The 282110-nt window shown below is 53.2% G+C and overlaps 4 protein-coding genes, 1 non-coding gene and 1 pseudogene across 10 annotated transcripts; 5 read left to right on the top strand and 1 right to left on the bottom strand.

The window, feature by feature from the left end:
- Positions 1-8912: 8912 nt before the first annotated feature.
- On the bottom strand, positions 8913-91852 carry RSPH14 (radial spoke head 14 homolog). Its single transcript, XM_033232740.1, has 7 exons — positions 91708-91852; positions 89371-89621; positions 87996-88098; positions 82667-82785; positions 13339-13567; positions 11294-11430; positions 8913-9216 (listed from the first exon to the last, which is right to left on the bottom strand). The coding sequence occupies exons 2-7, from the start codon at positions 89567-89569 to the stop codon at positions 8960-8962; spliced, it is 1044 nt and encodes a 347-aa protein (XP_033088631.1). The 5' UTR covers positions 89570-89621; positions 91708-91852; the 3' UTR covers positions 8913-8959.
- GNAZ (G protein subunit alpha z) lies at positions 19948-74133 on the top strand. Of its 2 annotated transcripts, XM_033232739.1 has the most exons (4): positions 19956-20171; positions 22396-22519; positions 44229-45400; positions 72203-74133. In XM_033232739.1, the coding sequence occupies exons 3-4, from the start codon at positions 44678-44680 to the stop codon at positions 72545-72547; spliced, it is 1068 nt and encodes a 355-aa protein (XP_033088630.1). In that variant the 5' UTR covers positions 19956-20171; positions 22396-22519; positions 44229-44677; the 3' UTR covers positions 72548-74133. The 2 variants fall into 2 exon arrangements, with proteins under 2 accessions (XP_033088629.1, XP_033088630.1); XM_033232738.1 differs by lacking the exon at positions 22396-22519 and having other exon boundaries at positions 19948-20171.
- A 3489-nt stretch (positions 91853-95341) lies between the features above and the next one.
- Positions 95342-112923, top strand: RAB36 (RAB36, member RAS oncogene family). 2 transcript variants are annotated; one of them, XM_033232737.1, is made up of 12 exons: positions 95342-95578; positions 95985-96056; positions 96635-96715; positions 100718-100809; positions 102803-102868; positions 103374-103475; positions 106327-106391; positions 108044-108095; positions 108950-109031; positions 109216-109306; positions 110906-111025; positions 111533-111728. In XM_033232737.1, exons 1-12 carry the CDS (start codon positions 95393-95395, stop codon positions 111595-111597), a joined length of 1074 nt encoding a protein of 357 aa, XP_033088628.1. In that variant the 5' UTR covers positions 95342-95392; the 3' UTR covers positions 111598-111728. The 2 variants fall into 2 exon arrangements, with proteins under 2 accessions (XP_033088628.1, XP_033088627.1); XM_033232736.1 differs by having other exon boundaries at positions 95342-96056; positions 110906-111003; positions 111533-112923.
- An 18136-nt stretch (positions 112924-131059) lies between these two features.
- Positions 131060-268109, top strand: BCR (BCR activator of RhoGEF and GTPase). 4 transcript variants are annotated; one of them, XM_033232734.1, is made up of 23 exons: positions 131060-132798; positions 205717-205898; positions 213259-213363; positions 213666-213851; positions 220035-220142; positions 223135-223195; positions 224650-224702; positions 225200-225340; positions 235797-235918; positions 236839-237007; positions 238989-239108; positions 239898-239973; positions 241408-241512; positions 242227-242301; positions 244557-244654; positions 247048-247179; positions 259645-259704; positions 260533-260642; positions 261888-262027; positions 263068-263202; positions 264119-264224; positions 264691-264853; positions 265566-266067. In XM_033232734.1, the coding sequence occupies exons 1-23, from the start codon at positions 131520-131522 to the stop codon at positions 265653-265655; spliced, it is 3816 nt and encodes a 1271-aa protein (XP_033088625.1). In that variant the 5' UTR covers positions 131060-131519; the 3' UTR covers positions 265656-266067. The 4 variants fall into 4 exon arrangements, 3 of the variants coding, with proteins under 3 accessions (XP_033088625.1, XP_033088626.1, XP_033088624.1); XR_004442246.1 differs by having other exon boundaries at positions 131071-132798; positions 205699-205898; positions 261888-261960; positions 265566-268106; XM_033232735.1 differs by lacking the exon at positions 265566-266067 and adding an exon at positions 266648-268109 and having other exon boundaries at positions 131071-132798; positions 205699-205898.
- LOC117096811 lies at positions 202569-202677 on the top strand. Its single transcript, XR_004442648.1, has one exon. It is a non-coding gene; the product is annotated as a U6 spliceosomal RNA (small nuclear RNA).
- On the top strand, positions 214210-217085 carry LOC117095920 (annotated as a pseudogene).
- Positions 268110-282110: the final 14001 nt, after the last annotated feature.

Here is a 282110-nt window from a genome sequence, read left to right as displayed (position 1 = left end):
AAACTCTCAGCAAAATCAGCATGCAAGGGACATACTTCAATGTAATAAAAGCCATCTATGACAAACCCACAGCCAACATAATACTGAATGGGGAAAACTTGAAAACATTCCCTCTAAGAACTGGAACAAGACAAGGATGCCCACTCTCACCACTTCTCTTCAACATAGTACTGGGAGTCCTAGCCACAGCAATCAGACAAGAGAAAGAAATAAAGGGCATCCAAATCAGTAAAAAGGAAGTGTTTGCTGATGATATGACTATACCTAGAAAACCCTAAAGACTACTACAAAAAGCTCCTAGAACTGAAAAAAGAATTCAGCAAAGTTTCTGGATGCAAAATTAATGTACACACATCAGTAGCTCTCCTATACACCAACAGCAACCAAGCTGAGAATCAAATCAAGAACTCAACCCATTTTACAACAGCTGCAAACAAATACAATACTTAGGAATATACCTAACCAAGGATGTAAAAGACCTCTACAAGGAAAACTACAAAACAGCACTGAAAGAAATCATAGACAACACAAACAAATGGAAACACGTTCCATGCTCATGGATGGGTAGAATCAATATTGTGAAAATGACCATACTGCCAAAAACAATCTACAAATTCAATGAAATTCCCATCAACATATTACCATCATTCTTCATAGAACTAGAAGAAACAATAGTAAGACTCATATGAAACAAAAAAAGAGCCCACATAGCCAAAGCAAGACTAAGCAAAAAGAACAAATCTGGAGGCATCACATTTCCCGATTTCAAACTATAGTATAAAGTCACAGTCATCAAAACACCATGGCACTGGTATAAGAATAGGCACATAGACCAATGGAACAGAATACAGAACCCAGAAATAAACCCAAACACTTATCTTTGACAAAGCAAACAAATACATAAAGTGGGGAAAAGACACCGTATTCAACAAATGGTGCTGGCATAATTGGCAAGCCACATGTAGGAAGATGAAACTGGATCCTCGCCTCTCACCTTACACAAAAATCAACTCAAAATATATCAAGGACTTAAATCTAAGACCTGAAACTATAAAAATTCTAGAAGATAAAATCAGAAAACCCCTTCTACACCTCGGCTTAGGCAAGGATTTCTTGACCAAGAACCTGAAAGCAAATTCAATAAAAACAAAGATAAATAGCTGGGACTTAATTAAACTAAAGAGCTTTTGCACAGCAAAAGCAACAGTCAGCAGAGTAAACAGACAACTCACAGAATGGGAGAAAATCTTCACGATCTATATGTCTGACAAAGAACCAGTATCCAGAATCTACAACAAACTCAAACAAATTAGCAAGAAAACACAATCCCATCAAACAGTGAGCTAAGGACATGACGAGAAAATTCTCAAAAGAAGATATACAAATGGCCAACAAACATATGAGAAAATGCTCAACATCACTATGATCAGGGAAATGCAAATCAAAACCACAATGTGATACCACCTTACTCCTGCAAGAATGGCTGTAATAAAAAAATCAAAAAATAATAGATGTTGGTGTGGATGCAGTGAACAGGGAACACTTCTACACTGCTGGTGGGAATGTAAACTAGTACAGCCACTATGGAAAACAGTGTGGAGATTCCTTAAACAACTAAAAGTAGAACTACCATTTGATCCAGCCATCCCACTACTAGATATGTACCCAGAGAAAAATCAGCTATTATACGAAAAAGATACTTCCACATGCATGTTTATGCAGCACAATAAGCAACTGCAAAAATGTGGAACCAAACCAATGCCCATCAATCAATGAGTAGATAAAGAAACTGTGGCATATACATACAATGCAATACTACTCAGCCATAAAAAGGAAAAATTAATGGCGTTTGCAGCAACATGGATGAGAATGGAGACTGTTATTCTAAATGAAGTAACTCAGGAATGGAAAACCAAAATTGTATGTTCTCACTCATAAGTGGGAGCTAAACTATGAGGATGCAAAGGCATAAGAATGACACAATGGACTTTGGGGACTCTGTGGGAAAGGTGGGGAAGGGGAGGAGGGAAAGAAGACTACAAGTTGAGTGCAGTGTATACTGCTCAGGTGATGGGTGCACCAAAATCTCACAAATCACCGTTAAAGAACTTACTCATATAACCAAACACCACCTGTTCCCCAATAATCTATGGAAATAAAAAAATTAAGAATGAATTAAAAAATTAAATTTAACAGAGTTTAATTGAGCAAAGAACAATTCATGAATCAGGCAGCCTCCTGATCCACAGTAAGCTCAGGGAGACTCCAGTACAACCACATAGTGGAAGAAGATTATGGACAGAAAAGGAAAGTGACATACAGAAAACAAAAGTGGGGTAAAGAAATGGCCAGGTTGGGTACAGCCTACCATTTGCCTTATTTGAACATGGTTTGAACTACTGGCCCCCGTTAACTGGCCAAAACTCAGTGATTGGCACAAGAGTAAGTTATAGTCTGTTTACACCTCCATTTAGGTTATAGTTCATTATGTACAGAGAAACTTTTAGGACAACATTAAAACATATAAGGAGGCAACTTTAGGCTAAACTTGATTTAACTGCCGTGTGGTATGGCATTTGTGCCTTTGGGCTGTGGGGTTGAATGACCAGCTGCTTTTTCCAGACTGGCTCCCACACCTCTTAGGTCTCAGAAGCTGATAATGGTATAATTAATGGGCATTTGAGAATAGAGGCAAGGGTGTGGTGCTCAGGACTTCTCAGTCCCAGCATAGGCTATCTGTGTTCCTGCCCCTCCCCTTGTAACAGAGGCTCCTCTGTCCCTGTCTGATGAGTTCCCTCATTTCTGCTTCCTCCTCAGCCTCTGCTGCCTCCTCAGCCTCTGCTGCAGAAATGGGAACACAGGAGAGACTGGCATGGAGGCTGCCCAGCAGCCTCCCAGGAGCTGACCATGGTGCTAAGCCAGGTGAGCAGGCCCCAGGGCACAGGCCAGCACATGCTGCATGGACATCTGGGTGATGTTCAAGCCCCTCAGATAGGTGTTTCCCCCTAGTTTGGCCTAGAGAAGTAAATGGCAACCTTCCTGTGATTTCTAGGCCGTCATCCTCGACAGCATCAAAAATGTGCCCTTGAGGGCCCCAGGACAGCCTTACTGTGGGCCAAGTGTAGTGAAACTGGGAGTTGCCTTGAGAAGACACTCCCCAAAGAGAATGGTGCCTATTTCCATGACTCAGAGGGCTTCCTCTATCCTCCAAAGAGCAGTGATTGGAGCATAGAGGGCAAATGTTCAGAGGATCAGTGACCATCTGCTCTAGACCTATAGGGACAGAGAAAGGTGAGCAATTACTGCAGCACCGCAGGGAGGGTAATGTTCTTGTAACACCACCTCCACCAGACACTAAGGGGGATCTGGGCATGCTGAGGTCAGTTCTTTCATATTAGGAGTAAGCCCATGGGTCTTCACACTGGACTTGTGGAGGCTGAGATGTGAGTCCCTACACAGGCTTCCCTCCTGTGCCATGGCCTGCCTGCATCCTGACCTTTGCCTGTTCCCTCTGTTCTAGATGTAGGCAAGGAGACCAAGAGCTGCACCTGGACGATCTGGGACATGTTCTGTGGGCCGGAGACAGGAGGGTCCCAAAGTGGCCCCAGCAAAGGCAACTGAGGAGGTGGAGCATGGTGACATGTTGCAAGGTGCAGAGGTGCTGGCTCTGGGAGAGGCAATTGAGAAAGTAGAGGTTGCTAAGAAGATGAAAGGTACAGAGTGGGGCAACATGTCAGAAAATCCCTACTGGAGGAGAGTCATGAGCATCAGCGGGATCATCCTGATCATGCTCTAGGTCCTTGGCCTCATCTACTTTGCCTGAAGCAGCTGGGCTGGGGCTGTCCAGGAGGAGGCAGAGCTGCTGCTTCTCCAGGCTCATCATAAACAGGGACAAAGTGTTTCCTACTGGGAGACCCATGGGCCTGGGGCCAAGGATTATATTAATAAAAATGTCCCTTGGTGTCATGCATCAAGGGCTACCAGCAGCAGTGCACACATGCCGTGTGGCAGGACAAAGTCCATTTGCCATTACAGAAAGTATGCAAATGAGAACATCTGTTCCTTAACAAAATGAGTCATTTTCTCCAAATGGCTCCACTGCATAAACACTTTCACTTTAAATTTAATTTTGGCTTTTCATCTCTATATATATTTGGAATTTTTGCTTGTGTTTACTTCACTGTCACCAATTCTTTCATGTACCCAACTTCCATTGCTTGGTTCTCTCCTTATTTTCCAAGGTATGGCCCTGCTGGCCAAGATGTCGAGTTGTGGAAGCCCCACCCCACCACTGCAAGGGAATCTCTCCAGCACTGATGACCACACAGGCCATGGGGCAACAGGTGCCAGGGATGGAAGCTTTGGCCCCTGCCTGAACCTTGGTGGGACTGAGGCAGGCTCTGCTTTAACAGAACAGGCCTACCCACCACTCAACTCTGTTCAGCTTCTGTTGTGCTGCATCCCTTAAGAGCAGATTAAGAGGAAACTTCCTCCAGGCCAGTTCTCCCCAGTCACACTCACAGCCTGCCTGGCATTGAGACATTATTGGAAGCTGGCCCCATAGGTTAGATCCACTTGAGCTATCAGAGAACACTACTGAGCCGTGTTTCCATAGAGGTTCCCTAAACCTTTCCTTCACTTTTCTTATTACCAGTCCAAAATAATTTGTGTCTTTAGGAAAAGTTCCAGGTGCCTTAAAATTATTTCATCATGGAATCACGCTCTGAAGGTATATTCACATGACCAGCCCTCACCTTTAATCCTTCAGCTGACACTTTTGAGTGCCTAATACGTGCCAGGCACGGTGTCGAGCTCGAAGAAACTAACCGCGAACAAAGCACATGGGAACTTCCCTCTGGAGTACATGGTGTATGGTAGAAAACAAGCAATCACAGCAATAGCCATCATTTCATGTGTCCTGCTGTTTTCAGGCACAGGGTAGGTGCATTATCATATTCAAGCCACAGAACCACCCTTGTGGAGGGACAAGAATTAGCCACATTTCACAGGGTGCAGTGTGTGCACTGCAAGAGCACCCAGCAGAAACCTCCATCTAGCCTCAAAGTTGGGGAAAGGGGGAATCAGTTGGCTGGATAACAGAAGGGACATGTGTGGGAAGACATGTGGCAAGAGTACAAGGCATGTTTGAGGATGCTGAGATATGGCATGTGCATGGAGAACAGTGAGAGGGAGAGAGTCGGAAGCCTGACCAGCAGGCCTTATATGCTTTGCGGCCCTACGTCCCTGGAAGCACAGGCAAGGAAGTGATAGGATCAGATTTGCTTCCTGCTGCTGGGAAAATAAAAGTGAGACAGGAACACCCACCAGGACACTGCTAGAGCAAAGGAGGCAAGTTGGTGGCAGAGAGGTACAGAGGTGGAGACCTTTGGAGGGAGGGGCCAGGGGTGACTCTCTGGCTGGAGCAGGTGAATGAAGGGGGCACCAATTCCAGAGACAGGCTGCACTGGAGTAACTGCAGGTATGGGGAAAAGACGAACTCATTTCTGACATGTAGAGTTTGAGCTGCATGAAGATGTTTATTGCCATCTTGATAATATTAAGCCTTCTAATCCATGAACATGGGATGTCTTGCCATATATTTAAGTCTTTAACATCTTTCATCCCAGCACTTTGGGAGGCCGAGACGGGCGGATCATGAGGTCAGGAGATCGAGACCCTCCTGGCTAATACAGTGAAACCCCGTCTCTACTAAAAATACAAAAACTAGCCGGGCGAGGTGGCGGGCGCCTGTAGTCCCAGCTACTTGGGAGGCTGAGGCAGGAGAATGGCGTGAACCCGGGAGGCGGAGCTTGCAGTGAGCTGAGAGCCGGCCACTGCACTCCAGCCTGGGCGACAGAGCGAGACTCCGCCTCAAAAAAAAAAAAAAAATCTTTCAACACTGTTTTGTTTTCAGTGTACAAATCTTGCACTCCTTTTGCTAAATTTATTTGAGTATTTTATTCTTCTTGATGTTATTGTAAATGAAACTGTTTTCTCAATTTTGTTTTTGGATGGTTCATTGCTAGTATTTGGGAACACAATTAATTTTTGTATATTGATCTTGTATCCTGAAAGCATGTTGAACTTATTCATTAGTTCTAATCATTTTTAAGTGTACTTCCTTGGGAGTTTTTTTATACAAAATCATATAATCTGTGAATACAGAGTTTATCCTTATTTACTTGCAGTCTGTATGCTCTTTCTTTTTCTTGCCTACCTGCCTAACTAGAACCTCCAGTACAATGCTGAATAGAGATGTCTTGTTTCTGATATCGGGGGAAAGCAATCGGGTTAATATAATGTCAGCTGAGTTTTTGCAGATATTCTTTATCATGTTGAAGAAACTACCCTCTTTTCCTAGTTTGGTGAGAGTTTGTTTTTCGTCACGAATGGGTGTTGTACTTGGTGGAATGTTCTATTAAGATGATTATGTGACTTTTGTCCTTTATTCTATGTTATATTGTGTTGACTGATTTTCATATGCTAAACCAACCTTGCATTCCTGGGGTAAATCCCAGTTGGTCATGCTGTACAATGCTTTTTATATGTTGCTGAATTTGGTTTGCTAATTTTTTTTGTGTTTTTGTTTCTATAATCATAACAAATATTGGTCTGCAGTTTTCTTGTAATATCTTTGAGTGTTTTTTTTTGACTGGAGTGCAGTGGTGTGATCTCGGGTCACTGCAGCCTTGACCTCCCATGCTCAGGTGATTCTCCTGCCTCAGCCTCCCAAGTAGCTGGGATTACAGGCACGCACCACCACACCAGGCTAATTTTTGTATTTTTTGTGGAGATGTTGGGATGACAGGCATGAGCCACTGTGCCCAGCTGATATCTTTGGTTTTGGTATCAGGGTAATATTACACTCATGAAATGAGTTGGGAGGTATTTCTTCCTCTTCTGTTTTTTGGAACAGTTTGTGAAAAATTGGTACTAATTCTTCCCTGGAGACATTTAAGGGCAGATGTTAAGTTAGACATAAGAATTCAGAACTCAGGAGAGAGGCTGGGGCTGGATACCCAGATTTGGGGGAGGCAGGGGAGAGAGATCAGGCTCAGCTCAGAAGGGAACCTGTTAGAGAAGGCCCAAAGCCAGGCAGATGAGATTGCATAGGGAAAGAGGGAGAAGATAGGGCCTAGAACAGAGGCATGAGAAGCATCAGCACCACCAGCCATGTAAACAAAGACAGTTCTACAGAGGAGACCAAGAGCACAGGGTCTTGCAGCAGGGAGTTTGGTAATCTTGGCCAGAGCCTGTGGTAGGGATAGAGCCAGCCTGCTGTGTTAAGGCAGGACTGGAACATGAGGAAATGGACATGAGGAAATGTTTCCTGAAGGAGAAAAGATTTCCTCTTAGGGGGCCTTTTTTAAAGTTTTATTTTGAGAGAGTCTCACTCTGTCACCCAGGATTGAGTGTAGTGGCATGATCTCAGCTCACTGCAACCTCTGCCTCCTAGGCTCAAGTGATTCTCGTGCATCGGTCACCCAAGTAGCTGGGAATACAGGCGTGCACCATCACATCCAGCTAATGTTTGTATTTTTAGTAGAGAGGGGGTTTTGTTATGTTGGCCAGGCTGGTCTTGAACTCCTGGCCTTGAGTGATCTGCCCGCCTCAGCCTCCCGAAGTGCTGGAATTACATGAATGAGCCACTGCACCCAGCCCTCTTAGGGGTGCCTTTTTTGAGAATGGGAATGAGCCTGAAACCCCAGCTGGGCCCAGCTGCCCGTCCCTTCCACAACAAGAGGCCCTACTTGGATTCATCCTATGATTCCAGGGACAATAACTTCCCTGTGTTTCTTCTGGTAAAGTGAGGGCCCCTGGGGCTCATTGAAAGAACTGCAAGAAGGGGCTCCCTTTGAGATTCTGGTTTTGCTGAAAGGTTTATTCTGGGAGGAGTGGGCACCTCACAGGAAATATGACTGCCAAGGGGTGATGTGAATGAAGGAAACCTTTGCGAAAGAGAGCCTCAGAAAGCTCCTGGGAAAGAGTAAGGCTCCAACTCAGCCCCAGACGAAAGGGCCCAGCCCTGAAGCTGAGTTCTGCTGTGGTAGCTCCTCCAACAGAGGCCAGGACAGGCTGCTTCTCCCCCAAAACGAGAAGAACCATTTCCTCACCAGACCATGCAGAGATGAGTAGAGGGAGATTAAGGAGCTCTCCTGGTCATTCCCTAACCTCAGCCCCATGCCCCAGAGCCCCCTGCAGCTTGGCTTCTCCCCTCCTCCACCTCTCAGCCCACCTCTCTCTCCTTGCCTAAGCTCGCAGCCTCCTTGTCACCTTCACTGCAGGGAAGGAGCCCAGATGAAGACACAGGCAGAAGAGGGCTGCCTTGGGGGCCACATACACCCAAGGGAAAGAGAAGGGAGGGTGGGATGGGCTTCAGGCCAACCTGGGGGCATGCTTGGGTGACTTCCTTGCTTTGGAGAATAATGTGGCTGTTTAGGGTAAGATCTTAATGAGGAAACCAGAACTGACCCCTGTCCTGAGCATTCGTCCCTGGAGGAGCCCTCTCCACGAAGAACCTGCATTGGGTTTCACCTATCATCTTCCATCCCATCACCCAGGGTGGGGAAGGGGCAGACCTGGCAGAGCAGAGCCACACCCAGCCACACCCCAGGGATCAGTCACTCAGTCTTCTGAAACCTGGGTGGTGCCTGGCCCATCTGGGTTCCTTCCTTCCCCCAGCCCAAGTCCCTGCCCCCAGCCTTGTCCCTGGAGGGCTCAGCCCTGCTCTCTACCTTCTGAGGGGGACTCTTCGTCCCAGGAGAGAGCACAACTCCAAGGTCACCTCCCACTCAGCCCCCACACTGGGTTCAGCCTGTGCCACCCAGGACCCAGTGCTTCTGGGCCTGGCAAGAGACCGAGAGAAGATGTGACTGTGCTCCAGGAACAGAAAGTGCCATTCAGACCCAAGATAAAGAGACTGAGCACATTTATTCACACACAGAGGTGGATGAGGGGCTCAGGGTTTGAACTCGATGACACTGACGGCGATCCGGGCTGCCCTCCGTAAGGCTTCGGCCACTTGAGGCTTTTCGTAAGACTCTATCTCCATAGCACGGAAAGTGGGCACGTGCCCCTGCAGGACCTTGCGGCCCTCGGGGGCCTCTGCCAGCATGGTAAGGGCCTTGGTGGCGTTCAGGCGCGCCACGGTCATGGGGGAGTGCAGCAGCTCCAGGAGCGGGCTGATGGCTTGTGCCTCCAGGGCCGCATACTTCCCTGCAGGCCACCAACACAGGGTGTTCCTAACAGCCCAAGGGGCCCTCTTCTCACCCCCTCATCCTAGCCCTCTCCTGACCCTCCTCCTTGTGCAGTCTCAAGGGGTTTATGCCTGGTTTACACCCCACCAACATGCCCTCACCCTCAGGGCTCTTGCGCCTTGGCTGAGTCCAGCCTGGGCCTGGCCCCTTCATCTCTTGCCTTTCCAGCCTCACTGGCTAATCTCAGCCCAGGAGTTGTATCCTGCCCAGGAGTTCAAGAGCAGCCTGGGCAACATAATGAGATTCTATCTCCACAAAAATTTAAAAATTAGCCAGATGTGGTGACAGGGGCCTATAGTCCCAGCTACTCAGGAGACTGAGGTGGGAGGATCACTAGAGCCTGGGAGTTTGAGGCTGCAGTGACTGTGACATTGTACTCCAACCTGGGTGACACACTGAGACCCTGGCTCTTAAAAAAGCAAACCCAGCCGGGCGCGGTAGCTCACGCCTGCAATCCCAGCACTTTGCCTAGGCGGGCAGATCACGAGGTCAGGAGATCGAGACCATCCTGGCTAACACTGTGAAACCCTGTCTGTACTAAAACATACAAAAAACTAGCCGGGCGAGGTGGTGGGCGCCTGTAGTCCCAGCTACTCGGGGGCCTGAGGCAGGAGAATGGCGTAAACCTGGGAGGCGGAGCTTGCAGTGAGCTGAGATCCGGCCACTGCACTCCAGCCTGGGCGACAGAGCGAGACTCTGTCTCAAAACAAAACAAAAAAAAGTAACTCAATAGTTCATTTATGTTGCCGATATTTCTTGAGCACCTACTCTGCACAAAACACACACGGTTCCCGGGAGACGCCCTCCTCAACCCTTCCTGCCCCTTCCTGCTGCCCCTTCCTGCTGTCCTTACTGGCCCTACACTCCTGCAGTTCCCAGCGGATTCTCCCCTTTGCTGCTGGAACCTCTCAGCCTGGGCCCTGCCAACTCCCATTGTCCTTGGGGTTGATTCCAAGCCCTTCCCAGAGGAGGCTTGGCACCTATGTGTGCCCCACCCATGCTGGGCTTCTCCACATCCCTCATCACTGCCTGCCAGGACCTGGCACGTGGCAGGGGCTTCAGGACCCTCAGCTGGAGTGCCAGCTTGGGAATAAGTGGCCTTATCTCCCTGGGTCCCAGCCTCTTGTGTCTCGAGCCCCGTGGCCCTCCAAGCACTCCTGCAGGAAGCCTGGACTGAGACGGACACTGGGCTGAGGCTGTCCCAAGATAAACATGCAGGGGGAGCCCCTGCCACCATGCAGTCAGCATCCTGACTATACTAGTAAAAGGAGGGGCTATGGACTCCAAGAAGGACCCAACCTCTCCCATCTGCATACCTCAAGCAGCATTAGGGTCAGGTGTGGAGGGCCTAGAAGGACCTGTCTTTGGGAGGCTGATTGCAATTCCAAGCCCAGATGGTCCTCTGTGGAACTCAAAGGAAGCACAGGGCCCCAGACCGGTGGGCGCGTAGGGGTCAGAGGGAAAGTCAAACGCTTTCAGGGGACCTGGGAGTGCCATGCCCCAGTCTGCCAGGTGTAGAAACAGCCCAGGGTTCTTCCATTCGCCCAGGGTTGGGTGACTTAGAGGGGAAGCCTGACTGGTTGGGAGTTCTAATTCTGAATTTGCGCCCTCCCCCAGTTTAAGAAAAGTAATTATAATGAATAAACACCATAGAGTCCAGGGCTCCAGGATTTGCTTAGACCTCAGGATAACAGAATCATGGATGGTAAACTAATCAACTCCTGGGTCACAGCTCACGAGGGCCCTGGGCGGGAGGCGGGAATTCCAGGCCCAGGGAACAGACTGGTGTGAAGGCACAGAGGTCCTAATGTGAGTGACCGGTGAGGGGCCACTGTGCTGGGGAGAAGAGGGAGGGCTGAGCCTTGGACCCAACCGTGAAAGGACATCAGTGATAGACCAAGGGGAGGGTTTTTTTTTTTTTTTTCTTGCAAAGTGTGGGGTTTGGGGAACAATACTCAGCCCCTGAGCACAGAAAGCTTATCATGGCTGCTAGCCTGCTGGGGTCTCCCTCCCTGTGGCACCCCCCACTGCCTTACCTTCAGTGATCACTGTGGCGAACATCAGGGCCCCGGCAGCATTAGACTTCACGTGCTCCACCGGGTCTTTCAGTAGATGCACCAGGATGGGGATGACGTCAAACTTACATACCTGTTTCTTGCCCTCTCGAGATATGCTGGGGCAGAGAGGGAACAGAGAGGGGCTCTGCTTGGAAGGGAGAAGAGTAGTAAGGCCCAGGAGTGCCCCAAAGAAACACAAAAAAAAGAATTGTGTTGGGACGACCCCACGTAGTCCAAGGACTGGTCCCCATGATCCAGGACTGGTCATGGCGGGGATGCTGGGCTGCAGAGGAGAATTGGTGTGAATGTGGCCCACTGCCAGTGAAGACCAGGGAATGACAGGGCCTCATTCTGAGCCAGCACACAGAAAAGAAACAGGGCACGTTCTCCGTGGCCCCAAAATGGGGAAGAGCAGGACCCAGGGGTGTCAACCACAGGGAGACCCGTTTTGACTTTGCCTAGGAGCCAGAGCTGCCAGTGATGGGCCAAGCTGCCTCCAACAGCAGTGGCTGCCAGGCACTGGGCAACTGCAGCTAAGGACTCAGACCGGGTGACCTTTAGGCCACTTACTCTGGCACTGAATGAAGTTGTGGAAATGAGGATGATGGACTCCCTAAAAGTTTCCTGTGAGAGGGTCAATTCTGTCCCCTAAAAAGCAAGGGCTCCCTGGGCCAGGAAACACTGTTCACAAGCCCCACAGGAGTGTCACAGTGCAAAGACCCCTGTGTCACTTAATCAACCTTTCCCAAACGTAGCCACCAAAGAACCCTCATTTTTGTAGAGCTCTTAATGACCTCAAAGACACAGGTGTTCCCTGGGAAACAGATTGAGAAATGGGGTTGGCCAGCCACTAGCTGTGACCTTGGGAGCCTGTGGAGCTTTCAGGACAGTGGGACTCAACCCCAAGGCCCGTGATCAAAGATGCAGAGTTCTGGGCCCCACATGTAGGGATTCCCCGATTCGTTCACACAGCGAGACACTGAGACGAGCTGGGTTTCTCCAGCTCAGCGTTCTTTAGGGCCAGATAATTCTCAACTGGGGGCCAAAGCTCCACCGCTGCAAACCCTGGGTTTAGGGCAGGAAACAGAGGAAAGCCCTGTCCTCAGGAGCTCCCCTTGGGGATGACACACAAAGTAACGGCAGGGATGGTGGTCACAGTGGACATGGGAGGATGGGGGACAGCGGGGAGGTTACAGTTTCAGAGAGAGAACTCTCTCCTGGGAAGCCACTCTTGTGGTCACACAAAAAGGGGACCTCTGAGCAGACCTAAGAATGATGGGGCTGGGACAGGGCCCAGGAATCTGCTTTTTCACAAACCTCCCGGGGGCCTGGGTCAGGGGCCCCACTTGCAGAAATACTGGCCTGGGCCTCTAGTGAGACTCTCAGAAGAGAAGCCAGGACGCAGGAAAGGCAAGAGGGCCTCCACTAAAGAGACGTAGCCACAGCTAAGGCAGGGACTCTGGGGGTCGGTGACCAGCCCATCCTTGTGAACAGGGGCCCAATGTGAGAACACACACCGCACCCCGCCCCCTGCAGCTTTGAGGCTTTGTGCTCCCTCAGTTTCCAGGCCAGGATGTTGACTGTGATCCTGTGTGACCTGGGGTGAGAGACAAGACACTGCCTCCATTTCTCACCTGTGAAGGCAGACATCGCCTCCCTGGAGGGTTGCCTAAATATGAGGTTTGTAGACAACGCCTGGCACACAGGAGGCACTCAGTGACAGCTGGGTGTCATGATCAACACCAGTGCATCTCCTGTGCTGGCCTTCCTCATGGGGAGGGGGTGCCAATCGTCTGGCTTTGTCCAGCCTGAGAGGTTTTCTGGGATACAGGACACTCCCAGGCCAAACGGATGGTGGTCACCCTAGGGGAGAAGGTCATCCTCCATCCCAGCTTCCTCCTGCCCCTAGGCACAAGCAGGCAAGGGGAAGCAGGCCCAGGGTGGCCACCCTTGAACTCTGGACCAGCCCAACTCAGGTGCCTTCCCCCAGCCTTGGTAGAAATCCAGCCTAGGCCAGGACTCACCTGACATTAAGGAGCGCATGAGCAGCCTTGCTGCGGATGTTCTCGTTGACATTGAGGAGCTTCTGCTTCAGGACAAGCACCACGTTGCTGCCCAGGGCCTCGGTGGCATCCTCCCGCAGGCAGAGGACCAGTGTGTCCAGGATGAGCTCCTGGAACTCCTCCTCCTGCTCCATCTGCAGCTTCCACACCAGCGCGGAAATCAGACCCTTGCTGATGATCTCTTGGGCCCCTACAAGGCAGAAAAGGGCGCTGAGGGCAGGCTGGCCACCCACCCATGCCAGTTGGCCTGCAGGACTCAAGGAGGGTCTTGCAGAGCCAGTGGGTGGGTTTGACAAGAGGACTTGCAAGTGCCACCCACACACACATGTCCTGCCTGGCCAGGGGCCTGAGCAGCCAGCAGGCGGCTGCAGTGACAGCCATGTTGGGCTGAGGGCGGAGGCTCAGAGGACCCGGGAAGGACCAGCCTTTGGTCACCAGTGTCTCAGGGGGCATCCACCATAGCAGGCGCACGTCAGCCGGAGAGGCAGTAGCCACCCCTCAGAGAGCCAACAGCTCACTCCTGTGGGGCCCAGGCACACTAGGAGACCTCCACTCTTCCCTCCCCTGCCCCAGAGTTAGGGAGCCAGTCAAGCCCCCACTTTCCATCCACCAAAATATTTCAAAGCTGCTGGAGACCCCACACTGGTCTGACCAGTCCTTGAGAAGAGCTTGGGTTTGACTCTGAGACAGAAGACCTAGAGTACAGGCCAGTGTCTCGCACACCAAAAAGAGCTGTGCCCCAACTAAAGGTGATGGGAAGCCATGGGCTCTGGTCTTTAAGGGACCTGGGGCCCTGTGGGAAGGAGGGCTCCACGTGACACCACTGGGGTGCAGGTACTGGGAGAAGCACAATGAGGCAAGACTGCCCCATAAACAGGCCCCACCTGGCTCCTTCCAGCTCCCTTCCCTCCTAAGGAATGTCAGCAAGTGGCTGCCTAGAGAACCCAGAACTTGGGCACGAGTGGCATCCTGAGGAGCCCGGGACAGAACAGCCCTCCTGAGTCACTGAGATGAGAAGCACAGGGAATGTCCAGAGTGCCCTTCCCTATGGCACACGGCTGCCCTCACCATTGCCCTGCAGCCCACTGACCACTGCAAAGCCATCTATAGCCCCCAGGGAGGTGGCCACCAGCAGACACCTCTTTCTTCCGCCCTCCCCAGCTAAACTGTCTAATTTACTCTAGAGAGAGAAATAAACAGGTTGATTAGCCTAAAGGTCTCCAAGTGCCAATTAGTACCAGGGATTTCCTCTTTGAAGACATCACCCCAGCCTTCTTCCCCCGCTCCCTGAGGACATCAAACTGCAGGTGCCCAGGATGATGGGGGAGAGAGGCGGAGCAGGATGCTGAGTGACTCTTACTGTCCCCCCATGTCTCATAATGTCCAGGGGCTCCCCATGCCCCATACTCCAGGTCCCCTGGTGTCAGGTGGCTCCCAGTGCCCCTGGCTAGCTTCTCACCGGGGTATAAGATAGAGCAACTAGCTCTGCCCTGTTTCTTCTCAGGGCTCTGACCACCCAGGAAAAGTGGGTTCCTGTTGCTTCTAGTGTGTTGGGCTTTTTTATTTAATGTGCACAGATTTCAAAAAAAAAAAAAAAAAAGCCTAGGTCTCATTCTAAACACGTCGCTTCTAAGCTGTGTGACCTTGGATGAGTTACTCAGCCTCTCTGAGCCTAGTTTCCTTATCACTGAAATGGGCCTACCTGGCAGGGGATTGTGGATGAAAATGTGTTCCACGTGCTGTAGATTTCTTCATCCATATAAGGGTCTGTCCCTGTGTGCCCAGAACATCTGGGCCTAGGGTGGCAAGAGTCTCCTGATTTCCACCAACACTGAGCCCCAGTTACAAGCAAGGGCCTGCTGGGGGCTGAGGGATAGGATACAAGACAAACGCTGCACAGCCCAAGCCCTGCAGAACCCACTGGTGCAAAGCCCCTGCCATCCCTCCTGGAGGCCTGATCCTCTCTCCCACGCAGCTCCCTGCTTTGCCCAGACCACACACCTGGCCTCCTGCTCCCGCTCTGCTTCCCCTCAGGTTCTGCCCACAGTCTCCCTACCCACTCCTGGCTATAGATCCAACTCAGCGGTGACCTGGACGGCCCTCTTCCAGCTCACGGCAGGGAGGTGACAATTTGACCCTCTATTAATTTTGCTGGCAGATGGAAGGACAAGGTTCTGGGATGGGGACACCTGAGCAAAGACCTGGGGGTAAGGAAGTTGTTAATTTTCAAATCAGGGCTAGACTGTAGCCTCATCTGCACCTATCTGAGCTTCCCAGGAAATCCCTGGGACAGGTGTCGTTACTGGAGCTGCTGCATGAGTCAGGATGGGCACAAGTTGGGGGAGGGATACAGAGAGAGTTGAGGTCAGAAAAGTCAATATTCAGGGTGTTCACCTCCATTGCCCACCTCTCCTTGGTGAGGAAACTGAGGCCCAGAGAGGCAACTTGAATATCCAAGGTCACACAGCAGATGGTGGCAAAGCCAGGCAGGGCCCTCAGCTCCTTGGGTTTTGTTTCTCAAGCATTTGTCTTGTACTTCTGCTCCTAGAAATGCTTAGCATGGGGACCGGGGTTCATTTTGAGACAGAGGGAGATTAAAAATAAAACGCGTGCCGGGTGTGCCTTTCTGCTCGTTCACTTTGCTTCTTTTCAGCTAAAAGAAGAGTCTCGGGCCTGGCTATTTATAACTAACCCAGATCTGCGATGGCTTGCTCAAGTGGGGGTGGGGCACACAGACCCCAGGGAAACAGTCGGGGAAACCCACCCAACTGGGCGGCAGCCTGAGAGTCTACTGGGGGTGGGGGGTGGTTGCAGAGGAGGTAGGACAGGTGGGGCAGAGAGAACCAGCCAGATGGAGTGGCACCAGAGCAGGCCAGGCTCTGGGCCATCCATGGTTTAGAAACAAGCAACACATGCCCACCCCACCCCCGGGAAGTGGGAAAACTAGTGGAAGAGTCAGCTGGGGACAGGTCATTACAGAACAGGTTGACATGTGTGTAGATCAGGAATTCCAGGGTCCTAGGGGCTTTGGAGGTGCACAAAGGGAGGCCCCAGGGAAGCTGGTTCTCATGGAGATGAAGGAGAGTCCAGAACAGCAGGGGAACAAAGGTGTTTGTGGGGAGTGCCCGATCTGGCCTGGCTGATATGTAGGGGCTAGGATGGGTTCAGTGGTTGATGAGCCAAAGAGATCCATTGGGATTGAAGGGTCACGGATGCCCATGGTGTGCATCCCCAGTGGTGGAGGTTGGGTCATTTTCTTTATCTTATTTTTTTTTTATGAGACAGAGTCTCGCTCTGTTGCCTAGGCTGGAGTGCAGTGGCATGATTTCCACTCACTGCAAGCTCCACCTCCCGGGTTCACGCCATTCTCCTTCCTCAGCCTCCCGAACAGCTGGGACTACAGGTGCCCACCACCACACCTGGCTAATTTTTTGCATTTTTAGTACAGATGGTGTTTCACTGCGTTAGCCAGGATGGTCTCAATCTCCTGACCTTGTGATCCGCGAAGGTGGGTCATTTTCTTTGTGGTGGGGGCGGGGGGGGGGGGCGGGTGCTGACACCATTTTCAGGGGCCACTCCTCAGCCAGCTGTGCCTGCTGGGTTGGGGAGGTGCTGAGTGGCCTCAGTCACCACCAGGACAGAGCACCAGCACCCAGGTTCTGATCACAGCCACACCCTTTCCTGCCAGGGGACTGCACATCCACACATGGCATCTGAGGCGCACCTTGCCACAGGTGACCCACCTGTCCAGCTTTAGCCTTGCGTGGCCCTGTGCCCTGAACTCGTGGCCCACTGGGCCTGTCTTTGCTCCAAGGGGTGCTTCTCTGTCCTCAGCTTTCTCGGCTTCCCAGTAGCCGGGAGCATGGTTAACAGCTTCTTCCTTCACCACACGCTCTCTTCCCGTGCCTCTGGTACTCTCCATTCTCTGGTTCCTGACCACCTCTCCAACTGCTCCTCCATCTTTTTGGTAAGCACCATCTCTTCCTCCAGTGGTCCCTACCCTCTCCCCTTCTCTCATCTCCCTGGGTCCTGATAATGCCCCGCCACTCTCTCCTAACATGCTCTGCCATCTCACAGCCACAGCAGACCCTGCACTGAACTCGGTCTCACGGACTGACTTCTGTGCTCACTCCCACTTCCTCTGGACTGACTAACTGATGTTTTTATTATTTTATTATGTCCAGTAGGACAACTCACATTGTCTGTGGGACCATGCCTACTGTAAATAGGGAACAAAAACTCATCCTCCTCCTTCTCAAATTCAAAAGACTATCGTTAAAACTCTCTAGCGGTTCTTAGGCCAACGTCCCCTATCCTACTGTCCCAAGCTGGCATCTGTGCATGGGCAATGGCCATGGTCCTGGCCACATTGGTCTTCTCTGGGTTCTTCCTGGTCTCATGCTCCTTCATGTCCTGCACCCTCCCTGCCTTGGAACTCACTTCCCTCCCACCCTACGTCACTGGCCACCTCCACGCCTGCTATGGCCTCATTCCAAGCATCTCCTTCTTTGGGAAGCTGGCACAATGCCCAATGCTCCCCCACTCCACGTGCCCCCAGAGCCCCAGTGGGTCTCCTGAGATAACCTCACATGATTGTAAGGCCCAATCGTTGTTTGCTTTCTACCCCTGCCCTACAGTCAGAGGATCTGCCAGTAAAGGGCCGGTCTGAATCCTAGAACTGTGCCTACAACTATACCCTGGTGGAAGAGGCTATCTGTAAGTGACTGCTGCATGAATACAATATTGGTTTGATGCCAGGTGAGATGCCCCTCTCTTAATTTGAGGTGGTCATCAGGGTCAAGTCAGGGAGGTGTCAGCCAGCCCCAGTGGACCCCTCTGCAGGCTAGCCTCTGCTCTACACCTGGACCACTGGAAAGGGCCATCCCACTGTTGCATGTGGGCTTACCCCTGCAAACAACTCAACTCTGACCCCCTCAACTCTGCAGTGGAAAGAGACTCTGGCTATCCCAAGACATGCTAAAATGCATTTCCTATATACATTAACCCTCAAAATCACCCTCTGACCACAGTCTGTTACATTCCCTGTCGACAGAAGAGGAAACAAAGGCTCAGCCAGGTAGCACAGCGGCTGGTCTCTGTGTGGTCCTCCTGGTGAGAGGTCCAACCTGACACAGTCTGGTGGTGTGGAGGGCAAGCACAAAGCGTAGCACCTCAGCCATTGGCTGAGGTCCTCACTGGACACCTCAATAGGTGGGCAATAGGTTCGCCTCCATGATGCCCATAACAAATATACGTCTTGTTCCTGACAGTTCAGGCAGCACCCTCGCAGGCGGCCCACGACCGTGCGGGTACGTAACGCAATGGTCTCCATCTCACAGCAGAGGAAACATTCCCAGGGAGGTTATGGGATGATGCTGAGATGCCACAGTATCCAGCTGGCAAAGGAAGGCACATGCCCCTGCCTTTCCACCACAGAGCTACCATGGAGAGACCACTCTATTGACCTCTGCCGTGGTCAGGTCCAGGGCTGCTGCTCAAAGAATGGCACGATCCACACAATTTGACCACAAAGGTGTAAGGTGATAAGGAAGGTGTTAGCTGGGAAGGCATCTGCACTTTGCCAGGGATGCTCTAGGACACACAAAGCTTCAGGTTACCAAGATGGAGAAGACAGACAGCAGCATTCATGTCTTGGCCCTCTGGCTTGAGAGTCTTTTAAGCATGGAAGTGAGGGGCTCCTGGCCCTGAGGTCCACAGACAGGCTTTGAAATTGAAAGCAGAATTTTGCAGCCTGGGTTCAGCTGCATTTTGCTGAGGGTCTGATGCTTTCCACGAGCTTCCCAACAGCGCCAATGGCCTTAACTGAACTGGCTCCCTCACTCTTGTCTGGGCTGGGGGCCAGCTCCTGGGTGCTTCTCCCTTCCTTCCCTCCCAAGGCCACCTTTCCGTGTGCCAGGATTGCCAGGGACGCCAAAGAGTCCCTACACACTGGAGCAGCAGAGATGACTAATGCCCCCTCCCATCGCTGCACAAACCTCACCGGTGTAAATCGTTAGGGTTTGCATAGGCTTTTCACATGTTCTGAAGGATTGGTGAGACCATCCAGGAAAGCAGGTGCCACTAGCCCCACTTTGCAAACAGAAAGGCTGGAAGAGGTCAGTCGGTTGCCCAAGGACGCAGAGCTCACAAGAGGCCGAGCTGGGTTTGAACCCGAGTGGAGAGAAGGTGAGCCGGGACGACTGACTGCAGTAAAGAGGGCCAGGGCCATGACTGGGATCAGGCTCGTTTTCCCGGGCTGCCAGAGGTGGCCCCTGGGGCTCCGCTACCAGGCCTCAGCGCAGCGGAGTCACTGGGACGCCGGCGCGGGGAGCGCGTGCGGGACCGCGGCGCGCGCCGAGTCGCGACCCCGCCCCTGTCCGTCCCCATTGGACTGTTGGCCCGTCCGTCAGCCGCTTGTGCCCAATGGACAGAGGGTCGGAGCTCGTGGCGGGGCGGAGGTGCCCGGCGCGTGGTGCCCGGCGGGCGCGCGGCACCCCCCCCGCCCGCGGTTGGCCTGGCAACGGGCTGCGCTCGCGGCTCCGCCCCCTGCCGGCGGCGGCGCGGCGCGGGGCGGGCGGACCAGCGGGCGGGCGGCGGGCGGCGGGCGGCGCGGGAGGGCGGGCGGAGGGAGCCAGGCCGGCCGGAGCGTGTGCGCCGCCCGCGGTCCGGTCACGTCCCCGCGTGGGCGCCGCCGCCCGCGTCGTACGGAACGAGGGCGCCGCGGCCCCGCGCTTGCCGCCCCGCCCCGCCCTGCCAGGAGCAGCTCAGCAGATGCTCTGTGCCGCGGCCCGGAGGTGAGTGAGCCGACCCGCGGCCGGGCGCGCGCCGCTGAGCCTCGGGGGTCGGGGGCATGACCGGGGCGTCCACCTTGCCCTCACTTGGTACTCCTCCCGGGCCTTTGTGCCCCGAATCCGCCAGGACGCAGCGTCAGGGATGCCCGTCAGGGGTGGGGGACACCAAGGGCGGGGACGTCTGCGAGGTGGGCAGGGGGCGGCCTCTGCTCGGGCAGGTGCTGGGGGAGGGAGGCGCCGCCAAGCCCATGACCCCGCTGGAGGGGGCGGCTGCGGACCCGGGAGGGTGGACAGAGGGCGCCGGGGATGCCGCGCGGGGCTGCCGGGCGCCCCCAAGCAGCGGCTGGTGCGGAGCCTGGGCGGGCAAGGCGAGCTGCGGGAGCGGCGCTGAGGCGGGTCTCCCTAGGGGGGGATCAGGGAGGGGCGGCCGGAGCCGATGCAGGGCCTTTCCCGAAACCAAGAGGCCTGGGCCCGAGGACCTGGGCCCGGGGACGGACGGCTAGTAGTTATCGGTCACTGCTCTTGAAGCGAGCAGGTTCCTCACAGGCATTTAGAGCAAGAGATGAGTATCGACCTGCTGCGATTGTAATACGTTCCCGGCTCAATATTTTTTCCCTTAAAAGGCGGTGGGGGTGTTTGGGGGAGGGGAGTGAGGGCCTCAGGGCTGGCGCTCCGTATCCTGCGGGCGATCCGAGGGGGCTCTGCCTTTAGGGCGGTGCTGAGCCTTTCTGGGTGATGATGGCAGGATTCGGCCTAGGCCGAGAATTGGGGCTCCTGTTACTGAGCCAAGAGGACGATGCCAAGCGAGACCAGTGTTCCACGGAGTCCGTGTTGAGGTGGAGGGACCCGCCTCGTAGAGAGGTCTGTCTTGCTTGGGGAGACAGCTCAGCCCCTGACCGGCTCCTTTCTGCCCAAGTGATTTCCCTGCCCTGGGGATTGAGCTCTCTGGAGAAGGCTCCTTGGCGAAATTCAATTAAGCAAATATTTACTGAGTGCTCACTCCCCCAGGGCCTGGTGCTGGGGGTGCACCGGGTGGGAGTGGACTGGGCCTCCCCTCCTAGGACTGATTCACCACCCCATAGGGGAAGACATTTCTACTTGGCCGACCCAGCCTGAATGCAGGTGCAGGGGCCTTGGTAGGGACCTTAGAGTGGTGCCCTGCGCTGGGGGGTCAGGTGAGCCCGTGGACAACATGACATTTGAACTGGAGCTTGAAGGACATGGGCATGGCTAAGCTGGGCATTGTGGGCAGAGAGGAGAGAATGGACCAAGGCACTTGGGCGGTTAGGTCTAATGGGAGCACCTGGCAAGCCTGGGGAGGAGTAGGAGGTATGGCGGGAAAGGCCGGTGGGGGCTGCACCGGGCTGTGGGAGCTTGGAAGTGGAATGACCCTGCTGCTGGTTAGCTGTGGCTGTAGTGGAGACCACAGCTTCCTCATTTGTAAAAGTGAAGCAGTTCCATGACCCCATGAGCTGGGGTGGGGCTGGAGAAGGGCTAGCTTTAAAGACTGGGGAAGGCTCCTTGCAGTCTGAGGTTGTGCTTCCAGGCACTTCTCCCTTGGGCACAGCCAGGGCACTGGGTAACCACCCAGGCAACCCCCTTGTTAGGATTGAGTTGCCTGTTTTGGGGATAATGCTTAGCTGGTGACTCTGTGCCTCTGGGATGTGGATGTTTGAGAGCAGTAATAGTGGCAGCCTGGGAGCATCCATCTAGGGGGTGCAGTGGGGGTGTGGATGGCCTGGCGGTGCTTGGATAAAATATGCGCCTTGAGCAAGCCTCATTCTCTAGGAATGAGAAGATGCTGGCATCTGGTTTAAAAGTCTTCCTGTGTGTTCCTCTAACAGACGTTGATTTTCTGAGACAGGAGGTGAATAAGGCATAATTTCTCCCCCTCGGAAGCTGGTGTCACTTTCTGCCCTAGGTCAGCCCCCTCATTTCTGGGGATGTTTTTGCTCTCCCTCTGAAGGAACTGTTTGTTACTCATCTTTGTCATGTGCCTGCCCTCCCCACCCAACACACACTTGGCTTTGGCCAAGGCCCAGGTTGATGCAGCGAGAACAGGGCCTGCCCTCGTGGGGTGTGCAGTCTGTGCTGAGCAGGGTGAGCTGCTGTGCTGTGTGCCTGTTGACTGGACTGTTGCAGGGACCTGGCATGCAACTGTGGGTTTGGGACACCGGGAATGGATTCTTCCCTCTGTCCCCAGCCTCTCAGGCCTTTTGTTTTCTAGAGTCTCAGGAGGAACCTCAGAGACCTGGAGGCCCCACCAGAGTGGCTGGAACCCGATGCAGGAGTGTGGGTGGGGTCTCAATCTGGACCTCAGGAGCTTCTAGAACAATTCCAGGAATTTGCAGGTAACTGGATGGACTTGACAGGGCTGCCCAGGGCCCCCACAGCAAGGCCAGTAGGACAGGAATGCTAAATATAGCAATTTAGGAATGCTGAATTTAGTCATCTTGTGTGTGAACACATGTGTACGGCTTCCTCCCCTGGAGGCAGGGAAGGCAGCCCTGTGCTGTCTGTCCCACGCTAGCCTCAGAAGACTTAATTGTGTAGCAGCAAAGGCACTCTCACTGCTGCTGACCATGGCAGGTGCATGGGCGCACTGGAGGAGGCTGGTCAGCATGCTGCTCTCCCGAACCCTCCAGGAAGGAAACCTGGGGTAACCAAGCCTCTGGGTGCCTGTGAGCACTGTGCTTGACTGGAAGGAGCACAAAGCGAAATGGACAGAGGCGTCAGTACAAATGCCAAGGGTCAGCCCCAGGCAGAATCCCAGAGCAGAGGCTATGGTGTGACCTGGGCAGAATGAAGAGGGACATGGGAACACCCAGACTCTTGTGGCCCCAGGGTGGTGAGGTGAGAATTCCAGTCTAGGTGGTAGAAGACCTGGGGTCAGGCCCTGGCCCCGCCATCCTAAGTCTACCCCCTTTTTCTCTGAGCCTTATTGTCCTCATCCATACCCAAAGCCAAGAGTGCCCTGCCTTGTCCCCATACCAGCCCCTGCCATGCATTTTGGCCCTTTCGTGCGAACACTGCCAGGGGAGGTGCTTCACAGGAGTGAACCAATGGGGACCGCTTGGCAGATCCTGGAGCATGTAGGAGGAGACATCAGCCTTCTAGACTGAGCCCAAGGAGCAGAACCTCATGCGATTCATCCATTCATTTGTTCAGCTAACATTTACCAGCGCCTGCTGCATGCCAAGCACTGTGCCAGGTGCAGGGGTACAGCAGGGACAGAGCATCCACTCACAGTGCTCACACCAGACGGGCAGGGGTTGACAGTAACACGTGTAACTAAGTGCTGCACTGTGGAGAACACTAAAGCAGAAGGTGGGGGACACGGGACGGGGGTGGGGGGCTGACACAGTACCATGGAGAAGTGCTGGATGAGTGGTGTGGCTGAGCAGGGGAGAGACAGCAGGTGCAAAGGCACTGAACAGACACTCCCTGGCCCCTGGAGGCCCCACCAGAGTGGCTGGAACCCAGTGCAGGAGTATGGGTGGGATCTCAGGGCCAGGTCCTGCAGGACTCAGTGGGCCCCAGTGAGGCAGGAAGACCTTGGCAGGGTTGGAGCAGAGAAGAGACTGGAGCTAATCTACACTTTGAAAAGATCTCTCTGTTGAGGTGGGAAAATAGGCTAGGGTGGGGTAAGGGTGGAGGCCATGAGGGGCCGTTGCAACATTCCAGGCAGAGAGGCTGCTGACCCAGAGGTGAGAGCTCTGGAGGCCCTGAGAAATGCAGGTGGGAGATTTGTTTTTTAAAGCTGCAGCTTTTAAAGGACAGCTGCAGTTTTGGTCTGAGCCAGTAGAAAGATGGAGCTGGTATTGGCTGAGAAGCAAGATATAGAAAAACCCTTTTCTGTATCTCTGGGGAGATGGGGAATTGGGAGGTGGGTCTGAGACCCAGAGAGCCATTGATGAGCACATGTGGCCAGAGGGAGAGCAAGGCTGGAGGTGGCAACCTGGAGTCCTTGGCACTGAGGTGTGTGGGAGGCCGGGGACCACGTGAGGTCACTTAGGGATCAAGGGTAGGTAGCAGAAGAGGCTGAGCTGGGCCCCTGGCCTCCACAGTGGGAAGGATGAGTTGAGAAGCATCGAGAAAGACAGATTGAGGATTGGCGAGCAAGTGAGGTGGAAGCACAGTCGCAGTGGTGCCTCGGGAGGCTGGAGAAGAGCAGGTCCCAGAGAGCAGGTCCCCTGTGTTGAGCAGGAGGACATGCCCAGGGACTGAGCAATGCAGGCACAGCTGCCCACATGAGTTTGGGGGCCCACTACTTGAGAATTAGTAAGGGCCTGACGCGATGGCCCACACCTGTAATCCTACACTCTGGGAGGCTGAGGTAGGAGGATCACTTGAAGTCAGGAGTTTGAGACCAGCCTGAGCAACATATAAGACCCTATCTCTACAAAAGTAAAACTAAAATTATGCATTCCGAAACAGCAGCAGCAGAGCATTAAAACTGTATGGATGCCCAAGTAAGTGCCCAGGAACCTGGCTGATCACAGGGACCTTGAAGATAATACTGGGGCTGTGGTGGCCCCTGTGGAGAAGGAACACCTGGAGGGTGGACCTGCAACCTGCCCACTGCCCACTCCCCACAGCATTTCTCCTCCCTTCCCTGAGTGGGCAGGTGGGTTGTGTTGGCCCTTTCAGGGCCGCTGGAGTCAGTCAGACCCAGCCTGTGAGCTTCACCTTGGCCCCATGGCCCCGGAAACCCAAAGTGAAAACTGCAGCAGGCAATTGCCTGCTGCAATTCTTCACTGAATATGTTGCTTCTTGCCCCTTGGTCTGTGGACCCTTGGGCAAGAGGCAGCAGGAGGCACATATCGAGGTTGAGGTCTAGATGGTCGCGTCAGCAGGCCCTGGACCTGCATGGCCACAGCTTCACACAGCAATGGCTTCTTTGCGTTCATCTCTTTTCCAAAAGAACCTGCCACATCACAGAGTTTTGAGTTATTTGCTTCTAAATTAAGGTATAACTCTCTTTTAGAGACGTCCCTGGAGAATCCATCAAAAAGCGCTAAGAAGTGAGCCTGTTAAAAGCCACAGTGAAGGGAGGGGCCTTACACATAGTGTCAAGCCCGGGGGTGTTCCTTCTAGCAGCCTCCAACCAGAAACACACCCCGTCCCCGAGGGCTCAGCCAGGCCTCTCATGGCCATGGGGGGCCATGGTCAGAGCAAACCTTTCAGGAGACCCTTGGCCCCTGGGATGGAGAGCTGCCAGGACAGGGGTCCCTGAGCCCCTTTGTGAGGTCTGCGCCTGTGAGTCGTGGAGGCCAAGGTCCTCTGAGGTGTGGAGAGTGGACCTTATGTGCCCAGTGCCTTAGTAGGTCTGGGCAGCCCGGTGTCTGGGCAGCATGGCCCCTCTCACCCTGGTTGGTCATAGGAAGGGTGGCTGAGGAGGAGGCTGTGCTAGAGGCCGGCATGGCAGTGAGGGCTGGCTCTTAGGCTGTGGCCCCTGCTCCAGACAGGGCTGGTGGGGCCTCTATCTAGAACAGCACCGTGTTCCTGACCATGTTTCCTATGCCCTTTCCTGCTGCTATTTTTTCCCCTCAGCACTCACCACAGCATAACCTGCTCCCTATTTGATTAATTCATCATATGTGTTTGTGTAAGCTCCATGAGGGCATGGATGTTGCAGAGTCACCATTGAGAATCGGCACCCAGGGAGTTGCTGTGGAGGGAGTGAACATTCACAGACAGGCACGCCTCAGTGGCCCTGTACAGCCCCTTTCGCCCTAGGGCTGGGCTGTGTGCTTTTGCACTGCAGAACCCCCGCTCCAGCTCAACCCTCTGCTCCTAAGAGGTTGTGCCTTTAGATCCCCAGAGATGTGTCTTTGGGCCTCAGGTCTGGCCACCAAACACAAACCACCCTCAGGTAGATGCTACCAGCTGGGCCCCGTCAGGCCCAACTGTGGGTCACTGTCAAGCCAGAGGCAGGTGGACAGATGCCTCGGGCTGACGCCGGGCCACTCAGTGATGCGTTGTGACTCAGCGGGGCCTTGGTCAGACACGGGGATTCACAGAGTGATGACCTGCAGAGGCATGTCTGTGGAAAACTGTCCTAAGGGGGTGAGCCAAGACTCTGGAAGTAGTAAAGGAGCATGGTGGTGGTAGAGTGGCCTTTCCAGGTGGCCCCTGTGTCCCAAGATCAAGGAGTGGCCTCTCAGGCCAGCAGAGGGGCTCAGGGCAGGGGCAAGCACCAGGCCTGGATAGAAGTCCAGCTCTGCCTGTGATGGTGGCCCTGTGAATGCTTTCCACTCTCTGGGCCTTGGTTTCCTTGCCTTTGAGTTAGAAGCTCTGGGCTGGGTCAAGGGTACAGATAGTTTCCTTTCTTATCTCAACTCTGGAGTGTCCGTCCAAAGCACGCTGTGCTGAAGAGGATTCTAAGACTGTGCTGCAGCCCACAGGGAAAGAGTCATGGTTGATTAGTGATGTCTGCAGCAGGCACAGGAGGCAGGATTTAGATGAGCTTGCCAGTGACTGGTGAACCTCACCACTGCATCCGCCTCCTACCAGCAGCTTTAACCCACCCTATCTCTCCTTACATGCCCCTTCCTTAGTGACACCGATGCTGACCCCTTATTGGAAAGGACTGGGCTCCCTCTTCCTGAGTCTCATGAGCAGCTCATGTCATTGTTTGCTGACTGCCTCTTCTCTCATTTGATGCCTCACTCCCTGCAGTGACCTCAGGGTCCAACCCCATGCTTGGTTCATGGCAGCCTCTTTCTTTACACTGAATGAATGAATAAGTGAATGAGTGGCAGAGACTCAGCCGCTCTGCAAGGCCGGGTGCCTCCTCTTGGATGTACACTTGATCTCTCTTCTAGCAAGGAGCCCCTGAAAGCCTTCCTGGAATAGGGAGACTGGATGGCCATGGAAACAAGGTGCTAAACCCTGTGGTTTCGCTCCAGGTGTTGCAGGAGTGGGGTCAGCAAGGGAGGAGGGGGTAGGGTCACCAAGGAGGGCTGAGGCATGTGAGTCCCAGGCTCTTTGTTTGTGGGGCCCAGTGGTCCTATCTGACCTTGGCTATGGAACAGCTAACCAGGCTTCCCCAGGGGCGAAGATGGGAAAACCTTCCAAGCTGCCAAGTGGGGCCTTCTGAAGACCCTTTTGACTAAGGGTGAGAGAACTTGGCACCTACAGCCTTCACCCTCGCCCCAGCAGGCCCTGACCCCCTGTGAACTGGTGGGGTACTGACTCCTACTCCTCTTGCACCCCTACACTAGGGGTAGAGCACTACCCCTCACTGTGGCCGGGCCAGGGAAGGAGCAACTCCACCATAAGGGCTTGGCTCTCGTGCCTCCTCCTGCCCAGCTCTGCATGGCACGTCCTCTCTGGCCTTAGCTGCCCCAGCTGCGTGTGGCCTCAGGCCAGCCCCACCCACCCCTCCTGCTTCCTGTGGCCCTGTGGAGTGGCTACCAGGACCCCTGCTGGTGAGGGCGGGTGCGGGTGGCCTGTCTCCGAGCTGGGCTTTTCTCCAGCATGGTCATCCCCTCACCCGCTCCGTTACCTCTGATATGCTGTGCAAACATATTTCTCGATAAAATGCTGGGAAGAAAAATAATTAGAGTGTTGCCTCCATTATCCAATTTCTGATTAATCAAACTGTCTTTGTCCTCGGCCAAAATCTATTCATTTCCCTTAAACACTGGGCCAGTGCCAGGCATTGATTTCCTCTATGATAACACCACGCACGCAAGCACAGACATGCCCAGCCTGGCCCCACCCCATGGCTGGGACACAGAGGCACTGGTGGGGCTGCCCTTGTCCCCCCAACACCACCCACCTCCTCCGAAGAGTCTCCTGGCCACACTGACACCCCCGTCTCTGTCAGGGCTCCTGGAGTGCTTGGCCTCAGTCTCAAGCGTGTTTGTCTTGCCACGCTGGCTGTTCTGGGGCTCTCCCTCCTCCCAGGATGGTGTGGAATGGATAGAGGAGGTGTGGAGGGTGTGGCCACTGCAGTCCCCAGGGACCACAGCAAATGCATTGCAGCCCCAGGCTCTGGGTGGGCCAGGGTTTGGGGAATTATCCCCATCAGTGGCACAGGAAGAAGGCCAAGGGTGAGGGCTAGGACTTCTAAGGGGGCTGAGGGGCCATGCAGTGTATGTGTGGGGTGGGAGCACACTTGCAGGGGTAGCAACAGAAGCCCAGCCCCAAAGGGCTTACAAGATGAGGGGGCATCCTGGCTCCTGGGCCCGAGGGCTCAGTAGTGGGTCAGCATCAGGACTGGCCAAGTCCACGTGGGAGGGGGCTGGCATCTACCCATATCCACCCAGGGAAGGTCACAGGCCTTTCCAGAAGACCTCCAAGAAGTCCCCAACTATCCCCTCCGTGAGCCACGTTGACCAATCCCTCACTCAGTCACTACAGGGGACTGGGATTGATTTATTGGCACCTGCTTGGTGCTAGGTTCTTGTGGGCACATGGGATACATCAGTGAACAAACAGACCAACAGCCCCTGCCCTATGGCACAGTGGGAAAGAGGTGGGTGATAAACTAAGTAAATTATACAGTGTGCTAGAAAGGGACCATTCTTGGGGCAAGGCAGCACATGTGGTATGGCTGTGTGAGAATATGGGGGTCATTTTCCATTGTAAATAGGATGGGCAGGGAGGCCTCCCAAGGAAGGGACATCTGAGCTATTGGATGGGGAGGGGGCACGGAAGCCAAGTCCACTTGGCTTTCTGGACAACGAGCGTTCCAGGAGGAAGGAACAGCCAGTGCAGAGGCCCTGAGTTAAAAGTGAGGGATGGTGCTGGAGAGGCAGCTAGAGGCAGCATGGCAGGAGTGGGGAACGGGGAGCATGGGAGTGGGAGTCAGAGAGGCCAGGCATTGCAGAGCCCTGGCACCCCGACTGGACTTTGATTCCGGGTCTGCCCATGTCAAGCAAGCACTGGGGGCAAGCAGGAGAAGGTTTCAAGCACAAGTGAGACATACTCTGCCTTGTTTTTGCAAGGATCCCCCTGGCTGCTGGTGGAGCACAGGGTACAGGAGGCTGGAGACAGCAAGCCCAGAGAAGTCATACTGCTGCAAAACAGATGAGAGGCTGGGGCTGGCTGGCGGGATCGAGTGGTGGAATTCTGGACAGAGTCAGGGCAATTGAGGGTTCCCCCGAGGCCGGCTGGGCCCAGCCACAACCTGCGGTGCCGGCCTCAGTTATCAAGGAAAGGGACCCAGGGAAGGCGTGCTGCGCATGTAGTGGACACCACTGATGCCCCTAGGTCCCCAGGGGAGGGGAGGGGATTGTGGGATGCCACACATGGAGGCAAATGGCAGGAGGTTGCAGGGCCTCAAAGACTCAGAAGGTGAAATCAGATTCCCCACTCAAGTGGGGGGTCTGATGGAGTCAGCAGTTTCCTTCCCTGGGGAAACTGGGGAGCCAGGAGCCTGGGGCTATGGCTCTCTCTAAGGCAGCAACCTCTTTGATTTGGCTGTTAATAAACGCCCCACTTCTTCTCTGCTGTCACGGCCACCCTCCCCTCCATAGGCGGAACCTTTGCGTATTTATTTATTTATTTACTCCTGGCCCAGAGAAATATCTGGCTTGATTTCCTCCTGAGTCAGTGTTCCTCAGGTGACACTATTACCCTTTGTCTGGTCAGCCGTGGTGGCTGTGGGCCAAAAGACAGGACAGGTGGCTGAGGGTATCCAAAGCCAAGACAGCACAGAGTTACAGGGAAGGGCCTTCCTGGTCATCTCATCTCCCCTTCCTTTAGCAGAAGGACACTGGGAGGCCCAGCTAGGGCAGAGCCTGGGGTTGTCTACAGGTTGGGGACACTGTGTTCACTAACCCCAGTCCTTCCTCCCATCTGCTCGGACTATGGCTTCAGGATAGGCAGAGAGCTTTGAGGAGGCAAAGAAAGGAGGACCTGTTTCTAAGGTGAGACCTGTTGCGGATCTGCAGGTGACAGGCCCATCAGGCAGGTTATGGGGAGAGTGTGGAGAAGCCAACCCAGTGGCCTGAGCCCTGGTTACTGTGGAGTGGCTGCAAAGAGCCCACAAACACGGAGTCACATGTCCCCAAGCCATGAATCAGTGATGTCTTACATGTGCATATGCTATCATTTTTCAAACACTGCAAAAGCTATTGTGATAAATGAAATGCAGAGTCATTTATAAGCCTTGCGGAAATTTTGGTGCGCGAAAACCCTTTTTACCTCTGTCATCAGCACTCACTGGATTAATGGGTGCCCTCCCTTCTCACTGTGAAGCATACAGGCTTATATCAGTGCAGGCGGGCCCTCCAGGGCAGCAGGCACTCTCTAGAACCCCCTTGCCCTTCCACATGTATCCCTTTGAGTCTGTTGTGATTGTCCCAAACCTGTTTGTGCCAGTTGTACTCATTGTAATCACAGCCTGGAATACTGTGTAAAGTGATGGGCTGTGACTGTATAGAGGGCTTCTGTGGAAATGGAAGTAGATGCTTTGGAAAGCCTCAATAAAAGCCGTGGGTAGGTTTGGTGTGGGCAAGCCAACTGTGAGTTTGGGGACAAGGAGTATAACAGCCTAATGTTCAGATTCCAGTTCCTTTGCCACCTCGCTTGTGTTGGAAAAGGTAAACGAGATATCATGCAAGGTGTGCCGTAAGCAAGAAGTGGCATAACCCCAGAACCAGAAACTCTGCTTTGGGAAGAGTTTGTGTCTCTAAAAATTGACAGACATATGAATGTATGTTTATCTGAGTTAAATGAAAATAAAGTACATGTATATCATCTCTTAGGACTTCCCACTTTAATTCACTTTTCAGTAGATCAACCAGCCAGCAGTCTCAGGTTTGATTGCAACTTTTGGCCATCAACAGTTATTAGAAATATATTTGTTATAGGCCAGTCGCAGTGGTTCATGCCTATAATCCCAGCACTTTGGGAAGGAGAGGCAGGTGGATCATTTGAGGTCAGGAGTTTGAGACCAGCATGACCAATATGGCAAAACCCTGTCTCTCTAAAAATACAAAAATGAGCCAGCCGTGGTGGTGGACACCTGTAATCCCAGCTACCTGGGAGGCTGAGGCAGGAGAATCACTTGAAACCAGCAGACAGAAGTTGCAGTGAGCCAAGATGGTGCCACTGCATTCCAGCCTGGGCAACAGAGAGAGACTCTATCTCAAAAAAAAAAAAAAAACCCCAGAAATGTATGTGTAATAATGTTGGAATCTGCAGGCTGGTCTTTTTCGTTGTGTTTGTGTTTTTTTGTTTGTTTTTATTTGTTTGTTTGTTGGAGTCTCCCCGTCACCCAAGCTGGAGTGCAATGGTGCAATCTCAGCTCACTGCAACCTCCGCCTCCCAGGTTCAAGCTCCTGTCTTAGCCTCCCAAGTAGCTGGGATTACAGGCCCACCCCACCACACCTGGCTAATTTTTTTTGTTTGTTTTTTTTGTATCTTTAGTAGAGACGGAGTTTCACCATGTTGGCCAGGCTGGTCTTGAACTCCTGACTTTGTGATCCACCTGCCTCCGCCTCCCAAAGTGCTGGGATTACAGGCGTGAGCCACTGCACCTGGCCTTGCTGTGTTTTTTTGTTTATTTTTGTTTTGCCTGGAGAGGGTCATTCCATAATATTTGGAAAGGTTGTAAACCGGGAATCTACAACAGAGCCAAGGCCACAGGGGCCAAGTGTGAGGAGGGGGCTGCTTGATGACACTGCAGAAGTCCCATGGCAGGCCAGCCCGGAGGTCCCTCTTTCCCCAGGACTAGGATTCACAAGGCCCTTGGAACCCCAAGCGGAAGCCCACCCAAGCGGAAGAGTCCAGGGACAACCTGCAGGGAGGTGTAGGGTTTTCTAGCGCAAGAGGACATGGGGGATGGGCCTGAGGACCAGGAGATGCTGGTTTCACAGATCCGAGGCTAGCTGGGCTCTCAGCCTGGGGTGTGCAGAGTCCACACTGTCTTCCCCCCGCCCCACCTTGCCCCCAGAAACTCCCATTTTAATTCGGTAAAGTGTGAAGTGGTCAAGATCATATGAAGGTGGGACGTGAGCTGGCTGGGATGAGAGAGGGCAGGTGGGAGACTGGGAGACCAGGCAGGAGGCTCCAGGGAAGTTGAGAGAGAGAGAGAGGAGGGTGGGCAGGAGAAGTTTCAGGAAGAGAACTCTCCACACAGCCAGAAGGAACTGGAAACCATGCCAAAGGAAGGGTCCTTAGGGGCTAGCCTGCAGCTCAGAGAGAGGCAGGTGTGATGCACATTTGAGAAATATTTGTGGAAAGCAGAAGCAAGAGGTCTGTGGGAGGTCTAGGGTATTGGGGGTAGTCAGGGAGGGCAGACCCAGGCAGAGGGGTTCCAGGGGAATCCAGTAGAGCTGGCCCACAGAGTCCCAGGGATATCACGGGCTCCAGGAGCAGGCCATGGGTCAGCAGCGACCTCAGGTCCTGAGGCCTGTGGACTGTAGGGTGACCCCTTTGCAGGCTGCTGGGAAAGGTCATTTTAGGTAATGCTCTCAAAAGGGAGTGCTGGGGAAGCTTCCGAGCTCTGTACAAATATTTTTTGGTGTTCCTCCATCTACCCATCCATCTGTTCTGTGAATTTTTCCCAGAGCACCTGCTTGGAGGGAAGCAGAGCTGGTGCCTGGGGGAGGGAGGGCAGAGCGGGAGTCCAGACCAACCTGCGGTGGGGACCCTGGGGAAACCACACACAAGCCATTGGAGACGAAGGTGGGAGGAGGGGATGTGGGCCAGATGTGGTCAGGGAAGGTGCCTGCTGGAGGAGCCGGCAGCCCTCAGGCTGAGGAAGGGCCGGTTTATGGGGCATCCCTTCCATTTCTTCTCCAGGGGAGGTCCAGTCCCACTGCCGAACCAGCGGCATACCACACCTGTTCAAGGTCACACGGGCTGGCTGGCAGGCCCAGACTGAGTCCACTGGGGCTCTAGTGATCCTGATGCTGCAGTAGTCAGGGGTCCTCATGGGGAAGGAGGTTCTCCCTGGGCTTCACAGGGCTGTGTTTTCAGCCAGGTGGGGTGGAACAGGGTGTGGTGGGTGGGAGATGCAGCTGGAGAGGCAGGAACCTTGCTTCTTGTGCAGTTAAAAAGGAGGGAGGGGTGAGCTATGCAGGCGATTTTTTTCCCAGAGGGCAGTTCCTGGGAGAGTAGCTTGTCCCTGCCCATGTCCAGTGTCACTGTCAGTAAGGCAAGTTGAGGTTTTTATCTTCTTCGGAAGATGTGGCTTTTTAGTCCAAAAATACAAACGGTCCCCAACTTAGGATGGTTTGACTTGCAGTTTTTCAACTTATGGTGCAAAAGCAATAAACACTGAGTAGAAGCTTTGCTTCGAGTACTCATATAACTATTCATTCTGTTTTTCCCTGTCAGTACAGTATTCAGTAAATTCCACAAGATATGAGTTGGATTCTTTGTCTACCTGCAGGCTAATGTAAGTGTTCTGAGCACATTTAAGGTAAGTTAGGCTAAACTGTGAGGTTCAGCAGGTTGGGAGAAGTCAATGCATTTTCCACTTAGGATGGGTTTATCAGGACATAACCCCATCCTAAGTTGAGGAGCATCTGTAGGTGTTGTATCAAAAGCCTGAAACCATCAGGCCTTCCTGCAGACAGCCACACTGACCAGGATGAAGCAGCATGGGCAAGCCCTGGTGCACCGGGTGTGAGCATATCCTCGCTCATTTTTGCCTTCATCCCCGCCTGGTCCTGAGCACCTGCGCTTCGTGGCCCATGACACAATGCAGCCTTGAGAGCCACAGCCCCGACCTTCACTATTCCAAGGCCCAGTGGGGAGCTGGACAGGGAGCCATTCAGTGGGGATGCCACAGACAGTGTCGTTCTGGGAAGGCAGGGAAGTCAGGTCCCTGCTCTCCCAGATGAGTGTGGGCGTGGACACCAACCCTAGCTCACTTGCCACAGGACATGCTGTCTGCGGTTTTGTGGTCACCCTATCATCGTATGTCCAGGTACCATTGCACACTGGAGGGTATGATGCAGAAATGCTGCTCCAGGAGGCCATACCAACCCCCATCCTGTCCGGGGTCCCCTGGAGCCACCTGCCCCTAGGTGGGGAGCCTCATCTGGAGCCCCTGAGCTTTCTGGAGCAGCTCTCAGGCTGGAACCCCCACCTCAGATAGGTGGATGTGATTTCTAGGCAGCTTCTCCCCAGGCTAAGCCCATCTGCTGCATCTGCGGGGGTCACTTCTGAGAATCACCCTGCCCCTTGGCATCCTCAGCAATTCCTCACTGCTGCCATACTGCATTTTTCTCTGTGTCCTCTTCTCCATGGTGCTGAGCTTTATCTGAAATGGCCTGGATGCCTTATGTGCTCACCATCTCCCCAGGGAGAATACAAGCTCCTTGACACACAGACTCAGCTTGTTCCCCACCATATCCCCCCCGTCCCCAAGCAGGGGACACACAATGGGGCTTGATTCTGGGAGAGCAAAGTATTGATCAGAGCAGGTCAATGACTGATCGGTTGCCCATACAGATCTGAGGATGGAAGGCCTCAGGCCTGGGCGCACGTGCTGGGTGATTTACAAGCAACGGGAGAAGCAGTGGAGGACACTCTGCTGAGCAAACAGATGGAACTGAACCAGGGAGAGGGTGACCCACTTTGCTGAGATGAGAGATGGGCTCTGACCTGAGGAGGAGGGGTGCAGTGATTACACCACAGTCCAATAGCCCCCATCCCTTCACCACCAGTACCAGTGCCTCCACCCTGGTTGTCCCAGCAGAGAGGGCCTCTGGCCCCAGTTCCCCATGTACCCCACTTGTGTCCCCAGGAGGCAGAGGCAGTGGGGACAGAGCAGGGGGCTGCAACACCACCAAACTCCAGGAGGTGGCCTAAGGCCACAGCTGTGAGTGGCACTAACCCTTACCCGGAGGAAGGTAATGCTTTTTTGTTTCTCTCTCAATCCTTCTCCTTCAAGGAGAAAATCCCAGTTTGGTGCCAACGTGGCTCTCAGCTCTCGCACCCTCCAGCAGGCGCTAATCCCCGCTGTTTAAGCAACAGCCAGTGGCCTTGCCTGGCCCCTCGACAGGGTCCTGCCCCTGGCTAGCGGCAGAAGCGAGTTCCTCTACACTGTTTTGTATTTAGATTACTTCAGTCTACGGCGGGTGACGCTGGCTTTCCACTGAAAGTAGGACTATGAAGTAGTTATAAAGTACATTTTTTTAAAGTAAAAAACGCAGTCAATTTAAAGAAAAATGTTGAGTGAAAACAGCCAGTGATACACAGGTGTGGCCAGATTAGGCAGGCTGCAGTCCTGTGGGGCCCAGTTGGAGGGCTTGGTGGGAGCTGAGGCCTGAAGACTCCCAGCCAGGCCACCCCGGGAAATCACCTCTATCTTTGCGCTTTGGTTTCTACAGCTGTAAAGCTGAGGCCACCTCCCAGGCCTGCTTTTAACGTGAGATGACGTGTGTGAGCAAAGCACTCGGCCCAGCAATGGCAGCAGACGGGTGGCATGGAGGTGCAGCTGTCCCCTGTGCGTCTCTAGACATGGGCCTCTGGACCTAGGTTCCCTGGGCACCTTCCTCTCCTCCCAGTGGCCTCAGCCGCCCAAGGAGGCACACTATAGATGAGGAAAGCACAGCAGAGCCACGGCTGCGACCCAGAGTCCCCTCCCCGACCCCACCACACCCAGCTTCCCTGAGACAGACCCTCCCCGGGACCCAGCCCGCAGTTGCCCCTGACCTCCCATGAAGATGTGTGGAAATGGCTCCATGAAGAGCCTGTGGGGACACTGGACCATGATCAGACCACTGGAGAGAGGGGAAGCGCACAGTCATGGGGCTGCAGCGATCTGTGGAGGCCACTTCCCACTGGGTGGGGCCAGCGTGACAGGACGGAAGGCAGTGGGACAGAAGAACTGGGCAATACAAAGGACACCTGGCTCCTCAGCAATCACAGAGAGCTGCCACCGAGGAGGCCCCCGTAGGTCCAGGCCAGGCCCTGGGAAACTCATGAGGGGGTGCATGGCTGGGGCAGGACAAGGATGTGTGCAGCTTGTCAGCTGGAAGCAAACACAGCTCCGATAAGTCAGGCGTAAAAGGGCAGTGGAAAGTGCTTCCTCATTCAGCGAGGAGGAAACCTGGTAATCTGCAGTGGCCACAGGCACAGGCTTTTCCAGACCTTCTTCCAAAATAGTATCATGGTGGGAGCTGCTGTGGGGCCAGTGGCTCTAGAGTTGGGGGCAGCACCCACCGTTTAAGAGGTAATGGAATGAGCATAGTGGCTCACACCTATAACCCCAGCACTTTGGGAGGCTGAGGCAGGAGGATTGCTTGAGCCCAGGAGTTCGAGATCAGCCTGAGCTAGTGAGACCCCCATTTCTACAAAAAATAAAAAGATTAGCTGGTCATGGTGGTGTGTACCTGTGGTACCGGCTACTCAAGAGGCTGAGGTGGGAGGATTGCTTGAGCCCAGGGGGGTTGAGGCTGCAGTGAACTGTGATGGTGCACTGCAGCTGGGTGATGAGTAAGACTGTGAATATAAAAATGCCTCAATTGAGCTTGTAACCGCCCAAGGGGTTCACCTTGCCCGCTGCCTAGACAGAACCAATTCTTCGAGACAGGAATTGCAATAGAGAAAGAGTAATTCATGAAGAGCCAGCTGTGCAGGAGACCGGAGTTTTATTATTACTCAAATCAGTCTCCCAGAGCATTCAGGGAGCAAAGTTTTTAAGGATAACTTGGTGGATGGGGGGAAGCCAGTGGGCCAGGAGTGCTGATTGGTCAGAGATGAAATCAAAGGGAGTTGAAACTGTCTTCTTGTGCTCAGTCAGTTCCTGGGTGGGGGCCACAAGATCAGATGAGCCAGTTAATCCATCTGGATGGTGCCAGCTGATCCATCAAGTGCAGGGTCTGCAAAATATCTCCAACACTGATCTTAGGAGCAGTTTAGGGAGGGTCAGAATCTTTAGACTTCAGCTGCATGACTCCTAAACCATAATTTCTAATCTTGTGGCTAATGTGAGTCCTACAAAGGCAATCTAGTCCTCAGGCAAGAAGGAGGTCTGCTTTGGGAAAGGGCTATTACCATCTTTGTTTAAACTATAAACTAAGTTTCTCCCAAAGTTAGTTCAGCCTACACCCAGGAATGAACAAGGACAACTTGGAGGTTAGATGCAAGATGGAGTCAGTTAAATCTCTTTCACTGTCTCAGTCATAATTTTGCAAAGGCGGTTTCAAGCTCGGCCTGTGGGTTCCCATATTCACGCAGCAAGTCAAGTGATCTGAGTTACATGAACCATCTACACGCCCAAAATGTGGGTTCAGGGTACCCCAATGTATTTCCTCCTGCTGGTCCCTGCATGCTCTGAGCTGTGGGCTGGCTTGGGGTTGGAGCCTTACCCACTCTACCCCACATCCTTGTCTGAGGAAGGCCCTGTGGTCACAGGCATAAGTGAGCCTGGAGATCTGTCACTGCACGGGCCTCCTCCCTCCCTCCCCCACGTCACCGCAGACCAGCTGCTGGGTGCCAAGGTGGTGCTGGCAGGTACAGGGGCTGCAGCTGCCAGGATAGAAGGTGTCTCAGCACACTGGGGTGGAGGTGGGGGTGGGGCAGTGCTGAGTCATAGCCCTGCTTGGGGTATGCTGGGCAGCTCAGCCTCCACAGGGGACTCCAGGACAGGGTGAGTGGCAGGTAGGCGCAGGCAGCCCTGGGGTCAGCTCCAGTGGGGTGGAAAGGACTTGTTGGTCTGAAGTGGGTTCCATGACTCCTGCTGCCGCCCTACGCCTGGGATAGTGGACACCACTGGTCCCTACACTGAGGCTAGAGAATCCTGAAGGTTCAGGGTGTATGGTATCTATGGTATCTGGGGAGGGCTGGGAGCCCATCGGGCATTAGGGGTGTGTCTTTGCTCTGCCTTGCTGGCCCTGTGACCTGGGCTGCCTGCCACCTCTTGGGGTCCTAGCTCCTGTTACCAGCAGAGGTGGCCATCTGAGTGGCCTCTGTTGGGCCTCAGGCATGACTGTCTCTGCGTCTCTTCCAGTCACAGTCTGGGTACAGTTTCATCTCTTCAACAAGCCTAAACTAACTCCCTGGGGACAGGGTGTGTGTGTTGAACCATCACTTCATCTTGGCTCACCCTTTCCATGGCCCAGGCTCTGCATGGGGCAGGCTTTCCTGGGAGGTGAGGAGGGAGGCAGGTAGCTAGGGACCTGGAGAGTGAGGGGCTGGGCTGTTGTCTCTGAGGAAGTGGGGCACAGTGATAAAGGAGCCAGTCTATAAGCTGATAAGTCTTCCCACCCCTGGCTTAGCCGGCTTGGGCAGTGACACCTTCGGTGACCTTGGCTGTGGGCTGTCCTCTTCTGCCTCAGCGGGGGGGGGGGGCACTGACTCTGTGCTGTGCTGGCTGTTGTGGCGGAGGCCTTGTACGAGGCTTTGGGGAGAGCCTAGAGGTTACGGGCAGGGCAGGCTGGCTCCCGTGGCCTGGTTCGGCCCTGGCGAGCTCAGGCTGTGGTAGGTGTGGGCATGGGTATTGTGTTGCCCAAGCTCTATGCCCAACAGCAGGCGGGGCCTCCAGGGATTGCGCCTGGGGAGGGAAGTGGTTCCTAGAGTGGTGGGCATCCAGGATGCAAAGGTCCCAAGAGAGGTGGCAGCACTTTACTTCCATGACCATGTCCCCATCCTGGCTCAGGGCTGTCACTCAACATCTGTTACAGGAACAGACTTGGGAGGGCCACATCTGGAAGGAGGGTCATGAGGGCAGGCCGGGTCTGCTGGGTGGTGGGTGAGAAGGGAGGGTCTTGAGGGTGAAGTCCATGTGTGGGCTGAAGGGTCTGTCCTGAAACCACAGGAAGCAAGTGGCTCTCAGCAGAGGGTTCCTGAGTGGGCTCAGGGTTTGGGGATCATGCCTGAGGAACCTTTGGGTAAGTGAGTCAGGGACCAGGATAGAGCTCCTTAAGAGCCTACGGCCAAGAGAAGCTGGTTTCCTGAGGCTACTGGGGAGGAGGCAGGCTGAGCGCAGCCTACTAGGGCTTCCTGGCCTCTGGCTGCCTGCATGTCGGACCTGATGCCTAGCCCTGTGTCGCACTAAGTCCTAAGCGACCTCCTGGTGAATTTGCCATACTCTTCATGCTGCAAACACTACACATCTGCTGGGGACGGTGGCTGGATACTAGCTGGTGTTCACTGATACAGTTCACTCATCTGTACTGGCCATAAGCACAGCAGGGTCCTGTACCACAGGGACAGCTGACAGTCCCCCTTTCCCAGTACCTGCCACTTTCACCTAATATGTCCCCTCTCCAAGAGCAGCCCCTGCTTCAGCCTACTGGCTGGACCCTGGAGTTCCCTGATCATCTCCCTGCTTCCACCCAGCTACCACTCCATCACCAGGCACTGTGCACCGTACAGCTCACACATCTTGCAGAGTTCCTCACTGCATCCACTTCCCCCAGCCCTCACCCATGTTGCTCCCCTTTTATCACCTGGATGTTTGCATCCAGGAGCCTCCTCTGGTCTGGTTTCAGTGCAGCAGCCAAGGGATGCTGGTCACACAGGGCAGGTCATGGCACTTCTCACCCAAACCCTGGCTGGCTCCCGACTCGCCCTTACAGTGACCTCCTACCCTCTTGGCACCAGCCACATGGCCTCCTTCCTGCCCCTCAGACTGGTCAGGCACGCTCCCACCTCAGGGCCTTTGCACCAGTAGTTCCCTTATCCCTGATGCCTGCTTGCCTCCCCCCTTCACCGCCTGTTCATACTTATCTCTCACCTATCAGGAGGCCAGCCCCACCCACCTTTGCAGACTTGCAGCCTGCATGCGCCACCCCTAACCCAGCCCACTGGGAGCTCCATTTCCACTGTAGCACTGGGTACCTTCTTCACTTGCTGTTTATTTACTGTCTGTAGTCTGACTCCTGCCCTCCCACCTGAGCAAAAATAGGGAATGGATCTTCATCTACCTCATTCAGCAGCCTCAGCCCAAGTGCCAGAATCAAAGCCATGGTTTAGCAAGTAAGTGTGGGATGCTGGAGAGCCCTTGACCCATCTTGCCTCTGCCCCAGTCGCCTCAGCCTAGCTGCACACCTCAGCTGGTTCCTCCTCTCCAGGGTGTCTCTGCTCCCAGGATGCCACATGCAACCACATGCAGATGCCCCCATGCACCAGTACACATGCAGCTGCACACATGCACAACCACATGCAGACAGGGGCATGGACCTGTGCATGCACACCCAAAGATGTGTACATGGACCTGCTCACAGACATGTACAGAGAGCTGTGTGTGCACGTGAACAGGCACATGCACACACTGGCATACAAGCAACTAGACACAGACACATCCATGCAGCTGCACACTCACAGACACACACAGGGACCTACGCATACATATACACACACCACAGTGGACCTGCACACACACAGGGACCTATGCATGCATGTACATGCACCACAGTGGATTTGCACACACACACAAGGACCTGTGCATACACGTACACGCACCACAGTGGACCTGCACACATACAGGGACCTGTGCATACACATACATGCACCACAATGGATTTGCACACACACAGGGACCTATCCATGCACACACACACACAACGCAATGGACCTGCACACACACAGGGACCTATGCATACATGTACACACACTGCAGTGGACTTGCACACACACAGGGACTTATGCATACACATACACACACCGCAATGGACCTGCACACAGGCACCACATAATGCCACAAACATGCAGGTACACACATGGCTTAAAACCTTTCAGTGGTGTCCTGTGTCTTTTCAGTGAAGACCAAGGGCTCAGTTGAACTTCTGGTAAGCCCTGTGCCCCTTCTTCTTGCCTGGTACCTCTCTCCTCCTCTCCCTTGGTCCAGCCACTCTGTCCTTCCTTCAGTTCCCCTGTGTGTTAGGGATGGTTTGTCCCTTTCATCCCTAACACACATCCCCACACACCGCAGGGCCTTAGAGCATGTTCCTCCTCTGCCTGGCACTCTCTTTCTCTGGCCCATTCCTCTGGTATTTCTAGCCACGCCCAGAGGCACTGTGGTGGGGGGTCCTGGTTGTTGGGCTCTAGTGACCCATCAGTGGTTTCTGGGCCAGGGAACAATGTGGTCATCCAGCTCTTGGCCTTTGTCTCTCGGCCAACCATTATCAGGTTCCATCCTGCGACTTGGAGAGTCCTAGCATGTCTGGTAAAGCCCAGGTTAGACTCAGAGAGAGGGCCAGCCAGAGCCTTGTGTAAGAGCCAAGAAGTCAAGCCTCAAAATAGGTGGGACTGTCATACCTATTATGTCATACTGTCATGTGGTTTGGACCACAGCCAGGCTCCCAACGCAAGGCCTCCTTATATCCGTGCACAGCCCTGTCCCATGTGTGGCACTCCTGTGGAGGGCACTCATACCCCCAAACACAACAGAGCCCTGCAGAGCTGCAGGGAGAATTCTGGGTGGGGCCTTCTGCTTGTTTGGTTCAGGTGATCTGAAAGACGAGGGTCCTCAAGCAGGGGACCTCCCCTTGGTTGTGACTGTTCGTCACTGCCCCATGCAGATGACAGACGTGGCCCTGACACCCTGATTGCTGCCTGGCCTCAGTTTCCCCTTTCCTCCCACATTGCCCTGCCATTGCTGGTGCACACTGAGCAAAGACTGCTTGGGCAGCCCTTAGCTCCAGGCTTCCAGACGACAGCAGTTCAGGGCCCAGGCTGCCAGCCCAGTGTCCCCAACCTGCTCTCTGATTCCCCAGCCTTGGAGCCTTGGAGCCATGGAGCACATACATTCCAAAGCACAAATCACACATCCTTGGACAGAGCAGCTTCTCTGCCCACCACTGGGACGAAGGGGGCTCCTGGCTGTACCTCAGATTTTCAAACACTGAATTGAGAAGAATAGTCATGATGACAGAGGACACCTCCCACTGGGCTGGACACTGCCTTCTGAAAGGAGCATGTTGGCTTCCTGCTGGAATGATGGTGCTGGCAGGGAGGACCCTGGGTCCCCAGGCAGTGGGCTGAGGGCTTTGGACACCTTTCCACACCTAAGGGGCTACATGTCATCTTTAAGCAGATGTTCTGCCCACTGTGTGCTAGAGTGGGAGGGTCATCTCGGGGCTTCCATTCTCAGATGTAATTTTCAGCGTCATTGGGATTGGGCTGAGTGACTGTTTAATCACTGCTCTCTTGGCAGAGATGTTTCTAGGGCGTTCCCTGGTGCACCTCTCATCCGTGGCTGCCCAGTGAAGCGGGAAAGTTCCTCAGCCTCTCCAGTGATTCCTTCCCTCCTTCCACCAACCAGTGCTTACTGAACACCCACTATGCACCGGGCACTGCCCTGTTCCCAGTGGGGAACGAGGCCAGGACGGGCCCTCCTCACCCGCACTGTGGCTCGGGGTAGGGGCGACGACAGCACACGAGGTCACGTAGGTCACACATTAGCTGAGGGCTGCTATGGAGGAGGATGACAGGGGGCAAGGAGATGCTCACAGCAACAAGCACAGCAGGGCAGTGACTGCTACTGGCTGTCACTTTCTGAGGACCAGGCTTGTGCTAGACGCTTTACTTTTCACAGATACCTGTGGCCAGTGAGGGACAGGCTCTGAGATGGGAGTAAGTCGCCAGAGGCCACACAACCTGGGAGAGGCAATCGAGGCATGAAGGATGAGACCACCCTGAGAGTGGTGGGGGTAACATCAGGGTTTGACCAAGGGAAAGAAGTGGTATTGGAAACTCTGGCTGTCAGAGGCTGGCAAGGCTAGGGAGCAGGTGTGAGAGGCCACCACCACTGTCAGGAGAGATCAGAACCTCTGCCCAGGGAGAGGACAGCCCACCAGGGGCCTGCTTCAGAGCAGGATCGCCAGAACTAGTGGTCAAGGTCTGTGAGGGGCAAGGGACAGTGAGGGGCACGGATGGCTGCTGGGAGGATGAAGTGCCATTTGCTAAGGTTTTAGCAGGTTGAGTTTCAGATGCTGGTCACACCCAGGAGTAGGGGGTGGGGCCTTGGCTGTTGGGGTCTGTCTGCCTCGGGCCTTCCCACCCCAGGGCCTGTCACAGAGTTGATGGGTGGTATTAGAGGGGCTAATGCTGCCTGTGGCAGGATGGGGAGGCTACGTGGGTCTCCGGAAAGGGACAGAGGTCAGGGAAGGAGCAAGGGGGTGCGTGCAAGCTGGGTGGGGCCTGGTGCCACCCTGGGCTCACAGCCAGGGGCAGAAGCCCAAGCTTTGAGCTGCCCCTCATGTGGGGAGGCCTGGTCCAAGCACCCGATAAAGTCACAGGGGCATCCTAGGGTGTGCGCCTCCCTGCTGGCAGGAAAAGTGGATGGGGAGGCCCTGACTTGCGGGGTTGGTGAAAGATTCTGCCTGGGGCCTCTAGGCCACCCTGCCTTGCCCTGGCCTCAGTGATTACTGCTACCCTTGGGAGCCACTGTGACATCTCCTGCTCTCCCAGGTGGATTTCACCACAGCACCACGTGCAGTCCCCAATTCCCTGGTCTCAGCCCAAGCCCCACTCTACCTCCTTCTGCAGGAGTGAGGCCGCACCTGCCCACTGTGCTTAGGCACCTCACGGTGCTCCCACAGCCTGAAGCCTCCACCTTGCTCTGGTCCCTGCCTATCTGCTGGCTCCTGGGCTAGCCCAGCAGAGTGCCCTCAAGGGAAGGCAGGGGCCAGGCCTCCCTCCTGGTGCTTTTCCTCCCTGTGATTAGCAGTGACCCAGCTCCTGCGGGGGCAGTGAGAGTCAGAGAGGTGCTCAGTTATCCCAGGGCTGGGCCGAGGCCTGGCCACCCATGTAAAACAGGGCAAGGCTGAGCTCTATCAGTGCTCTCTGGGAGAAGGACACCAGGGGGCATCACAGCAGGGTGACCTTATTGAATCCTAACTGGATGCAGTAGAAGTGAGTCCAGCATGGGGGCTGGGTGGGCAGAGGCCTCGCACACACCCTCCTCTCCCTCATGCACCTGGCTTCAGGTAGACTGTCCAGGCAGCAGCAGACATACGTGTTACACCATGGTGTGGACCCTGCGGTGCCCCATGGAGGAGAGGGGGTCGGATGGATTGTTGCCGGCTGATTTTCCGAGGCCAGTCTCTGCTGCTCGGCTTTCAGAAGAGCTCCCTTTCACTGTCCAGCCTGAGGTGGGGCCACAGGGAGGAGGCTCACACTCTTCTCTGTGTTTGGCAGGTGAAGGGCTGGATGCACAGTGGGAGCCAGAGGCGGGGGGCTGCAGGGAGCACACCAGCGACCGGCCCTCCAACCCTCCAACCACTCAACAACATCGCCACAGCAACCAGCAACCAGACGGCAGCAGCCGAGGCAGACACAAGCGGACGGCTTCCCACCGTCGCCGAGGACAGGGAATGACTACGGCAAATCAGGCCACTTTGCTGACTAGGGAGGTGGAGTGTCACTAGTGGGGAGGGGCGGCCTCCGCCCGCTGCACAGAGCGCCATGCCGGCTGGAGAAGAGGCGCTGGGGCAGGGGCTGCAGTGTGGCTCGGCCTCACCCCCCTGCTGGCACTGAGTGCCTCCAGGGCAGCTGGGCTCTCGTCTGCCTGGTCTCAGCATCCCCTGTGGTAAGAGGGAGAGGCACCCCGTCCCGTGCTCCTTGTCTGGGTCCGCTGCTGCCAGACCATGGGATGTCGGCAAAGCTCAGAGGAAAAAGAAGCAGCCCGGCGGTCCCGGAGAATTGACCGCCACCTGCGCTCAGAGAGCCAACGGCAGCGCCGTGAGATCAAGCTGCTCCTGCTGGGCACCAGCAACTCCGGCAAGAGCACCATCGTCAAACAGATGAAGATCATCCACAGCGGCGGCTTCAACCTGGAGGCCTGCAAGGAGTACAAGCCCCTCATCATCTACAACGCCATCGACTCGCTGACCCGCATCATCCGGGCCCTGGCCGCCCTCAGGATCGACTTCCACAACCCGGACCGCGCCTACGACGCTGTGCAGCTCTTTGCGCTGACAGGCCCCGCTGAGAGCAAGGGCGAGATCACACCCGAGCTGCTGGGCGTCATGCGGCGGCTCTGGGCCGACCCAGGGGCACAGGCCTGCTTCAGCCGCTCCAGCGAGTACCACCTGGAGGACAATGCGGCCTACTACCTGAACGACCTGGAGCGCATCGCCGCAGCTGACTACATCCCCACTGTCGAGGACATCCTGCGCTCCCGGGACATGACCACGGGCATCGTGGAGAACAAGTTCACCTTCAAGGAGCTCACCTTCAAGATGGTGGACGTGGGGGGGCAGAGGTCAGAGCGCAAAAAGTGGATCCACTGCTTCGAGGGCGTCACAGCCATCATCTTCTGTGTGGAGCTCAGCGGCTACGACCTGAAACTCTACGAGGATAACCAGACAGTAAGTGGGGCTGGGGGTTTTCCTCTGCTTGTTCCTGCTGTCACGGGTTCTTGGAAGCAAGAGGACTCGCGAGGTCCAGGACAGTCTGCAGCCAGAAAGGGAACGAGGCGCAGGCCTGGCCCTGCTGCACGATAACTGAGGCGGCTCCAGCAAGGTGGGGGCAGAGGGAACGGTGTGGAGTGCAGGTGTCATGTCCCATGCCTGAAGTACTCGGTGTGGAGGCCACAGGGCAAGAGAGTGTGAGGCTCCGCCAGGCATCCGTGGTCAGTCCATGTGATAGTTTGGCAAATCCATGAAGCTCCTGCCAGCACCACTCTCCTACCAGCATGTAGGTCCAGGAACAGCAGCCAGCCCCACAACCCCGTCTTGAGCCTGAGAGTCTGGCAGAGATGGGGTTAAGAGCTCTTTAGAAGGGATAAGCCAGGTCCTGGTGGAAAGGGGACGACGTGAAAGCAGGTGTTGGGATTCTTTCACAGTGGCATGGGCACAGCCCGAGGGAGACCTGGACCCAGTGCCAAGCACTGGGGGCTTGAGAGTGGAGTTGCTGGAGAGAGTGGGGAGCCAGGTGAAGCAGCGGAGCAGTGTGCTCAGGCCCAGCCAATACAGAAGGTCTAGCACACGAAGGGGGCCACAGCCAGGAGTGGCAGCGGTAGAGGCTGTGGCAGACAAGGGAGGGGCTGTCTTGCCCAGCAGGATGCCCTGAGCACAGATTTCAAGTCTCTCCTTAAGAGAGAGGCCTTTGTCCCTGGGAATGGGATAGTGGGGGCAAACAAGGAGTCATGAAGTTGTGGGTGCCCTGGGGCTAGCGGAGGGTGATACTGGGAGACAAGGGCCCAGCCTCCCACTTGGGAGCACTGGCCTCCGAGGTCACTCTTTGCTTCACCCAGTTCTAAGGCAAGCTTTATTCTTTGGGTTCAGCCGAGAGCAACAATGGTTCTAGCTTTGGCCCTGTGCCCCAGCCAGGGAAACTGGACAGCTCCAGGCTGTGGCCATGGTGCTAGAAGCCTGAGTGTTCTGAGAGAGAGGATCTTCAGCTTTCATCAGGCAGCTGGGGAGGCAGGCTTGCCTTCCTCCACTCCTCACTTCAGGGCTCTCCCTGGAACTGTGCCTAGGTGTTGATGGTGTGCCTGGGGGGAACAAATGATGGATGGGCAGGGAGGTGTGTACACAGGCAGCTGGATCCACCCTGCTCCCGGTGTGTATCTGTGTGCTCTCCAGGGTTCTGCCCCTTACCCTATGGTTGCCCCCAGTTCAGTCCCATGTGTGGTTCTGGGCAGAGGGGACATCCCAGTAGATGAGTGAGGTCAGGCTCCCTTGATGAGGCATGGCCATGGGCAGAGGCCTTGCAGCTGAGAAGCTGCAAGGCAAAGTGAGGTGCTCAGACTGGTCCCCTGGGACAGTGCCATGGTGGGTCTGCCAGCTACCCTGCAGCTGCCAGTCACACGGGCTTGCACCACTGGCCTCATCCATCAACTCAGTGGCAGGCATGGCAAATTCCCCAGGCACCAGGCTGGCTCCCATTTGCATCCTTTGACCGGCTGTGCCCGCAGGTGTGCTGGACCCAGGAGGCAGTATACCTGGGCCTTGAGTTGGTCCGGTGTTTCATGGAGGGCTTCGGCTGTTACCTTTGCGTTCTGAACTTGTCAGTGAGGAGATGACCCAGGTGTCTTCACACATGGGTCCAAGGCTAGGCCTTTGCCTGCCCGCAGCCCTCTCAGCTCTGCCTGGCCTATGCCTCCCACCTTGCTGCCTCTCTCTTCTCTCCTTCTGCTCCAGCCGTGGTCAACATGTTTTGCTCTAGCAATATTGCTCTGTCTAGCCTTAAGCTTGTAACAATCCTGATACCTGCCTCTCATCCCCCTGCCCTTACCCTTCAGGTCTCATCCCAAGTGGCGCCTCCTGGGAGGCCTTTTCTGACCTAGCCTGGCACCTGCACACCCCTCCATCTAGTAATGTGTGAGTGAGCTCCTCAGGGCAGGCCCCGGATGGGCTGGGGGCCGCTGTGGGCCCTCACATCTCTAGTCTTCCCTCTCCCAGGGCTGTCCCTGGGGAGAGCCACGGTGGGCGGCCATGAGCAGGGACAGCAGCCACTGGCCTGGCCTCAGGGATCCCTGTGAGGTTCCAGGCATTCAGGGCATTTTCTAAAGGGAGGGGCTGGCAGCCAGGCTGGCACACCCACCATCATCAGCCTGGTTTCTGCAGGCCTGGGGAAGTGGTTGTTCACCAGAAAAGGAAATTCTTGATGAGAAACCCAAGCAAGGCTGGAAATTCACTGGATTCCAAATGATTCTGACCTTTCATGCTCTACCAGTAATATGTGGAGATGGAAAACAAACAGGCTGCTGAGGAAAGACAATCCCCTCCCGCGATTCCTCCCGCTGGCTGGGCTGGCCCTGGAGGTGGGCTGGCCCCTAGAGTGGTGCTGGCAGTGAGGACAGCCCGCCTCCAGCCAGGCCAGGGCCAGGGCCAGTGCTGGCATAGGGGCTGGCACAGGGCTGCCACTCTCTGCCGTCTCCTTTTGGAATGTGCTGAACTGTCCTCCCTGGGCCCTGTCAAAGGCAAGGCAGCCAAGAACAGGCCATGCTCATTTTCACAAAAGCCGAATGAACCTTGGGGCCCAGTGCCAGGGCTCTGGACATGGCTTCTCCATGGCTCTGCTTCTGTGCTCAGCTCCCAAGGCCTCATCTTCCCTGATGCTGGCAGTGCCTCCCACCCCCACGCCTGGCGAAGGAGCCACAGCCCCCCGGCCCACCCGCTGGCTTCTGCGTCAGCACGTTGCCAAGGAGAACATCAGTGTCTCTGGGCTCCCAGGTGTGAGGGCTGCAGTGAGTGCAGGGCAGCACCTCAGAGCAGGGAAGGCAGATTTCGGGGTGTCTGTGGAGTATGGCAGCAAGCCATACAGGGAGCCGCGCCCCTCCATGGCCACAGTTCCCACCCTCATCCGAAGGAGTTGGTGGACCGTTGTCCTGACCAGGGCCGAGCCCTGCAGGTGTGGCAGGCACCCCCCGGTGCCCCCAAGCCCAACACTCAGCTGGGGCTTCCTCAGGCAGCACGGGAGGCCTGAACACAGCCCAGCAACGCAAGGGGGTTTTTCTGGCGCACCTATCCCCTGAATGATCCCATGGGGCAGCAGCGCCTGTTATTTTTGTCACAGATCGAGGCGCCAAGGCTCAGGCACACGGCCGGCGCTGCGGGCCCCCAGCCCTCAAGTCCACGAGGACAGTTCCTGAGAGGCCATGTGTCACACACAGGACCCACCATGGGCCTCCCACTTAGCCAGAGCCATGGCAGAGGCTCTGCCCCTCCTCTTTAGTACATTCACACAAGGGTCAGTCAGCAAAGACAATCACTCTGCTGCCCTAGGAGAGAAAGGCAAAGAGGAGAAGCTGGCACCTACCAGCCCACGCTGAGGGACAGACACAGGTGGCTGTGGCCAGCAGAGCCTGAGTCTTCACTCGGCCCCACTGGAGGCACCTGAGGGGGTAGTTGGGCACTTGCTGCCCAACCTCTGCCCTTGCGGATCAGCTGATGGGCTCTGCTGGCCACCTAATGCTGTGGGATCCTTCAGAAGGCAAGATTAAAAGGTCTGGTTGTAAAGTGTCAAATGTTCTCATGTGGAAACCCACAGGGAGCTCACTGCCCATTTCCCGACGGAGCTGTCAGCACTCCCAGCCCTGCGGCGGGTCTGTTGTGCACCTGTGATGGACCTGCTGTGTGGGCGCAAGGCTCAGGCAGGGGCTGGGCATGAGGGTTAGCGCAACTCTCCCAGCAGCACAGGGAACTGGGGGACAAGCAGGAGGCAGTCACACTAGCCCAGCCATAGCTTCATTTCCACAAAGCCTTGTGCTGCCGGGGACACCTGCCCTGTCTTTCTAGAGCTGGCAGGCAGCAGTTCCCAGCGGTGTCCCCATTGTGCTTTCATCCGGGACCCACGGTAGTCACTTGAGCCCCATAGGCAGGCTGGGTCACAGCAAGGTGCACTGTGGGAGGCCTGGTGTCTCTGCCACTTATCTGAGAGACAGCTGGTCAACATGTTATCAGTGAGGGTACCCAGGGAACGGGGGACCTAAGAACATGACTTTTTTTTTTTTTTTTTTTTTTTTTGAGACGGAGTCTTGCTCTGTCGCCGGGGCTGGAGTGCAGTGGCCGGATCTCAGCTCACTGCAAGCTCCGCCTCCCGGGTTCACGCCATTCTCCTGCCTCAGCCTCCCGAGTAGCTGGGACTACAGACGCCCGCCACCTCGCCCGGCTAGTTTTTTGTATTTTTTAGTAGAGACGGGGTTTCACAGTGTTCGCCAGGATGGTCTCGATCTCCTGACCTCGTGATCCGCCCGTCTCGGCCTCCCAAAGTGCTGGGATTACAGGCTTGAGCCACCGCGCCCGGCCAGAACATGACTTTTGTGGGGCAAGTTCTGCAGGTGGCAAGTGCTTGAGCAGCCAGCCTCCAGGCAGTTGGCCTCTGCCCAGCCCTGATAGTGGTCCCTCATCCTGGGCCATTGGCTTCCTGCGGAGCCTCTCCCCACTCCAGGGCAGGTCAGCACCCCTAGCACACCATGAGGGCAGGTCCACACCCACCCAGCACAGCCAGTGCTATGAGCAGAGGGCCTGGCACACAGTGGGTGCTCTGCAGACTTTGTGGAGCAGGTGGAAGGCGGTAGGCTTTGAAAAAGCTGGAGCTCCAAGGCCCTGGTTTCTGGGTGCAGAGCAGCTGGGACACTCAGCCCTTCCCGAGGAGACCCACTGCTGGTCCGTAACGGGAGTGTGTGCAGTGCCCTGAGGAAGGGCTGCCCAAGGCCGTCCTGTGAACACAGCATGTTCCTGCCACCCTAGCACTGTGGTTTATCATTTAGCCCAAAAAGGGAGCTTGTTTTAGTGCTTTAAAAATGGAGTTTAAACATTTGTGCCATAAAATGGCACATTGTGGGTGAAGCAAGGTGTTTCCAGTAAGATAGGCTTCCACCTATTGATGACAGAGCTGGTTATATTTGTCCAAAGACAGAATTACAAATGGGCAACAGCCAGACACAGATGATCCCCTCTGCCCAGCATACCAGGGCTTAGATTGAGAAGGGACCTTGCACATTCTTTAGTGTCCTTAACCAGCCGGCTTTGCAGATGAGGACACTGAGCCTGAGAGAGGCTCCTTCACATACCCCAGGGCTGAGACACTGGCTCTCAGGGAAGGTCCTGGCACTGGCCCCTGGGAATTCCAGCGGCCCCCTCTTCACCCTACTAGTCCTACATCCTGTGGGTGCTGGGGTGCTCCAGCAAGGACCTTGGGGCTATAGACTGGGTTCCACCCTGGGAGCTGCTGTGTAGCCAGCATCCCCTCAGGAGAGTGGAGGACAGTGACACCTGGGCTTGGGAGAAGTGAGTGGCTGTCAAGATTGACACTCCCCTCCTCCCCTTGTCTCCTGGCCTAGTTAGTGGCAGGATCACAGGGAGCCCTAGCAGAACATGGTCTCACTCTGCCTCTTGTTCCTGACCTGGTCAAGGGCATAGCTCCAAGCCAGAAGGCCTGCTGCCCTTTTCCTGACACACACAGGTCTCCCAAGCAGCTCCCTCTGATCTTGCAATGTGCCAGGGCCACATGCAGTTTGTCTGCAGCATCCTTAAGTTATAATGACCCTGGAACAGCAGAGCCTCCTGACCAGATCCAGAAGGAGGGCCAGGCTGGCACACTGGGCTCCTGAGGACTGGATGGCTCCCATGGCAGTGCAGCTTGAGAGGCTCCACAGGGGTGGGAGACACAGAGGACCAAGCCCACAGCAGCATCCTGATGGCACCTCGCTTGGCAGACGTGGAATTGGGAGCAGGGCTCAGCTGGCCACATGATATTCCCAGCCCACATCCCTCTCTAAGCTTGGCCTGGCTTCCTCTCTATGGCCTGTTATCCTTCCCGAGCACTGGAGCAGCGGGACCAGCCTCAAGAGGGTTGGGCACACACCTATAGTTGGGCTACCCGTGACCTAGAGGCCCCACCAACACTTGTGAACAGCCCCTGCCATCCCTTCAGCACCGGCTCCCCACATTCAAGTTCCCTTGCCTCATTGCCCAGCACTCAGCCTTAACTGGGGCTGCGGCCACCTCAGTCAGCCTTGGGCCGCTCTGAGCCTGTGGCCGGTGCTCAGCGAATGCTGGATATCTGCTCGCCTAGGTTCCCAGGCTTTTTGCATAAGCCCGTGGGGTGCTGGCTCAAGCCCAAGATGGGAGAGGGATGAGCAGGGAGGGGTGGAAAAGGCAGCATGTCCTGGCACCTAAATTGAGGCCCTTGCTAGCACATCCGTCCTTGGGTTAGCTCCTTCCTTCCTCTGCTCCAAGGGAGGATGCAGCCACAAGGCCCCTGTCAACAGCAGCTTCTCCTTCCCTGTCACACTGGGAGCTTCCAAGGGTGGGGCCATTTCTTAGCCTGCCTTGCCCTGGGTAGGTCCTTGGTCAGAGGTCAGCCGCAAGGCAGGAGGAGGCAGGGCCCTGGACTCAAGCCCCTGCTGCTTGGGCTGCCCCCACACCTGCTCTGCCTGCGGGGCCTTTTCCTTTGGCCCCCAGCTGCTTGTTGTCATGAACCTGGTGGCTCTGTCGTTCAGTGCATCAGCCACCCCTCCATGATGGTCACCTCTTCCTGTGTCACTAGAGGCCATTCCAGGGCACAAGCTCTCACTGAACACAGCAGGACAGTAGCCAGGATGCCAGCCCCATTGCTCCATCTCCTCCACCATGATGACGTTGTGAGGAACCTTGGCAGAACCTCCATGGGGATGTCCATGGTGTTCCTCAGACCTCTCAGACTAGTGCTCCTGCCACAGCGTGTCAGCCTGAGTGGGCTCTGCCGGGCCCTCCTTTATGGGAAGGTGGGGTCAGTCTCTTGCTCTAGTGCTGGTAAGCCCTGAGGGAGGAGGGAGGAGAGCAAGCAAGCTCTCTTCGGCACCGTGCCGGGCAGGGCTGCCCCCTGCAGAGGAGAGTACTGAGACTCAGGGCTAGTGGTGGCAGAGCCTCCCTTTGTGCATGCCAGGGCAGTGAGGGGCTAGAGCTGGCTCATACTGGCTCACAAGAGCTAATTTTTCAATTTTCAGGACATTTATGAGCTGTTTGACATTATATTTGTGGCTTCAAATCAGCCAGGTGGGAGTAATCACAACCCAGGAATTGGCAAATGCTACAAAACAGTTCTACTCCTCCCCAGCCCCCGCCTCCATGCCAGTTGTTAGACCAGCGCACCACAGCCAGTGACTCCCAAGCATGGCGGGGAGAGTCTGCCAGCCAGGCTCGGTCACTGGAGTATGGCAGGATTGATCTGCTTCTGCCATCTTACTGAAGAACCTGACAGTGTCCTTGCCTTTCGGTCCCCCACTGTGCTTCCCCAGTGACTCCCAGCTCTGACCCTGTGGCCGCATGGTTTGTGTCTGTTCGTGTTTACGCCACTGGAGAAAGGGAATTTGCCAGAGCGGCTCCTCACTTGCCTGCCTCCCTCCCGCTCTTCCTCGGCAGATTTTAGAGAATCCTACTCCATAGAGAGCAACCTTGGATTGGCTAATATGAGACCACAAGCTGGGGGCCCTCCGATGTTCTGCATCCAAGAACAAGGCCTCTGACATCCATGCAGGAAGCAGTCCTTGTTCACCCAGTATGTGTGGGCCCTGGGCCCGACAAACTCACAGTCTAGGGATAGAGACGGTCCTATCCCTTCCTCCCCCAGGTCAGCTGGGGATGGCATCAAGCAGCCCCTGGAGGACCTGTGTAGCCAGGGCTGGCCTCAGGCTGGCTTCCCCAGTGCCAACGAATGCCGACCACATGCTCTCTGTGACTGGCCCTGAACCTTCCGTAGGAAGCAGTTTTCTAGGTGCAGAGAAGCCAGGCGCGGGGGCCTCCTCTGTCCCAGAGACCAACTTTGCAGGAGAGAAGGGGACCTAGACATTGGGAGCAGGGCCTGGGCAGATTGGGATGAACGTGGGGGTGGTGATCTGATCTGGACCTTGCAGAATCCAACCAAGGCTGTGGGGGAGCAGTGGGGACAGTCAACAAAGGCAGGACTGAGGGGGCTGTTGGGGGGCCATGGAGAGCACAGAGCTATGCACAGTACCCTGTGGCAGGGGTGACGGAGGATCAGGTGGCATAAGGTCCAAGCGGGCAGGGCAAGGTCCCAGGCACAGTGTCCAATCCCAAGTGTGGCCCAGGGTGGGCGTTGCTGCCTGAGTGCCCTGTAATGATGGAGCCAGGATTCAGCCCCAGGACTGTGTCCCTCCCAATTTATGCACCTCCTGCTCTGCCTCGTGATCAGGCTGGATGCTCACAATGATGCCCTGCCTGAACTGTTCCAAGAGCTTCAGGCCAGAGCTGCTTCCCACCCCACATCCCCTCAACCTGCATCCGCTAGGCTTGCCCAGGCCAGCGGGTAATTAATTTCCTGAGCGCATTAGCTCTGCTCGATGCACACACATAAGAACAGCTCTGGGTTTTAAGACACAGATTACTATTGTTTTAAGGGATTTGTATAATCCAATAACTGAAAAACAATTTTCCACTATCTAGAACAGACTCCATGGTGGAGACTAAGAGTGCTGAGGGCCTTGCTGACTTGGGGGTCCCTAGTAACCAGTGTAGATGGGGGGGATCTGCCACTCAGGGGAGTCCTGTGACTGGCCCTGAACAACACAAGAGCGCAGCGAGAACGGGATGCAGCCGCAAGGCTCTGTGCTGACCGGAGGCATAGCCCTCTTCATCTGAGGCCCCACTGGCTTAGTCTAGTTTCTGGAGGGATTGGAATGACAGTCAGCTAGGGGGCATGGCCCTGGGCATCTCAGGGGGGACAGCCAGTGTTGGCCAGGGCAGAGTGAAAGGTGCTCCTTCTCCCTGCACGTGGCTCCCGTCTGGATAGTGGACAAGCTTAGGCCAGCTCAGGAGCCTGGCTGCAGCTCGCTCTAATCCCTGCTTCATCACACCTCGTGTTGGACATGTCCTCAGCTCATGTACTTTCTCTAATTTCATTAATAATGAAACCAGAGTCGGCTGGGGCCCTGGGCCTTGTGTCCTAAGGGTTCCAGCCTAGGCCAGTCAGGGCCACAGCGCCACACACCTTTTCCTGGCCTGCGGTGACCACGGGAGAAGCAGAGCAGCATCCTGACCAAGGGGCGAGCCTTGAAGGCAACCTGGCCCAGCTGAAGGAGTGACAATGGGCAAGTCCCTGCCCCGCGGGGCCACCCAGCTCAAGCAGTAACGACCCAAATATGTATTTTTTAAGGGTGAATATTTTTGAAAACCATCTTTTTGGCCACAGGCAGAGGTTCCCCACTGGGATCTCTCCCCACTACCCCCAGTTTCTCATGTCCCTCCCAGGAAAGAGCCTGAGCCTGCTGCAGAGGGGCTCACAAGCCCTTGAGCCTACAGGTGTGGGTCTGAGGCTGCAGTGCCAGCAGCTAGGAGTGCAGAGTGCACCCACCTTGCCAAACAAAGCAAAGGCAAACCAGGCAAGGGTATCAGGCTTGGGTTCCTGGGGATCCTCTGGAGCCGAAACTAGGAGGGGTTTCTCACACTGTGGTTTCTTCGCATGGTGATGGCATGCAAGCCCCTAGCCAGGCCTATGTCTGTGTTGACAGCATCTGGTCTACAACACACCTGTGTCATGCTGTTTGTTAATTTCCCTTCAGCAACTGACACTAGCTGGTGGGGAGAGAGGGGGGCAGGTTACTTAAAAGCAGCAAAATTTAACACAAAAACAAATAGGAGACAGTTATCAGCGGAAAGAGAAATGGACTGGGGCTTTGGAAGAGGCCAGTCCTCCCAGTAGGGCAGGAGAGCATATGGGGTCAATGTGAGAGCAGGTGGGACCCAGGTGCTGAGGGTGCCCATGGCCTCCCTTTCTGGGTCTGGGTGTGAAATCAGGGAGCCGGACACAGGAACTCCAGGCCCTTTCAGAGCAAATGCTCCCAACATCTTGACATTTTCTGTCCCAGGACTGGGAGTCTTTGAGCATTGTTAAGTCACCACCTCCGGTCACATGATGCCTGCCACGTATCATACACCTTGGGGCTCTGCCTCCTTAGCAACTTTGACCAACACCTGTGGGAATACGGAAGGTCTCATTTGGACCTAAGACCCTGCATGTCAGTGATGATTGAGATCTGGTGAGAGCAAAAAAGCAAAACAGAGTGACATGAGGGTGAGGGGGGTGGCGCCTTGGGCCTGTGCTGGGGAACAGCAGCCACCCACCTGCAGGGCTGGACAGGGGTGCCAACATCCTGGAGGCTGCACGCAGACTTCTGGGAGAGCTCTGCCTGGTGTGTGAAGGCCAGCTGAGGCATGAGAAAGTGCTCCGGGTACAGCACCACCTCCATCTCACACTGGGCCCTGGCACTGTGGCTGGGGCCCTGGCCTGGCTGGGGCCCAGGGTAGTCATGTGGACCTTGTGTCCATCTGGACTGCCCAGGTGGAGGTTGGCCCAGCAGCACAGCTCCTGGGCTCCCGCCCCTCCCCTGGCTAGTGAGGAGGTAGGGCAGTTCTGGAAGTACTCTGAAGGCTCAGGCTGTAGGATAGCATGTGTGTGCTGGCTGACAACAGAATGCTGGAAATGGAAGGCCCGGAGATGTGAGCAGTTTGGCAGAGCCTGGCACAGGGCGTGCTGGTGCCCCACATGCACAACTTCTAAGCCTCCCAGCCTGAAGGGGGTCCCCACCACACAGATGAGGAAACTTGGGTTTCAGGAAAAGTCCCTGCGGCAAAGTGGGGGGTCTTCTGATCTGGAGGTCCTGCCGCTGCCCAGGGGAATGGGCAGGGCTGGGAAGCAGCCACCCTGGCCATTACTGCGGGTCACCCCACCCCCTCCACACTGCACACATTGGGAAACCAGGAAGGGCAGACAGGACTGCCCAGGCAAGGTGGCAAGGCCGAACTGCTGCGGGAGGCAGGGAGTAGCATGCTCAGCTGTTTCTGGCAGGTTCAGAGCAAGGGCTTTTCAGGCCATTAGGGCCTGAGCTAGGGCTTTAGCGGCAGCCTGTTATCTTGTTTAAACAGCCCTTGCTGTTTGAAGTGCCAGGCTTGGCTGGTGCTGTTACTATGAGCACTGCAATTGTCACCAGGCATAGTTGCAGGGAGGAGGGGGCCACCGGCAAGCAGGGGCTCTGACTTCTGGACTTAGCTGGAACATACCCCTGCCCTGGCCCCCATCCCAGAGGAGCCCCATCTGTCGCTGGCCTGGGATCTACAAGCCTGAGTACTCTGTAAAATGAGCCCCTCCCAAGCTGCCCATGCCCTCCTGAGCTGCCTGCACGGGCAGCTGAGCAGCCCTGTGCGGATGGGCAGCGCTGTGCGATGGCTTTTCTCATCCCCAGGGAAAAGTCGAGGGCCTCATGAAAACCCAGTGCCTGAGAGTGTCTGAGGGCAGGAGTTGTAGCCACCCCAGGTTGTCAATCCTCCTGTGCCACTCAAGAGTCTCCACTTCAGCCAGGCGAGTCCTGTGAACTGGGGGCCTCTGTCTGCAGGTGGCAGCAGCTGGGGTGTAGGGAGCAGAAGCTGGGGCAGGAGCAGGGGTCCCAAGCACAGTGTTCCAGCAAGAAGCACTGGAACCCACCGAGGGAGCGCAACAGTGGAGTTGGGTCTTGGGGCCTCTGCACACAGAACCCCAGGGGGTTGGCCACAGGGTGTGAAAATAAAACCCACAGCTTCATTCGCCAGAATGCAGGATCAGATAGTTCCTGATTGTTTTAAAGCCAGAAGAGCACCTACTTATCAAATGCCTCTTCAGTCTGTTCTGCCAGATTGACCCATTGACCGATGAAGCCACAGTGAGGAAGGACACAGGCCAGCTGTTGCTGGAGGGCCAGCCTAGGGCAGGGCCTGCTGCGGGGGAGGGAGGCCCAGTCTGAGCCCCTTCAGAGCCTCCTATAGGTGCCCATCACTCACCCCAGCCACACCCTAGGCACCCACAGAAGTGGTGGGTCTGAGTGTGAGGCCTGTGCCCCCCGCCCTGACCCAGCCCATCTGTGGGCCAGGAGCAGGTGCATCTGTGCAGAAGGGTGGGGCCAGGGGCACACGGGTGGGGAGCAACCAGGCAATCCCAACCCCTGCCCCCATGCACAGCTGCCATGCTAAACACCTGCAGCATGCGCCATCTGGCCCTGCCTGCCATCCACCCCATGCTGGGCAGAGCTGGGGAGAGCAGTCCCCAGGCAGAGAGCACTGTGCTCATAGGCAGACCATGGGCAATGAGAACAGGGGCCAATGGTGCTAAAAGCTGTGCAGCAAATTAAAAGGGTTGGGGTTGTGACTAGGGCTTACTTCAGGTGAAGGAGTCTGGTAGCTGACTAGCTACACAAACCCAAAAGAGCAACTCGTGCAGGGTAGCACAGCAAAGGCCTTGAGGCGACAGAGACAGGAGCAGGAGTCAGGAGATGAGCTGGGAGGGGCCTGGATTACACATCCTGCCATCGAAGGTAGTGGAGGGTTTGTACAGGGGGCAGCCCCAGAGCAGAAGCAGGTAGGTGGATCCTGAGAAGACATGACTGTGGTGGAATGGGAAGGAGATTGCCCAGGAGGTGCCCTCATGGGACAGAACGCAGAGCCATAGCCCAGAACGGGCCCTCTGCATGCTATGAACCAGGGCCCCAGCTTCCTGCCTGGTAGGCTGTGTCATGGCCTGGGACCTTTCTCCCCAGGCAGGAGTCATCTCCACCTGCTCCCTGGCTGGCACAGCCTGGTGTTGGCCACCCCAAGTGTTAGCATTCTCTGCCTCCTAGAGAGGTGGCATCCCTCTCTGGGGACTCAGTACTCTGAAGTCAGGATTTTGCTATGCTCTTTTCTGTCCTTTGAGGCAGGAGAGTGCTGTGCATGCTGCAGGAGCTTAGGAATTGTCTGAGGGTGACCAGCGGGGGTCCAAAGGAAAGGTGCTAGGAAGACATGGAGGCTTCCGGGGGAGGCTGGGCCTGAAGCTCAGCTCCATATCTGATGTGTCATCTTAGAAGAGCAGTGTCTTCATGAGGCCTGGACAGTGCCTGGGTGGGAGATAGTGGGCTCCAGCCTCCTTGGAAGACCTGTTGACCATGTTTCTCTTCTGATGCACTTCACTGTCACCCAGAATAACTGCTGTCTCACCGCTACCAGGACCCAAGCCTCTAGGGTAAGGTAGACTTCAAGGAAAACCAAGGCAGCCCAAGTGGGCCTGGCAGCAGAGCCGAGGGCAGCCCCACCAGAGCCACGGAGCCAGCCCTGCTGGCACCCAGAGGCCGGGGTGGGCCTGCCCTCCCAGGACCCCAAGCTCTGCCCCAACTCTTTAGGATTGCACCCCGCCTTGTTAAGGGATGAGCTGCTGCTCCTCTCAGGTCTTTTTGGGAGTCCTGAATCCGAAGTGAGCCTGGGAGAAAGGGAGTCAGAAGAGGGTTGGGTGCTGAGCTGAGTGAGGGTCTCAAAACCAACGGGACTCCAGAGCACGGGTACCCAGGGCCTACACTTGGGAGGTCTGTGGCTGGGCCAGGAGACACAAGGATGAAGCAGTGTGGACTTGAGAGCTATGGAGTGGCGGAGAATGGGTGCCAGGAGCTGAGGTGTTCGAGCTGAAACAGAGCCCTCCATGCAGGCAGGGCCGAGCCTGTGACCCTCAGCATTTCAGATGCTCACAGAACCACGGGGGCAGCAGGGTTCCGTGTTAAAGGCCAGGCTGGAGGAGTGGAAAAGCTGCCCCAGCCCTGGCAGCTGTGGGAGTGGTGGTTGCCCTGCGAGAGAAGGCTCAGAGCACAGGCAGGCCTTCTGCTGGGAGACAGGACCCAGCAGTTGAGCAGGCACCAGCCCCCCCGCCTCCCACTTCCTGAGGCTGGCCGTCAGCACCATGTGCCCTGTGCTGTCCCTGCAGACTGGCTCCAGGGACAGGCAGGAGCTCACTGAGTCATTAACCCTCATTAATCCAATTCTCCAATCTGTCAAGGTAGCATTGAGGTTTGCGGGAGGAAGAGGGAAGCACTAACCAGATTGGACTGTAAGTGACCCCGGTCATCCAGCTCTGTCCCCAGACACCTCCCCATTTCCTGAGGCCAGTAGCAGTGGGTGGATGACCAGGCCTGAGGGATGGTTCGGGCTCTCCTTGGGGCAAGGGTAGTGGGCCAGGCAGAGGGGCTTAGGCAAGCCAGGTAACCTCTCTGAGCCCCATTTTCCACACCTAGAATGGAAATATTTCAAGCCTCGTGAGCCCAGGAGCCTCTCACAGCCACTTCTCGGAGGTGAACAGAACTAGAGGGCATCATGGCAGCCCCCACGCAAGAGGAAGTCTAGACTGACAAGGCCACAGGGTGACAAGGGTGAGCCACATTCTGGGGCCCTCCCTCCAGTGCGCCTTCAGTAACAAGGATGCCTCCCCTCCCACCAGGAGGCCTACCCCAGCCATGGTGCTCCAGCCAGGAACAGGTCACCAGAAGTCCTCCCCTCTCCCCTGCCCACTGCCCTCTCAGGGCACAGCAAGCCAGGCCCCTGTGGGGGCACACCAGCCCCAGCTCAAGGGTCAGCAGCTTCACTCGCCACTGGTCTGTGCTGTGGTGAGAGACTCTGAGGGTGAGGGTGTCCGCCCTGGTTGTCATGGAAACAGCTGTGCATCTGCCGAGAGTTCATGCCAAGCTCAGCAGAGGGAGGAAGCAGCTGGCCTGGGAGGCAGCTGTTGCCATTGACTCCTGAGAGCTCAGTGTTGGGAAGGACCCAAGGACCCACCACACTCTGAGGCTGGTGAGCACACGGGGCAATTCAGGCCTCTCTGCCCACCATCTTTCTTTGGGCAGCTGCACCGTGGCCTTGTCTGTCCTCTTGTCCACTTGGGGTCAGCTACGATTCCATCTAGGTACTGGGTGAACCAAGCACAGGGGCGCTGCCTCAGAGCCACTTCGAATGAGGGGGCAGGATAGCACTGGGATTCCAGCAGGCGATCATCAGTCGCTGGGGAGGCCTGCGCGCCATCCCTGTGAGCGTGAGCAGGAATGACTCATGCCTCCTCCACCTGCTCTCACGCTGAGCCTCTGCCGGGGAGGGGCCTCACTGTCTGCCTGGTTTTTGTCTGTCTGCCCCTCTGTCTCCCAGTCCCATTACCTATCGTGCATCCTAAGCTCCTGAGGACAGGGAAGGTGGAGAGTGGCAGAGCCAAAGAGGCTCTCCTGTGACATGGCTGGCTGTGCACCGAGCAGGGGTGCAGCCACAAATCTCCAAGCCCAGGCCAAGGGAGAGAGGCAAGCACCCTGGACTCAGTTCCGCCTAGCGGCAAAGAGAGGCCCAGAAAAGTCTCAAGTGCTTGGGACAGGGCCCCGTCTGCATATGATGTGTTGGTGCCTGGAAACAGAGACATCAAGACAGGCTTCTCTGAGGTCAGTGGTGATGCCAGTGAGGTGAGGCTAATGCCAGTGCCAGCTGCCCCAGAGACACCAAAGCACTCCAGGGTCCCCCAAGGTCACTTTAGTAGAACTGAGTGACCATCTTGGACAAACAGCTTATTTTACTGAGGCAGGAGCTGTGGCCCAGAGTAAAAGTGACATGCCCAGGGTCTCACTGCGGTTTGGTAGGAGAATTAGGTTCCAGAACACAGGACCGCCAGTACCTCCCAGGCCCTTTTCTCAGGGAGCCAGCAGGGCCATGGGCAAGCAGCCAGGCTCCACAGGGCACCCAGGTGCCCAACAGAAGCCCCTTTGGACTTAACCCTGTTTGAGACAGCCCTGGTCCCTGACAGTCCTCAGATCCCAGTGGCAGTGGGCAGTGGGGTGTCTGAAACAAAGGTGCTCCTTGTTTCCAAACCAGAGGCGTCTGATCACAGAGCATGTCACTAGGAGCATGTTCTGAGAAGCCAGGGAGGCCAGTCCCAGGTTTCCATCCTTAGACCAGTCCTCTCCTTTGCAGCCTTAGTCTCATCCATAGCAAGACTGGAGCCTTTGGGGTAACCAGAAAAGGACAGGCACTGCCCCTGGCATTCATGCAGGGACCAGGAGGGCCAGAACACAGGCACCCTCAGCCTCCTGTCTTCACCCCACAGCCCAAAGGAGGGCTGCGTGACCCCCAGACCTCACTTCTCTCCCAGAACCAATAAAAAGACTCCCAGCTGCATTTCTGGTTTCTGAGGGACCCTTCTGCTTCCCCAACTGCCACAGCCCCAGGCCCTGCCTGGGAGTCTCTAGAGGAAGCAGAAGAGGGATCCTTCAGCCTCGCTCCCAAGCACTGGGCTCTAGGGCCCAGTGCTTACCAGGCCATTTGCTCTTTGCCTCCCAAGACCCTTGGGAGGTCCAGGGACCTGGTCACTGGCAATGCCTTCCACCAGGTACGTGGTTGAAGAGGTGGGGGGAGCATGCCAGGGTGTAGCCAAGAGGCCAGATGACCACAACCAGGGGTACGACAGCCCTGGGCACAGCAGGTCTGCGACCAGGGCAGGAGGACAAGATGGACACTTAGCAGGAGGCTGGGCTGAGCTCCTGGTGGAGTCAGGGTGGGACTGTGGCAGGGATACCCCCTTCCCCAGCAGGGACAGGGCCACATCCTGAGAAATGGAGCATCAGACAAACACCAGCAGGGTGGGAACTGCAAGTGCTCAAGGTGAGCACAGTGCAGCTGCGACCTGCAGACTGGCTGCAATGGGGGACCTGGCCAGGAGAGTCCAGAGACGGACACCAAGGCCAGATCCTGAAGCACAGAAGACCCTCTGTGGGGATAGGGACCTGACTGCAGGGAGCAAGGTGGCCGATGTGGACCCATCAGGAAGGCAGGGGCCTGGTCTAGGGGCCCCACTGCTCCAGCTGGGCAGAGCTACCCCGTGCTGTGCTGTGCCATGGAACGCCAGCCAAGAGACCAGGAGCAGGGAGCGTTCTGATAGGAACATCCAGCTTTCAGGTCTGACACGGCCCATTTTACCAGAAGAAGGAGTCCTGCTCTGAGCATAGCAGCCCCCTCTGCCTGGGACCTCACAGGGCTCACCTCCAGGCTAGCACCCTGGCCCTGTGGCTAACCCTGGCCAGGAAGACACATGTTAGACAGCTGCCTGGACTTGGTACCCTGCTGTGGCTGCAGCTCCCCTGGGAAGAGAGCCGAGTGCTAAACTGCATCTTTACAACAGCTGGGGCCCCAGCGCCACCTGGCCCTATGCCCAGACAAGGCCCTGCTGGTCCCAGCATCCTTCTCTCCCACAGATCTTACCCTGGCTCCCACCCCAGCACTCTGGCCAGCACTGCTTCCCTGTGTCACAGTCCCGTCAGCCCCTCACACACTGGCTCCCAGCTGCTGCCACCACCTTAAACTGTCTCCGATAGCCTCCTGCCCATACCCCTTTGGCCTGAGGGTAGATGTAGGCCAAGCGCTTGCACCTGCAAGCTTCCCCAAAAGGGAAGTGAACTCAGGAATTCCTGATGAGGATTCCAGGACTGGCTGGGGAAGCACGGGGCTGCAAGCAATTTCCTTTGCGACTGATACCATCCTTGGATTTCCTCTGGTGTCTTCACTGTTCTACAGCTGCAGATGCATCTAACACAGGCGCTGGGCACAGGGGGCTGACACCACAGGTTCCTCCACCCGGTGCACCTGCCAGGACCTCGCGCATGATCTGATGGTAGGATCCACTCACCCTCTCCCCACTAGAGAAGTCTGGGAATGCCTATGTCCCAGACTCCCTCGGCTGCACTCAGGATGGCCCGGACAGGTTGCAGAGGCTCCTATCACACAGGGCTCTGGGAAATGGAGATGGGCAGTCAGTGCCAGCCGAGGGCAGGCACCAGCTACCAATGGAGGCATGTTGGTCACTGTGTCAGCAGTGCCCCATGTCCCTCCAGCAACACCCTGCCCAGTAGACAGCCCCACCAAGGTGTCCCCAAGCTTCTACCACAAAGCGAGGCCTAGAGGGGTCAGAGACTTGGCCGGTACTTTGTGAAGGGTGACAGCATGAAGCTCATCTCCATATGAAACCTCTGCCTCAGCTCCTCAGTCAGGGCGCTGCCCTCAGAGCCTGGTACTCGGTGGCCCTGGTCAGGCCTGGCGGCTCAGCTGCAGGCTGGGTGGCCGCAGGGCTGGCCTGTCCATGGTGAATGGAGCGCATTCATGTCCACAGCTTTGCTCCCAGCCCCACAGCTCTGCTCCCAGCATAAAAGCTGAATTCACGGTTCGGATGAACACTCCTGGCTTTTCTACGGTGGGCTGACTTGAGTTTTTCAGCCTGTGACAGAACTGAGGACTTGTTCTACAGATGAGGAAACTGAGGCCCAGGGTGGGACAGACCGTTCCCGGCCCCACCCTTTCCAGCAATGCGGCTGCATCTCCATGCCTCTGCCCCTCCTGCAATGCCTTCCCTTCCCCTCAGCCCCCAGAGGCCCAGTGGAAATGTCCTGCTCCTGTATCACCCCTCGCCCCCTGCATTCCTGTGGTGTGTCACCTGTCAGGGTCACAGCTGGCCAGCACTGTCTGCAGCAGTGCCAGCTGCATACAGTCACTTCTGCCTGGGTGTGGGGACTAAGCTCTCCATGCATATCCCACATCAGCCCTCAGCCTCCTCACGAGGGAAATATGCTTACATATTCTGTGTGTGTGTGTGTGGTTATTTTTTTGGAGGGAGGACAGGTTCAGAACAGCTGGCAGCAGGCAGAGCAGGGGTTTGGACCTGCATTGGCCACTCCGCAGCTGCCACACCAGCTCCAGCATTTCCTCCTGCCTGTTCCCACCCACCTTGTTGAGAGCAAGGCTGTCTGCTTGCCTCCATCCCTCACACAAGAGCACCTGGACAGCCTCTGCCCAGGGAGGTGAGGAAGGGGAGAGGGCGGTGGGGACTGCCATGAAGGCATCTCAGAAACTGGCAGGGCTGGGGGATCCAGGTCATCTGTGTCTCAGGGATCATGCTGGTTCCAGGAAGAGCTGAAACTGTAATGTCACCTGCATTTTATGTGAGGTTTGAGTTGGGCCAGCTGGCCTTGCTCTGTGCTGTGGTCACAGCAAACTGCATGGGGTCCTGTGGCGTAAGGGACCTGGTGGACAGTGAGTGGACAGGGAGACCAGATGGGTCAGTACAGAGCCTTCCCCAGCCATGTGGCCATGTCACACTGCCACCACCTACCTATTCCCCAACACAGCACAGTCTGGGGGCCCTCACCTGGCTGAGGTATGTGGCGAGGCTCTGAGCTGATGGTGTATGTTCAGCCTGAGTAGGTGTTTGCATGAGGCTGCCCCCAAACCAGTGTGATTTGGGGCTGCGTGGATCCAGAGTAGGGAGGTGATGGTCCCACCATCTCTGGGCTGTGTGCAAGGGTTGGGGTTTGGGAAGGGGTTGGACTAGACCAGTGTCCCTGAGGACTGCCTACCTGCTGGGAGCTGACATGGGAATCTGAGAGTGCATCTGGCCTCCTGGAGGGGGTCTCGGGTTGCCCAGAGAGGAGCAAGGAGGAGGCCCAGAACATACCCCTTCCTAGAACAGGAAGGTGGGGTGACCCTGCAGGGTGGCCTCCCGCACTTCGGTGACCTCTAAGGCAGAAGGTGCATGAAGCAGGCATGAGGCCCTGAGCACTGCTGGCCACCCCCACAAATGGAGGGGCCCCACCTGAGGTTGGGGGCCAGGGCTCATGTTTCAGCTATTTTGACTGGGTCTTTTTCAGTTTATTTTCTAAACCTCAGTGTACTTGAAGCACAGTACATGATTGCTCACTTCAGGAAATTCTGTTCAAGTTTTCATAGCAGAGTTATTCATTTCTTCGTCTATGCAGGGGGGAGAGTGGTGGTCATCATCACCCTGATCCCCTGCCCCCTGGGCCCGGTGTGAAGATGACAAGTCAGTGCGGTTGGCTGAGGGCCTGGGCCAGGCTAAGCACACCTGGAAGGTGCCGCACGTGCCAGATGGGGCCTCAAGGCCTCTGGGATCCCACAGCAAACAAGAAAAACAGTCAGACATGTGCCAGCCTCTGTCATGTGCTCACCATGTGCCTGGGACCACATCTGTGTGTGCGTTTGCCTGGGTAAGCCTTGCTTTGTGGAGCTACCATGACCCCTGTCTCCTCACTGAGGGGCACAGGGCGACAGGCTGCCAGGTGAGGGGCTGAGGGGCCTTCTGGCGGCCAATGGTCTGCTTAAGGCACAGTGAGTTGTGGGAACCAGGAGTAACTTGGAGGTGGGGCTGGAGGTGCAGGGGGATAAAGACCACCTGGGTCATGAAGGGCTGGCCTGTCTGGCTGAGGGGTCCAGAAGCACAGTGAGGGTACGACATGGCTACGGGTCTGTGGCAGGGCACCTGAGGACACTTGGACTGCAGGAGGAGGAGCGCTTCAGAGCAGGCCAGTGTCCCTCCCACCTGGCCCAGTCCCTGGTCCCCAGGTGGTCACTGAGCTACCACATGCAGGGCCTTGGTCTTAGCAGGACACCTGTGGTGGCAGGGACAGGAAGGACGCCCCACTTTGGGCTCCTCCTCAGGGAGCTGCAACCACAGCACAGGGTGGGCTGTGGTACTCAGGACTGTGGATGTCTGTCAAGGCAGGGTGTAATGGATGAGGGGTCAGAACGTGTGAGGCCCTGGATGAGCCTCTCACCTCCCTACCCCCAGCCCAGACGCTTGTCCCACACAGCTGCCTGGGATGTCATTAGCTGGAAAGCCATGAGTGCCTGATGGGGAAGGGGTGGGGTGTGGGGAGGTGTTTAGGCTGTGACAAAGGGATGCTAGCTCCGAAAACAGGCCCCCAGCCCAGAACCTCTTAAAATGCAAATATGCTGCACCTGGGAGGAAGCCTGGAGGATGCCTCTGTTGCCTCCCACCGCAGGCCCATGAGCTTTCAGACCAGCAGGAAGCTGATGCTGGAATATGCGCGCACCTGCTGGGGAACCTGTGCGCCTCAGCTCCGAAGTGCAGGAGCCAGACTCCAGTATGCATGTCAGGTCCCGTCCAGCTGGGATGCAGGAAGCTAAAGGCAGCCCTCCCATGACCCAGCACCGAGGCCAGACCTGTTACCCAGGAACGTTGGTAACTGGAAGAGCTCAGCCTGGTACTTGGGGCTGTTCTGTGCCTCACAAACAGAGGGACTGACTGCAAGGAGACTGGCCTGATGGGGAATGAGAGAGGGACCGGGCCAGAGGTGCCAACACGGTATGTTTTAAGTAAGGTCCAGGTGGCTGTAGGTGGGATGGAAATGCATCCAGCATTCATCGTGTCGGCCATTGCATCTCCAGGCTAAGAGGCCACAGGAGCCCCCCAAAGAGCCAGGCTGACCTGGGCCCTGTGGCCCGCAAAGAGTCGTTGCTGGCTGAACCCCCATCTGCAGAGTCAAGACCTCTCCTGCTGTGTCCCACTGAGCTGGCCCTGCATTTGGGTAGCCTTCCCTCAGCTGCCTCATGCTGGGACAGAGGGAGGCGGGTCTTCCAATGAGACCTCGCAGGTGAGAGGACATCCCAGTGCCAAGGCGAAGCACAGTGGGTGTGGCATGGAGAGCGCCCACTGGGGTGCCAGTGGTAGCCACAGGGCAAGGCCCAGCAGCTCTGGGTTCTTCCTGTGTCAGCACCTTTGTACCTTCTCATAACAGTCCCAGCATTGTACAGATGAGGAAACTGAGGCCCAGAGAAAATAAATGACTTGTCCAAGGTGCAGCACGCACTGGCAGTGAGTAAACCCCAGACCCCGTGTTCATGGCCAGGGACACCTGCCCCTTCGTGTCACCAGGAGAATCTTGGTGGAGAATCAGGAGTGAGGGACCTTGCCCTCCCAATTAACCAGGTGCAGGCTCCTCTCTGCTCCCTACCTTGCCCTGGCAGCTGGCCTGGGAATGTACTTCCAGGTGCTGGACCTGGTCTGGCCAGCAGCCTGGCAGCCATGTTCAGGGTAAATACCGGCAGGCCAGCAAGCTGGAAGCCCCTTAGGGATGGGCTGTCAGGTCCCCTGCTGTGGTGAGAAAACTACCACCTGGGGCAGAGTCCCTTCCACAATGGTAAGTCTATTTGGACCTGTCTGAGCAGGAGCTCTCTTCTCACAAATGGCCAGGAAATGACTTCCACACCACCCCAGGGACTGCATCCAGCTGCCTGGTGGCTGATATGCCTTGTTACAAATCACCTCACCATTCCCCGATGCCAAGCAGTGAGATTCCCACCGTTGCACAAGCTTCTCATGGGAACGGTCTGCTCCGTGTTATTTATGTAAATAAATGTGCAGACAAACCCCAGGCTCCTAGAAGGTGCCATCTTGCTGGTAAGCAGGCCCTGGAGAGAGCGGGATGGGCACTGGAGCCCTGGGCTGGCATCACAGCAGTGAATGGTGGGAGTGTTTCCGCCTCCCTCCCCCACCTCCCCCCATGGCTGCCTTGGCAGCCACAGAAGTGAAGGTAAGGAGGACTTCTCGCCAGAAGAGGACGCTGCGGCAGTTGGAAAATGCCAGGCTCTCAGCTGCACCCTGGCGAATCAGCCCCTCTTGAGGCCTTGGCCCATGTGTGAAGTGGGGAGCCCTCCCCCTGGCCATGGGGTCATAGTTGGCAGAGGCAGCTCCTCTGAATCCAGGGTCTGTCAGGCTGATGGGGGAAGTCACTGCAGGACAAGGGGGTGATGCACTACAGTGGGGCAGGGTCACGTGACTCCAAAGCTGCATCCAGCTTTGCCCCAGTGGCCCAGGAGCCACAGGTGGGCTGTACCAGGACAATGTGGAGGCCAAAACCCCACACAGGCCAGGAGAGGCCAGGAAGGAGAACGGAGCCACATCCATCCAGGGCAGGAGGATCCAGGGGAGCCCACAAAGGCCAGATGGGTGCAGGAGGCACAGCCAGTCATGTTTTACAGGGTAAGCAGAGCACAGACGGGTCGGAGGGCTGCGAGGCCAGGCCCTGGAGGCCAGCAGAAGGCAGGCTGGGGCTTCATCCCTCCCATATGCGTGCTCGAGTCACAGTTTCCAGAGCTACAGCCTCAAACAGACAGCTGTTTTCAGTGATTGTGATTTGAGTGTCAGGATGCCGCTTTGCCCACCTGTCTGCACTCAAGGCTGCAAGAGTGCAGGCACCGCTGTGACACAGGTGCCCAAAGTCACCAGGCAAGCACCGGGGGCCAGGCTGGGTGCTAGGTCAGAGGACAAGACTGGGCTCCTGGCCTTGCAACACCTTTCCCCACTGCCTGCTCTGCAGTTGATCTTTCATACCCAAATATGAGGCTCTTCTCTGGGTTTGGCTTCCTCTTATCAACTTCAGTGGGTCAGAGTCCTGACTTTGTAACCATCTGTGGTTCTTCAGCCTACCCCTGTGTCTTGTCCCCCATCTCTTAAGAGCTGCAGGCCTTTGGTCTAGGGACAAACCCAGGATGCAGCTCCTGCCTCACTTGCTGGTCCATCAGCACCACACTGCCAGCACCACACTGTCCCACGCTGGGCCTTCTGACCTTTACAGCCTTCCTGTTCTATAAAGATTCCAGGATGGGCACCCACCCACCTCCTAGTAGGGTAGAGCCCATGTGCAGCGAAGGCTCAGCCTGCGTCAGGGACGCTGGGACGGAGTGAGGCGGCAAGCTCAGGTGCTTCCCACACTCTGAAGCTTCCTGTCTGAGCCCGGAAGTGAGGCATGTGGTTGGTGCCTCCTGCAGGCTTTCCTGACTCCTGCCAGACAGGGCCCAGTCAAGAAACGAGACAAGGGAACCAGGCAACTACACAGAAATTTTGTTATTATTTGAGGTCCATCATCTCCTGGGTGCCCACTAAATATTAGTCAGTGTGGTTCCCATGGTTTGTCTCAAGGAACAGAGGAAACCAGGAAGCCTGAGACTGAAATGCCTGCAAAGCAAGGGGAGCCCTGGGCATGAGCAGGGGCCTGAGCTGAGGGAAGGTCCCACACTTAGGAGATGTCTGTCTGTCCTGATGAGGCTGTCGCAGTGGCGGAATCCTCATAAGAGTATACTGTGAGGCACCGTGCCCACCTCCAGCTGCCTTGTGAGATAAGTACCTGAGTTTCCATGACCTCTAAGTCAGGAACGGGAGGCTCAAAGAGGTATCCAGGGTCCCCAAGGTCCACTAAGAGGCATCAGCAGGGAAGCAGTTTAGACAACATGGAAGGGGCTCCTGGTGCATTGGGACAGCTTGACTCACTCCAGGACTCATGGGGGCCACAGTCAGGAGTGTTTCATGGTGTTGGGCAAGAAGAGTGGCTGGGTTGGCCTTGGAGAGAGGGGGTCCACGTGGTCTATTGCCCGCCCCCCACTGCTGCCTGCTGAGTTCTCACACACAGGTGCCCTGCAGAGGACCAGTCTGGTTTAGATCTGAGACTTCAGATGGCCAGTACACGTGCACTGTTTCCACGTCAGTGAGGGTGCCCTCCTGCTCCTCCTCTTCCCTAAATTCCACTGCCTGCCCGGGAGGTGCTGGGCTACGCTGGGTATTAAAACCATCTCAACTGTCATCCCCAAGTGACCCATCAGGGCTCACAGAGGCAGACCCAGGCCTAGCCCCAACTCTGTGCTTGTCCACTCACCCTTGAACTCCCCCTCAAGGTCCATACCCTGTTGGTGGCCAGATCATACCCTTCCCAACCCTGGAGGAAGTCCCCTACCCCAAAAGGACCATGCCATCCCTGCCTGGCTGTACTCCTGCAGCCCCAGGACTCCCACCTCAAGCTCCATCACCTGGCATGAGAGCTGATGTGGACTCAGGGCGTGCTCAGCAAGTGTTTGCTCCGTAAATTAATAATAAGTGCTAATGGTCATATCTGTTATTTAACTGATGCAAAATTTGGGGTCAGAAGCATAGCCCCCAATTACAGCATCATTTCCATGAGAAATGACAGCCCTGTTACCACAGTCCTCTATGATGTGGCTTCCAGGAATCCATTAGAGCTAATTACTCCCTCAGCAGAATGTGACATTCCTAGACCACCACTTATCTCACATTTGGGAACGTGCAGCCAGGTTCACTGCGGAGGTGCTGGCTCCTCTGCGCTGCTGGGGATGAGATCTTGTGTGTTGCTTGTCTCTGCAGAAAGGCCAGCACCCCCATCACCTGACCTGAGGCTGCTCACTCTTCAGTACTTCTGTTATCCCTAAGCTCATTCTAAAGAAACAGCAAGATTGGTTTGAAAAAACAGTCTAGGTGGAGTGCAGGGTTCCAGGGTAATGACAGGTACCTCTGGGTATCCTTCCTCTCTCTGCACAGATGCTTCCAGAGCTGTTCCTCGGAGAACCCAGGTGCTCTGGAGAGCAGGGTTTCTGTGCAGCATCCTCCTGGGCACCCCTGCCCTCAGGCAGCCTCCTTTGGATCCAGCCTGCAGGAGCAGCAAGCCAGAGCGCCTGGTTGTGGGGCTTGGAGCACATATCCTGCCTCTCTGAGCCTCAGTTTCTTCATCTGTAAAACAGGAGTGGGAAGATGTGAGAACAGGCTGGCAGCTCACGTCCAGCTGTGGTTACCAGCATCATTGTCACTGCAGTCATTGGTGATGCTGTTGCTTTGTGCCTGAGACATCACCACCAGCTGCAGTTACCACTTGCATGACCATAGTCAGTGGTGATATAGTCTAGTCAGAAAAGCTCCTTTTTTTTTTTTTTTTTTTTTTTTTTTTTGAGACAGAGTCTTGCTGTGTCGCCCAGGCTGGAGTGCAGTGGGGCGATCTTGGCTCACTGCAACCTCCACCTCCCAGGTTCAAGTGATTCTCCTGCCTTAGCCTGCCAAGGAGCTGGGACTACAGATGCCTGCCACCACACCCAGCTATTTTTTTTTGTATTTTTAGTAGAGATGGGGTTTCACTATGTTGGCCAGGCTGATCTTGAACTCCTGACTTCATGATCCACCCACTTTGGCCTCCAAAAGTGCTGGGATTACAGGCATGAGCCATGGCGCCCAGCCAGAAAAGTTCTTAAATCCAAAGCGTCAGATCTAAGCCAGACTGGTTCCAGATGTTGGATGCTTTGCTCATTGAGTTTATCTTAGAAGCAGGGGTAGCTTTTGCCAGCAGTCATTCCAGGTAGTTACTGCTTCTAGAAGTTAGAATTTATTCATTTTGCAGGGAAGTGGTGAACTGGGGAGTCAGACAAGAGCATCATGCTTCTTAAAATCCCAGACCCCTGACTATAACACATGGAAGTTTCTCAAAAGAGAATTTAGGAGCGGCCAGGCACCATGCTCCATTGTGGTCGCTGCCACTTCCTGGGCCACCACACTCCTGTGCATACTGAGAGCTCTGTCCAGGATGCCAGGGTCCTGCCTGGGCAAAGAGGCAGTGCCAGATGCCCCGCAGCAGCTGGTGGGAGTGCCCGCAGCTGGAGGGTAGGGGAGGAGCCTGGCCCCTGGCTGGTGTTTACTTCCCAGCTCTCAAGAACTGGAGACTTTGGTTATGAAAGTGAAGGCTGCTCCCTCACAGATTTCCTAGTGTCCGATGGTACCACACGGAAAGATCAGAGTTTTGAAGGACTGGGCCATAACCCAGATAGGGCACAAGGCTGCCAACACCTGCATTAAGGGAGCTGTGACGTGATGGGGGCTTCTGTAGAAGATGGCCTTCCTTGTGCAGGTGTGGGGCAGCCTGTGGATGGGCAGTGGGAAGACTGGGGGGTCCTCGGAGCTGGAGGTGCCCAGGGGTTTAGGAGGCTGTGCTTGGCACAGCTGTAGCCCCAAAGCTATATGTTGAGGTCACTGGCACCCAGAGAGAGACCCAAAAGGGGCAAGAGAACATCTTCCAAGCACTTGCCACAGGCAAGGAGGGTGGTACCGGCTATTTCAGTGGGTGATGGGTGAAGACATTTAACCTGAGCCTCCCCAGCAGAAGGAGGTGCCATTGCAGGGACCAGCCTTGGGCTGGAGACCCTGGCAAGGGCTTCCTCTGCCAGGGTTGTGGGCCTAAGGTCTGTTTCTGCCTGCTGTGGGCCTGATTAATGCCAGTAATTTCCTTTCCCCAGAGTCGGATGGCAGAGAGCTTGCGCCTCTTTGACTCTATCTGCAACAACAACTGGTTCATCAACACCTCACTCATCCTTTTCCTGAACAAGAAGGACCTGCTGGCAGAGAAGATCCGCCGCATCCCGCTCACCATCTGCTTCCCCGAGTACAAGGGCCAGAACACGTACGAGGAGGCCGCCGTCTACATCCAGCGGCAGTTTGAAGACCTGAACCGCAACAAGGAGACCAAGGAGATCTACTCCCACTTCACCTGCGCTACCGACACCAGTAACATCCAGTTTGTCTTTGACGCGGTGACAGACGTCATCATACAGAACAATCTCAAGTACATTGGCCTTTGCTGAGGAGCCAGGCCTGGGCCCGTCTGCCTATGGTGAAACCTATGGGGTATCATGCCCCAACGCGTGCTAGAGAGGCCCAACCCAGGGGCAGAAAACAGGGGGCCTAAAGAATGTCCCCCACCCCTTGGCCTCTGCCTCCTTGGCCCCACATTTCTGCAAACATAAATATATATGGATAGATTGCTAGGTAGATAGACACATACACATGCACACATACACATCTGGAGATGGCAAAATCCTCTAAAATGTCGAGGTCTCTTGAAGACTTGAGAAGCTGTCACAAGGTCACTACGAGCCCATCCTGCCCCTTCACTTTGCCTTCCTGAGTTGGCGCCACTCCACTTGGGGGTCTGCATTGGATTGTTGGGGATAGGCAGCAGGGCTGAGGCCAGGTAGGCCAGCTGCGCCCCTGTCACCTGGAGGAGGGCCAGCTCACTGCCCAAGCTCTGGCCTAGGGACCTTGCTGCTGACCAAGAGGGAGGACAAGTGCAGGGTCTGTGCACCTTCCCTGCTGGCCTGCACACAGCTGCTCAGCACCACTTTCATTCTGGACCCGGGACCTTAGGAGCCAGGTGACAGCACTAACCAGACCTCCAGCCACTCACAGCTCTTTTTAAACAGCTTCAAAATATGCAGCAAAAACCAACACAACAAAACGAGTGGCACGATTTATTTCAAACTAGGCCAGCTGGGATTCCAGCTTTTCTTCTACTAGTCTGATGTTTTATAAATCAAAACCTAGTTTTCCTTCTCTGACATTCTTTTTTTTTTTTTTTTTTTTTTTTGGCCAAATCTCGTGGTGTTTCGCAGAAAAAAATTTCAAATGCGGTTGAGTATTCTTTTTTAAATGCAGATTTTCAAAACATATTTTTTTTTCAGGTGGTCTTTTTTGTGTCTGGCTTGCTGAGTGTAAAAGTTGTTATCTGGACGATTCTGTCTCTCTGCTCCAAAGAAATTTTGGAGTGACTGGCAGTCCTGCGCCAGCCTCGCGGGACACGTGTTGTACATAAGCCTCTGCAGTGTCCTCTTGTTAATGGTGCAGTTTTCTGCTTTGTTTTTATTTAAGAAAATAAATGCGACGTATTTAAAGAAGGTTCTTTCACCTGGGAGCAAATGAACAATAGCTAAGTGTCTTGGTATTTAAAGAGTAAATTATTTGTGGCTTTGCAGAGTGAAGGAAGGGGAGAAAGAGGTGGCACCCCTGGTCCCGGCATGCCCCGCGCCTGAGACTGGCTGGGAATGCTCTGACTCCTGTGAAGGCACAGCCAGCTTTGTGGCCTGAGGGAGGCCCTGCTGGGACCCTGATCTGGGCCTTCCTGTCCCAGGGCCTGTGGGCAACCGCGTGGAAAGGACCTTCGCCAAGGGCCGTCGTGTGTAAATACGAACTGCGCCATGGAGAGGAGAGGCACCACCGGAGCCCTTGCCGGGTCTCCCTCCCTCTCTCCGTGCAGTAGCTGTGTGTCTGAGGTCAGTGCGCAGAATCACAGCCAAGGACGTGAGGAGATGTACGGGGGAAAGAGAAGCTGGTGATTGGATGAAAGTCAAAGGTTGTCTACTTTAAGAAAATAAAATACCCTGAATGGAGCCCAGCATTGTCCTGGTGTGCTATGTGTGTGGCTGACCTGTGGCTGGACTTGGTGCCACCTAGGAGGGCAGCCGGGGACACCGCCATTCTGAGGTCCCATATTCCAAACCCCACCCCTGTACCTCCATACATTTAGGTAGAGTCATTTTGCAATAAACATCAAGAATAAACATCACGAGAGGAAAGAAACTGCAAAGAGGGGAAACCTGCCAGGTCCATGCAGTCCTGGTGTGGAGGTTTGTGGGTGATGATGACTCCTGCCCCTCCCGCTGCCCCCAAGACCCCACCCAACACTGACCCAGGCTGTGCCATACCCTGGCCCCCTCCCACCATGTGGACACCTTGGCCAAGGTCAGAGTCTTCCTGCAGAGTGGAAGAGGTGCCCTGAGGGCCTGGAGGGTGCTTGTGCCTGCAGTAGTGTAGGGCAAACCTTGTAGGGTTGTGGGGAGGAGGGGTCCCTGAGTGTATATACAGTGCTTGCTGACTGGCTTGTGTGGTTAGAGGTATCTGGATATAGTGGAAAAGTGCTGATCAGAAGTCAATGGAATGCATTCACCAAGGGTCTGCTGCGAACCAGACACGGAGCCAGGCTCCTTACTAATGATTTTATGTAACACCCCACCTCAGCAGGTTGCCAGAGGTGCCCATTTTACAGACAAGGAAAGGTGCCTGAGGCCAGGGAGCAGTCAAGCCAGGATTCACCAGGCCAGGGAGCTGTCCTGCTCCCCCTGGAGCTGATCTTTCCTGCTGCTGGGGTCCTCGCCTGGATCGACACCTGCACAGGACAGAAACCTACAGGGAGCAGCACAGAACCACTCTGCAGCCTCCTCCTCAAAGCAGGACCTCAAGCAAAGTGGGGGGTCGGCAGGCACACACACACACGCACACACACAAGCACATGCACACGTATGCAGATACACACGCAGCCTTGGCACTGTCACCACCCCATCCCCACTCCTAAGCCCACGCAGGGACTCCCTTCACACCTTCCTACGTCACCAAACAGCCAGAACCCAAAGGGGCTTTTGTTTCTGAAGAAATAATGTGTGACTTAAAATCGTTGAGACTTATTTTGTGCTTTTAATGCCAACTGTGAAAAGAGCAGTAATTTCGCCGTGAGCATCTTTAATCTAAAAATACATGGCTAAAGGGAGAAAGGGATTGAGCCTCCCTTCCTAATGTGTGCAAAGATCAGAGGAGGCCTTCCCTGGAGCGTGGTTTCTCCTGGTTCCCAGAACCTAGTCAGGCGTCTCCAGTTCCCCTGTAGGCTGCAGAGAAACCTCGTTTGCCTGACATGTCCTTCCCCATCCTCTCAGCTCAAAGTCACCTGGGCGGCTTCTTGGAAGTCTCCTCCTTCCCCACATTCCATCTGCCAGGGCTCCAGGGTCGAGTGGGAAGGGGTGTTGGAAACTCCATTGAGCAGCTCAAGGCCGGCACCTCTGATCCACCTCGTTCCTCCAAACAATGCCCCACAGAGAAGGCGCGTGCTGAGCTGGGAGGGTCCAGGAGTCTTAGCCAAGGGGAGGTAAGTACCAGGACGCACCAAGGTAGCTGGTGAGAGGAGGCTAGAGCAGGTGGCAGGGTGCCTGAAGGGGAGGCTCTGGGGACGGCTGGACTGGCCCTGCCCTCTGCAGGTGACTAACCCCGCCTTGTCCTACTTCACGCAGCCCTAGACTCCTTTCCCAGGACCCACCATCATGTGGCTTCCTGTGGGATATTGCCATCCTCACCTATAGCCCATGTGGTCACCTGGTTTGCAATGGGTCAACAACAGTGGTCACGATAATCCCAGCTCTCCTCAGTGACTGCTCACTGCGGGGGCACACTCATGGGAGGCCAAGATGCTTGATTCCATTCTACAGAAGTGGAAGCAGAGACCCTGAGAGGCGATGACTTATCAGCATCACACAATGTGTGACAAGTGACCCCACCAGGCCAGGACCTGAGGGGCTTTACTCTGTCCACATTCCCCAGATCCCCACAGCGGCCACAGGCCCTGGCACCCTACTTCCAACATCAGCCATCCAGAACAAATGGGTCCATCTGGCTCAGGGGACAGTGCCAGGAAGGGCTGCACTGCACCATGAAGACTTGGGGCAACACTGAGGCTAGACCTTGCCATGGACACTCACCACACCCAGATGAGCCCGACGAGACGGGGAGGCCTGGCAGTCCAGGAACCAAGAGGCCAGAGTGTCCCTATCAGTGACCATCATTCTTGCTAAGTCTAGGAATCAGGTACAACTACCCACCAAAGACTGTCAGGCCGAGGATGTGCCTGGGGTCCTGGTGCACCCCGCCCTGAGGGCAGGCAAGACAGAAAAGGGCCTGCTCCTCTAGGGCAGCTGGCCTCCACCCCTCACCCTGTGGCATCAAGGGCAGGAAGAGGAGGGGGCTGCTCTGGGCCCATCAAAGGATGCTGTGTGTCCACGGGTGGCTGCTGAGGAGGGACAGGATGCAGTGGTGGCCCGCCCAAGGCCAGTAGCCTGGGATGAGGCGCACCGCTCACTGCAGCAGGAGCACCTACTTTGCTTCTCCAGCAGCCCACATACTGGGGTTCAGATGAGATTTGGGTGCATTCTGGGTGATATGGCTGTAGACCCCAGATTTCTCCCTAGCCTAGATGCTATGACTCCAGGGATGTCCCCTGCACCCCCAAATGACTTGGATTAAACTGCATCCAGACACCCTCCCACTCCCAAGCCCAATTCTGCTCCTTTCCGAGGTCAAGGAGCCAATTTCCACAGGCAGGACCCAGGTGCATCCTTGCTGCCTCCCTCCTCCTCCCAGGCTGGTGCTCTCCCCTGGGCTGGGAGGGTCATCTGTCTCCACGCCCAGGCTGCACACATGTGGAGTCAGGGTCAAACAGGCCCCATCATGCTGCTGCTAAAACTGGGCTGGGGTCTCAGAGCCTGGCATAAGGAGAGGGTGACTGGAGGCAGGGCCAAAACAGACTCACAGGTGTGTCCAGTCAGAACCGGTGGGATGGTAGAGGGATACTTCCGGGGGCCCTGAGCTGTTCAACTGCACCCCAAATCTGGTTAGAGAAGAATTGTCAGTTTCAGCCACAGAACTCTCTCTCCTTCAAAATGAAACCTGTTTTCTCATGGGGTTAGAGAGGCTACGGAGCAGAAGTGGACCCTGTGCGTCACTCGGGGCCCAGCTGGCAGGGAGCCTGGGCTGGCAGCCTGTGTGTGGCATCTGCCTCTACAATCCTAGTTTCTCCTCTCCTGACATGGCACCACCACGGGGCATGAGAAGCCAGCCTGGAAGGAACTTAGAGAAATGCGGAGCCACCAGTACCTGTGGCTGAGCGTGGCAGCGTGGACCCAGGGCCCCTGCAGGGCCAGGGCCCACCTGGGACGATCCTCAGTCCTGGGGTGCCCCCTCCTGGTTACTCTGGGAAATCGTGCAAGTCAGACCTAGCCAGAGCAAAGACTCTGAAACCATTCTCCCACAGACACCCATGACTCAGGGGAAGAAACTGAGGCACAGTGGCCAGAACAGAGCAGGGGCCCAACACACACCGTCAAATGAATGAATGAATGAGCAAGCAGGTAAGTGAACTGTAGCAAGAAGACAACCAACAAGTGATCCTTTAAGGTATGACATAAAACCTACTAAACAACCAATATTCGTTGAGCGCTACCCACATGCCAGGTGCCTGCCAGGTGCAGAGAGTGCCATGGTGAAAACGGCCTTCCAGTGTGGCCACTGATAGGAAACCATACCAATGGGCACCGGCATCTGCTGGGAGCCAGCTAAGCCCTGCTCAGAGACTGTCCCAGCTGAGCCACACAGATGACACCCACGCTCCCATAGGTGATGCTACTGCCCAAGGCCACTTGCTGGTAAGAATAGACCCACTGAAACAGATGCCCTCGCCATCCCCCAGGCCCCCACCTGGAGGCCCATGAAGGACACCACAAGGGGCACAGTCACACTGGCTAATCCAGAGGCCACAGCATTCAGTGTACCCCAGAACAGATCTCCTGGGCACCTGCTATATTGCCCCCTTCCCTTCCTCCCTCTGCTCGTTGTCCAACTGTCCCCTGCATAGCCAGTGTCCCAGGCTTCCCTTCTGGGCCCTTCACAGATCACGAGCAGCACCCAGCAAACCCTGCGATGAAGGGCCAAGGCTCCCCACCCTGACCCCCAGTGAGGCTTTTGTTTATGAACTTGTCAGTACCACAGCCCCCATTCCTTTTTTTTTTTTTTTTTTTTTTTTTTTTGAGACAAGAGTTTCGCTCTGTTGCCCAGGCTCCAGTGAGGTGGCATGATCTCGACTCACTGCAAGCTCCGCCTCCCGGGTTCACTCCATTCTCCCACGTCAGCCTCCAGAGTAGCTGGGACTATAGGCGCCGGCCACCTCGCCTGGCCTTTTTTTTTTTTTTGTATTTTTAGTAGAGACAGAGTTTCACCATGATAGCCAGGATGGTCTTGATCTCCTGACCTCATGATCCGCCCGCCTCAGCCTCCCAAAGTGCTGGAATTACAGGCGTGAACCACTGCGCCCGGCCCCACAGCCCCCTACTCCTAATGGTGCACCCGGTGTTTGTGGACTACAGAAAAAGCCAAGGGGAGGAGATGGGGAAAAGCAAACTTGTACATTTTAGAAGAAAATATGGCAGAATATCTTCATGAGTCAGGGTAAAGAAAGATTCTCTTACACTGCACTCAAAAAAAAAAAAAAGTCCAGAGGAAAAAAAACTGATGAAATTGACTACATTATTCAAATGAAAAACTGCTAGGGCCGGGCGCGGTGGCTCACGCCTATAATCCCAGCACTTTGGGAGGCCTAGGCAGGTGGATCATGAGGTCAGGAGTTCAAGATCAGCCTGGCCAACATAGAGAAACCCCATCTCTACTAAAAATACAAAAATTAGCTGGGCATGATGGTGCATACCTGTACTCCCAGCTACTTGGGAGGCTGAGGCAGGTGAATCACTTGAACCTGGGAAGTGGAGGTTGTAGTGAGCTGAGACACACCACTGCCCTCCAGCCTGGGTGACAGAGTGAGACTCTGTCTCAGAAAAAGAAAGAAAAGAAAAAGAAAAGAAGAAAAGAAAAGAAAAGAAAGAAGAACTGCTGCAGCAGTGAATCAACAAAGGCACAGTGAGAAGCGAAGAAAACAGCCTGGAAATGATATTTGCAATGTAGGTAACCAACAAAGGGTTGGAATCCAGGATAAATTACACACTCCTTCAAATCAATACGAAATGGAAAAACAACTCGGCAACAGGATGAACACACTCTCTCCAGAGGCACTGGGCAGGAGAGGAATCTGAGGAGGTGTCAGGCAGAGGGAAGATGTTTCCTCTCACCAGGACAGGGACAGTAGAGCCACATCACAGTGAAACACCATAGCACATCCATCAGGCTGAGATATGCCCCGAGCTCTCTGGAGGCAAGAGGCTGGGCTGGAAGCAGTTGCAATATCCAGAAAAGCTGAAGGCAAACACACATTCTCCCTGGTTCAGTGATGTCCTCCCTGGCAGAGGCCCTAGGGGACTCTCCTTCCAGGGTACCAGGAAGCCCTGGGCAGGAACAGCCATGGCACAATCCTTCTGCAGTACAGGAGTACAAACAATCAACAAGCCTGCCAGCCTGGGATGGGCGAGTGTACCGTGATACATTCAAACACCGGAACAATGTGCAGTGATGGAAATGAATGAAATACAGCCAGTGGCGCGACATGGATTCATCTCAAAATTTCTATAAATCTCTAATGTTGTTTAGGTTTTTTAAGGTTTTGGAAGTAGCAGAGGGATACGTACAGCGAGATCCACTTACATAGTTTTAAAACATGCAAAGCAAGATTATATATAGTCCGTATATAATTATATCTGTGATAAAATATGAAGATATGCATTTTGAGGACGTAGGCACCAAATTATTGGGGGCTCAAGGAAAGGCAGAGGGAAGAGTGCTCTGGGTAGGGGGAGGTTCACAGGGTGCTTGGACTGTACCTATGATTTCTTCAAATAAAAATGTCAAGCAAGTATAAAATATGGATGTAGAATGTGAAGATTTGGCAATGCTGGCTGGTGGTATCCATTGTTCCTTATCACCATCTCTGTACTTCTGTGAATGCCTTAAATAGTTCACAATCATTGTAAGAGGACTGGTTGAGAGCAGCAAGTCCCCTCTCTCCACACTCCAAGAATGAGCGGACAAGACCCTTGCTTATTCCTCAGGTTCCTGCATGGTGAGCACAGGGCATTCATTTAGCTCAACCCAGCACTGGTCCCCTGTGGATCACCCTAATAAACCAGGGGCTCTCAACCCTGGGGCACGTATGACTATCATTCAAGGTGCGTTTTCAGAAACATATGTGCAGGGCCCCACCCCCAGAGACTGATCCTGGTGGTCTGGGAGAGGGCCAGGGCCATGGTGGTATTTTTAAAAGACCATAGCCCTAACGTGCTCAACTCCCACCCCGGATCAACTGAAAGAAGATGTGCTTCAGGGGCCAAGCAACAATCCTGGACCCTCATGGGCTCTGCTCTGTTGGGCCTGCCTATCTGCGCCTGATCCCGTAGTCATTTCTCTCTGAGCCTTAATCCAGGGAATGCTCATGCCTGGTTTTGAACGTTTACACTCCATCCTTTGGCAGGACGCTGAGCTATACACCAGGCCAGGGTTTCCACTTCATCCTCACTTCTGGCCTCTGAGGCAGGTACTTTAGACATGGGAAATAACCTGTCCCGGCACACGGAGAGTGAGGGGGAGGGCAGAGGGAGCCCAGGTTCATCTGACTCCTGGGCTATGACATCTGTTTATCCACCTTGAGCTAAGGTATCCCCTTCACAGCCTCCTATCATGGCCCTTGAAATGATTCCCTCGTCTAAAAATACTCATTGCATCATGCGACTGGGCAGATATCAATCTGCCGTAAATCTTAACTCTCTAGCTGTGGTTACTGGGTAGCTGTTAACCCCGGACGCCCCATCTGATCAGCGGGGCTGGTGGGCCAGGAACTGTATGCAACATTGCCTCTGGGGCAGGTCTTTTTTATCCCTTAAATGTGTGCTATGGTATTTCACAAAAGAAAACATTTACAGGATATCCCCTTTTAATCATCAGGGAAATATAAATTAAAACCAAAATGAGATACTACTACACACCCACCAAAATAGCTAAAATAAAAAGACAGAAAAAAATCTACGATTGATGAGGATGTAAAGCACCTGGAACTCTCATATACTGCTAATGGAAGTATAAATTGGTACAAATCTTTTATTTACATTTTTTTAGAGACAGAATCCTGCTACATTGCTCAGGTTGGAATGCAGTGGTTATTCATAGTTGCGGTCCCATTACTGATCGGCACAGGAGTTTTGACCTGCTATGTTTCTGGTCTGGGCTGGTTCACCCCTCCTTAGGCAACTGGTGGTCCCCTATCTCAGGAGGTTGCCATATTGATGCCAAACAGTACAGACACCTGACTGGCATAGGGCACTACAGCCTAGAACTCCTAGGCTCAAGCAATACACCTGCTTCAGCCTCTTGGGTAGCTGGGACATGGCATGTGCCAGATGCAAATATTTTAGAAAACCATTGGGTAGTACCTTCTAAAAGCTGAACACAAACTTACCCAGGCCAGCCATTCTCTTCTTAGGTATGTTTTGAAATAAATGCGTATACATATCCATCAAAAGACATTTATAGCCACTCTATTCTTGGTAGCCATAAGCTAGAAACAATTCAGAAGTCCATCAGCAATGGAATGGGTAAGTAAACTGTTGTATACTCACATAGTGTAAATACCATCCTCAGCATTAACCAGCAAAAATCAGTAATACATACCACATGTAAATCTCAGAAATAAAATGTTAAGCAAAAGTAGCTACAAGCAAGATATTACAAGCTGTATGTTTCCATTTATATAAAGTTCTAAAAGGGGCATCATCTATAGTCTTATAACTGTTTATCATTGGTAAGGGTAATACCCAGTATGAGCACGTGGGAAGTTTCTGGAGAGGTGGTAAATATTCTACATGTCTTGATTGGGGTGGCAGTTACACGACACGTTCATTCACAACAATTTAACCAAATGTTTGTTTAATATATGTGCTTGTCTTTTCTTTCTTTTTCTTTTTTTTTTTTTTTTTGTCTTGAGACAGAGTCTTGCACTGTCCCCTGGGCTAGAGTGCAATGGCATGACCTTGGCTCACTGCAACCTCTGCCTCCCAGGTTCAAGCAATTCTTCTGCCTCAGCCTCTTAAGTAGCTGGGACTACAGGTGCACACCACCACACCTGGCTAATTTTTGTGCTTTTAGTAGAGACAAGGTTTTACCATATTGGCCAGGCTGGTGTCGAACTCCTGACCACATGATCTGCCTGCCTCGGCCCCCCAAAGTGCTGGGATTATAGGCGTGAGCCATCACACCCAGCGGATATGTACTTTTCTAATATGTATGTTGTAATATAATAAAAAGTTGATGATCTACACCCTGGTACATATGTGACCTGGAGAGGAGACCGATGGACAACTTGAGTGCCCAGCAGATCTGTGTGCAGGACGCAAGCCTACCTCTAGGCACCTGGACCAGCTGCATGTATGCCTTGTACAGGTTCCCCCGGCAGACTGGGCTGAGGTCATTCAGCAGGAAGGACAGGGCAAGGACGATGTCGTGTTCTAGAAAGGCGTATCTGGGGAAGGGAGGGTGGATAGTGACATAAGTGAGACCATGCCCTGAGAGGCTCAAATAAGAAGGATCAGGGTCCCTGCTGGAATCTGATCCATGCTATCTGGGGTAGACCACATTCCTCTGGCTTTGTGGGAGCAGACAAAGGCTACAGGTGCATGACCCATCTCACCTGAACCTCCAGGGGAGCAAACTCAGCAGGCCCAGCCCACCTTGGCCCCTTGTTCTTCTGGTCTCCCTTGCCGCCACATCTATGTACACCAGTTATGCTTGTCATTATCATTATACAAGTTCAGTAAATATTAGGCAAGTCAATTAGATGCGAAGAGGGTTTTCTTTTTCAAGTTTTCTTTTTTTATTTTTATTTTTTTTTTGAGACGGAGTCTTGCTCTGTCGCCCAGGCTGGAGTGCAGTGGCGTGATCTCCACTCACTGCAAGCTCCGCCTCCCGGGTTCACACCATTCTCCTGCCTCAGCCTCCCATGTAGCTGGGACTACAGGCGCCCGCCACCGCACCCGGCTAGTTTTTTTTGTATTTTTAGTAGAGACGGAGTTTCACCTTGTTAGCCAGGATAGTCTCGATCTCCTGACCTCATGATCCACCCTTCTCGGCCTCCCAAAGTGCTGGGATTACAGGCGTGAGCAACTGCGCCCAGCCTCAAATTTTCTTATGAGAAAAAGTTGAATGCTTTGAAAGGACTCAAAATTGAGCCTCAAAAAAAAAAAAAAAGAGATGATTGGCCAGGCACAGTGGCTCACACTTGTAATCCCAGCACCTTGGGAGGCCGAGGTAGATAGATCACTTGAGGTCAGGAGTTCGAGACCAGCCTGACCAACATGGCAAAACCCCATCTCTACTAAAAATACAAAAATCAGCCAGACATGGTGGCACATGCCTGTAATCCCAGCTACTCAGAAGGCTGGGGCACAAGAATCACTTGAGCCCAGGAAGTAGAGGTTGCAGTGAGCTGCGATTGCACCACTGCACTCCAGCCTGGGTGATAGAATGAGACTGTCTCAAAAAAGACAAAAAAAAGAGATGATTGTAAAAGATTCTAGATGGCTCACACCTAATCCCAGTGCTTTGGGAGACTAAGGTAGGAGAATCACTTGGACTAGGAGTTTAAGACCAGCCTGGGCAACATGGTGAGACCTCATCCCTACCTAAAATGTTAAAAGTTCAGCCAGACTTGGTGGTGTGTGCCTGTGTTCCCAGCTACTCAGTCGGCTAAGGTAGGAGGATCATTTGAGCCTAGGAGTTTGAGGCTGCAGTGAACTAGGATTGTGCCACTAAAATCCAGCATGGATGACAGAGCTAGATCTTATCTCTTAAAAAATAAAAAGATTCTAGAAGGGTTTTGCATGCAGACTTCATTAATTTCATTAATGTCTTTGAGTTCTTTCTCTACTTTAAAGAAACCAAAGCTGCAAATCAGATGATGTTATGAGTATGGTTTAAGAAAAAAAAAAGGCCGGGCGCAGTGGCTCAAGCCTGTAATCCCAGCACTTTGGGAGGCCGAGACGGGCGGATCACAAGGTCGGGAGATCGAGACCATCCTGGCTGACTCGGTGAAACCCCGTCTCTACTAAAAAATACAAAAAAACTAGCCGGGCGAGGTGGCGGGCGCCTGTAGTCCCAGCTACTCGGGAGGCTGAGGCAGGAGAATGGCGTGAACCCGGGAAGTGGAGCTTGCAGTGAGCTGAGATCCGGCCACTGCACTCCAGCCCCGGCAACAGAGTGAGACTCCATCTCAAAAAAAAAGAAAAAAGAAAAAAGAAAAAAAAGAAAAAAAATATATATACACGATAGGAAACACCAACCAGTGGTCTCATATTCAACAAAAAGCCTGGGTCCCACATGGGGATTGGTGAATGCCTAATGCCTTATCATATGTGTTTTGGGTTAAAATGAACGATTTAAAGGAAACCATTTCTTCGGTTCCTTGCTTTGTAATCATTTCTTTTGATTAACCAACTCAACTGACTGTTGGGCCTGAATGCATCTGAAAGAGGCCTTCTGAGGTGACATCTGTCAGGGCTGGGTCCAGGAATGAATGAGAATGCATGTGCAAGCCCCTCAGCCAAGTGTCCATAGGAAGTGCCCAACCAGCTGTGCCACTGCAGCACAGGTCACAATTCCACTTATCATGTGTTTTGAATCGTTCTGGAAAAAGAAAGTCACCGTGGGACACACAAGTTGCAGGGGTCTTCCTGTGGGGGCCTCCTTGGTCAGTGCCTAGTCACCCACTCCATGTCTCTCGTGCTTTGAAAGTCAGTTGTGTGGCAGGGCGCGGTGGCTCACGCCTGTAATCCCAGCACTTTGGGAGGCTGAGGCAGGCGGATCACGAGGTCAGTAGATCGAGACCATCGTGGCTAACACGGTGAAACTCCGTCTCCACTAAAAAATACAAAAAATTAGCTTGGCGTGGTCGCTGGCGCCTGTAGTCCCAGCTGCTCCAGAGGCTGAAGCAGGAGAATAGCGTAAACCCGGGAGGCGGAGCTTACAGTGAGTCAAGATGGCGGCACCGCACTCCAGCCTGGGCGACAGAGCGAGACTCAGTCTTAAAAAAAAAAAAAAAATCACCACTGACCTCAAGGGAAATTTAAAAGTTGGCCACATTTCTGAGAACGCTGAAGGAGTGCATGTGCCAGGCCCTTATCAGGTCCTTGGTCAGGGATGGTCACTTCACCACGTCTTCCTGCCTTGCTAATGTGGGCACAGCCAGGACCCCTGGCTTAGGCACTCCAGGTTCTGCTAAACAAATCCTTACTACCATTCGTTATAAGTAGGTTGTTGTAAAAGTAATCGTGGTTTTTGCCATTACTTTTAATTGCAAAAGCGCAATTACTTTTGCACTAACCTAATAATTGCTCAGGCTTCAAGGACCTGTCCTCTCAGCATCCGTTCGCCCTCACTGGGGGTTACTATCTAATGTCCATATCAGGTCCAGAAAAGTGGGGAGGAAAAAAACAGCAGGAAAAGTGACTTGATCCTGTGTGCCCCTAACCTTTTAAAGTACCTTGCCTGGGTCATCTAAGATCTGCAGAGTGAGGCTGGGATCAGGAGTGTTGCCCAGATTACAGAGCAGGAAAGAGGGGGCCCCCAAAAGGCTGGGGCTTGTGCCCTGACTTCGCCAGTCTGTCTGCAGTGCCAGCCTGCCCTTTTTGGTACAAAGCATGTGAATTAAGGTGCTAGCCATGGTACCATCTCCACATACACACACATACGGTTCACACAAGGCCAGGGCTACACACAGGATCAGCCACCAAGGCAATGAGAGCTTGGGGACTGGCAGGGCTGAGTGACTTTGGGTTTTGTGAGATGCCCTGGCACTCCTGAAATGATTTGAAGCCTCTCTGAATGGCTCCGTGTTTACACCAAACAACCCCCAAGGCAGTCAGCACCTTGCCTTTCTTGTCTTTTCTTCTTTCTGGGCCTGTGCACACTGGGCAGTGGCCGCTTTATCCAAAAGACCTGGGCCAGGGCTTGGGGGGTGTTTGTGATGTGGGGTTCTGTATTTTTGGGGGGTGGAGATGGGGCTGGTGGGGAGAAGTTCCAGTGAAAACCAGAAAACCTCCTAAACAAGGCCGGGCGCGGTGGCTCAAGCCTGTAATCCCAGCACTTTGGGAGGCCGAGTCGGGTGGATCACGAGGTCAGGAGATCGAAACCATCCTGGCTAACACGGTGAAACCCCGTCTCTACTACAAAATACAAAAAACTAGCCGGGCGAGGTGGTGGGCGCCTGTAGTCCCAGCTGCTCGGGAGGCTGAGGCAGGAGAATGGCGTGAACCCGGGAGGCGGAGCTTGCAATGAGCCAAGATCCGGCCACAGCACTCCAGCCTGGGCGACAGAGCGAGACTCCGTCTCAAAAAAAAAAAAAAAAAGAAAACCTCCTAAACAAATTCTAAAAGAGCTGTTAACACTGGGGTTTTGTTTCTAATACAAAGTAAAACTATTGATCACTGGTGAAGAGGGTGAGCCGAGCTGATGTGGGAAAGCCCCTCCAACCACGTCCACCCTGTTGCCCCAACACCTAACTAAAATACTCTATGAAATCTTTTTTAAGTGTAAAATGTGAAGCTGTGCTGGTCAGGCGCGGTGGCTCACGCCTGTAATCCCAGCACTTTGGGAGGTCGAGACGGGTGGATCATGAGGTCAGGAGATCGAGACCATCCTGGCTAACACGATGAAACCCCGTCTCTACTAAAAATACAAAAAATTAGCCGGGCGTGGTGGCGGGTGCCTGTAGTCCCAGCTACTCGGGAGGCTGAGGCGGGAGAATGGCGTGAACCCGGGAGGCTGAGCTTGCAGTGAGCCGAGATCATGTCACTGCACTCCAGCCTGGGTGACAGAGCAAGACCCCACCTCAAAAAAAAAAAAGAAAAACTGAAGCTGTGCTTACACAGGAAAAGGACACTTGCAGGTGCCAGAAACCAAGAACCCAGTCATCATGAACAGGAAGTGAGGCCACCAGCCCAGACCAGATACGCACTTTGACGCTGTTATTTTACCAACTTCACAGGGACAGGAGCCAAAGCCACAGGCCCTGTGGGGATCTGGGTTGGGGAACTGGGCTCTCTGTAAAAAGCTAAGAAATGGCAAAATTGTTGCAGAGGTAAGATCTGAACTTTCTTCCCACCTTGAAAGTGGGAAACTCAGCTGGGTGCAGTGGCTCACGCCTGTAATCCCAGCATTTTGGGAGGCCGAAGCAGGCAGATCACTTGAGGCCACGAGTTCGAAACCAGGCTGGCCAACATGGTGAAACCTGTCTCTGCTAAAAATACAAAAATTAGCTGAGCGTGATGACACATACCTGTAGTCCCAGCTACTTAAGAGGCTGAGGCACAAGAATTGCTTGAACCCGGAGAGGCAGAGGCTGCAGTGAGCTGAGATGGTGCCACTGTACTCCAGCCTGGGCGACAGAGTGAAAGACTGTCTCAAAAAAGAAAGAAAAGAAAAAGAAAGAGAGAGAGAGAGAGAGAGAGAGGAGAGCTCAGAGCTCGGAACTAACATAAAATAAATAAAAATTAGTCTGGAACAGAGGGTCCCATAACATCCACACAGAGGCAACCCAAACCACCCCACAGAGTCCTGCTCTGGCTAAATAGAAGCCCCTCTAAAAACTGGTGCTGCAGACAAAACTCCAGAGCACTTCCACCCAGGGGAGAAGTGCGGCTGGCAAGCGTCACACTGGTTTCCAGAACAGCATCCCACCTGCCCACGCTATGGCTCGCTGTGATGTAGAGCACCTCAGTGGTCTTTATCCGCACCATGTTGTTGCTATCCTTCAGCAAAACTTTCAGGTTCTCCATACAGCCTACAAAAAACAAACAAACAAACAAACCCTTGAATGTTTGCCAGTCTCAGAAACCAACTAACCCAGAAGTCAATAAGTGGGCCAGTTGGGACAGGAATGTACCAGAGGTTCTGCTGCTTTGGGGCACTGGGGAATCATGTTGGTTATGCAGCATTTTGGAGTCACTGAAGAGGCTCATGTCTCATCCAACTCTCCTTGTGATTCTCCCTGCACACTTCCTACCAGTGCCTTCTCACAAAGTCTGCCATGAGATTAAGAAAATGGGCTTTGTCATTTCTTTGACCCCAGGAGAGATATGGGGTCAAATTACAACACTGTGTCAAACTAGTCACATGACCTTGAGTGGGTTACACCTAGCGATGCCAGATTTAGCCAATAAAAATCCAGCTTTGTCTGGGCATGGTGGCTCATGCCTGTAATCCCAGCACTTTGGGAGGCTGAGGCAAGCAGATCACCTGAGGTCAGGAGCTCAAGTCCAGCCTGGCCAACATGGTGAAACCCCATCTCTACAAAAATACAAAAATTAGCCAGGCATGATGGCAGGTGCCTGTAGTCCCAGCTACTCAGGAGGCTGAGGCAGGAGAATCACTTGAACCCAAGAGGCGGAGCTTTCAGTGAGCCATGACAGTGCCATTGCACTCCAGCCGGGGCAACAGAGGGAGATTCCATCTCAAAAAATAATAATAAATAAATAAATACAAATTCAGCTTTATTTATTTATTGGGCAAACCTAGACTTACAATCCTTCTCTGAACCATGCTTTTCTTATCTCTGGGTTGAGAATGGACTCTCCTTTGTAGGTGGCCTTTCTGAGGATTAAGATAAGCCAGGCTGGGTGTGGTGGCTCACACCTATAATCCCAAAACTTTGGAGGCTGACCTGGGAGAATCAATTGAGGCCAAGAGTTCAAGAACAGCCTGGGCAACATAGCAAGATCTTGTTTATTAAAAAAAATTTAAAAATTAGTCAGGCATGGTGGTACATGCTTGTAGTCCTAGTTACTCAGGAAGCTGAAGCAGGAGGATCTCTTGAGCCCAAGATTTCAAGGTTACAATGAGCTATGATTCTGCCACTGCACTCCAGCCTGGGAGATGGCAAGACTCTGCCTCAATAAACAAATATTTTTTAAAAAGAACCTGGGCACTGCGCCTATAGTGGAACTGGCCTGGAGTCAGGTTCAAACAATAGCAACCCTTATTACTGAAGTTCTACCCAGTGTCCGAAGCCATGCTAGGACCCCAGTCATGGTAACCTGTACTGTGTCACGCTCACCTATGCTCAAGGCCTTGTAGATACACTCGGGGTCATGCATGAGGTCACACAGGGCCATGAGGGCTTTCTGCCTCGTCTGGAGGTCCTCTGACTGCAGCTCCTCCTTCAGCTTGGGCAGGGCCCGATGGCCATAGGCAGTGGTAATCTGGGTAGCATTGATGTTAACAGGAAACTCCATGGAGTTCTGGGAATGGGCCATCTTTCCCCAACTACCGAGGCCTTTCCAAATGAAGTTCTGCAGAAACCACTCACTAAAAGAAACCAAAAAGCTGTCATTATTTCTACTATGATTTAAAAGCTACTTCTCATTTGATCCTCCAAACTGTGAGGGCAGGCAAATGGGTATTTTTACTTTCATTTTACAGATGAGCAAACTGAGGCTGACAGCAATGAAGAGATTTGCTCAAAGTCCCAGTGAAGGTAAGTAGCAGCCCAAACTGCAAACTCTAGAGCCCCCCCGCCACACAATAGTGCTTCACAGAAGAAACCACTGATACTTTCATCTGGATCTTCATTCAAAGGCATTAAAGGACAAAACAAACCAAACAAGCAAACTCCAAAATGGTCACTCTGTTTAGTGCTTATCTTGTGCCAGCAATAAGTAGTACCCAACTCAACTACCCCATAAGGAGGGGGCTTGTTTTATCCATATTTTACAAACGAGGAAACCTCAGTTTACCTAGTGGTAAGACTAGGAGCAAATGTTGAAATCTGGGTCTAGCTCATTCACTGCCAGGAACCCATATTCAGATGCTTCTGACACATTCATGAAAAGGAATTAACATTAAAAGGTGATTTATGGGCCGGGCCTGGTGGCTCAAGCCTGTAATCCCAGCACTTTGGGAGGCCGAGGCGAGGGGATCATGAGGTCAGGAGATCGAGACCATCCTGGCAAACATGGTGAAACCCCGTCTCTACTAAAAATACAAAAAAACTAGCCGGGCGTGGCAGTGGGTGCCTGTAGTCCCAGCTGCTCGGGAGGCTGAGGCAGGAGAATGGCCTGAGTCCAGGAGGCGGAGGTTGCAGTGAGCCAAGATCGCACTACTGTACTCCAGCCTGGGCGACAGAGCGAGACTCCGTCTCAAAAAAAATAAATAAAAATAGCCGGGCACGGTGGCTCAAGCCTGTAATCCCAGCACTTTGGGAGGCCGAGACGGGTGGATCACGAGGTCAGGAGATCGAGACCATCCTGGTCTACACGGTGAAACCCCGCCTCTACTAAAAAATACAAAAAAACTAGCCGGGCGAGATGGCGGGCGCCTGTAGTCCCAGCTACTCGGGAGGCTGAGGCAGGAGAATGGCGTGAACCTGGGAGGCGGAGCTTGCAGTGAGCCGAGATCGCGCCACTGCACTCCAGCCTGGGCGACAGAGCGAGACTCCGTCTCAAAAAAAAAAATAAATAAATAAATAAATAAATAAAAATAAAAATAAAATAAAATAAAAAAGATGATTTATGGCCAGGCGCGGGGGCTCACACCTGTAATCCCAACACTTTAGGAGGCCCAAGGTGGGTGGATCACAAGGTCTAGAGATCGAGACCATCCTGGTCAACATGCTGAAACCCCGTCTCTACTAAAACTACAAAAATTAGCTGGGTGTGATGGCACGTGCCTGTAGTCCCAGCTACTCAAGAGGCTGAGGCAGGAGAATCGCTTGAACTCGGGAGGGGGAGGTTCCAGTGAGCCAAGATCGCAACACTGCACTCCAGCCTGGCAACAAAGCAAGACTCCGTCTCAAAAAAGAAAAAAAAAAAGGTGATTTACTTTTATTACAGACACACACACACACACACACTTTCAGCAACTATGGGCAGTGTAGGTTAGTAGTTAAGAACTGGCTCCAGATTCAGGCCATGGGTGACCCTTGGCAAGTTTCTTCCTCTATCTGTGTCTTTCTGCAGCTTCAAAGGAGAGATAACAGTACCTCCTTCCCTGCCTCCCAGAATTGTCATATTAACGAATACATGTAAGCTTGTCATACCAGGGCTTCAGATATGTTGGCTGTGGTTATTACTATGGTTGTTATCATGGTTAGTAGAATGGACAGGCCCCAGGCCTGTAGGAATCTACTCCAGTAAAAGGTAAGCCAGATGCTCACGCGGAACACCAGATGATAACAGTAGAAGTGGGGGCCGGGCTGGGAGGGAGGTGGCCATGTTTGAGTTGAGCTCCCCTCGCAGGAACGGTGGGCGCTGGAGAAGGGGCGTGGGCTGGGAGAGTCCGGCCGGAGACGAAAGTGCGTGATTTTGAGTGTGGGGACAGGGCCCTGTGTGAATGGGACTGGGTGGGTCACTGGGCTCCCCGTTCCCGGGCCCCTAGCCCACCGCCGTCGCCTCACCTGCCTCCGCAGCCCTTTCTGCTTCCAGTAGCGCGTGCCAGTGGCCAACCTATTCAGTTGCCAGGCGACATCGTTGCCAGGCGACTCCGGTAGCGTCCCCACTGCCTCTGTCTACATACTCAGCGCCCACTGCGCAGGCGCAAACAGCCCAAGGCTGCGGCCGGCTGCAAAGCCGGATCATTTACAGGGTTGCTGTGGGGACCAAAGGCAGCTCAGCTTTGTTCAAAGTACAGAAGGGAAGGGAAGTGACTTATTTACGCCCTTCTCTGTACTGGGTACTTTGCACGCCTCTGATCCTCAGAGTAAATTCATAAGATGGCAACATCTAGTTTAGGGACAAGAACCTCAGAGCAGTTCAGTTGTTTCTCCAATTTTTTTTTTTGACGGAGTTTCGCTCTTTCGCCCAGGCTGGAGTGCAGTGGCGAGATCTTGACTGCAACCTCCGCTCTACTCCTCGCCACGCACTCCCCCAACCCGGGTGCAAGTGATTCTCCTGCCTAAGCCTCCCAAGTAGCTGGAATTATAGGTGCCCGCCACCACACCCGGCTAATTTTTGTATTTTTGGTAGAGACAGGGTTTCGCCATTTTGGCCAGGCTGGTCTCGAACTCCTGACCTCAGGTGATCCACCCGCCTCGGCCTCCCAAAATGCTAGGATTACAGGCGTGAGCCACTGCACTCAGCCAGTTTCCCCCAAATTACACAGGCCTGCTCTCAGTACCGCCTAGCCCTGCCCATGCCCCTTGCTCTGCAGGCTGACCTCCTGGTAATGACAAAGGTTAGCTCCTGCAGTGGACCCAACACACTGCTGGCCGGTGTGGCTGTTCTCAAAAGCAAGCCAGACCCAGCCACCACCTGCATAAAACCCTCCATGGCTCCCCACTGGTCTCAGGGCTGAATCCAAACTCCTAGCCTAGTGCTGAAGTCCCTGGGTGATGGCCTCCTCCAGCCATGCTAGACTCTCTCTTAATCCCTCAAATGCCACCTCGCTCCTGAAGCCTGAGTGCCCTGTAACACTAATTATTACCTCTTTGTCCTTCAGGATGCAACTTGGTGAACACTTCTTCCATGAAAACTTCCTTCTTCCTGAAGGAGTGAAGTATGCGCCATCCCAAAATATGCTGGATTGGTATATTGACCATTTTGAGTTGACAACATTGGAAAAATAGTAGCCTCAGAAAGGGCTAGCTGGGCCAGGCGCAGTGGCTCATACCTGTAATCCCAGCACTTTGGGAGGCTGAAGGGGGAGAATTACCTGAACCAAAGAGTTTGAGATTACAGTGAGATATGATCACACTACTGCACCCCAGCCTGGGTGACAGAGTGAGACCTCAACTCTAAAATAAATCAATAAATAAATATAATTTTTTTAAAAAGATACAAGAAAAGGCAAACAGATATGCTTCTTTCTGCATTCAGCAAGCCATAAAGATTCCTCTAGGAGGGGTACCCTCGCTGTACCAGGGCAAGAAAATAGCCCTTATCAGTTGAGACTAAAAATTGGGGACTGCAATGGACCTGAATAAATATACTTAACCCTGTCTTCCACTAGGTTTATGCCCCTCATATTATCTCCTAGTGAATCCCCTAGAATTTACTGCCCCTAGCCAGATCCCCTTTGTCCTGCCATTTCTTCTCAAATTTGTCATCCTTTGTCTAAAAAGTATAAAAGCATCTTGCTTTGGCCACTTCTCCAGACCTCACTCTGGTAAAGATCCCCATGCACATGTAAAACTAATAACATTTGTGTGCTTTTCTCTTGCTAACCTGCCTGGTGTCAACTTGGTTTCTAGATCTAAGCAAAGAGCCCACTTAAGAGCTAAAGGAGGGCGGGGGCCAGGTGCCGTGGCTTACACCTGCAATCCCAACACCTTGGGAAGCCAAGGCGGGTGGATCACATGAGGCCAGGAGTTCGAAACCAGCCTGGCACACATGCAAAACCCTGTCTCTACTAAAAAAATTAGCCAAGCATGGTTGGTGCACACCTGTGGTCCCAGCTACTCGGGAGGCTGAGGCAGGAGAATCGCTTGAGCCGGGAGGCGGAGATTGCAGTGAGCCAAGATCACGCCACTGCACTCTAGCCTGGGTGACAGAGTGAGACTCCATCTCCAAAAAAAAAAAAAAAAAAAACGAGCTAAAGGAGGGATTCAAGGTGATCTAGCTCCTGTCAAATCCCCAAATCCAAATTAGTAAGTGATCCCACAGCTTAACCTTCCCTTCTCATAAATCCCATTGACACACTCCCCCTAATTCTCTATTTACTTCTCTGCTTCCCGCAGCAGACTCCAATTTCCCTGAGGGTGGACACCATGTCCGTTCTGTTTCCTTGTCTCCCCAGTGCTAGGCATATACCAGGAAGATTTCAGTACGTTAATGAATGATTAATGGACTTGAATCAAGCTTTACAATATAAAAGCACTTTCACCATCTCATGTGATCCGTTGAAACAGATAGTTGCGTTTATTTTATAGTTGAGTAAACTGAGGTGCAGAAGGTGGAAAAACTCACCTAAGTTTACCTCCTTAAGCCTCAGCCTTAGCAGTGAAACTCACTAGAAGACATTAAACAGAGCCAGGTGTGGTGGCCCTCGCCTGTAGTCCCAAGGACTGGGGAGGCTGAGGTGGGAGGATTCCTTGAGCCTCAGAGTTTGAGTCCAGCGTGGGCAACATAGCAAGACTCCATCTCTTTTTTTTTTTTTTTTTTTTTGAGACGGAGTCTCGCTCTGTCGCCCGGGCTGGAGTGCAGTGGCCGGATCTCAGCTCACTGCACGCTCCGCCTTCCGGGTTCACGCCATTCTCCTGCCTCAGCCTCCCGAGTAGCTGGGACTACAGACGCCCGCCACCTCGCCCGGCTAGCTTTTTTTGTATTTTTTTTAGTAGAGACGGGGTTTCACCATGTTAGCCAGGATGGTCTCGATCTCCTGACCTCGTGATCCGCCCGTCTCGGCCTCCCAAAGTGCTGGGATTACAGGCTTGAGCCACCGCGCCCGGCCAAGACTCCATCTCTTAAAAAAAAAAAAAAAAAAAAGACATCGAACATCAGCCTCCAGCACACTTAGCTTTGAATTGAAGATGACTGAGTTAAATCTGTTTACCAAGGATTCCATATTGTGATGCAGAAAAGTTAAGGAGCTGGAGTAAGTATGTTCTCAAACTGAACTCCGGACTTAGAAGTTGGTTCCACGGTTTTATAAGGACCACGAGAGGCCATCTAGCCCAAAACAGCTAACTTTCCAAAACGAAACTAGTTCAGAGGAAATCACTGACTCAGGTCAGCTTTTTATTAAGGAAATTAATTTGGTACCGTGAGCTTTAGAAGCCAGGCATATAATATTCAGACAACACTGGATTCAGATCTATGCAGACTAAGGTCAGTAGATGGTAGACAAGTCCATCTCTTGCAGCTGCAGGGTGCTTGACTCCAATTAAACATCAATACTACATCAGGAGCTCTTATGCTATCACCGCCCCACCCCTCCCAGCCGAGGTGATCACCGGAACCAGCGCAAATCTCTCCACTGTCAGCGCCAGCCTGAGCCCAGGCTCCGCCCCCGGGCCTCCACGGCCCCGCCCCCCGCCCACCCATCCAGCACCGCCCTTGTTGTCTTGGTGATCTCTGGCTCTCCAGGGTGTCCGGGAGTCTCTCTGCTGCAAGCTCCGCCCAGACTCCAGGCCGGCTCTCGTTGCTATGGTGATCGCCGGTGCAAGCTGGGTGCTTGGACGCGCCGCTGTCAGTCCAACGCAGACCCCGCCCACGACGTCGGCGATTCGTGTAGCCCGCCGGTCCCGTGCGGCTCTCGTTGCCATGGTGATCACCGCCGCTGGCTCTGGCGGACCAGGCCGCGCCGAGCCCCAGCTTTCGCAGCCACCGGTGGTGAGTCCGCTCGCCCACTCTGTCCGACCCTCCCGGTCACCCACGCCCGTGCTGGCACATCCCGTGGCCAGGGCCGCTAGGGCACCGCGTCCGCGCTCACTTCCCGCCCTTATAACTTGAAAGCGGCCTAGGGCCCAGGGGCGTCCTCATTTCCGGAGCGCAGACTCTGGGCCAGGCCCGCGCTGGTCGTGGAGGTGAGCCAGGTCAGATGCCGGAGGACAACCGGACTCCGCCAAGGACACCCAAGCGCAACCCGGAGAGGAGCCCGAAGAGAGAAAGGAGACAGAGGGCTGTTGAGGAGACTGGAAGAGTCAGAGGCCTGGTGAAGTGAGGGCTTTCAGGGAAAAGGCCTAGTTGGCTGAAAGTTAGGGCCCCCAGGCCCACCTAGAGCCTTCATCCTTTGCAGACTAGGAGCAGGAGACCCCTCCCGACTCTACTTCCACTGCCTGAGCTGTGCCATGCCTCACAGCCCAGTAAGGTAAGCTCAGAGGGGAGCTCCTCCTTGGTAGACACCTGTCAAGGGGAGACCCAGGTCTTCTGACTCCCAGGCAGGGTGGGGCAGGCCTGGTTCCCCCATACCATGCTGCCTGCTGTATGCAGATTGAGAGAAATGGCCTCTGCCCCGTATTCCTGACGGAGAGGGAGGCCTGGATCTGGTTTTATTTATTATTCTTGAGACAAGTTCTTACTCTATCACCCAGGCTGGAGTGCAGTGGCACCTTAACAGTTCATTGCAGCCTTGACCTCCCAGGCTCAAGCATTCCTCCCACCTTCCTCCCAAGTAACTGTGACTGCAGGCACAGGACACCACGCCCTGCTATTATTATTATTATTATTATTTTTTTAGAGACTGAGGTCTCACTTTGTTGCCCAGGCTGGTCTCAACCTCCTGGGCCCAAGTGATCCTCCCACCTTGGCCTCCCAAAGTGCTGGGATTACAGGCATGAGCCACTCCACCCAGCCTGGATCTGATGAAAAGTTAGGTGAAAACTCATGGGTGAGTTCCCAGGTATTTGCACAGCTCTTTAACTGTCTTTCTCCTGGTTGGGTCCACAGGACTCTGGAAGAATGAGGTCCTGCCCGACACCTTTGGGGCCCCCCGTGAGCCGCGACCGTGTCATCGCCACCTTCCCTAAGGTAGAGAGTCATTATGTCTGCAGTGCTCTCCTGGCACTGCAGCCACATCAGCTCTCCCCACTCTACACTCATGCCTGGAAGTAAAGCAGGTGAATCGAGGAGGTCTGTCCATTGCCAGATTTACCTTGAGGAGCTGGGAGACTGGCCATTGACTGCCCGAGGCGGGGTAGCAAGTTGATGGTGACACTGGGCAGCAATGTGGCCTGGAGGTTATAAGGTTTAGGATTTTGTAGCCAGACAGTCCTTGGTGTGAGTCCTTCATTCTGATTCTGTCATTAAACTGTGTGGCTTGGCCGGGCGTGGTGGCTCCCGCCTGTAATCCCAGCACTTTGGGAGGCCGAGGCGGGCGGATCATCAGGTCAGGAGATCGAGACCATCCTGGCTAACACAGTGAAACCCCGTCTCTACTAAAAAATACAAAAAATTAGCCAGGCACGGTGGCGGGCGCCTGTAGTCCCAGCTACTCGGGAGGCTGAGGCAGGAGAATGGCGTGAACCTGAGAGGCAGAGCTTGCAGTGAGCCGAGATCGCCCCACTGCACTCCAGCCTGGGCCACAGAGCCAGACTCCATATCAGAAAAAAAAAAAAAAACTGTGTGGCTATGGGCAAATGACTCAACCTCTCAGAGCCACTGTTACATGTTACATGGAGGTAATTCCTCTCATATTGGGTGCCTGGCTCATGGTATGCAGGAACTCCCCCGCAGTCATGGTTGCTGTTGTTCTCATTATCATTGTTATTGTCGAAACAGCATTCCAATTCCATGACCCCAAATCCAGGGCTCTGTCTCCCCTTGCCATTCTGCCTCTGTTTTCCGCTGCAAGCTCACAGCTCTCTTGTGTCTGTATTAAAATCCAATATTAATTGCAGCAGGGAATACAAATTGAGTACAACCTCCATAGGGGTAGTGGACAATATTTACCAGTATGGCAGATGACTCTGCCCTGTGAGATCTAGCCATTCCGTTTCTTTTTTCTTTTTTTTTTTTAGAGACAGGGTCTTGCTCTGTCACCCAGGCTGGAGTGCAATGGTGCCATCATAGTTCAATCCTCTACCTCCTGGGCTGAAGCAGTCCTCCTGCCTCAGCCTCCTGAGTAGCTAGGACCACAGGCATGTGCTACCATGCCTGGCTAATTTTTAATTTTTTTTATAGAGACGAAGTCTTGCTATGTTGCCCAGGCTGGTCTTGAACTCCTAGCCTCAAGCAATCCTCCCACCCAGGCCTCTCAAAGCACTGGGATTATAGGTGTGAGCCACTGCAACTGGCCTTGCCATTCCATTTCTAGGAATTTACTTGGCAGATATTCTGGCATGGGTTTACAATGTGCATAAGGATGGGGTTGGAGCAGTTTTTTTTTTTGTTTTTTTTTTTTTTTTGAGATGGAGTCTCACTCAGTCGCCCAGGTTGGAGTGCAATGGCGCAATCTTGGCTCACTGCAAGCTCCACCTCTCAGGTTCACGCCATTCTCTTGCCTCAGCCTCCCAAGTAGCTGGGACTACAGGCGTCCGCCGCTGCACCCGGCTAATTTTTTGCATTTTTAGTAGAGACAGGGTTTCACTGTGTTAGCCAGGATGGTCTCGATCTCCTGACCTCGTGATCCGCCCGCCTCGGCCTCCCAAAGTGCTGGGATTACAGGCGTGAGCCACCACGCCGGGCCGGGGTTGGAGCAGTTTGTAAGAATAGAAGATCAGATACAACGTAAATATCCTCCGAGAGGAGACTGGTTAAACAAGTAATACATCCTGGCATAGACGTGAGGAAGAATGAGGCAACCTCTTCAGGAGCTGACATGCAACGAGAGCCAAAGTAAACCGTTAAGTAAAAATGCAGGGTGTGGAACAGTGTGCAGTAGAGTGTGTGCAGCATACTCCTGTGTGTGAAAACAAGGATAGGGAGAAATGTCTGTTTGTTTATATATGCAGAAAATATTTCTGGAAGGATAGATAAGCCCCTACTCTCAGTGATTGCCTCTGTGGCTTAGGACAGGTGTGGAGGGAGAGATTCTCTCCATGGAATGGCCTTTTGCCTCTTGGATTCTGTGGCCAGGCTGGTGAGGAGGAGGTGACTCTAGATAGGTCCTGGGTATTTGGAGTATGTGGCCATTCCTCCTTCCCCCTTGTTTACTTTCCTCCCTAAGTTCCTTCTTCACACACCTACAGAGAAAGCCTTTGTGTATCAGACCCATAGACAATTCTCCATGGGTTTTCCATCTCAACAGAGGCTCAGGCAATTGTTTTCTCTGCAGAGCTTGACAGTGGTAACTAGGGATGACAGAGACTGGTCTTTCTTGAGTCAAAACAAAGGAAAGTGTGATTGGCACAAAACACTCCAGGTATCATGACATGAGGAACCCATTGGCAGAGCAGATGGTGAGGATCAGAGTTAAGCAGGGTTGCCTGACATCACACAGCTGTGCCTGGTACCTCTGGGATTTGACCTGGCTATGTCTGGCTCCAGAGCTCCCTACCCCAGGGAAGCAGTCTAGGGAATCTGTCCTGGTTTCACAGGTGGGATTCTCCCCTCTTGCCCATAATAGTCAGGGATCAAGGCCACTGCTGGCCAAGTTCATCCTGCACCCCAGGGCCCTGAGAAATTCACAGCCAGGTTGGGCAGGGTCCTCAGACTGCTTGCCAGGCAAGTCCTTCCCTTTACTCCATGTGCCTCAGTTTCCCTGTCTCTGAAATCAGCTCACACTTCTTACCCTGCAGCCTTCATTACCATAGTCTTCTAGTCATCCTGTAATGACCATTGTGTCTGGGCCAGTCCCCAGCTTAAAGCTGTCATGGAAGCTGACAGAAAGAAGCAGCCAGCTTGTTCATGGTAGCTGCCACTCTTCTGCAGAAAAGTAGACTATCAGGCTAAGCTGCTCACCTGCATTATTCAGTTACTCCTCCAAAGACCACATGAAAAGGTGCTATTATGAGCATCCCTGTTAACATTTGAGGAAACTGGAGCTCAAGAAGATTCTGTAACTTGCCCTTTGCTAATCTTTCACCATCACTGCTGCCTCAATCACTGAGAGGGCAGATGGGCCAGGCAGAGCCCGAATCAATGGCTAAGACACTGGGGCTGGGGGAGGGAAGCTGTGGATCCAAGCAGCATCCAGAAGGACAGAGCAGGTGGCTGTGACTGTGCAGGGGTGGGGGGGCGGGGGGCCAGACCATTGCCATACACAGATCACACCAACAGCCTCAACGGTGTCCTCCTCCGCACATCCTTGCCACATTTTGTATTTAGCCTTGGCCAATCCAATGGCAAAAAATAATGGTCATCTTTAATTTGTTTAATCTCATTTTTTTCTAATTACACACCAGGTGAGGGTGGCTGGGGTATATGCAGTTTTTTCTGACCCTGAGGCCCATGCTCTTAAACCACTGCTCAGGTCTGCCTTTCAAGAAATGTGGACAACAGAAAGCGCCTTCTACGACATTTTCCAGGCACATGTATGCACGTTTTTAAAACAAAATGTCATCATAGATTCATGGAAGATACGGATTAGAGACAGGGTCTCACTCTCTCACCCAAGCTGGAGTGCAGCGGCATGATCATAGCTCACTGCAGCCTCTATCTCTTGAGCTGAAGCGATCCTTCCACTTCAGCCTCCTCAGTATCTAGGACCACAGGCATTCACTCCTGCACCTGGCTAATTGGATCTTGGAGGATCTGGGCACCAAAAGAGCTCCCCTCCTTTCGACTTGAGAGGGTTGAGGCCCAGAGCAGACAGAGGCCTGTCACATGCATGCAGCAAGGGGACCACCAGCCCAGGTGAGACCCAGATCTCCAAGTCTCTGCCTGGGCTCGCCCCTCTGGACTCACAAGGCCCCAGAGCCTCAAGGCTGAAGAAATAGCAGATACAAATGACAGGTGGGTCAGGGAAAGCTAATGAGGCTGCCAGCTGTGAGGCCTAGGAAGGAAGGCTGGGAAGACCGTCTCCCTCACTGCTTCGCTATGGGGATGGAGCCGCAGCTTTGCAGGATGATGTGTCTGTCTGTCTCTTTGCAGTGGTACACGCCAGAAGCCTGTTTGCAGCTCAGGGAGCACTTCCACGGGCAGGTCAGCGCTGCCTGCCAACGCAGAAACACGGGGACTCTCGGGTGAGCCTGCAGGGTGTTGGATGGGGGAGCAGGTGGCGGGAAGGAATGAGTGCATGAATGCACGTGTGAAAGAATGAACAAGTGAAACACACACACGAGGCTGGCGCAGCCCTGTACAGGCCTGAGGATGACTGGGGTTTTCATCTGGCTTCAGTTAACACACCTGCCACATGGAACAACTTACCCTCTTCTAAGTCACGCAGGTGATTTTTCGGCCTGATCTTGGCACAAGTCCATTTCCTCTGTCTGAAATGTCTTTCCTAAACCCCTCACTTCCCCTTCTCCTTCCCCTTCAGGTCTCAGCATAAGTGTCAAGTCCTCTGGGAGCCTTCTCGGACCCCCCACTACCCTTGCCCCCAAGCCTGGACTGGGGAGAGTACCCCTCCTGGGTGCTCTTGTGCCCCCAAGAACTTATCTCACAGAATTGCAGGCTGGATTCCTCACTAGACCTAGCCCAAGAGGGCGAGGGCTGTGTCTGCCCTGTTCCTGCTGTGGCAGCACCTGCCACCACTGGCACAGGGATTGTGAAATAGTCATTCCTTCTTTTAACTAATAGGTACAAGGGCCTGCTTTTGCCCCTCTTCCTCAGGAGCTCGTAGTCTGCTCAGGAAGTTGGCTGCGCTCACAGGGGTCACACGGGTGCGATGAGGCTGTCACAGAGCGCAGCTAGAGGTTCCCAAACTGCAGAGTGGGTGAGGCAGAGCTCAGATCAGAATGGCCTAAGTGGCCATGGTGGTGGAATGAGAGTAATGGCATCTGTTGGGGAATGCTGGTGCCATATCAGGTGCTTCACGCAGATGATCTCCCTGACCCCTTAGGGCAGCACTGGAGGTGGGGAGACTGAGGATCAGAGGGTACCTGCTGCAAGACCTTGTCAATACCTTTACTCATTCATAAGAGAAATGGAGTCAGAACAAAAGGGCCCTCTGGGAGCAGGGTAGGCACAGTCCCTGCTCTCATGGACCTGGCAAGGTGACCTGCAGCCCAGGTCACCAGGTGACACAGTGGTGCCCTCTTGCTCTCTGCAGGCAGAGGAAGTGCCTGTCAGATATTTACCCAGGTTGGTTGCTGTGACCATTTGCCTCCTTTGGGATGAGCTGCAAAAACTCTTAAGGTGTTGTCAATAGTCCTAGCAAGCTGGAACAATGGTACCTGTAGTCCCAGTTACTCAAGAGGTTGAGGTGGGAGGATCACTCAAGCCCAGGAGTTTGAGATTAGCCTGGGCAACACAGCGAGACCCCGTCTCTAAAAAAATAATAAACAGTCCGAGAAACGCCTCTGCACAGAGTGTACGACACACACAAAGGGTGAAGGTGGCGGCTGCTCTTGGGGAGCAGTAACCCCCAGAGAGCCCAAGAACCTCAGAGCCGATTCACCTCAAGCCACAGCCCAGATGTATAGAGCCTGATCCCTGTTCAGGGTATACCTCTTGGCCTGTCTGACCCTTACAGATACCTCTAAGTGAGCAGGGCACGGTGGTGTCATGGTCAGGGAGTGCCTGCTTGCAAGAGGCCAGAACCCACACGGGCGCACAGCCCCAGGGGGTGCATAGGAGGGTGAAGGGCTGCCTGTCCCTTGTGCTGGGGTCTCCCTGCACGTGGACCCTGTGTCTGCACCCTCAGCACAGCTCCCCCACAGCATAGACATGCCCATGGCTATTGGTTGGTTACCACAGCCACACCCTCGCCTCCTGCCTCTGCCCCCTCCACCTGTGACTTGGCCTTTTGTTATGCCCATTCCTAATTCTTAGGATGGAGACTTTGACCAAATGTGGTAAGGCGTGCAGCTCTAGGGGCAGCAGAGTCCCCAGCCTCTCCCATCTCCCCTCTGGTACTGTGGAGGGGGAACACAGTGTTTCGGCAGGGTGGCCCATCCTGTGTCCAGGAGTGAGGGGTGTCTCACCAGCAGAGAGCTCAGAGAAGGAAGGGGCTGTGAGTGTCTGAAGACACCCTGGAAGGCATGCCCGAGGGCAACACGGCCATATTTCTCACAGGCTCAAACTCTCCAAGGTGGTGGTGGTTGGCGATCTCTACGTGGGGAAGACCAGCCTCATCCACAGGTACAAGGCTTCCTCTGCCCTGTCGGCCACCTCCCCCAGCACCAGGTTGTCATACCTTTGCCTGGGTGGCCCAGATAGTATCAACATAGTGGAAACCATGTGGTTTCCAGGAACTGCTGGGCCTCAACCTGCTGGGAGCCAGATAAGAGGGGGTACAAGAAATCGGGGAGATGACAGGGCTGGGCAGACATTGTGGTATCCCAGGAACCTGGCGCTTGTCAGACTGTCCCCCTAGGGCCAGGGCTCTCCCCTCCTCTGCCCTCCCTGCAAATGGCTGCTCAGTTTCGCTCAGTTTCTAACTCGCAGCTTGCCTTCTGAGCTCCTGCAGCCTCACTTTCCCCACCTTGTCCTTGCTGGCGGCCCTGCCCACCCATGGCCTGTGTGGACCATCACTTCCGATGGGAAGTGGACCTTATTTGCCTAAAGACCTTCACTGTCACAAGTGAAGCTTCCGGGCACATTTCTGTGAGTACACCCCCTGTGATGACTTCTTTATCCCCCACAGGTTTTGCAAGAATGTTTTTGACCGAGACTACAAGGCCACCATTGGGGTGGACTTTGAAATTGAGCGCTTTGAGATTGCTGGAATTCCCTATAGCCTCCAGATGTAAGTCGCTGTTTCCCCCATGACTCGTGGGCGGCTTCCTAGGGGCACCTGAGAAAGGATCTGGGGAGCTCCTGCACTGTGTCCATGTCAAGGAGGACTGGTCTAGACAAGCAGAGCCTGGGGGTGTTGTGTGACACTCAGCTTCCCAGCTCCCAGAACCCCTAGATGCTCCGTCAGTCCCAAAGTTGTCTCATTTTGGTCATTGGCTCTGGGGAAGATGCCCACAGCCTGACCTGCTCACCTGCCCATGACCTCCCCAATCCCCACCCTGCTCCTCTCGAGGCCCTGGCTCCAGTCCCTCCCTGACCTGGGCCTCCTGTGATCCCACTCACCAGGCCAGCAGAGTGGCCTCCAGCAGGTCGCTTCTGAGCTCTGAGCCTCTCTGTTCCCACCTGTAAAATGGGGTCAAATCCAGTCCCTGCATGCCAGGCTTGGGCAAGGAGGGCTGAGATGGAGTCCACAGCACCACATCCTTCCTCAGGTCTGAGGCACTTGTCTTCCTCCTCACACTGAAGCCTTCACTCCCTCTCCCCTGCCTTGCTTTCCTTCCACTTCTGTCTTTTTTTTTTGAGATGGAGTCTTGCACTGTTAGCCAGGCTGGAGTGCAGTGGCGCAATCTCGGCTCACTGCCACCTCCACTTCAAGCGATTCTCCTGCCTCAGCCTCCCAAGTAGGACTACGGGTGTGCACCCCCACACCCAACTAATTTGTTTTTGTATTTTCAGTAGAGACGGGGTTTCACCATGTTGGCTAGGCTGATCTCAAACTCCTGACCTCAAGTGATCCACCCGCTTCAGCCTGCCAAAGTGCTGGGATTACAGGTGTGAGCCACCATGCCCGGCCCACTTCTGTTTGTCTTCCTTGCTAGGCCTGGAGAGTCTGACTCACAGTGGCCCCCACTGGCCTCAGCCCTTTCCTCTGCCTTCCTTCTGAGTGGCCCAGGGCTTACCCTCTCCCACCCCAGCTGGGCAGCTTCCCTCTGCCCCAGCACCTGGAGAATGCTGCAGGCCTGCCTGGGCCCAGGCCCTACTCTACTGTGAGACCTCTTCCTGTGAGACACCTCTACTCTCCTGTGAGACCCTTCCATGTTCCCCTATATGGCTGGCCCTGCCCCCCATCTCCACTTGCCTGCTGGCATTCACCAAGCTCCTTCCTGGTGCCTGAGTTGGTTCCTCAATCCTCCATGCCCTGCCTGGACTGAGCCTTCAGATCCTGTGGATGTCACCTCCTAACTCTGTCAAGATAGTGCCCCCTTCTCTCAGAACTTCCACAGCCCAAGCAAAGCCCTGGAGATGGAGGATAACAAATCTCGCCCAAGGGAGAGTATGGGTCAGTCAAGAGCAAAGGAGGCTGGGAGAATGCAAGGCTGCAGGACTGAGGGATCCAGAGAGCTGAGAAGAGCAAAGGGCTGGTAGGGGCAGCCCAGGCGGAGCCGGGAAAGACTGGCTAGGGGCTGGGCGCACCCGTGTGACCACAGGTGGTATCTCATTAGAGGGCCCTGAACAAAACAGGGACACTGTCCTGGCTCAGCCTCTCATTGTCTTACATTGAGGCCTTCGCCAGCCTCCCCATGGGCTCATCTCTAGGCCACCACCACAAGCTCCTCCCCCAGAGTCTTCAGAAATGAAAGAAAATATGAATGAATTAATGAAAGAATGAAGCCCAAACCTTCAGTGTCACGCTAGATCACTTGAAAAAAATTCAGACCATGGCCAGGCATGGTGGCTCATACCTGTAATCCCAGCACTTTGGGAGGCCAAGACGGTCTGGAGTTTGAGACCAGCCTGACCAACATGGAGAAACCTCATCTCTACTAAAAATACAAAATTAGCCGAGCATGGTGGTCCATGCCTGTAATCCCAGCTACTTAGGAGGCTGAGGCAAGAGAATTGCTTGAACCTGGGAGGCGGAGGTTGCAGTGAGCCAAGATTATGCCATTTTACTCTAGCCTGGGCAACAAGAGCGAAACTCCACCTCAAAAGAAAAAAAAAAGAAAGAAAAAAAAATTCAGACCATTGATGTCTTGTTTGTGATTTGTCTACTTTGCAGTTTATTGAGAAAAGTTCAATTTTGATCTGTTGACCTTAAAAAGCGATGGATTGGGGAAGAATTTTCAGACTCAGCCCTGCATAGTGACTCCCTGCTTTGTTCTAAACCAGGGCGGGTAGATCTCAGTAGGTGCTCTTTCCCCTCTTCTAGACTATGTCCATGGCAGACATCATTGATTGTTGTACTCCTTTCCATGGAGCCAGGGCTTAGCTTCTAATTTCTTCTCACTACTGTGCTCCAAAGAGCTGGAGCTAACTGCTGAGATCCACCTGTTGCTCCCCTGTTAGGTATCCCCAACCCCTACTTTGGGACCTGCAGCGTGGAAGGTGAAGCAATGCCCCAGTCACACCCAAGCAAGTGGCAGAGCCAGTGCTGGAGGCCCAGCCTGGAGCCCCAGTGCCATTCACAGAGCCTTCTCTACAAGTGGACTGCTACATCTTCAGAGCGAGGCATGCCTTGGGCCATATGTTCCATTTTAATGTCGCATTCAGAAGGGAGTGAGCTGCAAGTCCATCCATCCAGGCAGCAGAACAACTAATGCCACACCCTACTCCACTAGGAATGAGAGAAGTCCACTGGGGGCACCCTAGGAAGGGATCATAAGGAGCTGGGGGTACCCTAGGAAGGGATCATAAGGAGCTGGGGGTAGGGACAGCTGGCTCACAACAGGCACTTCCTGAAGCCCATGCAGCTGGTAGAGGCCTTTAGGGTCTCCCACCTGTGGTCCCATAATCTGTTGGCTCAAGACACTGTGATTGTGTAACCTGACATCATCTCCCTTTCTTTCTCACCCACCTCACAGCTGGGACACAGCTGGGCAGGAGAAGTTCAAGTGCATCGCATCTGCCTACTACCGGGGCGCCCAGGGTGAGCAACATGCCACATCGGGGCTCTCAACCACGTGTAGCAGTGGGGTCTCTGCCAGGCTCCACAGTGGGAATCCCAAGTTCTCTGCACAGGCACCCGTTTTCTGTCCTCCAAGACCCACTGAGAAAACACCCAGGCCACTACTTGGGAACAGGGAAGCTGCCTTCCTCCCCAGGCCCTGGCTGACTTTGGCGATCACACCCTTTAAGGACCCTGTGGTAGTGGGTGCTGGCTTTAAGTCTCAGCCCCAGTTTCAGCTCATAAAGATGCTCAGAGATGAAAGTACTTTTTCAGAGGCTCAGAGAAGGGCAGCACTGGACTCCAGGGGCAGGTGGGAGGAGGCTTGTCTTGTCTTAGCAGAGGGGGCTGGGCCAGGGAGGAGGAGTGAAAGGGGGACCTCGGGAGGACTGGCAGGTCCCAGGTGGGGGCCAGCAGAGCTGGGTGCCCACCACTTCCATGGCCAAGGGCAGCCAGGTGGTGCTGGGCAGGGCTCACCGTCAGCAGGGGGCGGCAGCATAAGCTCCTATCGCCTACCCCACCTTCCCAGGAAGAAGACAGAAATGGATTTCAGTGGGAGATGTGAGAGAACCTCAGAGGTATCCAAAACCAGACTCAAATTATAAGGCACCGTTATGTCTACTCGGTAGTGGTGAAAAAGTTACAACATTTTATTTTAGACTTAAAGAAGCAAAAATAGAAACAAACCATGCAGCCCTCAGCCGTGGGTTGGAGTTCCAGCTCTGCCCTGGCCGCATGGCCTCCTGTGCCCTTTGCTTCTTCGGGCCTCTCTTCTCGACAGGATGCTTCTCCCCTGGGAATAAGAGGTGCGAGGCGCCTGGCCCACCCCTACACATGGCAGCCTGGCTGCTGTCATCCCTATCCTCAGTTTTCCCCCTCCTTTCTCTTCCCGTCTGCCTTGGAAGGGGTGTGGGTCTCCCTGAAGCCTTAAGCCAAGGTGCAGAGGAAGCCCTTGTCAGGCCCTGGTCACACCCCTGGGGGCAGTAGACAGCATTTGCCTGTAATGTCCTCCACATGGGGGTCCCCTCAGGACCCCAGCAGGACCGGGGTGCGGCCAGTGATGAGAGGAGCTGAGGGCCCGGGCTGCATCTCCCGGTTTTCTGCCCACCTGGTTCCCCGGAAGCTGTTTCGCTAAAGTGGGTTGTTGGAAACCATCACTGCTGTAGCTGCCATTGGTTGAAAGTTGGCCCTGTGTCGGGCCCTGGACTAACAGCTTTTTAAAACAGCTGCTCTTGTTTAATCCTCACAGCAACCCTGAGAGCTAGAGGTCTCATCCTCACCGTTTTACAGATGGGGAAACTGAGGCTCTCAGCAGTTTAAGGCCCTCATCTGAGCTCCCTTAGCCGTAAGTGGCAGAGGGTGTCTGATGCTAAAGCTCATGCGCTTGCTCCATGCCCACCTTGTCCTGCCTCCCTGGATCCCACACTGAGGCTGGGCTCCCGGGTGCAGGCTGGAGGGTCCTGGTGGGGGACAGCCATGGGATATCTCCTCCTCAGCCTCCACTGTAGGAGGTTCTGGTGCTGAGTGCTTGGGGGGCTGCCCTGGCAGTTCCTTGGGAGCTGGGCACCTCTGGGGAGCCCCCTTGCCCACCTCACCTGGCACTGATTGGCTGTTGGCTTTTTCTGGGTGTCCAGTGATCATCACGGCCTTTGACCTCACTGACGTGCAGACCCTGGAGCACACCAGGTAAGTCTGGGCTCTGTGGCCCCTGCAGTCTCCCTGGGCTCAGGAAGCTGCCTGGAAGGGCTCCCAGAGCCCGGCCAGTGGACCCTGACCCCATGGTGGGTGTGAGTGACTGGGCCCCTTGTCAGAACCAGCTGCCCACGGGCCACTTACTGTCCAGCTGCCTTTAACCCTAGAGATTTGTCCCCATTTATTCTGGAGGGGTCAGCACATGAGTGTGAGCCCAGCACAGCCGCCCCAGGCGCGTGCTCAGAGGGGCCCCAGCCTGCTTCAATACTCTGCGTTTGCCGTGTTGCAAGTCCTGATACTTTTTGAATGAGGTGCCTCACATGTTCAGTTCACAATGGGTCCTGAAAACTGTATAGCCAGTCTTTGAAGGGACATGAATTTGGCACTTGCAGTCTCGAGAAGAGAGAATTGGCAATGTGACCCATTCAAGAGGCCATCTACTTCTGCTGGGAATTGGCCAGCTACTGGATCCAAGCCCTCTCGCCTTACCTTGGTCTGGGGCATTCGCACCCAGCATCTTCCAAACCCCGTGAGGGAGGCGGGGGTGACAGTTCTAGTTGATAAACGTGCAGGACTCATGCAAGGTCTCACCGGGAGAGGCCAGAGCGGGGCCAGGAGGGGTCTTCATCACCTCCAGCCAGGGCTCTGGTATTCCCACCCCTTTGGGTCCAGCTAAGGCCCTTCTGGCTGGAGGTGCAGCATCCTCTCAGCCAGTGTGGGCCAGGAAGCCCTCCTTGTCCCTCCCAGCCCAGCACCCCAGCCCTGGGGAGGTCCCAAGTGTGCTCTCTGCCCCCTGTTTGGGGTGGGAGAATGGGTGAATCTCTCAGCCTCTCCCCCTTGCACTCCAGGCAGTGGCTGGAAGATGCTCTGAGGGAGAACGAGGCAGGCTCCTGCTTCATCTTCCTCGTGGGAACCAAGAAGGACCTTCTGGTGAGCAGAGTGGCACTGGAGGTCTGGGTGGCCCTTGGGAAAATGCCTTCCCTTTCAGCCCTCGTTGGAGGAGCCATGGTGGGGGAGGGAGGTGGCACAGTGGGAAGCAGGCAGCTGCCTATCCCCCGGGGCCTCCCTGCAAGAGAGCTTGGGACGCTAGGTCAACAAGGGCTGTTTCTCTCAGTCAGGAGCGGCGTGTGAGCAGGTCGAAGCAGAGGCCGTGCACCTGGCCAAGGAGATGCAGGCCGAGTACTGGTCGGTGTCGGCCAAGACCGGTGAGTGGGCTGGGGCTGTCGGCATGGTGGGGCAGAGCCCGGCTCTCGGGCCAGTCCCATGGGGCCTGCCATGCAGCATTTCCCTCTGCAGCCAGCCGTCTGTTCCCTCTGTGGCCCTGTGCACACTGGCATCACAGCCCTGCTGTGCTGGTGCCTGGCAGCATCTTTCATTGCCTAAGAGGAGCTGCCTCATCTCTAGAAGGAGGCTGGGAGGCCTGCCCCACAGATGGGGGAATAGTGACTCCAACCCTGTGTCTTGCCGTGCTGGCCCGTTCTCCAAGGCAACCCCATAACTACTCATGAGGCAGGTTCCATTTTATGCCTATGAAGTAACTTCCATGGTCACAGGGTGGCAGGGCCAGGATCTAAACACACTCTCACCTGTAACCACTGCACTGTCCTGCCTCCGGCCCTGAAATGCCAGGCATGTGACATCATCTGGCATAGAGAAGGGCCCAGTGACAGGGGCTCCACCCCTTCCAGTATCACTGTGGCTCACAGACCCCAGCTCTCACTGAACCCACTTTCCACCGGGTCTATCCCTGGCCATACTGGGCCCCCAGCCCAAGGCAAGATGCCCAGCGTCTTTGAACCTCCATCTCCTCATCTGGGAAGCAGGTGATGCCATCCATCTCCCTTTTTTGTGAAAAAAACGTTTTAAATTACAAAAGCCATGTGTATTTACTAAGGAAAACAGAAAATCCAAAGACACAGAGCAGATGGAAAATACAGGTTGTTGGGGGATGAAATGAAGTCATACACAGGGCCTGGCACATAGTACGCCCCCAAGGCTCTGGGGACTCAGGAATTGGGCCCAGTAGTCTTTACCCTGTGTAAGAGGGGACAGCAGATGTCTAGTCAGAGACTGGGTGAGCACTGAGGGTTGGCATCACAAGTAGAAGCACCACTTCCCGCCCAACACAAACAACTGGCAGTGCCTTCCACTGCTCCTTCCCGATAGTGAGAACTGCTCTGTGAGAACCCTCCCTCCTTTATCAGAGTAACAGTAAGTTCACCAACAGCTCACTATGGGCAAAGCAGGACTGCCCTGTGCGGTTGTGCAGGTTGCTGGCTGCACAAGGGCAGTGTGCATGTTAAGGGCTGGAAACTGGCCTGCTCTCTGATGGGCAGCCACCTCTACCTGGAGGAGGATGCATAAAGGCTCCATGTGGGGGCTGACAGCAATTCAATCCTCACAGCCCCACCGGACAGGTATGGAAAGTGACAGGAGGGCAGGCATATGTCTCTCCTGAGTTCCACATGTTCCAACACCTGGGCCATATTAGCATCTGATTGGAAGAGGAGATGCTGGGAAGCAAAGGCTCAGAAGTTTGAGGGAGTGGCCCAAGCAGGCAGTGGGGTGGGAGTGGGGAGGCTGGAGCCAGGTGGGAAGCCAGGCCACTGGACCCTGCCCCTGGCACTGTGCTGCCCACGTGACTGGGTGGGGCTCTGCCCTCCCGTGGTCACTGTTACTGTCAGGGTGCTCTAGAAAGGGCTACGTGCCAACCTGAAGGTGGGCTGGCCTGGCTTTCATACCCAGATGCATTAAGGGGCAAGGACAAACATTGATGAGGTCCTGGCTGTCTTGTGAGCCCACAGGCGAGAACGTGAAGGCATTCTTCAGCCGTGTAGCCGCCCTGGCATTCGAGCAGTCGGTGCTGCAGGACCTGGAGAGGCGGAGCAGTGCCCGGCTCCAGGTTGGCGATGGAGAACTAATCCGTGCGTATAGATGTGGCGGGTTGGGCTGGGGAGCAGACCGGAGGGCTAAAATCCACATGCACCATCCTCCTGTCACCCGAGACCCTGCCATTTCCTGAACTTGTGGCCCTCTCCTATCTCTTGACCCTCCTCTCAGGGTGTCACTGCAGCCTCAGGCCTGTAGCCTCCCTGATCCCACCTGCCAGGTGAGAGACCCTCCCTAGCCTTCCCTGTTCTCCTGACACATGGACCTCATGGGCATCCATTTGGTTCTCATGGCCCAGGCTGGGCATCCCCAGCTCTGCAGATGTGTCCTGGCCCCGGCTCTCCCAGTCTGCAACTTTGCCCACTCTGTTCCAGTGCCTGGAATGCCCCTCAGCCTCTTGGCCTGTGTCAAGTCATTCAGGCCTTGAACAACAGGGCCAGGAGCTTCAGCTCACAGCTCTGACTCTCAGGGCCGGCATCCCCTGCCCAGTGTCAGCTACAGGATTCTTCGTTGATGCTAAATTACTTCTCACCTCCTTATAGGAGTGGAAGGGAGTCCACCTGAGACCCAGGAAAGCAAGAGGCCCTCCAGCCTGGGCTGCTGCTAGCTGGGGCCTGCGTGGAAGGCCTCTGCTCCCTGCACGCACACGGACGGGAACTTCCGTGACTGGAGCGGAGACTGGAGCCCGAGCTCTGCAGTGTGTCCGCCCTCAAGCTGTAGTTCCAGTCCCTCCACTCACCCACCGCACTCAGCCCCAGGGCACAGTCACTTCTCTGTTGCAGGTTGGGCGCTAGAAAAGGCCCCCGCTGGCTGCCTGGGAGCCCCACACCACCAGGCCAGTGCAGGCACAGTGGTGGTCCCCTGAAAGGCCAGTCCATTTGCAGGGTCATCAGTCACCTTTGGCCTCAAGAGGCCTCAGAACTGCAAACTCCTGCACTGGTCTATACCCCTCGGCCATAGCCCACATCAGCAGTCAATCCTGCACTCTTTCCCAGTGATCTTGGATGTGTCCGCAGGATCCATCACAGTGCTCCAGGCAACGTGGACTTGTCAAAGTCAGAACCTGAGGGAGAGGCCACCTGCCATTCCCCCTGGGAGTTTTCTGTTGTCAGCAGGACTTACAGTTCTGGGTCTCAGAGCTTCAGGCCTCACTGTCCTTCTGCCCTGGATGCTCAAGGTTCCTGGGAAGACCAGCACCTCTGGAGGACAATGGACAAAAGTCTCTTAGACCTATTCTGGCTGAAGGGTTGTCTCTGGCACCCCTGAGATCCCTAGGTCCTGCCCTCCTGGTCAGCGGAACAGAATGTGCAGAACAACCACTCAGGCCTTTCTGGCCCACTTGGACAGTGCATTTACCTGTGTGCTGCGGCAGGAAGGCTGCACAGCTGCCCTAGGGTAACTCACTCTGCAGCCCTTGAACGTGGCACTGCCCACCTCTGGCACTCAAACTGGGCCTATGCCCACTGCTGCCTCTCCATCCCTCTCTCATTGGCCTGCACATCTCTTAGGACCTTTGTAATGGTGTCCATGCATCTTTGGAGGACTTCAGAGGCCCTGCCGAGTCCAGCATGTTCCCGTCTCTGACACGGCCTCCACCTGCACGCGCAGGGCAGGCGGAAATAGTCAACACCTTCCCCAGCGTCTCTGCCCAGTATGCTTGTCCACGGGATCTTCTCACAACTATGAACCAGCCCCACCGCCCCATGCTCCTGTTGCCTGGCTATGCCCACTCATCCCACCCACCCCGTGCTGTTGCTTCTCGCAGATGGTGAGCACCTTGCAGGCAGGCTTCTGATCAGTGCCATTCTCCTAGGGCCTGGCACACTGCAGCTGTCCTGTAAATGTTCAACTCAGCGATTGCCAAATACCAGTTAGGGAAGAACACTGGCATCTTTTTCTGTTCATTCTCCCTTGGACATATTTTTTGCACTTTTTTTTTTTTTTTTTTGAGACAGAGTCTCGCTCTGTTGCCCAGGCTGGAGTGCAGTGGCGCAGTCTCGGCTCACTGCAAGCTCTGCCTCCTGGGTTTGCACCATTCTCCTGCCTCAGCCTCCCGAGCAGCTGGGACTATAGGCGCCCGCCACCACGCCTGGCGAATTTTTTGTATTTTTAGTAGAGATGGGGTTTCACCGTGTTAGCCAGGATGGTCTAGATCTCCTGACCTCGTGATCCACCCGCCTCGGCCTCCCAAAGTGCTGGGATTATAGGCATGAGCCACCGTGCCCAGCTGCACATTTTTATATAAATGACTTTTTTTTTTTTTTGAAATGGAGTTTTGCCCTCATTGCCCAGGCTGGAGTGCAATGGCGCAATCTCGGCCCATTGCAACCTCTGCCTCCTGGGTTCAAGTGATTCTCCTGCCTTAGCCTCCCATGTAGCTGGGATGACAGGCATGTCATCCCATGTAGCTGGGATGACGCCCGGCTAATTTTGTATTTTTAGTAGAGATAGAGTTTCACTATGTTGGTCAGGCTGCTCTCAAACTCCTCACCTCAGGTGATTCGCCCGCCTCAGCTTCCCAAAGTGGTGGGATTACAGGTGTGAGCCACCATGCCTGGCCCTAAATAACTTTTATTTATTTTTATTTTATTTGTTTTTTTTGAGACGGAGTCTCACTCTGTCGCCCAGGCTGGAGTGCAGTGGCGCCATCTCAGCTCACTGCAAGCTCCGCCTCCCGGGTTCACGCCATTCTCCTGCCTTAGCATCCTGAGTAGCTGGGACTACAGGTGCCTGCCACCACACCCGGCTAGTTTTTTATATTTTTAGTAGAGACAGGGTTTCACCGTGTTATCCAGGATGGTCTTGATCTCAACCTCGTGATCCACCCGCCTCGGCCTCCCAAAGTGCTGGGATTACAGGCGTGAGCCACCTTGTCCAGCCTCCATAAATGACTTTTAAAGGGATTGTATGTTTAGTGTGAACAAAGACAGTACAAAGCATATAAAATACAAAGTGGAAGCCCCCCACCATGTTGGCTGCACCCCTGAAGTAAGCTCTGCTAACAGTCGGGACAATTCCTTCTGAACTCTACGCCTTTGCCTGCACAGCCAGTGTTGATGCCTTGTTTGTTGTTTTTACCAGAGTGACCTCCTTCTGGACATACTCACTGGCAGCCTGCCTTCCTAGGGAGCTGGCGCTGAGCCCTCTCCCTGTTGGCACACGAAGAGCCTCCTTCCTGTAGCAGCGCCCAGTTTTCCTTCATGTGGGTGGATCACAGTTCATTTGATCCTTCCCATCCGCAGGCCATCCGGCTTGTGTCCACCTTTTAGCTCTTACCGATGGTGCTGCAGTGGCCATTCTTGTAGTTATAGCTTTACATACTCAGGAAGGCCTCTGGACTGTGGCACCCAGCCTCGTCCACTAAGTGCAGCCTGTGGTCGGGCAGACAGCATTGGGGTCCATTAGGATGACCAGGTTCGCTGGGCATAAGCTTCACAGGACAGGAGAACCTGGCCATGGTGGACTGTCGTTCTCCACAGCTCCCTTCCCTTGCCCCTCATGCCTCCAGGATGTGTTTACGGTGTGCGGAGGGGGTGGTGTCCAGCTGTTACCAGCTTCTGAGCTAGAGCTGCACTGCCTCACATACATCCCCACCTCTGTAAATGGTCCTTGATTAAATCCTCCTATTACCTCCGGCAATGTGCCAACTGATTCCCACACATGCTGACTGACATGGCTGTGGCCTCTCCAACTTTGATAGTTGGCCTGGGAGGACAGAAGAATAAGGTTGCCAGGGAAACGCAAGGGGCTCAGTTGTCCCCCCACCCCAAGTTGATGCAGCATCTTCTCGGTCAGAATCGCTTCAGGGTGGTTTGCGCACCCTCACTTTGATGATTTAATGAAGACATTTCCTTCATTCCCAGCATCGGGCAGTAAGTTTCCTGGGCAGAGGCACTTTCTGTTGGTCTGGTCCTGCGGGCCCAGGCAAGCAGCCCCCTGCAGCCAAGGCACAGCAAGTGACCACGGTGACTACATCCCAGTGCTGCTGAAATGCCTTTTCTCTCTTCCCTGTTTCCCCGGACCCTTCCCTGTTCTCTGTCCGTCTGTGTGTCCTTCCATTCATCTGTCTCTTCTGCTGGACACATTTACCTGAGGCAGGTCCTCTCCTGTCACTTCCTGGCTCCCCAGGGCTAGGTCCCAGGGTGCTCTCGCTCTGGCACTTGAGGCTCCTCACCACCCAGCACACCCTACCCCCACAGGCCCCTGTGCTCCAGTTTCATCCCTGGTCACAATGCAGTCTTTGCAGATGCCAGGCCCCTCTTCTGTGCCCAACAGCTGGGACACCCCTACTCCCAGAGGCCTTTGTGGACACCCCCACAGCTCTCGCAGCACTTGATACCTTGAGTGTGACTGGTCACATCTGGGCTCTCTCCCCCACCCATCTGTGGAACCCCAAGGACCAAGACAGTGACCTCATCACCTCTACTGTCTCCCCTCACACCTCCAGGAGGAAGGACCCACAGTAGGTGCTCAATAGATATGTAAAGAAGGCAGGGAGGCAAGGAGGTTGCTCAAACAAGACCATGGTTTCAGCAGACAGATTGCACTCTGACCCAAGATGCCACCACACAACCTTAGACCTGCCTGGGGAACATTCCTGTGCTTGGCTCTCCTTGGTGGCCAGGGACAGCTGTGCCTCATCCCTCACTTGCAAACCCCAGTCCTGTCTGACCCAGAGACCCTCACAGGGCATCAGCAGGTGAAGGCAGTTTGGGGCCGGAGGATATGTTCTGATATTGGAAAGAGCTTGGAAGGAACCAGCCACAGAAAGTTTCAGGGCAGAACTGAACAGGTCTCGCTCATGCCACTAGAGAGGCTCTGGGCACAGGAAATAATTGGACTTGGGGCAGAAAAACGTTTGCGCTATTTACTACTACGTAACAAATTACTCCAAAACTTCATTGCTTAAAGCGACAAGCATTTATTATTTCTCATAATTCTATGATTTGACCAGCTATTCTTCTGCTCCCTGCTTTGTGGCTGGGCCACTAAGATGACTTTCCCAGAGTCCAAAATGGCCTCCCTCATATGGCTGGCAGGTGGTGTGGCCCAGCATGAATGCTTGGCAGGGCCTTGCCACATGGCAGCTTGGGCTTCCTCACAGCGTGGTGACTGGTTTCTAAGGACTGTTTCCAGGCCGGGCGCAGTGGCTCACGCCTGTAATCCCAGCACTTTGGCAGGCCCAAGGCAGGCAGATCGCGAGGTCAGGAGATAGAGACCATCCTAGTTAACATGGTGAAACCCTGTCTCTACTAAAAATACAAAAAATTAGCCAGGCATGGTGGCGGGCGACTGTAGTCCCAGTAGCTACTTGGAAGGCTGAGGCAGGAGAATCACTTGAACCCAGGAGGCAGAGGTTGCAGTGAGCCGAGATAGCGCCACTGCACTCCAGCCTGGGCAACAGAGTGAAACTCCATCTAAAAAAAAAGGCCGGGCATGGTGGCTCATGCCTGTAATCCCAGCACTTTGGAGGCCGAGGCAGGCGGATCATGAGCTCAGGAGATCAACACCATCCTGGCTAACATGGTGAAATCTCGTCTCTACTAAAAAAATTAGGTGGGCACCTGTAGTCCCAGCTACTCAGGAGGCTGAGGCAGGAGAATGGCGTGAACCCGGGAGGCGGAGGTTGCAGTGAGTCAAGATCGCACCACTGCACTCCAGCCTGGATGACAGAGCAAGACTCTGTCTTAAAAAAAAAAAAAAAAAAGGAGTGTTTCCACAGACAAGCCCCAATGTGCACGTGCTTATCAAGCCTCTGTTTGCATCATACTTGCTATAATGGGGCATTTTGGCCAAATGTCCAAAGCCCAGAGTCAGTGTGGGAGGGGACTTCATGAGGGTGTGAAGAACTGGAGGTCTGATGCATTGGGCGCCAATATAGGGAACTAAGGGAGACATTGAGAAGATGAAGGGCCGTGTCCCAATGTCTGCTCCGTTTTTGTCCTGAGGCAAGGCAAGGGCTTTCTCCCTGTGCAACAGCTCCTTACCCTGACCTTTGCCAGTGAACTCAATGTAGAGGTGCTTCCTCAAGGAAGTCTGCTTTGGCCTCTCCAGTTGGGTCAGGTTGTCCTTGATCCCTATCCTGGTCTCTTGAGGCATCCTGATTTACAATTCTCTTACTGTCCTGGTGGCCTTGGTGGCCTGCCTTGTTCACTCCTGCGTCCCCAGCACCAGTAAGCCTCAGAATGAGTGCGTGGCTGGTCTCACAGTGCAGCCTCACACAATGTTGTTAACAACTGGTGCTGTCTCTACACCTTGGCTCCCAAGAGGGAGAGGCCAGAGCCCAGGTCACCCCTGACCCCGGCAGGCACCACCACCCACCCGAACCCACTTGCAGTGGAAATTCTGACCCAGTGTTCCCCAAAGCAGAAGTCATCCAGGAGCGGGGTGCCTCCTGGGGGAGTAGCAAGAGTCCCCATTTATGGAGCACGCTCTTTGTGCCAGCCCTGTGTGCAGTGAGTTGCTCTGGAAGCTTGTTTAATCCCAGCAATGCTGTGGGCTCATTACCGCCCCCGCCCTGTCCCCGCCTAACAGGTGGGGAGACTGAGGTGCAGACAGCTGAAAAGATGGCACACACCTGAGCACCTTGTCCTTCTCAAACTCCTGGTCCCTCCCCTGCCTCTGTTCCCAACTCCACTTGGAGTCTAATCCCACTGGGAATCTGCTCCAGGTGCCCTCATCCCTGGGGCTCAATGTCCCTCAGTCAGGTGGCCCTAGCACACTGCCACCCAGAGTTGAACCCCAGGAGTTTATTCACATGGCCCCAACCAAGCTCAGCTCTCCTCAGGGTCCCCTGGCTGAACCTTCCCCTTCCCTACCGCTCCCTGCACCCTCCCAGTGTGAGTCTATGAGGCCGTCCTTCCCAGCCCACTGGCCACGGTGACAGGCTCCACAGGGACCGGAGCAGGGCAACTGCTCTCAGCATCCTTCAACCCTGTGCCCTGGGCGCCTGCCTGTCTCCAACTCCTCCCAGTCCTGCTGCAGGCCTGGAGGCTACCAGGATCCATTCAACTCGCATTTCAGCCTGGGGGATGGGATGGGGACCACTGCCAGACAAACCTCACTCTCTGGAGGAATGCAGGGCATCTTAACCCAGGAGAGCTCAGGTCACCTACAATCTAGGTAACTGAATATTGAAATGGACAGAGGATCGGTTAAATTGACACGTTCACTCATTCATTAACTTTTATTTTTATTTTTTATTTTTATTATTATTCTTTAGGCAATACAGCCAGGGGCTCGCTGTGTTGCCTGGGCTGGCCTCAAACTCCTGGGCTCAAGCAATCCTTCTGTCTCAGTCTTCTGAGTAGCTGGGACTACAGACACACACTACTGCACCTGGCTTCATTTACTTTTTTTTTTTTTTGAGATGGGGTCTCGCATTGTTGCCCAGGCTGGAATGCAAGGGCGTGATTATAGCTCAGTGCAGCCTCAACTTTCCATCATCAAGCAATCCTCCCACCCCAGCCCCCCAAGTTGTTGGGACTACAGGCATGAGCCAGCATGCCCAGCTAATTTTTAATGTTTTAAAAAATTTTCACAGTGACAGTCTTAGTGTGTTGCCGAGGCTGCACTAGCTCTTACTCATTCATGCATTCAGCTTTTCTGGAGTCCCCTTTCTGGCCCAGCCCTTTGCATTTTCCCATTCACTCCTCCCACAGCCCACACGGCAGATGCCAGCCCGACCCCATTTTCACAGGTGAGCCAAACTTGGCATGGGGCATAAGCCCTCGGTCCACACAGGTGGGGCTAGACTGGGAGGCAGCTCCCTCCAGCTCTTGGAGCCCTGGGCCTCTGGGGATGCTGGCAGGTAGCCAAGGAATCCCAGGCTTGGAGGGGACCGCAGACAGACACAGCAACCAAGGGAGCCCAGGGCAGGGATGAGAGAGGACAAGTGGGGATTTTCAGAGGAAGAAACTCACAGCACAGAAAGGGACCCCTCCTCTCCTGAGAGAGAAGCGGCTCCTGGATACTGGGTGGACCCTGGGCATCCCCTCCACCCACACACAGACACCTGCCATTTCAGGCACTGTCCGAGATGCAATGCCTTCCCAGCAGTTCCCAGGCTCCTCTGCCATCTGCTGTGGCCTACCAATGTCATCTCCCATATGTCAGCCTTCCCCTGAAGGAAACTGATGAGCTGCCAGGATGTGTGACTGTCACATGCTCCTTCCAGGCAGCACAGACCCTTGCTGGCCTCCTCCCCTTTGTCCAGGCATCCCCTCAGTATTCAGGGCCACCAGCCAGTGTCTGAGCCTGGGCCCCAGGCAGGTGAGGGAGCAAGTATAGGACTCCTGTCCCTGGGCGACTGTCACCCCTTGTCTTCTGGGACATATGGTAGGTGGTCTAGGAGGCAAACCAGGCCTGGGCTTCCTCTTCCCTGACAGGTGGTTGGCACCCCTAGCCTGAGGGTGCTCTGGGCCTTTGCCCCCTGGAAGCCACAGCCTGGACCAACTCACTGGCCCTATCTTCGGGAACAAGCTCGTCTTGTCCCAGCAATTTCGCCTCCTGTGAAGGCTGCCAACGGTGGCCAGGGGACTCTGCTGGGATTCTCCTGGCTGCAGAGACCTCACCAATAATTGATCCTGCAGAAGGCAGTGGAGTTCCTGAGGCGGGGCCCGGGTCTGGAAGGGCAGGCTCACAGCCCCAGTCCCTTGGAACCTGTGACCAGCAGCTCCACAAGGGCTCGTTTCTCACTGGACAAAGATGGCCCTCAGATCCTTGCTCCACACTCTGGCTGGGGGCAGGGATAGAGGACAGCTGTACTGATGGCCCAGTTTTCTCATCTTGCCCCCAGCTCCCTAGGGTTGACAGATGACAGATGATGGATGATAGATGATGGATGGTGGTCACATGGCCACATCCCACTAGAAGGGAGCCCTCCTCGGGCCTCCAGCCTCCCAGGTGGGTGGGGACAGGGGTGGAGACAGGGCAGAAAAGGAGCAAGAAAGAATAAAAGCTCACCCAGGCTTTTAAGTCGGGCTCAGGCAGAACTGAGGGCAGAAAGCCCAGCCATCTACAATGTCTTGCTAGATGGTACAATGGTTAAAAGCACTGATTGTGACTCAGGAGGTTGGGCTCAAGTCTGGGCCCCCAGTTACTGCTATGTGACTTGTGGAGGGGGTCACTCTGTGAGTCCCTTTCCCTGCCTCTTGCTGGGGTGATGGCTGTGGAGGTAGAAAGAAATCAGGCTGAGGGACCTCAGTTCCAGGCTGGGCCCCTGGTGAGGGCTGGGTGGATGGGACTCCTGAAGACTGTGTGACCCTCATGAGCACAGCCATTGCGCCCACCCACATGGGGCCTTTGGGTGAATTAGAAAAAGGCACCTTGGCTGGGTGCGGTGGTGCACACCTGTAATTCCAGCACTTTGGGAGGCAGAGGTGGGTGGATCCCTTGAGCTCAAGAGTTTAAGAACAGGGCAACATGGTGAAACCCTGTCTCTACAAAAACTATAAAAATTAGCTGGACATGGTGGTGTGTGCCTGTAATCCCAGCTACTTGTAGGGCAGAGGTAGAAGGATTGTTTGGGCCCAGGAGCTTGAGACTGCAGTGAGCTGAGATTGTGCCACTGCACTCCTGCCTAAGCAAGTGAAACAGAACCTGTCTAAAAAAAAAAAAAAAAAAGCAAAACAAGAAAAAGGCACCTGTGCAGTTCCCCAAAAAGTAAAACATGTAATTGCCACATGACATGGCCTGGAAATTCCATCTCTAGGTATATCTTCCAAAGAACTGAAAGCAAGGCCGGGCGCGGTGGCTCAAGCCTGTAATCCCAGCACTTTGGGAGGCCAAGACGGGCGGATCATGAGGTCGGGAGATCGAGACCATCCTGGCTAACACGGTGAAACCTCGTCTCTACTAAAAAATACAAAAAAACTAGCCGGGCGAGGTAGCAGGTGCCTGTAGTCCCAGCTACTCGGGAGGCTGAGGCAGGAGAATGGCATAAACCCGGGAGGCGGAGCTTGCAGTGAGCTGAGATCCGGCCACTGCACGGGTGACAGAGCGAGACTCCGTCTCAAAAAAAAAAACAAAAACAAAAAACAAAGAACTGAAAGCAGACTTAAACAAGTACTTTGCCTTAGTGGGGCCTGCCATAGTCTAGGTGGTTTTTAAAACAACAGAAATTTATTTCTCACAGTCCCGAAGGCTGGAAGTTCCAGATCAGGGTGCCAACATGGTTGGATTCTGGCAAGGACCATTTTCTAGGTCATAAAGTGTAGAATTCCCACTGTATCCTCACATAGCAAAAAGAATTTGAGAGAGCTCTTCAGGGTTCTTTTTATAAGGCCACTAATCCCGGCCAGGCACGGTGGCTCACGCCTGTAATCCTAGCACTTTAGGAGGCCGAGGCGGGTGGATTGCCTGGGCTCAGGAGTTTGACAGAAGCTTGGGCAACATGGTGAAACCCCATCTTTACTAAAATACAAAAAAAAAAAAAAAATTAGCCGGGCATGGTGGTATATGTCTGTAGTCCCAGCCACTGAGGAGGCTGAAGCAGAAGAATTGCTTGAACCCGGGAGGCAGAGGTTGAAGTGAGCTGAGATCACACCACTGCACTCCAGCCTGGCAATAGAGTGAAACTCCACCTCAAAAATAAATAAGGCCACTAATCCCATTCACGAGGACTCCACCCAAGACTTAACCACTTCCCAGGCACATTGAGGGTTAGAATTTCATATCTATAACTACATACTTCCCCCTCAGAGATGGGGTCTGGCTACGTTGCCCAGGCTGGCGTACAGCGGCTATTCACAGGCACAATCCCACTACTGATTGGCACAGGAGTTTTAATCTGTTGCACGTTTTTTTTTTTGTTTTTGTTTTTGTTTTTTTTTTTTGAGACGGAGTCTCACTCTGTCACCCAGGCTGGAGTGTGGTGCCGCCATCTTGGCTCACTGCAAGGTCCACCTCCTGGGTTCATGCCATTCTCCTGCCTCAGCCTCCTGAGTAGCTAGGACTACAGGCACCTGCCACCACACCCGGTTAATTTTGTTTTTGTATTTTTAGTAGAGACCGGGTTTCACTGTGTTACCAGGATGGTCTCGATCTCCTGACCTTGTGAACCGCCCACCTCAGCCTCCCACTGTGCTGGGATTACAGGCGTGAGCCACCATGCCTGGCTGCACTTTCTTTCTTCCTTTCTTTTTTTCAAGATGGAGTCTTGCTCTGTCCCCAGGCTGGAGTGCAGTAGTGAGATCTCAGCTCACTGCAACCTCTGCCTCCCGGATTCAAGCAATTCTCCTGCCTCAGCCTCCTGAATAGCTGGGACTATAGGCGTGCACCACCACGCTCAGCTAATTTTTGTATTTTTAGTAGAGACGAGATTTCACCATGTTGGTCAGGATGGTCTCAATCTCCTGACCTCGTGAACCACCTGCTGTGGCCTTCCAAAGTGCTGGGATTACAGGTGTGAGCCACTGCGCCTGGCCTGCACTTTCTACCTGGGCAGGTTTACTCCACCTTAGGAAACCTGATGGTCATCATACTGATGCTGAACTTAGTGCAGACACCTGACGGACATAGTGACTAAAGCCCAGAACTCCTAGGTTCAAGCAACACTCCCACCTCAGCCTCTGGAGTAGCTGAAACTACAAGTGTGTACCACAATGCCCAGCTGGAATTTCAACATACAAATTTTGGGGAACACAAACATTCGGCCCATTGTGTACACGTACATACACGTTTAAGCAATATTATTTATGCCGAGCGCGGTGGCTCACGCCTATAATCCCAACACTTTGGGAGGCAGGGTGGGGGGTGGATCACCCGAGGTCTGGAGTTCAAGACCAGCCTGACCAACACGGTGAAACCCCGGTCTCTACTAAAAATACAAAATTAGCTGGGCACAGTGGCGTGTGCCTGTAATCCCAGCTACTCGGGAGGCTGAGGCAGGAGAATCACTTGAAACTGGGAGGTGGAGGTTGTGGTGAGCCGAGATCTCGCCATTGCACTCCAGTCTGGGCAACAAGAGCAAAACTCTGTCTCGAAAAACAACAACAACAACTACAAGAAAAAAAAAAAACAAGTAATGTTATTCACAATAGTGAAAAAATAGAAGCCACGATCGATGGCACATATCTGTAGTCAGCTTCCTATCTACCAGGCCTGTCCTCAAGCACCTGGATACTGGGAGGAAGAAAAAAAAAATATTAAAAGCACCTTTCTCAATGTATTTTATATCCATCTGTTGAAACAACTGCCATCATAAACTGATTTTGTAAGAATAAGACATGCAGGCTGGGCACGGTGGCTCACGCCTGTAATCCCAGCACTTTGGGAGGCCGAGGCGGGCGGATCATGAGGTCAGGAGATCAAGACCATCCTGGCTAATATGGTGAAACCCCGTCTCTACTAAAAAATACAAAAAATTAGCCGGGTGCGGTGGCGGGCACCTGTAGTTCCAGCTACTCGGGAGGCTGAGGCAGGAGAATGACGTAAACCCGGAAGGCAGAGCGTGCAGTGAGCCAAGACCGAGCCACTGCACTCCAGCCTGGGCAACAGAGCGAGACTCCGTCTCAAAAAAAAAAAAAAAAGAATAAGACATGCAAATGGAATCATACAGTGTGTGGCCTTTTGTGACTGCTTCTTTCACTTAGCATAATGTTTTCAAGGCTCATCCATGTTGTAGCATTTATCAGTACAATATTTCATTTCATTTTTTTCTTTTTGAGACAGGGTCTAGTTCTGTTGCCCTTGCTGGAGTGCAGTGGCACTAACATGGCTCACTGCAATATCTGCCATAGTGATGGTGCACGTATAGTCCCAGCTACTTGGGAGGCTGAAGTGGGAGAATTGCTTGAACCCAGGAGGCAGAGGGAGAATTGTTTGAACCTGGGAGGTGGGGGTTGCCATGAGCCAAGATCGCACCATTGTACTGCAGCCTGGGTGACACAGCGAGACTCTGTCTCAAAAAAAAAAAAAAAAGTCATATATTTGGAATCATACAGTACGTAGCCTTTTCAGAATAGCATCTTTCATACAGTAATAGGCATTTAAGTTTCCTCCATGTTTTTCCATGGCCTGACAGCTCCTTTCTTTTTAGTGCTGATTAATATTCCATTGTCTGGATGTACCACAGTTTATTTCTTTTCATTTAGTTATTTAATTTGAGACAGGGTCTCACTCTGTCGCCGAGGCTGGAGTGCAGCGGTGTGATCATAGCTCACTAAAACTTCAACCTCCTCGGCTCAAGCAATCCTTCCACCTCAGCCTCCAGAGTAGCTGGGACTACAGACACATGCCACAATGCTCAGCTAATTTTTTTTAATTTTTATTTATTTATTTATTTGTAGAGATGGGGGTCTCACTATGGTGCCCAGGCTGCTCTCAAACTTCTTCTTCTTTTTTCTTTTTCTGAGATGGAGTCTCACTCTGTCACCCAGGCTGGAGTGCAGGGGCGCGATCTCGGCTCATTGCAACCTCACTCTCCTGGGTTCAGGCGATTCTTCTGCCTCAGCCTCTCGAGTAGCTGGGACTACAGGCATGCGCCACCACACCAGGCTAATTTTTTCATATTTTTAGTAGAGACAGGGTTTCCCCATGTTGGCCAGGCTGGTCTTGAACTCCCGACCTCAAATGATCCACCCTCCTCAGCCTCCCAAAGTGCTGGGGTTACAGGTGTGAGCCACCGTGCCCAGCCTCTATTTATTCTTTCATCTGTTGACTGACACCTGCATGCTTTCCATCCCCAGGGCTTTGAGGCATCAGAAGTTCTGCATTCTCTCCAGCAGAGGGGGCTGTTGGGTCCCAACCTGTTCTTCCAGTAAAGAAAGGCAAAGGGTGGCGTCCGGGAGGGGTTTGCTGGAACTTTTGCTTAGGGCCTAGGAACCACTTGGGCTGCTGCTGAGGGTGTGTGAAGGTGTGTGTGTGTTTTGATTTTAAAATTACTTCTAGGCTGGGCGTGGTGGCTCATGCCCGTAATCCCAGCATTTCGGGAAGCTGAGTTAGGAGGATCATTTGAGCCCAGGGGTCCGAGGCTGCAGTGAGCTAGGACTACAATAATGCACTCCAGCGTGGGTGACAGAGCGAGACCCCCATCTCAAATATAAGTAAATAAATATAAGTACATAAATAATAGAATCATGTAACCACACTCAGAGAACAAGGAAAATTGACGGGGAACATCACCAAAAACCCCACTTTTCTGTTCTATTTTAGTTTTGAGATTTGAAAACATAACATGGATTGGCAATGATGGAAATGCTTGTTATCTAATTGTGGCGATGGCTTCAAAGTATACACAGATGTCAAAACTCATCAAATCGCACTCCTAATACGCAGCTTATGACACTTTAATTATACTTCAATAAAGTTGTAAAAAAAAGCTCAGCACTTTGGGAGGCCGAGACAGGCGGATCACAAGGTCAGGAGATCGAGACCATCCTGGCTAACCCGGTGAAACCCCGTCTCTACTAAAAAATACAAAAAAACTAGCTGGGTGAGGTGGCAGGCGCCTGTAGTCCCAGCTACTCCGGAGGCTGAGGCAGGAGAATGGTGTAAACCCGGGAGGCAGAGCTTGCAGTGAGCTGAGATCTGGCCACTGCACTCCAGCCTGGGCGACAGAGTGAGAGTGTCTCAAAAAAAAAAAAAAAAAAAGCCAGGTAATTGCACTTTGGGAGGTCAAGGCAGGCGGATCACCTGAGGTTAGGAGTTTGCCACCAGCCCGACCAACATGGAGAAATCCTGTCTCTACAAAAAATACAAAATTAGCCAGGCACGGTGGCGCATGTCTGTAATCCCAGCTACTTGAGAGGCTGAGGCAGGAGAATTGCTTGAACTTGGGAGGCGGAGGTTGTGGTGAGCCAAGATCACGCCATTGCACTCCAGTCTAGGCAACAAGAATGAAACTCAATCTCAAAAAAAAAAATAGTAATAATAATAAAAGTTGTAAAAAAATCTATTTTGTTTTTTAAATTACAAAAGATAGGTGGGTTGGTTGGTTTGTTTTTTGTTGAGACAGTCTCACTCCATCACCCAGGCTGGAGTGCAGTGGTGTAATCTCCACTCACTGCAACCTCTGCCTGCTGGGTCCAAGCAATTCTCCTGCCTCAGCCTCTGGAGTCACCATGCCCAGCTAATTTTTGTATTTTTAGTAGAGATGGGGTTTCACCATATTGGCCAGTCTGGTCTTAAACTCCTGACCTCAAGTGATCTGCCTGCCTGGCCTCCCAAAGTGCTGGGATTATAGGTGCGAGCCAGAGATAGGCGTTTTATTATGAAGAATTTAGAAAAGCATGATGATGAAGAAAATAAATGTCACCCACTGCTCAGAGACTGCTTGGGAGCCCTTGGTGAAGCCCCCTTTTCCTGCTGAACCCCTCAGAAGGCTCCTGGGGTAGCACTCAGGGCCCATCCAGCCTCCAGCTTCTGCAGCCAAGCTCCAGGGCCCACCTCTGCTCTGCGGGCCTCATGATGCAGGCTCAGCTAGTGTCCTTCCCACTGAAGGAACAGTAGGAATCAGCATGGGGCTCTACCTTCTTCACTGAGTCTTCTCCACTCAGACTCCTGGGTCCCCATAATCTCCCTGGCCAGTCCCTTCTCAGTCTCTCTACCTCTACTTCCCCCTAGTCCAGTCCCTGTCCCTTCTCCACCCCGCCTCATGCAGGCATGGGGAGAGTCTCCAGGTCCGAGGCTACAAACAATAGCGATTCACTGGCAACACTCCACTTTCTCTCTGAGGTCTTCATTGCTCCTTGGTGCCACAGGGTCATCCTCTGTCTGCCTGACGCTGGCTCATGGATGGGCTATGGTGACCTGAAGCCCTATGCAGGCACCTCTGCTTGCCTGTTGCAGTCAGCATCCCAAAGTCATCCCTGTAGCTGGCCTCCCTCTGTTAGGAGAAAAGCTGAGTGTTGGGAGAGAAGCCCAGGCAGGGCTTGCATGTCTGCTAGACTTGCTGGCTTCTTGCTTCTAGCACTCCCATTATCTCAAGTAGCCATATGTTTCAAAGAAAATGCTAAACCATCACAGCTGTAGCTCATTCGCTTGATACACTGCTTCCTTTCAACCCCCACATCCTCACCACCTGTTTCTTTGTTTGAGCACCAGTAAACAGTGTGGGCTCCCAGGGCTCCCAGCCTTCGCAGCCTCTAAACTAGCGTTGGCCCCCTGGTCCCACTTTCTCTCTGTCTTTTCTCATTTCTTTAATTTCGCCAGCCTTTGTCACCCCCATGGCCTGGTGTTGGGTCCGATCACCCCAACATCCCTCATTCCCCACACCTACTCCATCTACAAGTCCCATGAGTTTTATTTCCAGAATGCTCCTGAAATCCAACCGCTTCTCCAGGCCACCTTGCTTCTCCCCTACTCTGGGTCACCAATGCCTTCCTCATGAACAATTGCCACAATCTCCAACCACTCCCCCTGCTTTCACCTCCCATGCCCAACCTTCCATGCAACAGACCCCAGCAAGTCACCCACTGCTTCCTGTGCGGTCAAATACAGCAGCCATGGTGGCCACTTAAACTCAGTAACATGAAAGCAAACATTCAGTTCTTCAGCTGCCCCCAGCCACATTTCAGATGCTTAGTAATTGCACGGGGCAGCTCATGCCTGCCACATTGTGCAGCACAGATTACAGAACATGCCCATGGTTCTGGAAAGTTCTATGGGACAGTGCAGGTCTAGAACCTTTGAGCAGCTTTTCCTCACATTTAGAATAAAACCCAAACTTTGTACAGGCCTACAAGGCCCTGCCTCACCTCTGTTCCCACTTCCTACCGCCCACACCAGCCTCATCTCCCAACCTGGCTGTTCCTCAAACACAACTTTGAAGCCTCCTTGTCCTTCGCCTACCTGGTCCTTGTCCTTAGGACCAGCTCAGTCATCACCTCAACTGGCAAGCCTTTGCCAGGACTGTGCCTTTTCCCACAGGGCACACACACCTCTGCTATGGCCGGGCTGTGAATGCCTTATCATTTTCTCCCCCATACACTGGCATTGCTCTTGGTGACCTATCTGCCCTCCAGGCCATGCACACATCTGGTTCCTCATTCCACCAGACCTGGCTGAGCACTTACTCTGAGCTCACTATATGAGGGACACAGGGGAACAAGACAAACAGGTCTGTGACTTTGCAGAGTTTAGATCTAGTTGGAATAGACACTGAGTGGGGGATTACAGAGTGTTACATGTGTCTGAACCCCATGCCCATGCCCCACTACACTCCTCTCTAGGGAGGGATGGATGATAAGAAAACTCTGCAGGAAAGGCCCAGAGGCCCAGGATAGGGGTGCTTTCAGGGAAGTCCTGAGGAGAGAGCAGTGTCCTTGGGGCCAGAAGAGGCCGTCCCACAAGGGAGAGAGCCACTATCTGGACGTGTCCTTGTGCCTAACAAAAAGCCATTTGCTATGCCAAGAGAACAGAGCATGCAAACTCAAACTAAACAGCTTCAGAGTTTATTTAGAGACAGGGTCTTGCTCTGTTACCTAGGCTGGAGTGCAGTGGCGTGATCCTAGCTCACTGAAGCCTCAAATTCCCAGGCTCAGTGCAATCCTCCCACCCCAGTCTCCTAAGCAGGCAGGACTACAGGCACGAGCTACCATGCCAGGCTCATTTTTAAATTTTTTGTAGAGACAGAATTTCACTATGTTGCCCAGGCTGGTCTTGAAGTCCTGGGCTCAAGCGATCCTCCTGCCTCCGCCTCCCAAAGCAACAGGATGACAGGTATTGGGCCACTGTGCCTGGCCTTTATCATACCCTTTTTAAAGAAAAGGCCACTGAGGGCTGGGTGCAGTGGCTCACACCTGTAATCCCAACACTATAGGAGGCCAAGGCGGGCAGATCATGAGGTCAGGAGTTCAAAACCAGCCTGGCCAACATAGTGAAACCTCGTCTCTACTAAAAATACAAAAGATTAGCTGGGCGTGATGGCAGCTGCCTGTAATTCCACCTACTTGGGAGGCTGAGGCAGGAGAATCACTTGAACCCGGGAGGGGGAGGTTGTGGTGAGCAGAGATCACGCCACTGTACTCCAGCCTAGGCGACAGTGTGAGACTCCGTCTCAGAAAAAAAAAAAAAGGCCACTGAGGATGAGAGCACTGCTCAGTATGGCACTACTGGGATTCCAGCCCCTTTATTCCCCACTACCCCAAAGGCAGGGCATCATTTGCATCTCAGTTTCTTCACCTGCAAAATGGACTATTCGCAGCCTGAAGGGGAAGGGGATGAGAAGGTCCGCTGGGTCCAAGGGACCAGGATGGCAGGAGGTTAGCAAGGCCTGCAGAGGGCAGCAGTGAGCTGCGCACCGCCCACCGGGCCTGGAAATTGGGTCCCGGGGTTTTCCAGCAGCAGGAATGTTCTCCAGGGTTACCAATATTAACAGGCAATCACGAAACGACCCCTACACACCATTTATCAGGGTGTGTTTTATGTTTGCCCCATCTGGACATTTTACACAGGTTGCCCTCAACATTTTGTACCATGGCCCACAGGGCTGGGTGGAAGACAGGACAGCCCAGAGCAGGGAGTGAAACAAAATCTTTGATGGTTCTCTAGGGAAGCCCGGAGATCTGAGACAGGGCAGAGAGCAGGGAGTCTGATGAGCACAAAATTAAAATACCCAAACCAGCCTGTCGGGTTAGGGGAAAAGGAAGCAGGATTGGGCACATGAAGAACGGATGACAAAACTGAGGCTCAGAGAAACACTAATGAGATCACACAGCCAGGAGTTGGCAGGGAGAACTGAACCCAAGCAGGGCTGGCCTGGCTACTAGTCTGGGTTCAGTCCCTTAGATTGGACTTCAAAGCATCTGCTCCAGATGACACTGGCATTGGGAGGAGGGCATGAAAATCCCTCACATCCACACAGGGACAACAGCACTTGGAGGTGGATGTTCTTCTCACTTCAAGGAAACCGAGGCAGAGAGGGAGCGGTGGTCAAGACTCAAGCCCAGTAATTTATTTGCCATATCCTGTTTCCTTTTCCCCTAACCCAGCGGACTGGTTTGGGTATTTTCATTTTGTGCCCATCAGATTCCCTGCACAGTGCTCTCTGCTGTGTCTCAGATCTCTGTGTCCCTAGAGAACCAGCAAAGATTTTGTTTCACTCCCTGCTCTGGCTGTTCTGTCTTCCACCCAGCCCTGTGGGCCTTGGTGCAGGCTGGCCCCCTTAGAGGGAGGCTAATCAGGGAAGTTCTGAGTCAGGTCGTCCTGGAAAAACTACACTGGCCTCTGGAGCTCAGGAGAGGCCAGGGGACAAACATGGCTTAGCACACAGGAAGGCAGGTGTGGGTATTGAGTGACCTGAGGGAGAAATCCCTATTTATCATACATCATGTGGTCCTGCTGTGAAAAACCCTTGTGGCAGTCAGCCACAGCAGATCCACAACATGAGACGCACGCTGAAACAGGGGTGCTGGCATTGGCGACCCAGCCTGGTCCTCCCTGCCTCGCTGAGTGACCTGCCTGGTCCTGGCCTCTCTGTGACTTGTGCCCAGCCCTGAGGCTGGTGAAAGGCCAGGCTGTAAGGTGTGAAGAACTCACCTGAGTCTCCATGGAAGGTGCCCTCCCCATCCTTGGGCCAGATCTGCCCGGTCTTGCGAACGCCCACGATGGTGGCCTCAGACACGACAACCGGGCAGTGCCGGTGACGCTTATGGCGCTGCGACGTGGTGAGGGGCAGAGGGGGGAGGTTGCTTCTGTCGGAGGACTGCTGCGAGTTCTGCGAAGGAGAGCAGCTCTTGTTCTGGAACATGAGGTAGGTGGTGGGGCCTGGGGACACGCGGCTGTACTGGCCCGAGGAGAAGTCCTCCTGGCCGGAGGGGAGCCAAGTGTTCCTGTTTCAGGACTGCAGAATTGGCCCGGACCTCTGTGTTGGAAAGGTCTTTTTGGACCAGGGAGTCCGGTGTCCTTTTTATGGGGGACCCCTGGGCTGCGAGTTGAACAGTCCAATTCGCCGTTGTTAGGACCTGAGTTTCCCAAAAGGCACAGGGACGGGGGGGAGGGTGGCGGCTCGATGGGGGAGCCGCCTCCGGGGGCCCCCGCCCTGCGCCCACTGCGCGGCCCCTTTAAGAGGCCCGCCTGGCTCCGTCAGCCGCGCCGCGGCCACCGCCCCCCGGCCCTCCCCTTCCTGCGGCGCAGAGTGCGGGCCGGGCGGGAGTGCGGCGAGAGGGGGCTGGCCGAGCGTAGCGCCCACTGAGGCGGCGGCAGCTGCGGCGGCGGAGCTGTGAGGCGGTGTGCGAGCGAGGGGCCAGGAGCGCGCGGGCCGCGGCCGGGGTCTGGCGGCGGCCTGGCGGAGCAGGGAGCAGCGCCCGCGCCTCGCCGTGCGGAGGAGCCCCGCACACAATAGCGGCGCGCGCAGCCCGCGCCCTTCCCCCAGCGCGCCCCGCCCCGCGTGCCCAGCGCCCCGCGCCGCCTAGCGCCCCGTGCCGCCTCACCTGCCACCAGGGAGTGGGCGGGCATTGTTCGCCGCCGCCTCCGCGCGGGGCCATGGGGGCCGCCGGGCGCCCGGGGCCGGGCCTGGCGAGGCCGCCGCGCCGCCGCTGAGACGGGCGCCGCGCGCATCCCGGCGGCGCAGGTGAAGCCGGCCGCGCCATGGTGGACCCGGTGGGCTTCGCGGAGGCGTGGAAGGCGCAGTTCCCGGACTCGGAGCCGCCGCGCATGGAACTGCGCTCCGTGGGCGACATCGAGCAGGAGCTGGAGCGCTGCAAGGCCTCTATCCGGCGCCTGGAGCAGGAGGTGAACCAGGAGCGCTTCCGCATGATATACCTGCAGACGCTGCTGGCCAAGGAAAAGAAGAGCTATGACCGGCAGCGCTGGGGCTTCCGGCGCGCGGCGCAGGGCCCCGACGGCGCCTCCGAGCCCCGAGCGCCCGCGCCTCGCCCGCAGCCCGCGCCCGCCGACGGAGCCGACCCGCCGCCCGCCGAGGAACCCGAGGCCCGGCCGGACGGAGAGGGTTCCCCGGGTAAGGCCAAGTCCGGGGCCGCCCGCAGGCCCGGGGCCGCCGCGTCAGGGGAACGGGACGACCGGGGGCCCCCCGCCAGCGTGGCGGCGCTAAGGTCCAACTTCGAGCGGATCCGCAAGGGCCATGGCCAGTCCGGGGCGGACGCCGAGAAGCCCTTCTACGTGAACGTGGAGTTTCACCACGAACGCGGCCTGGTGAAGGTCAACGACAAAGAGGTGTCGGACCGCATCAGCTCCCTGGGCAGCCAGGCCATGCAGATGGAGCGCAAAAAGTCCCAGCACAGCGCAGGCACGAGCGTGGGGGATGCATCCAGGCCCCCTTACCGGGGACGCTGCTCGGAGAGCAGCAGCGGCGTCGACGGCGACTACGAGGACGCCGAGTTGAACCCCCGCTTCCTGAAGGACAACCTGATCGACGCCAATGGCGGTAGCAGGCCACCTTGGCCGCCCCTGGAGTACCAGCCCTACCAGAGCATCTATGTCGGGGGCATGATGGAAGGGGAGGGCAAGGGCCCGCTCCTGCGCAGCCAGAGCACCTCTGAGCAGGAGAAGCGCCTCACCTGGCCCCGCAGGTCCTATTCCCCTCGGAGCTTTGAGGATTGCGGAGGCGGCTATACCCCGGACTGCAGCTCCAACGAGAACCTCACCTCCAGCGAGGAGGACTTCTCCTCCGGCCAGTCCAGCCGCGTGTCCCCAAGCCCCACCACCTACCGCATGTTCCGGGACAAGAGCCGCTCTCCCTCGCAGAACTCGCAACAGTCCTTCGAGAGCAGCAGTCCCCCCACGCCGCAGTGCCATAAGCGGCACCGGCACTGCCCGGTTGTCGTGTCCGAGGCCACCATCGTGGGCGTCCGCAAGACCGGACAGATCTGGCCCAACGGTGGCGAGGGCACCTTCCATGGAGACGCAGGTGAGTTCTCACGCCACGTGCGTGGGCACACCTGCACCGGCAATGAAAACTATAGACTAGTAGGGGATATAAAACAAGTTGGGAGGGAGGATTGGATAGGTAACTTTTGAGTGATTATCAGGTGCACTTGTGGTTCACGCGTATCCTGCACCCGAACAAACTCCATTCCCTCCTCCTTCCTGAACGCAGATTGTTAGTGTTTGGAATGGGATTGAGTTGAGGATGGTCTTGTGAGGGATGGGAGGTGGTTTGTCCCTTTCATTCTAGAGCAATGTGTTTGTGAAGTACAGCTTGTGAGTTGGAGGAAGATGCTTCAGGTGGTAACTTCCTTGCCCTGTACTCTCTCCACGCCGGGCAGTGAGGATGGCATAAAAGCCGGAGTCATCTGTAGCGCCCAGATCGGATGCTGTTAGCAGAGACGGATTTATGTCTTGGACATTCCCCGCCACCCCACTGATCCTGTTCTGGAGGGGTTATGTGACAACGTTTGTGAAACCTGAGATATGCTAGCTGCTCCCAGGCCATAGAAGTGTCAGGTTTGCTTGCTAGCCAGCAGCCCTGAAGGGGCAAGTCACAGCAGGTGAGAATAGGAATTAGAAGGAAGTGAGGCGACAGACAGTTGTGACTCAGTGGGCCACCGAAAATCAACTGCATGGGGATTTTATCTGGGTCTGAAGCAGAGCCACACCCGTTCTGATCTGCCTGGCTTTGATGGGAGGCTTCACCCATCATTCGCCACCAGGCTCCTCCATGGTGCTAACCCAGCCCCATTTGCTGAGCCTCCAAGTGTGCTCCTGCTGCTTCATCTTGCCAAGGATAAGCACACATCGGGGCTCCCAATCTGTGGTCAGACTAGCGCTAAGATTAAAACTATGGGATTGTACACATAACTTCTGTGCTAGATGGAAATACCATCAGGCGTTTTGGGTGATGGAACTGTGTTTTGAGATCCAGGCACAGTTTGCCGTTGGGGTAAGGAAAGGGTAGGCTGGGGTGTGTGTGAGGCTGTCGGGAATCTCTTGGAGTCCTGGTCCCTGTTAAGCTGATCTGGTTTTCTGCTTCATTGGTTTTTCTTTTTCTGCTGATGGAGGAGTTGGATGTGCTTGGTTTGTCGGAATCCTCCTGAAACAAGTGAGGCTATTTTTGGCTCTTAGAACTGCAGCCTTTTTGTGATAGGCACTCTGTCCTGTTTGTGTTAGGTACTTCAGTTGCTGATCTTCCATTTGCAGCAGGGGTTTCCTGTGGCGCCCGGCTCCTCCGACCTGCAGTGTGGCCCGGCTGCATTCCCTAAGTCCCTATGTGGGGGCGGGGGTGGAAGGCTGTACTATTCAGAAGCCTGCTTTGCAGGCACCTCAGCTTGTTCCGGGTCTGGAGGATTGCCTTGTGGTTACTGGGCACCAGCCTTGTCTGGCCAGCTGTTGGTCAGGCGAGCCAACTTGAACTGGCTCCCAGTGCTGTGGTGCAGGAGAATTATTAATAAAGAAAATGAGAGGTTTTTAGGGAGATGTTCAAATTGAAATGATAATGTTTGCTGGTGAAGAATTGTGGGTTTCCAGAACCTTGGGCCCAGCCTTTCCTACAGCTCCTGTAGACTTGGCCATGTTGCCCACCACATCACTAGACCCTGAATGCAAGTCAGTAAATGAAAATAGGAATGATTGGCCGGGCGCGGTGGCTCAAGCCTGTAATCCCAGCACTTTGGGAGGCCGAGACGTGCGGATCACGAGGTCAGGAGATCGAGACCATCCTGGCTAACATGGTGAAACCCCGTCTCTACTAAAAAAAAAAAATACAAAAAACTAGCCGGGCGAGGTGGCGGGCGCCTGTAGTCCCAGCTACTCGGGAGGCTGAGGCAGGAGAATGGCGTAAACCCGGGAGGTGGAGCTTGCAGTGAGCTGAGATCCGGCCACTGCACTCCAGCCTGGGCGACAGAGCGAGACTCCGTCTCAAAAAAAAAAAAAAAAAAAAAAAGGAATGATTATAGAAGGATGGAAAGCCCAGTGCCTTGAGTCACACAGGGCAGGTCCTCAGGAAATGGCTGAGGAGTTAATTTTACCACTTGGGCCCACTTTTAGCACTTTCTGGATTCTTCTCTGAATGTCCTGAAGATCCCACAGTCTCTTTCCCTTTAGGTTTTATTTTTTTTCCCTTAAATGTATTTTTTTTGTTTGTTTGTTGTTAAGAGATAGGGTATGGCTCTGCCATCCAGGCTGGAATGCGGTAGTATGATCATAGCTCACTGCAACCTCAAAACTCTCGGGCTGAGGTGATCCTTCCACCTCAGCCTTTTCAGTAGCTGCGACTGCAGGCTCAAACCACTATACTGGGCTAATTATCATTTTTTTTTTGTTTTGTAAAGACAGGGTCTTGCTGTGTTGCCCAGGCTGGTCTGAAACTCCTGGGCTCAAGCATTCCTCGAGCTTCAGCCTCCTGAGTAGCTGGGATTGCAGGGATGAGCCACCTTACCAGGCATCTTGGATGTTTTTAGTGACTAAGGTCACTTAAACATCTTTTAAAAGAGATTATTTTCCCTCAGACAGTTTTTCTTTTTTAAGACTTAATTTTTTTAGAGCACTATTAGGTTCACAGCAAAATTGATAGGGAAGTACACAATTTCCCATACACTCCGTACGCCCACACACCCACAGCCTCCCCAGTTAACATCCACCAGAGGGGCACGTTTGTTACGGTCAATGAACCTGCCTGCATTGATGCCTCATTATTACTCAAAGTCCAGAATTTACATTTGGGTTCACTTTTGGTGTTGTACAGTCTACGAGTTTGGATCCTGTTAGGTTTTACAACTCCTGCTTGTTTTAGCCCTGGGCACCTTGACACTCTTTGCCCAGCCGTTTGCTCTGACATGCATCCGTGTGTGGCTGGCGTGGAAAGAGGAATCCTCACTGGCTCAGCCATCTGTCTCTGCCTAGCTGTTTACTGATGTTCTTTAGAAGGCTGTGGAGCCTGCTGGTCTGAAAAGGAACAATGAGGAAAATCACTCATGGGGGTGGGTGGGGAGAGGAAGTTGCCCTAATGCTCCGCCGTGACCCGGATCTAATGACTTCAGAATCAGTCTGTTTGGATGAATGGACCGTCCCATTTCCAAGTTGAGGGGCCCTCACGGGAGGGGGCTGAAGCCACCCGTGGGCACGGTGACAAAGTGCTTCCTATAGGGCCCCTCATGGGCTCATCTGTCCCCCTGGGGTGGGGCTGCCCATTTACAGGTAAAGACACAACTGGGAAGCGGCAGGGCTGGGATTCTGGGTCTCTGTGTGAATGCAGAGCTGTTCCATCTGGAACGTGGAGGCCCTGCAGTGTTCTTCCCACTACCCCACACTGCTACCTGCAAAGCACCACTGGGGAGGTTGAGGGGGTCCTTCCAGTCTTTGCACCCTGGGCCCGCCTGTGGGTATAATGATAGATGGCTGGGAGCCCTGCTGTAAAACTGTGCAGAACCCACCGAAGGAGAGTGTGGTTCTTGCCATCTGGGAACTTACAAGTTACTGGAAGAGAGAGAGAGAGAGACACACACACACAGGTGTATGTGTTGAAGGGAAGTGAGATCAGAAGCTTCCAGAAGTGGTAGGACTGAAGAGGACTTGATCAGTCGGCGGAAGTTGGAGAGCAGAGAGTAGCCGTTTGCCCTAAGGAAAAACCCACATCTGCCCTGTGATTCTAGACTGTGTGCTTTTCTTTAAATGGTAAAATATACATAAAATTTACTACTTTTGTAATTTTTAAAAGTTTGGTAAAATAGCCATAACTAAAGTTCCTATCTTAACCCTTCTAAATTGTTTTTTTCAGATAAGGCCAGTCAAGTGAGGGAGTGGAACATTTTAACCATTTTTATCCATACAGTTCTGTGGCGTTGACTACATTCACGTTGTTGTATGACCATCACCAACATCCATCTCGAACTTTCTCATCCTCCCAACTGAAACTCTGTGCCCATTAAATAATAACTCCCCATTTCTACTAAAACCCCGTCTCTACTAAAAAAATACAAAAAAATTAGCTGGGCGAGGTGGCGGGCGCCTGTAGTCCCAGCTACTGGGGAGGCTGAGGCAGGAGAATGGCGTGAACCCGGGAGGCGGAGCTTGCAGTGAGCTGAGATCTGGCCACAGCACTCCAGCCTGGGTGGCAGAGCGAGACTCCGTCTCAAAAAAAAAAAAAAAAAAAAAAAAAAGTCCAGTCCTGCAACATTTGTCTTTTTGTGATTGGCTTATTTCACTGAATGTAATATTATCAAGGTTCATCCATGTGGTGGCAGAAATTGTGTGGTTTTTTTTGTTTTTGTTTTTTTTTCAAATGGAGTCTCGTTCTGTTGCCTAGGCTGGAGTGCAGTGGCGTTGATCGCTGCTCACTGCAGCCTCTGCCTCCCAGGTTCAAGTGATTCTCCTGCCTCAGCCCCCCGAGTAGCTGGGGTTACAGGTGTATACCACCACACCCTGCTGATTTTTGTGTTTTCAATAGAGACAGGGTTTCGCCATATTGATCAGACTGGTCTGGAACTCCTGACCTCAAGTGATCCACCCGCCTTAGCCTCCCAAAGTGCTGGGATTACAGGTGTAAGCCACTGCACCTGGCCTTTTTTTTTTCTCTTTGTTGGGAAAGGGTTTTTTGCTCTGTTACCCAGGCTGGAGTATAGTGACTCAGTCACCACTCACTGTAGCCTTGACCTCCCAGGCTCAAGCAATCCTCCCACCTCAGCCTTCCAAATAACTGGGACCACAGGTGTGCACCGCCATGCCTGGCTAATTTATTTTTTATTTTTATTTTCTGTAGAGACGGGGCCTCACTATGTTGCCCAGGCTGGTCTCAAACTCCTGGGCTCAAGCGATCCTCCTGCCTCAGCCTCTGAAAGTGCTGGGATTACAGGTGTGAGCCACCGCTCTGGGCCAACTGTATACTTTTTGAAGGCAGGAATCACTGGTTCATTTCTGGGTCTCCCAGGGAACCTGGTTCTGAGCTTTACACATAGCACATACTGGAAGAGCCCTTCCTCCTTTCATAGCCCATGGGGTTAGGACTGGGGAATTTTACTGATCATTGGGAAGTGACTTATCAATTGCTCTGTCTTTTTCTCGTTTCATCCCTGTACTTTACTTTCAGAGGATTTTTTTTTTTTAAAGTGGCTTAAAATAACAACCTTTTTTTTTCCCCCCACAGCTCTCTGGTTGGCTAGGCAGTTTTCCTGATGTGGGCCGACTGGGCTGAAATAGGATGGTCTAGTTAGCCTCACCCACACATTCTGTGATTGCAGGCTGATTGGCATTGGGGAGGAGGGGCTCTCTTATTTGTCTTGCAGTTGGCTCAATATCAGTTGGGACACCAGACATTTCTCCTTCTCTTTCACATTTTTTTTTTTTTTTTGTAGAGATTGGATCTCCCTAGGTTGCCCAGGCTGGCCTCGAACTCCTGGGCTTAAGCGATCTACCCACCTCAGCCTCCCAAAAGTGCTGGAATTACAGGCATGAGGCACCACACCCAGCCTCCTCCTTTTTCTTTTCTTTTTTTCTCCGTTGATACATAATAATTGTACCTATTGAGAGAGTGTGATATTTTGATACATATCTACAATGCATACTAATCAAATCAAGGAGATTAGCATATTCATCACCTCAAACACATTTATTATTTGTTTGTGTTGGGAGATCTGAGGAATTCTTGATCCAAACACCCAGCCCAGTGTGCCTGTCAACCTTCTTCCAGGTGTCAGTCTTGAGACGGGACAGATCTTATATTTCTTCATGGACTTCATGTGAGTGGCTGCCCTGTGTTTTCACATTTTTATTAAGCAGCTAAATTTGCCCTTTGGATTCCAGCGATGTGTTGGCGCCAGAGTGACCACTGCATTGTTTTTCCCTTGGGTGATGGGCTGGACTGGCAGCCAGTTTGAGTGAGTAACTGTGGGGCAGAGAAAGGTCACCCGGGCCTGGAGTTGGCTCCATCGTCATCTCTTCAGGCCAGAGCCTCATGGCCACCTCTCAGTTGGGTACAGGCTCCTCTCCATGGGTGGAGACAGAGTGGGCAGATCTGGGTGGAGTCTGAGGCCGCTAAAGGCATCAATAGCATAGAAGCAGAGTCTAGATCAAATTTTACGAGCGTTCTGTGGTTCAGGAAGGCTGATTTGTTTTGGGAACAGAATGGAGCATTCTGAAACATTTCACTAAAGAAGGCGCTGGGAGTGCTGTTGATTTGACTGAGTTCAGGGGAGTGTGCCTTATCCATGACTCCCTTTTGCTTAGTTTGTTGCTTCTAGCTTTATAGCCCCCTCCCTTCCTTGGTTGGAAGTCCTATGGCCGGGAGGGCTTGTGTTTGTGACTGCTGCCCTCACCAGGACAAAGAGCCCAGGTGAGCTATGTGCTTTAGCACATGTGGGAGAGGACACAGCAGTGCCTGAGGCCCAGGCTGCAGCTCACCCCTGTGATTTGAGAGGGTCCCCTGTTTAGAGTGAATGAATGGGCATCTTGGAAGCTTTCTCAGGTTACCAAAGAGGAGGTCTGAGTTTTGGCAGAGGCTGCTGCTTTTTGGATCAAGACTCGGGGTGTTGGGGAATTAAATTAACTATGAACCCCAGGGAATATCTTGACCCTGGCTAGATAGAATACAACTGTTGTGGCTCAAACGGTGTTTTTTTCCCCCTTTGAAAGTGTAGTTATTTTAATTAAAATACAGTATCCATGTAACATGTTAGAGGTTCGTTATTGTTTTTATTTATTTATTTATTTTATTTATTTATTTATTTATTTTGAGACGGAGTCTCGCTCTGTCGCCCAGGCTGGAGTGCAGTGGCGGGACCTCAGCTCACTGCAAGCTCCGCCTCCCGGGTTTATGCCATTCTCCTGCCTCAGCCTCCCGAGTAGCTGGGACTACAGGCGCCTGCCACCTTGCCCGGCTAGTTTTTTTGTATTTTTTAGTAGAGACGGGGTTTCACCATGTTAGTCAGGATGGTCTCGATCTCCTGACCTCGTGATCCGCCCGTCTCGGCCTCCCAAAGTGCTGGGATTACAGGCTTGAGCCACCGCACCCGGCCTGTTTTTATTATTATAAAATTTTTATGTATTTTTTATTTTTCCAAGACAGAGTCTTGCTGTGTTACCCAGGCTGGAGTGCAGTGGCACGATCTCAGCTCACTGCAGCCTCCGCCTCCCAGGTTCAAGTGATTCTCCTGCCACAGCCTCCCGAGTAGCTGGGATTACAGGCGCGCACCACCACACCTGGCTGATTTTTGTATCTTTAGTAGAGACGGGGTTTCACCATGTTGGCCAGGCTGGTCTCGAACTCCTGACCTCAGGTGATCCGCCCCCCCGCCCCCCTAGCCTCCCAAAGTGTTGGGATTACAGGCCTGAGCCACTGTGCCCGGCTAAAATTTATTTTATAAAATGCACCATTTTCTCCATTTTTAAGTGTACAGTTCAGTGGCATTAAGTATATCACATTGTTTTGCAGCCATCACCACTTGTCAATGTCTAAAACTTTTTCTTTTTTTTTTTTTTTTTTTTTTGAGACGGAGTCTTGCTCTGCCACCCAGGCTGGAGTGCAGTGGCCGGATCTCAGCTCACTGCAAGCTCCGCCTCCCGGGTTTATGCCATTCTCCTGCCTCAGCCTCCCGAGTAGCTGGGACTACAGGTGCCCGCCTCGTCGCCCGGCTAGTTTTTTGTATTTTTAAGTAGAGACAGGGTTTCACCGTGTTAGCCAGGATGGTCTCGATCTCCTGACCTCGTGATCCGCCCGTCTCGGCCTCCCAAAGTGCTGGGATTACAGGCTTGAGCCACCGCGCCCGGCCGTCAATTTCTAAAACTTTTTCATCTTCCCAAAATGAAACTTTATAATCCGTCAGACTTTAACTCCTCATCCCCCTTCATCCCTAGCTCCTGGAAGCCACCGTTTCTACTCTGTCTCCATGATTTTGCCTCTCCTACATTCCTCATATAACTGTGCATGGCTGATTTCACTCAAGCAGGGCTTTAAAGTTCCCCAGGGCAGCACTCTCAGTCTTTCTTTTTCTTTCTTGGAGTTTCACTCTTTTTTTGCCCAGGCTGGAGTGCAATGGCGCGATCTTGGCTCACTGCAACCTCCCCCTCCCAGGTTCAAGTGATTCTCCTGCCTCAGCCACCCAAGTAGGCGAGATTACAGGTGTGAGCCACCACACCTGGCTAATTTTTTGTATTTTTAGTAGAGATGGGGTTTCACCATATTGACCAGTATGGTCTCGATTGCTTGACCTCATGATCCGCCTGCCTTGGCCTCCCAGAGTGCTGGGATTACAGGTGTGAACCACCGCGCCTGGCCTAGCACTCTCAGTCTTAAGACTGAGTTAACTACCAGCTCTGATCCTTCACAGGGGTGTTCTCTTCCGGAAAACACCCGTTAGCAATGGCGATCTTCCCTGAGCCTTCACGCCCTTAGCTTTGAAGTGGCCCAGAATATTAGTTTGCCAAGGCTGTCCCATAACAAGATACCAAGACTGGTGGCTGAAATAACAGAAATTTCTTTTCTCACACTTCTGGACGCCAGAAGTTCAAGATGAAGATGCCAGCAGGGCTGGTTTCCTGGAGGGCTCTCTTTGGCTTGCAGGTGCCATCGTCTTGCTGCCTCTGCACATGGTCTTTTCTCTGTGCACGAACACCCCTGGCATCTCCGTGTGTCCAAATTTCCCTTTTTTTTTTTTTTTTTTTGAGACGGAGTTTCACTCTTGTCACCCAGGCTGCAGTGCAATGGCACGGTCTGGGCTCACTGCAACCTCCACCTCCCAGGTTCAAGCAGTTCTCCTGCCTTGGCCTCCCAAGTAGCTGGGATTACAGGTGCCTGCCACCACACCTGGGTAATTTTTGTATTTTTAGTAGAGACAGGGTTTCACCATGTTAGCCAACCTGGTCTCCAACTTCTGACCTCAGGTGATCCGCCCTCCTCGGCCTCCAAAAGTGCTGGAATTACAGGCGTGAGCCACTGCACCCGGCCAAAATTTCCCTTCTTAAAAGGACACCAGTCAGACTGGATTAAGGTGGGCAGTAAAGACCCCCACTTTAACTTAGTTATTGAAAGGCCCTGTTTCCAAGTACAGTCACATTGCCAGGTACTGGGAGTTAGAACATCAACATATGGTGGGTGAGGCATGGCTTAGCTTGTAACACTTGGTTAGTCCGTTACTGGGCAGCAGAGCAAAGGGCTGCCAGGCAGAGGGAGACGGTGCTTGTGCCGGCTCCCTCAGACCTGTTATGAGGAGTGTGAGTCAAGTGTCATGTGGTTTTAGGCAACCTAGCAGGGCTGAGAGGACACTGAGCCAGGCATCAGGAGGACTGCGTGCTAAAGCTTCCTGTGCTGCCATCAGCTTCCTGTGCTGCCATCTCTCTCCACATCCAAATATAGGGGTGGGAACAGATTACTGCTAAGGTTCTTTCCTTAGCTTCTTTCATTCTTTTCTTTGAATTTAAAATTTATTACTTTTTTTTTTTTTTTTTTTTTTTTGAGACGGAGTCTCGCTCTGTCACCCAGGCTGGAGTGCAGTGGCCAGATCTCAGCTCACTGCAAGCTCCGCCTCCCGGGTTCACGCCATTCTCCTGCCTCAGCCTCCCGAGTAGCTGGGACTACAGGCACCGCCACCTCGCCCGGCTAGTTTTTTGTATTTTTAGTAGAGACGGGGTTTCACCGTGTTAGCCAGGAGGGTCTCGATCTCCTGACCTCGTGATCCGCCCGTCTCGGCCTCCCAAAGTGCTGGGATTACAGGCTTGAGCCACCGCGCCCGGCCACTTTTTTTTAATAGATAAAGGGTGTTGCTCTGTTGCCCAGGCTGGAGTGTAGTGGCACAATCATAGCTCACTGTAGCCTCAAACTCTTGGGCTCACGCAATCCTCTCTCCTCAGCCTCCTGAGTACCTGGGACTACAGGCTCATGCCAGCATGCCTGGCTAAGTTTTAATTTTTGTTGAGACAGGGTCTTTGTTGCTTTGTTGCCCAGGCTGGTCTCGAACTCCTGGCCTGAAATGATCCTTCCCGCCTTGGCCTCCCAAAGTGCTGAGAATAATTACAGATGTGAGTTATTGCACCCAGCCTGAATTTATTAACACAACTTTTTCCATTTCTTTTCTCTTTATCTTGGTTTATGTCTCCCCCCGGCCTTTTTTTTTTTTTTTTTGAGACGGAGTCTTGCTCTGTCGCCCAGGCTGGAGTGCAGTGACACAATCTCGGCTCACTGCACACTCCACCTCCCGGGTTCACCCTATTCTTCTGCCTCAGCCTCCTGAGTAGCTGGGACTACAGGTGCCCACCACCACGCCCGGCTAATTTTTTTGTATCTTTAATAGAGACAGGGTTTCACTGTGTTAGCCAGGATGGTCTTGATCTCCTGACCTCGTGATCCACCCACCTCGGCCTCCCAAAGTGCTGGGATAGGCATGAACCTATCTCCCTTTCTTATTAAAAACCAAGGCAACCACCTCTCCCTATCCAATCTCTCAAAGGTTATTTATTGAGCATCTTCTATGTGCCTGGCACTATCTTCGTGGAAATCCTTTCTTGGCTTTATTCATTGATTTACGGAAAGGCTTATCTTCAAGGGCCTTGTCTTTAAAACAATAACAACAAACAAAACCTTTCTAAGGTCAAAGCGTTTTCCCCGTGTATCTTTCTTTAATGGTGTATTTGCAGCTGTTTCCTGTTAATCCTTTGTCTGTCTGGCTTCCTTCTTTAGGGTGACAGGATCCTTAAGACAAGCACAGAGTATGCCCTGCTGTGGTGTCCTGCGGGATAGGCCACACTCTGACCCTTTAACGGTGTTTGATGTGACGATGCACCTGAGCCCACGGAGGTCTGTGCCTTGAGCCCCATGGGCGTTTGCAGATTGAAGATGGAATGATACACGCCATATCTGAGATTTTTATTTGCTCAGACCTTCCCTTGTTCTGGCCCAACCCCACTTTATCACGTCTAATAAGTGGTGGTGGGTTTCGGGGGCATAGTGACACAGGTGGCCTGGCGATGAAACTTGTTGGCTTTGGAGATTATCCCGCTGGTTCTGTTTCTTTCTTTGCTGATGATTGGCCCTCCCTGGCTCACCCTTAGAGAGCTTCCCGAATCCTCAGACTGGGGCCTGCTAATTAGCAGTCTTGGATCCTAGCTGTCACTGCCACGACCTTGCAAAATGCCTGTAGATCTGGATGGTGGCTGGTGCCCCTGGGCAGAGCAATCAGCACATTCACAGACCCACCTTCCTGGAGCTGGGGTGGGAAGACCGGACACCCCACTGATGTAGTAAATATGACTTTCATGGAGGCTGCTTCATGGGCCCTGGAAAGATTCTTGTAAAGTGGCTGGAGCAGGATTATTGTAATTATACTCCCTCCACTGATTGAGTTGGAGGGGGTGTGAGACAAACACTCTGGCCTGAAGTAACCTGCCCAAGGTCAAGTGGTTGGTGGAGGGGCTGGCGCTGCCTCTCTCCTCAGACTGAGTGGTTGTGTTAATCACATGAGAGCAGACACAGAATGACTCTGCCGAGGTGGAGGAGACCTGGATCAGTTGCTCAGCAAACCGGTTTTGGGCACCTGCTGTGCTGGGCACAGATGGCGCTCAGTATGGTCAGGCAGGCCTTCCAGCAGGTGAGCTTTGGTCTGGTGGGAAGACAGCCTCATTAACCTAAGTGCTATGATAGAAATCATCTGGCCCAGCCTTTAGTCTGGGTCTTGAAGGCGTCAGCCGTCTAGGAACATGTTTCCCCTCTCTTATTTTGCAAATCTCCAAGATAGAGATTTCGCGACTCTTGATAGCTCCTTCTGGGACGCTTTGGTAAGGCTTCTCTAGCAAGTTGTGTGCCAGGGGGCCCCAGAAGACAGAACTTTTGGAAGGGCACTGCCTATCCATCTGCTTTTCCCACCAACAGTCAAAGGCTGTGAACGCTGACCTGCTGCTGACAGTGGTCTGTTGTGCAGGTTCTGGGAGAGGCAGAGGGACGAGATCTGTCTGGGAAAATGTAGCGGAGATACACAGAGGTAGCCGGCTGTGTGTGCACAGGGCCAGGTGCAGGGCCCAGAGAGCCAGGTGCGTGACCAGGGAGCACTGGGAAGGAACCATCTCCAGGCAAGGCCAGGACACAACCAAGGGGACCTCAGAAGAAGAGAGGGGGGCCTTGTGCAGCAGCCACAGAGAGAGAGAGAGAGAGAGAGAGAGCACGCCAGGAATTGAACAGCCCGAGGAGATCCCCGACTCAAGTGCCACTGTTGGCTCAAGAAGAGCTTTTGAAGATTCACTTCACTTTAAAGGCCTGACATGCTTCCATGTTTAAAGTGCTGCTGGGGTCAGTTTGTATGCTTGTAGAGTAGGGAGAGATTTTCTGCACGTGACAAGGTATTGATGAGCATTCAAAGCAGCCTACAGGCAACATATGTTGACTTAGTGCAGGGAAAGAATGCAGGCTTTGAAGGGAAAAGATCCGAACTTGCCCAGAGCCCTGGCACTTGCCACTGTGTGGCCTCACACAGGGACTTAATTCTCCCTTGGCTTCTGTCAGCTGGAGAGGACGACCCTTCCCCTTGGGGGCTTCATGGGAGTAGCGGATGCAGACCATCTGGCCTCCTGTCTGGTCTCATAGAGTCTCCTGTTCATGCATCTAATGTCAGTTGATTGAATACCATTTAGCAAAAAATTTTAAGGAGAAATGCATAATTTAGTATCGACATTTCACTCACTCGCCTCAGCCACTGCATAACCGGTATGAGCTCCGGGGGGACCCAGGGGTGTGCCAGGGCCCTCATTCTCCTCCCATAATTCCCCTGGGCCGAGTGGAGTTCTTACATTTTAAAGGTTATGTGATAGACTGCATGTTTGTATCCTCCTGCAAATTCCCCCTTTGTTTTTTGCTTGTCTGTTTGTTTTTGAGACAGTGTTGTCTGTTGCCCAGGCTGGAGTGCAGTGGTGAGATCTTGGCTCACTACAACCTTCCGCCTCCCAGGTTCAAGCAGTTCTCGTGCCTCAGCCTCCCGAGTAGGTGGGACTACAGGCACATACCATCACAACTGGCTAATTTTTTTGTACTTTTAGTAGAGACAGCGTTTCACAATGTTGGCCAGGCTGGTCTCAAACTTCTGACTTCAGGTGATCTGCCTGCCTTGGCTTTGCAAAGTACTGGGATTACAGGTGTGAGCCACTGTGCCCAGCCTCCTATTTTTAAACCTTAACCCCAGAGGTGACAGTATAATTAGGAGGCAGGCTCTTCAGAAGGTGATTAGGTCATGAGGGTGGAGCCCGCGTGAATGCGATTAATGCCCTTATTAAAAGAGACCCCAGAGAAACTCTTAACACCATCTCACATATGAGGACACGGTGAGAAAATGCCGTCTATGAAGCAGGAAGCGGGCCCTCAGAAGACATCGCATTTGCCAGCGCCTTGATTTTTCCTTCTAGCCTTTCCTTGCCTTGTCTGGGTGGTGACTGGGCAGCAAATCCCAAAGAGGCTGAGCTGCCCTGTGCTTGAGGGAGCTGGGCAAATGGTACTTTGTGTAGCCTGTTGCATTTTGCAGAATGTCTTCTCTCACAGGGGTTCCTGTGGAGGAGTGACAAGAACCCCCTTAGCTGAGTGTCGGGAGGTTTTAGGTGGAGGGCTCAAGGTCACCCCCAGGGCTCATTTGACTTCTACCTTAGCTGGGTAGATAGGATCATCTTTGTCCCACAGTCCTCCCCAGTTTTGTGAAGTGATGCATTGGCGTGAGCCCAGGGGTGCAAAGGGTGGACTGGCAATGCCCACATTCAGTTCTCTGTCCCTGAGGCACGGAGGTGGTTGTGCTGGGCTCAGAGCCGCCGTCTGACTGGTTGGAGTTCTGCTCTGATTTTGTGAATCACCCTAGTTAAGTGGAAGCTCGGCGTAGTCTGTTCCCTCTGTGGGGGTGTGCAGAAGCACTGTTTATTTTTGCCCAAATCTTAGAGTGATAAATGGAACTCATTTATGAATTCTGACTTCCAGAGGCTTTCCACTTTCTCCCTTAGGAACATGGATAAAATCTCCATATTTGTTTTTGGAAACATGGATTGTTACCTGAAACCTGCTTTTCAGATGTTCTTGATTTGAAAACTGTTGCCAGGCTGGGCGTGGTGGTTCATGCTTGTAATTCCAGCACCTTGGGAAGCTGAGGTGGGTGGATCTCTTAAGGCCAGGAATTTGAGACCAGCCTGGGCAACATAGCAAGACCCCATCTCTACAAAAAATTTAAAAGTGAACTGGGCATGGTGGCATGTGCCGGTAATCTCAGCTATTCTAGGGGCTGAGGCGGTAGGATGGCTTGAGCCTAGGAATTCAGGGCTTGAGCAAACTGTGATTGCACCACTGCACTCCATCCAGCCTGGGCGACAGGACAAGACCCTATCTCTAAAAAGCAAATAAATAAATACACATAAAAACCATTGCTTTTTTTTTTGGCCGGGAGTGGTGGCTCATGCCTGTAATCCCAACACTTTGGGAGGCCGAGGCAGGCAGATCATCTGAGGTCAGGAGTTCAAGACCAGCCTGGGCAATGTGGTGAAATGTTGTCTCTACCAAAAATACAAAAATTAGCTGGGCATGTTCGTACACACCTGTAATCCCAGCTACTCAAGGAGGCTGTGGCAGGAGAATTGTTTGAACCTGAGAGGCAGAGGTTGCAGTGAGCCGAGATCTTGCCACTGCACTCTAGCCTGGGTGACAGAGCGAGACTGTCTCAAAAAATAAAAACCGGCTGGGCGCAGTGGCTCACACCTGTAATCCCAGCACTTTGGGAGGCCAAGGTGGATGGATCACCTAAGGTCAGGAGTTCGAGATCAGCCTGGCCAACATGGTGAAACTCCATCTCTACTAAAGATACAAAAAATTAGCCGGGCATGGTGGCAGGTGCCTGTAATTCCAGCTACTCTGGAGGCTGAGGCAGGAGAATCACTTGAACTCGGGAGGCGGAGGTTGCAGTGAGCCGAGATCGTGCCATTGCACTCTGGCCTGGGCAACAAGAGTGAAACTCTCAAAATTAAAAACAAATAAAAAGTAAAAATAAAAACCATTGCTTTTTTCATAACAGGTACAAATTTTAAAAAATAAAAAAAATTGCCATCTTCAAATCTCCACAAAAATGGAAAGACAGGACAGTGCCAGTCAGCCACTTTCTGCAGTCACCATGATCCCTTCTCTCTCCCTCATTTTTAATGTGTATGGTTTTTTAATTGTGGTAAAATACACATACTATAAAATGTACCATCTCAGCCACTTCTCAGTGTGCAGTTCACTAGTCTTAAGCTTCCAGTGTTTCGTAAGTGGCAGAGTTGATGGGAAAACACTGATCTTCAGGAGGGGTTTGTTCAGTGCTAGCATCCCTCTAGATGTACAGGCAGATAAAAAGGTGGTTCAGATACAGTCCTTAAATAGGTGCCAGGAGCCAGCAGGCCAGGGTGGGGGCCAGGACAAGCTGGCACCTAAAATAACGGTAACATAGGGCAGGTGGTGAGGCTCTGTGGATGGATCAGTGCCAGGGGCTGTGTGGGAAGGGAAACCTCACATCTATCCTGCTTCTTAGGGGAAGAGGTTGTGGAGGGGAGGGTGTTCCAGGCAGGGAATGTGGGCAAGAGGTCGGGGGCTAGAAGCATTCAGTACAGTCGTCCTTTACTATCCGCAGGAAATTGGTTCCAGGACTCCCTTGGGCAGCAGTCCCCAGCCTCCTCTTTGACACCAGCTACCACTTTCGTGGAAGACAGTTTTTTCACAGGCCAGGGGTTAGAGGATGGTTTCGGGATGAGACTCTTTCAGCTCAGATCATCAGGTGTTAGATTCTCATAAGGAGCCCACACAGCCTAGATCCCTCGCGTAAGTAGGCCAAAATAGGGCTTCTGCTCCTGCGAGAATCTAATGCTGCTGCCGACCTGACAGGAGGTAGAGCTTAGGCATTAATGGAGCAATCTCACTGCTGTAAATACAGATGAAGCTTCGCTCTCTGCCTTCCACTCACCTCCTGCTCCGCAGCCCAGTTCCTAACAGGCCACGGACTGATACCAGTTCATGGCCCAGGGGTTGGGGACCCCTGCCCTTGGGGACTCCAGAATCCTTGGATGCTCAAGTCCTTATGTAAAATGGCATAGCTAGCTTTTGCATATAACCTGTACACATCTTCCTGTACACTTTAAATCATCCTGAAATTACTTATTATACAGTCAGGTACCACATAATGACATTTTGGTTAATGACGGTGGTCCCGTAAGATTATAATACTGTATTTTCACTGTACCTTTTCTACATTTTAATATGTTTAGAAACAAATACCACTGTGTCCCGATTGCTTACGGTATTCAGTACAGTACCATGCTGTGCAGGTTTGTGGCCTGGGAGCAATAGGCTGTACCATGTAGCCCAGGTGTATAGTAGACTGTCATGTAGATTTGTGTAGGTACACTCTATGATGTTTGCATGAAGACGACATTGCCTAATGATACATTTCTCAGCATATCCCCTTTTAAGCAAGGTATGGCTATATCTAATACAATATAAATGCTTTGTAAATAGTTGTTACACGGTATTATTATTATATTTGTATTATTTTTATTGTTGGTTATTTCTTTTCAAATAGTTTCATTCTGAGGTTGCTTGAATCTGCAGGTGTGGCACCTGAGGCTGTGGAGGGCAAACTGTATGCTCAGAAAGTGGCAGGCTCTGGTTGGAGAGTTGATGTAAAATGTGGGCAACAGGGAAGGTGAGGGTGGATAGGAGAGTTGGGGTCATCCTCTGTGGGTCTCAGAAGCCACACTGAGGGTGTTATGCTTTCTTTGAGGATAATAGGGAGCCACTGAAGGTTGTTAAGCAGGAGAGGGGATGCCTTTGGAGCTTTGCCTTGGGAAGGTGAGTTTGGCAGAAGTGTGTGTGATGGTCCAGTGGGAGTCAGGTACCTAGAGCTGTTGTCTTGAGGGGAGGTGGGGAGGAGTGGGGAGAGATGGAGAGGACAAGGAATATGAGCCAATTCTAGGGAGGGGGTGACAGAAAGGGAGGCTGTGTGAGCATGGGGATGGCGAGGGCTGTGCTGGAGGGTTTCAGGGTGGGCCTTTAGGAGAGATGACCAGGACAGGAATATAGAGGAAGGACAGAAGTTTGGGTTGCAGAGGGTGTGTGGAGTGGAGGGCTGGAGCAGGCCCACAGGACTTGCGTCCCATGAGACGCAAGGGGAGGTCACATGAGAGAAAGAAGTGGGGGAGTTTATGTTGCAGAAAGGCTAAAAGGAAGTGACTCTTAGGAGGTTATGGGATGAAGGGCAGAAGCCAGGCTCCAACTGAGTGTAGGAGAGACCAGAGCACTAAATATGGACTGCAGTATCCAGCATTCTGGCAGCGGGGAGGAGAGAGGTGGGGATTCAGGATTGGGGTTTGAGTGCTCCCTGAGTGTCTACCGTTGGCCTGCTCTGTTCCAGGGACAGGGCCACATCTTTGTCTGTGTGCCAAGGAGGGAACTGGTGGGGCAGAGTCCCAGAGGGAGATTCTTCCAAGTAGGGGCTCCAGAAAGGTGAGTGATGTCTGTGGGTCTATGGGAAAGTTGGTTGCCCCCACAGAGAGGTGATGGGGTTACTACTGAACAGCCATCAGGGGTGATGTGGCTTTGCAGGGGTCCAGTCCATGGGCCTGACGTGCTGTGGCTATGCTTTGAAGGCATTTTCCTGGTGGGAGGCCACCGCAGGTAAGGGGAACGAAAGGGTGGCTATAGCAGCTGATCCCCATGGCTGGTGGCCATGGGCAAGTGAAGAAGAACATGGTGCTGGGCACCATGCTGGTGGTGCCTGGGGCAGAGCCTGGCCTTGTGGGGCTGTGGAGCGGGGTGAGGATCTGGGATCCAGGACTGCTGTGCATGGGGCCAACTCATGGAACCCACCCAAGGGAGGCATCTTGTCCTGGAGCAGTCGCATGGGCCTGCCCTTGTTTCCTGGAGCAGTTGGTGAGGTACCGTTAGAATTTGGCCCTAACAGGACCGGGCCCAGTGGGTCACACCTGTAATCCCAGCACTCTGGGAGGCCAAGGCTGGTGGATCACCTGAGATCAGGAGTTCAAGACCAGGCTGGCCAACATGGCGAAACCTTGTCTCTACTACAAATACAAAAATTAGCTGGACGTGGTGGTGCACACCTGTAATCCCAGCTACTCAGGAGGCTGAGGCTAAAGAATCACTTGAACCTGCAGAGGTTGCAGTAAGCCAAGATCACACCACTGCACACCAGCCTGGGTGACAAGAACGAAACTCCATCTCAAAAAAAAAAAAAAAAAAGAATTTGGCCCTAACAAATGCAGATTGTGATTTTTACCCTAAGTCTGGTTTCCTCTCCCGTGGCATTTCTTCAGGGGCCAGATGGTGTGAGTTGCTCCAGCAGACTCTTCTCTGTGCAAGAGCCAGGAAGACTCTAGAAAGGGATGTCAGAGGAAGCATCGGAGACTCGGTCTGGCATGCCTGTGTCATCTCCTGCCTTCCCCAGCCCTTGTGAGCCCCCCGCGGTTGCTTATTTATCCTGCTGAGGCCACAGTCTCAGGTTCCAGAAACTCTGGCAAGGAAGTCTGGGAAGGCTGATGGGGATGGCTGGCGGGCTGGGAGAGGTGCTTTGTTTTCACTCCTCAGGAAGCCTGGGGCTTCTTGTGGAAGCCTCTGCTGCTTTGGGCGGGGCAGCTGTGCCCCCAGAAAGCCAGCTAGGAGTCTGCCTCCTAATTCCATGGGTGGAAACTATTGCAGTCAGCTGTTGGGATGCAGGGGAAGGTGGTGGTAGGACTGGGGTGCCCTGTCTCCTTTGCCGCCATGAGTGCAGGGGATAGATCTGAAAGGAGAGGGGAAAATGGATGTTTTCTTCTTTGTCTCTCCTTTCTCCCTGCCCTCAAGTCTGTGAATTAATTGGAGTCATTCCCAAGGGAGGAGGGTCACTTTATTGAATTTTAAGACAAGGCAGGGCCGGGCGTGGTGTCTCACTCCTGTAATCCCAGCACTTTGGGAGGCCAAGGCGGGTAAATCAGGAGGTCAGGAGACCATCCTGGCTAACTCGGTGAAACCCTGTCTCCGCTAAAAATACAAAAAAGAATTAGCTGGGCGTGGTGGTGGGGGCCTACAGTCCCAGCCACTCCAGAGGCTGAGGCAGGAGAATGGTGTAAACCTGGGAGGCGGAGCGTGCAGTGAGCCAAGATGGCGCCACTGCACTCCAGCCTGGGTGACAGAGCTACACTCCGTCTCAAAAAAAAAAAGACAAGGCATGACGGGGCATGACACTGACAAGACCTTGGACATCAAAGGCTGGAGCAGGACTTCCTCCTAGGGGACATCTTTAGATATGTAGGTGCCACCGTGTGGGCTCAGACACCCAGGGTGGCCCAGAGCCGGTGGCTTAGGACTGGTGATCTGTCCTTGGCTGCTCTTTTTTCAGAACTATTTTGGTTTGAAACTCAAAGGGGGCTTTTTATTTATTTATTTAGAGACAGGGTCTTGCTCTGTTGCCCAGGCTGGTGCAGTGGCACACTCACGACTCACTGCAGCCTCAACCTCCTGGGTTCAAATAGTCCTCTCATCTCAGCATCTCAAGTAGTGGGACTACAGGTATGCACCACCTTGCCTGGCTAATTTTTAATTTTTTTGTAGAGACAGGGTTTCACTATGTTGCCCAGGCTACAAGGGGACTTTTAATTTTTTTTAATTAAAAAAAAATTTTGAAACAGGGTCTCACTCTGTCACCCAGGCTGGAGTGCCGTGGTGCGATCACAGCTCACCACAGCCTTGACCTCTCCAGGCTTAGGCGATTCTCCCACCTCAGCCTTCTAATTAACTGGGACTACAGGCACACGCCACCATGCCCAGCTTTTTTGTATTTTTTTGTAGAGATGAGATGTCTTCATGTTGCCCATGCCAGTCTCAAACTCCTGGGCTCAAGCGATCCACCCACCTCGGCCTCCCAAAGTGCTGGGACTCCAGGCATGAGCCACCATGCCTGGCCAAGGGGGCTTTTCAAAGGCTGGGCTGGGTTGTTCATTTGGAAAAAGGTTGGGGATGTTTTCACTTCACCAGGACTTCTGCCAGTCAGCAGACTGATACATGGCATTAGGAGCCCAAGTCTTGCCTGGTGCTGGTGGACGTATCCAGGCCTGAGAGGCCGTAGTCTCCTAGTGCTTGGTGCTGCTAAGCCCAAGGAACAAAGTGGTTACAGGAAATGGAACATTCAGCCTGGCAGAGGCCAAGGGCAGTAGGTCCCTACTCTGGCTGCCCATGTAATTAAAAAGTCACACACATGTGGGCAGCTGGTCTGATTAATGAGTTTGTTTTTTGATGTCACAGTTTCTGGGCACAGCAGAGCTGGCTCCTCTGCTCGAGGTCTCCTCAGGCTGCAGTTGAGGGGTTTGCTGGGGGTGCATTCCCCGCTGGGGCTTGGGGTCCTCTTCCAAGCTCACCTGGGTTGTTGGCAGTGCTTACCTCCTGGCAGTTCTAGGACTAAGTCCCCATTTCCTTGCTGGATCGCCCCTTCTAGAGCCTACCCTGTTCATAGGCAGTTCACACACAACTGTTTGCTTTTCTCTTCTCAGTGAGTCTGGGTTTTTTGAAAAGCTCCCTGGGTGACTTGACTCTAGCCCTCAGGGTTCGGACCCTTCTGTTTGAGAGTCCGTGAACACTGGCTGCAGGTTTTGAAAGGCTGGCATCTCAAGAGGGGAGCAGATCTCTTCATGGAGAAGGTTTCTGTGCAGTATGAAGGAAGGTTTAATTTTCTTGCCAACTTTTGAGATAATTATGTATACTTTTTTTATATATAGTTAAGATGTTGCTGTGTAGTTGGGTGTCCAGCCTTTGTTAGTTAATGTGAACATTTCCATGTATTAGTAAATCTTGTGTAAATATTATTTTTAAGGGCCATATTATTTTGTAATGGAGTTATGGTTTAATTTATCTAATTTTAATGAATTTTTGTTGGACATTTTGAGTGACTCTGTATGCAGCTGGTTAGTATAATGTTTCAGCAAACTTCTCTCTCTTTTTTTTAAACAGCTTCACTGAGGTAATTCATGTACCATATAATTCAAGCCTTTAAAGCAGCAAATTTAATGGTTTTTGGTATATTACATTATTAATTTTTTAAAATTGTGTAAAATATGTATACAAATTTGACATTTTAACCACTAAAAATTAAAATTATGGTAAAATAACGTAACATAAAATTCACCATTTTTAGCCACACAGCTGAATGGTGTTAAGTACATTCCTGTCATTCACCCATCACTGCCATCCATCTCCAGAACTCTTTCCACCTTGCAAAAGTGAAACTCTGTACTCATTTCTACCCATTAAACAACAGTGCTCCTTCCCCACTCCCCCAGTCCCTGTAACCACCATTCTCCTTTCTGTCCGTATGAATCTGACAACTCTAGAAACCTCATTTAAGTGGAATCATGTAGTATTTGTCTTTTTGTGACTGACTTATTTCACATAATGTCCTCAAAGTTCATCTGTGTTTTACTGTGTTTCAGAATCCCTTCATTTTCTTATTATTCAGCTTGAATAATAATTCAATTATTTGTGTATATATATATTTTAATCTATCATTCATTGATGGGCACTTGGGTCATTTTAACCAATTTTAAATGTACAGTTCGGTGGCATTAGTTACATTCAGTGAATTTGTTTTTGTGGGTTTTTGTTTTTGTTTGTTTGTTTTTGAAACAGGGTCTCGCTATGCTGTCTTGCTCTGCACCTGTCACTGCAGCCTTGCGCTCCTGTGGTCCTCCTGCTTCAGCCTCCTGACTGGCTGGGACCACAGGTGCACATCACCACACTCGTCTGTCGTTTTTTTCTTTTTGTAGAGACAGGGTCTTGCCATGTTGCCTAGGCTGGTCTTAAACTCCTGGTCTCAAATGATCTGCCCGCTTTGGCCTCCTAAAGTGCTGGGATTACAGGTGCGAGCCACCATACTTGGCCAAGTTAATACCTTTTTATATGAGTTTCTGCCCATGACAGGGTAGGCCTCTGTCACTGGATTTACCAGATCAGAGATGTGGATGGTCTTGAGACTACCCTTGATGGCTGCTGCCAGGTCACCTTCCAGAAATCCTGCCCCAGTTCGCCCTTGGCTTTATGGTTAATTGCCTGTTCTTCTTTGACTTTTTTATTGCCCTCCTTCTGTTCTCAGGATTGTACTGAAGCAGTTGCATCAGGTGCTAAAAAGTCTGAGCTGTATGGAGCCTTCAAAAATCCTCCAAAAATCCAAATTTGTGATGTGGGATTTTCATTCCACAGAAGCAGAATCTGAGATTAAGGTTTGCTTTGGGTCAGAGGAGTCTGTGGTAGACTGGGCCCCACGGTAATTCCCGATTCCTTGATGACCCTTGAAACAGCCTAGCCTTGGTAGGGAGGAGCCCTGAGCTGGGGTCACACTAGTCCACTCTCTCATTCGAGAAGTTTCCTGAGGCCACTGGCTGTGTGACACTCAGTTCTTTGTCAGCGCTGTGGTTCTCGGTAGGGAAAGAACTTACTGTCCCCTTGTCTGTCGTGAAGTTTGCTAGCGTATTGCTGTTGTGGGCTGCTTGTAACTGAATCTGAAAAGCATTTTGGCGGCTTCTGTGCATCATGAGTTAGATCTGCCAGATAGCATTGTCCAGTTAATTGTGGCTCATGGAGTTCCTGCTTGGCTTTCATTGAAGCTCCAAGGAAGCAGAAGGCCATGGTAGAAAAGGGTTTTTACAAAGGGAGAGGGAGTTGCATGGCTGTACTTGGCTGGCAGAAGCTGGGCCAGGATGGGAGGACAAACACGTCCCTGTGTAGGCAGTGGGTTTGGATGGTCTTGGCTGGAGGGAGAGCAGATAATGGTGAGGCCATGTTTGGAGGGAGGGCAGCATGGTATCACGGGTTTGGGGAGGAAAGGAGAGGAATGGCCCCTTCAGCACTGACTGGTCGTCCCGCACCGTGGAGGGTGTTCCGTCTTATTTTCCAGTGCTCACAACTGGGAGCCAGCAGTTCAGTTTTAGCCATCCCAGCTCATGGATTCTGGAGCTAGGACCCATGCTTGCTCCTCTCTTGCTCTGTGTGGCCCATCCTAACTGTGCCCTTGGCCGCCACTCTGACTCCAGCGAATCACATAGACTCCTTGGGCCTCTGAATTCCCGTCCGTAAATGATGAAGCTGAACGGCAGCATCTTTAAGATCCATTAGTTTTGTGATTCTAGATAAAATTAAGTCATGTCGCTCTGAGTTCCCAGCAATTATTTGGAAATCCCTCTTGGTGGATGTCTAAGCAGCCTTCCTGTAGGGTCCTGGTTTTGTCTGGCTTCCTGCAGTGACATGGGTTGGAGTGGAGTGGCCTTGGTGTGTGCCCTTAACGGGAACCAGGACACTGCTTTGCTGGCTGATTTGTTGTCCTCCCTTACTGCCCACTGGCCAGTCTATAGATCACCACCAGGACTGGAACAGATTTCAGAGGCCGTGCAGGTGTCACCTGGGGAAACATGCCAAAGTGCAGAGCATGGGGCGGGAGGCCCTTCCCATGTGGATGGGGGAGACGGCAGCATGGGGGTGTCTGCCAGGGTGGAGGTGATGATGTGCAGGCAGGTGGTTGGCAGCAGGAGGCCTGGTAGTGCCAGCTGGTGTCTTGCCAGCCAGAGCACAGCCCCGCTTGGTCAGGAATGCATGTGCTGAGGCCAGCACTGAGATGAGCAGGCATGCGTGTGTGGCCACACGTGTTTCTCTGCTATAGTGTGAGGGGCACATTAGGTACTTTGGGGCCATAATTTACCTTTGTTACAGAAGACAAGTTCCCCAACAGCCTCCCACCCTTTTGCAGGCCCCACCTGGGATCAGAAGGCAAGGGATCCTTCCTGCAGGGAAAGCCTGTTAGTCTTTCCCAAGCATTCTTAGTGCCAGTTGGAGTAGGGGCTGTCTTGGTACTGAGCTGGCCAGTGCTGGAGATGAGCTGGTCAGTCTGGAGGGCATAAGGACAGGAAGAACACCGGCAGTGAACGTTGTCACTCCTGTGGGGTACAGATGCCTCAGTGGAAGCCATGCTCTCCTTCAGAATATTCCACTTGGTGGGCCTGTCTCAAGCTGCACTTTGACTCCTGGAGACCCTCCTCCTCCTCCTCCTCACAGATCTTCCAGTGTTCCCTCTCTGGCACACTTGCAGGAGAGAAAGGATCCCTCCCTGTACTGGAACTTTGCATTTGGGTTTGGCTTTGTGCTTTGTAAGGTGATCCCATTCACCGTCCAGGATCCAAGCCTTGCTGTATTTCTGCAAGGAGCTGGTGGTTGCTGCTCGCCAAGGGGATACTCAGACAGCTAAGGCCTAGAAGGGATCAGAAGCTTGGGCAGATTTGAACCAAGATTTTTTTTTTTTTTTTTTTTTTAACTTTACAGTATTGGGATTGGCTGAACGTTCCTTGAATGACCAGATAATAACTAATTTTACCTTTGTGGCTGAGAGGCAAAATTGAGGCTACTATGTGGATACTTACATAACCCTTTAGAATGTAAGTGTGTGAAACTATAAACAGCATTCTTAAGGCCTAGGTCACATGAAAACAGGTGGCAGTGGGCTGGATTTGGCCTGTAGGCTGCAGTTTGCCAACCTGTGTTTCACAACGAGCTGCCTCCAAATGCCTGGTGATGATGCAATCGATGACAGAGCCGAGCGTGGGCATCCGGAGCTCACAGGAACTGCTCTCCTAGAACCTGTGAGGCAGGTAGGGTTAGTCTTCCAATCCCCCTGAGGATTCTTTCCTCAAGGAAGTTGCCGGAGGTGGAAAAGGTGGGATAAGAGATGGTCACTTGGTTTCTAACTCCTCTTTCTCTTCCCTGTTTCCTGCTGCTTCCCAGGCCTGAATGAATATTCCCTGAAACAAGGCTGGCCATGAGCTAATAATCCTTGTAGCCGAATGATGGGGTAATGGGCATTCATCATGCTGTGCTTTCTTACTTTTGTATTTGTTTGAAATTTTCCAGGATAAAAAGTTAAGAAAATAGACCTGGCGCAGTGGCTCACACCTGTAATCCCAGGACTTTGGGAGACCGAGGTGGGTGGATCACGAGGTCAGGAGATGGAGACCATCCTGGCTAACTCAGTGAACCTATGTCTCTACTAAAAATACAAAAAAAATTAGCTGGGTGTGGTGGCGGGCGCCTGTAATCCCAGCTACTCGGGAGGCTGAGGCAGGAGAATGGCATGAACCCAGGAGGTGGAGCTTGCAGTGAGCCGAGATTGGGCCACTGCACTCCAGCCTGGGTGACAGAGTGAGACTCCGTCTCAAAAAAAAAAAAAAAAAGAAGATAGTCATTTATTGATCAAAGTTACCAAAAAGCCCCTCCCCATTGAGAGAACAGGGTGTTAAAACCCAGAAACCTTTTCAAGCCTCAAGATGAGTAAACTTGCTCCTCTTATTTCCTAGCAGCAGATGTTCCTGAGAAAGGGGTAGCTATGCTTGAGCCATTCCATCATTCATCCAAGCCATCCATGTATCCATCCATCTATTCATCAATCCAAGATCCAAACATTTATCTATTCCCCCATCCAACCAACAGTCATCCAGCCATCCATTCACCTGTTCTTTATTCATTATCTATCCAACTAAATCTGTTCATCCCTTTGTCATCCATTCCTCCATCCATCTGTCTCATCCATCATCTGTCTAACATCCAGCCAACCATACATCCATTCAACATTCAAGTATCCATTATTCACTCATCACCTATTCAACCATCCATTCATCCTCCAACCATTCATCTGTTCATTTGAAGTTGATGTAACACCTACTGGGGTCCAAGCACAATGCTTAGGCCTTGACTTTGTCGTTGACCTCAAGGAACCCATAGCCATATATTAAAAACAACTGATAAAGGGATGCTGGGATGGAAGTGAGTACCAACCAGCCACTGAGAAGTGACTGACTCTGCAGGTTTAGCAGAAGGAAGACATTATGGAAAGGATGGCCCATTAGTTGGGTCTTAAATGGACTCAAAAGGAGTATATTTTAATCTCAGTACTTTGGGAGGCTGAGTTGGGAGGGTCGCTTGAGCCCAGGAGTTCAAAACCAGCCTAAACAACATAGCAAGACCCTGTCTGTACAAAAAATTGAAAATTAGCCAGGTGTTTTGGTGCACACCTGTAGTCCCAGCTACTCTGGAGGCTGAGTTGGGAGGATCACTTGAGCCCAGGAGTTTGAGGCTGCATTGAGCTATGATTACACCACTGCACTGTAGCCTGGGCGACAGAGCCAGACCCTGTCTCTAAAAAACAAAACAAACAAACAAAAGGGGTATATTAAGCCATTGTAGGGGAGGAGGAGAGGCCTTCTAAGCAGGGACAGTCACAAAGGAATGAAAGAGCGTAACAGCCTGGCCTGCTGCAGGTTTCTCAGACACTTGGGGTAGCTGGCACATGGCGCTAGGCTGAGAGACCAGCTGGTGATGATGTGGAGTGGTCTGGTGTTGACCCCCAGAGGGCAGAGAAGGCTTCTGCATGGAGGATGGAGTGAGCGTGGAGTGTGCCACTGCCATAGACCCTGCTCAGTGCCCTATACCCCGAGTGTACCTGTGATACCTTATGGCCTATACACCCCACACACACAGCTGGACAGCAGACCCTGGCTGCTCTGGCTGAGGCAGGTGTGCCCACCTGTACCCACCTTTGCTTTGGCTCATTGGCTCCTGGTCTCCTGTTGCCGAGCACCTGTCCAGACAGAATGGTGTTTTGTGTCTGTGCAAAACAGACACGCTGGAGCATCATGTTTGCAGGGCTTCACACTGCAGTTGGTAGCTTGCGAGGCCTGTGTGGGCAGCTGTTCAGAAACCACATTTGGGCCCTCTGGCATTGGTGAGAACCTTGGGCTGGAACCCACCCAGCTGGCAGTGCAGGAGAGTAGCCCTTGCCCCTCGAGGGCCCTGTCCCTTTCACCTGTGCCATGTCTGTGTGACACTGAAGTTCTGTCTGCTGCAGGTTGAAGTTTGTGACCCTCGCTCACCAGGCCCAAAGCACGCACGGTGGACTGTGGGAAATAGTCATTGGGGTTTTTCATTTGATTTTTTTTTTTTTTTAATTAAGGTAAAATACATGTAACATTTATCATCTTAACCATCTAAAAATAACACAGTTCAGTGATGTTAAGCATATTCATGTTGTACAGCCATCTCCATCTATCTCTGAATGGTTTTGTCTTGTACAATAAAAACTCTGGACTCAGCCAGGCACAGTGGCTCAGGCCTATAATCCTAGCACTTTGGGAGGCCGAGGCGGGCGGACCACCTGAAGTCAGGAGTTCGAGACCAGTCTGGCCAACATGGTGAAACCCCATCTCTACTAAAAATGCAAAATAATTAGCCGGGCATGGTAGCAGGCGCCTGTAATCCCAGCTCCTCAGGAAGCTGAGGCAGGAGAATCGCTTGAACCTGGGAGGCGGAGGTTGCAGCGAACTGAGATTGGTCCACTACACTCCAGTCTAGGCAATAGAGCGAGACTCTGTCTAAAACAACAAACCAAAAAAAGCTTCTGGACTCATTAAATACAGGCTTTCCATTTCCCCTCCCTGCGGCAACCACTTTTCTACTTTCTGTATGGATTTGACTACTCGAGGTACCTCATATGAGTGGATTCATACAGCCTTCGTCTTTTGTTCCTGGCTTATTTCATGTAGTGTCATGTCCTCAGGGTTCATCAGTGTTGTAGCATGCGTTAGAATCTCCTTTCTTTTGGCCGAGCATGGTGGCTCACGCCTGTAATCCCAGCACTTTGGGAGGCCGAGGCATGGATCGCCTGAGCTCAGCAGTTCGAGACCACCCAGGGCAACATGATGAAACCCCGTCTCTACTAAAAATACAAAAAAATTAACCGGGTGTGGTGGCACACGTCTCTAGTCCCAGCTACTTGGGAGGCTGAGGCAGGAGAATTGCTTGAGCCCCAGAGGCAAACGTTGCAGTGAGCCAAGATCATGCCACTGCACTCCAGCTTGGGCTACAGAGTGAGAGTCCCTCTCAAAAAAAAAAAAAAAAAGAATCTCTTTTCTTTTTAAAGCTGAATAATATTCCATTGGTAGATAAACATTTTGTTTATCCATCTATCTGCCAGTAGACACTTGGATTGCCTCCACCTTTTGGCTATTGTGAATAATGTTGGCAGAACATGGATGTACAAATTTCGTGGTTGGTTTGCTAATTTATTTATTTTTTAATTTTTTTTTAGAGATGGGCTCTTGCTGTTTTGTCCAGGCTGGTCTCGACCTCCTGGCCTTAGGCCATCCTCCTGCCTTAGCCTCCTGAGTAACTGTGATTACAGACATGCACCACTGCGCCCCCACTCAATGGTATTTTTCTTATATCAGATTTTTTACATTATTTGCCCCTCACCCACTTTCAGCTATTTGATTTTCAAGCAACTTCCTTTCCTGTTTCAACAAATTTCCAATTACAGTAATTTTTACCCTAGGAAAAAGAAATTTTGGGTTGAAGGTAAAACAAAAATACGTATCTTGTGAATTATCTGTTCTTTTTCAAAAATCTTAAAGACTTAGGCTGGGCGCAGTGGCTTACACCTGTATTACTGGGAGGCTGAGGTGGGAGGATTGCTTGAGCCCAGGAATTTGAGAACAGCCTGGGCAACAAAGTGAGACCCCATCTCTACAAAAAAATTTAAAAATGTAGCTGGGCATGGTAGCATGGACCCATAGTCCTGGCCACTCGAGAAAAAGGTGGGAAGATCGCTTGAGCCGGGGTGGTCGAGGTTGCGGTGAGCCATGATTGTGCCGCTGCACTGCAGCCTGGGTGACAGAGTAAGACCCTGTCTCAAAAAGAAAAAAAAAAAAAAATTAAAGACTTGAAAGATGTCATGATGTCATTTGATGGTTGTATACGTGCGCGTATGTGCATTCAGGTGTAATTTACAGACAACGAAAGTCACTTTTCTTGGTACACTGTTCTGTGAGGTGTGACAGCGTTCTATCACGATTACCTTCGTCAAGATACACAGCAGGCCCATCACCCCAGAAACTTGTATTACCCCTTGTTCCTTGTAGGCATTTCTCCCACTTGAAGCCCACGACACCACTGATGTGCTTTCTCTCCTTACAGTTTAGCCTTTTCTGAATGTCATATAAATAGAATCGTACAGTACCTTTCGGCTCTGGCTTCTTTCACTTTGATAATGCATTTGAAATTCATGCAAGTTGTGTGTACCGATGGTGCATTCCTTTTTATTACCGGGGATTGTTTCATCCCACAGATGGGTCAGTACTGTTCTTCCCCTTTTTATCCTACTAACAGCTTTATTCAGATGTAACATACATACCATAGAGTTCACCCCTTTAAAGTGGACCATTCAGTGGTGGTTAGTGTTATCTCAGAGTTGTGCACTCATCATCACTGTCTGATTACAGATCATTTTCTTCCCCCCAAAAGAAATGCTGTACTTATTAGCACTCTCTCCCCATCCCTTTCTTCCCTTAGTCCTGGCAACCACCAATCTGCTTTCTGTCCCTATGGATTTGTCTTTTCTGGGATCACATGGTACATGGCTTTTGGTGACAGAGTTCTTAGAGCTTCTTTTTGTTGTTGTTGTTGAGACAGAGTCTCGCTCTGTCGCCCAGGCTGGAGTGCAGTGGCACGATCTCGGCTCACTGCAAGCTCCACCTTCTGGGTTCATGCCATTCTCCTGCCTCAGCCTCCCGAGTAGCTGGGACTACAGGTGCCCGCCACTACGTCTAGCTAATCTTTTTTGTATTTTTAGTAGAGACGGGGTTTCACAGTGTTAGCCAGGATGGTCTCCATCTCCTGACCTCGTGATGCGCCCGTCTTGACCTCCCAAAGTGCTAGGATTACGGGCATGAGCCACTGCGCCCGGCTTTTTTTCTTCTTCTTTTTTTTTTTTTTTTTCTTGAGACAGTCTCGCTCTATTACCCAGCCTGGAGTGCAGTGGTATGATCTCACTGCAACCTCCGCCTCCCGGGTTCAAGGATTCTCCTGCCTCAGCCTCCCAAGCAGCTGGGATTACAGGCGGCCACCATCACGCCTGGCTAATTTTTTTTTTTTTTTTTTTGTATTTTTAATAGAGACAGGGTTTCCCCCATGTTGTCCAGGCTGGTCTCAAACTCCTAACCTCAGGTGATCCACTCGCCTTGGCCTCCCAGAGTGCTGGGATTATCTTAGAGCTTCTTAATAGAAGTCCTATCTTCCAGGCCACATCTCACCCTCGGGGGGTAGGGGGCTGGTGGAACTGTTCTCACTCTGTTTGTCCTCAGTTCTTCCTTGAGCCTGGACCTTTCCCTCCAGATTTGGAGCTGCTCCTTTTGGGGTGCCCTAAAACAAAACCCCTCCCTCTTCCCACTTCCCTGCTGTCTGCAGGACTCCCCCGCCCCATAACCGGGTTCCTGCCAGCCCTACCCTCATCCTCCCATAAGGGTCTGGACCCCAGAAGTGGCATGTGGACAGGAAACTATACTCTCCGACCTCTGTAAGGGTACTGCCGCTTTCCCATGAACTTCTCCTCTTCCTGTGGCTGGGTTCTTTGTTATCTTTGCTGCCGGAGTGGCCAGACCCTGGGAAGCGGGCTGGAGAGAGGAGAGAAGCCATCGAGCCACATGGACGCCTACAGCCCAGAATCTGAGCTCTGCAGTTAGGATTGGCAGACACACTGGGTTTGTACAGGAGGGGACCCCGAAGGATGGGCTGTGGTCAAAGTGGGATCCCTTCACTGTCCATAGTCCTTGGATCTGAAACTGCTGACAGGTGTCCCCAGGAACTGCTGTAGTATTTGGAGTCTATAGAGACATGTGTTACTCAGGACCCCAGGGCCTTAGCAGGGAGTACACTGGCTTCTGGGAAGCTTGATGGAGTTGTTGCTGCATAGGTGCAGAAAATCCCAGCACTGGAGTAAGGCTTGGAGTAAGTGCCCACTGGACTCTGTGGGGCCTGGGGCGGCCTTCTCTGTTGCAGGGCCACCAGCATCTCCAGCAGAAGTGCAGTGCTTGCTCTGGAGACACAGGGGCTCATTCCTTTTGGAATGAGCGTGTCGACTTGGCTCGTGGATTGTGTCTACCCGTGAGCGTTGCTGTCTCTCAACACACACAGCCTCCATGGGCTGCTCACTCCAATTCTGATGGAGGTGGCGTTTATGACTCTGTCCATTGGTTTGTTTCCTCACTGAAGAGGAACATAGATGCACCTGCTCTCTGGGCAAGCGATGTGGCAGCTGCAAGCTGCACACCCTGTTTTGAATATTACCCAGACCACAGTATGAATTATTTGGTCATAAATCAGTGTCTTGTCTGCAGAGGACTTGGCGATGTGAGGGACGGCGGCTTTAACTTAATTCCTGGGAGGCTGCTAGCCTCAAAAAGGACAAGGACTGGCAGTCAGATGAGCATTCTCTCTAATTTGGGAGGCTTTTGGGCTTCCTCGCCGAGTGCTGCTCCTGGGGACATGCCACAAGAACCTCCCTTGTCTAGTTTTGTTCTGACCCTTGGGTTCAGTCACCTATCTCCTTGCTTGTCTGGCTCTCAGGAAAGCCTTCCCAGAGAGGATGCGGCTGACCGCTGCAGCTGTCTCTCCACAGACACTCGTGGCCCTGAGCTTGGCTGTCCTTGGTGGGTACATCCAGGTCTCTGCCTGCCAGGGTAGGTGCCAGCCAGGCTGTGGGATGGCAGCGTTGCTGACTTGTGCTCCTGAGTCCTGGGGACCCTGAGTGAGGCTCCATGCAGAAGTCAGGGGCTGGGCTGAGAGATTTGGAGAGTCGCTCCTTTGAGGGATGGTCAGGCACAATGGCTAAGGGCTCAAATTCCGGAGGGACACAGAGCCAGGTCCCAGCCTGTGCACTGAGCATGTCATTCACTCTGAGATTCCCTCTAGGGTAAGGCACACTGTTAGTGGATGTGCCACTAAGAAGGAAGGCAGCAGGCTGAGCGTCGTGGCTCACGCCTCTAATCCCAGCTCTTTGGGAGGCCAAGGTGGGAAGATTGCTTGAAGCCAGGAGTTTGAGACCAGCCTGGGCAAGAAAGTGAGACCTCATCTCTCCAAAAAAAGTAAAAATATTAATTGGCAGGGCATAGTGGTGCATGCCTGTAGTCCCAGCTACTCAGGAGGCTGAGGCAGGAGAATCGCCTGAGTGACCCAGGAGTTCAAGGCTATAGTGAGCTATGATTGCACCACTGTACTTCAGCCTGGGCAACAGAGCAAGACCCCGTCTCTTTAAAAAAAAGAAGGAAGGTAATACTTCCAGTTATCATTGAGAAGGGTGAGATGCGTGATTCCACTTTGAATTACGTTGAAATTTGGGGAAAATGCATGCCTAATAATGGATAAAATACAGTAAGTTTCTTCATCTGTGAAATAGAAATCCCAGTAGTTGTTGACTCAGGGACTTGCCATGAAGATTAAATGAGATGATGCGTGTAAAAAAAGCACTTAGCGTGGCTGCTGGCATGCCCTGAGTGCTTAATAACACTTGTTATTCTCATTTTATTGTTGTTATCGTAGTTGCTGTTATGACAGATAGCAGGAGAGGATGTTGGCTGCTTTATCAGCTGGCTGGATTTTTTTTTTTTTTAAAGGGCTAAAGTGGGAGATGGGAAGCCGCCTTTTTCCATCAGAGTTGGAAAAGCCTGGGGTGTTATTTCTCAGCAGTAGTTTTTTTCAAATGGTTTTATTTTAGGGATAGATCCCTTCTTTGCAAATGGTATTTCAGATGACCCCCCAGTACATGAAAAAGATGAAAGAGGAGCCACAGGTCCTGAAGCCTGCCCAGCTCAGCCTCCCCACCCAACCTGGGCTCTGAGGACCTGGCTTGGGAGGCGCTGTTCTTGGCGGTCCCAGCCTTCCACCCCTGTGGCCTATGCTGTGGCCAGGAGGACCTGCGTTTCCGTCCGACTGTTTCTCTGCTCAGGTGGATTATTTCGTGCCTCGTGTGCCCTCCCAGGGCGGGGACGGGGGAGCTGTGAGGATGCTCTCTGGGGATCAGCTCCCTATGTTGCCTGTGTCTTCTTTTAGGTGGAGTTGGCTAGGCAGGGAACCTGGCACGATTTCCTTCTCAGAGCAGAGAAAGAGTCTGTGTTTGTGAGTGTGCATTGTCCAAACCTGCATTTGGAGGGGATCAAAGTAGGCTGGGCTTTGTTTTTACTCTTTTTTTTTTTAATTATGATAAACTATACATAATGTAAAATTTACCACTTCAGTCATTTTTAAGTATACGATTGATCCATGACATTAACTACATTGACGGTGTTGGACAGCCATCACCACTATCCATCTGCAGAACTTTTTCATCTTCCCCAGACTGAAAGTCTGTACCCATTTATAGCCAGTAAACAACTCTATACTCCCTCCTCCCTCGGCCCCGGCCACAGCCATCCTACTCTGTGTCTTTATGAATTTGACTAAAGAGACCTCGTATGAGTGGAATCCTACAGCGTTTGTTCATTTGCATCTGGCTTATTTCACTTAACATAATGTCCTCAAGTTTCATCCTTGCTGTGGCATGTATTAGAATTTTCTTCCATTTTAAGGCTGAATAACATTCCATTATATGTCTGCACCACATTTTGCTTATCCATCCATTGGTGGATGGACACCTGGCTTGTTTCTGCCTTTTGTAAAGCATGCTGCTGTGAACATGGGTACACATGCTTTTACTCTTGACCACTTGCTAACAGCTCTGTCCTGCACATGTGACCCAGGTACCACTCAGCCATCTGCTCACTAGTGGGAGAGGGGAGAACCTTTCCCATTCTGTTGAGTAACTACTGTGATCATAGCTTTCTGGAATGTGGCATGTCACTTGATAAAGAGGGGGGCAGTTCTTGGAAAGGAGGGTTTCTGGCTTCAAGCCTCTGGCTTCAAGCCCCATACCTGTTTTCTGCCACCTTCTCTGGGAGCTTGAGCCAGCCATTTCTGGGAAGTGGTGAGCCTCAGCTATGGTTCAGGGGAGATGGGAGGTGTTTCAGTGTAATTCCGTCTGCTGATGGGGACAGGTACAAACCTCGGGGCTGGTTGTCCTTGGGCAAGTCAGTGATGAAAGCAGAGTGGCGGTAGGACAGGGACCCCGCTTAGTTATGACACTGCCTCCTAAGTGGAACAAAGTGGACGGGTCTAGTAGGGCCTTCTTCATAGGTTGGGACAGTGGTTCTGCACCCCACTCAGCAGCTCAGGAACCCAAAGTTAGAGCCTGCCTTCAGGGGATGGGCATATGTATAAGGGATATGGGACCAGTTAATCCAGGAATTAGATGGTGACTGAGACTCCAGGAATTTCACCTTTCCTGTAAACATGGGTCATTTTCTAGAATTACCACATTCCCTTTAATTTTGCCATGTTGAGGAAATCTGGCTGAGCTGGTAATTACCAAGTCTAACTGAGAAATGTCTTATATATAACCTTCTGTTTCCCTTGAGTGTTTCGGAGGAAGCTGTGGGCACGTTTTATGGATAGGTGTTCCGAGTTCTTTCCGCTCTGGTCCAGCCTGAGTGGCTCTGATAAGTGTTGGCAACACCACCGATTTTTGTGGGGCCTGGCTTCAGAACATGAATGCCTGTGTTTCTGCAAAACCAAGTGTACTCACTGCCTCCTTTTAAAATCATGCTACAAGGATGTCTTTCACTTTGAATTCTGTGCTTACATTGTTCGAGAGGCATTACCATGTTTATAATCTCAGATGCAGTAATTCCACCCTAGGGCATTTTCCTAAGGAAAATTATTTCCCCCTTTTCCTTTTCGGTGCTATTATGTGAAATTATTCATTGTATTCATAACAGTGGAAAGCTGGAAACAAACTGAGCATCCTGCAATACAAAAGGGGTTCCATTAGCTCAGTAGACTATTCTGTCATTGTCCTCAGATGGTAAAGATGAAGATGAATTAGCAACGTGGAACATTGTCTTAAGTGGAAAAAGTGAGATGCCCAAAGTGTGATGATTTGTATCAGTCATCTCTTGCTGGGTAACAAACCATCCCAAAGCTTGGAGGCTTAAAACAATGTGATTCAATCACAGTGCGATCTAGCTTGGTGTGAGGTGCTTCTGCTGTCACACAGGCTTGCTCATGTGACTGTGTTCAGTGTGTGGTTTGACTGCCGCTGGCATCTGAGGTGGCCTAACCCTTGTAGCTAAGGACTTGGTAGGGACACCGGAAGGCGGAGACCTCTCTCTCCTTGTGGTCTGTCATTGTTCTACACTGTAGCCTGAGTTGCTTCTCATGGAGGGTAGGTTCCAAGAGCAAAGGTGGATACTGCACGGCTTCTTGAGGCCTGGGCTATGGAACTTCTCAACTGAACTTCCACCAGATTCTGTTGGTCACAGTCTGTCGCAAGTCCTGCCCAGATCCAAGCGGGGGTAGAAAGCTGGACTCTACCTCTTGATGGGAGGAGCAGCAGTGTCATGTGGACACAAGGCATGGTTCTCAGGGGCTCTGGTGATTGCTTCCACCACAGGATTTTAGTTACACAGTCACAGGACAGGGACTGGAAGTGACTGTGGGAAAACGATCCTAGACCATTGGTAGAGGAGGTGAGGTTGTAGATGACTCTTTTAGATTTTTGCTGGCCATGTTATGTAGTAGATTTAAAGTAAAAATCCTTAGCGTGTTATACACTGGACTCCTAGTTCAAGATTGCTGGGGTGTCAGATCCGCTGTTAGGTCCCATGAACTTGCAGGCTTGGCCAGCGCAGGACCTCTGCAGCCTGGCCTTCAGGAAGAAGATGTCCAAGATAGGGACCACACCATGGGGTGCCTTCAAGCTCTGGTGCTCTCTCTTCACCTTGCTGACCTTGATGGAGGGATAGGCCTTGGGTTCAGCATGAATGGACCCAGGCCATAGGGGCATTGGTTGGCCTCCTCTGTAAGGTAGGCGTACGCCAAAGCTTACTTATGTAGGATTGGGGGCATCAGTGAGAACCTTGGTGTCCAAGGACAGTATTGTCTGGTTGACTGGAGTTAGGGAAGTGGGTGGGGAATGTGGAATTGTCAATTCTTCAGGCTCCTTTTTAAGGTCATTGTTGTTTCTTAAACAGATGGTTATTTGCACTCTTACAAGTTCTCAGTAAGTTTGTAAATGTTTGAAAATAAAAAGTGGAATAAATAAATACATGGGAAACCACACTTTGCCTGCATGTGGGATGCTCGTGAGACCTGGAGGGAGGGCGCTCCCGTGAAGGCTAGAGCTCCCGGGTAGGCAGTGATTTGCAGTTGTGGCTGTCTGCTTGGACAGGAAAGGCCTTGACGGCCAGATCCTGCTGGTGGGAGAGCCGTGGCCCAGGCTCTTACATTGCCTTGGGGAGGAGAGTCAGGCCCTGCAGGGAAGGGGTGTGAACCTGCTCCAGGCAAATGGGCCTGGCTCCTGGGAAACTTGGGGCTTGCAGTAACCCTGTCGCATCGGCATCCCTACCCTTATCATTCTCTTCATTCTGGACCCCTCTGTCATCACGACCCCGGTGCTGTCCCCTCGGTGTGGGGTTTGTGCTCTGACCTGACCCTTGTGCCCTGCCAGTGTCCTGGCTTCCAGGCAGATCTGGGCAGGCAGGTCTGAGCCCCCGGAGCTGGGTGAGCATCTGGGGCATGTGAGGATCGCAGGAGGTGACCTGGGACAGTGCCTTACGCCCAGGGTGACCTGAAACTGTGTTCCCTTCCCTGACCCACCGAGTTTCAACTTTTTACTTGCTAACCACAGAACTCTTAACCAGACAGCATTCAGGGGAACCGCCACTATATAAGGCAGATAAAGCTGGTGGAAACTCCCCCACCCACTAGTTGTCCCTGCTCAGCCTTGGCATGGGGCCACTATGGAAACGGAGAGCTGGGTAGCCACCACCTCAGCCCCTGCCAGTCTCTGGTCTGATGGTGAGGAGGGGTCTGGTTTGCTCAGTGGCAGGGTGCGGAGGTGAGGCTGGTGGCTGTTCTTCAGCTGTGAGACTCATCTAGGGACAAGCTGAACAGTGTGCTGATCTCTGATCACCACTCAAGCCACAAGCGACTGGACAGGCATGGACCTTGGTCCTCATAGTGAGGACCCATGGGGCCTCACCCAGGACAGCCTGGCTCACCTGTACCCCGATGCTGGTGGAGGGGAGGCAAGGCAGAGGGGACTCCTGTAAAGGGCTGTTTTTTTCTGTCCTGGAATGAGCCCGTTCTGAGGGTGAGCGGCTGTCAGCAGCTAGGAAAAATTGCCTGTTGACTTGTTTCATTAAGAGGCCCCTTGCCGAGGAAGAGGTCGCAGCCTGGCCCTGCACAGGGAGGAAGCGGTGTTTACAGAGTGGCCAGCTGGTGCCGGGTGAGGAGGTCGCTGATCCCTCGTTATGGAGCTGAGAGGGCCTGAGGCTTCCAGCCCATTCCTGCCATGCCACTGCCCTAATGGCTGTGACGACGGATGGATGGATGGACGGAGGGCCAGGCCAACCAGGCAGTGAAAACAGGAAACCTAATCTTTTAAAAATAATCCAGGGGGAGGGGAGAAAGTGAAACAGCAGAGCCCTTAAGCCAACAGATGGCCCTGGTGGGGCATGTCTTCCAACTGGGTAGGTGTTTCTCAAAGCTGAAAATTCCAGTGAGTTGGCGAAAGCTGAGCGTGCCCACCAAAGACACTTGAATGGGCGGCTGGCATTTTCACGGTCTGTTCCTTATGTTAGACGATGTTATTTTAGCATAAAGCCTCCCCCCAGATCCCAAGCCTCTCCCCACCATGCCTCCAGAGTCATCCTTATGTGGAGCCCAGTGGGGTGTTCTGACCCTGTCCCACCCTTGGCCTCTGTCCCCGGGTCCTGCCCATGTCCACTATTACGTGGCCAAATTCATCCTCACTGGGGCCTGACCGCTGTTCCCTTCTCACAAACCTCTGAGTTGCCCATAGGCTGAAGGTCAAGGCCACGCATCTCAGGCAGACAGGAGTGCAGGACCCTCCACGCTCGTGGGCACTGGCAGTGCGGGAGCACAGCTCCCTCCTCTCTGCTAGTTCTGAGAGTCCCCCGCTACCCCTCTGTGTGCTTCCTGCACCCCTCTCCTTGCCTAGAATGTCACCCACAATGTCTCCACCTGCCCATCTCTGTCCTCTGTGTCCGGCTTTGAGGCTACTTTCTGCAGTCGCCACTATTGTCCCACCCCATGTCGTTCTCTCTCCCTGGCCTGCATGTAACTTGTACCCCTCCTCCGGCTGCTCTCAGTCCCTCCTTCATGCCTCCTTCCTGCACCATCTGGGCTCCCTTTGGTACTTGTGTGTGTACCGCCTTCTTGCCTCCAAGCCTGCAGTTCTGGAGCATTGAGCCATCCTGTTACCGTTGCTTCTTACTCGGAGGACATGGCCCCTTGGGGCTGGCTGGTGTCATGTGTGGCTGCACAGAAGGGAGGAGCTGTTCTGCCACCTGATCTTTGAGGCTGTCCGAGCACGGCTCCCTCTAGAGCTCCATGTCCAGTAGTGCGTGCCGGGGTCCTGCTGTGCTCCCACTCCCATGGTGCTTGAACCACTTCACCCCTTGCATGGGGACCAACAGGATCTACCCCCTCTGTCGAACGTTTTCCTGAAAGGAGGAAGGTTACCTTGAAGTTTCACCTACCATCCATGGGATTGTGACCCTGCTGTAGTGACAGCTGCGTGTTTGGTTCTAGGAAAGCAGGGGTGAGTGACTTCCCTTGGAGAAGCCAGAGCCAGGTGTCAGGGAATGGCCTCTGTGTCTGCCAGCTCCTGCTGCCTCTCTACCTGGGTCATTTGGCTCAGTGGCTATGACTGTCTTGGGAGGAGCATTTACTTCCAGGTTGGGTTCAGGTATGAAGTGCTGAGAACATGGGGATTCCTGAGCCTAGCCCCACCCAGGCTTGGTCTGCTACGGGAGCTGGAAGCAGGGCTTCTGAGTCCCTGAGGCTGCCCGGGGAGTGCGTTTCTTCTCCACCCACTTGCAAGCTCAGCTCACTTTCTCTTACTGTATATACTTGGTATTTCATTCACACTCTTTGCATGCTTCTGGGATATAATGAAAATCAGCTGTGGGTGTTGGTTTCGGAGCTGGGCAACCATGCTCTCTGGGCCTGCGTTCCCACCTTCACTCTCACTGTTTCCTGGAATTGTTGGTGCATCAGCGAGAGCAGCCAGTTTGCACTGTGGGCTTCCAGGGAGATTTATTTCATGCCGTGGTTCCCCTTTTGGATAAGGGGCTAGGTTTGCTTTCTTCAGTAGACTGTCCCCAGGGACACACACAGGAGTTGCTCTCACGTCGTTGCCTCTTGGTATCTTTGAAGCCTGTCTGTTAGAACCCGCCCCTTTGATGGTAGGGCAGGATTTGCAGAGGTGATGGCCTCTTTGGGTTGAGTTTCTCACTCTAATGAGCTCGCAGTACCTTCTCATTACTTTCTGGTTCAGCTTCCTTGACAGCAAACTAGAATTGCTTCAGATGCAATACTTCATTCTTCCTAGTGCATGAGTAATTTGTATCCACTGTTTGCTCCGTCTTTTACAAATTGGAGGATGGCGATGCAGATGGAAAATGACCTGCTCATACATCAGACTGAGACTTCAGGCTTCCGAGGCGCATGTTTGAGGTTGAGCCTCCCTAGAGAGAGTGGAGTCACCTTTGCTTTGCAGAGGAGCCATGGGGGACCATGTCTCAGCACCTCTGAAGGGTTTTCTGCCCCATCCGGTCTGCTGCTTCTCTCCCCTCCCTCTTTCACCCAGTTCTCCTTCATCAGGGGTCTAAATGATGGTTTTCCTGTCTCCCCATGCACCTCCCTTAGGACCAGAGCAGATGGGAGATGTCTTCACAGGAGACGTCCAGGATGATAGGTTTGGAGCAAAGGGCTGGGGGGTTCTGGGGAGCCCCATTCCTGCATCTTCATGCTGAATGAAGAGGCCACACGAGGATGCGCACACTGCTCAGTGCTTCTTAGGGAAAGCTGCTGGCTCTGATTAGGTCTGGTAGGGGGCAGGGTCCTTATTTCTCAGGACTCAGGCCAGATCCTCAATCAATGGCAAGAGTCATTTTTGTTTTTCCGCCAGGCTTACTAGAGTTTCTGTCTATTCCCACTTTTCTTCATGGGGCAGCTTTCAGGATGGCGGGGTTGTCTTTGTTATGAGAAGTGACAGCTGGCCAGACTCAGTGGCTCACGCCTGTAATCCTAACACTTCGGGAGGCAGAAGCGGTGGATTACTTGAGATCAGGGGTTCGAGACCAGCCTGGCCAACATGGTGAAACCCTGTCTCTCCTAAAAATACAAAAATTAGCCGGGCGTGGTGGCGGGCGCCTGTAATTCCAGCTACTCAGGAGGCTGAGTCAGGAGAATCACTTGAACCCGGGAGGCAGAGGTTGCAGTAAGCTGAGATCATGTTACTGTACTCCAGCTTGGGCAACAGAGTGAGACTGCCTAAAAAAAAAAAAAAAGAGAGAGAGAGAAAGAGAGAAGTGATAGCCCTCCCCGTCTCTTCTCACCTGTCACTCCTCTTGGTCTGCCTGTGGAGCAAGTTTCCTGCCATTAGTTTCCTGCAGTTACTGTGTGCTTTGTTCACTTCTACATCTGCAGTGCCTAAAACAATGTCAGGCATGTAGTAGGTGCTCAGCTAATGCTTGCAGAGTGAACAGTGACACACCTGCCTGGCGCGTCTTGGGCCCCTTACTAGGCACAGTAAGGCACAGAAAACCGTCTGATTCTGGCCAAGTTTCCAGGCTAAGTGGGAAGGTGGAACACAGCATATGAAGATTAAAATAAGAAGTAAAGTGGTAATTCACAGTGTGTTGGTGGAAAAGGTTGATACAATTGTCAGATAAATTGCACAAGTGCTAAGTGCTGAGAAAGTTCAGAGCAGGGGAAATTGTTCCGGAGGAAGGAGGCAGAGGAGTGTAGGTTTTGTAGAGAAGGCTAAGAGAGGGTGGGATTTGGCGAAGGGCGAAAGGTAGAAGGAGATGTGGCCTGGGAGAGGAGAGGATGGCAGGAGGCCCATGGGCTTAGGGGCTGTGACCAACAGCACGCTTGTGGAACAGACTAGACGTGGGCCACGTTATCTGGGCCTGTGGAGCTGAGTTCAAGAGCCCAAGCCTTCCTCCCTCATGCCATTGGAACCTTGAGGTGGTTACCTGGGTGGAATTCCAGTCCTAGTCTCTGGGCAGCATCTCTCCTGCTTCTGATAGAGAATAACAAGGTGTCTTAGTCTTAGGTGTCAGGCTGCCATAACAAAATGCCAGGCTGGGCTGTTTATAAACAAGAGAGATTTAGTGCCCACAGTTCTGGATTCAGGGAAGTTTGAGATCAAGGCACCTACAGATTACATGTTAGATAAGGGCTCCCTGCTTCATAGATGGCGTCTTCTTGCTGTGTTTCTTGTGGAAGAAAGGCCAGAGAAGCTCTCTTGGGCCTCTTATTGTAAGGGCATTAATTTCATTCCTGAGGGTTCCACCCTTACGACCTCATCACCTCCCAGCAGCCCCACCTCTTAGTATTATCACATTGGGGGTTAGGCTTCAGCATAAGAGCTTTGGTGGGAGATACAGTATTCAGTCCATAGCACAAGGGGTGGTACCTTGGAGTGGGTGGAGGGTGACCACCTAGCAGTGTGACAAGAACTCCACCAAGGAAATTGGGGTGTGAATGTGAGCATGTGCGAGCATTTGTATGTGCACATTGTATGTGCACATTTGTGTGTGTACATGCATATCTTCAAGTGTCCATGTATGGGTGTGTGAGTGCATGGACCTGTGTGTGTGGCACATTGTGGGACAGGAGCAGGGACCTCGAGGCTGGGCTTTGGGCTTTGCATACATTTCTTAGCATCTCGTAGATGCAGATGCTGACTCCCTCCTATGGTGCCTCTCAAGATGAAATGAGAGCATATCCAAAGCTCTGTGTGCACAGTCGCTCCCTTCTCCCCTCTTCTCCTAGTATCAGCCCCCCTATTCTTGCTGGCTGGGCCCTCGGCTGCAGTGAGGAGGGGCTCAAGGAGGAGGGCTCAGGAAGGCGGCAGTGGCCAGGAGGGCCTGGCTTTGTGGGGTCTGCGACCTCCTCCACTCCAGTTGGCGAGGGTCCAGGCGATTCTCCCACCTTCCCAGTGCACAGCGAGATTTCAGGTTTTGTTTCTAGACCCTGATTGCCATGTGGTTTTCATCCCGCTTCTCCTCCTGACATTGACAGCCAGTGGGCTTTGATCCCTGTCCTCCCTGTAATGGGAGCACTTTGCTGACCTTTTCCTTCCTCTCCCCGCTAAATGATTCCTGGCCAAGGCCCTGCCTCCCCACGGGGACGCCTTTTCCTGCCTTTCCCAGAGGCACAGGCCCTGATGCCCCGGACCCCATATGGGACACACAGGGACAGGCAGGAGTGCCCTTATCTCACCCGCTGGTTTGGAGGGACAGTTTTATCTCTTTTTTCCACATGGTCTAAAGGAAGCTGGTGCTGAAATGGCAGAGACAGGGACTGACTCCACAACAGGAAGATAGGCTTGGGCGCAGATATCTCGACTGTGGCCGCTACACAGTGGTCACTGCTGTTGTCCTGGGCCATCTCTCTGATCCCCAGGGCTCTCCTGTCCCAGGTGGCTGCCTGAATTGGTTTTTTGCACTGGCATTTATACCTTTACTTGGTTAACGACTCTTAGAGTTCTTTATGGACTGTAGGGGGAGGACCGAGGTCCAGGTGGTGGTGATGGCTGCTTTCTAACTGTCAGTGCTAGGTAGTGCCTTGGAGTGGATGGCATTTCTTCTAAGGCTCAGCTCTCACTTATGCCTCCAGGAGAGTCAAACTGCCGCCTTGCTCTGAGCCATCTCAAAGTGAGGTGAGCCACATTCTCTCGGCGGGGTGGGGGGTGGCAGATGGCTTGAAGGAAGAGCCCACTCCCGGCTTACCCACTCATTGTGATGCCACGAGTCTGCCCAGAGACTCTGGCCTCCTCCAAGAAGGAAGGACGCCCTCCAAAACCTGCTCAGGGGCCGGGTGCTGCAGCTCACGCCTGTAATCCCAACACTTTAGGAGGCCGAGGCGGTCGGATCACTTGAGGTCAGTAGTTCAGGACCAGCCTGGCCAACACAGTGAAACCCCATCTTTACTAAGAATACAAAAATCAGCCTGACATGGTGGTACACGCCTGTGATTCCAGCTACTTGGGAGGCTGAGGCAGGATAACCGCTTGACCCAGAAGATAGAGGTTGCAGTAAGCTGAGATCACGCCACTGCACTCCAGCCTGGGCGACAGAGCAAGACTCCATACCCCCCAAAAAAACAAAACCTGGACAGAGTGGCCCCTGGCAGGCACCCTGCTTCTTGGGGCTGGAACAAGTATTCTTGTAGATGTCTCTGGTCCTCTTGGCCACTGGCTCGGTGACAGCTACCGAGACCCAGCATTTGGGGCAGGTGGCCGGGATGCTGCAGGGAGGGGTGCCCAAGCAGGAGGCAGCCAAGCTTCCCTGGAGCAGGATAAGATGAGCTCCCCTCTGAGACTCAGTATTTTCTGTTCAATGAAAGGAACAGTCTAGTGTTTGAGACAGGAGAACCCGAATTGACTTGACTGGTCTGTGGTGCTTTTTTTTCTCTGTGCCTTGGTTCTTCCATTTAAATACAGAAGACACCTGACCCTAAGGGGCATGGACCAGAGTTATCATCTGAACCCCAGAGTAGCATGCATTGTGATTATTTTGAGATTTCCTCTCTGTCCCCATCCTGCTTCTCACACCCTGCCTGTGGCAAGCTGGCCAGGCCAGGTGGAGGGCATGCACTTTGCCGAAGGCAAGACCGCTGGCTGGAGACTGGACTGCCGGGCCATCCTCCAGGCTCTTGCATGGGGACCAGGAGGATGTGGCCCAAGCTCAGTCTCCTTCAGTCTGCATTAGTGGCTAATCAGGACATGGGTATGGGGAAGTCTCTGTGGGTCTGGAGATGGCTGGGATGGCCCAGGGCTTATTTCTCACCCTTTACCTCTAGTTTATATCCCACTGACACCGTGGTTTATTTGCAATGCGCTTCAGCAGATAGAGTGATGGGTTAGAATCACAGAGCTGAGGAATCCACAGTAAGGAATTCCAGGTCCCTGTGCTTCTGCATCCCAGCTGTTCTGTCATTGGAAGGCAGTCATCCAAGACTCCTCCCTTTTCTGGCCTTTGCTGTCAGGGAGCCTGGGGGCCAATTCACTGTTCATTTTGCACAGCCAGTGCATCCCGGGGCCTGAAACATGCTTTGAGCCTTCATTTTTGTTTTCTTCCCAGTGGCCTTATTTTTACGCTGTTTGATTTCTTAAGGCTGCTTTGGATCCTTCTAAAAGTAGGCAAGTGAAAAGTTACACAAACAAACTGCTGGGCTTGGCACTCTCGTGTGCCCACATCCGGCGCCCTTTCTTTGGGACCTGCCGGAGCCTGGGTCCCCTGGCAGGGTGGGGCAGGGTGGGGTGGGGTGTTGCCTGAGAAACGGTGCAAACCTTCTTGCGCTCCGTAAATGATTCATTTCCTTCAAATGTCCTATGCTGTTTTCCAGCAGAATCTCCATTCTGTATGAATCAAGATCCTGGCTGACATTTTCTGCGTCGGCTGTTGTGAGCTTTCCCATCAGAAATATCCTTCCCACGGGGCCTGAAGTAATTATTTTATATTTATTGGCAGTAAGTGTTTGTGAGAGAGAGAGAGAGAGTGTGTGTGTGTGTGTGTGTGTGTGTGTGTGGTGTGTGTGTGTGTGTGTGTGTGTGTGTGTGTCGGGGGTGGTGTATCAGCTGCCACATAGTAAGAGAGCAAAGGACATTCTTTTGTCTTGATGGTGTTTTACCTGTGCTAATTGGTTCTTGGCAGCATTTAAATGCCTAGGCAGAGAGGAAGAGAGAGGTTCCTAAGCTCCGTGGTGAATTTCTAAGTCTGTGTTGACTGCGGGAAATGTAGGAGGAAAGGGTGGTGGTTGGGGCCTCTCCCTCACATTTAGGCCAGGGGTTGGCAAATTACAGCTTAGTCCTGTCTGCTGCTTGTTTTTGTAAATAAAATTTTATTGGAACACAACTTACTCATTGGCTTATGTATAGCGTATGGCTGCTTTCATGCTGTGATGGCAAGGTTGAGTAGTTGAGACAGATGCCACGTGGCTTGCAAAGCTGAAGATAATTAGCTGGCTCTTTGCAGGAAAAGTTTGCTGACCCCTCCTTTAGGATAAGACAGAGAAATGGAGAAACATGCAATAGCGGAATATCTTTTCAACTAGGTTCAATATGAATGGACAGGTCCCCTCAATTGCACCTGAAAGGGGCCAAGAGTCCTATAATTTGGATTTGGGGGAGATTGAAGTTAGACTTGCTTGGTTCAGAGACCAGGCCAGGATTGAACATTTGCCAGTGGTGACCTGGAGGTGTCTGGAGCAGGATCCTTTTAAATAGGCAAGCTGCTTGCTGGGAACACAGTTCACCTTGAGCTTTTAAAAAAATTCCTTCAAAGCTAAAACCATGCAAATATGGAGCTGCCTGACAAGCCGAATGAATGATTGATAGGGTAGAAAATAGGGTCTTTCATAAAGTATTTGAGGAGGTGGATTTTCACAGCAGGGAGAAGCAGGCTGACAAGTGCCACTTGTTAATGGTGACTACCACTTTCCATACCTACTGTGTGCCAGGCGTAGCAATAGACACTTTGCCATTGTGTTCAGTCTTAAAACAACCCTGCTAAGTAGCTCCCAGTGTCCCCCAGTTACCAGTGGAGGCTCCACACAGTGGAGGCTGTGTGTGTGAATCGCACAGCCCACTATCAGGGAGGAAGCCGTCCCCTGTGGTCCAGCCCTCTGCACAGGGAATGGGGAAATTAGCTGGAATTGCAGCCATCCTGTAGGACATAAGGAAGAACATCTTGACTGTAAGCATGGTTAAACACTGGGATAAGCTGTCAGGGAAGTGTGAGAGATCCCCATCTGGGAAGGAGAAACCATTTGCAAGTCTGTTTTCAGCTGCATGGTGACACAGGGCATTGGCCTTGATGGCCTCTAGGAGATGACCTTTTGACCTTTCTGATGGTCTCTCTCCTGTCACATCAGACCCTTTGCTGGTACAGATCACAATAGTACAACCAGTGCTGCGCCCTTTTAGAACTTCTAAGGCCCTGAGTTATTGGAGATTCGGTTTCCAGGGTGATTCTTGAATCTAAGAAATCTTCCAGAATCCTGGGTCATGTTGTGAGGTCCTTGTGCCTGTTGGGTCATGGTTCTGTCTGCCTCAGGTTACTGTCGGCCCCAGGGCTCTTTTTCCTGCAGGCCTTAGTTAGCACCATGAATGTTTAGGGGTATGGTGGTCAGGGTGAGTGTTCACCGGCGGGTTTCAAGGGATTGGCCCATTTCATCTAAGTTGCCAAACTTACGTGCACAGAGTCGTTTGCAGTATTTCCCTAGTAGCTTCTTCGTGTGTGTGGGATCAGTAGTGATATCCCCTCTTTCATTTCTGATTTTGGTAATTTGTGCCTTTTTGTGTTTGTTAGTCTGCTAGAAGTCTATTATTTCTTCTTGTTGGGTTTACTTTGTTCATCTTTTAAAAAAAATTTTAGAGACCTTTCCTCTTTTCTGATATAAACATTTGATGCTATAAATTTGCCTCCAAGCACTGCTTTAGCTGCATCCTACAAATTTTTATATATTGCATTTTTATTTTCATTCATTCCAAACCATTTTCTAATTTTCCTTGAGACTTCCTTTTTCATCTGTGGATCATTTAGTAGTGTTTAATAGTAATGTTTAATTACTAAGTATTTGGAGGTTTTTCCAGGTGTCATTCTGTTACTGATTTTTAGTCAAAGATAAATATATTAGTTTCCTATTGCAGCTGCAATAAATTGCCACAAACTTAGTGACTTCAAACAAGAAAACACACTACCTTATAGTTCCGGCCAGAAGTTCAAAAGAGGCCTTATAGGGCTAAGTCTTCGTTTTCCTTCATCTGCGAAGGTCTTTATTTTGCCTTCATTCCTGAAGGATATTTTCTTTGGATATAACATTCTGGGTCGACAGTTCCTTTCTTTTAGGACTTTAAGATGTTTCATCGTCTTTTGGCCTCTATAGCTTCTTATGGGAAATCTACAGTTACTTGAATCCTTATTCTCCTATATGTTGTTTTTTCTCTGACTGCTTTCAAGATTTTTTCTTTAACTTTGGTTTTCTGTACTTTTATTATGATGTGTCTGGCTGTGGTTTTCTTTATCCTGTTTGGGTTTTACTGCATTTCTCGGGTCTGTAAATTTGTGTTCTTCCCCTAATTTGGGAAGTGTTTGGCCATTATATTTTCCAATACTGTTTTCTGCGTCCATATCTCCTCTCTTTCTGACACTCCTGTGACATGAAATTAGACATCAGCATGTTTTGATGTTGTTCCATAGATCCTTGAGGTTTTATTTCATTTTTCTCCATTCTTGTTTTCTCTTTGTTACTTAAATTGGATATTTCTATTGCTATATCTTTAAGTTCACTGACTCCATTATCATCTCCATTCTGCTGTTGAACCCCTCCGGGTGATTTTTTATTCTTTGGCTCTAAATTTCTGTTTGGTTCTTTTCTATAGCTTCTGGGTTTTTTTTTGGCTAAGAACTCCTGTCTTTTTATTTGTTTCAAGAGTCTTTGCCTTTCTTCTTAGAGCATGGTTGTAATACCTGCTTTAAAGTCTTATTCTGATAATTCCAACATTTGAGTCATCTTGGGGTTGATGTTAGTTGGTTGCTTTTTCCTTTGACAGTTTATGTTGCTTAGTTCTCTGTCAAGTAATTTTGAGATATATCCCAGACATCTTGAATAGAATGTTATGAGACTCGGGACCCTGTTTAAATGTTCTGAAAATGTTGACTGATTTTTTTTTTTTTTAAATAGGCAGTCAACCCAGTTAGATTCAGACGGCACATCCTGTCTCACTTTCTCTGCTCTGTGGTTCCAGTATCCACCCTGCTGTTTACCACCCAGGGATTAGTTTGAAACTGGGCAGTGATCTATGCTGTGCTGATTCCAAGGGTTTTCACACATGTGCAGTTTGGGGGTGAGCCCAGGGCTTCTTATGTAGATTTAAAGGATCCCTTCTCCAGCTCCTTCCTCTCCATGATCTTCCCTATACTTTCTGCTTCCCCATGACCACCCTTCCAGATGTTCTGATTAGTAGGCTGGGGCTCTAGCCTTTTACCCTGCACTATTGCCGGAGTTCCCCTCTGAGGGTCCACTGCTGCTGTGCTGGTGAAGGCGGACAGGGGCTTCACCTATTTGATGGTGCTGGGCTAGTGTAGAGTGGAAGGAGTCCACGGGCCTCCACCCCAGGAAGGCCACTGCTTGCATCTCTGGGGAGAGGAATGGACACGTTTCTGCTGGGGAAAGGTGGATAAAGCCAAAAGAATTCAATCCACAGGATTTCTCCTTCTTGGGCCTTTGGTTAGAGAGAGCAAGCTTTTCTGTTTGGTTCTTTCTTTTTTTCCTCTTGTCTGTGCCTGTTGGTAGTTTCAAGCTACTCTAGTGCCCAGGCTGGGAGGCAAAATTCCAAAAACTGAAAAAAAAAAACAGAAAAATCACTGCTGAGGTGTCCTTAAAGTCCTGCAATCTCTGCTCATTCCTCCTGCCTTTACCTACCTTTTTGAGTTCCATGATAGAGGTGTCATGAGTTTTACACAGAATTTGTACCTGTGGATAGTGGGAAAGGGTGTTGTGTGCTTTTCCATCTTGCCTGGAATTGGAAGTTCAAGCTTCTACATTTAGATGTCCTTCTCTCTGTGTGTGGTGGTGTTCCCTGGGATAGACCACTACTGCTCTTAGACAGCGTTCTGAGGGTGGTGGCCCATACTGATCACCTCAGCCCACCCCAGTAACTTTCCTGCGGCCCCTCCCAAGACCCCTGCCCCAGCGGGGCTAGGCTGATATACACTCTGCAGATATAGGCCTGCCTGCTGGGCCTTCCTGGTGTTTGGTTTTTTTTTCCAGGCGAAACACCTCTCTCTGCCTCCTGCTGGTTTATTCAGCAGTGTCCCAGGGTTTGCTCATTGCCTGCTTTGCTTCAGACCCTTTTATCGAATTCCATTATCTATGACTTAATGGTCTTTGCAGGGTAGGCACGGCCATTTGCATGTTCACTGAAGGGCCTGCCTGCATTTCCAGAGCGAGAAAGGCTTCAGGCCACTGGTGCATAAAGACCTTCGGAAATGTCCAGAAGATCCCAAAAATTGCCTGTCCTGCATGCCAGGCCTTCCTTTCCACCAGCCTGCTCCCCAGCCGCACATCCAGCTGTCATTTCCTAGAGCACCCATCCCATGCAGTTGTTTTGGACACATAGCGTTCCTTCAGGGAATGTGGCCCCGGGGCCACAGGTGGAGTAGAGAGCACAGTATCCTGAACCATCTGACGGGGCCTGAGTCACCCTCATCATGCACCAGGCCAGTTATGGTTTCTTTCTGTGCCTTATTTTCCCCTCTGTCAAATGAGAGTTATTGTAGAAACCTTATAGTGCTGTGTTGGGATTAGCAGTAACAGTTTGGCATGGGTAGATGCTTGGGAAATGAAAGCTGTCCTTTTTTCCTAATGGGAAAGAAGGAATTTTGTTTTTGAGACAATTACCTTCCTCTACTGCTGCATAGGAACACCTGGGTGCCTTTCTAAAATTGGACCAGGGCACAGTGGCTTGCCCGTAATCCCAGTGCTTTGAGAGGCCAAGGCGGGAAGATCACTTGAGGCCAGGAATTTGAGACCAGCCTGGGCAACCTAGTGAGACCCCGTCTCTACAAAAAATAAAATTAGCTGGACGTGGTGGTGCACGCCTGTAGTCCCAGCTATTCAGGAGGTTGAGTCGGGAACATTGCTTGAGCCCAGGAATTTGAGGCTGCAGTGAGATATGTTCATGCCACTGCACTCCAGCCTAGCCAATAGAGCGAGACCCCGTCTCATAAAATAAAATAACATAAAATAAAATAATAAAATAACGTAAAATACCAACAGCCTGTGCTGGCTGGAGCCATGGTGTTGAGGAGCCCGTGGACTTGGGCCATGCCTGAGCTGGCAGTGCTCTGTCTGCCACCTAGGCTGCCCCTCCCCCAGCCCCCTGCTTGTGTGCAGCAGGCATGGAATCCTGTAGGAATGTGAAGTTCATCCTTCTCTGGATACTTGGGCACCATCTGGCCAGCCTCATGGAGCAGATGGGCCTGTGAGTTATGTCCCCACCCGTGTCCACTCCCAACCTTTATGCCCTGTTTTCAGTGGGAGAATTTTGTTTGGAGCTGCAGGCGTGGCGGGGTGGCACGTCTCAGGCAAGAGAGTAAGTCTTTGGGGTCTTCCTGTTATCTCTCTTGGCCCTGCTCCACTCCTTGGTTCCCCTGGCCCTGTCTTGCCTGCCTGTTCCTTTGGGTGCCCTCAGCCTGTCCCAAGGCAGCTCATCCCTCAGGCCCTGCCCTGTCTTGTCTTTCCAGCCTTCCAGCCCAGGGGCTTGCTCTCGATGTAGTAACTCATACCCTAGTGTGATCCTCTACTTTTCTGTTGCTTTCTCGCTTCCATGGTTGTTGGAAGCCTGGAGACCTAGTATTTGGCCAACGACAGGGCCTGCTTGTTTTAGATCTCCTGGCCCAGCAGGGATGGTCGGACCCAGGACCCCAAGTGCTCTGGGCGGGCACTGTTCTGGGTGCTGTAAAGCGTGGTGCCTAGCTAGCACCTCACAGGGACTCAGGGTGTGCTGGCTGACCCGCCGAATCCACTTTTTATTGGTGAGAAGTCTGGGGCCCAGAGAATTAAGTCACATGCTAAGGTCACCCACCTGGGCAGTGGTAGGGCTGGGTTTGAACCAAGGTCTGCACTGCCCAGCTCATGAATTCTGCTGCTTGGGAGCCAGCAGCACTGCTGGCACAAGGGTAGGGGAACTCGAGCCTGTCAGAGAGGGTGCCTGTCAGAGAGGGAGTGAGGGGTGCACCACAGTGGGTTGGGACAGGACCCAAAGCACCACCTTTTACCTGACCAGCATCTTGGTGGGGTTCCCCACCTGGAAGGGCAGGACCCTGGGGTCCGACAGCGCCTATTGCAGATCCAGGTTCTGGCCCAGCTGGGATGCTCACTGGCTATGTGGCTCATCAGCGAGCCTACCTGCTGCACCTGTGAGCATGGGCGGCCCCATCTGCCTCCCCCTTCAGGTGACATGGCAGGATCAGAGAGACTGAATGAACGCTGCTGGGTCGCACTCGTGGAGGAAGGCCTTATTAACAAGCCATCTATAGCAGTCAGAAGGCTGACGTGGTCGGGCCAGACCACGGAGCCCCTATTCTGGATCTGTTTGGCAAAGATGAGAAAGAAGCTGGGTTAGCCTTTGTTGGGTAAATGCAAATGCCACACCTGTGTGTGCACACACATAGGCTGAGACACCTTTCTGCGAGGTGGGGGATCGCATTGAAGGAAGAAAAGCTGCTCTGATAGCTTCAGCCTGGACTTGGGTCCAGAGCTTTGGATAGAAGCATCTTTCCAGACAATTGGGATCCTGTAGAAAATCTGCCCTCTGAGGCTCTTGTGTGCCTTCTGTTGTGTCCTGGGGCCCCTTGATGTCTCCAGGCAGAGCCTGTACAGAGCATCCACATCAGAGTTCCCTGTGGGCCCCAGTGCCTGTAGTTCCGTCTCCTGCCTGGATGCTCGGTTCTTGGAGCAAGCTTCCGGAGCAGCCTGTGCAGGCTCCAGGCTCTGGCAGCATCTCCACACCACTCCTGCCGGCCTTTCTCCTGGCGGAAGCAGCCTATGTTGCTTCTCTGTCCGGTGGTGACAGGCTGTTCTCATTTGAAAACAGAAGAGATACCACTGCTTCCCCACACAGACTTCCTAAAACACTAGGCTCACGTTCTGTGGTGTATATGTAAAATGCCTGGCTCTATGTATGCACGTGGTGCACACCTGGCCCTGAGAGGCCGGGCGCGGTGACTCACGCCTGTAATCCCAGCACTTTGGGAGGCTGAGGCAGGTGAATCATTTGAGGTCAGTAGTTCGAGACCAGCCTGGCTAATGTGGTGAAACCCCGTCTTTACTAAAAATATAAAAATTAGCCAGGCGTGGTGGCTCACACTTCTGTAGTCCCAGCTGTTCGGGAGGCTGAGGCAGGTGAATCATTTGAGGTCAGTAGTTCGAGACCAGCCTGGCTAACGTGGTGAAACCCCGTCTTTACTAAAAATATAAAAATTAGCCAGGCGTGGTGGCTCACACTTCTGTAGTCCCAGCTGTTCGGGAGGCTGAGGCAGGTGAATCATTTGAGGTCAGTAGTTCGAGACCAGCCTGGCTAACGTGGTGAACCCCGTCTTTACTAAAAATATAAAAATTAGCCAGGCGTGGTGGCTCACACTTCTGTAGTCCCAGCTGTTCGGGAGGCTGAGGCACAAGAATCACTTAACCCGGGAGTTGGAGGTTGTCGTGACAGAGCAAGAACCTGTCTCAAAAAAAAAAAAAAGGAAAAAGAAGAGCATGGTGACTTCACCAGGGACAAGGGCATGTCAGACAAGGGCAGAGTGCCAGGGTGTGGGAGACTCTCCGGGTGGTTGTTGACCAAAAACATCACTTTTGGGTTTTGTGACTCAGAAATGAGCTCAGCCTGTACACCCTGCAGATGTGATGAACCCCAGGCTGAGTCCTCTGGGGGTGTCATTAATGGCGTGTGCATGAGCATTTTCTTCTGGCATTTTTACAGAGACCGTGTGTGCCTGGACTCTCCGGAGACAGCAGACAGAAGTTCTATTGTGTGTCCTATCAGCTAATAAAGGAGGAGAACTTGCCTTGAGTTGTGTTTTCTGCAACCCTGTGTGTTTGATCCATGTCTGCACCCAGTTTGGCCACCCTGACTTCTGTCGCTCCCAAGTCCGAGGAACCAGTGGTTATGTGAATGTGAAATTATTTACTTCATCTGTTTATTTAGATCTAGGCCCTGGGGTGGCCCCATGCATTGAATAAGTGTGTTCTACAGATGGTCCCTGGGTTCTGGGTGGTCAGTGGCCTGAGGAGGGACCAGACTCCAGCCTGTCCTAAGGAGCTTATGAGAAGTTTCGAGGGGACTGGTGCCTGGACATGGTCTGTAGCGTAGGTGGAGTGTCGAGGAGGACCCTATATACGGTGAGTGGGAGAAAGCACCTGAGAGAGTGTCCCCGGCCCAGGAGGGTGGCCAGGTTAAGTCACAGCAGGGATGGCGGCTATCAGAATGGTGGGCTGTGAAGAACTGGGAGGGCCAAGACCCAGGGAGGCCCTCTAGATGGGGAAGGTGTGAGCCAAGGCCCAGAATGGAGCACCCAGGGGACCCAGGCCGATCGGGTCGCAGCAAGCACGAGGGGGCTGTGCGAAGCCATGAGCTCCAGACTCCCCAGTCTTGGGCCCTGATGCAGGTGTGTGTGTGAGCTGGAGTTATGGGACCAGGGCTGAGCCTGCGTACTGGACAGTCTTCGGGGCCCAGACACCCAGGGCTACCCGGAGCCTGCAGGAAAGTTGGGGAGTGGAGGGGCGTGGGTTGTGTGGACAGAGCCCTACCATGCTTAGAGGAGTCAGGCTCCTCCCCTGACTCTGTGACCACACACTGTCCCTCGTACTCTTGATTTCTTAGCCACAGTGAGGGTGAAAATCATGGTGGCCTTGAGACTATGACTCAGTTCCCATTTCACCTTCTGGGTCTTCTCCAGGTTCTGTGGGGTTTTTTGTTTTGTTTTGTTTTGTTTTGTTTTTTTTTTTTTGAGACGGAGTCTTGCTCTGCCGCCCAGGCTGGAGTGCAGTGGCCGGCTCTCAGCTCACTGCAAGCTCCGCCTCCCGGGTTCACGCCATTCTCCTGTCTCAGCCTCCCGAGTAGCTGGGACTACAGGCGCCCGCCTCGTTGCCCGGCTAGTTTTTTGTATTTTTTAGTAGAGACGGGGTTTCACCGTATTAGCCAGGATGGTCTCGATCTCCTGACCTCGTGATCCGCCCGTCTCGGCCTCCCAAAGTGCTGGGATTACAGGCTTGAGCCACCGCGCCCGGCCTTGTTTTGTTTTTTTGAGACGGAGTCTCGCTCTGTCACTCAGGCTGGAGTGCAGTGGCGATCTCGGCTCACTGCAACCTCCGCCTCCTGGGTTCAAGTGATTCTCCTGCCTCAGCCTCCCAAGTAGCTGGGATTACAGGCATGCATCCAGCTAATTTTTGTATTTTTTGTAGAGATGGGGTTTCACCATGCTGGCCAGACTGGTCTCGAACTCCTGACCTCAAGTGATCCGCCCGCCTTGGCCTCCCAGAGTGCTGGGATTACAGGTGTGAGCCACTGCACCTGGCCTTCCCCAGGTTCTGAATTCCCTGAAAGCAGCTGTGCTGTTGCCCTGCACTCTGGGGCAGAATGTCAGGAGTAAGCAGCATTTAAGTGCCTCCCTGATTAAGGGAAAGATGTATATTCCCACTGGGTGGTGAGGACATAGATGTCCAGGCCCGTGTGTTCCACATAACGTGGGGACTGCAGAGAGGAAGGGACATGTTTATGTCCCAAGTGGGTCTTGGAATCTCAGAATATGAGGGTGTACATGTCAGATTTTTTTCAGGGAGGAGTGTCTTAGTCACTTCAGGGTGCTATAACAAAAATGCCATAAACTGGGTACATTAAACAACAAACACTTAATCCTCACAGTGCAAGAAGTCGAATATCAAGGAGCTGGAACATTTGGAGTCTGCCAGGAGCCCACTTCCTGGTTCTTAGACAGTCATCATCTTGCTGTGTTCTCACCTGGTGTGGAAACGATGGGGGCCGTCTCTGGGGTTTCAAAAGGGCATTAATCTCCCTCATGAGGGTTCCGTCCTCCTGACCTAATCACCCCCAAAGGCCCCGCCTCTAAATACCATCACATTGGGGGTTAGATTTCAACATAGGAATTTTGGAGGGATGCGAACATTTATTCTGTGTGCTGTTAGGGGCATCTCAGAGTGCCACCCCCACATCCCCAAAGCTTCAGGACTTTGCATGTGGGAGCTGACTCTCCTGGGGCTGGTGTGACTTGTGACTGGAGGCCTGGCTTGATAACCCAGCTCTGAGGTCCTCTGGATGCCACCTCCTGCACACTAGCCAGCTAGGTGGCCTCCACGTACCTTCTGTTTCATGGAGAAGAGCTACTTGCTTAAGAAAGGTTCCTCAAACCCCTGGCATCTGGTCCCAGGTGACTCTGAGCATCTCATGGCTGCCTCCTCCCCACCTGCAGCCTCATCTCCACCCTGCTGCACTCTATGGCTGAGCAGCATGGGGTGCCAGGAGATGTTTGTCTGTGCTGCTGCTGTGTTGCTGACTCATGAGACTTCTTTGGAAGGGGCTCAGCAGCTGAGGAGACTGGTGTGGATCCACTTGTCCTAATAGACCACCCCAACCTTCTGAACATCCCAGGCTTTCCTGGTACAGTCCTCACCTGCCAGCCAAGAGGAGAGCATGGCTCAGGTGGGATTCAGGCGAGAACAGGGCAACGCACACCTACTAGTCAAGATACAAAGCACTTAATACAGGGAGGAGTCCTGTGGGCAGGACCCAGAGGGGCCAACACCTCTTAGATGTCTGCTGTGTTCCTAATGCTGACCTGAGTGTGGGATGTTACTGGGTGTCTGCTGCTCTCCTTGGCAGGGGGCTGGTGGTGCCTGCCCTAGAGGTAAAGAGGCTGGAACAGCGACCTTAGGTAGCCAGCTGGGGTCTGTCTGTTAAGCAAGGAGCAGGAATCAGCCGTGTTCTCTACTGGCTTGTCTGGGAAGTCTAAGCAAATTCTGTGTCTTGAATAGTACCCGAGTCAGGTGCCAGCCCTGTGCTGGCCCTGGCAGAGGGTAGCTGTGGAGGCCAGAGTGTTGGGCAGGGTGACCTGATTGAGCCAAGCTGTTATTCTGCCACCTGAGGATTTTCCAGGAGAAGTGCCAGGCTCAGAACTGGCGTCAGATACCTCTGAGAGTCTTTCCAGCTGTCACGGCTTTCCCAGGATCATGGAGTTCTTGAAGGAAGGCCTTTTCCTGGCATGTCGGCACTGGCATGGTGATGTGTCCACGCTGCCCCTGTTTGTGAGTTGAATCTCTGCAGAACTCACTTTTCCCAGAAGGTGCTTTCAGAATGCAACGTACCACAATCCTCATCAGTATCTGCTCATTTGGCTGGGCTGGCAGGTGGCTGAGTTAGCTCCCTGAGCGGGTGTCTGGCAGCTGTGCCTAGGGAGGCAGGCTGGGCGTGTGAATCTCGCCTCCTCCCACGGCCCCCTGGGGAAGCAGGATAGGAACTGGGCCTGGTTCCCGAGCCTGGCCAATTGGGAGTAACAGGTGGGATCTGGACCAGGTTGTCACACCCGCAGGACAGCTGGGATTATCGCCGTGGGTGGTAATTCCCACATGACAGTTTCGAGTTTCAGGTCAAGAGCCGGGTCCTCTGTCTCCTCTTGCATCTGGACAGAGAGATCCTTGCCGGCTGGTTTTCTGGCTCGTTCCTCAGCTGTTTTCTGTGGCCTGCAGAGTTTGCAGCCCCAGGGGAGCGAGGAAAGCTCTGCTGTGGCCTGATTTTTGCTAGAGAAGAGAAATGTGGAAGTCAGAGCAGTAGCCTTTGCAGTGGGTCAGCTTCGGGCTGAGATGGGCAGAGCCCTGGCTGGCCTTTGTAGTGAACGAGGGGGACCAGATTGCCATGCTAGAGTCACCGGCTAACCTGCAGTGGCCTGAGCAGATACATGGGCTCTGCCACATTTCCTGAAGTGGAGCCCTCAGCCTCACACTGTATCCCCCAGAAGCCAGGCAAGAGGAGGTCATACAGTTTTCTGGAAAGGAGCAAAAGAGTGTGCTGCTAAATGTTGCAGGTGGGAGCGCGTGAATAGATGAGGCTTCCGGTAATTATCGTAAGTGATGCTTGTGCTTCTCAGTGCTGTTTCCTCCCTCTGCTGGGGCTTGCTTGACACCTCGCAGGGAACGTGGGTGGAGAGTGTCATTATCCCCATTTCATTGGTGGGAACATTGAGACATGAAACGAGGAGTTTCTTTTTTTTTTTTTTTTTTTTTGAGGCAGAGTCTCGCTCTGTCGCCCAGACTGGAGTGCAGTGGCCAGATCTCAGCTCACTGCAAGCTCCGCCTCCCGGGTTTACGCCATTCTCCTGCCTCAGCCTCCCGAGTAGCTGGGACTACAGGCACCCGCCACCTCGCCTGGCTAGTTTTTGTATTTTTAGTAGAGACGGGGTTTCACCGTGTTAGCCAGGATGGTCTCAATCTCCTGACCTCGTGATCCGCCCATCTCGGCCTCCCAAAGTGCTGGGATTACAGGCTTGAGCCACCGCGCCCGGCCGAAACGAGGAGTTTCATCTGGAGTTTCATCCGCAGGTCCCTGGGTCCTCTGGTCATCCCAGTCATCCCGGTTGGTTTATTGTCTTGTTTTTTTAGGGGGATGACTGAAGAAGGCCTTGGAGGTAGGGTAGGGGAAGCTGGGAACAGAGGGAATTAGATTTCCTTTTCCAAATACTTGTTTAAGAATGGAAGAGTTCATGGCCACATAATCCACGTGCACAGATTTTCCAGGGGAAAATCCATTGAGTTTAGACTTGGAGACCGTGCCGTCTCCCGGTCTGTTCCTCAGGCTTTTGACATCTGCCCACACCTGGAACATCTTAAATTCTGGTGGAGAATACAAAATGTCACTCCCCTGCCCCAGCTCACCCGTAGTTCAGCCCCCCAGGATACCTGAAGTTGGGGATCCTCTTTCTTAGCTGTGGAGCTCAGGGTATGTTGGTTCCACATCCAAACCTTCAACTTGCATCTGTAAAATGGGATACTGCTGGCTCCCTTGCAGAGGTATGGGGATTCGAGGCAGCACTTCTGGCCCATACCTGTTGCCATTTCTGCGTGTTGTATCCCTGGCCCTGACTCAGGCTGGCGTCCTGAGCAGCTGTGCATCCACAACCCCATCAGCCTCCCAGGAGCACTATAGATAGGATGACCCTATAGGATTAGGCCGGGGGTGGGAATTGCAGACTATGCCCCAGAACTGACCCAGGGCTGTACCCCTCCAGGGCCGGTGCTTCTTGTGTGTGTATGTGGCTTGTGGCTTGTGGCTTGCAAGTGGGGCGGGGGGCGGGGGGGGGGGGGTGGGATTGGTTCGGGGGTTGGTTCGAGTCTCAGACTGCCCTCTGTCGGGTCCAGTCAGGTCTCAGACTGTCCTCTGGGTTACCTTCTTTCGATCAACAGAAAGAACCCAGGCTATGGAATCGTTTGTGGGCCCAGCAGGGTTCATAGGCACTTCTCAGTCTGTCTCCAGCATTGGACTCTTATGGTCCTGCCCAGCTTGTCGCTTTAGTACCTCAGTTTCCTCATCTGCATGGAAGCTCACCTGTCAGCTTGGATGAGGGAAGGAAAGCAAAGCCCCTCAGGCCCTGTGTGTGAAGGAGAGTCTGAAGGTGCAGGGGCTGTGCTCAGGATGGAGCGCAGCTTCAGGAGGGGCTGGTTGGCTGGCAGTGTTGTGCAGGACATTCAGAATGTGACTGGGTTTTTATTCTGATTTGTGCAAGCACAGGATACTCAGGTGGCTCTGGTCTGTTCTCTAGCAGGAGAGTCTGGGGTCAATCTGTAATAATTTAACTTCTGAGCAAGTGTCCAGCACAAGAGAGCCCGGATACATTGTGTGGCTGAAGGGGGCGAAGCCCTGGGCTGCCTCCTACTCTGACCTTGTGGGCCTTCCCCTCTGTCTGCCACTCTGAGTCTGGAATGTGGCAGTGATATGGGTGTTGTGGGCACTCCTGGCATGTGGACAGCTCCTCAGTGCTGGTGTCTGAGCTCCACAATGACCTCATTCATGTAATAGTATGCTGTGGCTGCGTAACAAAGAACCACAAACTGTGCAGTCAAATCATAAAGATTTATCATCTCACAGTTCTGACGACTGGAAATATGAGATTGAGATGTTGGTTGGGTTGGATCCTTATAGGTAGCAGTCATCAAGTTCACATGACATTCTCCCTATATACCAGTCTGTCTCCAAATTCTACCCACTCACTCCGACTTTTTTTTTTAAGAGACAGGGTCTCCCTCTGGCTCCAGTCCCAGGCTGGAGTGCAGTGGCGCAATCATAGCTCACTGCAGCCTTAGCCTCCTGGGCTCAAGTGATCCTCCCACCTTAGCCTCCCAAGTAGCTGAAAACTACCCGGCTAATTTCTATATTTTTTTTGTAGAGACAGGATCTTGTTATATTGTCTAGGCTAGTCTGGAACTCCTGGCCTGAAGTGATCCTGCCTCCCGAAATGCTGGGATTACAGGCATGAGCCACCACGCACAGCCACCCCTTTTTTAAAGGACACAGTCGTATTGGATTAGGATCTAACCTAATGACCTCATTTTAACTTGATAAAGACCCTATTTTCAAATAAGTTTAGGGGTTAGGACTTCAGCATATGAATTTAGGAGGGAACACAATTTATCCCCTAAAACTGTACTTCTTTTCTTTTGTTTTTTTTTTATTTATTTATTTATTTATTATTTATTTATTTATTTATTTATTTTTTTGAGACGGAGTCTCGCTCTGTCGCCCAGGCTGGAGTGCAGTGACCGGATCTTGGCTCACTGCAAGCTCCGCCTCCCGGGTTTACGCCATTCTCCTGCCTCAGCCTCCCGAGTAGCTGGGACTACAGGCGCCCACCACCTCGCCCGGCTAGTTTTTTGTATTTTTAGTAGAGACGGGGTTTCACCGTGTTAGCCAGGATGGTCTCGATCTCCTGACCTCGTGATCCGCCCGTCTCGGCCTCCCAAAGTGCTGGGATTACAGGCTTGAGCCACCGCACCCGGCCTTCTTTTGTTTTAAATTTCAAAGCCTGGCTGATCATTTGTGTGTGTGTGTGTGTGTGTGTGTGTGTGAAAATATACATAACATAACATTTACTGTTTTAGCCATTTTTAAGTGTGCACTTCAGTGGTATTAGGTACATCCACATTGTCATACACCTGTCACTACTGTCCATCTCCAGAACTTTTTCATATTCTCCACACTGAAACTCCACTAAATGCTAAGTCCCTCCTCCCCTCCTCTCCAGCACCTGACCGCCCCCTTTCTACTTTCTGTCTCTATGAATTTGACTACTCTAGGAGCCTCATGTACGTGGAATCTTATAGTATTTGTCTGTTTGTGCCCGACTGATTTCACTTAGCATAATGTCCTCAAGGCCTATCTTAGTCAGCGTGTGTCAGAGTTTCCTTCCTTTTTGAGGCTGAATAATACTCCTTTTCATGTATATAGCACGTTCTGGTTTTCCACTCATGCACTGAGGGACACTGGGATTGCTGCCACCTCTTGGCCATTGTGGATGGCACTGCTGGGAATGTGGTGAATGTACACCTCCTCTCCTAACATGCCCCAGGCGTCCTTCAGAAGGGGTGCAGCCCAAGACCGAGATGGGGGAAGAAGGTGGTTTTTCTGCCCTCCCAGGCTTGCTGGATGTCTGCCCATGACTGGGTCCTGGCCCCGGGCTCAGGGTGGTAACCGCCAGCAGGGGGAAGCCCCTCTTCCTGCCGTTTTCCCCCACCTTAACCCTCTATGTTTCCTCTTTGGGGGGCAGTGAGTGGGAAGGGAGGACCCGCAGGTGTGCAGCGGCCACGGCCCGCATCCTGGCTGAGCACCTTTGCTGGTGTGGAGGGACCTCCACCGATCGCTTTCAGACCTCACTCCCCATGCTGCTCCCACACCAGGGCGCTGTTTCCGCGCCATCCTCCTTTGAAGGGCACTGCCCAACTTCCCTGCCTTGCCCCCTCCCACCCTCTTCCCAGGGACTTTTCTGGCCAGTTCCCTGCTGCCAGGTCTATACCTCAGGGACTCGAAGCTCAGTGTCCCCTGTGCTCTTCCTCCTTTTGCCTTTGTCCTCTTAGCCAGACCCAGGCTCACTGTGCATCAGTGCCCCCGCCTATGTTTTTCTACCAACACCATGCCTACCTGGAGGGACCATCACAGAAGCCCCCAGCCCTGCCCCACCTCCAGTGCCACACTCAGATGTGCTGCCAGAATTTCACCTGTCTCCCTGCAGCCCCTAGGTTCCCCTCTTGTTCCAGACCCAGACACCTCCTAAATTGGCCCCCAAATCACCCCCTTCCTCTCTCTCCTCTCACTGCCAGCCTGTATCCCCTTTCCCAGCTGTACCCCCTTTCCCAGAGGCCACTTCCAGCCCCCCTTAGCTCTTAGTGGCCTCCGGCTGGATCTAGAAACCAAACTGACACCAGGCAGATTAACAAGAGAGAAGCACACAAATGTCATTACTTTTACAGGCACATGGGAATCTTCACCAGAGTCAAGTCCAGAGAAGTGGCCAAAGCAAGATGCTGTATTCTTTTTAGATAAAGAACAATAAGTTTGAGAAGTGGCAGGACAAGGGGGATCTGGCTAGGGGAAGTAAATTCTCCAGGAGTCACTGGGAGATATATGAGGGGTGAAACCTGGTGGAAGATAAGGGTTACTTTGTTAAGCATATTTATTCAGGTCCACTGCAGCCCCCAATTCCCAGTCTCAGGTGATAAGGGCTGTTTTCTCCCCTGGTTCAGGAACCCAGAGGAATTTTTGTGACTCGCTGAGTACAGCAAGAAACAGGTCAGCTAGCCCTTTCTGAAGTTACAGTGTCTTGTCAGCTCAAAGTCAGTGTACCCATCCGGCGTATTTTGGGATGGTGCTTCCTTCACTCCTTCCCAGTCTTTCTGCATTTGTAAGTCCCAGGAGAGCTGGCAGCTAAGTCAGCGTGAATCCCTCCGTGGGGCGTCTTTGCAGCTCCCTGCCCCTGCTGGTTGAAGGCTCCTTTGGTCGCATTCTTCTCTCTGTCACAGACTGTGCCCCTGCAAAGCCCTTCCAGGCCTCTCGCAGGGCCTGGGTTATCTCTGTCCTCAGACTCCGTGGCACCCATTTCAGGCCATGTCTTAGTGTCCTGTGGCTTCCTTAACAGAATGCCACAAGTTTAGTGGTTTACAACAACAAACGTTGATTCTCTCCTAGTTCTGAAGACTGAAGTCCCACATCAAGGTGTCAGCAGGGCCAGGCTGTCTCTGGAGGCTCTGGGGGAGGATCCTTCCTTTCTGTTCCCAGCATCTGATGGCCCCCGACATTCCTCAGCCTGGTGGCAGCATCTCTCCAGTCCCTGTCTCCGCCTTCAGACGGCCTCCTATATGCCTGTGTTTCTGTCTCTTTAAAGATACTCGTCATTGGATTTAGGGTCCATCGGTGTGAAACTGTGATATAATGAGAAATCTGTATATGGTCTTCCTTCTGGTTTCTGGCACAAGCTCCTAAAATCATTGTAATTTCCTGAACGATGGGGTGATAGGAGCATCTTTTGTTATTCATAGAAGCCCTTTTCTGTGGGACCTGAGGTTATGCTAATGAGGTGATGCTTGATGGGCCCCTAGATAGCTGTGGGATAGGGCTGGTTGCCAGAGGAACCAGCCACGTGATTAGAGGGTTGGAACTTTAGCTCCATCCCTGAACTCTGGGGATGGGGAGAGGGGTGGAGATTGAATTGATCACCGGTGTCTACAGCCATGCCAGCCTGATCTCAGCTTAACTAATCGTCAGTGGCCAATGATTTAGGCTTGCTTACCTAGTGGAACCTCCGTGAAAACACTACACAGTGGGGTTCAGAGAGCTTTCAGGTTGGTGAACACATGGAGATGCTGGGAGGGTAGTGCCCCAAGAGGCTATGGAAGCTCCCCCACAATACGCATCCTGTTACCCAGCCCTCTTCTGTTGGGCTGTTCCTGAGTGGTCTCCTTTATAATAAACTGGTAAATGTGAGTAAAGGGCTTTCCCGAATTCTGTGAGCTGCTCTAGCAACTTTTTTTTTTTTTTTTTTAAGATGGAGCCTCACTCTGTTGCCCAGGCTGGAGTGCAGTGGCGAGATCTCAGCTCACTGTAACCTCCCAGGTTCAAACGATTCTCCTGCCTCAGCCTCCCGAGTACCTGAGACTACAGGCGCCCGCCACCATATCCAGCTAATTTTTGTATTTTTAGTTGAGATGGGGTTTCACCATATTTGCCAGGCTGGTCTCGAACTCCTGACCTTGTGATCCGCCTGTGTCAGCCTCCCAAAGTGCTGGGATTGCAGGTGTGAGCCACCGTGCCTGACTCTAGCAAATTATTGAATCTGAGGAGGGGGTTGTGGGAACACTTCACCCCTACTCCCAGCTTTAGGGTCAGTAGGTCAGAAGTACAGGTGGCCCAGACTTTCCCCCAGTGTCTTAAGTGGGGACAGTCTTGTAGTACTGAGCCCTTAACCTATGGAATCTGACACTCATTCCACGTACTTATTGGCAGAATGGAATTAAATTGTAGGACACCCAGCTGGTGTACAGACACTGGGAGGATTGCCTGGTGAAAGGAGAAAACCCACACGTGTGTTGTCAGGAGAGTTCTGGGGGAATAGAAACACATCATGGTAGTATTGGACAATCTAGGGTGATCTCATTCATTACATCTGCAAATGTAATTTTTCCAGATAAGGTCGCATTCGCAGATTCTAGGGTTAAGATATGAACGTGTTCCTTCGGGGGCCCACTACAGTGGGCTTCTCACCTTGATGTTCCTCAGGGAGAGGCCCTGCTGTCCTTCCTGGGTCTGTCTTCCTCCCTCCTGCATGTGCTCTGGTGCCACCTGCCTCCCTCTCGTGGCCTTGTCATGGTTGCTGTGATGCCCATGTCACGTGACTCCGTGGATTCCGCTGGCTCCCATGGGCAGGGGCTGGCTGTGCAGTGCTCACCTTTGCATACCCAGCACTGTGCCCTGCATGTGTTAGGTGACTCAGTAAATACAGTTGTCTAGGGCTAAACCTTCAGTGTCTCCAGGAAGTCTTTCTGAGCCCCAGAGTCCTAAAAAGCCGAGGTGCTGCTGAGGAATAATAACTATATCATCCTGTGGCCAAGGCCTGCTCCCTCTTCCCAGCTGGGGTTTCAGCTTCTGTCTGCCCTTCCCCTGCACCAGCTGGCCCCAGCCTGAAGCCTAAAGCATCGAATTATTATTGCCTCCTGGAATGACTGGGAACCTTAGGCACAGGTGGGTCCTTGGAGACTGGGGAGGGTCCTTTAACGGTGTTCTGGATGCTGATGGAGAGGAGAGGGGGTTCTTGTCTGCCCACACTGAGGCACACTCGGCTTGTGGAGGAAAATGGTTGTCTAGTGCCCCCCAAAAATCGCCAGCAAAGTTGACCTTCTGGTGATTAAGTCTCCAACCAGCTCAGCCTTCAAGCAGGCAGAGCTGCCAGGGCTGGTTGTATGGGTTGGACTTTCTCCTCCAAGAAAGCTCAGAGTTGTAAATACCTGTTTCTCATTTGCTATGTCTAGGGTTGCCTGGGGAGCCAAGGCATCAGGGAGGAGGGCAGGCTCAGGCCCTTCCCGACTGACATTTTCCAGCCTATGGGGGGCCCTTGGCTAGCCTGGTGGCTTCCTCTGTGGCACACACTGATTCATGACCCTGACCTCTCTCTACCCGGACAGCTGCGGCTTTCTGTTCTTGGGTGCTGGCCTGGTGATGTCATTGTTGGGGTACAGTATGAGAGCTGGGAGGCCACAGGATCCTGGGGTGCTTTCTTTGTACCCTTCCACCACAGAACCAAGGACCCTGGTGGCAGGACTTTAGCCAGGGTGCAGTGGCTAACTGGATGAGGCATGCCTCATTTATGAAGAATTTTGAGCCACTTGGTGTGGATGCAAGAAGGGGCAGCTGCCAGCCTGGCAGAGGAGGAGAAAGTAGAAAAACCACCAGAACCAACCACGCATCTCCGAAAGCACTCACTGCCTGTGGGTGGCCTGGGGTTATAGCCAGGCAGTACTGACGTCCATCCAGAAAGATACTCTCAGCCCTCGGGAAACAGCAGAATTATGTTCCCAGTTCCCTGCTTAGGAGAGGAAAACAGGTCAGCTTTTAAAAAAAAATTGAGGTAAAATTCACATAAGATGAAATGAATCATTTTAAAGTGAACAATTCCGTGGCTTTTAGTGCATTCACAGTGTTGTGCAACCACCATCTTTGTTTAGTTCCAAAACGTTTTTGTCACCCCAGAAGGAAACCCCTGCCCATTAAGCAGTCACCGACCTACTTTCTGTTTTTATGGGCTTACATATTCTGGGCATTTAATATCAATGGAATCATACAACATATGGCATTTTGTGACTGGCATATTTCCCTTAGCATCATGTTTTCAAGGTTCATCTGTGTTGTAGCATGTGACAGAATTTCCTTCCCTTTGAAGGCAGAGGCCAGGTGCAGTGGCTCACACATGCAGTCCCAGCACTTTGGGAGGCCTAGATGAGAGGACCACTTGAGGCGAGGAGTTCAAGACCAGCCTGGGCAACGTAGCAAGACCCCTGTCTCTACCAAAAAATAAAATTATTTTAGCTGGACGTAATGGCACACACCTGTATTGCCAGTTACTTAGGGGCTGAAGTAGGAGATCACGTGAACCCAGGAGTTCGAGGCTGTGGTGAGCTATGCTATTCCTTTGGATCATTTCTTTATCAGTCTGATGGACATTTGGGTTGTTTCTGCCTCTTGTGAATAATGCTTCTGTGAACATTCTGGTACAAGTTTTTGTTTGAACACCAGTTTTCAATTGTTTTGATTATACACCTAGGAGGAGAATTGCTAGGTCGTAAGGTTATCAGTGGCGCATCTTAGAAATGCCTTCTCTTTGGAAGGTGTTTGGAAGTTGACCCAGTAGGCAGGTCACACAGGTGCAGTTGGGCACAGTCAAGTTCTGCCTGAGACTCAGTTTTTCCTGTCTGAAAAATAGCAATCTAAAAGTTCATGCCCACTCAGGTGCATGTTCCAAGAGATGATTTGTGGGTTTTCAGCACCATGTGTGACCTAGAGGAAGTGCCCCATAAAGGATGGCAGTTATTTTTTGCCCGCTACTTCAAAGATTTGGGTCTTTTTTGCTGTTAGAGGAACTTACCTCCCTGAAGCATTGCAGGTATTACCTGACCGTACCTGAGTTTCTGCTACAAGAGCCAGCTTCAGAGCCCCCAAGATCCACGGCCCTTCTCAAGGGTGGAGTCTGCTCTTGGTGGGTGCATGGCGGTAGGAGGAAGGTGCCAGGCTGTGGATGAGCATGGAGTGCAGAGCCAGCTCTGACTGTGGACTCTGCACCCTTCAGTGAGAGCCAAACCTCTGTCCCAGCCGTGGTTTTCCAAGCCTCTCTGGAGGACAGTGCCTGCCTGACAATCCCTCCAAAGGATGTGAGCTGCTGTTTGTAGAAGTCGCTGGCACCATGCTGCCGTGGCCTGCCTAGGACCTGGGAGAAGATGGGAGGCCAAGAGGAGGGCAGGAGCTGGGAAGGAGGGCAGCTGCAGCCATGACAGGGTAGGGGCTCGATGCCCGCCTCTGTGAAAACCTCTCCACCACAGCTGGCCGAGCCACCGGGTGTTTGATCTGCTTTTACCTTTGTAAATAAATATTGCCCAGTCTTTGACTGCCGGTGTAAACAAGGATGGAGACCACTCTGCTGATGATCTCTGAGCTCCATGGAGTTCCTGCCTTCTCCACCCGATTCCTCCCAGTGCCCCTTTCTTCTCTTGACTCGAGTACAAGTTGATCAGAGGGCCTTTTACAGCTGTTCCCATTGTTCTGGGTAGGGAGGGCCCGGAGCATGACCTCTGATCCCCTGAGGGTTTGCTCCCATCTCACCCTGGAGTATGTTGGCAGAGTGTGGGACAGGGGCTGGGTTCCTGGAACCCCACACCTCTGGCAGCCACCCCACTGAAGGAGGATCTGGGGCCTCTCTAGGCATGCCTGGCCTGGGAGAGCCTCTCCTGCCTGGCTGCACCCAGGTATCACATGGCCGGTGGTCTGAACTCAGTTCTGCATGCATTTCCTGGGAGCCCACCGTTCCACCTTCTGTCTCTATGAATCCGACTACTCTAGGTACCTCACATGAGTGGAATCGTAATATTTGTCCTTTTGTGTCTGGCTTATTCCACTAAGCAAAACGTCAAGGTTCATCCATGTGATTGCATGTGTCTAAATGTCCTTCCTTTTTAAGGCTGAATGATTTTCCATTGCGTGTATACATTACATTGTGCTTCTGTATTCTTCTGTCAGTGGACATTGGGTCCCTTCCCCCTCTTCCTTCCCATGTTGTGATGAATATGGGTGTGCAAATATCTCTTCAAGTTCCTGCTTTCAGTTCTTTTGGAGGCAGGGCGCAATGGCTCACGCTTGTAATCCCAGCACTTTGGGAGACTGAGGCTGGTGGATCACTCGAGATGAGGAGTTCCAGACCAGCCTGGGCAACATGGTGAAACCCCGTCTATACTTAAAATACAAAAATTAGCTGGGTGTGGTGGCGCACACTTGTAATCACAGCTACTTGGGAGGTGGAGGCAGGAAAATTACTTGAACCCAGGAGGTGGAGGTTGCAGTGAGCCGAGATCACGCCATTGTACTCCAGCAGCATCCAGGCGACAGAGTGAGACTCCATCTCAAAAAACAGACCAAAGAAAAATCAGTTATTTTGGGTATATAACTAGGAGTAGAATTGCTGGATCATATGGTAATTCTGTTTAATTTTTTGAAAGTTTTTTTTGTTTTTTGTTTTTTTTTAAACCAGTGTAGTCTAGGGGATGTGACCTCAGCACCTACTTGGGCCTGGGCTGCCTATGACCTAACCAGGCCTTATTCTTTTCGCTATATTATTTTTATTTTTTGGCTGCCCTTTTTCCTTTTATGAAATAATAGATTTGCAGAGTTCCGGGGTTGGGTTGCTAAGCAAACTGCCTGGAGAGGAGAGGGTTTCAGATTTCACTAGACCCTCCCTCTTCCACACCAACCCTGGGCTGTTTGCACTGGCCTTCCTCTCCTCAACCCCACTCCTAGTCTGGTTCCTGGTTCAGGTGAGCAGCAGCCAGATTCCAAGCCCCCATCTTCTTCTACCTTCTAGTGTTTGGGTTCTGCTTTGGATAGAGCTTTGCGGGAAGGATTTGGCTGATGGACCACCAACCTCAGTCTTGCCAAGGGTGAGTAGGCCCAGAGAGCTTTTTCCACTGGGTATTCGTGGTACAGGGGCATGGAACCAGGCCTCTCAATTGGTTCTGGCTCTTGGGAGATGGTGGCTTTCAAAATGCCAAATAATGTACTTTATCCTCAAGAGGAAAGGGGCTTTGCTGGGCATGGTGGCTCAAGCCTATAATCCCAGCACTTTGGGAGGCCGAGGCAGGAGGGTTCCTTGAGGCCAGAGTTTAAGATCAGCCTGGTCAACATAGCAAAACTTTGTCTCAAAAAATGTTTTTAAAAATTAGCTGTGCATAGTGGCGTGCGCCTGTAGTCCCAGCTACTTGGAAGGATCCCTTGAGCCCGGGAGTTTGAGGCTGCAGTGAGCTGTGATCACTCCATTGCACTTCAGCCTGGGTGACAGCAAAACCCTGTCTCTGAAAATAAAATAACAGGTGGGGGGTGGTGCTTTGTGTACTTTGGGGAACTCAGGTGTGAAAAACTGCTTTGCGAAAAAGCAGGTTCCTGTGTGCTGGTTAGACTGGGGGAATGAGGAAATTGAGGGGCAGTCCTCCCCACCCCATCATTTGCCTTGGAGCAGACTGGAAGAGTCAGCAGAATGAGGGGCAACAAGTCTGGATTGGAGTGATCTGGGTGAGCTGAGGCAGGGGCTGAAGCCCTCATAGGGAATGTGGCGGGGATGAGCAGGCCATCTGGAATCCAGACTTAAAAGCATCAGTCACCCAGACATTGATTTGAGATCTCTGCAGAGGGGGAAACGGCTGGGGTTTTAGCTGTCTGGAGCGTCCTAATTCCCCAGCAGAATCTGGCCATGAGACCTGGTCTCTCTGTCTCACCTGGTGGGGTGATGTGTACAGTTCGAAGTCTCACTGGACACGGGCGGGCAAACCCTCACCGGCCACTTGATTCTTGGACCAGGTTTTAGCATGGACGTTGCTAAGTCAGCACATGGCTTCGCACCTGTGGAGTCTTCCAGTTACTCTGGAGCAAGCCCTGAGACCACGAGTCTGACCCTGAAGTTCTTGCTGGGTTGACTCCCTCCTGGGTGTTGACTTGGCCTTGCCTGGGAGTCAGTGTAGTTATGGGCGTGGAAAGCGCTCAGATAAAAGGTGCTCCACCAGGTGATGAAGATGTCTTAAGATCATCTTTAGATAGACAGTAAAACCGTTGGTTAAAAGCTGGTCTAACCCACCTAATTTTGTTGTTTGTTTTGTTTTGTTTTGTTTTATTTTATTTATTTATTTTTGAGATGAGTCTCGCTCTGTTGCCCAGGCTGGAGTGCAGTGGCATGATCTGGGCTCACTGCAAGCTCCGCCTCCCGGGTTCAGCCATTCTTCTGCCTCAGCCTCCCGAGTAGCTGAGACTACAGGCGCCTGCCACCACGCCTGGCTAATTTTTGTATTTTTAGTAGAGGCGGGGTTTCACCTTGTTAACCAGGATGGTCTCGATCTCCTGACCTCGTGACCCACCCTCCTCAGCCTCCCAAAGTGCTGGGATTACAGACGTGAGCCACCACGCCCAGCTGTTTGTTTGGTTTTAGATGTTTCGCAGCCTGAAATTGTGGTTTTAGTCTCTTTCTCTAGTGAAGAGTGGAAAAGAGGGATGAGGAAGGGGCTTTGCTGGCCCAACCAAAAACAAAACAAAGAACCGACGAGTGTACTGTCTCCCTTGGGCACTTGGACACTCCTGCTAGAACATTTAGTAGACGCTGACAATTCCGAGCTAATGTAAAAGCCAAGTCTGGAGGGTCATAGGGTGGGAGACTAGGGTGAGGAAGTTGTTGAAGGAGGCCGGGGGGATGGCAGGGCCTTCATCTAATAGTGACAGTAGCATTTTAGAGCTAGAGGGTCTTTATCGATTGTCTAGTTCACATGCATGATTTTAAAAAAAGGAAGCTGAGGCAGGAGGATTGCTTGAGCCCGGGAGTTGGAGACTAGCCCAGGCACCATAGCGAGTCAGCGTCTCTGTTAAATTAATAAATGAAGTCGTGCTCGCTTCGGCAGCACATATACTAAAAAATTGGAACGATACAGAGAAGATTAGCATGGCCCCTGCGCAAGGATGACACGCAAATTCGTGAAGCGTTCCATATTTTGCGCAGTCTGCGAGGATCATTTCAGTATCTGCTAACTAGCACTAAGGAAATAGTGTGACACTAAGCAAAAATGAGTGGCACCCAATGACGAAATTGTGGTTTTCATTACCAAAAAAAAATAATAATAAATGAAGTCAAGAAAGGTGAGGCATGGATGGCTTCAGTGATGTGGATAACTCTACAGAGAGGTAGCAACGGGGAGGGCCTGAGCCTTGCTTCCGAGGGATTACGCCACGGCTCGCTTGCCCCACCCAAAGGCCAAAGGAACTGAGCGTTGATAACCAGCATAGTAATCTTGGTACCTGGAGCCCCCTCAATGTCCCATGGATCAAGGAGACCAGATTCCTCCATACAGCTTGTTGAGAGACTTGGTGGGTGCCCCCTGCTCTTGATGTCTTAATACTTTGACTGCTGTGCTCAACCCAGACCCAGCCTCTTCCTGGAATTCTCCTTTGGACACGCACAGAAACAGAACCCGGCCTGGTCTTTGCAGCCATTAGCTGTGTGCAGTCATCTGGGACAGTGCTGCAGGTCAGCAGCCGGCAAAGTGCTAGACGCTGGGTTGGGGTCGCTCAGCAGGTCTCAGCCCTGGCTGCCAGCTAGATTCCCCAGGAAGCCCCTATAGCTTCGGATTCGGCAAGTCTGTGTGGATCCCAGTGAAATTGTTTTCAAAGCCTCCCAGGTATTGCCGATGTGCAGCCAGGGCTGGGGATACCTGTTAGAGGGCGCTGAGTCCTCTAACAGGAGTGGAGAACCTGGGAGAGGGAGAGGCGGAGGTGCGCAAGGAAGCCGTGACTTCGGCCACCTGCACTCACAGCTAGTGGCAGATCACTCCAGGCACACGGCTCCCCCCTGGCCATCCACGTGGTAAGGAATGACAACTGTGCCCGCTTCAGGATTGCTGGGTCAGCTGCTCTGAATGCCTGAGGGCAGCCCTGTGCCCACCCAGCCTGGGTGTGTGTGGTGGCAGTTGTAAACTCGTGAATGAACACCGAGGTCACCTCTGCTGGTAACCTTTGGGCAGGGCTGCTTACAGGTGACTCATGGTGAGAGTGACGTCACCCCATCAGGGTGAGCTCTCAGAAGTCCCATGGGCCTCAGAGGCCCCCTTTGGAAGGAGTGGAGAAGGGATCCTCATATGAGCCATGGATCGGGCTAGAAGATCCTTGTGGGTTGACAATGGTTGTGGTGAGTCCACTGGCTTAGAAAACTCAGGCTGAGGACAGGCCATCAGGGGCTCCAGATGGCTAAGGCCTTGGAAACACGTGTTGGGCTTTGTCATTCAGCCTGGGAGGAAGGGAGTGATTATCTCCAGGTGCCTCTGGGAGGAATGAATTACTCTGTATAACCAGATAGTCCCAACAGGCAGGGGGACTCTTGTAGAATAAGCCACTCTGTCCTCCTGCGGGTACTCACATAAGGTGGGCTGGGATTTTGACAGACCTGCTGGGAGGTGGGCTATGAGTCATCCAGAAGCTGGGCTGGACCGAGGGATGGGGGAACCTGTAGCCCTAATTCCCTGGGTTGTGATGGGAAGAACATGGTAGGACTCACGGCTCATGGTGGCCAGGACTTGCACCCCAGCCAGCATGCTGGCCTGTGCTCCTCACCCCATCAGACCCCATGGGCAGGGTGCGCAAGGACCATTCCAGACAACAAGACGGTAACATTTTGGGTTCCTCTTTTTCTTTTCATTTTCTTTCCTTTTCTTTTCTTTTCTTTTCTTTTTTTTTTTTTTTGACAGAGTCTTGCTCTGTCACCTAGGCTTGAGTGCAGTGGCACAATCTTGGCTCACTGCAACCTTCACCTCCCGGGTTCAAGCGATTCTTCTGCCTCAGCTTCCCAAGTAGCTGGGATTACAGGCACCTGCCACCACGCCTAGCTAATTTTTTGTATTTTTGGTAGAGATGGGGTTTCACCATGTTGGTCAGGCTGTTCTCGAACTCCTGACCTCAAGTGATCTGCCCACCTCAGCCTCCCAAAGTACTGGGCTTACAGGCATGAGCCACTGCATCTGGCCAGGGGTCCCCCTTTCTATAGCAACTCAACCCCCCTGTATGAGGGAGAACCGACTGTTTTCTCTGTACACAAGCTTATGTGACCAAATGTGGGGTCTTTTTCCCACACCAGGCAGTTCTCTGCAGACACCAGCTGGGTGTCCTACAATTTCGACTCAGTTCTGACGTGGAGTTAGCATCAGATCCCACAGTTAAGGGCTCAGCTCCAGAAGACTGCCCCTAACTTCAGGTGTCAGTAGCAAGTCCAGGTTGTCTACTGGCCGTAAATTAGAGGTTCCTACAGCCCCTTCCTTGAGTTTGATCACTTGCTGGAAAGGCTCACAGAACTCAGGAAAATAACTTGCTAGATGACTGGTTTCTAATACGAAGACACAACTCAGGAATAGGCAGAGGGAAGAGGTGTATAGAGGAAGGTGTGCAGAGCTCCCATGCCCTCTCCAGGCACTGCCACATTTTCATCAACCTGGAAGCTCTCCTAACCCTGGCCTTCATTGTGTAGGCATGATTGATTACATCACTGACCATTAGTGATCAACTCAACCTTCAGCTGTGGTTCTTCCCCAGAGAGTTGGGGGTGCCAACTGTCTAATCATGTGGTTGATTCTCCTGGCAACCAGCCCACTTCCTGAGGCTATCCAGGAGCCCCAGCCACCTGTCATTTATTAGCACACATAAAGACATGTATTACTTTGGCGATTCCAAGGATTTTAGGAACTGCATGCCAGGAAAGTAGGGGGTGGGGTATGCAAAGATCAAATATACATTTCTTAAGTCACAATCCCCTGCCGGGGGCAGACGTGTCTCAGAAAGCCTCTTGTCTTGTCTGGGCATTGAGCCCGTGTTCATCACCTCTCACCCTGTGGTCGTTAACCAGTCAGTTGTGAAGGGGACATCAGCATACCCGAGGTACTTGTGAGATGCCTGTTGGGGACGGAGATGGTATCAGCTGGTTGCTTGCTGGGACAGGTTGGAGATGGATCCTCCCTTCTCTGTCTCTAACACAGGATGCTTTGCACACACAGATGGCTCGTTCGGAACACCACCTGGGTACGGCTGCGCTGCAGACCGGGCAGAGGAGCAGCGCCGGCACCAAGACGGGCTGCCCTACATTGATGACTCGCCCTCCTCATCGCCCCACCTCAGCAGCAAGGGCAGGGGCAGCCGGGATGCGCTGGTCTCGGGAGCCCTGGAGTCCACTAAAGCGGTGAGTCCCCATGGTGTACGTGTGGCAGGAGGGCCAGGTGAGGCTCCCTGAAGCGCGGCCCCATGCTCAGGGGTACATAGCAGGTAGGTGGTGGAGCAGCCAATGGTTTGGAAGCCGAGTGGGTTACCAAAAACTCCTTCCTCATCTCTACATGTGGTACACAGACAGCCTGCCAGATATATTGGTCAGGGAGATCGGGGGATGCTTTGAACTGAGCATGGAGGAGGCAGGCAGCACGTGGTCTTGAGGTTGAGAATGTCAGCACCAGAGGCAACCACCAAAACCAGCAAGACCTGCATGGTGGCATCGGCAACGCTGCTGAGCCGGGTGGTGTCTGGGCTTGGGTCTCTGCTTCATAAAGTTTTCTTGCTCCCTTTTACCAAAGCGTGTGCTGACTCCATCCATGTGACCAGAGCCTTTCCTTTGAGTTTTCACTTGACCCTCATTAGTAATTCTTGGCCTTGCTGTCACTTCCACTTTACAAATGTGGAACTGAAGTCCAGTGGTGGCTTGCCCAAGGTATAATGGCTAGTGAGCAGCGGCACATTCAGTACATGCTCTGCCATGCCCTCTGAGAAAGCAGTGAACCCGCACCCCCACTCACATGAGGACGTAGCCTGGAGTGGTCACAGGCTGGGTGGTGCTGGGCCACCCGGTCCTGCATGAAGTTCTGACTCCTCTCGCTGGTCCCACAGCTCAGGGGGCTGCTTCAGCAGTGCTCTGGGGCCCAGATGCTCACCCCTTGCCATTGGTGCATATCCCCCAACTCGACCTCTTGGGTTCCTTCCTTCTTGGGCTGAGAAAATCACTGCCCCAGGGCAGTTGCTCCTTTCTGTCTTTTTGGTCCCTGATGACAGATTTCTTCCCCACTCTGCTTAGCTTATTTCTTGATGATTTCCACCCTGACAACACCGTAGCCTGGCACGGTGGCTCACACCTATAATCCCAGCGACTCAGGAGGCTGAGATGGGAGAACTGCTTGAGTCCAGGAGCTGGAGACTGCAGTGAGCTGTGATTCTCACCACTGCACTCAGCCTGGGCAACACAGCAAGACTCTGTCTTAAAAAATAATAATAATAGGCCGGGTGCAGTGGCTCTAGCCTGTAATCCTAGCACTTTGGGAGGCCGAGGCAGGCGGATCACGAGGTCAGGAGATCAAGACCATCCTGGCTAACACAGTGAAACCCTGTCTCTACTAAAAATAGAAAAAACTAGCTGGGCGTGGTGGCGGGTGCCTGTAGTCCCAGCTACTCAAGAGGCTGAGGCAGGAGAATGGCGTGAACCCGGGAGGGGGAGCTTGCAGTGAGCTGAGATCGTGCTGCTGCACTCCAGCCTCGGCCACAGAGCGAGACTCTGTCTCAAAAAAAATATATATATATTATAATAATAATAAATAGAAAGAGCAATAGAGGGATGGACTTTCCCCTGGTTCTGTAAGGAAGCTCCAGAAGTGCAGCTTCTCACTGAGCTGCCTTTCTCTGGGGCTGACGCGTTAGCTGCAGGCCCGGGACTGCTGCTTTTGTATGTGCTTTTGTGATTTCTGAAGGCCTTGGTGCTGGGCAGGCTTCTCGTCCTGAACCGAGAGGATAGGAGAGGAAGCCAGTGGGTAACATGTACCTGCTGCATGCAGCACACACAGGCTGCTGCCTTAGGTAGCTTCCTATCCCACGTCGAGCGTCAGCTTTTTACAGATTAGGAGGCCGAGGTTCAGAGAGGTGAAGTAACTTGCTTGGGCCACGCAGCTCCAGGGTTTGAAGCCTTCCTGATTCTTCAGTGGACACACTTTCTCTCCCTCAACTGTCTTGTCTTTCTTGGTGCATCCCCTCTCTTGCTGCTTTGTGAGCGTGGTTTGGTACAGAGAAGGAGTAAGTTCAGGTAGGCTAAGTGCTGAACTTGAAAAAGGCTATTTCTTTCCATCATCCTTGAGGGCTATCTTCACCGAGCCAGTCCTTGATGCACTTCCTGGCCCCGAAAGGAAGCTGATCTGCCTACTCAGTGCCCCTGGTCCCTGTCCAGGGGAGGAGGCCTCCCTCCCACACCTGGCTCAGACTTGGAGTAGAGCCTTCACCTTTCAGTGCAGGGCTCCTCCTCTGTGAAGCACCCCAGATCCTGGTCCCCGGACCCCTGCTCCCTGCTTCTGCCCTCACAGGAGCTGTAGACATTTCTCATGGTGCACGTCCTGCAGAAGGTTGCACGTCTCTGCCTGTCAGGTCCAGGGTTTCCAGTCCCAAGTGCGCCCCCTGGCCCAGAGCTGGTCTCAAGAGGAGGGGATTTGATTGGAGAGCAGTGTGTAACTCCTTTCCAGAAACCTTCTGGTGCTCCTTCCCAGTGGCTGGGGCCCCAGAACGGGTGCCCTTCACTGCTCTGGAGACAAGCATAGCCTTGACTTCCTGGTTTCCCTGACAGCCATGCAACAAGCCATGCAAATGTCATCTTTCATTTCTGATCTTTGGTTTGAAGACATGGCTGTCACTTTCTAGGACACCTCACTTCCCCCAGGGAGCGTGGTGATCTTGAGGCCAGAGGCGTGCTGATCCTGACCAGCCAGTGGGGCATGGGCATCAGCCTGCTCATCCCCCTCCCCCTGCACGCCACCCACCCTCGTTTGGTCCCAGATGCTGATATTGAGTCTTTTGGACCATGGGGCCACCAGGAAGCCCTCAGGGAACTCTTTGGCAATTTGGGGTCTCAGTGGACTCCTGTGGCACGGGTCTTCTCTGTGAATACCCATTCGTAGTGTAGGCAGAGGTTGGACAGAGGCCAGGCGCCCCCTTGCCCGGGGTGCTTTGGGAAGGATTCACACAGGCTGGCCTGTTGCAACAACCTGCAGCCCCAGGACCCTACACAGAGGCCAGCCCCTTGCCCTCTGTATGCCAGGAGGGCCAGGTTCTTGGGGTGTTCGCTGGCTGGGCCGCAGGACAATGTCCAGTCTGTTGCTAATGAAAATCTGCCCTTGCCCAGAGCAGAAGAGGGTCCTTTTTCCAGCAGCGATGCTCACTGCACACTCTCAGCCCGGAGCAGCCTGCCCCTTGCAGCCAGGGTTTTGCACCGTAATCACCACTGGGCTCCCCCAGATTAGGGAGACTAGGAGGAGGGACTAGAAGGGGCCTCCTTGTGCTCTGCCCTGTCCTGAAGCTCAGTTCCAGCTCCCGCCCTCAGCTCACCTGTGGGCCTGGCAGCAGTCAGCTGGCAACAGTTTTATTCACCTCGTTCTCTTGTCAGCTTTTCCTGCTTGGTTGTCACAATCCCATTTTGTTTTGTGGGTTCTTTGTTAGCTTTTATTTAGCCTCAGGTTTTGTGTTTGTACCTGCCTGGGTAGGATCATGGTAGGAGGTACTTCCTTCTATGTCACTGACTTCTTTTTCCAATTTCCCTTTACCTCCGACTTCCTACCCACCCCAGCCTCCTTGCCTGCCTCCATGGCCCTCCCTGCATTCACGTCCTTTCCCATAACTGGCACGAGCACCGTCCTGAGTTATAAATAGCCCCAGGCTGGGCCCTGCCCTTTGCTCTCTCGTTTTCTCTCCGTGGACTTGACTGGTTTCTGAGCCATCCCTGTCTGATGCCACCAGCACTATTCAGGACTCTAGATGATTCTTAGTCTAAGGAGAAGTGCCTTCATCCTGAGTCTTGTCTCCACCCCACCCAGTCCATGCCCTGGGCCAGATGTTCCCTGAGCGGCCCCACCCTTCAGAACAGGGAGGGAGAGCTAGACTCTGCCTTCCTGCCTGCGCTGTTTTTCCTCCTGGCTTTCCAAACCATGTGGACAGAACGAGACACAGTGCTCCCACCCACGTGGGCACAAGCATCTCACACTGGGTGGGGCCTTCATGGGCTCTGCAGCCGTAGCAGCCTCCCTGGGCCCTGCAGGCCCGTTCGTACTCAATAGTAGCAAGGTTGTCCTCAGAACATGAGCAGGGCTGGCAGGCTGGGTGGGTGGGTGGCCCTGCCCTGCCCTGCCCAAGGGGCCCACCATTCCCTTAACCTCTTCTCCTCTTGTGGAGCAGGGAGCGGCATCTGCACACGGTAGGAGGCACCTGCAGGGGCAGCTGGGGGCTGCTTTCCCCAAGACTCCACCATTCATGATGGGCAGAGAGGGAGTGTCATAGGCCACCCCACCCTATGTGTGTGTACAGCGTGGGCAGCAGACTTGCTGAACTTGGGAAGCATTTCAGGGCACCGAGTCAGGCTCAATTGACAGTCCTGGGTTCCTTGGACCCAACTGTCTCTAAGTGAGAGTATGGAGACCCTGAAGGAGCCCTCAGAGATTCATAAAAACACAGCCAATACTAGGATACAGCCAGGTCTTTGAGATCCACTCACTGATTTATTAAACGAATCTTAATTGAGCACCTGGGTGTTCCAGGCACTGTGCTAGGCAAGGAGGTTCCAAGCTCAGGCACAGCCATGGCCTGGATCCCACCCGTGGAGCCACTGCCTACCCTGCCGGGGGGACAGGTGTGCATGGGACCTGCATGTCCTTTTCCTTGGAGCTGCTGTCCACCCAGATCTTGATGGCTGTCCCCCCCCCAACACATATGTGCGTGTGTATAAATGCATGTATATACACACGTATACACAGGCACCCGGGCATGCTGACAGCTCATGCGTACATTCACACAAGTGTGCACACACTTAGGAGATTCCCAGGGCAAAATGGTGGCCCAGGAAGGCTTTTTAAATTGTCCCAGTGGGCAAGTGAAGATGTGTGGCCCAAGCCCCAGGGACTGAAGTGGGGCACAGGGTGGTGCTCCCTCCCCAGGCAGTGGAGGCTCAGGGCCGGAGTGCCTTTGCCTGAGACCACGGGGCAGGCCAGGCTCTGGGTGCTTTGTGTTGAACCTGCTGTCCATACCATGACATGCCTCCGTTCTAGTGGGCCAGGGAACTAGGACAGCAGGGTTGGGAGTAGGCAGGGGCTGTGCTGCGACCCTGATTCCAAATTCTGCAGATACCATCAGGCCTGAGCTGACCTCAGTCAGATCCTTCCTGAAACCCATCAGTACTCACTGGAGGTGATTCTGCTCCCAGGGCATATGTGGCAGCGCCCGGAGACATTTGTGCCTGCCACACCTCGGTGGGGAGGGTGTTACTCACATATGGTAGGTAGAGGCAAGGATGCTTCACAGAATCCTACAAGGCGCAGGATGCCATGCAGCCCCTGACAGACTCCTCCAGGCCTAGATGTCAGCAGGGCCAACGAGGAGCCTGCCCGCAGCCAGTGATTTTCCCCGAAAGTGGGAAAGTGAGTGATCAGGGACCACCACCCCAGTTCCACACCTGTGAGCCCAGAAATCAGTGGAGAAGTGGGTGGGGCTGTCACAGACACCAGACCTGACCCCCCTCCCCCGCCCTGCATGCACGCACACACACGCACGCACTCACGCACTTTCTTCTGACTGCAGGCAGGGCCAGTGGGCACAGGCGGGACAGAGGGAGCATGGCCTCAGCCCAGTGGAGCACTGAGATCTGCCATGGGCACGGCCAGCCTCCAACATTGCCAGTGGCCAGGGAGCAGACGGGAGTGACCAGGAAGTCAGGTGGCAGTTTCTGTGGCCTTTGGCATCGTCATCTTTGGTGTCATGCCCTTGCTGGGACTGTTGTAACAAAGCACCACAGACTAGGGGGCTTAAAGACCAGGAGTTTATTTTCTCGTAGCCCTGGAGGCCTGAAGTCCAAGATGAAGGGGCGGGCAGGGTCGGTTTCTTCTTCGGCCCCTCTCCTGGACTTGTCTTCTCTGTGTGTCTTCACATGATGTTCCCTCTATTTGAGTCTGTGTCCTCATCTCTTCTTTTACAAGCACTCCGGTCCTAGTGGGGTGCCGTGGCTCATGCCTATGTAATCCCAACACTCTGGGAGGCTGAGGTGGAAGGACTGCTTGAGCTCAGGAGTTTGAGACCAGCCTGGGCAACATGGCAAGACCTTGTTTATACCAAAAAAAAAAATTTTTTTTTGAGATGGAGTTTCGCTCTTGTTGCCCAGGCTGGAGTGCCATGGCATGGTCTCGGCTCACTGCAAACTCCCCCTCCCATGTTCAGGCAATTCTTCTGCCTCTGCCTCCCAAGTAGCGGGGATTACAGGTGCCCGCCATCACATCCGGCTAATTTTTGTATTTTTAGTAGAGACAGGGTTTCACCATGTTGGCCAGGCTGGTGATCTCAAACTCCTGACCTCAGGTGATCCGCCCACCTTGGCCTTCCAAACTGCTGGGATTATAGGCATGAGACATTGCGCCTGGACTCCACAAAAATGTTTAAGTTAGCAGAGCAAGGTGGTGGGTGCATGAGGTCCCAGCTACTTGGGAGGCTCAGGTGGGAGGTTTGCTTGAGCCTGGGCTCTCAAGGCTGCAGTAAGCTGTGACTGTGCCACAGCACGCCAGCCTGAGCGACAGAGCGAGACGTTGTCTCAAAAACAAAAGAACGGGACACATGGAATCTTTTGGCTTCAGTTTAGTTTAATCACCTCTTTAAAGACCCTGCCTTCAGATCCAGTAACGCTCTAAGGTACTGGGGGTTAGAGCTTCAACATGAATCTGAGTGGGGACGGGAGACATTATCATAACTAGGATTAGAAGGTGGCCTCCCGTGGTCTCTGTGCCCTACTTCAACATCCAACAATGTGTCAGTTTCATCATTTGGAGACAAAAACAGTAGAGCTTCCCTGAACTTTCAGCAGGGACGCTAATGGGAAGGGGGACTTTGTCAAAGCCCACATGTAAGAGGGTCCCTGCCAGTGATGTCGGGGTCTGAAAAGTAGGGTCAGGGGACATAGACCTTGAGCGCCAGGGACAGGGTTCTTCTGGAGCAGGTGGTAGCAGTCCCTGTGGCTGGGAGGGAGGGCATCTGGAGAAGGCGGTGCTGCCTGGAGGGTGTCAGTCGAAGGGTCACGTGGCAGCAGCAGTCAGAGAATCCAGGTGAGGAGGGCCCCAGGTGAGCAGTGGGGAGTGGAACTTGGAGCTGGCTGCAGCAGGAGCCAGGTGGCCATGCTGTGGGTTCCGACGCCCCCTCAGCTCAGAGCCGCCTCCTCCTTCCTCGACTGTGTGAGGCAGCTGCTCTTGGGTTGCAGGCAGAAGGCGTGGAGCGAGGCCTGGCCCGGCCTGCTCCACACTAAACTATTTCGCGGTCTGGCAAGACTAAGGGTGGCCCTGGGCGTTGCCAGATGACCCCCTGGGATACTCAGCGACCACAAGCATGTGGCTTAGTATGTGCGGAGGGTCCCCTGCCTCTCTAATTCCATGTGGAGCCTTCGTGGAGGCAGGGGTTTGTCCAGAGGTCAACAAGCTGGCCTTCCTTTCTCAGAGGGCCCTGATGCAAGCATCCCCCTACCACCCTCCCAGGCTGACTTCTCTCTGTTTCTTCTGCAGAGTGAGCTGGACTTGGAAAAGGGCTTGGAGATGAGAAAATGGGTCCTTTCTGGAATCCTGGCTAGCGAGGAGACTTACCTGAGCCACCTGGAGGCACTGCTGCTGGTGAGGAGGGTTTTTAGGGAGCTGAGCCGGGCGAGATGGGGCAGGATGACAGAGTTGGGGAGCCTCTTTGCCCTTAAGTCCCAGGTCAGCTGTCAGAGCCTGGGTGCAGCTCGCCATCCCTGGAGTGGATACCAGTGGAAGACTGAGTTGCCAAACCAAGCTGGTTTTAAAATTGTATTTGTTATGTGATTTAAAAATAAAAGTGCATATGTCAGGTAACTATGACTGTCCACTGTCATACAATGCACCTGACAGATGGCAGCCCCTCTCACCTGTGCTACCTCACCTGTGTCCTCTTTCAGCCCATGAAGCCTTTGAAAGCCGCCGCCACCACCTCTCAGCCGGTACTGACGAGTCAGCAGATTGAGACCATCTTTTTCAAAGTGCCTGAGCTCTACGAGATCCACAAGGAGTTCTATGATGGGCTCTTCCCCCGCGTGCAGCAGTGGAGCCACCAGCAGCGGGTGGGCGACCTCTTCCAGAAGCTGGTGAGTGACCCAGGGCCAGTGCTGGGACTACAGGCATGTACCACCATGTCCAGCTAATTTTTTGTATTTTTAGTAAAAACAGGGTTTTGCTACGTTGGCCAGTCTGGTCTCAAACTCCCAGCCTCAAATGATCCACCCAACTTGGCCTCCCAAGTACCAAGTACTGAGATTACAGGCGTGAGCCACCATGCCCAGCCTTTTTTGTTTGTTTGTTTGTTGTTAAATTTATATTTATTTAGATAGGTATTTTTAGAAAGAGCTGGGGACTCCCTGTGTTGTCCAGGCTGGAGTGCAGTGGCTCTTCACAGGCGTGATTCCATTGCTCATCAGCACGGGAGTTTTGACCTCCTTCGTTTCCAATCTTGGCTATTTCACTCCTTAGGCAAACTGGTGGTTCCCAACTCCTGGGAGGTCACCATATCGATGCCAAACTTAGTATGTAGTGCGCTGCAGCCCAGAACTCCTGACGGAAGCCATCCTCCGGCCTCAGCCTTCAGCATGGCTGGGACTACAGGTGCGCGCCGCCACACCCTGTGTGCACACACTTTCCCTGAAGCAGGCTTCCTCCACTGGGAAACAAGTCCTCTAGGGGCAGATGTGGCCGGAGGCCAGGCCCCCTCTAAGCGTGAAGAGCATGTGATTCCTTACAAGCCCTGCCCCCAGCACTTCTGGACTACTGAGACACCCAGCTCTGTCCTCAGGCCTCCCCTTGGCTGATGCTGGGGACTGAGTTTTCTGCTCTGAGGTGTGGCTTTCCTGTAGGGGGACCCCTCCCTCTGCCACCCTGTGCTGTAGACCCCCCAAACTCCAAGCCAGAGCTAAGGCTTGAGGAACACACAAAGCACTTACTTTGTTCCAGTTCTTGCTTCCTGGGGCTCTTTCCACCATGGCCAGAGAGCAGGAGGCTATATTTTGATACATGCTGCCCCCTCCATCTTTGAAGCCCCCCGCATTTCTCCCTGTGTGTGTAAGCAGTTTTAAACCTAGTGGAGGGTGGTGGCTCGGGCTGGGCTCCGCGTCAGGACACTCCCCACCCCCTGCAACGGTGGCCTGGGCGAGGGCGGGGGGCGTAGAGGTGAGGAAGCTGCAAGAAAGGAGGGTGGTGAGGGGGAAGCGAAGGAAGGGGAAGAGGAAGGGAAAAGCGAGCGAGAGGGGCAAGGTGGAAGAGGAAGTGGGGCGGAAGGGAAGCCCAGGCCGCAGACGGCGAAGAAGGCAGCGGGGCTGGGGGTTGAGGCGGGAGCAAGGGCATGCCCAAGAGAGGAAACAGAGGGAGGCGGAAGCATGGAGGAAGGGGCGAGAGGCATCATCAAAAGAGATGAGGGGAGCTCAGGGGCCGGGAAGGAGGCACACGGAAGAGTATGGGAAGAAGGAGGAATGGAGGGTCAGGGCTAGGCATTGGGAGGGCGCCAGGCTGAGAAGAGCACAAGGACGAGGGGGTTAGGCTTGGGCCTACATCTCCGGGACAGGGGTGGCCATGGTGGTGGCAGCCAGGGAGGAGGAGATGGCGGTGGCTTGGGAGTCGGCCGCCCGCCCGGCTGCAGGGTCCGCGCTCTGGCGCCTGCCGGAGGTGCTGCTGCTGCTCATCTGCTCTCACCTGGACTTGCGGGCCCTCTGCTGCCTGGCCCAGGTGTGCCGCTGGCTATCGCCCTTCACCAGCTGCGACCTGCTCTGGGAGTCTTTGCTGGGCATGATGAGGACGTTTGCCACTTTGCGCTGGCCAGCTTGCATATTGTCAGTGCAGGAGGAGATGGGAAGATTGGCGTTGGTAGGATTCACAGCACCTTCACTGTCAAGTACTCGGCTCATGGACCGGAGGTGAACTGTGTGGATTGCAAAGGGGGCATCACTGTGAGTGGCTCCAGGGACAGGATGGCCAAGGTGTGGCCTTTGGCCTCAGGCCGGCTGGAGCAGTGTTTACACACCATCCAGATTGAAGACTGAGTCTGGTCCATTGCTATCAGCCCGTTACTCAGGTCTTTTGTGACAGGGACGGCTTGTTGTGGGCACTTCTCACCCCTGAGAGTCTGGGACCTCAACAGTGGGCAGCTGATGACATACTTGGGCAGTGACTTTCTCCCAGAGGCTAGGGTGCTGGATGTCATGTATGAGTCCCATTTCACACTGCTGTCCTGTGGCTATGACACCTATGTTCGCTACTGGGACCTCTGCACCAGTGTCCGGAAAGATGTCATGGAGTGGGAGGAGCTCCACAGCAGCACCCTGTACTGTCTGCAGACAGATGGCAACCACTTGCTGGCCACAGGTTCCTCCTACTACAGTGTTGTACAGCTGTGAGACCGGCGCCAAAGGGCCTGCAGCTGCCTGCACACCTTCCTGCTGACATCAGCCCCCTCCAGCAGCCCTGTGTGCTGCCTGCATCTCGCCACCAAGCATCTCTATGCTGCGCTGTCTTACGACCTCCACGTCCTGGGTTTTCAAAACCCATGACTGTCAGGGCCACCCCTGCCTGTGGGCCAAGTTGACCAGCAAGTCAGGGACCTCTCTTGGCTGGAGGGTGCAGTGATAGCTCCTCCCCACTGCCCCACTGTGCTCCTGGGCCTGTGACCCCAGTGCTCAGGCACCTTACACTAGAGGCTTCTGACTCCTGGGGCTTTGGGGCTTACCAGAGATGCAGTCCCTCCCAGGAAACTGTTGGAGAGGCAGGACCTGCTACATTAGAGGAGTGAGGCTGAACCCGGGCTTTGCGACCCTTTTGGCCAGAGCAAGGATCTGGCCTCGAGAGGCCCATCCTACACCCTTGTTAGAGCCACGATAGCCTATGGAGTGAGGTGAGATGCTCCCACCTTCCCAGATGGTTCCTTTTTGCCCCTTCCTGGAAAGAAGGATGAGGCTGCCAGTAGCTGGCACCAGCCAGACCTCACCCTTGATTAACCTCTCGGGGCCAGGGGTTCATTCCTGGGGCACCGTGGCCTGGTTTTGCTTTGAAACCAAGAAAGGGCAAAGGGAACCCAGCAGTTCTGAGTGAGTTCTGAGCTAGCCCTAACTCAGGCTGGCTGTTGAGACATGCTACAATTTTCATTTTTGTAAAAATAAAGCTTGATTGTTCAATTGTTCACAGAAAAAAAAAAAAGCAAAAACCTAGCAGACATGACTTGGCCAGCCATCCTCCTGAGAAACAGAATCGTGGTGTTGGGGAAAAAAAAAAAAAACACATCCAGAGCTCTTCCCCAAATAATATTCGGAAATCACTCAGAGACTTTTAAAAACTTTTAATATCTCAGGAACACTGGAATTTAACTTTGGAAAGTTTCCGCTGGCTTCCCTGGAGGCCTTGAGGTACCTTCGTGGGTCAGATGGTGCAGCCGGAAGACTTGGGGAGAGGCTGGGGTTGCAGTGGGAAGTTGTTCCCCATAACTATGAGCTGAGTACTCGTGTGTATTCAACCTGGGCTGGGTGCTGGGGACTCCCCAAGGACAGATAGGCCCGGTGCCTGCCCTTGTCCCCATGACCAGCTCAGTAGGGTTGGCCCAGCATCGCTCCGTCAGGCTTCCCGGTTGGACAAGTCTTAGAACCAAAGGAGCTCGCAGTGCCCTGCCCAACTCCGGTGCCTCTTCCAAGCCCTGTCCAGTGGTTCAGAAAGCCAGACTCAAATGCAGCTCCTGCCACCTCCTCCTGTGGGGCTGTGCGGGCTGACTTCCCTGCTCTGGGTTATGTTTCTGGCTGAAGTTTTCACAACTCAGAATTTTTATTTTTCTAATTATTTCAAACTTACAGGAGAGCTGTAAGAATGGGGCAAAGAGCTCTAGTATAGCCTTCACCCAAATACACTGATTGTAACTTTTTGCCACATTTGCTTTATCTCTTTCTGTGCACACACAGATGCACATGCACATACACACACATGCACACAAGCACAAGATGTTTTGCCCCCTGAATACTTCATTGTGTATTTGCTAAGAACAAGAATATTCTCTCCTATAACCCACAGTACAATTTTTCAAATTCAGGAAATTTCACATTCATAAGATACTATTATTTAATATGTAGTTCATGTAAATCTCCCCCAAGTTAACAGTTGCATTCTTCACAGCTGTTTTCATTCTCTGATTCAGGCCCCAGTTTAAGATCATGTTATGTACTTGGTTGTCACATCTCTCTAGTCTCCTTCGATCTGTACCAGTTCCTTAGACTTTGCTTGTCTTCCATGACCTTGACTTTTTTTTTTTTTTTTTTTTTTTTGAGATAGAGTCTCCCTCTGTCGCCCAAGCTGGAGTGCAGTGGCGCAATCTTGGCTCACTGCAACTTCTGCCTCCTGGGTTTGGGCGATTCTCCTGCCTCAGCCTCCCCAGTAGCTGGTACTACAGGCATGCGCCACCACCCCCAGCTAATTTTTTGTGTGTTTTTAGTAGAGACGAGGTTTCACCATGTTGGCCAGGCTGGTCTTGAACTCCTGACCTCAAGTGATCTGCCTGCCTTGGCCTCCCAAAGTGCTAGGATTACAGGCATGAGCCGCCATGCCCAGCCAACCTTGACATTTTTTGAAGGGCACAGACCTGCTCAGGTTTGCCAGTTTCCTCAGGAATAGCTTCACGTTCTGTGTAACAGTACCACAGCAGCAAGGCTGTGTGCTTCTCAGTGCATCAGATCCGGAGGCACGTTTTTGATTAGCGAAAAATGTGGGAAGGAATTGCTTAGAACTTCTCACAAGCCACCTGGAAGATGTGAGCTCCTGGAGCAGAAGGGAGGAAAAGTCTTGAAAGGAGTCCTCCTCCCAAGACCCCTGAGACCCTGCTCAGCTGTCAGCTCTTCTGAGAGGCTGTCCTGGTAGTGACCACATTCTTGAAAGCAGCCTCGTCGCTCTCAGCCCCTGTCCCGCTTGTAACCATCTGCCATTACATTCCTTGTGTGTGTTCATGCATGTGTTTATAAGCGCTCTCCTGTTAGAACACCAGCTTTGGAGGGCAGCGCTGTGTCTGAATTGTTTACCACTGTGGTGACGAGGCCTAAAGCAGACCCTTAGTTGGGCTGGGAGGCACTCAGTGACTTGCAGAGGAGGGAAAGAAAGAAGAGCTCTGGGCCTCATCACTGCACAGATGAGGAAGAACCTAGAATTGGAGGATGCAAGGACTCCTCCGGTGGTCAGCATGGCAGGGGCCTGGCAGGTGTCTTCCAGCTGCTAGCCTTTCCTCGTACACTCTAAGCCCCTTCTTGCAGCCCCTGTAGGGAGCAGGGCCAGAATATCAGACAGTGCCAAGGGTGCCTGGTTTATCCAGCATCTGGGATTGTCATCTGTAGAAACATAAAATTCAATATAAATGCAAATGCACGTGGAAATAAAATGTAGGTTTGACACAAAACAAATGCCAGGAGCCGTGAATGCCTTGGGCTTCCAGCTTGCAGTCAACTACAGTGGGAGTCTCCATCCCTAACCAGTGTGTCCCCTGGGTCTGCCCTTACACTCCCCAGGACTGGGTTTGCTGATTTTTCCCTCGCTGCCCATAAAGGTGTTGTGGGGCCCAGAGATGGAGGTGTCTGCTGCACTCACAAGGCAAGTTCTTGCTGAATTGAGTGCATGTCTAAGCAGTGAGGAGAGCTGTTACTGCCATTGGTTTAATAAAGAACAAACAGAACACCTCACCTTACAGCCAGTCTCCCCCCACCAGGTGTGCAGCATGACACTTGAGCACCCTCACCAGGCCCAGGATGCGCTCGTGTCTGTGCAGCGGGAGACTCTCCTCTGCAAAAGCAGCTGGACTTGGCATTTCTTATGTGTCTGAAGGGACTGGACATGGCGTGGAACACCATGGGTGGGATGGGGGGTGACCTCCATGTTCAGGGTACACTCCTGCAGCCAGAATGAGAAGGTGCTGCGTGCAGACACTTGTCCAGATTCACTGACAACCTTGAACTTCAGCTGCCGCTCATGGCACCATTTCAGTGAATGGGGTGGGAGGAATAAGTAGCTCTGGAAGGGAACTGTTACCTGCCTGGTGCTGTGAGTCACTTCTCAGCATGTCATTTTGGGAGCGGGAAGTGTGCTGGGTGCGTGGGGAGGGGAGCAGGTGGGAGGGAGCAGCACGGAAGCGCCGAGGCCTCTGCAGCCTGTGAGCCGTCTGCTGCCCCTGGAGTTTCTGCAGAGCTGTGCACAGGAGGAGCCTGCTCTTCCGAAAGGTGGGGGAGCAGCAGCACCTGTCCCACTCTCTCTTCTTTCCTCCCTCTCAGGCCAGCCAGCTGGGTGTATACCGGGCCTTTGTGGACAACTACGGAGTTGCCATGGAAATGGCTGAGAAGTGCTGTCAGGCCAATGCTCAGTTTGCAGAAATCTCTGAGGTAATGCCTTGATGCTGTTCAGACAGGTGCACCGCTGACTCCCACCTGTACCCTCCACCTCCCCAGGAGAACAGAGTGCACCAGATCAAGATCTGGTCGTGAACCGCAGCTGTTTCCAGATTCTGTTGGGTTCATTGCGTCAGCCCTATGCTGGGGATGCTGTTGTGTCCAGACAGAAGGAGCAGCCCACAGGGTGTCCGGCCTACCCTGGGGCGAGGGCCTGATTCTGGGTGTTGGCCAGGTTCCAGGGACACTGCACTGTCTGTCTGCAGTGAGGGGTGTCTGTAGTTCTGCCCGTTAACAGCTCTCACCACAGGAGTCCTGAGGCTGACTTTGTACCTGGCACTGGAGGCAAGCCTGGAGGTGTCCCACTTTTCCTTTTCTAGCCTGCCAGACCTTGAGAGCATTGAGGAAGCATTGAGGGGCTAGTGCTGTGGGGTGAGGGCTCATGTCACCTGTGCTTTGTAGACCCACATGCAGGAGCAAAGCGACAGGTTGGAGCTGTACTACCCCAGGCCCTGGGTCTGAGAGGCTACTGACTCCCTGCCTGCATTTAGCCCCAGGAAGCTGAAACCTCAAACCATGCAGTGTTAGCACCCAGGGCCTTGAAAGACTCATTCAGAAACAGAGACCATGAATGGGCCGTTCAGGCAGAACCCAGCCGCACCCCTGGGTCTGTACTCTCCAGACTGGGGTTCTTCCTGCCCTTCCCCAGCCTATGTCTGCCTGGTGGCCACTCTGCAACATTTTCCTCTTCGGGGTCCCTTGCTTCTTCATGAGCCCCCCATCTCGCTGTAGCTTTGCCTTCTGGCTTGGCTTTCCCCCACCCAGCAAGCGTTCTGAGGAGAAAGCCCTCCAGGTGAGAACCGCAGGGTTAGAAAGAGAGATGCGCACTAGAAATAGGGAGTGAATGCGGTCGCCCTTGCTGGGACACACCCTCAGCTGTCACCCCTGGGCTTTGTTCCTGAGGCTTTGTGCCGTCTTACTGTTTATTGCAGGATGGAGCATCACGGGCTTCGCTCTGATGTCTCCAGTGGTGACAGTACCTGCCGCCCTGTTCCTCCAGAGTCTGTGGGGCACCCTGCTCCGCCAGGTGCTGCTGGTAACAAGCTCTGCTTGCATCTGGGGCTGCAGCTCTCTCCCCACTGCCAGACTCCCTCTAGACCATTCAATCTGTTCTCTTTTCCTTTTTCATTAAACTAGCAACCCTCCTCCCCAACAGCTGGAATGGTGGCACCGAATTTCAAGTGACCCTGACAAATCAGGGACCTGATCTTTTAAGAGCAGGTTACAGTTAGGTGGGCAAGTTTAAGTCCATCCGGACAGGTTTCTGCAGAGGAGGGAGGAAACACCATGGGACGCCACCTGGGGATCACGTGGTCCCACCAACCGTGCACCGGTGGATTCTGAGCTATGGCTGAAATGCAGGGAGTGGGATGGGGCTCAGGACTAGCTGCAAACCGACCCACTGTGAAGGTTTGTGGCACCTGCACCGTCAGGGCGACATGCACTTTGGTTCTCGGTGTTTCAAAAAAGACCCAGAAGAATTGGAGCCACCCAAAGAGAGCAGAGTCAAACTCAAGGAAGAGAAAGCAGCAAGCCCTGTGGAGGTGTAGGGAGTCAGTGCTCAGGCATGGGAGTTCGAGGATCACCCTCAAGTACAGGAAGGAGTGGGGTAGTGTCCATCTTCTGGGACAGTCCTGAGAGATGGGCAGCATCATTAGATCTGGTTCCATGGAACACCAGCTCTCCAGACAGTGGGTAATAGGATTTACCTGAAAAGGGCTTTGGGAGTCAGGCCAGTTTGGGAAATACAGGGTTAAACCAAACTCATAAGTTTTCTTGAGGCAGCTGTTCCTGGAGCTCCTAGATAACTCCCAAGCATAGCACTGTCCACGGATACGTGGGCCGCCTCCCAGGCTCGTGTGAGCCCAGCACCTGGTTTTTGCAGTCTTTTGTGTGGCTCTCCCACCCCCTCACACCCTTTGGGAACTGCTGAGTCAGATGTACAGAGGAAAAATCACTGCGAGGGCTGTTAAACTCTCAGGAAAGGTACCAAAGTGCATGGCAGCGTTTGGCCCCAGTGAGCTGGAAAACACTGTCTTTTGGTCTTGAGATGTTTCCTGCAGCACAAGGGGTTGGCAGAGCAACCTCAGAACCTCTTCCGTCTCTGCTGTTTATGCTTTTGTTCAGAAGCTTAGTACCAGAAATTAATCTCAGCTCCTTCCCAGAGGATTTTAGGCACACAGGATCTTTTATTCTACATTTCTCTCGTGGTGCTTTCAACGCAGTTGTATCAAAACAGCCTGGGCTGTTCACTTACAAGCCCTGCTGTTGCCCTGGGAATCTCAGCACATCATTTTTTAGTAAGTACACTTGCAAATTCGGAGAGGGCAGGTGGAGTTATAATCCAGTGTCAGTCTGCGGTGGTGGACCTGCCCTGGCCGTCTCCGAAGATGAGTGCTCTTCTGAACCACCAGCCCCCCTGCGTGCTAATTGCCCCAAGAAAACAGTGACGTGTGTTTAGGAGTGTGCTCCTGTTGGCCTCCATTTACAGGATTCTCTGTGTCAGAGGATCTCAGCCACGCATGATTTTGTTCACAAGGGACACTTGGCAATGCCTGGAGACATTTTTGGTTGTCACAACAGCAGGAAGGCAGGCATGTTCCTGTACCGATAGGTAGAGGCCAGGGCAGCTGCTCAGCACCCTACGGTGCCCAGGAAAGCTGCTCAGAGAATTTGTAGCCCAAAATGTCAACAGTGCCCTGGCTGAGAAGCCCTGTCCCAGGTAGACCGCAGCATCCAGGGCATCCTGCGTGCTTGGCTTGCTCGTGTGTCCCTGCACACCCTGTGATTTCAGTCTCGGCTCAGAACGCGCCTGGGGTTCGTTTCAGTGAGGAGGGAAAGCTGAAACTGCTGCCAAAGGGGGAACGTTCTGCTGCATCAAAGCTGCTTCTGTCATCTGTGCGAACATGCGCTTTTCTCTCTGCAGAACCTGAGAGCCAGAAGCAACAAAGATGCCAAGGATCCAACGACCAAGAACTCTCTAGAAAGTGAGTTCTGCATGCTGAGGTCTCTGTGTGCCCTTGTCGGGGAGGCTGCTGCTGGCAGAGAGGGCGTCGTGGAAAAGCAGACACAGTGCCCAGTTGGGTCACCCCTTGGTGCCTTCCCTGTTCTACTCTTCAAATAGAGTGGGGACGAGGAAAGAACAATTCAGGGAGGGCAGGGAAGGATACCATCAGTACCAGTTCGCCACCAAGAGTATGACCCCAGTGGCCTTGTAAGGAGGATTTTTTTTTTTTTTTTGAGGCAGAGTTTCGGTTCATTGCAGCCTCTGCCTCCTGGGTTCAAGTGATCCTCCTGCTTAAGGCTCCCGAGTAGCTGGGGTTACAGGCACATACCACCACGGCCAGCTAATTTTTGTATTTTTAATAGAGACGGGGTTTCCCCCATATTGGTCAGGCTGGTCTTGAACTCCTGACCTCAAGTGCCTTGGCCTCCCAGAGTGCTGGGATTACAGGTGTGAGCTGCCGCACCTGGCTGTAAAGAGGATTTTATTTTCTGTTTTTGCCCATGACAAGTTTAGTCATAAAGTAATCGGTGCAAAAGACAGGCTCTAAGTGGCTGGGCAGGGATTGAGTCCAGAGTTGCTGGGAAAGTGGTATCAGGAATTATCAGTCACTTCTTACTTTAGTCGTGAAGGTGTAGTGAATAGTTACACTTGCAGAGAATAGCAGGCCCTGGAGCTTTTTGCCCCAAACCTCAGTTTCCCCATCTGCAAAATGAAGATAGCGATGTGTGCCTTACGCTGGTCATGGGAGTCTTGTGAGGAACACATTTGGCATGTCTCAGAACACACCTAAGCGTCCGTGCCTGGGATTGGCCACGCTCACTGTCATCATGGAGAAGCACGGGTGGCCGAGGCTGGCCAGGGCTCCTGCCATGCCAGGGAGCTGCTCCCACTGCAGTGGGGCTCATGTGCCTCTGGAGTGCGGGTGTCCTCAGGCAGGCAGGTCGCCAGAGAACCTGTCAAACGGAGAATTGTGTCGGCATCTGAGTAGGTTTCTGCCTGTCTCAGAGTCAGGCATCTGAAATGTCTCAGGATCGATGGTAAGAGCAGCTAAGTGGTTTGCTCAGCTTATCCTCTGGGCTGGGGAGCAGGTCTCCTTCCAGAGTTGGGGCCCTCCCCAGCCCATCCTTGCCAGGGTGGGCTCCCTGACCTCAGGCTAGAGGAGCGGCAGTGCTGAGCCTTTTTAGCTGTTGTCACCGAGCCAGCCGTGCAGGCTTGGGTCTGACAGCTGCTCTGGACTCTGCATGCAGTGAATGTCCTGGACTTAAAGCGTTCCAGGTGGGTGCTCTAGCCTTGCCCTTGTCACTGCGCAGAGGGGAGATGGAGCCTGTGGAGGCTGGGGCAGCCCCCTCCCCACTCACTCTTGCACCGAGGGTGTCAGGTAGCTGGTGTGCTTCTCCATGTGCAGCCTCTCTCACCACCCCTCTCTCTCCACAGCTCTGCTCTACAAGCCTGTGGACCGTGTGACAAGGAGCACGCTGGTCCTCCATGTGAGTCACAGCGCCCCTCCGGACTGGGACCAAAACTGCCTTCTCAGGCACACACAGCAACAATGTTCTGAGACCTTTTTTGGTTGTCATAGCTGCAGCCAAGGGGGTGCTACTGGCATCTGATGGGTAGAGGCCTGGGATGGTGTTCGACATTCTGTAATGCAAAGGACAGCTCTCTCTTGCCCCTCAACAAATAATTACTCCACGCAAAATGTCAGCAGTACTGAGGCTGAGAAACCCTGCCCTAGACCTAAAAGGAGCCCCTCTTGGCCGTGTGCATGCAGCATGGGTTTGCTGGAACACATCTAGGACCTGCTTCCAGAACGGTGCTCACACAAGCTCTGTCCGCAAAGCCCAGGCCCATGTGAGAGAGGCAGTGGTGACACTGAGGGAGCTGGTGCTCTGGGCTCCGTCTGCATTTTGTGTCTGCACTTTGTGCACAGTGGCAGGTGTCAGTGATCCTCTGTGTCTAACTCGAATCTTTCTTCCTGGGGCAGGACTTGCTAAAGCATACTCCTGCCAGCCACCCCGACCACCCCTTGCTGCAGGACGCCCTCCGCATCTCACAGAACTTCCTGTCCAGCATCAACGAGGAGATCACACCCCGACGGCAGTCCATGACGGTGAAGAAGGGAGAGGTGAGTGTGGCAAGGGATGGCTTGGGTCTGCCCAGCCTGCTGAGCTGGGGTCATGCAGGGTACCCTCGATCTGAGGCCTAGAGCCCCTCCTGGTCCTCAGCAGACCTTGCCTTTTGGGATTGGTGAGTTTGGCAGCACACTCAGTCCTGTGTGGAAGGTGTCTGGGTGCAGTTGCAGGGGTGACATGCACCATACTCTCCAGGCAGCAGCCATCACCATGCCTCACTCAGCCACCTCTTTTCTTTTCTGTCATTGTGGGTTATGTCCAGGGACCCCTTTTTTTATCCCCCACACTCTTGCCAGCTCAGGCTCCCCAGCCAAGGAGACCTGTGCGAAGGAGGTGAGTAGGAGGATGGCATTTTGTCTGCCTGGAATCCTCCTACTTCCTCCTGAGTGCTTTCATTAAAAAACAGTTAACATCGGGTTTAAGGATTAGAAAGGGGGATTCGTGGTTTGTGTCTGTGACGTGAGACTGGATGAAGCACTTCACGTCTTCCTCTGGGAAGACTCTCCTTCCCGTTCCCCCTGTCACTGACGTATTCTGTGTGCACGTCATTGATGAGCAGGCATGGCCTGTGCCCGTGCCGCTCTGAGCCTTCCTGGGCGGGGCCTGGCACATAGTGAGGCTGTTTCATTCCCAGGCAGGTAGCAGCTACTGAGAATGGCCGAGGCGTGCAAGCTGGGGAGCCGGTGTCCAGGGGGAACAGCTTTTGTCAGAGGCAGCGCTGAGGCGAGGGGAGCTGACCCATGGCCTCAGGGGTCTCATGCAGGGACAGGAGCTGTCTGGCTCAGGCAGGAAACAAAATGGGCATGAACCTGACTGTAGTTGCCTCTGAGAACCACCTCATGGCTGGGCACCATGGCTCATGCCTGTAATCCCAGCACTTTGGGAGGCCTAGGCGGGTGGATCATGAGGTCAAGAATTCGAGACCAGCCTGGCCAACATGGTGAAACCCTGTCTCTACTAAAAATACAAAAATCAGCCAGGCACAGTGGCAGGTGCTTGTAATCCCAGCTGCTCGAGAGGCTGAGGCAGGTGAATCACTTGAACCCGGGAGGCGGAGTTTGCAGCAAGCCGAGATCTCACCACTGCACTCTAGCCTGGGCGACAGAGTGAAACTCCCTCTCAAAAAAAAAAAAAAAAAAAAGACCATCTCCTACTCTTCCTTCTCATTTGTGTGCCATGTGGTTGGCAGTGTGCCAAGGACACAGGCCCTGTCCTCAGGGCCCCCACAGGGTGGACCTGCCCAGCACATGGGGCTTGCTTTCCTCCTGCCCTGGGCCATCAGGCAGGCAGCTGTCAGCCCGGTCTGCCGCACACCACTTTGGGAATGTTACTCTTGAGTACCCAGAGTCTAATCAGAGTTGACCTGGAGTGAGGGACTTGGTCAAGTTTCTCGTAGTGGGCCTGGCCCAGGAAGGGCATGGAGGAGGAAGGAGCTGTCCGCTCCATTCCACCCTCCAGCTTGTCAAAGCCCTGGAGCTGGGCAGACTCAGGGTCCCATGCCAGCATCGTGAGGACCGACCCACTGGGTGGCCTAGAGCTTCTCCCAGCTGGGCCCATTCCTTGTCTTTGCAGCAAGGTGGGAACATGACCTCACCTCACTGGGCACCTGGGCTCCCAAATGGGCATGATTTAGCAGCAGTCCTGGCCATCCGTGTTGGCTCCTTGGCAGTCTCAGCTCTTTGAAGGTGGAAGTGGGTCCGTGGCACCTCCCAGGGGAGGTGTTGAGCAGTGCAGGTGCTCCCCAGCTGATCATCCCGTGACTGGGACCTGGGAGCGGTGGGGGATCAGATCTTGCTTCTTAGAGCAACAACCGGGCCCTGCCTCTGGTTCTCTTCCCTGGCTCAGGGCCACAGAAGGAGAGCAAACCTGTGACAAACCTGTGCGCAGTCCACACAGATCTAAGTGGATGTTGGCTTTGCTTCTCCTAAGCCTCCATGTGCTGGGTGGGTTCCTGCCAGGCTCGCCCTACCCTCCTGAGACGCCTGTTCTTTCTTTTCTACTGACTGTTCTCTTGTGAGCGCTCTGACCTCCTGGGAGGTGGGCGTGGGTGTCCTTTTTCCCATGGCCTTCCCTGTGCCAAGTCTGCTCCCTGCAACTCCAGCTGCCATTTAGCATCCCTAGAGAGAAGGAAGGGCCTTCTCAGCGCTCGAATCATTGGAATCCACTGCTTTGGGGAATTGAGAAAAACGCGATATTGCCTAGAAGTTGGCACCCAGGCCCTCGTTCCTGCATCCGTCCCCGTGGGGGCTGACTTCATGCTTACCCATGGCCACGTCTCAGGGCCACCAAGGAGGAAGTGTAATTTAAGAAGGGCTGCGTGCAACTGGGCGTGGTGGCTCACCTCTGTAATCTCAGTGCTTTGGGATGCCGAGGCAGGTGGATCACAAGGTCCAGAGTTCAAGGCCATCCTGGCTAATACGGTAAAACCCCATCTCTACTAAAAATACAAAAAAATTAGCTGGGCGTAGTAGTGGGCACCTGCAGTCCCAGCTACTCGGGAGGCTGAGGAAGGAGAATCTCATGAACCTGGGAGGCAGAGGTTGCAGTGAGCCAAGATCATGCCACTGCACTCCAGCCTGGGCAACAGAGTGAGACTCTGTCTCAAAAAAAAAAAAAAAAAGAAGGGCTGGGCGCTTCACAAAGGCAAGGGCCTGGATCTACCTCCTCCCCAGCACCTCACCCTGGTGGAGGCGCATTTGCTTGTTGAGGAGGGGTCACCTGGGTGCCTCAACTGCAAAGCAAGATGGAGGACTAATGACTCTAGAAAAGTCACTGTGGGTCTGACCAGCACCCCTTCATTCAGAGCTTTCTATCCGAGGCATGTTAAGGGAGGTGGCTTGATGGTAGCTAAGCCAGGATGATAGACAGATGCCTGTGCTGTGCCCCAGCCCCTGCCATTCCTGGAGCAGATGCCGCTAATCAGTTGGGCACTCCAAGCCTGGACAGTATCCTCTGGCACTGCCCAGTGGGTTTGCAGTCCTTGATGCAGAAAGAAAGATGCCAGATGGGCGAAGCCCCGTCAGGTTCTGCTCTCCCTCACTGCTTAGAGTGTACTGATTTGGGGACACCCTTTTGCTTCCCGGGGTGCCCGTGCTCTCTGAGGGCAATGATGCAGGGTCCGTGGCCCCTCCACTGGGTGTTGAGACTGAAAAGATTTCACAGCCTGAGAGGGACTTTATGAAAGTGAGCGGTGATGACCTGCCTGCATGCCGCCATCTGTGTTGGAGATGACGGGCAAGCTCCTTTGACGTCACTAGCCAGGAAAGGGGGGCAGGAGCTCCAGGCTACTTCCTCTTAGAATTTGCAGCCAGGGGTGGGGCCTGAACTTTTCTCTTCTGCCCATCTCTTAGTTTGGTACATGACATGGAGTGTCAAATTCCCGAAGGGAGAAAGGAACCGTGCCTCTGAGATCTCATGACGACTCTGTGGTCAGAGGTGATCTCCCTTTTACATATGAGGAAACTGCGACTCAGAGAGGTTGAGTGTCTTGCCCACAGTCACACAGCCACTAAGTAGCTAAGCTAGGATGCGAGTGAGGCCACAGGCCCCCTGGTCACCTGTCTGCCTCTCGGGTATGTTACTCTTTGGCTCCCTTACTCCTCTGTGAGCCAGTAGGACGTTTCCACCCATCCTCTTGTTCCTGCACTACCTGGAGGTAGGAAGGAGGAGGAGATGTCCCTTTCAGCTCTACACGCTACCCCATCCCCTGCTGCTGCTGCTGCTAGGAGTGCGTCAAGGGGTTGGGGCTGTTTCTGGCTTCCCTGGCATTTGATGTCAAGAGGAAAGCTGCCTCTGTCGGCCTGGGTGTTTTGAGGTTCTCTTGCAGTAACGACTGGGCCTCCTGGGAGGCGGCCCATTGCTACCTGCTGAGCCTGGGCAAGTCTGGCATTGAGGAGAGGCCCAGATGTGAGCCCTGTGCAGGGTCAGCCACCCCAGCCCCAGACCCCCACTGTGGCTCTTGTAATCTCATGGCCCTTTTCAGCCACATCCCACGGCTCCAGGGCTGTGCTTTTTGGGGAAGAGTGACTTTGGGCTGCATTCCAGGTGGCCCCTTGATGCTGAATGGTGGCCGGCAGGTGCTCCGGCTTCCCAGCATCCTGGCCCAAGCACACCTGGGGGCCCATGAGCCACAGGTGCTGCCAGGAGAATGCCTTCCTTAGCCTCCCCAAAATAACAGGATCAGAGGATCCCGCAGGCACAGTTTCTTTCCAGGCCTGGGTTCTGAGGGCTGGTGGGTGGCGCTCATTTGTTTAGCTGAATTAACTTCACAGTTAGATAACCGATCCCCACTACTGGATGACTTCCCACGTGGTTGCCTGTCTGTCTCCTCAGAGCCTTGGCACCATGTGCTGCTCAGCACCCCCTCGGCTTGGGCTCCGCAGCATAGTGGATGATCCAGTTTGGATGTTTTGTTTCCCAAGAGCCAGCCAGGCAATGACCTCCAATACCTGTTCTCTGCCTGGGATCCCAGAGGCCCCTCTTGTAGGAAGAACACTGGCAGTAGTCCAAACGGGAGCTGTAGGAAGGCCCTAGAGCAGGAAAGTACCACCAGTGCAGGCTTGAGGCTGAGAGATGGTGAGGCTCGGGCAGAGGAGAACCAAGGTCTTTCAGTTGATGATTAAGGAGTTGGAGAGCAGGCTGGGCATGGTGGCTCACACCTGTAATCCCAGCACTTTGGTAGGCCAGGGCGGGTGGATCACTTGAGGTTAGGAGTTGGAGACCAGTCTGGCCAACACGGTAAAACCCCGTGTCCACTAAAAATGCAAAAATTAGCCGGGCGTGGTGGCACGTGCCTATAATCCCAGCTACTCGGGAGGCTGAGATAGGAGAACTGCTTGAACCTGGGAGGTGGAGGTGGCCATGAGCCGAGAGCATGTCATTGCACTCTGTACTCCAGCCTGGGCAACAGAGTGAAATTCCATCTCAAAAAAAAAAAAAAGGCCGGGCGCGGTGGCTCAAGCCTGTAATCCCAGCACTTTGGGAGGCCGAGACGGGCGGATCACGAGGTCAGGAGATCGAGACCATCCTGGCGAACACTGTGAAACCCCGTCTCTACTAAAAAATACAAAAGAACTAGCCGGGCGAGGTGGCGGGCGCCTGTAGTCCCAGCTACTCGGGAGGCTGAGGCAGGAGAATGGCGTGAACCCGGGAGGCGGAGGTTGTAGTGAGCTGAGATCCGGCCACTGCACTCCAGCCTGGGCGACTGCGAGACTCCGTCTCAAAAAAAAAAAAAAAAAAAACAGTTGGAAAACTGTTGGAGAAACCAGAACCTGTTGGCAAAGTTTGCAAGGGTGCTACAGAGAGGGAGGTGCCCACTCCAGAGGTGAAGACAGGATGGGTGGGGTTCTCAGCTCCACTGGACACCAAACAGAAGCTGTAATGGCAAGGCCAGTGCCCATGTTGAGGGCTAGGCCTTTCTGGACCCTTCATAAACATTGGCAAACAAAGCTTGGGTTCTCGACTTGTCTGGGCCAAGTTCTAATTCCTTCCAGGAGCGTGGGCACGTTGCTTACCTCTGAGCTGTTTCTTCTCCAGGCAGTGGTGAAGCTGGAGCCTGCTGCATGGGAGGGTTCTGTGGAGTGAGATGAGATGTTTTATGTCATGCTCTTTTCACACCTTCTTGGCACCCAGAAAGAGCTCAGCAAATACTAGCTGCTACCAGCCACCCTGACTGTGGCTATCAGCCAGCATTGTTCTTCCCAGGCCCCGCCCTATCCTCCACCTGGCATAGTGTTTCTCACAGCATAGGAAACTTTCTGGGCCACATTGGCCGTGGGAGGCTTTCCTGGGGACCAGAGAGTCTGCAGGGAGGGCAAGTCAAGAGCAGGTGAGAGGGAGGTAAGGACGAGCAGGACCCTTGACCTCATTCTCCACTGCAGTGTATATTGGTCTGCCTGGTGACCCTCATTGCTCCTGGTCCCACTGCTGAACCTCTGGAGTCTGCCACATCCCTGCATAGACAGGGCCACTGATAGGCAGTGGCAGCCAGCTCAGTGGCACTCAGCCAGGTCTCCAGGGGTGTGCGCTTTGCTCTGGGGGCAGGGTAGCAGGGGCTGAGGCCACTGGCTGCCTTCAGGACCACCCCACCAGCCAGCAGCTGACAGTTCCACCTTGGTCTTCACTTGGGCCGTCTTCCTTCTCCACTTTCTCAGCTGCTACATGGGCATCTTTGGCAACTTTTCCTTGTCCCACCAGTCAAGGCCCTGCTGATTTGTTGATGATCAAACTGCAGTTCTTGTACCTGGGGAAGGTTTCCAGCACCTCCATGGAGCCGTGGTCTCTGGTTGCTGGAGCATGTCATGGTCAGTTCAGGCTGCTGTAACAAAGTACTGTCTGCTGGGAGGCCCACACACAGGCCTTTACCTCTCACAGTTCTGGAGGCTGGAGATCCAGGGCCAGGGTGCCAGCAGGGTCAGGTTCTGGTGAGGGCAGTAAGAAGCACGGCTGGCATCCCACTGTACCCTCACATGGCCTTCCTGGGAGTGGACATGGAGAGAGAAAAGGACCTGTCTTTCTTCTTCTTCTTATGGGGACACTTACCTCATCCCGTGGGTTCGTCTATGCCTACTCACCTCGCAAAGGCCCCACCTCCAGATACCAGCCCGTTGGAGTTAGGGCCTCAGCATGAATTCTGAGGGGGACAGAAACTTTCAGTCTTAACTGTGCTTCTTCCAGACTGGCCTTCCTGGGAAGGCCCTGGATAGGCTGTGGGTGGGGGGTAATGTTGCACTGGCGACAGCTAGAGGAGGTGGCTGGCCTGAGGGGAGACCCCTTAGCAAGGAGGTGCCCCTCACCCCCACCAGCCTGACACGACCCCCCTCCTCGGAAGACAGAAGGCACATAATGATGTGACCTCACAGGGCCTCGGTTTCCTTGTGTGTAGAAATGAGGGTTATGGTGCCTGCCTCGTAGTGTCCTGGTGAGGAGTGAGTGGTGTGATTCACGGGAAGCTGTGACTGTCACATTCCCACCTGCAGAGGACATGGTGAAGGGTGACAGCCCCGTGTGAGACCCTGCAGGTCAGTTTCATTTAATCCTGAGAACATACCACCAGACAAGTCTTTCTCACCCCATCATGTTTAAGGAAACAGAGGCTCCAAGAAATGGAGGAGCGTAGCCAGCATCGTCGTCACAGAGAAGGAGAAGGGTAGGCTCGTGACAGTGAAGATGCAGGCTGTCCTGGCCGCCCTTGCTTTCTGGGGGCTCCTGTAGGGATGATGATTCTAGTTGTTCAAGGAGACAGGTGGTATTTCTTCCAGCTGGTGTTTCCCACCTGGGGTGTGGGGGGGCTCCCCAAGGGGAGTGTTGTCCTGCCAGCTGGGGCCTGCTGTCCCACCGCCCTGCCCCGCCCCACAGCACACACGGGGACCCACGCCCACACGGGGTTACTTGCACCAGGACACACATAGGCCTGACACGCACAGGGACATGCCCTTGCTTGGAAATACACACACATAGAAACATGGAGATACACACAGTGAGACCCATGGGCACACACCTACCCAGGCCACAGGTCTGTGGGGTTCCATGCATGAGGACATGCTCAGGCGCCCATACTCACACGAGAATGAACATACCCGGAGACATGGAGATGCACAAAGGGACACACAGAGACACAGACACAGAACACATAGGATCTTCCCCTGTGCCCTTCTCACACACAGGCTCCCACGGTGCCAGCAAGCCAGCTCTCCAAAGTGTGGTGCTGTCCCTATCCTGGGCCATTGAGGCCCTGGCCCTCTCTGTCCCACAGCTCTAGCTGGGAGTGTTTGCCCTAGGTGAGATGCTGAGCATTGGGGACAGTGGTTTCTAGCCACGTGGCCTTATGCCAGCTTTGGGATGCAGTCAGGATTGTGACCCCGGCCCACCCTTGCCGTGTGCCCTGGAGGACGTCTCAGGTGGGCTATGTGGGAAGCCTGTGCTGATTTCAAGGCCGACTGTCCTGTATTCCAGGCCGGGGACCAAGCTGCTGAGTGCTTCCGAGAGGGACATCTGGGCAGGGAGTGACATACGCCATACCACGTGGGCCTGCCAGTTATGTGCTGGTGCTGTGTGGGCTGGGAGGGCAGGGGCCAGGTGACAGGGACTGCAGAGCAGGGCCTAAGATGCTGTGACATGCTGGGGTGCCTGTGGCTTTCAGGCTTCCCTCAGATGAGAATTGCACAGGTGGGTGGGGGTTTGGGTTCAAAAGAGTAGCCCAGAACCAGCCAAGTCCACTGTCCGAGCCTCCCAGGCCTTCAGCCCGCACCCCAGAGGGACCACATCCTCCCCACAGTCAGGCCTGTGTCCTCTCAATGTGGCATGCTGGCATGTGGGTGCTACAGGCGCCCAGTGTGACACTCACTGGCCTTGCTGAAGGCCGAGGGTGCCCCAGAGGTGGGTTGTGGGGAGCCACTGCTGGAGAGGGAGCTGCATTTCTGGCCCGCAGGCAGAGTGAGCTGGGTCTGCGGCTTCTGAGCTGAGCATGGGGTGCCCTCTGCTGGTGATGGCAAGAAGCTCAGTACCTTTGTATGGAGAAGGCTGCCATCCAGCCCCGCCACTGCCCCCAGAGGGAAGGCACCTGAGACCCCTCCTCCTAGGCCAGGAGGCCGTTTGCTGTGTCCCTGCCAAGAGGACATACTGCAGTCCTTCCCGAAGGACCTCAGTGTCCTGGGACCCCACCCAGACCTGGTCCCCGCTGCAGACGCAGCAGTTTGGGTTACCTGGCTTCAGCGCTCCAGCTCTACATGATGTTTCTCCAGGTGCACGTGCAGTTTCTTGCTTCCCGTGGGTGTTGTCACCAGGCGGCCGTCTGCCCTCGGCAGGCGGGGTATGGGTGAGTGCCGATGAGTCATGGCCTTGGCACGCCGGCAGTCTTCCTACCCTTCCACTTATGGGCACCAGCGGCCCGTGCGTAAGTCGTTGGTTCCCCCCCACAAGAGCCAGCTGGCTGTCGTGAGCCAAGCTGCTTATGATGGTGACATGAAGCCTCCACCCCGAGAGTGTCGGAGGCCTGGCCCAGGCTGTACTTGCCAGTGGGGAGCTCTGCTGCCTGCGGCCCCAGAATGGGGGAAGTTCAGAGAGACAGAGGCTCCCCGAGAAGCACCTCAGGCGGCAACTGACAGCAGGGCGAGGCCCTGGTCTGACTCTAGGACCAGCCTGACTCCCTGAGAGTACAGGGCCGCCTCACTTCTCCAGGTGGGGACAGGTGCACTGCCTGCGGGGAGACACTGGGTTTTCACACCCTCTGTTGTATGTGCCTCCCCTGTGAGCCTTCCCTGAGACCAGGTGGGCTGGGTGCCCACTAAACACTGGGTCTCTCTCCCACAAGGTTGTGGGCTCCTGAGGGTAGAGGCCTGTGAATGTTGCCCCTCGCTTTCTGCGCTGCCTGGAACAGAGGGTGTAGCTCGCTGAAGCTCAGTTTTTTCCTTAAGGACCTGCCTAAGCCTGTTGTAGGGACTGGATCAAATAATTCAGGCGATGTGCTCGTGCACTGGTCCCAACATGGGGAAGGCTTGCTGTGACGGCCTCTCTTCCTATCCCTGTACCCTCAGCACGGTGCCCAACCCTGTGAGGTACTAGGCATGGGTGACTTACCTAGACATGCCCATTCAGCAGTCCCTTGAGCAAAAAGGACCTACCCTTGCCTTTCAGATGCAGACCAAGAAGCAGAAAGGCACGTGGCTTATTAGCCTATGCCCCCTGCCCTGTGCTGCCCACCTGCACTCTGCTTTAACCCTTCTCAGGCCGCAGGTATCCAGGCAGGTGTCAGAGGTGCAGCCCCTGCACACCAGGGACCCTATCCATCCTGCTAGTTGGGAGGACTAGGAGTTCCAGATGTGAGACCCCCAGTTCCTACTGCCCTCGGAACCAGCCCGACCCTTGCCGTGACCTCGAGGGCTGCCACTTTTCAGAGTGCACTGGGCCCATCTCCACCCATAGACCATACTGCCCCATCTTTATCTCGAGTACCAATCTCTTCCCACCACAGGGACCTGTGCCTGAGATGGTCCCTCTACAGAAATACCTGTTCCTGGCATAGCTGGCTTGTTGCCCATTCTGGCTCTCTGCTGCCACCCTAGAGAGGCACTGGCTTCCCTGTTTAAAGCAGGCCCTCCCATCACCCATCTTCACAACAGACTGTTCCCTTGGCTCTGTGCCCCTCCAGACCCACAGCCGTTACCTCCCCATCTCCCCCACCCTCCCACCCTCTTCCAAAGGTGGAACACACAGGAGGGATTGGGAAATTTGCTGAACAAAGAAGTTACACATAAGCCCTGATCTGTTAGCAGGACTGTGAAGTGAACAAAACGTTCTGGAAAGTGGATGTGACGGTCAGATGTGGAGGGAGGGAAATCTTCCCAGGGAGAGAAAGTCTCTGGGTCAGCCTGCTCCTGCTGGGCTGGGAGGGCCGAACACACCCCACCCATCACCCCAAGCTGCCCTGACCCGCCTTCCCTGTGCTCGCAGCACCGGCAGCTGCTGAAGGACAGCTTCATGGTGGAGCTGGTGGAGGGGGCCCGCAAGCTGCGCCACGTCTTCCTCTTCACCGACCTGCTTCTCTGCACCAAGCTCAAGAAGCAGAGCGGAGGGTGAGTGACGATGTGGCCCCCATTCCGGCGGTGACCTCCCCCTGACGCTCCAGGACATGGAGGGCCCTGGCTTTACCTTCCGTCTCCACTTGAGCACGATGCCAGGCTCAAGGTTAAAGATTGTTACTAGCAATCTGGAGACGTCATCAGGCATCGTGGTGACCAGCTTTGACACCCGTAGTGAGGGGTAAACGTGACCATGGCTTCCGGCACCATTGCAGAAAGGTCACCTCAGGACCCATCCGGGAAGCGTGAGGTCAGGGGCTGCAGGCAGTGCTGGGTGGTGACTGCCTCTATCTCCCCGTGCCTGGTGGTGGCTTCTAAGTTATTCTCAGCACAGGCCTGCACACATCTCCCTCCTCCCTCCAGGGATTGGGTTCACCCAGGTTGCACCAGGTTGGAACGGAGCAAAGAGGGCCATGTTGGGAAGGACCAGCACGGGGCTCTTCCCTGCATCCTGCCGTTTCCCTGCTGAGTAGGTTTAATCCGTCAACTCAGAGGACAGCCTTAGTTCCCCCATCTGTCAGGCGAGGGGATGACCAGCTAGATCTGTAGTCCCTCAAACTCTATGGCCCTGGGGGTGGATTTCAGTCCTGTCCTGTCATCGTGAAGCCTTGATATGCTCCCACATGAGCCTTCAACCTTAGGGCCAGCTCAGGATAAGGTGGATCTAGACTCCTGAGATGCCTGGGGCCTGTGGTCACATGTTCAGAGTGTCTGTTCCCAGGAATCACAGTTCCCAGGAATCCCAGCGCCTGCCAGCGGCCTCATCCCAGTCTGTTCCATGGAACACGTGCTGGGTTTTAGGTCAGGTAAACCACGTATGGCCAGGAACATGGGCTCTTGGCCTCTTCACAGCAGTGACATCAACCACAGAAGGCAGCCGGTGCATGTGAACGTTCTTCTCTCCCCATCCCCAGCAAAACCCAGCAGTATGACTGCAAATGGTACATTCCGCTCACGGATCTCAGCTTCCAGATGGTGGACGAATCGGAGGCAGTGCCCAACATCCCCCTGGTGCCGGACGAGGAGCTGGACGCTTTGAAGATCAAGATCTCCCAGATCAAGAGTGACATCCAGAGAGAGAAGGTGCATGCCAGGGGAGCAAGGGCTGGGTTCGGCGTTGTCTGAGTGGGCAGCAGCCCCCGCACCCGGCCAGTGGGTGCTTTCTGCATCAGGCCTCTGGGCCCCAAGTCTGGTCTCTGGGACCCCTGTAAGCTCTCAGCTCTGGGAGGGCTGGCATCTGGGCACAGGTAGGTGCCCAATTCTGAGAACCCCCAGCTCAGTGGGGAGCACCATACCAGAGCGGCTGCCAATCCAGCCCTCCAGAAAAACGAAGGGAACTAGTCATGGTCTCTACAATGTGCCTTTCACGGGATACTTCCTGCATGTGGTGGACTGCCTCATACTCAGTTGTCCGACCTGTGACTGGGGGTCCCTCTCAAGAGAAACTTGTTTATACTGGCAAGTTTAAACTGGGTCCAGTTTACGTCTGCCTAACCATTGCTGTGGCACTGGGAGCCTGATTTTGTGTTTTCACTGGCATCCCCGGGGAAAACTTAACCTAAGCAAACACCTCCTAGTTTTTCAGAACCACACCACCACAATACGAAACAGATTCAGAGATTTTACCTATAGGTTTTGGACAAGGAGGTGCCATGAGTAGGGAGGGCAGTCTTCTGTCCCTGGGTCACACAAGGCAGAAGTGAAGAGTCAGAGAGAGAGAGCGCATGACAGCTAGCAGTATTTATAATGGAACAGGGTGTGATCCCTTGTAAGTTCACAGGCAAATGCCTGAATGGTCCTTTTAAGGAAGCAGCAGGAACGCGGGAGCTCAGTCAGCTGGGTGGGAGAGAGGCTTCTGGGTTCTCACCTCGGCCACGGGATTGAGCTGTTTGAGTGTGTGGTCTCCTGATACCCAGGCTGCATCCTTTGCTGTGTGGTTCCATTACACGGGTGACGTACCGAGTCACCAGAGAGAAAGTCACAGCCAGACAGTGGAGGGCTTGGAGTAGTCCAGGATGCGGGGCTGGGGGAGGTGCTGGCTGTCCCCCATGCAAGCTACCCTGATGTGGGCCAGGCCCAGGTGAGAGTGCCACCCCTCCAGGTATTCAGGACTACTGGCGCTTGGTTTTTCCCAGAGATGTTTGAAGACTGTAAAAATGGCAAGGACGAGCCCCTCAATCAAAGGTTAGCCAGGCCAGAGGAGGCGGGTGGCAAGAAGGTTAGGCCTGGGTCCAGGGATGCCCAGGTAGGTTGGATGCAGCAGGACAGGAGTTCCTCAGCCCTTGCCCAGCTGCCCAGCCTGCTGTACCCAAACCCAGGATACTTAGGAACACAGGGAGCTTCGAGACTGGGGTGAACGTTCTATTGTTCATCCTTGTGGGACTGTGACCTCCAAGGTAAGGTGTCCCCACACATAGTGGGAGCCAGTGCTCAGAGCACCTGAGTCCTATTGACTGTTACTGTTGTATTCTCCATGTTCAGTTCTTTGGGAGATGGGATAGGATGGAGCCCTACCTGGTGACAGGCAGCACAGTTTTCTCCTCCCCAGGGATAGTGGCTTCTAGAGTGAAACACGCAGCTCAGCGTAGGAAGGGCCTTCCCATCCAGGTTCTGTTGACAGTCGTCTGGCCTTCTGCTGGGACCTCCACAAACATGCCCAGGGGGCCCGATACTGAAACCTAGTTGGATTAGGAAGGGGATGAGGGACCCTCTAGGTCACAGCAGCCTCCTGGACATTGTCTGAATTTGGGAAAATGAAAGGCAGGGATGTTTGTAAAAGTCTCTTCTCTCCGCCGTTACGAGAGGAAAGACTTAATTCCTACAAAAAAGGTTTACCGAGCATGTCCTGCAGCTTGTGCCGTGCCTTGACCCTGTAAAAAGGCTGTTTCTGTCCTCCAAAGGCCACCAGCAACTGCAGTCTGGGGCCCTGGGCTGTGCTGAGTGGAGAGATGGGATTCTCGTCCTCTGCAGGCTGAATGCAGCTGGTGGGTGGGGATGGATGGAGTGGGAGTGGGTTGTGTGGGGTGCTGGAATGGGAAGGTGAGGCTGTGGCATCTCCCCGCAGAGGGCGAACAAGGGCAGCAAGGCCACGGAGAGGCTGAAGAAGAAGCTGTCGGAGCAGGAGTCGCTGCTGCTGCTCATGTCTCCCAGCATGGCCTTCAGGGTGCACAGCCGCAATGGCAAGGTGAGTGCCTGCTGTGCTGGCCCCTCCTGCTCTCCCAGCCTGGGATGGGCTCCTGACTGCCTCATGGCAGCGCATTTTCACTTGGACGCACCCCAGACTGAGAGGCTTGTCCAGCATGGTGCATGCAAGCACACTCCTTCCCTTGTCTGGGGCTTTGGGCCGTAGCCGCCAGGTTGAGTGGCAGCTGGCTCAGCTTCCACAACTGGGAGTGGGCAGGGTCTCTGGGGAGGGTATAGGGCAGGGGAGCCTAGCAGGTGCAGACCTGGCCCTTGGTACAGGGATGCTGTCCCGGGACCTTGAGGGCCAGAGACGCATCTTCTGTCCTGAGTCTGGCTCCTGCTGCCATCTGTAACCTAGGCCTCTCCCTCCTGTCAACACATATCTGTCAGCGTCCAGAATGACTTGTTTTCTAGCCTGGCCAGGAGAGGCTGCTGGTGGGCTCTGCTGGTGGGGCTTGTGGGTTGAATGCAGGAGGTCAGGTCTGGATTAATCTTCATCTCTGCAGATCCCACCTGGTCACCTCCATGTCCCTAAGCTGTGCCCCTCTGCCAGCATCACACCCTGACCCAGGTGGTTCAGGTGAGAGCTTGTGCCACAGGTGCTGTGGCAGCCAGCTGGCAGGAAGGGTAGGGAGTGCCGGAAGCGACATGCCAGGCCATGAGCACAGCTGGCCACGGGGCTCCAGCCAGCTGGAGGTATGAGTTGTGTGCTCTGAGGTGTCCCGGGCCTACCAGGCATTCGTGTAGCCAGGGCGGAGATAACTGGGTGTGTTCTTCTCGCCCACCCTAGAGTTACACGTTCCTGATTTCCTCTGACTATGAGCGTGCAGAGTGGAGGGAGAACATCCGGGAGCAGCAGAAGAAGTGTGAGTATCCTCTATCCCGAGAAGGTCTGGGCTTCAAAACATTAGGGCCAGGCTGGCAGCTCCTGTGGTTTTAAACCTTCTTTTTTATTTTGAGAGGTTTTATCCAAGTGAAGTGTTGCATTGGAGATAGCCGCCCCGATAGGCCCCCAGGCCTCTTGACTCCCCGCCTGCCTATCCTGCCCCATCCCCTGGGCACTCATTTCCCCACTGCCCTGTGATCCCCCTTCCCCAGGTCCTTTCCCGATTCCACACCCACCCCTACACACACCCCTGCCATCTGCCCCCAGCCTGCTGCCCGTAGACCCCACCCCCGGCCTGCCCCCTAGGCCTTTCTGGGACCACCCCATTTTCTTGGCCTCCCCCATTTCCCCTCATCTGCTCCCCACCCCCGGGCCTTCCCTGCCCCAGCAGGTGCTGATGCTAAAGGGGCCTTTGGCTGGGCCCACTTGGGCAGCCACACTGCGCTGGCCCCACTGCCCTGTTCATATGGCCAGGGCTGCCGGCTCTCAGCACAGGCGCACTCCCTCCTGTCTGGGGCAGCCCCTTCCTTCTCTGGGCACTTCCCTCTGTCAGGGTGCTCCTTCCTTCGGGTCCCGCCTGGCAGTGTCACTGGGGAAGGCAGCCCCGGTTCCCTCCTTGGAGGTTTGGGATTCACATGCCATCCTTACCAAGATGTTCCCACTGGGACTCTTGTGTGCCACTGTCCCTCTTGCAGGGGGAGCTGGGCTGAGCACTGTATCCAGGTGGCCTAGTCCTCCCACAGCTGTGGGCCATCTCCTGCAAAGCAGCGTATTTCACAGGGATGCTGGGCTGGGGCTCTGCATGACTCTGGCCTGGCCTGACCTCCCACCCCCTCAGGCTCATCATTCTCACCTATGCAGAGCCACATCTCAGCCCCCAATGCCACCGTGGCCTGGAGGAACACGGATCTCCGGGCAGCCCTGCCAGTGCTTGTGTCCCAGGGTTTCCTGTCATAACATGGAAGCCCCAACCATTTCCAGAGTGGCAGCCTCTGTAGCCTGTTCAGCATTATGCCCAGAAATAAGCCCCTTTTCCTCACCTGGTGGAGAAACAGGGCCTGTGTTAGCAGAGGAGGGGCAGAGCCAAGCTCTCAAGACCTCACAGGGAGGTGCTCCCAGTCCAGCCGCTCATTCTCAGACCTGCCGCATGTCTGTGCATAGGTAGCGTGGGACATGTGTGTTTGTAAGTCTCATGCTAAGACTTTTGCAGGCCTGGGCTCTCCAAGGCCACACCTCGCTCTGCTGCCAGACCGGCAGTGCACTTGGGAGCCAGGTGCCCTCTCCTGAGCCCCCAAACCCTGGCACCAGTTCTTGCCATGCCCCTTCCCCAGGGTGTGGTGGGGGTCCAGCGGGAGGGGCCAGAGGGCCAAGGAGCAGACTGACCAGTTGGTGCACCTCTTTTCCAACTTCCCAGGTTTCAAAAGCTTCTCCCTGACATCCGTGGAGCTGCAGATGCTGACCAACTCATGTGTGAAACTCCAGACCGTCCACAGCATTCCGCTGACCATCAACAAGGAAGGTGGGCCCGCCCTCCTGTGTACAGGGCACCTGTAGGGAGGGCAGGCAGCTAGCCCGAAGGCTGATCCCCGCTTCCTGTTGGCACTTTTGTTGGGACTAGTGGACTTTGGTGCAGAAGGAAGAGCTGTGCTTATTAGGGCCTCTTGTCTCCTCCCAGGAGTGGACGAGGTGGGTTAAGAGCGGTTTCTCCCTGAGTGGCTGCTGCTGGGTGGTTGAGGAGATTCACAACTTCTATTCCTAGTTACGAGGCTGCAGCAGATGCTCCTCAGATGCTCTGTGCCTTGGATCTGGCCCCACTCCCGTCCTCCCAGCCCTCCTCTCCTCCAGCTACCTGCCAGCCGGCACTTTTGGTCAAGCTGAGTTTTGCATTCACTGTTGCACGTATGCTCAGTCACACACACAGCATACACTATGCACATGTGTCCACACACACCCCACTCACATCCCACGTCACCCCGACCCCCTCTGCTGTCCTTGGAACCTTATTATACTTTGGGTCACTGGTTTGCCTGTGTTGTGAAACCAACTGGATCCTGAGGTCCCCAAGACAGAAATCATGATGGGTATGTTTTTGGCCCATGACACTGGCTTGCCTTGTGCTGGGCAGATGGCAGCCACGTGGTGTCCACCGGATGGTTGATTCTGAAGAGTTAGCTTGTCACCTGCCTCCCTTTCCCGGGACAACAGAAGCTCACCTCTTTGGTCTCTTGCACAGATGATGAGTCTCCGGGGCTCTATGGGTTTCTGAATGTCATCGTCCACTCAGCCACTGGATTTAAGCAGAGTTCAAGTAAGTACTGGTATGGGGAGGAAGGTTGCAGTGGCCGAGCCAGGGCCTCCACCCAGGAAGGACTCATCGGGCAGGGTGTGGGGAAACAGGGAGATTGTTCAGGTGACCACGGGACACCTTTGACCCCTGGCTGCTGTGGAGTGTTTGTGCTTGTTGATGCCTTCTGGGTGTGGAATTGTTTTTCCCGCAGTGGCCTCTGCCCTGTCCCTAGCCTGTCTCAGATCCTGGGAGCTGGTGAGCTGTCCCCTGCAGGTGGTTCGTGTAATCGCAGGGGTTTGGAAGGAGTTTGACAGACATCCCCTAGGGTGCCTAGGAGTCTTGGGTCCAAGCCAGGAGGGCTGTCAGCAGTACGGCTTCACCCCACAGCAGAGCAGATTTGGCTGCTCCGTCCAGCTGGATGGATAATACACTTTTTTTCTTTCTCCTCTAAGTGGGGGTCTCCCCCAGCTACTGGAGCTGTCAGAGCAGTAAAGGCTGGTAACACGTCAGTTGCACTGTATAAGTTTCTAGAGGCCAGGCGCGGTGGCTCATGCCTGTAATCCCAGCAATTTGGGAGGCTGAGGCAGGTGGATTGCTTGAGCTCAGGAGTTGGAGACCAGCCTGACCAACATGATGAAACTCTGTGTCTACTAAAACTACAAAGATGCCAGGCGTGGTGGCTCACACCTGTAATCCCAGCACTTTGGGAGGCTGAGGCAGGTGGATCACTTGAGCTCCGGAGTTCGAGACCAGCCTGACCAACATGTTGAAACCCCATGTCTACTAAAAATACAAAGATTAGCCAGGCAAGGTGGTGGGTGCCTGTAATCCTAACTACTTGGGAGGCTGAGGCAAGAGAATCGCTTGAACCTGGGAGGCAGAGGTTGCAGTGAGCCGCACTTGTGCCACTGCATTCCAGCCTGGGCTTCAGAGGGAGACTCCGCCTGAAAAAAAAAAAAAGTTCCCAGAAACAGCAAAATGTGGAGGAAGAAAGCTTACCAGGGATTGTTGGGGGATGGGGTTAGGAGAGGACTAACTGCAGATGAACCTAAGGGGACTTTTTAGGTCAGAGCAGTGTCGTGAAAATATTGTGGTGCTGTTTGCACTCGGGTTTAAATTTCCTAAAAATCCTTAAACCCTACACTTGGAATGGATGAATTATATGACATGCAGATTGCACCTTCATAACACTGTAACACACATAATCTTTCCCGCGGGCCTGTCTCTGGCTGCCTCATAAATGCTGGTGTTTTCTTCATCAGCCTCCCTCCATCCCTGCATCTCCTCCCAGGTCCTGTCTGTGAGCAGTACAGTGTGACACCCTACGCTGCCCCGTGGTCCCAGACTTGTCTGTCCTTGCCTCCCTATTACTTTTCTTTCTATCTCTTCCTTGCCCCATGCACTCAGCCTTGCATCCCCAAACCAAACCTATTATTCATGGCCCCCAAACTTGTTCCTCCTCTGTCCTGTCCCATTGAGGGGCACCACCATTCATCCCCGTGGCCAAGCCAGAAACCGTGGTCCGCTCTCCCTCCATTAAATGCCATTCACCATCAGTGAGGCTTCTTGATCGTCTCTGGCTGCCTGGCCAGGCCCTGGCTGTGGCCTCCTCCCTGGTTGTTGTAGCTCTGGACATCCCTGCAGAAAGGGTCCCCACCACCAGGCCCCTCCATCCCCTGTCTCAGGTAGTTTTTCTAAAACATAAACCCCACCCTGCCACTTAGCACCTACAGCCCAGCCCCGCTCTTCTGCAGTCCTTGCCTCCTTCCCTTCACCCTGCACCCCACGACTTCCCCAGCACTGAGCTGCTTCCTGTGCCCCACAGTGGCCTGGAGTCCCCTTTGCCTTGACTCTGCCCAATAATACTTACAGCGGGGTCTGCTCTGTAGGATGCAGGAGCTTCCCACATCCCCCAGGACGGCTGGCCTCGGCTGTGGCATCACTGTGTAACGATGGCGTGTACACCTCTCTGTTCCCACTAGTGCAGGGGCCGTCTCATCACAGGGGCTTTAGCTGGGGTTTGTGGACTGACTGAGGGAATGAATGTTGTGGGAAGTCCCGTTTCCCAGCTGCCCCCAGGGAAATTCCACAGAGCAGGCAGGGGCATCGCATGAGGTGCTGGTGTTCGTGCCAGACCCCCATTAGGTGTTGAATTTTTAAAAAGAAAAAATCTTTTGTATTTTTTTCTGATTCTGCAAATAACACCTGCTCTTACAGACCATGTGGGCGATGTGGAGAGGAGCTGTGACCTTCTCCATATTCCCTTCTCCCCACAGATCTGTACTGCACCCTGGAGGTGGATTCCTTTGGGTATTTTGTGAATAAAGCAAAGACGCGCGTCTACAGGGACACAGCTGAGCCAAACTGGAACGAGGTGAGGAGCTGATTCCACAAGGGCCCAGCCTGCCAGCCGGGGCACAGGATGTTTCCCACTGGAGAGAGTCTGAACCTTCAGGGGCTCCCTGAGGGCTTCCCCCGAAGGCAGTGTTGCTGAATTCCAGGAATCTCCTGGGGGGCCAGGAGGTGACGTGTCCAAGAGATTTTATCTCTGTTCCTGAAAACCTTACCCACCCCTCCATCACAAAGAAGCCGCCTATTTTGCTGGAGAAGTGTTTGGAAAGAGACTTAAAAGGGCTTTTTGTCTGCCTTTGTTAGCGTTTGTTTATTTGGTAGGTTTCCATAGTGTTTTTCCACAGAAGTTGGAATGAGCTCCCGTGACCCTCTTGGCTTCCGGAAGCCTGGGGCTCTGCTGTGGGGCTGGGGCAGGGACTGTAGGGTCCTGCTTGCTTGTCTCAGGGTGTTGGGCTTGTACTGTGTCGCAGTGCCTTCCTCCACCTTGGAGAGCTGCTGTGTGAGTCACATAGCCATTTGGCCCTGCCCCTTCGGGAGTGGAGGAATGATTGCAGAGAGGCCCGTATTGACTAAGTCCCAGATCCATGAGAGGTGCCGTTTCCCAGCTTCTGCAGCAGTTGTGACCTGGAAGGTCTCATTCTTGATGATGCAGGTAGAGGCTGCTGGGCCTGCAGAGAGCTGCCTCCCACCCCCGCTCCTGCGAAGGAGGAAGCCAGGAGCCCCCAGGCTGCTTGGTCTACACGGGTCACAAGGCTGGTGGAGCGAGCAGTGGGGCTGGAACCCAGGTCTCCTTTCTCAGCATCCACTACTCTTTGATCATTTTAGACATGTTGCTTGAATAGTACAAGGGCACAAGGAGCTCAGGAAACTACCTGGACATCCCTGCAGAAAGGGCTGAGTGGCAGCTGTGATGACAGGGGGTATAAGAGCCACATGGGGTCCATCAAAGAAGCCTTTGCAGAGACCAAGAGTGCCACGACCCAGCAGAGACAACAAGAGAGGGTGCCAGGCAGCAGTGTGCAAAGGGTTCAGGTGCCAGGCATCTACGGAAGCTCCAGGGAGGCATGAAGTCATGAGGGTTGGATTGCAGCAGGTCACCTCCACTACCCTCACTGTCCATGAAGATCTGGGCTTGGGGACACTCACATATTCCTGGCTCACACACACACCCACCCACCCACTCCTCCATTCAGGTTCAGAAATTCCTGCTGCTTGCTTCTTCCCTCACCTTCCTCCATTTCCCCAGCAAGAAGCCACACGTGCACACACGTTGGTGTGAAATGCAGATTCACCAATGGCACCATCAGGGTGGCGGAGGAGAGGGTTCACACCACACCCACGCAGACAACTTGAAGGCTAGGGGAGCAGGTTTTCCTCCAAGTCCCTGTCCCTCCTTTGTCAACCCCAGGGATCACTCTTTGTTTCCTTTTAGATAGAATTCATTTTTTAAAGAGTGGGTTTGAGTATGCAGCACAATGGAGCAGAAAGAACAAAGAGTTCCCATGTACGCCCTGCCCCCCACCTCAATAATGGACATTCCACCCTAGGGTGGGACATGAGTTACAGTTGATGAGCCTGCGTTAACCCATCATTATCACCCAGAGTTCATAGTTGACATTAGATAGGGTTCATTCGTGGTGTTACACGTTATGGGTTTTGACAAATGTAGAATGACGTGTATCCACCATGATAATATCTTACGGAACAGTCTCACCACCAAAAAAGTGAACCTACGTTGACAGATCATTATCATTCAGAGTCCATAGAAATAACTTCTTCTTGTGGGTTTGTTTTGTTTTGTTTTGTTTTGAGGAAGAATCTCACACTGCTGGCCAGGCTGGAGTGCAGTGGCGTGATCTTGGCTCACTGCAGCCTCTGCCTCCTTGATTCAAGCAATTCTTGTGCCTCAGCCTCTCAAGTAGCTGGGATTACAGGCATGCACCACCATGCCCGACTAATTTTTGTATTTTTAGTAGAGATGTAGTAGAAATTTTGTGTTTTTAGTAGACATGTTGGCTAGGTTAGTCTCGTACTCCTGGTCTCCAGTGATCTGCCCACCCCGGCCTCGCAAAGTGCTGGGATTACATGTGAGCCCTCACGCCCAGCCCATAGAAATATCTTTTAACAAGCACCCTGGAGATTGTGAGGCCCCCTTTGAGATGCTGGTGTAAGGAGTTTGGATTAGGTTTGAGTGACAGTCGGAGCTCTTGGAAGCATCCAGGCTGGGCCACAGTCTCATGCCAGGGTTGCTTACAGGGAACATTTCCATGCGTCCCAGGACTAAGGGAGGGTCTCAGGCATCGGTCCCTCTGGGCCAGCAAGGGCGACAGGGACAGCCTGGGTTCAGAGGACCCTTCAGCTATAACATTGACCTGTTTGTTCACACTGGACTTCCCTTCTCCCTTGGGCCTGCAGGAATTTGAGATAGAGCTGGAGGGCTCCCAGACCCTGAGGATACTGTGCTACGAAAAGTGTTACAACAAGACGAAGATTCCCAAGGAGGACGGCGAGAGCACGGACCGACTCATGGGGAAGGGCCAGGTCCAGGTAAGGCGGCCATCTCTACCGTCCCCTGCCTGAGGCATGGTGTCCTTTTTCATGCAGCCCTTGGGGACACTGAGATGGCCTTGCACCAAGGGTGGGGTGGGATGGGCAGCTGTGACTCTGAAACATCCGTTGCGGGAGACCTGTGCTGGTGCCTGCATGTATCTTGGTGGGTCTTGATGTTCCGCCCTCTGTCTGCATGTCTGTTGTGTCGGCTCATTTCCAAAGGAATTTCCATTCAACTTGGTTTTGCAGCTGGGGCCTCAGTTCCTGCCCGGCCATGGGAGAACCCAAAGGCAGAACGGTTAGGTGGTGCCCTGGGCCGAAATTGGCCCATCCTGTGCCAGTCTTCTTAGAAAAGCACAGGGGTCCCAGAGGCTGCCTGCTTGGCATCCCCTATCTGTGGTCTAGCCCCAGTTGCCAGGGTATAGAGCTGTATCTCTGAACAGGGTGCACACAGACAGGTCTCCTCCCAGGCTAGTCTGGAAGCCGCCAGGTGGGACCAAGAATGGGTCCGTACAGGACCAGCACAGGGGCCGTGGTTCTTCAGGAGACTGCCTGGGCCCTCTGTCTTTCAGAAGCTTATCCAGCCCCTGGGAGCCTGCCACCTCCTGGAGGATCATAGCAGGCGCCCCATGCCCTGTCTCTCCTGTTCCTACCCTCAGTTCCACGGGGGTAGCTTGGAGGAAGCCCTGGTCGCGCTTTCCTTATAGTGCATTGTATCAGTGGGTTGTGGCTACAGCTCTCTCTTCCATCTTCACAAGAGGCCTCTAGAGGGAGTGGGTCTGGCATTCCACATGCCCCTGGAAGCACAGGGCTCCCCAGGAAGCCCCAGCTCCCTCCCTAAGCAGGAAGTAAAAATCCTCTTGCGGTTAAATACCAAGCGCCAGGAAGAATGAAGGGAGAGGATGGCCCTTCCCTGAGTAACTTGTCATCTTGCTGATGGGTTCCACATTGTCATTCAGATCAGCAAATCTTTACCAAGTGCCGGCTTCACCCCCTTCTGGCCACCCTGGCCTGGCTGACCACGTCTTGGGAGGTGCAGCCACTGGCTGTTTTTCTACCTTGGAAGCTTATAAGGGAACTCAGTGGCTCAGGGCTTCCTGAGGTTCCCTGTACTTCAAGATCAGGTTTTAATATCAAAAAGGCTCCTCTAGCACGTGCCTGTAATCCAGCTGCTCAGGAGGCTGAAGCAGGATTGCTTGAGCCCAGGTATTCAAGACCAGCCAGGGCAACACAGTGAGACCCCTGTCTAAAACAAAATAAATTAACTAAAAATTGCTCTCAGCTGCCCTGTTCCTGTCCCACTGCACTATCTTGTTCACCCTCCCAGCCTTTGTGTGGATTCTCATGATGGGAGATTTTACCACACAGATGGGCCACACCGCTCTTGATGGAGTACTTGGTGCTGGTCTCCTTTGAGATCTGAAGTGTTTTAGCATTAGTCAAGTGATGGTCATAGTTTGGGTGATGGTCACGGCTCAGGCTCTTTTCTACATGTGCTTTCTTTGGTGGTGGTTGTTGTTTGTTTTCTCGAGACAGTATCTAGCTGTGTCTCCCAGGCTGGCGTGCAATAGCAGGATCATAGCTCACTGCAACCTCAAACTCCTCAGCTCAAGCAATCCTGCCCTAGCCTCCCAAGTCGTTGGGATTACAGACATGCCCCGCCATGCCCAGCTAAGGGGTTTTTTTATTTTTTTATTTTTTAAGACTGGAGTTTTGCTCTTGTTGCCCAGGCCGGAGTGCTGTGGAATGATCTTGGCTCTCTGCAACCTCCCAGGTTCAAGTGATTCTCCTGCCTCAGCCTCCCAAAGTGCTGGGATTACAGGCCTGAGGCACTGTGCCTGACCACATGTGCTTTCTCATTTGGTCCTCGCAGCAGATCTTTGAGAGAGCTCATTTGACACCCAGGAGATGCTTCTCTAACCTGCTCAGAATCAGGGTCCCGGATATTCAGGGAGGTGGAGGGAGCAGACTGCAAAGCCAGTTGTGCTCCCATTGCTCCCCCTTCCCTCTCACTCTCCATGTTTTCCGTCTCCCCTACCCAGCCTAGGGCATTCCTCCCCCACAGTCCAGCCTGCATCTGGCACAGCCTCACCACTCAGCCCAGGGATACTCACAGCCTGGGTGCCCAGCTCCTTTTTTCAGCTCATCAAACCAGGTAGAGGTTCCAGTGCTGCCAACCATTGACTCAGCTCATCCAAATCTTCAACCACTGGAATCCTGGGAGTGGCTGAATTTGAACCAGGACCTCTGAGTACTGTTGCTAAGTAACTGGGGGTCTCAGTGAAAGAGAGAAAAGAGCTGAGAGGCCTCTTCCTGTGTTATTGTGTCAGGCCCTCTTTTGAAACTCTTTTCTGTGATGCTACTGACGTACTTAATGCACATGACCTGTGCGCTTCTGTCTAGGGGTGCTGGCTGAGCACCCCACCCCATCCTGGGGAAGAGGAGAGCAGTAAGTGTCGAAGAAAAACCCAAGCTGGACAACCGTTAAAGTGGTAGAAGCAGGTTTTATTTGTAGCTATTGTGATGGGGAAAAGACTAGAAATGGAAAGCTTAGAAATGGGCCCAATGCTGAATTCACATGGACAAGTGGACACTTACAGCCAAGAAGAAGGGTAGGGGTTGATGGATGGAAAATGATGAAGTAACATCAGGGGGAAGAGGGTTCTGGTGAAACCGACCCGACAGGATTCTTGCTGAAGACAGGCCAGAGTGGTCGATCTCCCCTGGGGGACGGCATGGGATGAGGAATCTGATCAGATAGCAAGGGCAAGGGTTTCTGGCTTAACTGACTTAGCAGGATTCTTGCAAAAATTGCACGCTTGAGAACATGCCCAAGGATGGGATCTAGCTGGAATAAAGAGCTGAGGGACCAGATGAGTTCCATCAAGGAGAGTCTTTGTCACTCCCCACCACACTCATTGTGACCTGGGTGAGTTACTGTCCCACTTACTCAAATGTGTTCCTCCCTCCCTCCCACCTTCCCTCCTTCCTTCCTTCTCTTGCCCAGGCTGAAGTGCAGTGGCACCATCTCAGCTCGCTGCAACCTCCACCTCCTGGGTTCAAGCGATTCTCCTGCCACAGCCTCCTGAGTAGCTGTAATTATAGGCATGTGCCACCATGCCTGGCTAATTTTTTTGTATTTTTAGTAGAGGCGGGGTTTCGCCATGTTGGCCAGGCTGGTCTCAAACTCCTGACCTCCGGCGATCCACCCGTCTCGGCCTCCCAAAGTGCTGGGATTATAGGCGTGAGCGCACCCAGCCTCCTCGCCTTTAAATTGGGGTGGGGGACCATGGAGCCTTGAGGATTGAGAGATGTATGCTCTCACGGGTGGAGGGGTCAGTGTTTGCTGCTGTTCTTATCTTTATCTGTTGTCATTTGTGAGGAGGCAATGGAGCAGACACTGTCCGGCTCCAGCCCCTGGTCCCTGTGTCAGTGGGAGCGATGAGTGGGAACCATGGCTAGACAGGAAGGAATCCGATTGCTGCGTGAAGGGCATTCATGACTCATGCCAAGTAGGCGGCGGCTGCCCTGTTCCCTGGAGTTCCAGGCTCCCAGCTGGGGGGTTGTTTGTGGGATCCCGGGAGGAAGGAAGTCGGAGGAGTGGCGGTGACTATGCCGTTGATGTTCTGCAACACCAGCCTGGTGTCTTTCTCCCCTGTGGACACTGTTTTCTACACAGGGGTACCTGAGAGAGGGTGTGCACGACTCTGGAGCCCACCCTTTTTGAATCTGGGCTTTTCCCAGTGACACCAGGTGCCTTCTGCACTGGACCATGTGGGAGGCGCTTGGCTCTCTGCAGCCTGCTACAGGGACCTACCGCCCCCACCCTGCTTATGCACCTTGACTCAGAAGTTGAGTAGAGAGACCCTCCTGTGAGGTGAGGCAGTTGCAGCAGGTAGAGCATCCCAGGAGTGTCCAGATCCAACCATGAGGGCAGAGGCCCCTGGCAGGCCCCAGGGGCTTCCCCAAGGGCAGGGGTCTGGGATGGAAAGGAGTCCTCAGCAAAGCTGCTCATGCGCCTGTCCGTGGGCAGCAGGAGTCAGGATCTTCTGGGCTGGGGGCTTGGACCGGTCTGGCTTTTTGCTCCCCTTAATGGTGCTGATGAGCTGGGTTTAGGAACCACTTGCACAAGTCTCAGATTTTGGTTCCTGCTCTTCAAATACCTGTCCTGGATGACTTGCCAGGTCCCCACCTCCCTTCTTGCACGATAGAGGCTCCATGAAGGTGGGGGCGGCGGGGGGTGGGGGCTCTAGAAATCAGGATGAGTGAGCTGCTTTGTTCAGAGCCAGAAAAGCAAGGGGATACACAGTACAGCAGGGACAAAGCTGTGGTGGTGCCCACAGTTCAGAAAAGAGCCACTGACAGCACAAATCAAAGCCCTTGTGTGTGGGCAGGTGCAAGAGGACCCAAGCCGGTTGTCCTTTCCAAGCCAGCCCCGAGCCTGAATGAGCCATTTGAGTGAGCGAGACCATCCTGGTCCATCCTCAGACACCAGGAACCCGCTGTGCCACCCTAGTCATGGAAGGCTTCCTGTGTGTCATGCCTGGGGGTCTCCCCAAGAACGAGAAGACCCCTGTCCCCAGTCTTCACGGTCTAGATCAGAGAAGCTGGAAAGGAAGGATGTGGCAAATGTGCCAAGAGCTGGGGCAGACTTTGGCCCAGAGTGACTGCTGGCTCAGATGGCATGGTTATTTGGGAAGTGAGGTCAGGGGACAGAGATGCCTTCACAGAGCAGGGGACATTGAGTCTGCATCTTTAGGGAGGGATTTTTCAAGGTGAAGCCATCAACATCCATCCAAGATTCATGGGATGGGGTATGGAAGAGGGAGTCACCAGTCGGCAGAGCTGGGGAAGTTGGAGCCTTGCTGCCATTAGGAATTTCTTCCTTCAGTTGTTTCTGCCTTTTTTGAGACAGAGCTCTGTCCCCCAGGCTGGAGTGCAGTGGTGCGACATTGGCTCACTGTAATCTCTGCCTCCTAGGTTCAAGCGATTCTCCTGCCTTGGCCTGACAAGTAGCTGGGACTACAGGCATGCGCCACCATGCCCAACTAATTTTTTTGTGTTTTTAGTAGAGACAGGGTTTCACTGTATTGGTCAGGTGCGTCTTGAACTCCTGACCTCAAATGATCCTCCTTCCTGGGCCTCACAAAGTGCTAGGATTATAGGTGCATCTCTCTTCATTTGCAAATTTTCTAGGTTGCTAAATCACATTAGCCCTGTCTATTCTCCTTAGAAGGCAACATTATATCAAGTCATAGACTTTTGTCTTCTCCCATTTCTCCTGCTCTGTTTATGTGACTTGCTGGGCTTACAACTCATGTTCCAGTGGGGGCATCAGAGTTCATTTTTGTTGTTGCCAGTGAGCCTCTGCTTCATTTGAAGTTGGTGCTCTGGCTGGCTGGAGTTTCCCAGACTTCTCTGCCAGCCCAGGTTATGTGGGCATCTGACCAGGCACAAGCCAGCAGGTCTGACTGGGGCCCTCCTGGTGCCTCCCTGGCAGCTGCTCTCAAGTGCCCACCATGCAGTGAGGTCCACCCATTTTCAGGCAGTCTCCCTGTTGGACTGCCCACTCTGCAGCACCTGTTCCCCCAAGAGCCCATGGAAGTGCCTGGCAACAGCTTGTGAATGCAAAGATGACACCAAGTTGGGTGGATATGTCCATGTGCACAACAGCACTGACCATGCTAGCCTCAGACTGGAAAGAATCCAGACGTCCACCTGCTAGTGAATGTCTGTCAATCCATACAATGGAATATTTACTCAGCCTTCAAGAGGAAGGACATTCTGACACATTCTACAACATGGGTGAGCCCTGAGGACATGCTGCTAAGTGAAATAAACCAGACACAAAAGACAAATGCTGTATGATTCCACTTACATGAGGTAGCTAAAGTAGTCAAATCCATAGAGGCAGAAAGTAGATTAGAGGTTACCAGGAGCTGGGGCAGGGGGAATGGGAAGTTGTTCTTTTTGCACCTGCCCCCGGGAGTTATTGTTTAATGGGTGTAGAGTTTCAGTTTGAGATGATGAAAAAAAAGTTCTGGAGATGACGGTGGTGATGGTTGCACAACGTGAATGTGCCTGATGCCACTGAACTGCACACTTAAAAATACTTAAAGTAGGCTGGGTGCAGTGGCTCACGCCTGTAATCCCAGCACTTTGGGAAGCCGAGGCAGGTGGATCATGAGGTCAGGAGATCAAGACCATTCTGGCTAACACGGTTAAACTCCGTCTCTATTAAAAAATAAAATAAAATAAATTAGCTGGGTGTGGTGGCGGGCACCTGTAATCTTTGGGAGGCTGAGGCAGGAGAATGGCGTGAACCCGGGAGGCGGAGCTTGCAGTGAGCCGAGATCGCACCAATGCAGCATGGTGGAGAAGCCCCAGGCTTGGCCTGCCGCCTCCCAGCCACACCTGGGAGCTTCAGCAGCTTCACCTGTGAGAGGGCAGGTGCCTGGCTCAGCAATTTCCAGTGCATGTAACAGTACTTGCTTTGTGCCAATATATATTTTACTACATATATATAAACTCTAGATCCATTAAACAATGTATTAAATAACCTGCAGATACAGATGTATGTTTTATGTCTCTGTCTGGATCCTGGAGATACCACAGAGAATGAACTGGACAAAGCCCTGTCCTCCACGTTTACTCTCCAGCAGCGGAGACAAACCAGCCAAAATAGCGATCCCGACTTGCATGCAAAATGCAATCCCCACTTGTATTTCAAGGATTATCTCAGGGCCATGTAGGTCTCATCCACCCAACCATTCACCCATGCAGGGGTTGCTGATGTGCCTGGGGGGCATTCTGAGATGAGAGACATGGTCCGTGTGGCAGAGGTGCCAAGAGGAGAGAAACTTACTTAGCCTCTTAAACAGACTTAGAGAGGGGCAGGCCCCAGGGGGGTCTCTTGAAGCAGGAACACAAAATGAGTGATGTTTGTTTTGAACAAATATTTGGGGAAGATTTGAAGATGTAAACATCATGAACATGTAAGAGCACATGAACAAATTCTTACACAGATTCCATGGGATTCTTCCTGAAGAAGCACACCACTGTCAACATGGATAGTGTGACCCAGGTCCTCTTTGCTGTGTTGAGGGCCACTTTTGGACCCTACATTTTTCTGTAACTTTTGTACCATGAAATGCATCTATTTTTATAACTGAATGATTTTGTAGTAAATTTATAGAGCTGTACAACTTTTACCAACAATCCAGTTTTAGAATATTTCTATCACCCCAATTTCCCTGTTCCTTTTTTTTTTGACAGGGTCTTGCCCTGTTGCCCAGATTGGAGTGCAGTGGTGTAGCCGCACTCAGCACAGCCTTGATGCCCCAGGCTCAAGTACTCTTCCCACCTTAGCCTTTCAGGTAGCTGGGACCACAGGCATGTGCCACCATGCCAGGCTAATTTTTTTTTTTTTTTGAGACAGGGTCTTGCTGTGCTGCCCAAGCTGGTCTCAAATTCCTAGGCTCAAGAAATCCTCCTGCCTCGGCCTCCCAAAGAGCTGAGATTACAGATGTGAGCCACAGTGTCCGGCCCCTGTTTCCAGTTATAGCGACTCCCAGACCCAAGCTGATCTGCTTTTGTCTTTAGAGATTTGCCCATTTCTTCACATTTCATAAACATGGAATCATACTAGAGTGGGCTGTTTTGACTGATTTCCTCCACTTACCATTTTGTTTTTGAGACTTGTTCATGTGGTAGCATTGTTTCATTCCTTTTTATGACTAATTTTCCGTTGCATACATACACCATGTTTTTGTTTCTGCATTTACTGTTTGACAGACACTTGGATCATTTCTAGTTTAGGCTGTTAAGGTTGATGTAGCCACGAACATGTCCTTGGTACCAGTCTCTATATGGACGTATGTTTTCATTCATTTAGGAGACATCTGGTGACATTGCTGGGCTGTGCAACAAGGTGACTATTTGGGGAACTGCCCTACATTGTCTGGAGTGGCTGCACCGTCTTACATCCCCAGTGGCCATGTATGAGAGCCCATTTCTCCACATCCTCACCAATGCTGGTTATAGTCTAGCCTAAGGGAGAAGGGGGTGTTCCTTTTGAAGTGATGTTAGAGACTAGTTGGGATCAGAGAGGAGCAGCAAAGAGCTAAAAGTGGGATAGAGGCCAGGCACAGTGGCTCACGCCTGTAATCCCAGCACTTTAGGAGGCTGAGGTGGGTGGATTGCTTTAGGTCAGGAGTTCAAGACCAGCCTGACCAACATGGTGAAACCCCATCTCTACTAAAAATACAAAAATTAACCGGGCATGGTGGCAGGTGCCTGTAATCCCACCTCAGGAGGCTGAGGCAAGAAAATGGTTTGAAGCCAGGAGGTGGAGGTTGCAGTGAGCCGAGATCTCGCCACTGCACTCCAGCCTGGGCAACAGAGTGAGACTCCATCCTAAAAAAAAAAAAAAAAGGTGCGGGCTGGATCTCAGGAGAGCAGATTGTGGTCATAGGCTTCAGCAGGAGGCCTGTGATCTCTCTCCTGGTGAACACAGAGGTTTTCTGGTGGTCTCAGCAAAGACCCACCCGTGGGAGTAGGTTATAGTGCAGACACATGGGGCCCAGACGGGAACAACTGGGGATGCCCTGCTGGACCATCCAGGCTGGTGACGACGGGTGTGGAGGAAGCTGTTGTCTACAAGGAGCTAAGTGAATGAGCAGTTCCTCCTTTGGATGGTTTACTCAGCCTCCTCCCTGCCCCTGCTGAGGGTGGGCAGGAGGATGTCCTCTGGCTGCCCACTGGTGACTCAGTCCAGCCACACTGACTACAGAGCAAGCAGGGCAGTGCTGGGCCCCCAGCAGAGCCACCATGCAGGGTGGTCAGTGACGCTTCAGGGCAGCATGCAACACCTGCCCCAGTTGGGCTTTGGCCTCCCTCAGCCCCCACCCCACCACTTCCCTGGGATGGATGTGCGTGGTAGTTTTCTAGGCAGACCTCCAGGCCACTATCTGCCAGGCCCGCTGACCAAGGTCATTCTTCCAAGGCTCCTGCCTTACCCAGCTCGGGGGAAGATGAGCAGCGACCTAGTCCTCCTCTGGAGACCACTGTGTGTGAGCAGACAGGCCCCCGCCCGTCCAGTCCCTGGCCAGGCAGCAGGCGTATTCCTCACCAAGACCTTGCAACCCAGGGGGACCCTGGAAAGCATCTGGAGTGCCTCAGTTTTTCCCTTAAGGGAAAACTGCTGTTTCCCCCTTGGTCATGTTTTTCCAAACCCCCGTCTTTTCCTTGTTTACTTCTCTGGTGCTTTAAATAACTTCACGAGAGAGCGTGCCAGCCTTGAGCAATGTTTGGGGTTGGCCAAGCCGAGGCACAGGCCTCATTATCATGCTATGCTTTATACGACTTCCGCTCTGCGGAGCACACTCAGTTCTTTGGAACAGAGCCAGCCTTGGGATGGCCTTTCCCACTGGAGCTGCCAGTCAGGACCGCCGTGAGAGCTGGTGCCCGGAGGCCAACACCCTGGTCTTCAGTCACTGAGAGTCACAGAGAGGGGCCCAATAAAGAGCCCAGCTGGCAGCATCAGTGCCAGGTTGGGGTGGACGCTGGAGAGCACCAGTGCTGGGGAGTGGGCACTGGCTGGAGCCCCGCCCAGGCTGCACATTGCTCGGCCAGCTTAATCTGGGGGAGCAGGACCGGAGCAGGGTGTCCTCTGCCCTGGGTCCATCAGGGGCACTGCATATGATTATTGGGGTTACCTGCTGGGAGTGGTGCAGATTCTGGACAGTCTAGAGTGCTTCCAACACAAGGCAGGCTGAGCGGTCATACTTTACTCAGTCTCCAAACTTGGGCAACAGGAAACTAGCCACTTAACAAAGCAGCTCAGCTTTTCTGGGCTTTAGAGATGGAGACACGTTGGAAATTCCCGTAACCAATAGGCTGGGGTGGGAGGATGTTCTTCCCACACGCAGACAAAAAAGTGGAACCCGGGGTAATGGGAAGCTTTGACCTTGGCCAGCCAGACTGTGGGGCGGGGTTTTCCTCAAAGCCTGGTCAAAAGGCTGTGGAGGCTGGAAGCTCTCGTTTAGCCCCACCAGCTTCCCAGAGCAGCAAGGTCAAGCATGCGAGAGTCGCCACCCGCCCCGGCCGCAATGCAGGGCCTCCTTCAATACTTCCACCCCGGCCGGGCGGGCCGGAGCCGGGCAGCTTCTGCTGAAAAGTACCGGTGTGCTCGCGGCACTGCCCTGTGGACCCACATCCGAAACCTGGTGTGCAGGGGCAAGGTGGGCTGACGTGGGCCGTGGTTCCAGGGGGGCTTTGAGAGGCAGCTGCCTGATGTCTGGACAGCTTCTCTGTCTCTCTGTTTACTTGGACTCTGGGTTGCTTGTTAGCTGCTGCTGCCTGTTCTGGGTTTTTAAGGGGAGAGGGGCCCAGTGATGGATGGCTGTTTTTTGAAGCAAAGGGAAGAATGTCTCCTGCTTAACATGTTTGTGTTTCCAGTGACTTGGTTAATTAGTAGAGCCAGGGTCTTGCTCTGTTGCCCAGGCTGGAGTGCAATGGCATGATCTTGGCTCACAGCAGCCTCCACCTTCTAGCCTCAAGTGATGCTCCCACCTCAGCCTCCCGAGTAGCTGGGACTACGGGCACGTGCCACCATGCTTGGCTAATGTTTTTGAAAAACTTTTTATAGAGACAAGGTCTCACTATATTGCCCAGGCTGGTCTTGTCTTAAACTCAATGGGCTTAAGTGATCCTCCTGCCTCGGCCTTTCAAAGTGCTGATATTACAGGCAGGATTTCAATTTTTTAAAGCTCCCAGCAGGGGTATTAAACTCTCCCTTTCCAGAGAAAGCGCACTCTATCCCCATCCCTTATGTTATCCTCTCCTGCCTCTGCTTAGGGTTCACTCTGGGGGAAAGTGCCACTTGAGAGATTCCTTTTTGTGTGTGGCTTCTGACCGGTCCCTGTTCACAGATGTGGCTTCTCAGGGTGGGGTCCCTGAGGCCTGGAGTGTGGCCCCTGAAAACCTTCCGGGCCAGATGCAGAATGAGAGCCTGTGGCCACATAGCCCCTGGTGGGAGACGTCCTGCCACCCTTTGCTTCTCTGTGTCACTCTGGCTGTACATTTCAGATCCTTGGGAAACGTTAACCGGTAGGACCTAGAAGGGGAGGTGAGGAGGGGTCATCCCCCAGGTGTGCCTGTGGTGAGCCTTTGTGCTGAGCAGGTGCAGGGAGGGAGGCCCAGGTGCACACATCTGTGAAATAGGGGCAGCTGTCTGGGCTCCTTGACCTGCTCCAGAGCTTCTCCTTATTTTCTAGCCACTTCACCTGCAGAAGGCCCAGGTGGCTGTGGCCTCTAGGGTCCCTTGCAGTGAACATGATGCCTGTCCTCAGCCCCTCTCTAGGCCTGGCGCTGTGCTCAGCACCGTGGTGTGTGTGTGTGTGTGTGCACGCACGTGAATGTGTGCAGACATCATGAGGTGTGGTCCCTGCTCTTAGGCAGCTTGCCTTGTGGCTGAAATGAACCATCACCTGCATCAAGGGGTGGAAACACAAGGCCAGATGCAGTGGCCTTGTCTGGAGTCAGACGGTGGCTCCGTGACCTGGCTTCACTCCAGAACTACCTGGGGTTTCTAGTTGTGCAAATCCCAGGTCCCACCCAGATTGTGAGTCCCCTTTTCTACAAGTGGAGTCCAGGAAGGTGTATTTTTAACACGATGGTACTGCTCATTCACCCAGCCCGGCCAGTGGTCTCTGCGTACCCAGGAACCGCTGACACAGAGCTTGTGCTCCCCATAAAACGGGAGACAGAACCTTCACGGACGGGGGACGTGTAGCTTGGTCATGACAGGGTGTTTTGTATCAGCACAGACTGTGTTCAGGTGACATTAAGGACAAGCTCCTGCAGGCTAGCTGCCTGGACAGGGCTGGGTGGGGGTGGAAGTTACAGGGGTCGCAAAGGGGCTTCCTCCCGGCCGCCTCACCAGCTGCTTGGTTTAGGACTTGGGTCTGGGTCCTTCTGGGCCTGATTCTGAACCACAGGACTGGTGTGCCTGCAGGCTCCTCCTGCCACAAGCTGTTCATGGTGCAGGGGGAGAACAGTGTCCACAGTTCCCCAGGCAGCAGCCGTGGATACCAGGCCCCCAGGAGTTGTTACTGAAGTTGCTGCTGGACAGCTCGCCTTTCACTGAGCTCCACATAGCACCCGTGGTGATGGGAGCCGGGTGGAGAGAGCCCGCCAGCCTGCGCATCAGCTCCCACCTGGGAGGGGCAGAGGGAGGAGGGGGTGGGGACCCCAGGCAGCAAGGCTCTGGGAGCAGTGGGACCCTGGGTTCTAGGGGTGTCTGGCAGGCCCCTCCTTACTCTACTTCTTTTGGCCTCTGGATGGAGATGCTGGCCACAGTCAGGCTCTAAGGACTTGAAAAGTGGCGGGTGTGGGCTGCTGCCTCGTGCAGCCTCTGAACAGAGCCCAGGGCCTCTGCCAATCATGACTCCTTGCTTTCAGCTGGACCCACAGGCCCTGCAGGACAGAGACTGGCAGCGCACCGTCATCGCCATGAATGGGGTATGTGTCTGTGGGACTCTTCTGGCACCCACTTCCCCCAGAAGGATAGGGTGGCCTCTGTTCATTTCAAGTCAGTCAGAAGTGGCTGAGCCTGAGCCAGCATTTGACATGGAGCCTGGTTGGAGGAGGGAGGTCCCCCAAAGAGCAGAATCACCGTGCACGGGAATCATCATTCACTGGCTGGGATGCAGTTGCCAGCCAGGCCCTGAGCATCCCTCCTCAAACAAAGGTCTCATGGCACCACCGGGACAGGTGGGGCCTCACTCGGGGATCTGGGGGCTGCCTGTAGAAATGGAGACCCCCGATTTGTCTTTAGGTACCCCAGAAAGATTTAGACCTTAAAAGCAATGACACACCCAAAAAGGCCTGGGTATATATGGTAAATGTTAATATCTGATGATTCTTGACTTTTTCTTATATTATTGTCTTTCTCACTTAATTTTGTAATTGTTACTAAGAAAGAGAGCTGGGCACAGTGCACCTATAGTCTCAGCTACTCTGGAATCTGAGGCAGGAGAATTACAGAACCCAAGAGTTTGAGTACAGCCTGGGCAACATAGCAAGATCCTGTATCCAAAAAAAGCAAGCAAGCAAGAGAAAGCAGCGGGGATTTTAGGAGGTGGTTCTGCAGAAGCCAGTCCTTTACACCATCTTCAACAATCCTGGCTGTCGCTGAAGTAGACTAGGGGATTCCCTGAGGGGCAGCCCTACCTCATGCTGAGACCTCTGCATGCCTTGGGGATGGAAATATCTGATGAGACTCCCAGGGGCCCTTGGGCTTTGAGGACCAGAAAGATCAGAGGACTGTGCCCCTTCTCCCCACTATAGATTGAAGTAAAGCTCTCGGTCAAGTTCAACAGCAGGGAGTTCAGCTTGAAGAGGATGCCGTCCCGAAAACAGACAGGGGTCTTCGGAGTCAAGATTGCTGTGGTCACCAAGTGAGTGGGGACGGGCTTGGGCTCATGCACTGAGGGTGCCTGTCCCTTCAGCTGTTTCTGCAGAGAAGAGCATGTGTGGGTCTCTCCTCTCTGCGTGGCCGCTGCACGGTGAGGTCAGCCCCCAGGGAACACGTGGTGTGTTCAGCTACCTCCTGTGTTTACTCAACACCAGCTCAGGAATGTCCTTGCCGCCTTGCTCGGAAGCCGTAGGCTGGCTGCAGGAACTGCCCGAGTGCAGGGTTTTCTACCCTCGCTTGGAATTTGTCACGGTCCCAGGTTCCTGTTGAATGGCCGTAACCCCTGCCCCTTTGTCACGAGTCAGTTGCCAAGAGAAACTTGTCTGGTTTGAGAGCAGTTCTTGCAGACACACACCACTTCCTCCGAGAATTCATTTGCTTCCCCAGGATGGAATCCGGCTGGGCCCCTCAACTTGCTGGTCATGTGGGCCGGGGCCTCCATCAATCATACCCTGAACTCCTTTCTGTGTCTAAACAGCACACCCCACCCCCAACTGCACGGCAGCCACTTGCGTAGCACTCTGGGAGGGCTCTGGGCATGAGCAGCGAGGACTCCAGCAGCAGCTCCTCCAAATAACCACTGCTAATGAGGTGGCTTGAGAAGCAGCTTTGATGTGCTCCCAAATTCAGCGGCAAAACAGAAAGGCCTCAGCACAGCACTCACTTTGAAGTATTCTTGCTCTAGTGTTCTGTGTGGTGGTGTTGGAATTGTTCATTGCTAAGACTCAGAGGAGTAAAGCACTTAGCATCACAGGACTTAGAGCACTGGTGCTGAGGCAACCCTTCATTCATTCGTCGGATGTGTGTTAAGGCCCAGGGCAGGGGTCAAGGATTCTCCTCTCACACAGCACGCCGGTGGCAGGACCAACACCGGGTCTGATCTCCCAGCTGGGGGCACAGGCTGCTAACCCCATGCCTGGAATCTGTCAGATGCCCTTTCTGTGCTGACTTTACTTAGGACTCCTGACCTTCCCACGAAGATCATGTGTGACTTGCAGAGGGTCTGGCTGCTTCAGCCTCTTAGAAAGGTCCTGAGAAAGTATATGCAATGAGGACAGAGCTTGCAGAGGGAGATCAGGCATGCAGAAGGCTGTGTGCAGTCCCAGACCTTGGGCGCCTTTGTCACCATCCTCACCCCACCTCTGGGTATGCAGAGAGGGGGCAGGTCTCCTGTGTTGTGGCCCAAGCAGGGCTGTCAGGACACTGAGAACATTTCCTCCTTCCATAGGAGAGAGAGGTCCAAGGTGCCCTACATCGTACGCCAGTGCGTGGAGGAGATCGAGCGCCGAGGCATGGAGGAGGTGGGCATCTACCGCGTGTCCGGAGTGGCCACGGACATCCAGGCACTGAAGGCAGCCTTCGACGCCAGTGAGTGTCGGCCTGCGCAGGGCGGGATGGAGGTGTGGGCGGTGGTGTCGGCGATGAGATCTCAGAGCACTCCATGGCCCGGGCATGTCACATCCTTCTCTGTGTCTTTTCTTCATTTACTGTTTTATTATTTTTAAAAAAGAGAAAACAAGAGTTGTGAAAAAAGCTTCTGTAGAAACCAGTTTTCAAACCATCTTTGCTACACGTGCCGCTTGCTGGGGTGAACCAGGAGGGCTTCTGTGGGGCCTTGGCCTTCCTGCCTTGGGGGTGGACGCCCAGGACTCAGTGCAGCCTGACCACTGCGCTGTGTGAGGATGCGGCAGACAGAGGGCACCGATGGGACCCAACTCAGGCCAGGGCTCCATCATCTCTGCCTCTATCTCACCAACCCTCATAGGCTATGAAGGACCTGGAACTGCCACAACTCTCAGGGGAGGGCATCGAGACCCCAGAGGGTCCTTCCCAGCATCTTCAAAGCAACAGGATTTTGTGCCTGCAGACCCTTCTTTGGGGCACACACCACTGACCCTGACCAGGACCCCTAGAATGCCCAGCACCCCTGGGAGGGCCTGTGGTAGTTTCAGCTCTGGGGGCCTAGAATAGAGCTGGCCTGTGGTGAGGACGTAAGCACCAATGGCCAGTTGGGGCCAAAGGAAGACACCAGTTCAAACACTGAAACCAATCAGATTCTCCCACAGCCTTCCTGCCATCAGAAGACACTGGTGCAGGGGTGGTTGCTATGTACAGGGCAAAGCCGCCCGATTCCCATGCAGGTGCTGTGTCCTGCCGTGCTGGCCGCCTCCTGGCCATCACATCGGGCCAAGCAGGGGAGGGGAATGGGAATGCCCATGCACCCCCATCAACTCTGCAGACACAGAACTACACATAGCTCTTGGGAGGGGTCAGATGAGCTGCCCAAAGCCCGGGAGAGACCTGCACAGTGGTCAGCATGGAAGGGACGGTGCTTAAGCCAAGGCAGAGATGGTGGGAGACTCACTTGGGATCCTGAAGGAGGCCGCTGCATTTCCGTGTCTTTCCAGATAACAAGGACGTGTCGGTGATGATGAGCGAGATGGACGTGAACGCCATCGCAGGCACGCTGAAGCTGTACTTCCGTGAGCTGCCCGAGCCCCTCTTCACTGACGAGTTCTACCCCAACTTCGCCGAGGGCATCGGTGAGCACTGGAGGCCTTGGCCTTGTGGAAGACGTCTCTTCCACGTGCACTGCTGCCCTTGGAGGCTGTGAAAAGTGAGGTGTGGGAACCCGAGCTGTGCCCCCTCTGCCATGGTCGGTGTTTTAACCCAACCTCAGAAAGCAGGGGACCAAAATCAAGCCTGTCCTGGAAGGCCTCGCCCATCCCCACAGGGCTCCCCGTCCCTATTCCTGAGGGTGAAATGGTCATCACTGCTGTACTATGGGGTCCTAAAGTCTGCTGTCTTCCTTCCTGCAGACCAGGGCTGAAGGAGCACCCAGGTGCTCTAGCCATGGGTCCTGGCCCAGTCCAGCATGGGTTCAAACCTGGGCTGACCCTTAGTCAACCTGCAGGCTGATGGCTAGAGTGGGCGCTGGTGCATGTGGCACCTGTAACCTCCACATCACCCTTAGGGCAGCTCTGCCCATGGAGCCCATGCACACCCAGCCTGCAGGTGCCCCTGTGGTGTCCAGGACAATGAGGGGTCTCTGCGTACTTGGTGGGGCTGGAGCCCTCCCACTTCCCACCTCCTTGTGTCCCTCACTCCCGTTTCATTCCACGCCGAGCCTCCCCTGCGTTGGGCTCCCCTGGGGAGGGGGTGGTGGCAGGAGTTGCCCAAGGGCAGTTCTGCCCGTCGGCGGCTGCTCTCGCAGCTCCTCCTGCTGCTGTTTGCTGGGTGCTGCTGATCCCCGTGAGGCAGAGAAAAGGTGTTCAGGTGGCTCATACCCCACACCAGCGCCCCTCGCAGGTTCCTCACTGGGGCCCAGAGCTGTGGGATTGAGGATGATGATGAGCCTGGGCTGTGCAGGGACACAAGACCCAAGCACTCCACGTAACCACCTCGGGAGAGGTCTCTGTCTCATTGTGACCCTGAGGAGTAACCCACCGCCTTCTCCAGCTCTTTCAGACCCGGTTGCAAAGGAGAGCTGCATGCTCAACCTGCTGCTGTCCCTGCCAGAGGCCAACCTGCTCACCTTCCTTTTCCTTCTGGACCACCTGAAAAGGTAGCCCAGCTCTCCTGTGGCTGCAGGTCCCCAGGCTATGGGGTGCCCCTCTGCTACCAGTAGACCTACAACACCGAGGACCTTTTCCCCTGCCCCGTTTGCAGTCACTCACTGCCTTTGGGGACTAGCACCACTGCCACCCCTGCCCCAGCCTCTCATCTTTGCCACTTTCCTCGCTTTGCACTGTGGCCTTAACAAAGAGCTCAGAGCTTTGGCCGTGGCCAGCAGTGCACTTGGACCCCCCTCTTCCCTCCCAGTCACATCATAGAGGAGACCTCTCCACCAGCCCAGAGCTGGCCCTTTGTGCTGGGCTGCCGAGACCTAGCAGTACCAGGGCTGGAGTCAGCCTGCAGCACACCCAGGGTCGACGTCACTCCCTTCCTGAGGACTCCAGCATGGCCCAGCCCCTCCACCTCTTTGCTAGTGGTGGTGTTGAAACAGTACCCTCTGCTTCGGTCCTCTACAGGGTGGCAGAGAAGGAGGCAGTCAATAAGATGTCCCTGCACAACCTCGCCACGGTCTTTGGCCCCACATTGCTCCGGCCCTCCGAGAAGGAGAGCAAGCTCCCTGCCAACCCCAGCCAGCCCATCACCATGACCGACAGCTGGTCCTTGGAGGTCATGTCCCAGGTATGGGAAGACAGGCTCCAGCCCATGCCACCCCAGCCTGACAGAGGTGGCCACTGCCTGTCCCACCCCCGAGTCCTGCCCATCTTCCTACTTGCATTGTATGTGATGTGGCCGAGATTCAGAGAGAGGGACTTGCCTAGGTCTGCACAGATAGGAGTGATGGCGGGGGGCCCAGGCTGCCTCCTGGTCCTGCTGGTGCACCTTGCTGGGGGCTTAAAACCACCTCAAGTGTTCGGGTGTGGTGGCTCATGCCTGTAATCCCAGCACTTTGGGAGCCTGAGGCAGGATAACTGATCCCAAGTATTTGAGAACAGTCTGGGCAATATAGCAAACCCCATCTCTAGAAAAAATTAAAAGAAAAATTAGCCAGGCATTGTGGCACACACCTGTAGTCCTAGCTACTTGGGAGGCTGACACAGGAGGATCGCTTGGGCCCAGGAGTTAGAGGCTGCAGAGATCCATGATGGAGCCACTGTACTCCAGCCTGGGGGATAGAGCAAGGCCCTGTGCATCTCTGAAATAAACACCCCCCCCCCCCCCAACCAAGTCATGCCTTGTCAGGACCCCACCCCACCCCCATCTCACTGTAAGGGGTTCATGACACCAGCAGGGGTTTCCAGCACCTGAGGTGGACTTGGAGGCTTAAGCCCCAAAGACCTCCCCACCAGCTGCTGTGAGCCCCACTCTGAGCCGCTCTCCTCTTCCCGGGCAGGTCCAGGTGCTGCTGTACTTCCTGCAGCTGGAGGCCATCCCTGCCCCGGACAGCAAGAGACAGAGCATCCTGTTCTCCACCGAAGTCTAAGGGCCCCAGTCCATCTCCAGGAGGCAAACAGATGGCCTGGAAACCTCTGGCTAATTGGGCCATCCATAGAGCGGGAACCTTCCTGAGGTGTCCTTGGGCCACCTGCCAAGAGACAGCGACCCAAAGCCGAAGGACAGGTGGACTGGGCAGATCCCGCCTAGGTCTGGAAGCCCCAGACTGGCCTCAGACTGTGGTTTTTTTCCCTGCGGCCACCCCAAGCCAGTGCATCTCAGAGTCCAGGCCGGGCCCTGGGAGACAGGGTGAAGGGAGTGGTTTTTATGAACTTAACTTATAGAGTTTAAAAGGTTTCTACTGGATCACTTGTCAAGATGCGCTCTCTCCAGGGAGAAGGGAACGTGACCGGATTCCCACACTGTTGTATCTTGAATAAACGCTGCTGCTTCATCCTGTGGGGCCATGGCCCTGTCCCTGTGTGGGTGGGGCCTCTTCCATTTCCCTGACTTAGAAACCACACTCCATTTAGAACAGGCTTTGAGAGGCTCAGTCAGCACTGGGTAGCTTTTCTTTCCAGAAGGATTGTTGTGCAGAAATGGGTCTTTTGTTGCCGTGTTTGTTCTCTCCTTGGAAGGCAGCTCCAGGCAGGCTATGAAATGTTGGGGGACAGGACCCCCAGGGAGGGAGTCCCAGGCTACGCACTTTAGGGTTCGTTCTGCAGGGAGAGCGACCTCGTCCCCGGATCCTGACCACCCTTCCGGCGCACGCTCTTCTGTTTGGCTTCCACAGGCCTGGACTTCTCTGGCTTCTCTCTGCCCACACACTCCCTGCCACAGGTGTCCCTGCCCCTGCCCCAGCACAGGTGACTTCATTTCTGTCCTCTCAGCTCAGCAGACTCGCTCAACTTTTGTAAAAGTCTCCACTTGGTGGTAGCAGCTTGCTGATGACTTGTTTTAAAACTTTCATCCTAAATAACCTTTTGATACTTGAATATTTTTAAGTTTTATACGTAGTTTCTAATTTATTTTTCCTAACAGATCCAGATACCTAATACAATGCTGGAATGTACTCTGGGGTAATCCGTGTCCTGGCAGCGTCTGCTCTTCCTCTAAGCGCCTGGCCCCACTGCTCTTAGGAGTGGGTTCCGAAGTCTCTGGAGAACAGGATACGTGGAGGGTTAGGAAGGGGCCAGCCTTAGAGATGGAAGACTCCCTCCCAGAGCAGGTGGAGGCACAGGACCATTCGTTACCCCTTCTGCCGGCACCTGCGGGGGAGCCCAGGCATTCTTTGTAAATCCTCATGACCACCTGGCTCAAAGAAAACAGAAGCGTGGAGACCACCAAGTATTTTCAAGAAATAACCCCTTTTAAGAAAGAGGGCTTTGGGGCAGGGAGAGGAGAGAAGGGAGAGCAGAGTCGAGTTTCCAGATGGTCCTGCAGGAGGAAAGGATGCAGCTGCCCAGAGGGAAGCAGGATCGAATTCAAGAGAGTGTGTGGGGTCCGTGGATGACACCAGCACCCAGTGTGGCTCTGTCTGGCGACCGCTCCCAAGGTGGGAGGAGTGGGCTTCCCCTGTGTGTCAATGGGCAGCCCCTGCTGAGCCTGCAGCTCATCGGGGAGGCTGACAGCAGGGCCGTGCACCTGACACTCCTCTCTGCTTGTGGACCTGATGAGGCAGGGAGCAGAAAACAGCCACTTGAAGGCTTTCTGTCTGCGTCTTGTGTGTGGTATGGATTTAGTTTTGCTTTTTTCTTGCTAGGTAAGCACAGCCACTGTTTGCAAGCAGTGTCACTCTCGTGGGTGGTGAGGACACAACAGGAGCCTCTGCCCTCTGTACCTGTCTGGGCCCTGTGGGCTCCCCTGTCCTGGCTTCCATCTCTTGTCTCAGTGACCATCCAGCCCTGCACAGGAACACATGTTGCTTAGAAAAGCCAAATCCAGCCCTTGTCTCTGTCACCTCTGGTCTCATGATGTGCATCTGTCACCTTGAGACTGGAAGCCAATCTATCAGTGTCTGTGCCAATTTTTTGTTCCCTCCCCAACCTCCCCTATATGACTTTATGTAGGATGTGTGGTGTCTAATGATGGGATGACCACACTTTTCCATGTTCTAAAAGTGCTCCTCTCCTGCAGGGTCCCAGAGCTGATGGTCGCTTTGGGTCTAGAGCTGTGTCTTACCGACCTCCTGCCTCAAAAGCCTGTGTGGTGGCAAAGCTGGTGAGGGGCTGGGGAACACAGCGTTCTCCAGGAGGGGACCTGGCTCTCCTTCTACAATGCAGGCAAAGGCCTAGATGCCAGTGTGACCTCCCACAAGGCATGGCTTCAAGACTCCCTGACCATACGTGATGCTTTTTTGCTTCAGGCCCTGGGTTTGAAGCAGCCTGGCTTTCTCTCGGTAATTGGCTGGTGTCTTAGCAGCTGCAATCTGAGCTCAGCCACCTACATACCACCGTGGGAAAAAGAACTGCCGACACTTTCATTAAAAAGTTCCCTGAGACGACTTGTGTGCATGTCGATTTCATGATCAGCGCCACCGGGAAGAACCCCTGAGCCGGTGGGGTGGGGCTGGAAGCAGCAGGTACAGTGATAGGGCTGGGTGCCCAGGAGGCCTCAGTGCTCAATCAGGCCAAGGTGGCCAAGCCCAGGCTGCAGGGAAGGCCGGCCTGTGTGTTGTGGGTGAGCACAGGCAGTGCCAGCTGGGCAGAGTTAGGACGTTGGAGCAGCAGCCTAACTCCACAGAGTGGGGCAGTCCGGTTGGGGCAGGGAGAGACGATGCTCACTGGGGGGAGGCTGTTCTGACTGTGCAGGTGGGACAGGGACAGACGGCCGCCAGGATGATGCAGCTGGTCTTTCTTTGCTGTGCTGAGCCCTGGGACAGGGAGGACTCCCACCACACACAGCCTGGGCCCGGGTTCTTACCTGTGGCCACCGCTCTGGCATGAGCCCCTCGGTCTTGGGTAGTTTCTGCTTGGTTTGGGATTTGGTGTTGCCGCTGAGTCCAGCCTTTCCACCACCTCTGCAGGGGCCATGGGTGTTGTCAGCTGCCTCCCTCCTTGGCCTCAGTAGTTCGCCCAGCTTACAGGGAGCTGCCCCGGGCTGGAGATGGGCGTGCAGCCTGGGTCCTACTTGGGTGAGTGCAGGTTGAGTAGACCTGGCCACATCCACTGGGCCACAGGTTACCCTCAGCAATGCCCACATCAGCCGTCAGCCTCAGCGTCCCCAGGAGAGCAAGGCTCACACGACAAAGGCTGCCAGTGGCCAATGAGGTGGCTGAGCCCAGCCAGAACCTTACTCATACTCTCGGGATATGCCTGGTCAGCTCTCTCGGGGTCAGAGGGGCTTGTCACACGGGCCCCTGCCTGCAGTGTGACCCTTCTCAGCTTCTCTAAACAGTCCTGCCTGGGGAGTGTCACCGCCACCATGACTATTTCCCTGACACTGCGAGGGTGTGGGGACGTCCTGCGTAGAGACAGGGCCCGTGGCAGCAGCAGGCTCAGGGGCACCCTGCACTGGTGGGCTGGGGACCTGGCAGAGACCACACCAAGGGCTGGACAAGGGGACGAGCCTCCACCCTGGCCTCTCGACAGGCCTCAGCAGTCCCTCCCACAGGCAGAAGGGTCCACACTGGGTTCTGCCCTCGCTGCAAGAGTTGCGAGTGCCACACGCTATTCTGCCCAATCTGGTGTCTGCAGGTGAGGTGAGGGCTGCCGCTGGCTCGTTTCTGAGTGTTCAGCACCTAAGGGTGACAGCACTCTCTGTCCCCTACCTTCCAGGTCCTGTTTGGAAATCAAACCCACGCTCACAGGCCAATTTTGTTTTTCTTTTAGAGACAGCGCCTCATTTTGTCACCCAAGCTGGAGTGCAGTGGTGCCATCATAGCTCAATGCAGCCTCCAATCCCAGGACTCAAGGGACCCTCCTGCCTCAGCCTGCCAAGTAGCTTGGACTAGAGCTGTGTGCCATTGCACCTGTTTATTATTATTATTTTGTAGACATGGGGTCTGGCTATCTTGTCCAGACTATTCTCAAAATTCCCGGCCTCAAGCAATCCTCCCACCTTGGCCTCTCAAAGGGTTGGGATTACAGGTGTGAGGCAACGCACCCAGCTCAGCCACAGAGCTAGTTTTAGTAGAGCTGGGTTTTCCCCATATTGGCCAGGCTCATGTCGAAATCCTGACCTCAGGTGATCCACCTGCCTTGGCCTCCCGAAGTGCTAGGATTACAGACATGAGCCACTGCATCATTTAAATGTAGTGAGAGGCTGGGCATGGTGGCTCACTCCTGTAATCCCAGTATTTTGAGAGGACGAGACAGGCAGATCACCTAAGGTCAGGAGTATGAGACGAGCCTGGCCAACATGGTGAAACCGTGTCTCTACAAAAAACCAGAAAAAATTATCCCTGCGTGGTGGTGTGTACCTGTATTCCCAATTAGGAGGCTGGGGCATGAGAATCACTTCAACCTTGGAGGCGGAGGCTGCAGTGAGCTGAGATAGCGCCACTGCACTCCAGCCTGCGCGACAGAGCAAGACCCTGTCTCTAAAAAATTAAATAAATAAATGTGGCCGAGGCACGGTGCCTTAGGCCTGTAGTCCCAACACTTTGGGAGGCAGAGGCAGGTGGTTCATGAGGTCAGGAGTCCGAGACCAGTCTGGCCAAGACAGTGAAACATTGTCTATACTAAAAATACAAAAATTAGCGAGGCATGGTGGCAGGCACCTGTAGTTCCAGCTACCTAGAACACAGGCAGGAGAATCGCTGGAATCCGGAAGGCAGAGGTTGCAGTGAGCCGAGATTGCACCACTGCACTCTAGCCTGGGCGATGGAGCAAGACTTCATCTCAAATAAATAAATTAATAAATACAGAGCAATATTGTCTCAAATAAATAAATAAATGTACACCTGTCATCCTAGCACTATTGGGAGGCTAAGACAGGTCCATCACCTGAGGTCAGGAGTTGAAGACCACGCTCACCAATATGGCGAAACCTGATCTCTACTAAAAATACAAAAATTAGCCAGGAGTTGTGATGTGTGCCTATAGTCCCAGCTACTCGGGAGGCTGAGACAGGAGAATTACTTGAACCCAAGAGCTGGAGGTTGCAGTGAGCCAAGATCTTGCCACTGCACTTCAGCCTGGGCGACAGAGTGAGACTCTGTCTCAAAAGGAATAAATAAATAAAATACAAAAAAAATAAATAAACGTAGTAAGATTGCAGAGTCGTGCCGCGGAAGCGTGCTGGTCCTATCCATGTAGCGAAGGCTGACTTCATACACAAATGTCACAAGAACTTTTTTTCTTCCTTTTTTTGAGATGGAGTCTCACTCTGCAAGCTCTGCCTCCGGGTTTACGCCATTCTCCTGCCTCAGCCTCCCCAGTAGCTGGGACTACAGGCGCCCGCCACCTCGCCCGGCTAGTTTTTTGTATTTTTTAGTAGAGACACGGTTTCACTAGGTTAGCTAGAATGGTCTCGATCTCCTGACCTCGTGATCCGCCCGTCTCGGCCACCCAAAGTGCTGGGATTACAGGCTTGAGCCACCACGCCCGGCCTCTTCCTCATTTCTTTTTTGAATTATGCTGTCTTGAATTGGTGTCTAAAGGATGACATAGCAGACAAGGGGACTGACACATTAACTCTCATGCATTACTGAGGAATTTCTCAGTGCTCTATCTGCATCATCTGCTCGCTCTCTCCTTCCTAGGTGCTGCCTGCCAACCTGCCTTGAGAAACTGGAAATGAATCCGGGTGTCATCAGCCTCCCTTTGTACATATAGGCATCTCCAATGCCTTGATTTGCATAATAACGAGTAATGTTTTGCTTACCTACTTCCACACAAACTGCTGATATGGTTAGGATTTGAGAAAGGGGAAGAAGGGAGTTTTGGGTTTTCAGGAGTAGCTGGGACTTGAACAAAGAAGAGGTAGTGATGAACATTCCTGGTGTGAGGGAATTAGCTGAGGGAGAATAAGGCATATAATAAATTAGGGATTGACAGACTGTCTGTAAAGGTCCAGATAGTAAAGGTTGTAGTCACTGAAGACCTTAACGTCTGTGTTGCAACTAATCAACTCCATCATTGTAGTGCAAAAGTAACCACAGACACTACAGATATGAATGAATCTGACTATGTTTCAATGACTTTTTTTTTTTTGAGACAATGTCACTCAGTTGCTCAGGCTGGAGGGCAGTGGCACGATCACAGCTTATTGCAGTCCTGACTTCCCAGGCTCATGTGATCCTCCCACCTCAGCCTTCCAAGTAGCTGGGACTACAGGCACACGCCACCACGCCCCACTAATTTTTGTATTTTTTGTAGAGGTTGGGTTTCACCATATTGGCCAGGCTGGTCTTCAACTCCTGAACTTCTGGGCTCAAGCTATCCACCCTCCTCAGTCACCCAAAGTGTTGGGATTACAGGCATGAGCCTCTGTGTCCAGCCCAAAATAGTCTTTTGATTCTTTTTTTCCCCCAAACATTTAAAAGGGCAAAACATTCTTAGCCTTGGCATGAAGGTCCTGGGGCCAACCTAATGACTGGTCTTGACGTGCCCAAGCCAGAGGCCCAGGAGCTCCCTGTCCCAGGCAGGGGGTCAACGTGCTGCCTGCCTGTTCCCTAGTCACATGGTGACATTCCACCCTCCACTGTCACATCTCTGTGTGAGGAGGCCTTGCCAGGTACTTGGGGACCTCTGTGTGCTGGTGCCTTCCCGCCTCCGTTCCTCTCAGCCCTGACTAGCTCTGTCTTGGAATAGGTAACTACCCTTTATTCGAAAACGTGCAGCAAGCCCTGGGCTGTTCTGAAAACTCAGGCATAGTGTTCTGATTTCTCCACCCACAAGGAGCCCTGGGCTTCCTGAGTCCTTGGGACAAAACAGCCCCACAGACTGCTGCCCCCCAGGGCCCAGGTGAACACCCCAGGCAGGGGTGGGGCTGAGGCTGCACCTTGGAACCTACCTTCCACCAGGGTTGTGGTGGGGCCTCCGTGCAGCCTCAGTGGGAACTTGCCTATCACCTGTGGCCCAGGTGGTGTGACAATGACCTTTGCCCTCCCCCCCTCCTTCCCACAGGTCCCGCACCTCAGCTGCGAAGAGGGTTGGCAGTGGTGAGTGAGAGGCCACCTCGCATGAACAGATGCCCTCCCCACTCTGCGCACCCCCTGGTGGCTGAGGAGAGTCTAGGCTGGGGCACAAATGGGCCTTGGGGTGAAGTCGGAGCCCGGGATCCTCCCTATGTCCAGGGCACCTGCTCTGTCGCTGAAGGTGCTGATAAACTCACGAGCGTCTGGGGAAACAGGTGCCCTGCTTATTTTTCACAGCCTCCTGGTGGCCCCAGGCCTTTGTTAGGAACGCTCTGCCAACCTGCACATCTAGGTCCCAAGTAAACACCAAGGACTCAGAACTCCAGACATCAGGCCCCATGTGAAAATCCAGGTCCAGGAAATCCAGGTCCCAGGAAGTCCTCAGTCACCAGGAAACACTCAGGCCTCAGCTAGATATCTGGTCCCAAGTTGACACCAAGGCCTCAGGTGAACACCAGGCACTAAGAAAACATCAGGCCCCAGCTGAGATCAACCCCTTGGTGGTCACCCGAACCTGACCTAAATACTAAGCCCCAAGTTTACATAGGGCCCCAGGTCACATCAGGCTCCAGGTAGACACTGGACTCTAATTTAGGCCCCAGGTTCACAGCCACACCTCGGGAGAACACCTCACCCCAGGTAGCTGTAAGACTCCATCCAGACCCCAGTACCCAGCTAGAGAATCTAGGCCCCACTGCACATCAGCTTCCAGGTAAACACCAAGCCCCACTTGGGTATCTAATCCACAGGTGGACATCAGGCAGCAGGTTGGCACACAGGTCCCACATATAGATGCCTACACCACAGGTGAACGTGAGGCCCTAGGTATATAACCAGTCCCCAGGTGGCTATCAGGCCCTGGGTAAACACCGGGTCCTGGATGAACATTGGGACCCAAGTGGATACCCAGGCACCTGGAAACATCAGGCTCCAGGTGGACACCAGGACCCATGTGGACAACCAGGTTCAGAGGTTCCACATAAACACCCAGTTTTCAAGTGGGTATTGAGCCCCTAGGTGTACACACCAGTCCCTCAAATATCGAATACTCTCTGGCCAAATGCAATACAGTCATCTGCCCCAAAAATATGTATTTGGGAACCTGAAAAGTACACTTCTCAATCAATCTCAAGTAAAGAAGCTCTTAATAGAAGGCCAAAGACACACCGAAAGAACCAACCATGAAACTCCCGCATCCAACGCGAGCGCAGTGCTGCTCAACTAGCCCCAGAGCAGGACCTGCCACAGGCTTTGCATGGAGGATGCGCAGATTAGAAGGCAAGAATGGAAATGTGGGACCTGGGATTGCAAGAAAAGAAAAGAGGAAAAGGCAACCATGCATACCAAGAAACCCAAGAAAGGGTGACATGGAGAAATAACTAACCCAGGCCCCGTTTCCAAAGAAACATTAGAAACCACACTGCAAAATGAAGTGGCAGGCCGAATCAAGTCAGCGTCTGTGTAGATTTTCAAGTGTGGGTCTCTCCCAGATGGCTTAAAAGCCTACAAATTGCAAAGGCCACCCTCAACATGTCCGACCCACCTTGCAGAAATTCACCACTGGGAAAAGATACAGAAACCAGTGCAGTTCCAGAACTTCCCTTGGAGAAGCTTCCTGCAGTCCCTGGGCACCACTGGCTGGCTCTGCGGCTTTCCCGGAGGGCCCGAGGCATCAGCCCTTCCCCCTCCCTCAGTTCTGGTGCGTGGCCGCTGACGACCTGAGCGGCCTGGGCCGGGGTTCTGGCACTCTCGAGGAGCCACCCTGCGTGCTCACAAATGGTCCTGGCAGCTGGCATTGTGGTGCTCTCTGTTGGGCACCACATCCTTTCCCATGGACAGTCTGGTGGGGCACAGCTCTGGGACCCCAACGTCAGCACCCACCTGAGATCTTCATGCCATGGGCAAAGCACTAGGGGCAACTTACCCAGGCACCACCTGAGCCATGATGGCGCCTTCCTCACAGCCTGTGCGGGAGGGTGAGAGGTTGATGTCCTGGATGATGAGGGGCGGGGTCAGGGAAACTCCCCACCCATTCTCCCCAGGAAGAGGGCAGGTGCATGGGAGCACACCCCCTGCAGGTGGACATAAGGCCCCGGTGGACACGGAGGCCACAGGAAAACGTCAGGACACAGACACTGGACATCAGATACCAGGCTGACACCAGGCACCGGGTGGACACCAGATCCCAAGCGGACCCCAGTCCCTGCACGGACAGCAGGTCTCAGGTGGACAAATCAGGTCACAGTTTGGCACACAGGCCCCAGGTGGACACAAGTCCCCAGCTAAATATCAGGACCCAGGTGAACGCCCAGGCCTCAGGTAAATACCAGGCCCGAGTTGGACACAAGGCCCCAGGTACATACCAGTCCTCAGGCTGAAACCAGGCCCTAGGTGAACATTAGACCCCAGGTGGACACCAGACCGAAGGTAAATATCCAGCCCCAGGTAAACACCACACCTCAGGCAGATCACAGGTCCCAGAAGAACACCCAGGGCCCAAGAAGAAATCAGACCCTAGGTGAATGCTGGTCTGCAGGTGGACATCAGGCTGGGTATCCACTTGGGACATGGTGTTCACGGGGTGGGGACCTATTTCCACCGACACTGGGCACGTGTCATTCATCTGCGTAATGGTATTGACCTGGGCCCTTAGAGTCAACCTGGGGCCTGATGGCCACCTGGGGGCCTCATGGTCACTTGAGGCCTGCTGTCCTCCCGGGGCCTGATGTCAACACATGCGGTGTAGGTATCCACCAGGGGCCTGATGTCCACCTGAGGTCTGCGGTTCACCTGGGGCTTGGGGTCCACCTAAAGCCTTGGTGACACCCTGGGACCTAATGTCCACCTGGAGCCTGGTATCCATCTAAAGCCTGCGGTCTGCCTGGGGCATTATTATGTCACCTGAAGACTAAGTATCCAACTGGGGCCTGATTTTCACCTGAGGTCTATTATCCACATGAGGCCTGGGTATCCGCCCAAAGCCTTGGTATCCTCCTTGGGCCTGAAGTCCATCTGTGACATTCTGTTCAACGGGGGCCTGGGTGTAAACCCGGTGCCTGACGTATACCTCAAGTCCAGTGTGCACCCAGCTGGGACCTGAGGGCCACCTGAGGCCCTAGATCCACCTGGAGCCAGGGTGTCCGCTTGAGGCCTAACGTTCACCAGAAACATAAGTATCCACCTGGGACCTCATGTCTTCCTGGGGCCTAGGTGTTGATGGGGGGCCTGGGCATCCACCTGGGGCCTGATGTTCAACTGGAGCCTGGTGTACACCTGGAACCTATTTGTTAACTAGGAACCTGAAGTCCACCTGGTGCCTGATGTCCATGTGGAATCTGGAGTCCACCTGGGAACTGGCATATGCCTAAGACACAGTGTCAACCTGGTATTGGCTGTCCAATGTTCACCAGGCTCCAGGTGGACACCGGGCCCCAGATAAACTCCAGGACCGTGGTGAACATGCAGGTCCCAAGTCAAAACCAAAACCCCAGAGGTCCAGACATCAGATCCCATGTGGACATCCAGGCCCCAGGAAGTCATCAGGACCCAGCGGACACTCAGGTCCCCAGGTGGACATTCAGTCCCAGGTTGACACCCAGGCCTCCGGTGAAGGGCAGGCCAAGGAGAATTCCAGGCCCCAGGTGAAGAGCAGGATCCAGGTGGACACAAGGCACCCAGGTGGATACTTGAGACCCTGCTGAACATCAGGCCCCACATGGACACTCAGGCCCGAGACGGACACTGGGCCTCACAAGGATACAAAAATTCAAATAAACGCTAGGCCTCAGGCTGAAATCAGGTCCAAGGAGAACACCAGACTGCAAGTGACAACCACGCCCCAGGTGGCTATGTGGGCCCCAGGTGGAGAGCAGGTACCAGATTGACAAACGAGGCCCAGGTAAACACCAGGCCCCAGAAGAACAACAGGCACAAGGTAGACACAGACCCCAGGTGCACACCAGATCCCATGTGGGTATCTAGGACCCAGGTGAACAAAAGGCCCAAGGTGAACATTCAGTCTCCAGGAGGGCACCAAGGCCCAGGCAGATACCAGGCCCCAGGACAAGACCAAGATACAAATGGACATCAGGCCTCAGGTGGACACCAGGCTCCAGGCAGCCTGATGAGGCTCCAGGTGGACACCAGACTGTTGGTGGTAACAGGCTCCCAGCTGATACTCAGGCCCCAGTGAAACACCCAGGCCACAGGGAGACAGCAGAAAGCTACTCCACGACCCCGCGGTACATCAGGTTACACATGGACACTCAACCACCAAGTGGATCCCGAGTCCCCAGTCGTAAACACCAGTCATCAACAACCGAAAGGTAACATATTCTCTGGCCAAATGCAACAGAGTAATCTCCCCATAAAATATGTAGGATGGAGAGTTTTTGGACGTTGAAGGGCAGGGCCAGGGAATCTCCCCACGACAAGGGCCAGTGCATGAGGACACACTCCCTCCATGTGGACAGAAGGCTCCAGTGGAAGCCAAGGACCCAGGAACACATTAGGCCACAAACAGACACTGGACATCAGACACCACGTTGACAGCAGGTCCCGGGTGGACACAAGGTCTCAAGGGGGCTCCAGTGCCTGCATGGACATCAGGTCCCAAGTGGACAAATTATATCACTGTTTGGCACACAAGCAGGTCCAAGGTGGACACCAGGCCCCAGCTAAGTATCAGGCCCCAGGTGAACACCCAGGCTCCAGGTAAATACCAGGCCCCAGGTAGACACAAGGCCCTACGTACATACTAGGTCCTAGCTGGGATATCAGGCGTCTTGGTGTATGTCAGCTCCCAGATTGACACACAGGCCCCAGTGGAACACCAGGCCCCACCTGAACTCCAGGTTCCTAGTGGATGTCCAGGCCCCAGGTAAATATCAGGCCCAAGGTGAACAGGAGGCCCCAGATGGACATCAGACCCCAGGTGAGCACTCAGTCCCCATGTAGACATCAGGCCCCAAGTAGACACCGGCCCCCAGATGGACATCAAGCCTCTGGTGGACACGGTCTCAAGCTGTACATCAAGTACCAGGGTCACACCCAGGTCACAGCTAAACGCAAACTCATAGTGGACAGTTGTCCCACAGAGGATACCAAGGACTCGGGTCATCATCCAGCGTCAAAGGGAACATGAGGCCCTATGTAGGCAGCAGGCACAGGATGGATATCAGACTCAGGTAAACACTGAGGCACCAGGAGGACAATAGGCCCGAGGTGGATACCCAGTCCCCACCTGATCATCAATCGTCATGGGATGGCATGCTCCACATGGATACCAGGCATCAAATAAATGCCTAGGCCCCTGGTATCAGGTCCCACAGGGACACTCAGACCAGAGCTGGACCTGTGGCCCTAGGTAGACACCTGGGACCCAGGTGGATACCTACACCTCAGGTTGACATCAGGACCCAGAATGCCAGGCTTCAAGTGACCAGCAGGTCCCAGGGGGCTTATGAGGCCCCAGGTGGGTATCAGGAACTAGGCTGACACCCACGGTGGCACAAGGCCCCAGAGAAACAACAGGTCCAAGGTGGACATAGGCCCCAGGTGCACACCAGGTCCCAGGAGGATATCTAGGACCAAGGTAAACAACAGCAACCAAGTAGATACCCACACCCCAGGTAGAAACCCGGCCCCAGCCAGAAACCAGGCCCCAGCAGGACACGAGGAAGTTCTGCTGAATATAGAATCAACTGTTGATCCAGCAGTTCTACTTCTGGGAATCTACCCCTGAAAGCAGAGTCTCAGAATATTTGTACCTCCATATTAATAGCAACAGTGTTCACAATGTTAATAGCAATAGTACTCACAACAGTGGATGCTCTAAGTAACCACCAATGGATGAATGCATAAACAAAACACGGAGGCCGGGTGCGGTGGCTCACACCTGTAATCCCAGCACTTTGGGAGGCCGAGGCGGGCGGATCACTTGAGGCCAGGAGATCGAGACCATCCTGGCTAACACGGTGAAATGCCATCTCTACTAAAAATACAAAAAATAAGCTGGGCATGGTGGCGAGAACCTGTAGTCCCAGCTACTCGGGAGGCTGAGGCAGGAGAAAGGCGTGAATCTGGGAGGTGGAGCTTTCAGTGAGCCGAGATTGTGCCACTGCATTCCAGCCTGGGCGACAGAGACTTCATCTCAAAAAAAAAAAAAGAAACACACAAAAAAAACGTAGTATAGATACACAATGGCATGTTACTCAGCTATAAAGGACAAAAATTCTGACACATCCAGCAACATGAAATACATTATGCTATGTTAAACCAGTCACAAAAAGACACATACTGTACAATTCCACTTAAACATGGGGTACGTAGAGACAGAAAGAAGGGTGATTGGCAGGACCTGAGGGTGGGAAGGGAATGAACTGTTGTATAACGAGTTCAGAGTCTGTTTTGCAGGATGAAAAGAGCTCTGGAGGCCGGGCGCGGTGGCTCAAGCCTGTAATCCCAGCACTTTGGGAGGCCGAGACGGGCGGATCACGAGGTCAGGAGATGGAGACCATCCTGGCTAACATAGTGAAACCCCGTCTCTACTAAAAAATACAAAAAACTAGCCGGGCAAGGTGGCGGGCGCCTGTAGTCCCAGCTACTCGGGAGGCTGAGGCAGGAGAATGGCGTAAACCCGGGAGGCGGAGCTTGCAGTGAGCTGAGATCCGGCCACCGCACTCCAGCCCGGGCGACAGAGCAAGACTCCGTCTCAAAAAAAAAAAGAAAAGAGCTCTGGAGACTGAGCGCACAGTGCCATTAATAGGCTTAACAACACTGAATGGTGCGCTTAAACATTAACATGATAAATTTCATTTTATGAGTATTTTAACACAACTATTAATAATTTTTAAAATAATTTCAAAAATATCCCCAATGATTCTTATAAAAATACCTTTAAGAACTCTTATCAGGCCGAACGCGGTGGCTCAAGCCTGTAATCCCAGCACTTTGGGAGGCCCAGACGGGCGGATCACGAGGTCAGCAGATTGAGACCATCCTGGCTAACACGGTGTGACCTCGTCTCTATTGAAAAATACAAAAAACTAGCAGGGTGAGGTGGCGGGCGCCTGTAGTCCCAGCTACTCAGGAGGCTGAGGCAGGAGAATGGCGTGAACCCGGGAGGCGGAGCTTGCAGTGAGCTGAGATCTGGCCACTGCACTCCAGCCTGGGCGGCAGAGCGAGACTCCGTCTCAAAAAAAAAAAAAAAAAAAAAAAAAAGAACTCTTATCATATGAATAAAGCTCTTTCCTCTAAATTTGCTCTATTGTATCAAATTATATTTGGAATGATAAGTTATAAGGCAGTATTTTGACTAGTAAATATACATTGTAAAATACTTTTCATATAACGTTATAATTGTTGGTCTACTTAATTAAGGTGCTTTCTATAACTCTTCCCACATATGATTATTTGTAAATTTGTATTATAAACAAAAACAATTCTAATGTATTGTTTATTGCTTAAATAAAGCACTGAAAAGCTGGTGAATACTTCAATAATTTACTATTAATTCAAAACATTATTTCTTCTCAGAATACATTTTCTGTAAAGACATATAACGTTATTTTACTTCTCACATAACTGCATGTCTAGTTCTTTCAACAGGGCAAGAAGTGTCGCTTTTGTGCAAGTAACAGGCTCCAAATTATCAGTTCATCTCATAGGAATTTTTATAAAAGGATAAAAATCCTTTCTAGCATTTTAATGAATGCTAGAAAATGCATGTAGCACTTAGATTGATCAGTCATACACTGCAAGAATAAACAGCTTTCATTTCGTTTTGGTTCTCTGCTTTGAAACGTAAGCATACAGGTTAATCGTTATGGAAAGCATGGATTAAACTAAACTATGTAACACCGTTTTCTTTAATTTCAGAAATTATATTAAAATATTAATCTTGTAAAAATATTCATTTACTCAAACATTTATTTGTTTCTCCTCTGAACAGCACCTGTGTTAGATGACCTGATGCTATTCGGAGGAGAAAAAAATAAATGTTTGAGTATATATGCACACATTTTTAAACACGGCAAATGTGATATGCAGTATTTCTCAGAGATTCAAACAAAACAAAAACTCAAAATCAGCAATATTCTTCAATATTTAAAATTATAATGCATTTTGCTGGATTACCACACTCTGTTATGAAATCATAACATATTGTAATCACAATATCAACATATCTTAAAATACAAACGAAGGTATCATCACAATTTCCGACCTCCTCAAAACCTAATGGCCTGGCCCTGGGCTGATACAGTAAGCCTTCTGTGACTCAGATTTCTCTGATGTAAAATAAACAAATTGGACTGGACAATGGCACTGATCATTTACTCCACATTTTACAAAGCAGTTTTTAGAACAGAAAGCATAAATCCTCGGGGATTCTGAAATAGGTTATATTTGACAAGTGATTCAAACTTCTGTAAGACTTGCTTCATCAACTCCACAAAGGGAGTCAGGAGATAATGACATAATCAACATGTATCGAATGCATTCTTAGTAAGTTCTCTCACTTAGTCCTCATAGAAATCTTAAAACAGAACTATTGTCAGCCCAATATTGAATCCAAGATTTGAACACAGTATCCAATTTGCTAACTTATCAAAAGTCCTAATCATCAATTAACCTTTCTTGCACCAAAGTAATTTTTTTGACATTTTCATATATCAATTTCTTTTTTCCCAACTATAATTTTGGATTTATGTACAGGTACACAGATACCACCTTATTTTCATGTTTACCTTGAAGGGGAGAAAACAAAATCATGTTTTATGAATGTGGTATAAAATTCCACATCTTCTTATGATGTCATGTCAATAATCCAGACACTAAACCAAATGTAACAAGGTAGTGCTAGCTTTAAACATCCAATTAAGAATAAATCTGAGACAACACCTTGATGACATGGGAATGTGCTGATATCGTGTTAAACTGATGTGGCAGCAATCTAAGAGGCTAAGCACATGATTATTCAAATTAAAAATTAAAAAGGACAAAAGGTGTGGATTTTCTGGGCTACATCACAGAATATTTGTCTGGTGAAACCATAATACAGATTTGAGTGAAGGGGATTTTTAATAGATAACAGGTAATTCTTCACAGTGATTTGAGAAAGTATGAGAACACATGAGAAAAGCTTGGTAATTTAAGATTTACTTTTCTAAAACCATGTGGACAAAGATTAAATGTTACGCTTGCATTTTGAGCATTATAAATATAAAACATACAATGTTACATACTGATCTCCCTGCCTGACCTGGGTTTAGGTATTGAGTATTTCCTATTTTATAGAAAGAAACCTTCAAAGTTTTGTCAATACTTAAGTATATACTATTATTCCTCACCAAAATCTTCATGAAATTTAAAAGGCTGCTACTAAAAGTAGTTTTCTTCTTCCTCAAATATGCTAAAACATGT

This window comes from Trachypithecus francoisi, unplaced genomic scaffold, assembly GCF_009764315.1.
Source record: "Trachypithecus francoisi isolate TF-2019V2 unplaced genomic scaffold, Tfra_2.0 Lachesis_group14, whole genome shotgun sequence".
NCBI classification, from domain to species: Eukaryota; Metazoa; Chordata; class Mammalia; order Primates; family Cercopithecidae; genus Trachypithecus; species Trachypithecus francoisi.
This window is presented reverse-complemented; position numbering and strand designations above follow the sequence as displayed.

Bases quoted from the DNA above. Each gene is read 5' to 3' on its own strand.
- RAB36 (XM_033232737.1), top strand. From the start codon at position 95,393: ATGGTGATCGCCGGTGCAAGCTGGGTGCTTGGACGCGCCGCTGTCAGT. The intron at 95,579-95,984 runs GTGAGTCCGCTC...CATCCTTTGCAG, and splicing joins AGCTTTCGCAGCCACCGGTG to ACTAGGAGCAGGAGACCCCT. The intron at 103,476-106,326 runs GTAAGTCGCTGT...CCCACCTCACAG, and splicing joins ATTCCCTATAGCCTCCAGAT to CTGGGACACAGCTGGGCAGG.
- BCR (XM_033232733.1), top strand. From the start codon at position 131,520: ATGGTGGACCCGGTGGGCTTCGCGGAGGCGTGGAAGGCGCAGTTCCCG. The intron at 260,643-261,887 runs GTGAGTGGGGAC...CTCCTTCCATAG, and splicing joins AAGATTGCTGTGGTCACCAA to GAGAGAGAGGTCCAAGGTGC. The intron at 264,225-264,690 runs GTAGCCCAGCTC...GGTCCTCTACAG, and splicing joins CTTCTGGACCACCTGAAAAG to GGTGGCAGAGAAGGAGGCAG.
- RSPH14 (XM_033232740.1), bottom strand. From the start codon at position 89,569: ATGGCCCATTCCCAGAACTCCATGGAGTTTCCTGTTAACATCAATGCT. The intron at 88,099-89,370 runs GTGAGCGTGACA...TGTTTTTTGTAG, and splicing joins CTACAAGGCCTTGAGCATAG to GCTGTATGGAGAACCTGAAA. The intron at 13,568-82,666 runs GTAGGCTTGCGT...TCTGCCTTGTAG, and splicing joins GCTGGTCCAGGTGCCTAGAG to GGGCCCAAGAGATCATCAGC.
- GNAZ (XM_033232738.1), top strand. From the start codon at position 44,678: ATGGGATGTCGGCAAAGCTCAGAGGAAAAAGAAGCAGCCCGGCGGTCC. The intron at 45,401-72,202 runs GTAAGTGGGGCT...TCCTTTCCCCAG, and splicing joins TCTACGAGGATAACCAGACA to AGTCGGATGGCAGAGAGCTT.